The following is a 287,449-nucleotide window of genomic DNA, read 5'->3' on the forward strand; positions in this document are numbered from 1 at the left end:
GTGTACTAGAGGTCTGTTAATGGCTATGGCCAAACATCTTATACCAACTACCTAACAGAGGAGTGATTAGGTTTGGCTCACAGTTCAAGGAGGTTCAGTACATGATCCCTTGGCCTTGTGCACTAGGCAGAACATTGTGGAAGACCTTTCTTCACAGTAGACCAGAAGGGGGCATATAGGAAGAGGTCAGGCTACGATACACCACCAAGAGACACATCCTCAGTGCCATACTGCCTCCAACAAGCTTTCGCCTTTCCAAATAACCATTGTCTTAGGGTTCCTAAGAGACACCATGACCATGTAACTCATTTGGAAAACATATAATTGGTGCTGGCTTACAGTTCAGAGGTTTAGTCCATTATGATCATGGTGGGGCATGGCGCTGTGCAGGCAGACATGATGCTGGAGAAGGAGCTGAGAGTTCTACATCTTGATCAACAGGCAACCAAAGGAGTCTGTAACGCTGAGCATAGCTTGAGCATATATGACCTCAAAGTATACCCCAACAGTGACACACTTCCTCCAACAAGGCCACACCTCCTAATAGTGCCACTCCCTGTCCTAGCATTCAAACACATGAGTCTATGAGGGCCATACCTATTCACACCACCACAGCCATTGTATTGTAAATCCATCAAACAATTAATACATTGTGTCATTGTCCCCATGATCTAATTATCTCTGACTATGCCATCACAGGCACAAGCAGAGGTCTGTCTAGGCTTCTAGGCATCTTTTCACCTGGATCTTCCCTCTCAGAGAGCTGCAGTTTGGAGAGACAACAGCTATTTAGTTGGCTCAAGAAGGCATTTTTAGGACCAGTGAGACAGCTCAGGAAGTAAAATCCCAGAGATCTGAGTTCAGTTCCCAGAACCCCCATAAAGTGGAAGGAGTGCATTGACTCTGCAGAGTTATTCTCTGGCTCCCACATGGCAGGTACTCCCCAAATACACACAATAAATAAATGTGTGTGTGTGTGTGTGTGTCTGTGAGAGAGAGAGAGAGAGGGAGACAGAGACAGAGAGAGACAGACAGAGAGACAGAGACAGACAGAGACAGATAGACAGACAGATAGAAACAGAGAGATAGACAGACAGACACAGAGAGATTTTTGTAGCAGGATTTTTCTTTCTGCCTCCAGCTTACACACACACACACACACACACACACAAATGACATGGAGACTTACTATTAATTATGAAAGCTAAGCCTATAGCTTAAGCTTGTTTCTAACTAGCTCTTATAATTTAAATTAACCCATTCCTATTTATCTACACACTGCCTCATAGCTCGTGGCTTTTACTGCTCCTCCTGCATGTTTTGCTCCCTTTGTGTCCGGCTGGCGACTCCCCTTTTTTCCTCCCAGAGCTCTCTCTCTGGCCAGAAGTCCTGGCTATATCCCCCACCTAGACACTGACTGTTTAGCTTTTTATTAAACCAATAACAGTGATATATCTTTAGACAGTGCAATCAAATATCTCACAACAGGTTTTGGGGCTGGGAAGATGGCTCAGCAGTAAAGAGCACTTGTTCCTCTTGCAGAAGACCAAGGTTCTGTTCCCAGCATTCAAATGGTGGCTCAGAACCATATGTAACCCTGTTCCAATGGATCTTATGCCCTCCTCTGACCTCCACAGACACCAGGCACATATTTGGTATGCAGAATATATACAATCCAAACACCATACACATAAAATAAACATTTTTTAAAAGGAGACGACATTTTCCCAGGTTCCAGTGCAAGGACAATGGACCCAATGTGCTTGATTGTCCAGACTGACACCCTTGAGCAACACAGCCACTTCTGTGACCAACATCAAGGGCTGACCACCAGTTACACCCTGACCAGCACTGTCTTCCCCCTTGACCATGACTAAAGAAGAAAGCCACATGACAAGCTCATTCCCTACCTGCCTCCACTTCTGGGAATGTATCCTAGGGGCATGTAAGAAAAATGCGCAAGGAGACCTAGAATAGCAATCTTTGCTAAAGGAAAATGTGAAACAAATAAGAGTGGCTAATGCGAATTATGATAAATTTATATAGTAAATGATAAATTCATATCATGGGGAGAGCAAATTTAGGTAATAAAAACGAAATTCATGTGATAGAATGTTTCAGATTTTTCAATTGTTATGCAAACACTTGAAAGTATACTGTGGTATAATGAAATGTGTAAAAATTGCGTTTTCCTCTAATTGAAGTGATAGAATGGGGAAATCTTAACACTCGTGGGACTCTGAAAGCAAAGCCCTCTCTCCTGTCTCTACCCACTGCCAGGACAGGGGCTGCAAGGGACCCTGAGGCTTGCAGAAGAATTTCTAACAATATAAGAAAATGTTATGTGCTAAAAATCAGAATAAAACTCACACACTTAGTATGCCTAAAATGCCACCAAGCACACATAGAACCACAGAGAAACATGTAGAGAAGACATATTATAATATTGATGATTGTCTCTTTAGGATATTAGCATTTTATAATTTTTTTGTATTCCAAAATTACTTTTCCTTTTTGAGACAGAGTCCCTTTTATCTCAGGCTGGCTTCAAATTCACTATATCATCAGAATTCTTCTGTTCCCACCCTTCAGAGGTTGGAGTTACAGGCATGTGCTACCAGGCCCAGTTTATTCTGTTTTGGTATTGAGCCCAGGTCTCTGTGCATGCTTGGCAAGCATTCCGCCAACCGAGCAACACCCCCAGCCCCAATGGATTACTGTTTATTTCCTAGTTCTGGGGAGTCAAACTCAGGGCCTCACGGATACAAGGCATGCACTCTATCAGCCTAGTTACATCGCATCCCCTTCTCAAAATACCTTCCTTCCTTTTAACTTCGAAACAAAGGCTCATGATCTTGGAAGTACAAGGTTCAAACAGCACAGCACAGAGCGAAGACCCATCTTAAATGCAATACGCTGTGGCTAGGAGCAGGTGGGTATTTCTGACCTCAAATTTTCTTTAAGGAACACATACCACAGTAACGGTGGGGAAAATGAAAGGGGTTTTCATTTTTTTCTCTTCTAACATTCATCCCTACATTCAGTAAGCATCAGGAGCTCAGGGACCTGTCCCTCTGATACTGCCTCTCCTAAGACCAAAACGCTGTAATAGGAAAAAAGAATTGCAATAGCTACATGACAAAGTCATAAGGAAGCCCACATCGTGTCTCCATGGCCACCCTTACAGGGGGAGGCTTTGGTCTAGCCGCACGGTGGCCAGCAGTTGTACTTCTTTACCTTTCTCCTGGGGCTGATAACTACCTCATTGTGTGAGGCAGGAGGATGAAAGACAAGGGGTCCTGGGACAGCTGCCATCAGTTTGTTTCTTGACCTGAGACCTTGATGTAAAGATCTTGCCCCATTACTAAGCTATACTGTTGCTTTGCCTGGCTTTTCTGTACCTGCCTTTTATTTAAAAAAAAGTTTTTAACCATGCAACATAAATAAAAACCCAAGGATCTAGCTGACGTTTGCACGTCGATTTGATTCATAGCACCCTCCCCCCATTTCTGATCCTTTTCCGAAATCTTTTGGATGTCAGGTTCAGCCTGTTCTCACTCCGCCGAGTGGCCATTGTTACTCCCCCTGCTTTCTGTCGCTGTAGACAGACAGGACCCCCTCTATAGCTTCCCTATCCACACAGCATAGCCATTAGCCAAGCACAGGTGGAAGATGTTTGGGGGGAAAGATCACACCCGAAATGCACTCACCCCAACTTTTCTTCTCACCATTATTCCCTCAGCTATGGAACAGTGACTCATAATGCAGTCACATTGCGTTAGGTATCAGAAATAATCTGGAGAAGGTTCAGGAGGGTGTGCCCCGCCTACATGCAAATGTTATTCCATTTTTGCATGAGGGACCACGAGCAACTGCAGGTTTGGGCATCCACAGGGAGCAGTGCCTTGGAACCAGTTCCCCAAGAATACAGACAGAACATTATGAGTTGGGATTAGAACTACATCCTAGTTTTATTGAAAATGGTGCCAGAGCTTCTGTTTTTTATTCCCTTTGCTTTGGGGGCTGATTCCGAGCGAGGGAAAGAACTGTATTCACATATCACTAAAATGTTTAGATCCCTGTCTTGGGTTTTAGTGTAATCACTGTAAAAAATTTTTTTCTTTCTTTTTTTTTTTGTTTCACATAGCATCTAAATTCTCTGCGATGAATATGCCTGGCTTTAAGACAATGGGCTTACACACAGACTAAAACAGAAAGGGGCCCAAGAAGGCCGGAAGCACCTGCTCCTGCTGGAGAAAGCCCGCTTTCCTTTGATACATCAGCCTCCTGACACCTGCCAGAGAACACCTCCTCATCAGGGCATGTGAGAGGGCGGCTTTTAGGGCCCTTTGCTCCGAGCCGGGGGTATTCGTTAAACAGCCTTTGCCAAGCATGCCAGCTCCTCTGCATGCATGCAGTGTGGTGCCTTCCGTGCGTCCTGAGATTAGCCTCCAAAAGCATGCTCTAATAAGAGAATCCAGGTGTGTGTGCTGCAGTACCTTCTCAGGGACATCATTCCAATCAACAGAGGTGCACTTTATCTGGCAGGTCGGCGTGACCACTGCCCACAGAGCTGTCCCTCACTTGGTCACACGTGAGTAACACTGGTGATGCAGACACAGTGGCCCTGGAACTCTTTCGATTTTCATTAATTAGTACTACCAGGTTCAAGGCAATTGAACTCCAGGATCTAAATGCCCCACAGGCCTCCACAGGCTCAAAGCTCAGGGCCTGACAAGAACCAGACAGGGATACAAAAGCCATAAATACTCGAATTCCCCTGGCCCAGGAACACTGCCATTTGAGCTGTCTCATGTGACCACCAGAGTCTCAGGAAGGCTCCACCTCTCCTTTCCTCCAGACACATCCAAGCTTCAGGTATTTCTTCCTTTGCTTCCCAAGACCCTCCACCCCTCTACCACAGAGCGTCCAGACTTCCTAGTCTGTCTACCTTCTATTTTCCTGAGAACCTTATGAGGATTGATCTAGCCAATTAAGTTAGGAAATTGTTCTCCAAATTTAACATGTCCATCAATCACATCCACAATGGGCACATTGATTTGGAGGCTGAAGCTCTGAGGTGATTTTTATTTAATCCAACACAAACCCCATTGGGCTTCCCACCTCACAGGCATCATTTCTCAATTTGGTTTTGTTAAACTCAGCTTGGAACGTATCTCATGAATCATCCTCATTGTTGACCTCCTGCTGGATTTCCCATCCCCATGAAGGAGCTTTTGAGGGCAGGCCCACACTGATCTGTGCTGTTGCCTTTGCCGAACCTAGTGACCTCACTGGTGAACTCTGTTGACACCCCGCTTCTTTTCTGAAAGAAGAGTATGTGTGTGTACATAAACCCACACAGAGAAAGATGGCCTCTATTAAAGTCAAACTCCACTCCAGTCATTTCCTCCATCTTGAGAAACCATCTGTTACCTCGAGCATTCCCTTGATGGACTACATCATGCCAAGAGGGCCCACACACATATGCACAAAGACAGCTCCATTTGGAGACTGGATATCATCTTTAATTAATAATGCCACAGCTTAACATCCTTTTTGTTGTTGTAGCAGATGGTGTGTGTGTGTGTGTGTGTGTGTGTGCGTGTGCGTGTGTGTGTGTGTGTGTGTTCCTGAATACATGAGGGGCCAGCAGAGACTCCCAAGCAGTTCTCAGCCAACGACTCTTGAGCAGCAACAGTCTCCATAGGCATGAAGGCCAGACTCTGCCTCCTCTGGTCTTGAGTCTTCCTTCCTTCTGGGCCACCTTGCGTGCATTCTGAAGGCAAGACTAAGGCCTGTACCAATTCACATTAAAGGGTCTCATAGCACGGTCCAGCCTCCAGTCTCAGTTCTCACTGCCCCTAACCAGAGGGATGCCCCTGGTCAAGATACAGACTGACAGAGGTGGTCAACCTAGGCCAGGACTGATCCCCTGTGACACTTAGAAGCAGCATCAGAGTGGTCCAGTCCTGGCTGGGATCTAAAGCTGCTGGGACAGTTGAATTCCCTTCACTGACAAGTTGACTGCAGCTCAGGCATTTTGGAGGGTCATTCAGAAAGGGGAGGACTTGGTCATGGCCATTGGAAGTCATTTCCATTTCAAACTTAAGAGCCAACTCTCCTGCCATCTCTATTCTCCAATTTCCTCACATGCCCAGGAGGTTCACAGGTCAGACATGGCAGGGAAAAGTGATGCTGGGTCACAGGAGACGATGAAACCTGGGCCGAACTGGATCTGCAGCCACGTGCTGGTCTGAGGCCAGCCCTCTCTCCCATGGTTAATGACAGACAGAGCTTTCTGAAGCCAAATGGGACCCCCACAGGCCAGGCAAGCAAGTTCTCAGCCCAGGGCAGGGGGAAAACCAAAATGGCTCTACTGTCCCATTCCACTGTTCTGTGCCCTGGGAAGGCAAGGAGCCCGAGTCCAGAAGGGTGGGATCAGCTGTTGGGGAAACAGCGCTGTCCAGGTGATGCCTCAGGCCGAAAGCTGGGCTTGCTCAGTGGGCTGGGGTAGTAGGTAGTCGTATACACATTGGTCTGCTGCAGAGGGTAGAAACTGGCTCTGTCGTCGGGGATCAAGTTATTCTTGTTCAGTGTCTGCAGGGAGGAGAATGAACCAGAGAGAAGAGATAAGGAAGGGGCCAGCCCAGGGCAAGGAGTCCTGGAAGCCAGCCATTAAGGGAAAGTCTGTTTATACAGGGCTCCTTCACAGGACCACTGCTCCCCATCCGCTGATGCCCAGTATAGAGCCAGGACCGCAGTCCTGTTCACCCTGCTCTTTGCTCCACATACAGGTTCTTACCTTGAATTCCATAGGGGTGTACTTCTCATTCTTGGGGGTGCCCCCACCCTTGTAGTGCAAGTGGTTAGGGGTGGCAGGATGGACAAGCGTGGACTCCTGAGATTGGCGCTGGCAGTGCTGGCAAGACAGGTACACCGCCAAGGTCAAGAGCCCAGAGCCCAGGAAGCAGGATACACCAGTGGCTACCAGGTGGATGAGACTGAACCCTGGAGGGAGGAGAGATGGGAGAGAGGGAGGAAAGGGTCGCTGTGGAGGAGGAGGCCTTCTGATTGTCTTCCTGGGAACAGACAGGGCATCAAGAGGTTCCAGGGTGTGGAGAAGGGAAAAGGTTTTGGGGCCAGAACCAAAGAGAGAGGTTAGGGAGGCTGTCACCAGGGCCTTCACTCCCAGGAGAGCCTGCAGGTAGAGTCAGAAGTGTCAGCAGAAGGATTTGAACGCAGGCTGATGATGACCTCCTAGGTGGGAGGCCTGGGTGGGGACCCTTACACAACCTTGAAGCCAGGTGGGGACCGCCCCCCTCCCCACACCCAGGCCTGGCTGTCTGCAGTAGAACTGGGAAGAATGCAGACTGGAGTGGTGGATGAGGGGCTGTGACATGAGTAACATAGTAACAGGGATGAAGGGCAACGACTTCATGAGTGGCTTTTTTACCTCCACAGCCCGTGGTCTCCTCCACACTGGAAGCAGGCAGGATGACTGCAGGGAGACAAATGGAGAAGGTTGGAAGAGAGTGAAGAGGGAGGAGTCCCTCCTGGGCTGGCTGTCACCTAAGAGAACCTGTGGGTTAATGGCTTTAGGACCTTCACTCTTCTCTGGTTTCTCTGTAGGCCCTCCCCATCCCCCAAAGGGTAGACCATTTTATAGGTGTGTAGTACCAGAGCCCCAAGCATGAGACAAGTGTATCATTCCTGATGCTTCACCCTGTACTCCAATCCAGGGTTGGCGTTTCAGAAGGGGAAGGACATTGGGGAATGGGAGTATGTGTGATGGACCAAGGGAAAGATGGTGGCAAAACAGTAACAAAAGAACCTACCAGGAATCTCACTGTAGGGACAGGGCCTGCTCTGGCTGCTGTTGCCAGCACAGGCACCTGGCCCTGGGACAAGCTCCTCACAGCTCCGGCTCCTGCTCTGGGCCCCATCCTCAGTACAGACACCCCACTCAGACCACAGTGACCAGCCTTCTGTGGGTTGTGGGTTAGGATGAGGTTGAAAGTGTCAAGATCTACCTGTAGAGGCTTAACAGCTCCCAAACATTCCCCAACCCCAGTCATATGCACCCAGTACCTGGGCAGGCCTGCGTAGCACATAGTGCCTCCTCCGTGTGCAGCCCGAGGCAGATGTCCTCACCTGGGGATGGTGCAGGGCTGGTGCAGGAACGGGTGCGTTGATAGTGGCCACCACCGCAGGATGCTGAGCACTGGGACCATGCGGTCCAACAGGACCAGGCACCCCGCACTGTAAGCGTGAGTTGGGTGTGTGTGTGAGAGAGAGAGAGGGGAGAGAGAGAGAGAGAGAGAGAGAGAGAGAGAGAGAGAGAGAGAGAGAGAGGCTACCTTGAGATCATTCTCTCAACATCCATCCTACCTCAAATCAACAGGTCAATGTATTAAAGGGTGCCCACCCCCAACTCCATATCAGTTTCATCTCAAACAAGTTCCCTATTTGGCTAGCTCAGTAGAGGAAAGAGAGAGGCAGTGATGGAGAAAGACCTCGTTTCTGTTCCACCCCAGTAGCCACTGAGTGAGTACATGCAGAGGGCAGAACTCAGACCTCACTGAGTCAAAGCTGTTCTAGAAAGCCAGTTCCAGGTTACCTAGGTCTATTGAGTTGGGGGGGGGGGAGAGGGGGGGGAGAGGGAGAGAGGGAGAGAGGGAGAGAGGGAGAGAAAGTGAGAGGGAGAATATGAACCCCCTTGCAGAATAGGCACAGAGAGATCACCTGCCCAGGCTTGAGAGTTTCTGGGGAGACAGGGTTGCCTGAGGCTAAAGTTTCCTTCCGCAGCCTTACCTGGGCAAGCTTGCGGGTTGCAGTCTTGGTATTCCGCAGCGTCTCCCACGCAGGGCAGGCCCCCGTTGCGGGGCTCCGGGTTGGTACAGGTTCTCTTGCGAACGCGAAAACCAAGCTCGCAGTCCCGGGAGCAGGATGACCACGGGCCCCAGGCGGCCCAGCCACCACTCAGAGAGTGCGGGGACGTACTCCCGCTGCGCAAGAGATCCTCCACCAGGGCTGCAGAGGGCCGGTGGGCTCAGCGACCCCAGGGCTGGGGGGCCCCTGCTCCTCCCCTAGGCCTCCCCGGCTCCCGCTCCTGGCCGCCCCACCGCTCCAGGCCGTACCGTCGGTGTCGCAGGCTCCGGTGCCGTCGGCGGGGCAGGTCCTGGTCTCCGTCCTCCTCTTGCCGAACTGCAGGCCGTGCGGGTCCGGCAGCGGCGCGCGACACGTGAAGCGGAAGCGCTGCTCCTGGCGCGCGCCGCCCTGGGTCACGTTCACTGGCAACCAGGGCGTCCAGGGTGTGTTGCGCCGCACTTCGGGGCAGGCCTCCGGGTTGCACGTCTTGAACTCCTGCAGGGTAAGGGTGTTTCAGAGCCCCGCGGCCTGCAAACTTCCCTGCCCCCGGCTACCCGGCCCAGCGCCCCAGGCGCTCACCAAGCCGCAGCCCGGGCAGGAATTGCCATTCTCACAGGTCCGACGGCGCGACTGCACTCCACCTCCACAGTTGTTGCTGCACTTGCTCCAGGAGCCCCAGGAAGCCCAGAAGATGGGCACCGGGCAAGGTGTGTTTTCATTACAGAACCTGGGGAGGTAGGAGGCGTGTCACCTTAGGGAGAGGTACTGCTATCCCCAGGTTGTCATCCCCAGGCTGTAGGATGCCCCATCCCCGCCTCCCTGTAGCCACAGCTAGCTCACCGCTCCTCCCGGCTCTTGCCCACGCAGATGCGGCCCCCGTGGCGGGGAGCCGGGTTGCTGCAACTTCGCTGACGGACCTGGAAGCCGATCCCACAGGACGTGCTGCACTGTGCCCACGATGACCATGTGGTCCACGCCCCATTCCTGGTGGAGTGGGAGGGGACAGAGACACATGCCCCTCTGAGCCCTAGCTTCATAGATCTGGGCTGCATCTGGGGCAGATGGGTTTTGTATTGTTGTCAGGACTGGCGAGACAGTGACAGAAAATATCAGCTCCTAACCAGGCTGGCTCAGGCAGATTCGTGCATTCATCCGTTTGCTCATTCATGCCTCAAATATGTATTGAGAGCCTTCTTCCATATATCAGGCTGTGCTCAGGGCCAAGGACACAGTGATAGGGCCGGGCCCCTACACAGACAGGCAAAAGGACACACTCTTTAGAGGTCTCAGTTACCATGGCATCCTGAAACCTTCCTCTCCCCCTTCTCAGATACCCAAGCCTCCACTTAGACCTCACTCTCCCCGCCTCCCCCTTGCATTAGCTTTCCCCAGCTTTAGACATCCATGCCCAAGTTGACTTCAGTGATCAAAACTGGACTCTCCTGCCAACTGGGTACCCTTATCCTTAAAATAAGACTAATGGTTGGATTCTAACCTCCTTGAGGTTGCTGTGAGGGTTAAATTAATGAATACAGATAAAATAGTTATTTTAAGAGTCTTTAAAATTGTAGCTCAGGTGTGATAATAACCATTCTATGCAGTTCCCAAGTAGTAAGCAGTATGGTTCCTAACATACTTTTTCTCTCTTAATCTTCGCAGCAACCCTCAGGTAGGCATCTGCTGTTTTCAAAAGAGTAGCCAGAGGTCTGTCCAAAATCATGCCTCTAGATGGTGCAGCCTGGGATCATCACCATCTCATGCTGTCCCTCTAGTTTGGAACAGCAAAGCTAGTTCTGGCAGCGACTCCCATGTCTGTCCAGTCTTTCTTTCTGCATTTCCTGCCACAAGCTAGAGATTCTTCTTCCGTTGATATGAAAACTCCTAGTTCTTATAATTCTTGCCTCAGACAATCGCATCCTGCCCAGCACTGCACTGAAGTGTAAACCCCTTTGTGGGATGCCCCATTTCCCCAGTTCTCTCCATATGAGTCCTAAGCAGACCCTATACAAATCCCGTCCTCACCTACCTGGAGCAATTGGCAATATGGATGGCTGGCCCCAGGCATTCCAGGCCCCCACAGCGGGGCCTTGGGGAGTCACAGGATCTGGCCCGGCACAGGCAAGAACCCGAGTTGTCTCCATCTAAGTGCTCACACGGTTTCCAAGGTGACCATGGGCCAAAGCCCCCATCCCGTGTCACATTCCGCACCTGCAGACTCATATAAGGGGCAAGACTCCTGTCACACAAGGCCAAGGCAGGGGAGGGCTGAAATCCCAGGGCACATGGGGTATATACTGATGGGGAGTCATGGCTGGCATTGAGGGGAAGGGTTAGGGGAGGGTTCTCACAGGACAGTCTGTGATGTTCTGGATCCAGAGGCTCATGTTGGAACTATCCTCAAGTGTGCTGCAATGTTGCCGCTTCCCGTCCCAGCCGCAGTATGGGTCCCGTGCTCCCAGGCATGCCCTGCCAGATGGAAGTCCTGAGACTCAAGCTCCCTGGCTTCCAGGTCTCAGCTTTGTCTCTACAAAGCACCTGGCAACCCCAGCCTGGGCACCTCTTTCTTTATTGAATTTCCTCTATAAAAAAGATTAAAGTTCAAAATTGGGGATTTAGCTCAGTGGTGGAGCGCTTGCTTAGCAAGTACAAGGCCCTGGGTTCCAACCCCAGGACCAGAAAGTTGAGAGAGAAAACATGAAGCTCACTGTGCCCTTGCTGTGTGATTGGCATCATTTAAAGCCCTTTCAGAAGCGTGAATGAGTTCAGTGTACATAACCCAGTGAGGTAGGCCTCTAAATGTTCGATCCAGTAGGAGGAAAGCCAGAGAGCTCAGCAAGGACTCAGACTTATCCAGGAGACTGGACTGTTTCTCAGAGTTGAAGGACCCCATTGCGCCTCCCTTGGGACCACTGGAGGAGATGTGGTTTGCAGAAATGCAAAGAGATAGTCCTTCCCTGTCAGACCCTTAGAGCATAAGGTGATTCTTAAGCCTGGCTCATATGAAAATTCCTGAGGAGCTAGGAGAAACACTGGTCCCCAAGTCTTCCCCAACACGAGTCTCTGTGGTCTGGTGGATTTTAAAAGTCCAGGGCAAAGCTAAAGGAAGTCCTGTTGTGAATCACCAGGATGGCCAGCCATCTCTGCACGGAGCAAAGAAGAGGGAAGAGGAGGTTTCCCAGGGATCACACAAATTGTGTCTGGGGGAACTGGACCGAGGCTTCCCAACTACCATCCCCTTACTTTCATCCTCCATCCGGCCAGAAGTCCCATTACACGTTACACCCTGACTGGTGTGTGGACCCATTTCTCAAAACACAGGATACCTGGTGTAGTCTAGGGTTATGTGTGTTTCCCCAAGCTTGAGCTGTTTGGGGACAGAGAGCAGCGGCTAGCACTTTAGTGTTGGGAGAATGAACTGAGCCGCTAGGACTAGATGCTACCTCACCCTTCCTGGCCACAGGGCTGGCCTCTCTGCAATTTCCCAGAAAAGAGAGTAGTTCACACCCCAGGGCATGCCCCAGGTGCCTCCACTTACACTCCAGGAGTTCATTCTTTCCCTTCCTCTGATTCATTCTGGTAACATGGCCCTTTCCTTTTTTAAATAAGAAAGTTAACTATCCACTAGAAGGGCTTCAAGGAGGAAGAAAAGAGTCTGTGGGGATTATGGAGTCAAGATGGGCCATTCACTGCTAACTGAAAAGAGTACTAGATCCTGGAGGCAGAGGGAGGGGGCCTTTCAGCCTCACAGTGAACTCACTGCCACCACAGGGAACATTTGATCCCTTTCGTTTGTTTCTCAAGCCTTCACCCTGCTCTGATGAGATCTGCTGGGGAAAATTGAGGGAGCACAAAGGCAGGGGCTCCAAAAATGGAGGTGAGGAAATAGGAGAGGCCTTGAGAAGGAACAAAGGCAATAAGAAGATGGACGGATGAGTTCACAGCATCACACAAGCTTACGAAAGGATTTTTTTTCCCAGTGATCAAAGGAGCCAAGGATGCTGAGAGCCAACGGGATACACAGAAGAGGCAAGAGCTTGCAGCTTTTGCTGTCCCCAGAATGGAATTCTTCTTTTTTCTTGAAGCTTCAGGGACAGTCATTTGTCAGCCATGGTTTAATTAATTGATTAATAAGTTAGTTAATTAATAGATAAGTCTCACTTTATTGTCCAGGCTGCCCTGGATCTTACTATGTAGCCCAGACTGGCTTCAAACTCACAGTGATCTTTTCCCATCCTCTCAAGTGCTCAGGTTAGAACCATAAGCCACCATGCTAGGCTCCTGTAAGTTCTTTACATTTAGTGAATTCAATAGGTCATGTCATGCATTGGGGGAAAAAGAGGCCTTGCAGAGAGAGGGGGAGGGAGAGTGAGAGGGAAGAGAGCGAGAGGGAGGGAGGGGGGAGAAGAAGAAGAAGAAGAAGAAGAAGAAGAAGAAGAAGAAGAAGAAGAAGGAGAAGGAGAAGGAGAAGGAGAAGGAGAAGGAGAAGGAGAAGGAGAAGGAGAAGGAGAAGAAGACAAAGAAGAAGAGGAGAAGACAAAGAACTGAAGAAGCCTTTCCCACCCTGACAGCACCAATTCTGATAATCTATGATATCTATGACTGGTACTTAGCTCCCTGACATATAGAGTGCACAGTTTGTTGGCTGTGCAGGTTTGCTTGTCTCATTTATTATTGGTAATAATATAATTTTGTAGTTTCTAGTTTTTAGATCCACCTGTTGTCATTTGCTTATTGTATGTAGGGGGACAGGCATGCTCTTGCCATGACATGTGTGTGAAGGGCCCCACCTGTAGCTTTATAATAATAGTGTTAGCCCCTGTTCCAGGATGGCCCACGATCATTTACAATCCAGGTGCTGCTTTGAGCATCTGTGGATGAGGCCCTGATTGGACCACACTTGGTGCGGGAGAATTGTCTGTAACCTGTCAATCATGTTTTAAATAAAACGCTGATTGTCCAGGCAGAAAGTATAGGCAGGAAAGCCAGACAGGACGTGGAAAATGATGTAATGAGAACAGGAGAACTCTGGGAAGGAGGAAGTTGATTCCTTCCACTCCTGCCCAGACCACCAAAGCAGCAGGATGTCATCTGCCCCACTGAAAAAAGGTACTGAGCCACATGGCTAACATAGATCAGAAAAATGGGTTAATCAAAATATGAGAGATAGCCAGTAAGAGGCTAGAGCTGATGGGCCAATCAGCTTTATAACTTTAGAGATCTCTGTGTTATTTCTTTGGGGCTTGCCGGCTGTGGGGTACTGGCGGGACAGAAACCCAAACAAGCAGGCCTGGCTCCCCTCACACACTGAGCACACTGTGGCCTACCTGGGAATCCAGAGCACTCCCTTGTCTGTGGCTAGTGAATCTGTTTCCTCTTTACTCACTCAAAGACAGTGTAATACATTTTATAGCACAAGCACGCCCATATTTTGCCTCTGAGACCAACAGTTTGATTTTCACCATCAGAATTTACCGAACTGGATGTTGTGAGGTTCAAAACAATCCAAGTACACAAAGAATACTGGCACCTACGGCTTTAAGACCCTGCTTGCTGACTGAGAGATGAACCACAGGAAGCCAGTTCAGCCAGTCAGACTGACTTTTTTTTTTTTTTTTTTTTGGTTTTTTTTTTTTTTTTTTGGTTTTTTGAGACAGGGTTTCTCTGCAGCTTTAGAGCCTGTCCTGGAGCTAGCTCTTGTAGACCAGGCTGGTCTCGAACTCACAGAGATCCGCCTGCCTCTGCCTCCCGAGTGCTGGGATTAAAGGCGTGCGCCACCACCGCCCGGCAGTCAGACTGACTTTTTATAGAAAGCAAATAAGACTCTCTGTGTGTGGTATGCACACTCACACAGATGTGCATCCACACATGCACACTTGCATGTGGGGGCTGGAGGACAACCTTGGGTGTCACACATCTACTTCCTTTGTGACAGAGTCTCTCACTGGAATGTAGAGCTCACCAATTAAGCTAAATCACTGTCCACCAAGCCCTGGGGTCCTCCCATCTCCACCTCAGTGATGAAATTACAAGTGGGAGTCACCGCACCCGGCACTTTCATGGGTGTTGGGGGTTGAACTTGGGTCCCCATGTTTGCAAGGCAAGTGCTTTGTTGACAAAACCACCCCAAAGTAGGATTCTTACCCAATAAAAGCCAATGTCTGCTAGCAGAGAGAATGGCTAAGGATAGAAAATTTAAAGCAGCATTTATAAGACTAAAGCTGAAGATTCTGAAGGAACCCAGTGTGCCTCATGTTACTTCTTCCTCTAGAGCCTTGCTGGATGTAAAGCAGTCATTTTCAGTCTTGGATGCAGATCTTAATTGTATGGGCATCTTTTGAAATACTTAAGAAACAGAAAAAATGCCTCCCTGCATCTGGGCCTCTGGAACTAGGAGTTCAGGTATGAGAATGTTTACGCCCACTGAATTCAGTTACAGTTGAAAACTTCTGTTCCAGGGTCATGTTTGCCAAGGTCCCAAGTCAAATGGGATCTTGTTTTCCCGGGCTCTGACAGAACAGGGGGACGGGACAGAAAGACAGAGTGGGAATTCGCCCTGCTTTTTTCATCCCAAGTCCACTCACTTTCTGCACCTTTCCAGTTACAGTCCTGAGGAAAAAGAATAGGGCAGATTCTCCATAGAGAGCCACCCCGTTGGTCTGAGAGGCCTTTGAGACTCCAGGGCCAGTGCTTCCTGCCGCTGCCGGTAACTAGAGGGATCGCTACTCCCGTGGTTCAGGAGAGGCCACACTCACTGCCTCTGGGCTAAAGGGCACTTCAAAACTGACAGAACAAGGGATGTTCTTTGGAAAATGAAAGTTTCATGCTAAAGAGCATGGAAGTGCCTGTCACTGTAGAAAGTGGTGGGGATTTAAGAGTTCTTCCATGAAAAGAGCCGTCAGGCCCATAATACATCACCGTGTCTTTTTTACTGCAGTGTCTCCAGCTGCCATTACAGAGGGGACAGGTTTATTCCGCTGGCTCACAAGTAGGACAGAGATGGATGGTGGGCATTGTAAGCCCAGGAATGGTAGCTCCGGGAAGCAATAGTGGATGGAGGGAGCTGTCCAGCGTAGAAACAGCATTGTGGAGATTTTAAAGAGAATAACAATTACTTAAGACTTCCCAGAACAAGGACCTGGTTGGGAAGAGATGCCATTGAGCCCTTGATCCCGGGGCCTAATTCTGAACCCATGGGGGCAGGCAGAGGATATCTGTGTGTGAGCTAGAGTTGAGGTAAAAGAGCTACAGGAAGGAGGAAAGGACTGACTTATGGATTGAGCATCTTAGCTACTCTCTGGCCAAGCCAGAGTATTGGTTATATGCTGTGAACTGAGAATGCTCTGATTGAAGGAGGTGGAGGCAAGCTCCTGGATGCTGGGCAGAGGAGGAGGCCGGGTATTGTCTCTGCTTACCAGAAAGCCAAAGACTTGGGCTGATCCAGGTATCATCTCCCCACTGCCCCACACCTGGGCAAGAAGTGCTGCAGTTTCAAAGGCAAAGATCTTTCTTTCTGAACTAAAGGGCGCCAGAGAAAATCAAGCGAGCTAGAGATGGCTGGCAGGCCAGAACTATGGGGTTGCCCACAAAAATAACAGCCACCACAATACACTAAGTGCATGGTTCTCTTAGGCAGTGATACGGCTGATTAACACTAACAAAATCCAAGCTGGGCAGTGGTGGCACACGCCTTTAATCCCAGCACTGGGGAGGCAGAGGCAGGCAGATCTCTGTGAGTTCGAGGCCAACCTGGGCTAGTTCCGGGACAGTCTCCAAAAGCTACAGAAGAAACCCTGTCTCGAAAAACCAAAAAAAAAAAAACCCACTCACAAAATCCTTCCAAGATGTTTCAGGAGCAGGAACCCAATGTTTAGAGAGGTTAAGTGACTTGTCCAAAGGCACCACCCAACTGGAGACCCACGGGGATGCGGGGATGCGAGGGCAAGTGGCTCATTCCAAAGACACATCCCTTAAGCACCACCTCAGAGGAGTGATTGGCAGGATACCAACCACCACCGCAACCACCCAGGGCCCTTCTCTTGTCCTCTTGCCTTGGCTTACCCCCGACTACGGTAGGCCAAGCACCTCTCCAGAGGGACCCGCAACACCTGGTCGCTCAATCCCACGAAGAGCGCACGTGCACTGTGCAGGATGCGCAGGCTCCGAAGAGGTTCAAGGCGCCCAGGGGGCAGCACGTGCAGCTCCTCCAGGTAGCACCCCCGCAGGTTGCGGCTGGCAGTGGACAGCGCTTTCAGGATGGTGCCTGACTCTGGGGGTCAGAAGAAAGTGGCCTTGAAGCGGAGGCAGCTTGCTGCTGATTCCACACCCAGCAACAGCCACTTCCCCATCTGCAGCGCAGTTGGGCCCGAGTCGGCTTACCTGTGCCTATGTAGAGGACGTGGTAGAGTGTGTCCTTAGCTTGCACAAGGTCCACCACGAGATGTGAGAAGCGGACGCTGTCTTGGGTGACACAGGGCTCTGGTGTCACCGGCTGCACCGCTTCGCTCATCAGGAAGAGCCGCTGCGCATCCTGCAGGCTGCGTTCGGTGAGGTTCTCGTTGGGGCCAGTCTCAGGCAGGGTGCCACACTGCCACAAGGAACCCAGTCACTGGAGCCCAGTCCTCACATGCAGGGACTGCCATGGCCTCCTTCCCGCCCATGGAGACCTTGGTTCGACACTAATTCTCCAACACCCCTGGTCCCCAGCATTCTTTGTGGGCCTCTGAATCTTTTTCAGGGAAGGATGAGTTTTCTTTAAAATGAGGCTGGGAAGATGGAGGAGGAGAGAACTGCCATGGTTTGGAAGAGGATAGGAGGGTGAAGGGGTCTGTCCAGATAAATCATTTGAATGTGAACGGTGTCCTGTAATTTTAAGCTGCTTCATAGGCACCCACTCTTGGCAGCGGGCCAAGCTGTTTTCTCCTATATCCCAACCAGCTCCAAGTTCTTTTTTTCTTGTTTAAAGCCAGACGGTAACCATTCTTTTTAATGGTGCATCACAACCTTGCACAGACCCAGGATGGATGACCTAGTATAGTCCCGGCCCTACTTCCAGCAAAGGAATAAGGGGCTCAAGGGACTTGGGTGACCTGCCCAACGTCACTGGGCTGGATCTGGCTCAAAACTGCTAAACTGGAAAGCCAGAGCCTTTCCCAAGGTCCCCTGGAGTAGGCAACTGGGAGGACATGAAAGTCAGTCATCCAGGCTTGGCATGGTGGCCTGCATCTTCAGTCCTAGCATAGAGGAGGCAGTGGCAAGAGGACTGAATTTTTGGCTACAAAGTGAGTTCCAGGCCAGCCAGGGCAACACAGAGAGACCCTCCTCAAAAATAAAATAAAAAATAAAATAGAAAAATGAAGTGTGCCATCAGTCCCCTTATGCTTTCCCATCACAGGACAGTAGATACATGTATCAACCACAATAGCCCTAACTGCTGGCTGTATTCAGAGATTCTACAGGCATTAGAACATACCACACTACACACACTGTGAATACTCTCCAGATAAAACTCCCAAAGTCTAGCCACAATTTATCAGTGTTGTGCACTCCTGGTCTCTCCTATGCTGTAGAGTTGAAGTCCCAGTCTCTCTGGGCATGTGGGTAGGTTCCCTAGCTCTGCCTCTTCTTATCTCCTTAATGGCGGCCTGGGGAATTACCACCCGCTTGGTGAGCCATCACAGACCCCAAAGACAAGCCTAGAGCCGCAGGACCGGCCTGATGTTAGCCTGTGCTGAGAGTCGGTTTGTGGCTAGTATGAGGAAAAGGAAAAGAAACTGTACCTGGAAATTGGGGAGGGGATTGGCAATAGGGAGCCAGGCAGCCCTGGGATTCTCCTGGTAACGAAACGGGCCACTGAAAGCCCGGGAGATGGCACTGAGGTTGAAGGCGCAGACGGCAGAAGCAGCGATGCTGTTTCTAAAAGGAAAGAGGTGGTAGAATGAGGTCCTCCCTTTGAGGTTCTGCCCTCCTTGTGGATCAAGCATCCTCTTCTGAGGCCCCTAAATCCACCACCATTCCTAATTCCCCTAGGTCAGGAAGTGGCTAGGATGAGCCTGGTGCCTTCTGCACAGTGAAGGATATGTAATCCCCACACTCTCTCACCCTACAACAGGGAAATCCCATTGGCTAGAAACACTGGGGTGTGGTGATATTTTGCTTGCACTGTAACAAATAAAGCTTGCCTGAAGATCAGAGTGTGGAGCTGTCAGGCAGTGGTAGCACACATCTTTAATCTCAGCACTTGGGAGATAAAGGCAGACAGATCTCTGTGAGTTCAAGGCCACTGTGGGCCACATAAGATTGATCCAGTCTAAAAGAGAAACAGAGCCAGGCGGTGGTGGCTCACACCTTTAATCCCAGTACTTGGGAAGTGGAGACAGGAAGAGATACGGCTAGGCGGACAGAGGAATATAAGGTGGGAGGATACAGAAGCTCACGGTATTCAGTCTGAGGATCCATGGAGACAGGATCTTGCCCCCTTCGATCTGAGGTTTCAGTAAAGGTGAAATGCCTTTCTAGTACTTGGCTCCTTTACTTCTCTGATCTTTCGGCATTTACCCCGATATCTGACTCTAAGTTTTTATTATTAAGACTGATTAGAATTCACGCTACATTGGGGCGTCCCTCTGTGTCACTTCTTCACCCCCTTCCCTTGTTCAGTGAGGGGTGGAACACAGTCAATGGCCCACATTAAAAAATACATTTTATATTAGATCTATTTGGAAGCCTCATGAAACAATACTATCCAAGCTAAGTATGTTATACTTTGATATTTGATTCTAATCTATCCTGTCATTTACACATATGTATTAAATAGATGGGTGACAAACCACTGGTTCATGCTGCAACCTGCAACTTCTCAGAACTAGACAATCTCTACAACCCTTCCGGGCCCAGAATCATACATCTCTATGAACGTGACGTGAACCGCTCACAGAGATGACACCGTCACACCCACCTGTCCAGCTCTAGTCTCTGCCTTGGTTTCTCAGATGTGTTCACTATCCTCTCCCTCGGCCTGGTTCAGAACCCCACCCTGTGCCCTTGGGTCCTGACCTGTCCTTCTGCTGGTCTCCCCACAGCCGGGATAGACTCCTAATCCGTTCTACACAAAGCAGTCAGCATGAAAGTCTTCAAATTTACGTCCAGCTGCTCACTGGCCTGTTTCAAATCCCCCAGTAATGTCTCCTTGTCCACAGGGTAAAGATCAAAACCCTGAGAGCCGTCCATGAGGTCCTCTGGACAGCCCTAACTCTTTAGCTTCTCTCCCCCCTCCCTCCAGCACCCCTGTCACACCGGTTTCTTCTCAGGGCATGAACCTTTTTTTTTCTTCCACCCAAAGCTTTGTACAGTTTATTGCACAGGGGTTGGGATGCTTAGTTCCAGAAACTTCCCTTCCCATAGGAAGCCTCCTATGATCTCCACTCTGTACCCTGCTTTCCCCCTTTGTAGGAGTTACCATAGCTAAAATGGGTTACTCAAAATAGCCTTGCCCACTCTAGAATGTCATCCCCTTAATAGTATTGCCATGACTGCTTTTGTTCACTGCTGTCTACCCCACACACACACACACCCCAGGACAAGCCCCTGGCATGGAGAGGTTACACAATAAACTGTTATAGTCTACACTGATATGGTCATGTTTCCTTGATGTCTCTCCAGCTCTCTTTGCCCTCTGCTCACAGTTACCTACTCTACCCCCCACCCCCAACACACATCGAGAGTTAGCCACACTTAGCCATGGTCAACAGGCTTTGAGCTCAAGGCTTGTGTGAGCTGTGCTGAATATCCATCCCCTGGTCAGGATGGCCTCTCTGCTGCTGCTTGCTAGTCTTACCCACATCCTTGCCTGTCCCCTCGGACTATCCTTTCTGTAGACAATTTGGGAGTACCTGCTACCTGGAATCACTCCATGGCTCACAAAGCTCCTGATGTTCTTACAAAACACCCCAAAAAGTGTTTCCTACTGTAAAGGCCTTCCTTGGTCTCAATGGTGCCCATTCATCATTCTTAACCTGAAGCTCACTCGATTTGTTAGCCTCCACATGAAGGGGCAGTACAGAAGTGTCTGGGCATCCCTGGAAACAACAGGGGTGCCAAATGCCAGCCTGCAGGTTCTGGTGTAGCCTGGAGGGAGGCGGCGGCAGGATTCTTAGAAGGGAACATGGAGAATCCATTCCTGGGGCTGCCACCCATTCATTCATCCCATGCAGGCATCGCCACTGTCCTCACCAGCATGCTCGCCCTCTATGAACCATCATGCATCTCCCCTCCCTTTCTGCACATCTGGCCTGGGCCTGCCCTTCCCTGCAGCTCAGAGCTGGTGCTTACCACTCCAGAGGTGGTAAGCCGCAAACGATCAGCTGCAGGAGCAAGATCTCTGCTTTATGGATGAAGACACCAGACTCTGAGAAAGGGTCTGCTGAGTCCACCAGGCTTGCCAGGCAAGCCCTGGAATGATAGGGAAGGTTGGCAGCAGAGACTGGGGGACTCACACATTGGTGGTGAAGACGCCATAGATGAGGTCCTGCTCGGGCAGGTGGAAGGCACTCTGCAGCTCGTTATAGTAGAAGGGGACCTCTCCGGGGCGGGAGCAATTGAGCCGGGCCTTCATGAATGTGGTCCAGGTGTCCTCCAGCAGGAAACGGCCCCCCACATCATTCTTGCACACTCGAGCCACCCGAGAGTACACAGTACGCCCACAATCATGTTCCACGGCATTCTCCCGAAGGAAGAAATATGCAAACAGCCCAATGTCAAATGATGCCACAAAATTTGGCTCTGTGGGGATGGAAAGAAGAAGGCAGAGTAGGAAGGACTCGACTGCTTCAGTGTTCTTGGATAGGCATCTTCAGTCCCTTCTTACTGACCCAGGGGCTCTAAGGAAGTGCTCGTATTTGTTAATAATGCCATTGTTAATAGCATTTTGTCACTGGATAAAATACTCCATCATAAGAACTTTATTGGTTCCCCTATTTAAACCTCACTACAATTTAAAAGATGAGACCTAGGGCTACTGCCCCCTTACAGATGAGAGCACCAGAGTAGAGAGCGGCTTGGCTCTTGCTCAAGGCCATACAGCTAGTTAGTAAAGAAATGTACTCACCCTCAAGGAAGAGGAAGTTCACCCTGTTATCCTCTTTCCTTCCCGATTTCTGCTTTCCCTTAAGCACTATTCTATTTCTAACTCTCTCCCCTAACAGCCTGTCCTTTGTCTTGGGTACTTGGGATAATTGGGGCTCAGCTCCAGTGTGTCTTAGTCTTTGGGGAACAGCTTCCCTGCCCTATCCACTTTATTAAAACAACCGAGACAGGAAAGGCCAATGGGGATTTAAAGGCAGGACGGCCCTACCCAGGCCTGGGTTACCTTACCATTGAGCCATTTGGAGTTATACTGGGCAGTACGAAGTGGTGGCCCACTGCCCAGGCTGCGGTAGATGGCTGGATCCCGACCTGAGAAGTCGATGACAGTGGCTGCATAGAGCTCCCCCTGGGAGGAGATGACGGCTGTAGAGTTGTGTCGTGGATCGTACGGGCAGCGGGCCACGCCGTTGATTTTCTCGATAGTCCGGCTGAGGTTGTCCACCTGGAGATGGTGGGAGAAGAGAGTTTTCCCATGAGGTCCTGGGATCATCTTTGTTTCCATCTTAGAATTGTCTCCTCTTGGTTTCTGTGCCCCCCCATCTCAAGTACCCTCATCATTTCCAGTCTGTCTACTCAAAGCCATTACAAAGGCTGAGGTCCTTCAAGGGTGTCTGCTGGGCACCAGACGGATGTTTCAATGATGAAAAAAATACCGAAGAGAGGTTCAATTTGAATTTCAGATTAGGAATGAATTTTATGTTTGTCCTATTATTTCATGGACATAATCCTCTGCCCACCCTACTACATTTGTCAGTCCCCACCCCAAGACTGTGGGACACTCCTCTTTGCTTGCCCCTCCCAATGGCCCACCTGTCTGCTGGAGCACACTGGGGAAAAGGCATTGGTGCCGCACAGGAACACCTTCCGGCCGGAAACAATCAGGACTCGAACATAGTTCTGACACTCCTCCTGAGGTGGGAAGGAGAAAGATAGAGGGCCACAGCTCTGCATGTGTGGCTGGGCATGTTTACTTCACACCCCTGCATCACAGAGGCCAATGAATGCCCTACAACACCCTTGCCCTGGACCCAGCTGCTCTGAGGTCCAGCTTATGTCTGGAAATCCACTGTCTCCCTTCACCCTCATCCCAGTCAGGTTTCACAGGGACCCCCAACATCTGACCAGAAGCTTCCAGCAGAACCCCTGTTGCCTGGGGCATGTACCTCAGTCTTCCCTTTACTCTGGCAGGAGCGGCGTGTGTCCTCACTGGAGGCCCACTCTGTAGCCTGTGGGAGGAACAGGGACATCGTCTGGTGTTCATTAGGGCAGATGGCAGGGTCTGGGTAGCCCAAAGGTTAAGGCTTTCTCTCACAGTACCTGAGGTACTCTGTGAGAGATCATCACCTAGAGGTCTTTAACTAGAGGGCAGTCCCTCAGCCTAACACCTTCTCCCCTTGACTGGAGTGGGGACACCTAAGAGACCCGCTTTCAACTTCAGCGGCCCCATTAGCCTCATACAGGTTTCTGAGACTTCTCCCCACATCACTTATGAAGCTGCAAGTGGCCAAGAAGGGTTTTTAGTGCCACCCAGGTCTTGACAGGAAATGTGCCTTTAAGGAAATGTTCCTCGAAGGAATAGGAGGTTACCCTGGGTCTCTTTCCAAAGGTCAGGCTTCGAAAATCTTAGAAATAGTTGTGTTTTTCACTGACACCCTGCAACACATTGCTTTTCTCCTTCAGTCTCTGCAGACACTGAGGTTCTTGGGGGCAATTTAAGGTGCGTGGTCGGTCATGGGTAGGAGTCTTCACAGGCTATGCATGTTTGTGACCTTTAGCCTACTGTCTCCAGGGATGAAGACTTCTTGCCTCAGTTGCTTCTCTCATGAAGTCTCTCATTCCCTTCTTCTATTTTTTTTTGTTTTGATTTGAGACACCAGCTGAGGAGAACCTTGAACCTCGGATTCCCCAGACACTAACTTCTGAGGTCACTTCTGATCCCCACTTTATAGAGTGTTGGGAACAAACCCAAGCTTTTGTCTACCTTCCTTTTTGACTCCCTTGTGGCACCATTCATGCTGCCATGGGCTAAGAGACTGGAGACACAGCTTTCTCATGCTTAGGGCATTAGGAGAGGGCTGTTTCCAGCCAGAATCTCCCGCCCATTTATTCTATCCCCATCTCTGAGGAGCACTGAAGGGAAGGATGATACTTCTCACACAGGAAACTGTCAACAGCACTGATGTATAAACATGAACCACACAGCCTGTCCGAGAAGGCCTGAGTAAGCAGATCGAACTCTCCCTACCCCTCCCACATACACTCTGCCCTAATTCCTCACAAAGCTTCTTTGCTAGACAATGGGAAGCAGGGGACAAGGAGGGAGCCATGGGGCTGTTTCTTTCTTTCCAGACTGACACACACACCTCTAGAGAAACATGGATGCTTGCAGCAGAGAGAGGCTGTCCCCTGCAAGAACTTGCACCCAGGAGCTGGTCTCCAATAAGCATGCTGCATCTACCCCTCCAGGCCTGCTTCTCCTCAACTTTAAAGAAGGGCAGATGACCTTTAGGGTCTGGGTTCACCTGGACAGAAAAGACTAAGCATTGTTACTCTCAGAACCCATCAAGTCCCAGGTTGGGCATCACAAGAGAGAAGAGTTCTTGAGGTTTCTGGAGGCAGGAAAGGTCAACAATCCCCAACTCTGAAACACAGACAATAGGTGGCTGATGATGAACTGCACAGAGCCTTGGGGTTCCTGCGTGGGGCACATTGAAGGGACCAGCCTAAGGTCATATGGACTCAACAACAGCACAGACACATGCCAGAGACTTGTGCATGTCTCTTTGACCTTCAGTATAAGAGGGAGAAAACTAAAGTGAGTGAGGCTGAACAATCTGGTCAAGGTCACAAAGCTAGTACGGAACAGGATGCAAAGCAGACCACTGATCCAGGCACCCAGGAGCCTTCTGCCTCCTGTTACAGTAAGCAGATGCCATGAACCAAAAGTTAGAACACATGGCCCCAAAACAACATTCATGTTTATAACAGTAACAGCACAGAAAGGGCTTTCTGGAGTCATTTTTATTTGAAAATTTTTTTATCAAAGTAACAAAGCACAAATTTTAAAAACATAAAGCATTATTAACAACCCCTAGGGCTGGAGAGATGGCTCAGAGGTTAAGAGCACTGACTGCTCTTCCGGAGGTCCTGAGTTCAATTCCCAGCAACCACATCATGGCTCACAGCCACCTATAATGAGATCTGGTGCCCTCTTCTGGCATGAAAGCATACATGGAAGGAATGTTGTATACATAATAAATAAATAAATCTTTAAAAAAAAAACAACCCCTAGTAACCCATTCCTTCCATGCTACAGTGGTTTCACCTTACAGCGACCACACCCCAAGGCCCGAGAGACTGCTCAGCAGTGAAGCATTTGCTGCTCTTGCAGAGAATGGGGTTCGGTTCCCAGCATCCAGAGTGAGTGGCTCACATTCACTTGTAAATGCATCTGATATCCTCTTTTGGCCTCTCTGCACACCAGCACACACATGTGTTCCAAAGGATCTGATATCCTCTTTTGGCCTGCATGTATACACACACACACACACACACACACATACACACACCCCAAAACCAAACCAAACCAAAACAAACCAAAACAACCCAAAACCTAAGAGTCCCAAATCTGCAGCTCCATCGCACACCGGCTTTAGACAAGAAAGGGCTTTCCCACTTGTCTATCTCCATTGTATTCCAGCCCAGAGCACACCTACAACTCCCTTCTATCCATCCTTCCTAAACAGTTCATATTTTAATAAAGATCCAACATTGGTATTCACATTCTTGTAAAGACTAAGGTCTTCTCTCCAAACAGCGAGTGCCTCAGAGTTCCCTGACTGTGAGCCATTGACTTGTGACACAAACCACGACGAAGGAACTGTGCTTCCAGCCAACACTTTTCATCCATCCCCTAACTTTCTAATGCAAACTTATTGGAAGTGATCTTATTTAGATGTATTTCTATCACACATTGGTCTTACACATTAAAAAAGGAGAAAATGTCAGGAGTCTCTAACCTTCGTATACTCCGTGCACACCTCTTCCGAATTTGGAGCTGTCGCCATTCATTTTGTTGCCTTTCTTTTATCTAGAACATCATTTGTTGCACTGCCCTGGTGTCAGCAAGGCAAGAATTCTCAGAGCCGTACACTCCGGTCTGCAGGACTTTCTTCCGAGCCGCTGATCCTGTTCTGCAAGTTTGGCTGTGATGCTCTCTTGATCTCACCAGAGGTGTCCACAGGTCTCTGACCAATCCAGAGTCAACCTTTCATGTATGAGCTTACAATGACTGTTGTGTCAAAGGGGCTGTTGTCCAGTCAGAGAGTGTAGATAATGACCACCTGCTCAGGCTACAGCAGCTACATCAGGACCGAAGTAGTGACCGACAGTGGATAACAGTGATGGTGCTGTCCATTGTGAGAACTCATTTCAGACTCATTAAACTGTGAAAATGGTTATCTGAAAGTCCGTCAAATACTCAAGATTGGAGGCAATTTCCTTTCTCAAACAGCCTTCTCCATTGATTTTTTTTCTCAAACGTTCCAAAAGAAATGCCATTCCATATAATTTCTGTGTGCACAGTGATTCTAATAATCTTTAAGTTTCCTTCCTCATCCTTGTATTCCAACCTCCCAGTGAATCCATTGCTTGTGAGGCCTCCTGCTGGCTAAAACCAGCAGCTTGCCTCTCTTCTGCTTCCAGAAGCCACACTGCCTTGGTTCTTGATTTGTTTGTTTACTTTGGTGGCATACAACGCCAGTATCTTCCTAAGAAGAAATGCTATGGATCAATTTTTAAAGTTCACGTGTGTCTGATCAATTCTTTCTTCATATTAATTGCTTTCATATAGAATTCTAGGTTGACTATAACCTTCACCCAGTTTGATAAATGTTTATCCATTGTCTTCTCTATTCCAGGATCACCCGAAGAATCTGAAATAATTCTCTCTCTTCATCTTTCAGAAGACCCCATTTTGTTATTTTTTATTGTTTTGTTTTTAAAATGTTATTTTATTTATTGTTTTTAATTGAACTATACATTTTCCCCATTCTCCTTCCTTCCTCCCCTCTTCCAACGTCCACTCCTGCCCCTCATGCTCCCAGTTTACTCAGGAGATCTTGTCTTTTTCTCCTTCCTAGGTGAATCCATGTATATCTCTCTTAGTGTCCTCTTCGTTGTCTAGGTTCTCTGAGGTGGTGGACTGTAGGCTGATTATTCTTTGCTTTATTTTTTTCTTTAGGCTCTGGAACACTTATGCTCCTCCCCCCATAAAAACAGTGCTTTTGATGTAAGTTTGGGTTACTTTTGAAAACATAGCTAACTCCTGACTTGAAGACTTGGTTTTAGCAAATTTTCTTACATTATTTTGCCTTTCCCTTCTCACCCTTCCTTTTGTTTATTTTGGAAAGTGTGTTAATTCAACGCCTGGTTGATCCATATACCTTAACACATTCTCTAGTTTTCCGGCATTCGCATTTTGCGCGTCTTGATCCTGTTGTTCTAATTTTGGGAGACTTTTCTTCAAGTTTTATCTTTGAATCCTTCAATTCTTATTTTCCTAATTGCAATGTCAGCTGTCGTACTTTCAACTTATTGCTCTATAAAAATATTTTTCATATGGAAGGAGATACAAATTAGTTTGTAATGGAATTTAAAATGTTTTCAGTTTCTTGTAAATTTTCTGCAGCTTGCAGCTTGTGTCGTTTCGTGTTTATTTTGGTCTTCCCCTTTACTTTAAGGCTTTCCTTGGGTTGATGGCTTTTGGCTATTTGTGCACTTTTTTTTTTAAAGCGTTAGGCATATTCCACTGGAAAGAACGGAGGCTTCTTGAAAAAATGGCTGGTTCCATGCGGGGCAGTAAATGCACAAGGCAAGCCTAGAACATCTTGTCATGGAATGCTAGGATGCCACACTAACCAGATAGAATTGGACCAAGAGGACCCAGAAGCCTACTTGAAAAGGCCTCACACTGTGACAGACGGGTTAGCTATGAATGAAAACAACAGCCATGGACTGAAACACATCAACAAGTGCAAATTCGTGACTCGGAATTAATAATAAATGAAAGAGGCTGGGATGCAGCTCACTGGGTAGAGGGCTTGCTTAGCATCCACAAAGTCCTGGCTTTGGTCCCTACCTAGCACTGCATCAAGCTGGCATGGAGGTGCATAGCTATTATCCTAGCTCTTGGGAGATGGAGGCAGGGAGGGTCAGCACTTCACCATCATCCCTGGCTACATAGTGAGTTTGAGGCCAGCCTGGAATACACAAAACCCTGTCTCCAAAGACAGACAGACAGACAGACAGACAGACAGACAGACAGAGAGACAGATGGTGGGTAGACAGTCAGACAGATAGATAAGCCATAATTGAAAGGTATTAGGGAGCCAGCTCTTCATCCGAAAACCAGTACACAGCAGAATACTGAAAGAGAACAGGACATGCCTTGCAACAGTATGTCAAGTTGGTATATTGACTGTTTCCAGTTGAAATCACCTGGAAATTGAAACTTGAGAAAGGACCATTTGGCTTTATTTTCCTTCAGGTGGCAAACCATAAAGACTCTTACAGCAGAGGGGTCCTCTCTGTACCAGGATAGGACAATAGCTTTCATTACCAGAGACTTGTGGTGGCTAGAACAGTAATGAAAATCAGTAACTCGCTGGTGGAGCATTTATCTCCAACTAGCTTTTATACACCCCCATATATCTTAGTGTCATCCCTAAGAATTTAGACCCTATTCAAAGGTCCATTTCTTCTACCATGCCTGTGATAAATTCATGGTTGTTCTTTGTTTAAAATTATAGAAGCTTCTTGCTTTGGTCATTTTTTTGGGAGGGGGGGATTTCGTTGTGTAGAGATCCCCAGGTATGTGTGAATCATGAAAACATATATGGCTATCTCTGGTTAATCCGTCTTGTATTCTTTAGGTTCCCATTTGGCCAAAACCCTCAGAAGAAGTCAGGGAGTGGACAGGGGATGCCTTTCTTGTCTATATTAGCAGTCTATTCAGTTGCTCTTCTTGCCCGGCTAACGCAACTTAGTGGAGGCAAGATTTATTTGTCTCCATGTGTCAAGGAGTATGGACCATTATAGCAGGGAAGGCATTAATTGTGTTCTGTCTGTCTGTCTGTCTATCTGTCTGTCGATCGTTTTTTTTTTTTTCAAAACAGGGTTTCCTGAAACTAACCAGGCTAGCCTAAAACTCACAGAGATCCACCTGTCTCTGCCTCCCGCGTGTTGGGATTAAAGGTGTGTGCCACCACTGCCCTGCTGGCATGGTGTTTTATGTCTCAAGGCTGTGAAAATGGGCGTTTGCTCACATCTGGAAGAGTCAGGAACCAGACAGCAGGTCAAAAGACAGCAGGGCTATAAACCGCAAGACCTGCCCCTTGTGATTCATACTTCCCACAAGGATCCACCTCCTAAATGCCCCACACCCCGTCAAAACAATGCAAGAACAAAATACTCAAATGTGGGAGACAATTAGCAAACCCTTATCTTACCTTTGGTACACAACTGTATTGTTGGGTAATGAAATAACAATTTGCTTTATAGAAGCAATCTAGTCAATATATTGTAACACTAAAGAATGGATGACGCTAGGGAATGACCATCAATTGTCACAAAGAGTCTATGGACCACCTGAGGTTCCTATGCAGCAGTCTGGCCAGAGTCTGAATTGATGAAGCCTGTAACAATCAATGTACATATGATACAGGGTCAGAACATAAATTAAGCCACCCAGATTGCAGCCAGAAAAATCCAAAAACTATTAGACAAATGATCAGATTTTTTTCAATAAATAAACACAAAGAAAGAAAGTGAAGAAACATTGTTCAAAGAGACTTAAGAGACATTTAACAAGCTGTAATGTATTAGGATCCTAATTCAAACAAAATTATTTTGACTTTTTTTTCTTTTTACTGTCCTGGGGATAGCTTCACAAATGCTAGGTAAGAGCTCTACCACTAAGTTACATCCTCTGCTCTATATTGAAATTGTATGATACAATTAGGAAAACTTTAAAATTTAGAGAAATGAGAAGATTGCAAGACACTTAAAAATCATCCTTATCTTTCAGAATGCATAGTGAAGTCTTCTCTTTTTGTTAACATATGATGTCATAGCCCAGGCTAGCCTTAAACTTGAGGTCATCCTGCCTTGGTCTGCTGGGATTATGAGTGTAACCCCCTCCCCAAGACTTCCTCCTTTCTCCTTCCCTCCCTTCCATACTCACGTCTTTCCCCTTTATTTTTTCAACTTAATTTTTTTTTGTTGTTGTTTTTGTTTTTTATAACGGCAGGGATGGAATCTAGACCCTTCCCCATGCTAGGTCAGGGCTTTCTCACTGCAATCCATCTCAAACTCTGTGTACTGAAATCATGACTGGCGGGATATGTCTGAGATTTGCTTCAAATGACCCCTGACAGGGAAGTGGGGACCCTAGACGTAACAAGTGTCACTCTGAGTGGATACGAAGTGCACTGGGTTTATTGCATTATTGTTTTCTCGCGTGTGCGCTCTTTTACATGATGAACGATTGCTTCCCTTCTAAGTACCAAACATCACACTGGAAACTCTGTGAGTAGACTTCTTGGGTACTTATCAGGGAGTCTCTCTCTTAAGCTTCCCCACAGGAACCCCATCCCTGTCATACTCTAGAAGACTGATCTCTGACTGAGTTTCTCCAGTAAAGATTCCCCCATTCTCTGGCCTGGGAGCAGGGTAGGGTGAAAGATTTCAACTTGAGTTCCTTATTCTAGCCCCATAGCCCACGAGTGCCCGCCACCCTACAGACTCTAAACATGAGCTTTCCATTGGAACTCTAGAGAAGAGGTCTCAGCCTCTTTTATTGGGCGAAGGAGCTAAATTAGGAGACCTGGGCTCCAGTCTTTCCATTTAGAGAATTTTAATAAGTGTCCTATTTTAGTTGTCTTTATTCTCTAGCACCCAGTACCTTAAGTCTGAGATCTTCTGGAGACTCAGCTTGCTTTCCTGCCTCACCTCCTCTGTAAGCAATTCAGCTCTATTAAGACAGAACAATCCTTCTATCCACTCCCATCTCCCAGAAAGATTGGATTTCTGCTCCACAGACATGCGCCCTCTCACTCTCTCTGTTGTATGGATGTGTGCCTATTCAGACTCCCTGATGCCTTTGGTGGGTTCCTGCAAAGGAGTGGACATTAGGCACATACTGAGCATCAGCAGCATGATGAATGCTTTCTATTTGGACTGCCCCAGAAATTCCAGGTCATGATCTCAGGTCGTGGACGAGCTGTGTAGTTTCTGTGCTATGAGGAAGAGCAGGCAGATCACCAGGCTATGAATGAAATGGTCTCTGTGTGGACATGGCAGCTCCCCTAGACACACCAGAGATGACCTCTCAGAATCAGCACCATCTGAGCAATGAGTTCACCATGGAGCAGACTCTAAACTACCCATAGCTCCAGGCTGCTGAGCCCTAGTGCGGAGTATGTGAGGGAGGCTAGAGGAGAACTAGGACCACCCCCCGAATGTCTTCCCAACCCCCTGAAAGTCCCATTACGTGTTTGGGTGTGAACATATACCATCATAATCATTTCTGCTCCTATAGGCCGTCTGGTACCCCAAGATCATAACACTGTAGCAATTAGGCCTTGGAACTGGACTGATGAAGGTCAAGAATGCCTACTTGCCAAATTCAAGCGAGCATCATGCTGGCCCCCAGTCTCCATCAAAGGAGGTCACAGACCTCACACATCTCCTTTTTGAAGAGTCCCATGACCATTGGCTGAGTTATGCTGGTAATAACTGTAGCAGCTGAACCAAGCTGATTTCCTTCCCTCACCCTCTGCCTCAGCACTTGCCCCCACTACCCCCCCTCACACAGACGTGCACACACTTACACACACATGTACACACACGTATGCACACATATGTACACTCACAGACATGCACACACACACTCACACTCAAATACATATACACACACATGCATGCACACACATACACACTCCCCCTCTGTAGTACTTGAGGATTGGGAAGGAATTGGGGATTTCAATTCTTCTTAAGGAACAGTCCCTGACATCAACTGTTTCACAGGGCTTAGGTTCTTAGAGGTCCCTTTAAGGGACACTGGTTTGCATAAACTCTTTGTGGTTAGATTTCTTTCTAAGCAGATGTCAATTATTTAAATTATCAATAAAACACTTGAGGTTCAAATGAACTTAAATAACACTCTGGGGTCCACTAAACAGCTCGGTGTCCCCTCCCCTCACTTTCTGCCTCTGAATGCTGCTGAGAAGCTCGCCACAGTCAACACCCAGGACAGGGTCTGAGGTTCTGTAAAAATGGCGTGCCAGGTCACATGACAAAGTGGGTACTTAGAGCCCAAAGCCAAGGCTTTCTACTCAGGCCAGACAACTGATCAGAGCCCCAGGTCTGCCACCAGTGTCATGGAGGAGGCTCTGGGAGGTCTGCTGTAACCTCTCACCTACTCACTCACCTTTGTGGCCAGACAGTGCTTCCCAGGATAGTTAACAATGGCATGGACGTGTTAATCTCCCTCCTTGGTTCCATCAGAAGAACCCAGCCTGCATTTTAAGGTTAAACCCCTGGGAGATATGCTGGTGAAGGAGACTTCTTGGTGCTCTTTGTTTGTAGGGTACTTTAGAAAACCTTATGGAAGCTGAATCTCTACTCCAAGAATGAATTCTGGGGGTGCCATAGGTGTCTGTCTATGCTAAAACTACAGCACTGAACTGGATGAACCAAAGCCCAGGCCTCAGTCTAAACATCCATAAAGGTCCATGACTTACGTCCTGTGCACCAGCTAGTGCGGAGGCCAGGGGAAGCTGTGGCAGCATAATGGCTCCCCAGATAAGGCTTTCTTGACATCCTACAGCAGTGGTCCCTATATCTAGTTACCCATTGCAATTACTTGTGAGCTCTTAAAAACCCCAGTGCCCAGGCTATATCCCTGAGCAATCCAATGAGACTCTCTGAGGCACCGGTGCCTGTCAAAGCTCCCCTAGGAGTTATAGGGCGTAGGCGAGGGACCCGATGGACTAGTGTCAGTACCATTCTCGTCCTAATTTATGGTAACCAGCTGTGTAAGCCAGAAATCTAGATGTCACCCCTGTGGTCCAAGCATGACTAACTCCTCCAGGGGTCACCTTATATAGAAGCCAGCATGCCTGTGATTCTCAGGTTATGTGAGGGTATGTCCCGATATGACCCTGCCACCTGGGGTTTCCTTCCTGTCCTCCGTCCCTCTTCGTTGTCCCCTCAAACCTTCCCATTAGTCCACTGGACAATCCTAATTGTCTCCTGGTTGCTTCTTCCATGACTCCAGTGCCTGGTCTGGGTCAGTCTATTCCTGCCATTTTTCTGCTTAAACTCATTAATGGATCTCTATTGCCTTCCAAATAATATGTGGATCCCCCCCCTCCACAGTTCAGCAATGAAGACCCCACTCTCTCCGAGGGCTTCACCTCCTGCCTCCTACTCTCTGATCCTGCCCTCCTCCCCAGTGGGATGTGTTATCCCTCTGTTCTCCCCTTTTGCTTCCAGGCAAACACAGCCTTTGAGCTCCAGCTCAAAAGCAGCACCTCTGGATAGCTTTTCAGACCCTGCTGAGCCTGTAGGGTTTCTTCTGCCTCGGGGCCACCCCTCCCTTGCAGTTTCTCAGGGCTCTGCCATTATTTCTCTACATCTCACTCTTCAGCCTCTACCAGCTCTCCAGGGCCAGACGACCTTCATTTGCAGACCATGGGAAACCAAATGAAAAGCGACTGCCAGGTGCTCAGGGCAGGCACCGTGGGTCACCTGCTTCACATTTATTGTGAACCTCTGCACTGGCTCCCCCATGTCCCGACCTGTCAGCTTTGGCTTTGTTGCCTACGGATGCCAATTAGAAGTCAGTCTCTGGGCTGTCCACGGTGAGCATGGATTGCTGACTCTGGGAACTTGGCATGCCTCCCTTCAGCCTGGCCTGCAGGGACATGACCCATGGTCCCCTTACAGGAAAAGGAGTGCTATACCATCTTGTGCGCGTGCCTTGAGGCAAAGAAATGGGCCTCACCATGCCGTAGTGACTTTTCTCGTCACTGTGATCACAGACCTGGCAGAAGCAACTTAAGGGAAGAAGGGGTGTGTGCGGCTCCTGATCCATTACCAGAGAGCATCCAGTCCCTAATGGTGGGGAAGGCATGGCCGAGGACATGGAGGCTGGAGCTATGTCTGAGGCTCCTCCCGTCTTGATGGATCAGGAAACAGAGGGGCCAGGATCAAGACTAGGCTACAGCTGTCCTGGCCCCACCCAGTGACTTACAGCTACCAGCTAGGCTCCATATCCTCAGGGTTCCATAACCTCCTAAAACAGTGTCACCAACGGGCCATTTAAATGTTTAAAAGCCATGAGCCTATGGGAGACGCTTCACCTTCACCCCATGGTATACATAGACCTAGTCATGACCTTTAGAGATATTCATTAAATGTTTATCAGATGCATTGCAGGTTGACTTCGGGAAGGTATGCATTAATGGATACATGGCACTTCCTTTCAACTCCCCCGAGTTCCTCTGACCCCCTCCTTTCCAACGGGCAGATCCCTCTCTACACTTAGATATTTCCTCTGGCACAACAAGTCACTGAGCATATGGACCAGGTTGGATGCAAGAAGACCAGAAGGTCAAACTAGCATATCAAGGAGGTCTCCCCCTCCCTAACTGATTGCTGCTGCAAAAGCCCACACAGAACAGTCCAACACTGATTAACGCCCAAGTTCTAACTAGACTGCATACATCTATCATCATCCTTCCTTGGAGTCAGAGATTCTGCTTGTCTAATGCCCCAAGCTCCCAGCTCAGTGCTGGTATCCAATACGTGCCCAGCTGATGCTAGACTGTTAAGACAGCCCCTGGGCAGGCCAATGGAAGCTCTCTCCTCCTTGAAGAAGAATGGCTGTCCTTCCTCTATAATGGTCGGTCTCGGCAGAGATGGTTTGGCATCTGTTTCTCAATCTGGGATTGCTGTTCTGGATCAAGGAGTCCCATTAAAAAGCCTCTTGGAGCACTTAGGGAATTATGCTTGGGGAGCCTTGCTTGGCAGAAGATAATAAATCAATCACAGTTCAATGGAAATGCTGAGATAGACCAGGATCTCTCAGGCCAAGCTAAGAAAGGAGCCAGAGACACCATTTTCCCTGAGGCCCAAACTCTGAACCTCTCCTGTGGACTTCGGTTTTGTACTTAGAGTGACTCACTGGCCTTGTTTGCCCTGTAGAAAGTTCTGCACCTTGGCAAAGCCCTCAGTCCCAGCTGACAGGGAGGGGGGCACTCCAGCCTGGTGCCCCTTTTTCCTTTCCTTGTCAGCTCCTCAACACAATGCATGACACCTGTGTGCACCTCCATGTGAGAGTGCTCTGCACCCCAGTTCCACGAGTCCTCCCAGCGGTGGCTTTGATAGCAGGGTTTCAGTTCATGACCAGGAAAAAAATAGGGGGCTCCTACAATTGACTATCCTGCTATTTGCACCTCCCAGCCCCCAGTTTCCACACACAGAAAAAACACAGGAAGGAAAGAAAAGCAAATGTACCTGAAGGAGGGAAACATTGGCAAGGCTGAGTCTGAAGAGGTAGTTCCTGTGAAAACAGAACAGAAATCGCAAGTCACTCTGGCTCTGTAGGGAGGAGGTGGGAGGCGACCTCCCAGCCCGGGTCTTATGGAGTGCCAGGAATATGTCCTCTGCAGGACCTAGGGTGAGCCAACCCCAAGAAAGAGCTTCACCTTGATTAGCTCAATGAACCTTCACCCAGCCGGGCAGTAGCTATAAGAAATTCCATTTTACAGGAGGCAGGTTGTGTAATGGCCCAAGTCCCAGAGATGGTAAATCAAAGAGCTGAGAGTTACCTACAGACTTCATGGTGTATCTGTTCCTGACTCAGGAAGGAATTGCCTGAAGCCACTGTTGAATGGAACTAACAGGATTCCGTTGTTTTGAACTAAGTTCTCATAAGGGGCCCCAGCTGACCAGACTGAGAAATCAAAATGGAGTCACCTATGCTCATGTCAAATGCTCATCGCTAAAGCAAAACTGACCTTCTGAGAAATTAGACAAAAAGAAGAGCCACATTCCCAGTCAGGTTAGTTTCCATTGCCACGACAGTGAAGTGCTTGCTCTATCTGCCTGAGGTTAATGACAGTTAGTCTTCTATTGCTATGCCCACTTTACAGGGAAGGTAATTGGGAATTGACTGGTCTACTTTCTGCTGTTTTCACTCCCCTTCCCCCATCCACCCGTTCCCTTCTCTGTCTATAAAGCCAACCTCTTTGGCCATGTCCATCTGATTCTAGAATCAAGATACAGTTAGTTATTATCTGCCAACTAAATGGCTTTGTTTAGTTTGTGACCTCACGGTGCCTGTTTCTGTTCAACTGAAACCTCAAGACCTTTTGCAGGGTTGCAGATGGGCCTCCCACACAGGTCCTAGGGCCCTGTGTGCAGCCTCATCTCTAGCCAATGACTCTGGATTTGCCTTTTCCACAGTCACTCCCTGGACCACTGCCTCCCTAACCCATCCAGCACAGCATTGCCAGCCTCTACACCACTCTCACGTAACAGCCGGTGGCTCATGAGCCTTCACTGTGATGATAATGATGATGGTCGTGGTGGTGATGATGGTGATGATGATGGTGGTGGTGGTGATGCCAATGCCATTGAGAATTCAGCATCACCACTGATCCTGTTGAGAGTCACGAGGGTGGTGGGGACACCCACTGGGTTAGAGTGTGTCAGCACAAAGAGTTGAGGCTTTGAGAATATACCCTATGGCAGAAAGAGGTAGGATTCCCAGCCCCACTGTTTACTAGGGCCTGGTGGGCCTCGGTGTCTATGTCTGTAAAATGGAGAACTAGTTCATGCCTGACTTCTTCATGGTCCCGTGGAGACACATTAAAATGTTTTACTGATGACAAGCAGATGTAGCATGGTTTTTCAAAAGAACGTTCTTTCCTTTTTTCTATCTGCCTTTGGCCATCTCCCTTCGGGTTCCTGAACTTTTTAGGAATAATTAATCTAGGAACTCTGGCCACCTCAGCTGTACTGAGAAGAAATGAGGAGACTGGGCCAGCAAGAGAAGGAGGGGCCTTGCTGAAGGAAGGCAGGGATGGGAATGGGACACTTGAGGCTGGGAGATTCCTCTCCATGATTTGGCTGCTGGTCCAGAAGAAGATTCGAGCTGCTTCTCCACTGGCCTAGGGTGGGGTGGCCTTGCCCATGACCTTGGCTCCAAGCCTCCGCTGTCCTCTCCCAGCCCCCTCTCCAGGTCCTTGGCAGCGCTTCCTGGCCTCCACACTCCTGGCCCAGGGACAGATGGGCTCCAGCTTGTGGCTCTGCCCCAGCTGTGTGCTCAGGTAATGCAGGCATCTGCACACAGCTTTAACAAATTACGGGGAACCTCACATCACTTGATTCATTTTTATCCCATCAAAAATCATTCATCAGAACAGTTCAGTCAGCTCTTAGGCGAGCCGGGAGACACAAGCAGGAAACTGCTGTATCCCGCCCAGCTCCCGATCCCATGGGGAATAAGGCGGGCTATAAATGGATAAAATCATTTCTCCAGCCTGAATTCTGGAAGGCCAAGGGTGTGGAGGAGAGAGAGCGGAGAATCAGACAGAGGGGGAAAAAGCACTCATTAAAAAACAAAGGTGGAGCATCAGAGAGCCCAGGATTCAGGACCCTGGCTCTAGGGGCGGAAGGGACCCATCCAGGACGAAATGCCACCCTCTACATCTCAAGGCAGAGCTCGGGTCAAAGGCCCAGGAGAAGCAGTGCCTCTAGCTATGTGAAGGAAGCGTGCAGACAGAAAACATAACCACCCTTTCCATGGGAGACCCAAAGCGCAACAATGTGGCCACAGGGAGGTGGGGAGGTGGCGACTTCTCTGTCACTGTTTCTCCATCTACAAACTGGGAGTGATGACCGCATGTGCCCCCAGGGCTGACAGTAGAGCCCGGATTATTTTCTGCATGTGAGGTTTACTACACATACTAGATTATCTGCTGCGTGATGTCCTACATGTGTCATCTGATTTATCACACAGATGCTGCATAAAATCATGCATGTGGCTGTCCTGAAACAAACATTCTTCCCAAATGCCTTTTTGAGGTTCAGAGTGACATCTTGGATTGCTACTCTATGTATGTTTCTTGGTTTGTTTTAGTATTTATTATATTTTAATTTATTGTGTGTGTGTGTGAACGTGTATGGATACGCATATGTGGGAGCATGTGGGTGCCGTGGCATGCGTGTAAGTCCTGGGGATCGAACTCAGATCGTCGGGTTTGGCAGCAAGCTCCTTTACTGGCCGAGCCATCTCGCTAGCCCTATTTGCTTTGCTTTTTCATTTTTGTAGACAAGGTCTCACTATGTAGCCTGGACTTATCTTGAACTCAAGGTGATCCTCCTGCCTCAGCCTCCCTAATGCTGGGATTATAGATGTGAGTCGACATACTCAGCTGGAAGTGTTGGCTGTTAAAACCTTAGCCAAGAGACAGGATGGCATGAATATTAGTTTCTAGATTACATTTCTGTAATACATATATATTATGTATATGTGCATATATATATATATATATATATATATATATTCACACACATACATATTTATGATGTTGCCACTAGTAAGACCTGGGAGCAAGGATGTGAGATATCTCTGTGCATGAGTGGGCAACCTTCTCAAAATAGAAAGCAGAACAAGTACTATCTTTACTGGGAAAGAAAGCCCATACTCTGGTCTGCCTGCATCTGTACCGACCACCTCTCAGAGCATGCTGGGAGCACCTAGAAAGGCCTGCTTGTGTGTGTGGGTGTGTGTGTGTGTGGATTGGTTCTTACTGAGTATTCTTTTGTAACTGGCATGTTACACTGTAACACATATGATGTATTAATATTTCATTCAGAAAATTTTTAAATGCTCTCTGATCCAGCATTCCAGGGAGGTTGGCCATAAAAGAGAAAACTGAGACTCCAAAGTTGAATTTTACCAGATTAAGGACCCAGCTCAGCTGACTGCAGACCGGAGCTTTGAAGGTGACAGACAGCAAACAAAAGGGGGAGAACTAAAGGGCAGGTACGACCAGCTCCATAGAGTCACCTGGAAATGGCCTTCCCACCAGCACAAGCTGAGCCTGAATGTCATGCTAATATAGAACCTAGGAGGCCTGGTTCTAGACCCATGCTTGTTGTGTCTTCCTGTGTGTGGTGCTGGGTCAGACCATTTCCAGGCTTGAACATCAGTTATGAGAGACCTTGTTGAAACAAGGTTGGAACCTAGTCCTAGAGTTTCCAGGCCATGAGACTGGGGAAGACTCAAGTATTACCTTTCAGCAAGTTCCCAGGGGCTATGGGTGAAGCTGGCCCAGGGACACCCTGCCTTGCCTCTAAGCTCCTTGCTTCCAAAGCTGGCAATGAATGATTTGTGATAGTTAGCTCCTCCCACAATGCCCGAAAGCCTGCATGATGGGGTTTTCCTTCTGAATCTGGGTCTGGACAGTGGGGGCCAAGATGGGCCAACGACAGAAATGAAGCCCTTTATAAAAGAAGCATATGGTCTACGACAGCACCCTAGGTGCAGGCAGCCGGTTGGCCAGCAGGGGGCTCCTGGGCACCTCTAACCGGACTGGTCCTGGCATCAGGGCTGCCGTCCTTGTTCTTACTACCCCAACAACTTTTGATGAATGAATCTAGCTGAGATGGCGAGGTTGAGGGTCGCTCCCTTTCCCCCCAGCTCCCACATCTTCCCTACATGATAGACAGTCGTTAACAAAGACAAGGCCTGGCACGGAGGACAGGGACTTCGGAGAACAATGTGTTCACAGCGCACTCATCCCAACAATGTTCCCTCTACCCCATTCCAAGTGCTCCTATTCTCTCCCCCATCTCCTGAACCCCATTACCTAGCTCCCACGATGAGCTGGTTCCTGGAGGGGTCAAGGGCAAGCTGGGAGAAATCCCGGACTCCAGGGTAGGTGAAGTTGGAGACCCACGGCTTCAAATCTGGTAAGAGAGACTTTCTGTTACTGTTGGAAGCTTCCAGCTTTGCCAGCATCAACACAGAGATCAGTAGCAGTTGGGGTGGAGTAGGGTCGCAGCCCCCAGTAGACCCTGAACAGTCACCTCAATACACATCCCGTTTGCTCTTCCTCTAGGCTCCAGGTTCCACTCGCTTCTTTGGCTTCTCTGACCCCAGACCTCACCCCGGTGCAGGCCACTGACCTTTTTGCTTAGGCTGCTGCCAACAGCCTCCTGACCTGCCTCCCATACCTGTCCCTCTGGTTCACTTCCCACAGGGCAACTAGAGTGGTATTTCCACGTAGCTACACCAGTCTCGGGGTTCAGATCCCTTTCCAGCAACCCCAAACATGCTCAACTCCTATGACCTTGGGTTCTGGCCCCACTGACTTCCCCAGCTTACTGCCTGGCAGTCATTATTTACTTATTGAATGACCAGTTGGCATTTGCTCAAACCCTTCACCCCACCCACACTAACCTAAAACATTTCATACTTACAATCTGTTCCATAGGGTCACAGAACTTTGACCTCTGTGATTCCTTCAATAATACAGTTAGCTCTGCCAGCCCCAGCTCCACCTCTCCAAAGAATTCCCCGACCCCACCCAATAGGATTGAAGAGATCCTACAGGCTTCTGCTACCTGACGCCATTATTTCATGGCAGTGTGTATTCCGCCTGCCAAACCAGTTTGCCCCGGCTCCAGGTAAGACCTTGCTGCTAGAACCATCAGGCCCCACCCTTATTACAGGGTTTGAATACGTGACTGACTACCCCTCATCTCCTTCTAGAAAGAGGAGAAGGCTTTCTGATAAGATACCACGGAGGTGGGGGGGCAGAGGTTGGGTGGTCAGTGTGTCTACCTCCTTTTTTGAGAGCATTTAGTCAAAGTCAAAACCTTCTTGAGGCCTGGGTGGGTAAAGAACAGGCATCATGGTCTAACTGATTGGTAGAAGCTCATTGACTTCTCCTCAGTCCCTCTCCTGGAGATACACTTTTCCCAGGTCGACCCAAAGCACTGGAACTTCTCTTGCCAGACCAGCAATGGGGAGAGGGGAGGATGCTGAGGGGGAAGCCCTGTACTTTCTCTCCACTGTGAGCAGCTGTCACACGACGCCCAGAAGTGTGTGTGTGTGTGTGTGTGTGTGTGTGTGTGTGTGGCATGATCCAAGGGATATAAATCATTGCTCATTATCCCTCCACTACAGAGTAAAAACGGCCCTTCATTTCTGCACGACAGGCAAACACTTAATCACTCCCGGGAGAGCTGGAGGTTTTGCGAGTTGGATGTTTTTCAGAAAACTGCGATATGCACGATAAAAAAAAGAAGAAATCCTGCAACAAAATGAAGCGAACCCTTTAAGCCCCAGCAGGTAGCCGTGTGTTGGCAAGAATCATCATACGTTCTCACGGCATCTGGGCAAAGCAAGGAGTGGAGTCTGAAGTCTAGCGGGGTCGTTTTCAGCTGAAGGGGGGGATGGCACAGGGAGTGCACATCTCCTCCAGGAAGACCTCCATGATTGGTCTGTCTCCACACCCTCTTCAGGCTCAGGGTTCGATTCACATTGCATTTTACAGTAACTCTGCAGGGGTGCGCCTCCCAGACCAGGTGGCCCCTAACAGCAGCAAACAGGTTGTCCTTCAATTTCTCACTTCTCCGTGGGCAGGGGCACTTCAGGTGAAGGCAGCAAAATAAGAGGGAGTTGGGCTGACTGGCCTGTCGCAGACACTGCCTGAGGACTCAGCTGGATCTCCTTTCAGGTCTGTTCTCAGTGGGGAGAGGTAAGGAAAAAACAGTCCGGGCTTCTATGACACCAAGGAGGTGGCAGTGGGGGCCTCTTTCAGTTTGTATCCCTCTCCCCCAGCCCTGAAGGAACTCACACAGTCAAGTAGAGAGGAACCGGGCCGGGCGCGGTGCCGCGATCCTGGGGAGGCCTTAGGAAGAGAGCCAGCCTCCTCTTATTAAACAGGCAAAGGGGACCAGAGGGAAGGCTTTAAAACACCAAGCACGTTCTGAGCTCCGTGTGCAGCGGAGGCTTTGGACGGCGACTTTAAGAGAAAAATGACATTCTCCATGACGCGCCTGTGATTTTAATTATAGTCAATTCAATTACCCACTTTGTGGATTAACCACTGCCAGTGTTAACTCCAGGCTGGCTTCTCCCTGCCATCTAGAAAGGGCATGCTGTGGCAAACGGAATAATACACAGGCCAAAGAGAAACCCAGGTGGGCCTCCTTGAAAGGAACCCACAGAAGGAAATTGAACCGTATAAAACAAAAAACCTCCAGTCGGCTCCTGCAACTGCCCGATGCCTGTGGATGCTTGGGGGTTATTCACAGATCTGTCAGGTGTCTGGGGATTGGAGATGACAGCTCATAGCTGCAAGGTGGGAGGCCTGTGGCTCACTCAGACACGCAGTATGAAATCTGGGGTCTTGGAAGTGGCTGGGACTAAGCTGGATTAGGACGACTTCCCTGGAGCAGCTCCTGACCCACAGGACCTACTGTGTGCTTACTATGGATGTGAGGAGACCCAGGAACCAGAGCTGTTAAGGGCTCAGCTGGGTTGGTGGAACAGAGGCACTGACCTTTGAGGAATAATAGGAAATTACTGAGCACCAAAGAAAAACACGTGCTCGCCTCCGAGGCCCCATAGCAACTGTTCATCGCCTGGCACCAAGCAGGGCCATTAAAATATGGTGCACCTACCATGCCTGAGACCCTGGCCCCAGTCCCCAGGAAGACATACATACAAATGCTCACAAGCATGTGCATGCAAACATACACACACACACGCACACACACACACACACACACACACACACACACACACATTTTGTGAATGGATGTGACAACCCAAAGCTGTCAGGATAGTGGCAATGTTGCCAAGTCCCTCATTCTGTAAGAAGGTGGAGTGGACAGTCAGGTGCATTCAATTCTCACACAGTGATTAAAACTGCTCACTGGAAACTCGGGAACTCAGAACACAACTCCACTTTTCCTATCTCCCCTTCAGTCTAGTGCCCCATACAGACCAGCTGACAAGGGGGAGGGGTGAGACCCTTCTGGGTCAGCTGGACCCCTAGCATCTGAGTAAAGCCCCTGACAGGAAATGTTGCATTAAGAGTTGTCACAAGCATCTCCTGGTGTGACGACAGCCCTAGGAATATGACTCCTTAAGTTCCTGCAGCCTCACTTGGTCCTTCCTTCCCTTCAGAGCCACCAGGAGCCATCAGAAGTCTGAGGGTGTGCGCACGGTTTGTACACTGAAGACATTGCTAATTTGCTATAATCCACTTAAGCCTTCAAAGCCAGGATCCCAGCTCAAACAAGTCAGCGTGGAGAAGACAGCTGCAAGTTTTCCTCTTAGAGAAGGGAGTCAGCACACAGCTGGGAGCCTGTATGTACGTCTAGAACGCCCCAGCCTCTCCTCCCGTCCACGAGCCCCATCCTTCCCATCAAATCCCATCCCAGCTGTGGACTCAGGGGCTGATGTTCCCCTCCAGTTTCCATACTGCTTCCTCCACATGACAGGCCAGGTCTCGAGAGGCTGAGCGTCTGGTGGCTTTTCAGCAGTAGTGACATCAGAAGACTGGCCTTGAGGCCTGGCTCTGACAAGTCCCTTCAGTACCCAAGCCTGGCTCTTCCTGCCCACCCTACCCCATAAACGTTAGTATAAGGAGGGACCAAGCCACTGTCAGTCAGTATTAAGAACGGGGGGGGGGGGGGCTGTCATCTCGTCTGCAGATCCCAGATCCCAGTGTGAGCCCACGTAGGCAGTTCCCAGAGTATGACTGTGACCAGGGCTTACCAGGTCATGTGAGATCATCCAGGCCTCTCTGGGATTGGTGTTTTATTTTCTGGTTATCATCAAATTTAGCTCTCCTAATTTTAGAAATTCTGGAGAACTTGCGGACCCCTTGGAATACATCCAGGGATGTGCACATCCAAGATTGGGAAACCCTTTAGTAGGACACTCCCACGCTCTCCCTTGACAAGCGAAGGAGTTATGAGTCACCAGGGCCCCTTCTGCTGGGGGTTCCCAGGACTCCAACAACAGGCATCCCTGCGGCCAGCTTAGAGCAAGAAGGACACCCCCTGAAATTTTCTAGGCTCTTCCTCATGAGTGAGTCATCTTCCTCCTGCCCACAGAGAAGCCAGGAAAAGGAGCCTGTGCTCTGAGAATCTCCCAAGCTGAAACCACCAACCAAATCTGAGTTATTCCCACTAGGACATCCATTAACTTCATAATCCATCCAAAGAGCTCACTGAAGGAAAATAACTGCTCTGGGGTAGGCGTGGGTGAAGGACCTGAGTAAATCATCTATGTTATCTGGAGACATCAGAGCTCTCCAGCCCACTGCTGCCTGGCCTTAAGACAGCTATCTGAAAAAGAGTCTCAGGACCCACAGGAAGGGCTTCATGCAACCTGGAAGGCACTCCCAAGGACTGACCCAACTCCTCCAGGACAATGGGGGTGCTCTCACCTTCAAAGGCCACGATGGGGTGCTCCTTCTGGGCACACAGCTGCTGTTCACTGTTGAGTTCACTGGAGATATCTTGGGAGCTGGAGAGATGGAACACCAGCAAGGTGAGGCTGGGCAGCAACAGCGAGACAGCCAGGGGTCCTGGAACAACCATGGTGGGCCCCTCTTCCACCTTAGCTCCTGGAGGCCAGCCAGGGGAAAGACCTGCAGGGAAAAACTCAGTCTCATCAAGTGCTCTTTCCATCAATGCCTGCTTCCCTCTGTTTCATCAGGGTTGTCAACGGCCCCAGAGGGTTTTTTAAAAATACATTTATATTGTATTTATGTTACTCTGCTCTAATAATGCAAAGTTATAGATCATATCTTGAAAGCTAATTTCCCTTGTAATGGTATTCTGGACAAAATTGACAAATTATAGAGCCTTTTCTGTTATGATTCCAAACGCTTTAAAATTAGCTTTAATGATAAAGGTGGGATCCATTTAATAAATGGACCTGGGGCCAGTGGGTAGTCATGTGGATAAAGAAAAGCTCAGGTTCAAGTCCAATATTGTTTTATAATTTATTTTATGTGCATTGGTGTGAGGGTGTCAGTTCCCCTGGAACTGTAGTTACAGACAGTTGTGAGCCGCCATGCGGGTGCTGGGAATTGAAGCCAGGTCTTCTGGAAGCGCAGCCAGTGCTCTTAACTGCTGAGCCATCTCTCCAGCCTCTCAAGTTCAATTCTGACCTCACATTTTATGCCAGGAAAATTTCAAATTAAATTCAAGGTTTGAGTGTTAAGGGTAAAGTCATGAAAATATTAGAAGAAAATTTGAACAGAATCCTTCAGACCTTGGAGTGAAAACCTACAACAAAATCCAGACGTTGTCAGAGAAAATCTTCACAAACTTGAAGTCACTGAAAGTGTAAGCATCTACAGGGGAGTGTAAACCCCTCATCACTAAAAATAACATGAGGCAGTCATGGTGGTCACATCTGCAATCCCAGGAGGCTGAGGCAGGAGGATTGAAAATCTGTGGCTAGCCTGGGCTACATAATAGTGGGATCTTCTCTTTTAAGGGGTGAGGATGGCTCAGTCTGTAAAGTGCCTGCAGATGGATTCAAGGACCCAAATAAGAAAGGCTGAAGGCTTGTATTCCTCATGCCAGGACGTCAGAGACAGGCAGGTCCCTGGGGCTTGCTGGCTAGTAGACATAATCTACGTGGGAAGTTCTAGGTCAAATAAAACACTCTGTCTGAAAAGACAAGGTGGATGGCTCCTTAGAAATGACACCAAGGTCATTCTATGGCCTCCACACACATATATGAACATGAGTGTTCATGCACACACACGAACACACACAAGGCAACTGACAAACTTGAAAAAAAGTAACTGTGATTCTGATAACAGACACGGAGATAATATTCCCAAACATGCAAAGAACGCCTAGGAATCTAGAAGAGAATGATCAGCAGTCCCATAGAAAAATGGGTAAATAAATCGAAACGGGCTTAAAATCTGAATAACACTCTTTCTCAGACCCCCAAACCAACGCAAATTAACACTCAGCACTTCTCCCCCAGTCAGCAGAGATCCAAGCCAGACAGCTCTCCCTCCTGAAGAGGCTGTGAGGAAATGAAGTGCCCTGTCCTATTCTACCTGGTGCGTGTCAAATGGCACAACCCCACTGGAGGGGAACCTGGGTACCTGGTAAAAGAGCCCCACATTTACCTTTTGAACCACTAGCCTAATACAGGACTCTAGTCTCGTGGTCCTCAAAGTGAGATGCATGGACAGAGTTGAGTCTCACACAGCAATAACTTCGTGGTAAGACAGATGCAGACATTTAGAAGTTAGTGTTTAAAATCCCAAATGGTAATGGTAGTAATTTTTACGGACATGGACTCTAATAATCAAATGTCTGCGTCTGGGAGTATGGCTCGGTGGTAGAGTTATGGCATTCACATGCGAGGCCCTAGCCAACCATCTCGGCGCCATAAAACAAAGAGAAAAGACAAAGACATTTAGGCTTGTATTTTGCATGTTGCTTTTCAATTCATTTCTCTAGTAATTTACTGTTACTGAGTTGTAGGTAAGCATCCATCTGCAACAGACTGTAAGTTGAGAAGTCAAACCTGCCCCCTCGTAACACAAAGCTGAGAAGCGAAAATAGGAGCACAAAGTGAACGGTGTACGAGATAATTCTCTGTGGCATTTTCAGAAACAACAAAAGGACAAAAAACAACAGCAAAAAAAAAAGAACAAGCAAACGGTTAGAAATAGGCGCTTCTTAAACAAGTTGTCTGTGTGTCTGCCGTGGAGTACTATGAAGCTGTGGAAAGGAGCCAAAGGCATTCACTTAGACTGCTGACCAGGAAGGCAGTGGCTTGGCATCACCTCCCCTGGGCCAACCTAGGTGAGGGATCCTGAAAGTAACTGTCTGAGCAGTCTGAGCAGATGGAAGTCGGAGGAGAGGGGTTAGAGGGGTTCCTGGAGCTCCTTCTGACCTGGGACCTTTGCTCCCAGCCCAGGTAGGATGATATTCTTCCTGTCTATTTGCAGACACTGATGAACAGAGTACATCATGGCTGAACTGCTGCACAGCTAGAGGGAAGCAGCACAGACCCCGGAGGTGCCTGCTGGCACTGCCCGTTCCATACCCCAGGGAGAACTGGCTCTCATAGCCCTTCTGGATACCCTCCCCGTCAGGCACACACAGATGCACTTTCCTAGCTTCCAGCCGAGACCCTGGGGGAGGGAGGAAGTTCTTATCTTTCCTCCTGCAGTCACAAGACCATTCTCCTCAGTGCTAAACTAGGTGGGTTTCCTAGGTGTGCAGTTCAGGGCTGTTCCATCACTGGTGCCTGATGTACCCACCCCCTCAGCCCTTCCAACAGGTCACATCGTCTAGGAACAGTTATCAGGGTGTGGGGCCCACTCTCAGGAAGCAAAATACCGGGGTCAGATACCAGGTTGTGTGATCGGAGGAAAAAAAACAACTTAGACCATCTCTGCCTTGGTTTCCCCAGATTGGGGATGGCGGTGACAATATCAACTTTACCAGCAACTGTGAGGATTAGCCAGTCAGCAGTTTTATAGGCCTGACTGCAACAGAGCCAACAGCCAACCAGCATGATGAGATGTGTCTGGAGGTGGGGCAGCATGGAGAACCCTTTCTGCCCTGACACTGTCACGATACCTATGGCTGTCACCTCCAAATCTACTCTCTCTTCCTCCCTGCTACTCCTCCTCTCTCCCCGTGCACACTGGGCACTGCAGGGCCTCCATCCAGGGTACCCCATTGCCAAGTGAGTCTGGCCAAGGTGCAAGAAGGAGAAAGCAGTGAATATGCCTGCAACCTCTCTTCCCTCCCTCTTACCCACTCCCGCCACCCAGGTCAGGGCACCCGCCCCTGTTCCTCTGCCTCTGGATTTCTAAACCGTGGCTGCCAGCTCCCAGCAGAACCAAAGGGGCACCACAGCCTTGGTTACAGGTCTACACCCGGCTCCCTAAACCTCTTCCCACACCTCTGCAAGCAGTGGCTTGGCTAAGATGCCATCCCTTTCCCCTGCTTTCTGAGGGTGTGGGGGCCACTGTTTTCTGAGGGTGTGGGGGCTGCTCATTAGGGATACCCAGTTCACAGCCCACATGCGTTTCCTCCCATCAGCTCGAAAGACTGTCTATCTAAGACTGTGACCAGACGCATCCTAATCCCACTGTTAGGGTCTGAATGTGAAAACTTCCATGTCTGTCACCCTTCACTCACATATTTGAACACTTTGTCCCCAGCCAGTGTAGCCCGTGAACTGTGCGGCAGAAGAAAGCCTTTGTTGGGGTTTTGGGCACATGGAGGAATGTGAGGAACACAGTTACCCTTGCCAGCCCCACTCCCCTCCTACACACCTCTGCCTCAGGCCCAGGTCAGATCACACCCTCAGCTCCCAGGCCTGGTGTTCTCTGTGGCCAGATCTTGTGTCCAAAGCGCCTAGGTTAGAAACACATCTTGGGTTCTTCTCTGCTCTAGTCCCCAGGCCCCAAAGTCCCCAAATTCTATAGCAGAAGTTGCATTCTCATTATGGTTTTTATGTACATTTATTCTTTAAGTCTTTCCTGAATGGATGACTGCTAGATCAAAGTCACACTGTTCACCTGGGCCCCAGCACAAACCACCTGTAATTCAGGGGCAGGACACAATGGAGGTAGGGAACAGGAGAGTCTGGGCCTCCAGAAGAAGGAGGAGACAGAGAGGGAGGCCTGTGGCCACTCATACAGTACATATCCAGGTCACTCAGAGGCACACAGAGACACATCAGGAGGCTACAGGAAAAGCCTGGTCCTGAACCTGGGGCTCACAGGGGCTCCTGCACAAGCCTATTCTACCTTGGCTTTCTTCCCCTGTTTTAGAGGGCCTGTAGAGCCAGAGAGGGGTACAACTCGGGATCTGAGGGGCAAAGAGGAAAGGGCTTGCATGTGGGGTACTGAAAGCCAAAGAAGAGTGCAACAAGCAAGGGCTTTATAAGCTACAGTAGAATGGGGTGCCATATCAAAACGGGGTGAGTAGTGGGCACATCACAGACTGCTCCCCCATTAGACCTTTGGAGCTGAGTTCTACATGCTTTGGGGGTTGGTGGAGGCAAATTTCTTATATTTGGAAATTATCCCGACAGCTAAAGGGAGACCCTCCCCCAACCATACATGGACCATGTGATCCTCACCCTAGCCACAGTTGCTCGTGCCCAAGCAGTCATGTGATCAAAACAGACCAATAAGGAACTCTCTTATAGCAATTTGGTAACTGGGTCAAGTCAGGAACCTGAAATGTGGTCCTGAAAGTGTGGTCACCTTCTGCCTGACTTGTAGGTGAGGACAATCTGAAGACTCTAAAGTGACAGGAGACTCAGACAGTAGAGACTCATGGAGGTGCCAGCAGCCTCCCAGTGCCCAGTTCTAGCCCCTTCCTGAGACCTGATGACATTCTACTTTCCCGACCCACCCCTCACTACACCCCAGTTTTAAAGATTAATTTTTATGTGTGGGTGTTTTGCCTACAAGTAGGTCTGTGTACCATGCACATGCCAGAGGAGATCAGCAAAGGACTTCCAATCCCCTGGGACTGGAGTTACAGACAGTTGTTAGCCTCTATGTGGACGCTGGGAATTGAACACGGGTCATCTGGAAAAGTAATTCGTGTTCTTAACTACTGAGCCATCTCTCCTGTCTGAAGTCCTGCTGCCTTTCACTGAAACTGGTCACAGACATGGCCCATTGTGTCTACTTCCTTTCCAGCATAGGTTCTGCGTGGCTGTGGGGCTGGAGCACAGTCTTGTAGATAGATAGATAATGATGAAGAAGAGGAAGTCACTGATGGGCATGTGGGGACCACTTCTTCCTACCTGGCTCATACAGGATGCAAAGTGCTCCTGGAGCCACCTACAGCTGGTTAGCACCTCTTAGCCTCATGCTAAGGAGGGTGGTGTTAGAAGTAGAAGCCAGGTGGATGGCAAAGGATCAGCCCCCTCTGCTGACCTCCAGGCCTCCTCTGCAGGTTCTGGGGGTGGTACGTAAGGCCCACATGCAAGCTCTGCACCTGCTCTGCCCTGACCTTGCATGTCTGTGCCTCTTGCTTTTTTACCTGTCAAATTGGGGAAAGGTAACATCTATCCCTCAAAATCGCTGCAAATGTTAAATGCATTACTCCATCTAATGGGCACTTGCCACAAAGTAAGTGCTGTGTAAGTGGCGAGTCTTACCAGTATTGTTATTAGAGGTGAGACTGTTCAAGAGCTTGCTTTCCAGGTCTCAATTAGCATTCGATAAACACCATTGCCACCCAAATACAATTTGGCTCCCTAAGCTTAAAATCCAAAGTTTTCAGGGCAGATAGGAATTTCCACTTCTAATGCGCATCTGATCTGATGGTAAAATGATAACGGAGATTTTCCAGCAGAGCGTAGCAAGAGGCCGTCTAATTTTTCTGCAGGTTGCACAGCACTACGGAAATCCCTGAGCTTGGAAAGCTGCCAGCTCTAGGCGTAGAACTAAATTCATTACTTGTAAATAAGGGTAAACATGCCTCACCTTAGAGAGCACCAAGAATGAAGGTTAGCCCAGGGCAGGCCTCTTATGAAACACTTCTATAGACTCTGGAGCAGACCTGTGTGTCACAACCCCTTTGGGGTCGACAGACCCTTCCATAGGGTCACACATATATCAGATATCCCACATATCAGATATTTACATTACGATTTATAACAGTAGCAAAGTTAGAGTTATGAAGTAGCAACGAAAATAATTTTTGGTTTGGGGGTACCACAACATGGGGAACTGTCTTAAAGGGTTGTAGCATTAGGACAGTTCAGAACCGCAGGTCTAGAACATTTAGCTAGTTGCCATTGGTGTACCTGACCAAACATTTGCTATGTGCCAGGCCCTGTATGGTTGGATCATGAGGGTGAGAGAGGCCATATGACACAGGCAGGAGAAAAGAAATGTGTCTCCAAAGGGTGGAGATAGTGGCTATGGCCTGACAGCCAGATGGATAAGGGGACTCAGAAGCTGGTCTCACCCTGCCTCCAGGTTGGACTTGCATGGTGTCTAGGAGACGGTGCTCTAGGAGTGAGGGAACGGAGGTACCGCATCATCTGACTCCTTCTATTTTGGGAAACCATGAGCCAGGAAGAAAGCATTTTCCTATTCTTGGCCAGCGTCTCTCTTGCATTGTCTCGCACAGCTGCCCCCGTTTCCCATGGGGGCTCTCTATGGGGTCACTCTGATGGTACCTGGAGGTAAGTAATGGCTGGAATATATGAGAGAGAACACAATCCATGCAAGCATCCACTTTTTCAGAATTTGGGTAGTGCCTGTGTGCTCAGCAAATACTGTAAAACATGAGTTAGAACAGCGCAGGGGTGGACTCTCACAGGGATAGTGGGAAGGGCAGAGGGCCATGGCCAGAGCCATTGGGAGCTTAGTTAGATTGACCTCTGCCCTTAGGGCAGGGTGAAGGAGGGGAGGGAAAAGGACAGAGCGTGTATTTCCACTAGGGCTCCCACAGAACATAGGCTTTCTCTGCCTGCAATAGTCAACTACCGGGCTGGAGAGATGGCTCAGCGGTTAAGAGCACTGACTGCTCTTCCAGAGGACCCGGGTTCAATTCCCAGCACCCACATGGCAGCTCACAACTGTCTGAAAATGCAGTTCCACGAGATCTGACACCTTCACACCAATGAACATAAAGTTAAATAAATCATTAAAAAAATTTAAAAAAAATAGTCAACTACCCAGACCATCCTAGGAGCGAAGTTTATCCTTGGCTCCATTGGAAATGAAGAGCGGAGCAAATGGGGTCCCAACCATCTTCCACCATTTACATAGGAGTCCAGAGCATGGGTAGACAGACGGTCAGCATGCAGAAGAAGCTTCGGATGTCCGTGAGGTAGAAGACACCCCAGGACACTGAAAGCAGGGGGTACTGTAATACCCAACACGGAAAGTTGAGCTCAGTGGGGCCAGAGGAACACAGGGCAGAGTGCCTCAGTCACCGGGAGCCAAGAAGACACCAGCGGGGACAGCTCAGGCAAAGACTTGATTCCAGACATCCTCAGACAACCTACAGAGGCTGGAGACGCGGACAGAGGGAGAGGAGTCTGGAAAGGAAGTCAGAGGTCATCATGACAGTTCTTGAGGGTAACCCTAAATCTCAGGAGACTCCTGTGCTCACAGGAAGATGCAGTGGTTGGGGACAATGCAAGCATGTGGTCGTGTTGGCACTTTGGGAAGCCAGGGGATAGGTGGATGGGGATTGGGTTAGGCCATTGTCACAGACAACTCTAAGAAATGGAATTAGCACCTTCTGCCCTGAAGAGCCCAGGCCTATACCTGGAGGACTGCTGAATCTGGGGGCTCCCACACCCACCAGAAGCTGGAAGCTCAGGCCAGAGGCCTTGACAGGCACAATGGCCACGGAGTTGCCCCCAAACAGTAGCACTGGAACCCCTCAAATGGCTGCTGCTGAGGAGGGTTTCCCAGACTGTTCTGGTAAAAGCTTCACCCCAGCCCCTGGCATCCATATACCCAAAGAGCCTGGAATGTTCTGGTGGAAGTTCTACCCCAAGCTCCCTCCCCTATCTCTCTCCAAACCCTGTTGCACCTCAGAAAGCCTGCTAAATGATGATTCCCCCTCCCCCAGAGATGCTCAAGACCACTCCCACAGGGTATTTAAACTGCCCCCTCCCCCGCCGCCACCAAAACAGATATGTGGTTTTCAGGTTATTTTTTTCCTGTTGCCTCTCTGGGTAGGGGGCGAGAGGTTGGAAAATCATCGGGAGCATTTTATCTATCAAACCTCAGCTTTTGCTAATTTGGTTTGATTTGATCTGATTTGGATTGCTGGGTGGGCGGAAAGACTTATAGGGGTGCAGAAACTTCACAGACCAAGCAAGGGCTTTTTTTATTGAATGGGGCAGAGCGGAGTGGGGGTAAAATCAAAAAAGAAAAAACAATTCCCAACCCAAAAGATAAGGGCTTGAACTAAAATGGCTGGAGTGCACAGACCATGTTCCAGAGAGAATGTACAGAGCTCCTACCTTGTAAGATCATAAGGCAATATTGTTAGAAAGCTGCAAGATGCCCATTGTTCAACTGACTGGGAGAAAAGAACTTACTGAGGCTGAGGAACCCGCCCGAGGTCCCATGAATGTTAACAATGGAACTGGGAAGTCCTGGTCAACCTCCTTCCCAGGACACAGTCCCAGGCCTGTGGGCACACTCTGCAGCCCTGCTTCCATGCGCTCTCAGCAGCCTACAGAGTCTAATTTGGTTTCCTGAGTTGGCTTTCTTTCTTTTTTTTCCCAAGGAGAGCACTTTCTAGCTATAAATTATTAAGCTGATTCCTGCTACAAATCAGCCTCCTGCGAGTTCGGGCTGCAGGAGCCCGTTTTTCCAGGTCCTGAGCATCGGGCGGAGGAACAAATGCCAGGGGTGCCAGCTGGACGGGGCAGAGTGCAGATCTCCAGCCAGGGCTGACAGCCACCTGGATGCCTCCCCCAGCCCAGGCCTCAAGCCAGGGGCCAAGCTAAGGGATCAGCTAAGGAGATGTTTGCCCCTCAGCTCCACTAAGACCTGTCCAGGAGGACCTCAGGCCCAGTATCCATCTCCACTCCTCTCTCTGCTGCCATTCAAAATCTCCACTTGGCTGCCTGCCCCAGAAAGGAGGCGAAAAAGAGGAGAGAAAAAGAGGAAACGGGGCAGGGGAGGGCGGGGTGAAGGAGACGGTCCCCTGGCCTGTGGTTTGGCAGCAGGCAAAGGTGTGAAGTTGCCCCTCATTCCCACACCCTGCGCAGGCGCAGGTCACCAAATGTCCAGCTATGTGCTTCTCTGCCAGACATCGGAGGCATCTCTCCACCCACACATCGCTCACCACTTCGGGGGCCCAGTTTGGCCAAACTCACACAAAGGTAACATTGGGATGCAGATTCCATCCATTGCTCTGAATAGAACAGATTGGATACGGGTTTTTTCCATTCTTCTCAATTGGGCCCTATGGGCCTCAGTGGCCCAGAGGGAAGGTTGGGTCCAGATAGGCAAAGAACAGCCACTGAAGGCTAGGAGGGCCCACAGCATTTTTCAGCTCTGAACCAGGGCAGTGAGGGTCTGGGGAGCGTCCCTCCCCCTCGCCTCTAACATGCTCCCAATAGCAAGCTCCTTGACTGACCTCAGCCTCCCCTCTGCATTCAGCAGCATATGGAGCTGCAAGGTAGCGGCTGCATTTCTCTCACAGGGTCCTAGAAACCTCCAAGTTGTCCATTTGTCCCATGTGAACTTCAGAGTCATCTATGCAGTCCTACCCATGCCTTCCAACTGCGATTAAACTCCCCAAAGGAACAGGAGTTCACACCATTTAGTGCATGAAACTCTCACAGATCATTGGCTTCAATACAGTGCTTTAGCTCCAGGGAAACTGAAGCTTTGGAGAAAACTGAGGGCATATCCAGCCCCCCAAGACTGAGTAGAGAGCTAGTGGCAGAACCAAGACTCAGAAAAGCAAAATCACCATGACAGGTAATGTAACCATGCTCGCGATGACATGCCATTTAATCCACATAACTTTATGGACCAGGCAGATTAATGTTCATTCCCATTGCCTGGATGCGGAAACAGAGGTACAGAGGAGTAATTTGGAAAATGCCAAACCAGGAGAAAGCGGATACCAACTCAGGCAGCCAGGCTTTACAACTGGTCCTCAGCACACGGCACAGGTGTTCGGGTATGGCATTTGCCAGAGCCCTGTGAGCGGAGCCCAGGCCACTCCAGGGGTACCCTCTTCAACATGTTCTGAAGTCCATTTACCCTGTGACTGTGGACCCTGGACTTACTCCTCTGAATGAGTCAACTACAAGTCTGAAAACAAGAGCCCACAGAAAGTGTCTACATCGTTTAGGAAAACAAAAGAGGGGAAAGCGTGTTTGTTTCCTTGTTTTGAGACAGACCTATGTAGCCCAGGCTGTCCTTTATTTGCTGTGTAGGCAAGAATAACCTAGAATTCCTTATCCTCCTGTTCCCACCTTCCTATTGCTAGGACTGCAGGCATGTAGCGCCATGCTGCAAGTGTGACCATCATGAGGAAGCCCTGTAGGGAAAGCCTGGGGGCGGGGGATAAAGGTGGACCAGATGCATGGTTCTGTCGTAGGAGGGAGGAGGTCATGGGTCAAGGCACCTCATGGGGTTGCAGCACGGCTTAAGGGGATCAGGTGGAGAGCGGGTTGGGTTTGTGCCTTGCACGGATCAGTATCACAAATGGGACAGCGACGGTGGCACTGTGACAATATGATGCTGAGTAGGTTTCATCCCCCACTCCCCAAATAGCCTGTAATATGTCATTGTTTTTGCAAGGAAAAAGAAAACAAAGGAGGCTTGCCTACTTTAATTACTGGAATTAAATGCTAAGGACATTGCCAAACACGCATCCCGCTTATCTACTCATTAGAGCAGCCGCCTGTCCCCTCCCTATGGGCAAGCGCCCTCTGTGAAAACATTTTGCTATCAGATGTTCTGAGGCTGAAGGAAATGGGAACTGCAGTTGAAAACATGCCCACTGCTCAAAAACAGATTCGAATGCAACAGAAAGCCTGGACTTTGCTGGGTTTCCCAGCACGGACACATCTGTTGAACACAGACCTTAGCGGACAGAGCCCACTCCTGCTCCCCCTCCATGGCCAGAGTTGCTTCTGTCATTGAAAGAACTCCAACAGATGGGTGTTGGCTGTAGCACAACTATGTGGATGCCCCTGAAGCTGGACCCTTACCTATGGTTGAGAAGAGTGGGTGGGAAGAGAAAGGGACAGCCAGATTCTTTCTTCTAAGTCAGTGGTTCCCAACTTTCCTTTAATAAATAAACAGCTTTGATAAAGTTTCTCATGTTGTAGTGATCCCCAGCCATAAAGTTACTTCATTGCTACTTCATAACTGTAATTTTGCTACTGTTATGAATTGTAATATAAATATCTGATAGGCAGGATATCTGATAGGTGACCCTGTGAGAACTGTTGTTTTAAGTACTAAGTATAGAATTATCATATGACCAAGCAAGTCCACTTTTAGGTATCTTCTGAGAGAGTTGGGAAGCAGGCTTAGAGTATCTGTACAACTTGAGAGTATATATGTCTGTCTGTCTGTCTGTCTGTCTGTCTGTCACAACATGCTTGGAGCAGCACTAGTCACAACAGCCAAAATGGAGAAGCAGCTCGAGCGCCCATCATTAGACAGATGAATGTCTAGACAAACTATGATTGGTACAAACTGGGCTCATCTTCAGCCTTAAAAAGAAAGGAGGTGCTGAAGGAAACACGTTTGTATGAATGAGCCTTGAGACGTGATGTTGAGTGAGGTGTGCTAAGATAAAAAGACAAAGATCGCTGGACTCCACTTACACTAGAGTCCTACAACAGTCAAATCCATGGAGACAGGGAGAAGGAAGGTGGCCGCCAAGGGCTGAGAGGAAAGGAGACCTACTCTACCCTACGTGAAGAAGGAAGGGGTTCTGGAGATGGGACCGTGGTGAGGGGGTGTGGCACTGATACCATGGACCCCTAGGCTTAAAAATGGTTAAGGTAATAGATTTTATGTTCTATACCTGTTACTATAATTTCTTAAAAATATTAGCTCCTGGCTCTGGAGGAAACCACTCAGTAGTTAAAAGCACTGGCTGCTCTTCCAGAGGACCCAGGTTCAATTCTTAGCACCTACAAGTCAGCTCACAATCATCTGTAACTTCAGTTCAAGGGAATCTGTGCCCCTTCTGGCCACCATGGGCACCAGGCATGCACTTGGTGAACAGACATCATACAGGCAAAATACCCATACATATGAAATAAAATGATATTTTTTTAATTAAAAAAATTGTGATTCCTAAAATATTCTGGTTTGAGGTTTCTGGAGGGTGTGTAAGATGGCCTCCCCTCTGGATAGTGAACTCTTTTTCTGCTCACCCCTCTGTCTGGCACCTACTGTCAACCCCTCTTCCTCTCCTGGGGCACACTCACCCCTGGATAAATGAAGCTAGTCCCCGCCACTGCCCATCACAGTTTAGCCATCTGGCCAGGATAATAGGAGATGGAGTGAAGCCGAGAGGCAAAGGCAGGGGAGAATTCTAAGCAAGTCCATCCCTAGCATGGCCATGGCGGGAGGCCAAGCATCCAACGGATTCCTTTCCTGCTGCAGCCGAGAGGATTCATCACAGAATTAGGAACTTAGTATCTTGTACTTCTATGGGTTAGAGTCCATCCCGGGTCCCACAGGGCTTAATTCTTGCTGTAACCTGATCTAGAGGCTGGATCTGGAGGCCTTTTGCAGCTCCAAAGGAGCTACCCACTCTCCAGCTTCAGAGCCAGGAACTACCCACTCTCCCATTGTTACTACTGCTTTGAGTCATAGCCTGGAAAGGCCCTCTGCTTCCATGGACTCATGAGATTATATACGGCCGGCCCAGGGAATCCCACAAGACTCCTCACCCCAAGCCTTAACTGAATTGCTTCTGTTAAGTCCTGTTTGCTAGGTAAGGTGATATCTCATTGTTTCTGAGATCAAGCCTGGGACACCTTTGATGGACATTATCTGTCTGTCACACCCACCACAGGTGTTCCCACCCACCCATCACATTCCTGGTACCTAAAGAGTCATCTGTCCTGACTTCTAGGACAGGGGAGGAGTGGCCAGTAAATGTCACCAGTAAGCCAGAGCTCCACAGTGTCAGAAAGGAACAATCAGGGACCATGAGTGTGCAGCAAAGAGGAAGGAGAGAAGGGACTGGATATGCAGAAGCGACAGGTTCTGGCCAGGGTGACAATGTCTGTCCGTGAGGAAGAGGATGTGGACGAGATACAAACAGGAGGCTATGGGAGTGACAGCATAGGTGACAGGCATTGCCACAGAAATTCATGAACACTGGCACAAGAATTACAGGATGGGTGATTGCTATTCGCTTCCCAAAAGGACTTTCCTAAGCGTTCTTCAAGTAGACAAGCAAGCTTGGCTATATTCTTAAAATAGGATTTACACCCGATTTCTCAGTAACACGTACGAGGATGCTTGTAAATCTACGGAAATGAAGTGAGACCAGGAACATCTGCCGATTGCCTTCTGTGCTGCTGGTGACACCAGCAGATGGGAAGAACCACTGAGCAGGGAAGGCAGGCTCAGCCTCCACCCCATGCACGGCCACTAACATCGGCCCGGGGGCTCCTGGCCCTGAAGCTCTGCCTCTTTGGCCTCTCCACAGAGAGGAAAGATTTTCAGAGGCCGTCAGTAACAGAAGCTGAACAGAGGCTCCTGGGCCATGGTTACCTACTGGGTCATTTCTGCAGAGGCATCCACACTTCCGTTTGGGACTAAAGCCTTGGATTCTGAAGGTATTAGTGAAAATGCTCCTGAAAGAGGATAAGGCACCAAGACACGGTGGCTGATTTTCTGTCTCGCTGGGGAGCCAGACTTAATGTCTCTCAAGATTGAATCTCTTCTTCCATCACTATTGGCTGCTCCTGGGTGGTCTCAGCCCCTCCCCGAAGGGCATCAGCTCCCAAAAGCTCCAGGTGCTCTCTTCTGGGCCATTGACCACAGGGACATCTCTCTCTCTCTCATTATCACCGGGCCCTCTATCTTTCTCCTTAACCGGCTCTACCTTGCTGGTATCACCAACAGACGGACTGTTCTCCAACTGTATCATGGTCCTGCCATCCTTCTAGACATCTCGCCTCGTATCGCAGCATCCTCAGATTCCTCTCTCCAGGAACTACCATATTGAATTCATCACCAAGTCTAGGTCTTGAACCTGGACAGCAGATTCCACCTCAGACTTTTGCAGGTCTGGCAGAGTGGGTGGGGTGGGGCAGACCGCTACCTTCCAGCCCATTTCTTTCAACTGCTTGCTGCCTTGAGGATGCTGGTCCAGATCTATCCATTTTAAAGAAAATCTACACATCTTGATGTATGTTCAATTCCCTCATGTTTAAATGATGTCAACTGCTTGTATTTTTTGACATGTCTACATTTGCAAACAAAACATGTCTGTCACCTCCGGGCTTTTCTTCTCTGTCACTCAGATATACCAGGATGTCTGAAATCTCTCTCCTGGTCTGATAGTCCTCTCCTGTCCTCGGGCCTCACCAGACAGCATGAGCTCCTCAGCTTTAGACTCTGACTCCAGAGGTGGTCAGAGGCACCAGGGTGAAGGCTGGTGCCACTCAGGGTGACAGAGCCATTAATTAACGCAGCTTAACATCTGGTGTTTAATTAACACCCTCTCTGCCTTCAATCGCTTTCCCTTTAACTTTCCCAGAGGGCCTCTGTGGTGGGTGAAGCTGAACAGAAACCAGGAAAGCCGGCTCCTGGCTGAGTTGGAGAGGAAACCAGAGGGGCTGGGGGTTACTGCCTGAGTGTTGAAAGTCAGAGGACCATCTCAGAGCTCTGTGGCTTGTGATAACAAACGAGGAAAACGCAGGCTTATGTCTCTGTGGGAGGGACCACACAGCTCAGAGTCGCACACGGTGGCTTGGAGAAGTCCCCGGAAGACCTGGATAGGACTTGGGGACATAAGCTCGGGGTATAGAGCTGAGCACCTAGTCCCTGACTCTCTAGTGTTTAATGAAAAGTCAAGTGTAAATCCTATTTTCAGAACACACGAGCTTGTGGTGTTCTCACAGAGGATCCAAGTTTTGTTTCTAGCACCCACATCAGGTGGCTCACAACACCTTGAAACTCCAGCTCCAAGGAGAACCCAATGCTTCTAGCCTCCTAGGGCACCTGATAGCCCATGCATTTGTACACACACACACACACACACACACACACACACACACACACACCTACCAAAAACAAACAAACACACAGTCGGTCTCATTACTTGAAGAACACTCTGGTCTGATGTTTCCTCCCCAATCCCCAACACCTCTGCCCTTCGTTGCACAGAGTGATAATGTTCCTAGCCCAGATCAAATGCTTGCCTTTCAGTGAGGGGCATGCAACTGGCCAGAGGAGCCTAAGCAGAAGCCTGCTTCAGGTCCTGGGGAGATGCTGAACTTTCTAAGAAAAAAAAAAAGATAGACATCAACCTCTTTCCTGCCTCTACCCTCTTCTACCCTCTGTCTAGTACATGTGTGTGGTGGCTTCAACTAGAGCAAGCAGGGTTTAACTGAGACAAGGCAGGAGACAAAGTGAGGGGCAACAGAATATTCTGATACTGATGAGCCACTGAGCAAAGACCTAGACCTCTTGTGAAGTGATTTTAAATTCCTTGGTTTAAAGTTATTGTGGGTGTTTTTCTATTAGTGGAAACCCAAAGCATTCTTACATGGCACACTCCCTCCCCTAAAACTTCTTCTCTTCAAGAAGATAAGTGAGCATCATTTAATAAGGGTGAAGTCACCAGCAGGCTTCTTGTACTCTGACTCTGACCTAAGCCTTGGGTTTAGGAACTAGAGTAGACACCAATAAGGGCCGTCTGCCTTGGATGGGAATTCTGAGGAACTCTATCCTCTCTATCTCCCAAGAGCAAAGTACAGAGCCTGCCCCGCCATGGGAGTTCAGCCAACGAGTGTTTCCCTGTAAATGAAGTCATGAATGGATGGATGTACCACTTCTTGGCACGGCTGCCCCAGTCACAACCAGCTGGCAAGAAAGGCTCTAGCAGCTAGCCCGACTCCAGTTGATTCAAGATCCGTTCTTCCAAGAAGGCCAACCTGGACCGTCTTCCCTGCGTCAGTACCTACCCCCTGCCTAGTCCCAAAGGTGCTCATATACCTTCTTAACCATCACTTTATCAGACCTCCCCACTTGCTCCTAATCTGGCTCCCTTGTTGGGTTCCCAGAGTGCTGGGATAGATAGCACCAACCTTTCTAAGCCCCCGGAACCAGCACTGAAGACAAGTGAAAAATATTTTCATTTGAGATTCACATTTAGAATGAATACTAAAAGACTGACAACAGAGTGGTTGCCCTAAATATACTACCCCCTCCCAGATGTCAGGAGTACTATCTCTCCAGATGTCAGGAGTACTATCTCTCCAGATGTCAGGAGTACTATCTCTCTCTCCCAGATGTCAGGAGTACTATCTCTCCAGATGTCAGGAGTACTATCTCTCTCTCTCCCAGATGTCAGGAGTACTATCTCTTTCTCTCCCAGATGTCAGGAGTACTATCTCTCCAGATGTCAGGAGTACTATCTCTCCAGATGTCAGGAGTACTATCTCTCTATCTCCCAGATGTCAGGAGTACTATCTCTCCAGATGTCATGAGTACTATCTCTCCCAGATGTCAGAAGTGCTATCTCTCTCTCCCAGATGTCAGGAGTACTATCTCTCCAGATGTCATGAGTACTATCCCTCCCAGATGTCATGAGTACTATCCCTCCCAGATGTCAGGAATACTATCTCTCTCTCCCAGATGTCAGGAGTACTATCTCTCTTTCCCAGATGTCAGGAGTATTATCTCTCTCTCCCAGATGTCAGGAGTACTATCTCTCTCTCCCAGATGTCAGGAGTACTATCTCTCCAGAGGTCAGGAGTACTATCTCTCCCAGATGTCAGGAGTACTATCTGAAAGTTTGCTACTAGCCACAGATTACTTTGACTAGGTGAGTTGCTTCAGGCAAACAGCCACTCCGAGCAACCATTTTGAATAGAGGAAGTCACAAGGAGTTATATTTCATGCACCATTACGAGAATCAAGTCAGCATAAAAGTTCAATTAAGGATGTTTATTATAATAAGATAATACAACCAAAGTGTTTAAACATGATTTGCCTTAGAAGATTTATCTCAGCAATTATGCACTTTTGAGTATGATCCTGTAGACTGCCTTGGATGAAAAAAATTTAATATTTCTCCCTCTCAGTCACCTCCCTAATGGCCTCTAAAGCACTCTCAGAACTGGGAGAAAGGCCGGTGTTGAGTGCTCCTATCCCTGTCCAGGCACCCATCCCGTCGCCAAGCATCCTTCCTGCACTCTTGACTTTCCAGACCTCTTCTCTCCAAGGAAACTACAGATCCTCTCCAATGCATAGAAACATTTCTCCAGAAAGCTGCAAATGCAAAAATCAATTAGCCTCCAAGTTACCAGAACACCAGACAAGCCCCAGCAACATTAAGGCTCATAGATTCATAAGTATTAACATAGAAAAGGCCTTAGGAGGGAATGGGACAGCCCTTTACAGTTTAATTTCGCTTCTTCATCTATGCCTTCTCATTATTACTCTGGTCATTGTGGTCTGTGCTCTTCTCCTCTAAACCATTGACAAAGCTGCAGAGTCAGGCATGAGTGTTAATCTCTCACTCAGGGCCCCCCTTTTTTTGGCTTTGGTTGCCCCAGGGACAATGAACCTGCGCCAGAAAAGGGAAGGTGGTCCTATCCCCTACGTGTGATTAGAGGGTCCCACCCCAACTGCTGTGCTTCTTTGATTGAAAAGTGGAAGGAGAGGCGGTCTGCTGTTATGAAGCCCACTCCAACCCCTGACAGAGTTGGAATTGCATTTCTCAGTAAGAAAGGGCAGGGACCTCAGTTCAGTTCTGATCTGCCTACTGTATGTGTCTCCCTACAATATGCTTTGTGTGGACATGTTCTGAGGTCATTCTGTCCTTCCTCCAGGTAAGACAGCTCTTCCTTCCATCCAAGGCAGCTGGGTTGAGGAAGGAAGGACCACCTCACTGCAGCCACACTTTGGTGGCCTCAGTAGTGTACGGCACCTACCACTCTCAGAGCAACCTTGCACGTTTCTCTGCTACTGGAACATTTATGAGGGACCATAGGGAATGGTATGTGTCTTAGTAAATCTTTTAGGGAATCCACTGTATGTGTGCATGTGCGCACATGTGTGTGTGTGTGTGTGTGTGTGTGTGTGTTACTAGGGATGACCCTAAGACCTTACATATGCTAAGTAATTGCTCTTGGCTCTGAGCTACACCCAAAAATTTGTGCTTTTTTAACTTTCTATTTTGAGACGAGGTCTCACAAAGTTGCACAGACTGACCTCGAAATTGCAGACCTCCTATCTTTCAATGCTCCAAGTAGCTGGGATTATAGGTTCCCAGGGGAACCATTCTTTTGAGCATTCTATGACCTTCTGGTCATAATTAATGCTTATATTTAATTACATTTTTCCTAACAAGTGATCCTCAACTCATCAAATCCCAGATACTAGGTCTTCTGACAAAAACACACAGTGGGTACCTCCTAATAACTATAATTACATCTATGTTTTATTGTGTCCTTTGTTCTGTGGGAGATGATGTAGTAATTGGTCTACAAATGGGATCTTCTTTTATTTTCTCTATATGCCAATAAAACAAATTTTTCTAGCCGGGTGTGATGGCACATGCCTTTAATTCCAGCACTCGGAATGCAGAGGCAGGCAGATTCCTGAGTTCAAGGCCAGTCTGGTATACAGAGTGAGTTCCAGAACAGCCACAGCTACACAGAAAAACCCTGTCTCAAAAAAAGTTGCATGTTTGGGTGTGGGGGTGTGTTTTCCAAGATGAGGAACCTGAGGTTCAGAGAAGCTGGGTTGCTATGGGACAACGGTCTTTTATCCTGCCACTTTTATTATTTTTAATAAAATGCTGACTGGCCAGTAGCCAGGCAGGAAGTACAGGGAGGGAGACAAGGCAGGAAGTAGAGGCGGGGCAATGGGAACAACAAGAATTCTGGGAAGAGGGAAGATTCAGTCTGTAGTCGTCACCCAGACAGAGAGAAAGCCAGACACAGAGCAAGCAAGATGTGATTGCCTCGCCAAAAAAGGTACCAAGCCACGTGGCTAACACAGACAAGCATTATGAGCTAATAATATAAGCTATAAGAGTTAATAAGAAGCCAGGCAGTGGTGGTGCATACCTTTAATCCCAGCACTTGGGAAGCAAAGGCAGGAGGGTCTCTGTGAGTTCGAGGCCAGTGTGGTCTACAAAAGCTAGTTCCAGGACAGGCACCAAAGCTACAAAGAAACCTTGTCTCAAAACAAGACAAAAAAAAAGTTAATAAGAAGTCTGAACTAACGGATCAATCAGTTTATAATTAATGTAGACCTCTGTGTGTTTTCTTTGGGACTGAATGACTGCAGGACCAGGTGACTTGCCATGGCTCAAGGCAGTAACAAAGCAAGGCTTTGTTGGATGCACAGGTAACAGGCTCTTTAGGCTGCTTGCAGGGAGGCTCTTAACAGGATTTCCCTAAGGGGCAGAGGCCAGGAAGGCCAGGACTCTTTCCAGGCTGGAGAACTGGAGTAGAGCTGCTTGCCTCTCAGGTGGGTCCAGCTAAGCTCACACTCCCTTCCCCAGAGCTCAGTCCTCATGTCCTATCCCATGCTGGCATCTGAACCCATGTTCTTCAACATGGTCAGAATTTCTGCTGCTGCTGCTGCTGCTGGCCTATTTTAGCTTCTCCAGTGAGACCACAGGCAGGTCCCATCTAGTCTGGCCTCCCAGACATCACAATCTCCAGGTCCTTAGGAGTCCTGGTGCCCTGTGGAGTTCCTGTGGTGCCCCATTGAGCGGCTCACTCTAGAGCCATCAGCCCTTTCTGTTCCTCCACCATTGCCAGCACAGGGAATATCACCGCTCATTAGCTGTGCCAGCGGCGGGGGTGGCCGAGATCAGCGAGGCAGATAATCCGAGGTAGTGAGAATGTGAAAAAAAAATCATCTGCTTGGCTAGGAAGGGTATTTTTGGACTTACAGTTGAATGTGGGTGTGTGTGATGGGCTGGGATTTCACAACACTTCAAACAGAATATTGAAGGGAAACTGTAGGACTCGATTGTTGGATGCGGTCCCCCCGTTCCTATTTCCTGTGGATCTGCGTCGGGGCCAGCACACACAGAGCTCTGCTTGCCTGGGGACTGATCACCTGCGACCCTGACCTGGAGCCCAGGCTGCAGACACAGATGCCCAGAGTGACAAGAGGGCCAGTGAGCGAGGCCAGCTGGTGGAACCCAGAGCAGGGCGGGGTGACAACTGTGTGCTTCTTCGGGAGGCATGGCAGCCCCTGGGACAGCTGCTCCTCTGCTCCAGCTGATGACAGAAGCCAACAAAACACATCTGTGGAGGATTTGGCCCACTGTCCGCTGCTCTGCAGTCTCCGGCCTGGTGGCTCCTGCCTGCTGTGGACGTCGGAATCTACAGCCATGCTTGCTTACACATCACTGGGTTCCTTTCTGTTTTCTCATTGGGCAGGACTAGGAAAGGAGCCGAAATGTACATTTCTAGTAAGTTCCCAAGGGATGCTTCTCAGGGTGGAAGCTGGCTGCAGGATAAAGGAATATCACAACATCTTATCTAACTGTCAAAGCACTGCTGTAAGGTGATACCATTGCCCCTTTACTCCAGAGGATCCAAGGCCCGGCTATGGTCATGACTTGTCCAACTGAAGTCGTAGGGCAAAGAGCTCACCAGCTGTGGAACTAAGATCATGATCAGTGTGACTCCACTGGTTTGGCTTCTTCAGCTACCAAATTCAACAGAGAAGCAATGTCCAATCATGGTGCCGAGTAGAATGGCTTCCTATTTAGGGGCCTTTCTAGATAACAGTCATTAGCAGCCACTCTCACAAGAAGGGTAGATGGCCAGGCGAGAATTAGGTGAGAATCCTTTGCCTCCTTCTAAAGAGAAGGCTCAGCCAAGATGTGGTCCCTGGGTGCTAATCTTTTGGCCTGTGATTCTCAAAAAAGAGGTTGCCTAGTCTTGGGGCAACATCGCCATACAAAATACTATGTCCGAAGACAACCCCTGAGTCCCAGGGCCCACATCAGAGCAAGAGAGAGAGCAGTCTGGTGGCGTCTGCGTGGGCAGGAGAGCTGCCTGGATGGCTGCTAAGCCAGCACCCAATGTGTCATTCACCCTGAGATTTATTTGTTGAATGAAAGATGAGAAGAAGCTAGAACAAAGAGTAAGGAATTTGCTGTCAGCCAAAGGGACTCTGGAAAACGTGGCCACTCATGATCGAAAGTATAGACATTCATAAAGCAGTCAGCCTCGAGAAGGGAGATGTGGCAGGTGATATTCTGTTCAAGGTAATTGATCAGGAATGTTTTGCAAATCCATCATGGACCGAGAAGCCAAGATATTAATAGGTCTGCAGAAAGCTGGCAAGAATTTCGTCTTATTCATCTTGGGATCCCCAGCTCCATGTCTGTTGAATGAATGAATGTGTCTCTCACTCTGAATGCCCAATGCAAAAGGTGTCACATGCTGCTGTGTGGGTGGTGGTGCGCCTCTACACAGGAAGCCGTCCAAGGAACTTTCAAGAAGGAAGATGGGGTGTGAGAGGAACAGCATGACTGTGAGCTAGAAGCCCTGAGGCCTGAGGCAAGCCGCCCTAAACTAGTCAAAAGACACTGCCCTGATGGGACCCATACTGGCCATGGTGCTCTTTCATGCATTTAAATTTTTTTCATTTATGTATATGTGTGAGTTCCCATGGGTATGCATGCCAGGTATATGTAAATGCCCCTGGAGACTACCAGAGGGTGTTAGATACCCTGGCGCTGGAGTTACAGGCAGGGGTGAGCTGCCCAACATGGGTGCTGGGAATTGAACTAGGGTCTCTGAAAGAGCAGTAAGTGCTCTTAACCATTGAGCCATCTCTCCAGTCTCACGTGATACTCTTAGTTAGCTGGGCTGAGTGCCTCACTTCTCTTTGTGACAGCATCATGTAGTCAGGGTGAAGACCTCACACACTGGCAGCGAAGATGAAATGCTTGTGAACAGAAGCTACACTCAGCAGGTGTTTCTCAATATCTCCTCCATGGCCCTGCCACTTATAGCTGGATGGGATGGAGAACGCTTATCCTCTCTCTAGCAGGAAGGTCTTCCACCACCTGCTTTTCTCCTACTATAGCATAAATCCTCTGATCCCACTGACCGCCGTGCCCAGAGATAGGCCAGCCAGTGATGGTGCTTCTCTAAGTATGGAGTAGACTACCCTTGTTTCTTCCGCCTTTCCAGGAGCCCAGCAATATGCTCCCTGAGGTCCCACACTAATGCTTAGGAACATGCTCTGACTTTGGTATGTCCAAACCAGTACAGATTATAGCCATGCTATCTTAGTCAGTGTTCTATTGCTGTGAAGAGATTCCATGACCACAGCAACTCTTACCAAGGAAAGCATTTAATTGGGACTGGCTTACAGTTTAGAGGCTTAGGCCATTATCATCATGGTGGGAAGCATGGCGGCATGCAGGCAGACATGGTGCTGAAGGAACTTGGAGTTCTACACCAAGATCCACAGGCAGCAGGAAGGACAGAGAGCAACACTGGGCTTGGCTTAAGCATCTTAAACCCCAAAGCCCACCCTTAATGACACACTTCCTACAAGGCCACACCTCCTAATACTGGTCCAGTAGCACCATTCCCTAATGACCAAGCATTCAAATCTGAGTCTGTGGGGGCCACTCTTCTTCAAACCATCACACAAGGGTAACATGAATGGTTCTGCTGTCCCACACGATGCACACCTGCTCTTTCCCCTGGCATCCATCACACTCGAATTCTGGCCCTACACCCAGTTTTGTGAGCAAAACAGCCTGGGCCAGTCACCCCCAGAGGTTGAGCCAAGTAAAACTTGTCTTTGGAGCATACCTGGTTTTCCTTTTTCTCTATTACTGATTGAGCTATTGGGATCTTTATTAACCCCCAGTTCCAAAGGATCACACAGATTTATTGAGGGGAGGGACTCATCTGAATATTAAGGCTGATTGGCACATAGATGACTCTGCAGTGTGCTCTCATAAAGAATCCTTGTGTCCCTCATTTGCACGGGTTGTCACACCTCTGCATAGTTATGCCATCAGGATCCTGTGAAAGCTGCAGGCGGATTTCCATGACTCCCATTTGACAGATGAGAAGCTGGAGGCCACAGATCCAGATCCTCTGGTCTGTCCTTGGCCCCTGTCTCCTTCCTGTGCCCCAAGTCCCACCTTGAAGGTGCACTTTGGATTAGTTGTGAGTTACTTGGGGCTAAGGGCATGGACAAAGACATGGGTAGGGACATGGATATCTGTAGGGACATGGACGTGGGTGGAATATGACGGGGACCAGAAAGCAAGATGAACTGAAACCAGGTCATCTGCAAAGGGTGTGAAACGGAGCTTCTTCCTTTGGACTTTATGTTATTGCTGTTAGGGTGGCCTTGGCTGCAATCAATCAAAAGGCAGAGATGTGTCTGGGGGTCTTCAGCCTGTGATGGAGCCGGGTGATGCTTGAACATCGTGGGCAGCAGGGTCCTGGGAAGGGAGACCGTGTGGAGCCCAGGCAGAGAGGCGTGGGAGTGGAAGAGAAAACGCTGCAGAGATCTTCTCCTGGAGGCCAGGTGACTTTCTTTACAAAGCAGAATTCCTGGTCTGGGGGTGGAGATGAAGCTGTAAACTTAGATTCCTGAACTTCTGAAGCCTAATTGTGTCCTAGCTCATCAGGGCACGGCTTCGGGCTGGCTGGTGATGGGTTTCCACCCCCACAGCGCCCAGGTCCATCTGGAGAGCAAATGGTTGGCTGAGGGCAGCTGGGAGAAGGAGCCCATGCACCCCTCCCCATCTGTTCCCAACACATGCCACGTGCCACAGCCTGGGAGTGGGGAGGCTGCAGGTGGCTGGTTGATGAGGACAGGCTGGGAAGGAGAACAGAGCCTAGTCCAGCCCATTGTTCGGCCTTAGCAGGCAGTCTTTCTGGGAATGGCTCCCAGCCCAGGCCTCTGACCTAAGAGACCCCTTACGTCCTGCATGGGAGGTAAGAGATGGGTTTGAAGGAAGGCTAGGTCTGGGGCTGCACCCCACCGCTGTCCCAAACACATCCCTAAACACATAGATGTACACTTGACAGAGCTCCAGCCCACAGACCCTTCAAGTGGAAGTACCTAGAAGGTTGGAGGTTATAAGGCTTGGTAAGGGCAGAGCACGGAGCCCTAAGCCCAGATAATGGGACTAAAAGTAGCAAAAGGGGATTGATGAGAAGTACAGTGAGACGCTTTCTGACTGGGTGTCAAAGCGCCCTTCTTTGAGACAGAAAGATGGGCAAGGGCTGACAAAGTCCCCCCTGTACTTACTGAATGCCTCTCTTCTAATCTGGCACCACATCCATGAAGCTCAGTTATAAGAAAGCAAACAGGCTCTCTATGTGCAGACCTGCATCTATGCTCACTCCGCTCCCCTTTACCTTGCTGGGGCAGCCTGGGGACAGAATAGCCTTTAGAGAGATCTGCTGGAAGAAAGTCCATAGACCTGCAAATGGCTTCTGCTTGATCTCCAGGAAAGCAGGGGCCTAGAAGCTAGAAGAGAAGCCATGCCACATCCTCCTGGAAGCTTCACATGAGTGGCTGCAGGTGTGGCATGTGGGCAGCCCTGGGAAGGGCTGGACAGCAGGAGAGGTGAAGAGAGAGCTCCCGCTGGGCTGAGGCAGGGTGGAAGGCAGCCTTGCTGGCTTCTGTGTGACTGGAGCCACTGCCACTGTGCGTGAATGGAGAAGGCAGAAGATGCTCACCATTAGTTGTACCTCTCTCGGATCAAGCCTCAGCCTAGACAGGGAAAGGAAGGACATGAACCCTGAGCCATGCTTCTCTAAGGATGCAAAGACCACTGGGCATGGTAGGGTATGCCTTTAATCCCAGCACTTGGGAGGCAGAGGCAGGTGGATCTCTCTGAATTCGAGCCCAGCCTGGTCTACAGAGCAAGTTCCAGGACAGCCAGAGATACACAGAAAAAAAACCTGTCTCGAAAAACCAAACAACAACAACAACAAAAGGATGCTGAGACCTCGTTCTCACCACCCCTCTCTCTTCCCAGGCTCAGCTTGGGTCATCGCTGAAGACTCAAGATACACTTGGCCCAAATCCTAGCCCAGCTATCTGTTTTACTTCTCTGAGTTAGTTTCCTCATCTGGAAGAGAACACTGAGCAGTTTCGAAGATGCAAGGATAATGTTTGCAAAAGCACACAGCACTGTCTGGCATCTAGAGAGCACTCAATAAATGTCAGCTATTATTTTATCATCCTTATTAGTGTTGTGACAGTGTGGGTCCTCCATCTCTCACTCCAGACGTTCACAATAGCCTCCTCGGTCTACTTTCTATCTTTCCTCTCTCTTCTCCATCCCATTGTACACAGAGCTGCCAGGACAATGAGCCAGTGACAATTCAGGCACGTTACTCGGCTGCTGAAAAACCCCCACTGGCTCCCTACTGCTGACACCATCAAATCCAAATGCCCTGAATAGCAAGGCCCTTTCCATCTGGCACAAACCTGTCTCCTCATCTCCCTCTGTCCTTACCTCCCCATCACAAACAAACCTAGCTGTCTGACTAGAATGGCTCTCCTCCAATGAGAACCGCTGCCCTCCAAGGCTCCAACAGATGCCAGCATCTCTCGGAATCTGGCTCCCTCTGCCAACAGGTGCGGCATGTGGCTTACCTGCTCCCAGCACAGGTGGGCAGCTCTTCTCAAAGCGTGGTACTAGCCCCAGCAACATTTGCGTTCCCTGGCAACTGTTTAAAATGCAAATTAGTCCCAGACCCAAACCTACCGCATCTGATCTCTGGAGATAGGCTAGTAGAATCTGCCTCAACCAACCTCACCCTCATTTGGGGGATAACTGATGAAAGATACTTATACCCCACAAGTGACACTGAGTATATGGAGCTCAATCAGATCACCTGGGCAGCTGAAAAAAAAAATAAAGCTGCCCCAGCCTGACCTGCAGAGATTTGGATTTAATTGGCATGGGAAGGGAGTCATGCATACAAATTCATTTGCTTTTTGGTGTTTCCTACCCCTCCCTTTCTTCCTTCTAACATTATATTAGAAATATTTCTAAGCCCACAAAGCAGTTAAAAGATAGCAGAGTGAGTCCTGTACCGTCACCACCTAGATTCTATCATCAACATTTTGCTATGTTTCCTCTATCATATCTATCCATCATCCCTCCACCGTGCATTCATCCATTTCATTTTTTGATGCATTTCAAAGTAGGTTGCAGACATCATACACATCGCACAAACATGTGAGTGATTTAAAAGCCCTCCAGGTGGTTACACTGTGCAGCCAGGGCTGCTCTGATCCCAGCTGGGAAGCTCTGACAGCCTCCAAGCCTCAGCTCCCGCTGTGCCCTGGGGATGGGGATGGGGATGAAGGTGATGGTGACGGTGGTGATGTTCTGCCTCCCCATCCCTTCCACAAAAGGATGCAAGGAACCCGTGCGGGAGAAAACCTTTTGAAAAAGGCCATGAGTCAGGAAGCGAGCTCCGATTCCAGGCTGCAGAGCAAGTGGCCAGAGCTGTAACTGCCAGATAAAATTTAAATCATAGATAAATGACAAGTTTTCACTGGTAAGTATATTCCAAGTATTGAACGAAACACGCTTAACTGAAATATTATTGCTTTCTGGAATCCATTCATTCCTCTTTTTCTTCTCTTTCTTTTTTTTAATTTTACTTTTTTAAATTTTGTATCCTTGACTGGCCTGGTACTCACAGCGATCCTCCTGTCTCTGCCCCCCAAGGGCTGGGGTTCAAAGCATGTACCACCACATCCAGCTAATTGGACATTCTATATTTGTGCTTGCAAAGTCTGGTGATCCTAAAATAAGTGTTATTCTGTGATAGGTAGTAGGTGTGAAACCCTCCACCCAGAGAAAAGCCAGGGCTAGGAGACAGGAACCACTGCCTGGGTAAGTAGTCTCTCACGTTCCAAGGATTTAAATGTTAAATCTCATCCAAACAAAATACCTTTACAGAAATACCCAAACACCCAGGCTTAACCGTGGTCCAGCCTAGTATACATATAAAACTAACAATGACAATCATCTTGTCTCAACTTTAAGACCCCAAGGTTATCACTTGGGAGAACTCCTTAAAATGCAGATCCCTTCCCCACCCCAACCCGATTCTGATGCCTCGGGTCTGGCAAAGAGCCCAGCAGCCAACACTCTCAGCATCACTCCAGATGGTTCCCATCCGAGGGCTCCATGGGCCCTCTTTGGGAGTTTGTGCGGTTGGCACTCACTAAAAGAACGCCAGAGGTAAGAGCGTAGGCAGGAAGGCCTCTCCAGCCAGACTGTGTCCCTAGGGCTCCGAGTATTGGGGAACCAGCCCACAGTCTGGTCCCAGGTGAGGATTGGCAGGTGAGGTTGCAGACAAACAGCAACCAGAGTTACAGGTGTCCCTGAAACCACCCCAAACCAGCCCTCGGGCAGTCTTCTGTGTGTGTTGGTGGGGTGGTAGCGTGGACGTGCTCGGCCTCACACACCGATGAGATCATGGCTTGGGAAGCCGCGTGCACTAGGCTGCTCCCGAAAAGAAGCGCTCACTCAGCTGGGGAAGGGAAGGCAGCAGCTGAATGCACACAGGCCAGCTGGGGAGGCAGGGTACAGGGCTGTGGGGGACCCGCACCGCATCCCAACCACCTTCAGAAAGGAAGAAAAATCGATCCTAGGCAGTAGAAGCCTGTTATGACACAGCTTGATTTTTAATGTATGGCTGTGGTCCATGGGTCAAAGTTATGTCACCCCCTGAAAAAACAACGACAACAAAAATCTAACGGCTGCTTGGGTACCAAATGGGAATGGAAGGGGGCTGACTCAACCAGAAACTGGGCCCTTGCTTAGGTCCCAGCACCAGTACTGTAAATCACCTGGAAAGACCAAGGGCAGCAGCGGACAGAGGCATCAGTGAAGAGATGGTGAGATCCCTGCCAAGCCCTCTACAGGGCAGAGGTCAGAGCAAGCTCCCTCCAGGGTCATGTCACCTTTAGCGCCTGATGCAAGGTGAAGATGCTCAATAAAGGTGCGCCCTGTTTATCCCAGTTAAGGGGGACAGTCAAGTAAGAAATGGCAGCAGGTGGCTCCTTCTGGCAGCTCCAGTCACTTGCTGATGGACCTCCAGCTCTGAGATGCTCTGTAGCCACCCCCTCCCACGTGACCTCAAACACTCCCTGGACTTATTTCACCTAGTCCTGCCCAGCTCTTGCCCAGCCTTCATCTGCTTACACAGCAGCATGGAAGGGGCTCCAGAGAGCAGGTGGTCAGAGGTAAAGAACTCTCTGCAAACAAAGGATAGAGGGGGGGCTGGAGCTGTGACCCAGTGGTTAGAGTGATGGAGTCTTCCAGAGGTCCTGGGTTCAATCCCCAGAACCCACATGGTGTCTCAGGACTGTCTGTAACTTCAGTTCCAGGGGATCTGATGCCATCTTCCAATATCCAAGTGCTCTACGCACACTTGGTATACAGTACATGCAGACAACCCCCCAACCTTGCAAAACTATAAAATAATAAAAAAAGAAAGGAAAACAGAAAGACAGAGAGAGAGAGAGAGAGAGAGAGAGAGAGAGAGAGAGAGAGAGAGAGAGAGGAAGGAAGGAAGGAAGGAAGGAAGGAAGGAAGGAAGAAAGAAAGGAAGGAAGGAAGAAAAGAAAAAGGAAAACACAGTGGACCAGGCTCCACAGCCTGAAGGACAGACAATGAGATAAAACAGGTTAGAACTTAGGGCAGGAAGAACTCTTGTCCCAGGTCTTTGAAGAGCTATAAACGGAGGACACGAGCAAGGACTCCTCATCACTCTAATGGCAAAGTAAGGCAAACCCACCAAGAAGAAATACCCCAACCAACCAGTTTCTTCTCATTGTCCTTTGACCTCCACGAGTATTTTGTGACAAGAGTGTCCCCTCCTATTGCTTTTTGCTTGTTTTGTTTTATTCTCTAAAGAAGGAAGCAGTATGGATCTCTGTGATTTCAAGGCCAGCTTGGTTTACAGAGCGAGTTCCAGGACAGCCAGGGCTACAGAGAAACCCTGTCTTGACACACACCTCCACCCCCACCTCAAAGAAGAAGGAAATAATGAACTGGTCTTTTATGAATGGTGGAAGGGACTAGCAGGGTCTAGCAGGCTATGGGAATGGCATCAAAACCTCCCAAATGATGAAATGTCAGTCAGCTGTGTATGTGGTAGACAAACAACCCCCCCCCCCCACACACACACAAAATAACAGTGCCAGCTTGGCAGTGCCCTGCATACGTGAGGGCACACATTTGGGGAAAAAATATGTGAAGTCATAATCACGGCTAGGAGTCCAGAATGTCTCCCGAAAGCTCTGGCCTCACCCCTTGGATTTGTCAAGCTGACCAGTCAAGTAGCCCAACTCTGTGAAAGATGGTTCTTTCCAGGTTGTGTGTATGGCCTGTTCTTCCTGCAAGGGATTGCCTTTCTGGGGCAAGAGTGAATATTTTTACTCTATTCTGGAAGGACGTATGAAAGGGATGTCCCAACTGTCAATTCTGCTGTTGAAGCCGTGGCTGAGAGACATGTGGCTTTGACCTCCGAGTGCCTGCTTGCAATCAGAGCAAGGGGGAAGGGCGGCCCCAGAAGCAGACAAAGGCAGCATTAGCACAAATGAAAGCAAGTGCTATTTACACAGCAGGTAGTTAACTTATATGGAACTTGTAACCCCCAGAGCTTGTATAAGCTAAATATAGAAATAGGTTCAGGAAGCAGCCGGGGATGGCGGCTATGGTGGGCGGTCAGGAATGCTGGGCTGTGTGATGGGTGTCTGTAGCCCCCGTTAGATAGAGCCTGTCGGGTGGGTGTCCAGAGTTGGCTCTGATGGGGGCCAGCTCTGCCCTATTGCTCTGAATTTTTTCTTTTACATTTACAGCATGCACAAGTGTGGAGGTTGGAGGAAAGCCTTGGATTGATCCCAGCCTCCGACCTTATTTGAGAGAGAACCTCTTGGCTGTTTACAGCTGTCTATACCAGACTAGGGGACTTGTAACTTTCTAGGGATTCTCCTGCCTCTGCCTCCCCTCTGCACTGGGATTATGGATACTTGCTACCCAGTTTTACATGGGTTCTGGAATCTGAACTCAGGCCCTCATGTTCATCCAATGTGTCATGCCAGTGGTTCCCAGCCCATTTCCTCCTTAAGCCATGGCACATGACACAAAAGCCATCTCAAGTCCAAAGAGACTCACTATGGTGTGGTCCTCAAGGCCTATGGATGCTTTCTCTGATTTTGAGTGTGCGGGATTATGGGCTAAACAGAGTAATCCACCTTCTCTGCATGGCTGCAAGGTCAGTGCCCATCATTCCCACAAGCAGTGTTCCTTCCAGAAGCAGGGCAATGGGTCAAATCACTGTTATTGTTTTTATTGTGGCAAAATATAAAGAACACAAAAGCAACCATTTCACTCTCTTTCTCGTGCACAGTTGGAGTGGCACCGAGCACACTCACAAAGCTGTGTTACTGTCCTTCTCTAGAGGTTTTTGGTTTTTCTCAAGCTGAATCCCTATGCTCCTGAAACTGCAACTCCACTCTCTACCTCCCCCGCTTCTGTGAAGCGCCGTTCTATTTCTGTTGTTGTGTCTTCCGAGCAAGTACTGCATTCCAGTGGGATCATGCAGTATGTGTCCTTTTGTGACTGTACTATTTCTCTCAGCATAAGGTCCTCATGTTGGAGTTAGGAAGATGGCTCAGAGTTAAGAGCGCTTACTGCTTTTGTAGAGAACCCAAGTTTGGGTCCCACCAGCACCTGGAAGCTCACAATCACCGGTAACTCCAGTTCTAGGGGATCCAATGCCCCCTTCTGGACTCTGTGGGCATTGCATGCACATGGTACACATACATACATACAGGCAAAAACACTTACATACATAAAATATAAAAATGAAGATTGGAGCTGGAGAGACGACCCAGTGGTTAAGGGCACTCACTGCTCTCCTAGAAGACACAAGTTCAGTTCCCACCATCCACGTCAGGAAACTCACAGCTGCCTGGAACTCTGGTTTCAGGAGCTCCAACGCCCTCCTCTGGCTTCTGTGGGCAACCACACATATGTGGCAAATACTCGCATAGACATGCACACCTACACTCATAAAATTTTAAAGAAACAAATAAATGCCTTTTTGAGCGATTCACCCATGTAGCTCTAGCACGAGCCACCAAATTGTTGCTCCTGTGATTGTTACCATCACGTCTTTAAGGCAAGGCTGACCTTGAATCTGCAGTTGGAATTTGCAGGTGTGAGCCACCAGACCTGACTGACCCTGAGAGTTAGATCCAAGCTGAGCTACTTCCTCCAGAGGAAGTTGCCACTCGTCTCAGCTAACACCTGGACAGCCCACACCACAGACAGGCTGTGTCTGGAGGCTCCGGAGGCATCTGAGCCAGAGGGAGACAGGAACACCTTGGCTGTCGCTCAGCAGAGCTTGATCCAAACCGGGAGAGGCTCACAGCCAGGATGCTCTAGCAGTGCTTAGGGAAGGCTTCCGGGTGAGGAGGAGAGGACCCACTGGAAATCACAGAACCCTGGCCATAGCTAGAAGTCACATTGCAGAAGGTGGCAAGAGGCAAGTTTGGGTGGCAGCCAGGATTCAGTGTGGCATAAACAGATGGAGAGACTCAAGCCAGAAGCCTGGTCTCAGGCTTTGTCTCATCTGGAGAGTGTGACAGGTCACACCAGGAGCATGGCAGGAGCGACAGGTGTGCGGGCAGGGATCCTACTGCTGGGGCCCAGAGTGCACTTAATTCAGGAGATGCTGGGAGCCACGAGACACCCTCCTGCGGACATCACAGTTCCTTTGAGTCACAGGTTTGGGGACACAGATGCGGACCCCTTCCCCCATCCCAGGGCCAATACTGGTTAATCTCACATCTCTATGTTGCCTTTGTCTCCTTCTCAGGGACTTCCTCTAAGGAGTGCCCAGTCCTTGAAAGGCCTGTCAGCCTCTGTCCCAGCACCCGTTCACAAAATCAGGAAACGTGAACCCTAAATAATTTATAAACATGTTAAATAAGCGCTGGCCCCTGGGGAGCTCACTGTTAATACTTCCCTCATTGAACATGAGCCTGAGCCAGACATCATTAGGAAGGAAAACCTCCTTCTCTCTCTCTTAAAAATCATGTCCTTTAAATGGTTTGGGATTATTTGGTGCTTTGAATCATTCTTGCCACTGCTGCCTCCCATTACGGGGGTAATTAAGAACTGACTATGGTTAGCAAAAAGCATTCAACAGCCAACTTTTTACTTGTTTTTTTTTTTAAGTGCCCTAGGCTTTTCCCTTCCCTCCCAGCCTCCCCTTTCTTGTTCCCTTGCAGCCTAGATCCCCCAGAACCCTCCACCCCTGGGTATCCTGCCTATAAACACACTTGGGGCCCCATGGAAACCACACACTGAATGGAAAGAAAGCGGGGAGACCATTCACTTTCTTCGTATTCCACTGCCCCATTTCCTCCAGGCACCTTGCCTGGTGTCTCTTGGGCCTGAGGCCAGACTGTGTTTGTTCGGCTGCCCTGGTCACCCGGGAATGGGGTGGGCTCGGATCCCAGGCCTGTCCACCAGCCGGTCATTCTCTCTGGAGAATCACTCTCTCTGAGAGTCTCAGGCAGGATTAAAGGCTTTGGGAGTGAGAGCATGCCTCCAACCCCAAAAGGAGGGGATTCAGACCCAGGCAGGCTCAGGCTGGCCAGGCAGAGCTACTACAGGATGAAGTGACCATGGGTCCACTCAATATCAGACCCCTCAGCTGTATAACCAGCCTCATTCTTGGAAGGCAGCCCCTGGATGACCTCTTAGGGACCTCCCTTCATCTCTGACCCTGGTAGAACCACAACTAGGTCATCTCAAGGATATGGAAGTTTCCCTTCATTTTTTTTCTTTCTGTCACTAGGTCACCAATTTCTAGTCCTTTTAAATGCTAGAAATTCCTTTAATGGTCTAATCTGAATCTTTTCTGTTGTAGGTATGCTGTGGTGTGTGCTGTTCTGAGCTGTGGACATGAAGTTTTGCCTTCTCTATGTAATACATGGTTAAGATGAACAAATCAACCTGAAAAGACACACATGGAGGTCTAGCAACCTTGGGGCGGGAGAAGGTAGAAACAGGAGCTCAGAGAAACTTCTAGAACTAGCTGCCAGCATTCTCTCTTGACTTGACCTGTATATGGGTTTGTTTTGTGCATACTCCATTACCGAGATGCCTACTTTGGATGGCTTTCTGTTTTGCTCTTAACAATATTTCAGAGCTTAAAACTGAAAAGAAAAATTAAAGCCAAGCTTTAACAACATCCACTTACTCATGTTGTCTCTGTGGTCCCTTCTCCTTGGGGCTCTTCTTTGGGGTGAACAACCCCACTCCTTTAGTGTCCCTCGTAAGGCTCTGAACCCTGCCGTGTCTGGCTGGCCAAAGCCTGTTGTCATGGTCCCTGCTCAAGGTAACTTTTTAGGTATGACGGGAGCACATGGAAGGACAGGGAGCTGGGGCTTCCGTGAGCTTCCAGAACAACAGCTCGCAAGTTTGTGTTGTGCTGGGTGGGAAGAGTTGTGGGGTTCGGCTTGATGATGTGGGCTGTCACCGCAATGTCAGCACAACAAGGAGGCTGAGGATCCCGAAGTTACCCAGACAACAATGGAGTCAGACAGGAGCTGTTGCCAGCCGTTCCCTCAGCCTAACACCAGTAACTGCACAATAGACTGCTCGCTCCCTTGGCTTCCTTGCCTGCTGTGGAGGCAAGGAAGAGAAGCCGCAGGGAGAGGGGGAAGGACAGAGAAGGAGGGAAGGTCGCCCCCAGTTTGGCTTTGGTAGGAAATTAACTCATCAGCCTCACACTTTGCTGTGTAGAGCAGCAAATAAGCAGCAGTTAGGGCTGAAGGAGGCCACCCCCTCCCTTCTACAGGCACCACCAGAGGGGTTTTCTCCGTTCCTGACTCTCCCAAGCAGACCTGTAAACCCATTCCAAACCCTGGGCCAATCCCCAGGGTTTGGGGCTGCAGACATGGTCTAAAGGCTCTAAACCCCCACAACACCCCCATGTGCTCAACCTCCCCATCCTGGAACTATTGTAGGCAAAGCGCTTGGAAGCCCCCAGGACTCCCAGTGTGGCTGGGAGGGGTGGAGTCATTGTGAGAAGGGCCTCCCATGCCATTATTTCCTCCCCTTTGTCAATCAGAAGCTGCTGACCTAAGGATGGCTTGGTGTCTGTCCATGGTTGGTTTGGGCCCACACTAGGCCTCTGGAGCTCTCGGGCATCTCTCCTGCCTGAGAAACCCATAGTGGGATTCCAGGCACATGCACATATTTTTTCTTCAAGAATAACGACAAGGGAAGCCACTGAGCAGGAGAGCGCAAAGTAGATTTTATTCTAAATTCGCCCAGCACGGGATTCCCCCAGGGACAAGGATGACAATGTGAAGGAGGCCTAGGAAAAATACAGAAGGGGGATAAATATATTATTTTCTCCTCTGTTTGGTCCCAAAGACTTCTTTGAATTATATGATTTCAGTTACAATTCTGGATCCTAAAACTGTTTTAGAATGTACGCAGTGCTTAGAATAGGGTTTTTTTTAATGAGCCCAAACTCTTTCTAAAAAGCATGCCATAGGATTTAAAGGCAGACAGGCTCCATCAATCTTCCTGTGTGTGCGTGAGGATGCAACTTGTTTGACATTCCTTTCTAAACGACCTACAGAACAAAATCGATTGTTCCCGGGAATCAGTACATTTCCACTCATAAGTATAGAAGAAAATAAAGTGATTACTTCAATAAAAAAAAATGAGAAAGTTTTGTCCTCAGCCATTGAAATCATTGTGAAAGTACCGGACCAGGGAATGAAGATCACTGGAGAGGGAGGAGAGGGGTGCCCGTGACATTTGGGAGATCACCCTCCATGTCCACAGGTGCCCAGCATTGCAAAGCTGCAGACAGTGGTTTGGGCCCTGAGAAGGCTAGGGTGTCTCTCAAGCCAAGCCCCTCCCGATCCCCTCCGAAGGTGGCCACACGACTCTAGAGTTCCATTTTGTCTCCTCAGACCCCTGCTACATGTGAAAGACACGGGCTCACATTTGGAAAAACATGCTACAAATCAAGGAATAAATTAACATGTGAAAAGAAAGGGAAGCTTGCGTTGGGGTAGGCGACTCTTCAGTCTTCAGGACAACAGGTGAGGGCTGAGGGAGTGAATGTGATTAGCTGACGTTCTAGTGAGCAAATTGTGTGCACTGCAGTCTGAAGGTTTCCCCCGCTTCCCACAATTCCCGGGCTGGCAACAAGGACTTGTCTGTCTACACCAGAAAACATAAGGCTGTCTTTTGTCCTACACCAGAGCGTGCTGCTGACGGATTTTTCTCTTCAAGGTTTTGGCCACTACTCACAAACTATCAGAAGGGAGGGAGGGACCCCGCTACACTTCAGAAGGGACAGGTGCTCTCGGAATTACTAACGGAGCAACCTGTAGCGTGCAGCTCGACACATCCAACAACCATGACTCCAGGTTTTATTTAAATCAATAATATTCACCCATTTTCATGTTTCAAAAACATAGGGATCCCCGCGCTTGTAAAAGTTCCCCAGGCCAGAGTCTCACACATATTTTCATTTTTTTCTAATATATGAAAACAAAACAAAAAAAAAAAAACACACGCTTCCTTTCACCCATGAATCAGAGAATGTTTAAATCCAATGTAAGCCCCTTCTGGTGTCCCCAGACAAGGTAGAAAGGTCACTAGAGCTGAGGTGAGCTCCAGAGGGGTATATAGAGAGTGGGAGTGAGTCTTGAGTGTTTGCCTTCTCTCTCTCCCCATGCGCACGCACACACACACACACACACACACACACACACACACACACACACACACGAGGGGCATCCACTCAGCCAGGAAAATCTCTCAGCTGAAGTTAACCCTATAACCCTGCATTCGCTCCACCCTCTTCAAAAGCGGTTTGACATTCTTTCCCAAACTTTGATGCACTTCCCATGAGAATGGGAACGTTCCTGCATAAACATGAGTCTGGGAGGGCAGCGAGGGAGCAGGCCAGGCCTCAAGGAGCTGAGTGGGTGGGAGATGTGGACAAGAAGAGCACAGTGGGGGAAGGGCAGGGAGGCTGTTTTCTCACACTGCATTTCTTCCAGGCTCCTTGGAGACCGCACAGAGGCCCCGGAGAGGTCTCCATTGGGGCCCAGGCCCTCGCAGAAGCAGCAGAAAAGGAATAGGGAGCCTGATCTTATAGAGCCAGCTGGGGCTGGCGTTTCACGACCTGCGGGAGACTGAGGCCCCTCCACCTAACAGGGGAAGAAAGAGACTGAAGACTCAGGAAGGAGAAGCCTTGGGGGGTGGGCAGTAGGAGAGAGGAGCCCTTTTAAACCTGAAACCACAGACCAGTTCCTCCTCCTGGATGCCTGTTCTCAGGGGATACACACGAATGTTCTATTTCTTTTGTTGTCTTTGCAGAATTCAGCCACACTAGCTTGAATGTACCATGTTTGAATGGTTGCAGGGGGCCAGACAGGATTCTTAGTTTGTTATCAGCACCCCAGAGAGTAGGATTTGAGGGTCTGCAAGAGGTCTACTCCCTGCAAACCTGTTATTCGGATTGCTTGGATTAACTCAGCGATGGGCTAAATGCCAGCAGCAGGAGAAAGATGTTAGGGCATTCTGTCCCTCTGGGGACCCAGGTGAGGCAGCACGAAAATCCCTGCCCAGCTCTTACCACAGGCAGTAAAAGGGCAGGAGTGTTTATGCTACAGCATCCCGGGAGGCCACACACTTCTCAGGGGGCTGCAAGTGCTGGATACTCCCAATTGCTCATTTGGTTGCACGTGCAGGGGTGGGGGGAGGAAGGGCACCTCAACAGCCTCCTCTAGAAAAAGATTGAGAGGAACATAAACTAGCCCTGGAAAAACTCCCAGCCAAGATTAACCCTTGTATCTGCTCTGCACTCTTCAAAAGCCCTGTGACATTCTTCCCCAAACTTCCCCAAACACTGTCCATGAGAATGGGAAAGGTCCTATATAAAACAAGAGGTTGGGAGGCCATCTAGGTAGCAGGCCAAGCCTCGAGTAGCTGAGTGGGTGAGAGACATGAGCAAGAGCACGGTGGGGTTTTTTGAGAGCATATGAGAATTTAATGGCTCCCTTAAGAGAACTGTCAGTGGTCTAGGGTGTAGTCACAGGACTTCTGCGAGTCATCAGTTGCAAGCTGAAAGAGGATGAGAGGATGGATAGCGGAACTAAGATCATAGGGGACCCCAGAGGGGACCAAGCAGTCCAACCCCAGCTGTCTCTGCATCACCAGAGGGACATGACAGCCTGCTTGCTGGACCTAAGCCCAGATATCTGTCCATCTGTCTGTCTATCTATCTATCTATCTATCTATCTAGAGCTAGGATTTGCTATGTAGCTCTAGGGTAGCGTCTAACTTCGGGCAATCCTCCTGTCTCAGCTTCCCGAGGGCTAAGAGTACAGGCAGGTACTCCCACTCCTACTTTGACCCCTGAACTCTCTAACAAATTCCCCCATGCTGCTGCTGCAGTTCCAGGGTCCTGGCTGTGGGATCAGCCACTCTAGAAAACACCTCATTTTCTATACCAAGAAGCTGAAGCGATGGGGCTCTGATGGCAGACCCAGGCCCCGGTAGCCTCCTTCCCAGGGACACAGGATGGCTTGGTCCCAGCTCTAGCATGAAACCCCAGTGTAGGGTGAACCAAGAGGCAAAGACCCACGGGAGTCTTACTGGAGGGTCCCAGAAGACACCAAGGAGAGGTCTGCCCCAAAGTGAAGCAGTAGAAGAGAGTAGAAGATGGGGGGAGCTAACGGATTATGGAAAGCAATTAACCCAGAGTAAACAATCAGGGCAGTGGGGCAGAGATTAGCAAGCACCCATAGGACTTGGGAGCCAGGGGCAATGTTGCTTCCAGCTGTGACTTGACCCCCCCCCACTACATCTGTTATCTGCTGAAGGCCTTGGGGGTAGGGCTCAGAGAGCTCTGTTTGGAGGAAAGCCAGAAAACCAATTTATCTCATATCTGGATTTGTGATGTAAGGGCGCGTGCCCACATATCCCCCCCACCCCGCCCGCCGCACGGCTCTGTCTTTGTCTTCAGTGCCCATGAGCTACAGGAAGTTGGAGACATCACCCTACATAGGACTAGTAAGCACTCACTCACTGCGAATTGGAGAAAGAAATGAATTCAGCAATGAACACAGCACCCTGTCCCCCAGGTAACAGACCTTCCTGCCAGTACCTCCTAGGAGGAACTGCACCTGGGCAAGCTTTCTGCCTAAGACCTACTGGCTGGGAAAGACAGTAGGCCTCTATTGAGTGGCACAGCATGGGCCCAAATCCCTCTGCCCCATGTTGCCCTCACCCTGGCACAGCTCTCTCCCTGTTCCAATCAAGGAAGAAACCTTTTGGCATCTGACCGGAACACCTGCTGACTGCCTGCCTCATGGTTCCTCAGTCCCACCTAGTTTCGGATGGAAGGGTTCATTTCTCTGCAAAGCCACGCAGACCAGGAAGGACTTGGAGTTTGGAATCTGTTGCTGGTGTCATCTGAACTCAGTGTAGAAGGACCACACAGGGCTGTACTGTGCCTGCAGTGGCATCATCCTCATTTGGAACCTGGGCGGGTTCTAGACTGGCCTATCAGGAGTTCTGAGTGCACTTCCTGTGTCTGTCCTCTGTGGGAGCACTCCTCTGGGCCTCAAGAAAACCTCTTGATCTTTGGATCACTTTAAGCAAGTCTTACACCAGTCCAAGAGCAGTTCCAAAGCACTCAAAGCCCCAGTGGAGGCCAGCTCTGTCCCCGGGACAGGGGTTTGTAAACCCTCACCTCAGCACACCGTCACCCTACAAGCTGAAAGCTGAGAACAGTGGAGCTGTATATGACCCTAAAGCTGCCCATCTGGTGAGATTTCTCTCCCTGTTCCCATTCCCCTCAAGCTGTCTGGAGAAAATCAGCTCACTGAGGGAGAAAGAAAGCCAGAGAGAGGGGAGAGGCCCTGAAATAACTGCTGCAGGGGATAGACCCTGTGAAGTTGGGCACAAGCCATGCAGACCTGAGCTGTCTGGACAGCATGCTGTGCTCAGGGCTGCCTAGACGCCAGAAGCACTGTGGCGTCACTTCCGGTCCCGGTTCTTTAGCAGCTGTTTGTTTAGGATTCTCACCTGCCAGAATCAGGCATCTTCGCAATCAACTGTGCCCAAGTGGATCCCATGGGCACCTAGAAACCCAGCGGGCTGATTAGCAGATGATTTGCTCCCCCATGGCACCTGAAGCACCTCTCAGCCCCATTTCACAAATCAGAGCCTGGCTGTAAGTTTCCTGCAATCGGGGGCTGTCTGTAAGTCCTTCCTCTGTGCTAATGTGTCAGCTCTGGAGGACACATTTGAGTGCAGTGGATGGAAGGCGGGGAAAAAGGGCACCCGTGAGCCACCTATCCTTCCTGCCTCTCAAATGCACTACCAAATAAGAAAAAAATCCAAGTTCTTCACAGTGAGTTCGAGTTGTGCATGCACACATGTGTGTACAGGTGCCACGCTGCTCCCTGTGCCTTGGATTACAGTATCTGAACATCTTCTGCGTGGAGTCCTCCTGGAGAGTCAAGAGGTTGCTTGGCCCTTGGTTATGCTTTCTCAGAAGTACTTTGTATGAAAGGGTAACACAATCCGAGGAAGGCACAGAAACCTCTCAATTGGTGACTGTCATTGACTCAGCCTCCTCTTTTCTCTTTCTTATTCCTCTTCTTCTTTTTTTTTTTTTTATCTCTTTGCTGTTTTTTGAGACAGGGTCTCGTGTAACCAGTGCTCGTCTTGAACTTGCTATGTAGACAATGCTAGCTTTGAACTCCCAACTCTATGGCCTCTACCTCCCACGTGTTGGTATTACAGGCATGTGCCTGCACCCCTGCTTCAATTGGTACTTCTTCATTGCGCGTAAGAGGATGTTTGGCTCATCAGCCAGCTGTGCAGACAGAGCTCCACACCATTTATGCAGCTCTGTACCTGTCCTGGCCTTGGTGACACTTTGGCTTCCGGAAGTGACAGGCAGGGATAGAGGTAGCCTTGAGATGGGCTGTCCTTGCCAGACTTCAGACTTCCTAGGAGGAGACTTCCAGCCAGCGCCCCAAGCCACTCCTCCACATTTCCACTCAGAAGTCTGCAGCCTCGTGACCATGGGGAAGACCAGAAATAACTCTCCAGCCTAGAATGGGTAAGATCATAAACAAGATCCCCCAAAGCCCAGAGCACCGGTGTCACAGATACCATGCTTCACCTGTCTCTGACAGACCCAGTGTCATGAGGGCCAAGGACATATAAAGATCCAGGGGAAATAGAGGCCCAGCAGCAGGGTAAGTATAGACCCACCATTCTCCTCTAGGGGTATTTTTGCCTTAGGAGGTCCTCTGGCAATGTCTAGAGTCAGTTTGGTTGCCACAAATCAAGATGCTACTGGTACCGAGCAGACAGAGGCAGGGGATGCTGCTAGATCTCCCGCGAGGCACAGAATGTCCTCTTCCATTGAGAACCACCCACCCCCAAGTTATAGCAGTGGTTTTGAGAAACCCTTCCCACAAAATAGTGTCCCTGCCATCAGTGTTGAGCAGCAAGGAAATGGTCCTCCAAGGAGTCAGAATCATGGTCCTCCAGTCTTGCCTCATATTTTCGGACAGGATGATTGAGATTTATTGAGAACGGGGTCAAGGTATACTTCAGCTTTGACCCCTCAGCAACACTCTGGAAAGTTGGAGATGTTCCCGACAGGACCTTGAGGTTATCTTGTCCAAAACACTCATCATATGAAACTGCCAGCGAGACGCGCAAAGCCCTCACAGTCGCCAGACAAGACAGGGTCAGAGGTACACACAGAAAGCTAGACAGCCTGCCCTTCTAGCGCCGCGAAGGCAAGAGACAGGAGAGCCCTAGGAAGGATACAGGAAGCTAAACTCACTCAGCATAGCAACCCTGCGACCTCCATCTAGAGGAAACCCAACCTGGAAACAGCAATCCCACCAAAAGGCATAGCTGTAAAAGGGTCCCCAAGTCCCAAAGCTCTGGCACTCCCAGCCATATTTGTCTTATTTTATACACATTCCAGATGGGATTTGTCATTGTTAGAAAAAAAAATGATTTTGATGGCTTTCCTTGCAGCCTGAGGGACAGGAACCCCTGAGGAAGTGACCAGGAGGCAGAAGCCTTCTCCGGTGGTGACATCACGGTGGAGGGTAGAGAGCCACAGCCTGGGAAAGTGCTCAATCTCATGTGGGCCTCCAGACTTTCAGCCAGCATCGTTTTGTTGGAAAAAACCCATTGGTTCTGAAACCTGAAGCCCCTGTGAGAGCAGGCATGTTGGCACGGCCATCCCTCCATGCACTTTTATTTGCATGTAGTCATTTATTTACATGAAGTTATCTACATGTATGAATGTTCTGCCTTCATGTGTGTATGTGCACCACATGCCTTCCTGGTCCATGTGGAACTGGAGCTACTGACAGTTATGAGTTTCCATCTAGGTGCTGAGACCTGAACCCAGGTCCTTTAGGAAAGCAGTCAAGCACCCTTAACCACTGAGCCATCTTCCCAGCCCCTTCCACAAGCTCTTAAGGTGTGTTTTTATACAACCAAGAGAGAGAGATGTGTAAGAAACTTCTTCCAGATCCCTACTCCTGAGATAACTATTGCAGACCCCACCCCCAGCATCCTACCTCCTCACCCCATGCGGACTCCCCTCCCTAGGTTCCCCCTCACCCCGCCGCAGACAGCACAAAGCCAAGGCACAATGCCTCAGAACTTCTCTGTGTGATTCAGATAGGCACAGCCAGCAAAGGTAGAAGGGACATCCATGCCAGTACTCACCATGAGCAGCTTAGACGTGCTGTGGGGGACAGAGATGGCAGGCAGGAGATGATCTCCTAATGCAACAGCCTGGATGGCCACCCACCCACCTCAAGAAGCAGAGCTCAGAATCCAGCTCAAGCCTAGAGGCAGACCAGGGCTGTGACCACATAGGCCCCCAGAGAGCAGCAGATGAGGGACCAGAGCTTCAGGGCCTGCCAACCTGCCTCTGCCCAGGGGAGCTAGGACGGGTCTGCTGATCAGAGGGTAATCATTTGCCTGTAAAAATGGATCCTGGTTGTTGTACTCAAGTGGGATCAGCAAGAAAACAACATCTCCATCCTGTCTGGCAGTTCTGGGTGGATGAGTTCAGCCCCAGGGAAAGCAAGGCACAGCTCTGGAGCCAGGCCTAAACAGCTCCAATTGTCTCTTCACCGCCCGGCCTTGCTCCCAGCACTAGACAAAAGTGCTGCAAGCAGCTCTCAAATCTCAGTGGTGGGACACCAATCACCAGCTCCTGGACTGTTCTCCTGGCTGGCTGGGCCCAGGGCCACAGCACCAAGGGTTGGCCTCCTCTCTGGAGTTTCCTCAAAGGCAGTTCAGAGGTGATTAAAGATGATTTATTCTCTCAGATTGGTTAGTTCATTCCAGAAAAGATTGCAGTTTTCCCTGCACAAGGAAGCAGTGGTAGGATACACAGGCAGAGAGAGTGTGACCTGGGGATGTGAGTTTGTCTGTGTGTGTGTGTGTGTGTGTGTGAGAGAGAGAGAGAGAGAGAGAGAGAGAGAGAGAGAGAGAGAGATTGTCTGTGTGTGCGTCTGTCTGTGTTTGTGTGCATGAGTTTGTGTGTTTGTGTGTATACGTGTCTGCTTATCTGTGTGTGTCCATTTGTCTGTGTCTATTTGTATGTCTGTCTGTCTGTGTCTGTTAGTTTGTCTGTGTGTGTCTGTCTGTCTATCTGTCTGTCTCTGTGTATCTGTATTTGTGTGTGTGTGTGTGTCTGTGTGTGCATGTGTGTGTGTCTGTGTGGAGTGTGTCTGTGTATACGTGTGTGTGTGTCTTTGTGTCTGTGTGCCTCTGTGTGCATATCTGTGTGCATCTGTAAGTTTATGTGTATGTCTGTGTGTGAATTTGAGTGTGTGTGTGCATGTGTGTCTGTGTGTATGTGTCTATTCGTGTGTGAGCTTGAGTGTGTGTGTGTGTGTGTATGTGTCTGTCTGTGTGTGAGTTTGTGTGTGGGTATCTATATATGTCTGTATGTGTGAGTGTGTCTGTGCCTGTGTGTGTATGTGTGTGCATCTGTGTGTGTCTGGTGTCTACTAGAGAAGAGGATGAGAAGCAGAGAGTGTCTGTGGCCCCTCTCTAATCTCCCCAGACTTCTCTCCTGCTTTTGAGCCCAACAAACAGCTCTCTTAGATGCCAGGTTCCAGAACAAGCAGACAATGCTGTGCCTCCTCTGCCTGCTGGGAAGGGTGGATGACAAAGCCACTGGTTGACTACCGGTCAATCCGATGAATGCATTTTTTTTAATTAAGCATCCCTCTTTCCAGATAACCCAGTTTGTGTCAAGTAAACAGAAAGCATAGATTCTTAAGTATCTAGTTTGTCGGATGATCTAGTGGGATGCAAGAGTCAAGGTGCCACCGACCCAGCAGATCTGGCCTCAGACAACGTTAGAGCCCTCATGCGACTAGACAGTGGGAAGGAGGCCTCCAGGGAGGCTACCAGCAGAAAGGGTAGTGAGGCTGTAGATGCAGCTCAGATAGTAGAGAAGTTGCCCAGCACACAGGAAGCCCTGGGCTTAATTCCTCAGCACCACATGAGACCAGGCACAGTGTTACCTGTCTGTAATCCCAGCCTGGGAACTGGAGGTAGGAGGATCAGGAAGTTCAAAATCATCCTTAGCTACATAGGGAGCTCCAGGCTAGCCTGGGCTACATAAGACTCACTTAAACAAACAAACGCGTAAAGACCATGCTCTAGGAAGTCTGGGTAGTTAAACAAAAGCAAAGCCACTTTTACACATCCAGTGAGAGAAGAGACCAAGTGCAGAGTCAAAGGCAGAAGATAAAACTGGGCAGATGAAGTTGGGAAAGAGAACTGGGAGGTTTGGGGGTTCTGTGAGCAGGGGAATGGAATTCTGAGGTGCAGGGTGCCTCTTGCCCTAAAACACATTAGCCTGGCTTTTTCTGGAACAGACCAGGTGTCAAGAGGGCAGCTGAAGCAGCATATACAACCAGAACCAATACAGACAGACCATGGCTTCAAGAGACCAGGGCTTCTGAGACCAAAGTGGAGGAAAGGAAATAGCTTGTATCCAACAAGAAACTCTCTGGAACCCCAAAGGTCCCAGGAGAGAAGAGCACCATCACCTGAGTGCCTAGGCATAGAGGTGGGCCCCGGGCAGGTGACCACAGAGGCTTAGGTCAAGCCTGGGCCTTCTCCCAAAGAGGTAAGGCTGAAACAGGGTAGCAGCATGCCTGAGACGGGGAAGAGGGGTGGACCATGAGCAAGAGGCAGCCAGTCATGGGGAGATCGTGCTGGGGAGCCAGGAAGCCAGAGTTCTAGTTCCTACGCTACCAATGACTGGTTGGCTTGCCAGTCTTCTCAGATCTCTCTCCCTCTTTGAAATGAGAAGATCAGATGTGTAGACTTCAATTCTTCTTCCCAGCAGCAGTGGAATGCAGTGAGAGACCACAGTCGTGGCTGTCTCCAAAGGCCTTGCACCTCTCTCACGCCAGGCTTTCAAACCCCAGGGAGTGGCAGGCAGACACAGGCTTCGATGGGGATTGCGAAGGGTCTCCAGGTAGGCAGCAGCTCCTCCTGGGACTGCAGGTCCCATAGCAAGGGCCGCTGAAGGAGGGAGCTGGCCTCAATGGGTTTAGCAGGCCGGAGGGAGGCCAGCCAGGCCCTGAGCTCCAGAGTGACAAATGTACTACACAGAGAGGCCAGATGGATGCCCCCGCCTTTGGCACCGAGGCTCCTCCAAGAAACACTGGGCTGCTTTTCATGGCCCGGATGGCTGCAGGCTCCGTCTCTCCCCAGCTCAGCCAAATCATAAATCTAGTCTGCCAGGGGAGTCGGCTGCCCTGACCCCAGCCCTATGCCTCCCCACCTTGGCCCTGCCTCATGCCAAGATGGGATGCAGGCGCGAGCAGCACACGGAAGGACTGGGAAGCCAGACCTGTCTGGACTAGGGGCCTGTCTAGGCTCTCCAGAATGTTCTTCACCCAGATTTCTCTCCTTTTCCTTCTTCCCCTGGTCTGAGATTCTGTTGAGGTTTTTACCACAGCCCTAGTGAGACCTTAACAGGACTCAGCATCACCAAAGAGAACACTTCTTGTGCATCTGTCAGAGTGTTTCTAGAAAGGTTCCATGGACCAGGGTAGACTAACCCTGGGTATGGATGGCATCGTCCCATGACCTGGACTGAACAAAAAGGAGAGAGAGTGAGCGAGGCACCAGCATTCCTCTCTCTCTGGATGCCGACTGCAGCTGCCATGTGACCAGCTGCCTCAAACTCCTGCTGCCATGATGTCCCCCACTATGGTGGTCTGTGCCCTCAAACTGGAAGCCAAACATACCCTTCCTTGCTTGAACTGTGTCTATCAGGTATTTCGTCACGGTACAAGAACACGGCTGACACCCTCCCTCCCCAGCCTCTTACACCAGCTTTCTCAATCATTCAAGTGTCTTAGGTCTGACAGGCATTGAGAAATTCTCCAAGAACCAAAAGCCAATTGTGATGGTTGGTTTTACTGTCAAGCAACTTAGAATTCCCTCTGGACATTCCCTGTTGCTGCTGGTTCCTCCAGTCATATCCGAGGCAGCATTCCCACTTTCCAGTGTGAACTAAGGAGCTCTCCAGGAACCTCTAGGCTTCTGGCACCAGACTGGGATCCCTGAGACACCAGCTTTGTGGATGAAGAGGCAGCAACCATGGGGTTCTCAGCCACTCAGGCAGGAGGCAACTGTTAGTACTATGTTGACATCAACTGATTTAAGAAATTCTTTTAAGATACATTTTCATTCTATGTGTCTGTTCTTCTAGAGCCCTCCGATACACCAAGGCCACTCTTTGCCTGATGTGTGCCCATAGGAGGGGATCTGAGTGGCATCCGGCCTTCCTAGCTCCACGCTTGCCTGGTAAAGCCTCCTCAGCCAGAGATGTAGAAGTGGGCTATAGAGGCGGACCCCGAATCATTGACTCTTGGAGGGCAGGCGAAAGCCTCACCAAGGGAGGGTTTCGTTTTTGCCTCATCTACCTTCAGGTCATTTATTCCCTACTCCAAACTCTAACTTTGTTTACACCAGCAGGGAAAGTAGCATTTCCCCTCTAACAAGTCCCTATATACCTGTATGGCATCCTATTGTTCCCAGCTTCACCACATGGAGGTTAGCATCTCCATTTTCAGGTGTAGGAGCCAGGGTCCATAGTTCCTAAGTGGCCGAAGGTCTCAGCCAGATGACTGACTGGATAAGGCCAGGGACATCATGGCTTCTCACTTCCTGCTGGGCTCTTCCCTTTATCTCCTAGCTCCTCTCTATCTGCATCCTTCCCCCACTGACTTTCTGGCATCTCTTCTCTACCACGGCTCTTCCCCCACCTCCACCGATGATGTCCTCCATACCCACTTGAGGTCAGAGCTGGTGGAGCCTCGGATCGCCTCACCTCACTCTCTGCAGGACAGGTGAGCAGTCTGGAGCCACATGATCTGGCCAGTCCCCAGGCCTCTTCCCCCTCCGCTTCCAGCGTGGCTGTGGGAGGCCCAGAGGGGTAATGGATTTCTTAAGCCATCCTGATTTTATTACTTGAAGCATTTCTAGGGCAGGACCCAGACAAATGCTCTCTCCTCCTCCCTCCCTCTGCAGCAAAGAAACTGCATTTCTGCATAATGCGTATGCCCCATTTCCCAGAGAAGGCCTCTGCAGCCGAAGTTACAAGCTGTCTTTGAGAATCTTTGAGAAGTTCATGGGATCAGAGTCTTCGGGAGCAGGGGACCCTGCCCTCCCCTGACACCATGCAGAATTCAGAAGCCCAGGAGAATCCCAGTTTCTTATTATTGTTGACTTGGGATAGACACTGCTTCAAGCCTTCATTTCTCATCATCAGGCTGATCAGAAAGTTCTAAATTCAGACCGGTGGTTCAGGCCTATAATCCCAGAAACTTGGCAGCCTGGAGTTTGACGATGCAAAAGTTAGGGCCATTTTAGGCTACACCAAACTTGAAGGCCAAACTGGGCCACTTGATGAAGTCCTCTCTCAAAACCAAAGTAAAAAAAGGAATGGGGATGCTGCTCAGTGGGAGAGTGCTCACCTAGTATGAACGAGGCCTAAGGTTCAGTGCGAATAACACAAACACACGTGCATAAACACACCCACACAGAGACACACGCACACACACATGCAATGCACACACGCACGCACACACACTTCTGGGCTTGTCTATCTCACTGGATGGAAGAGCATAGAACATGGTGTTGCAGATGTTAGGGGACCTTTGAGGAAAACATCCACCCATGCAAAAATATTGTTCCACCCACATGGTTCCTAGCCCTTTCCTGTCCGTCAATAGATTCATTCATGTAGGACAGTCTGTCACTTTACTTCCTCCCGCAAGTGACTTTGTTCCCGACTCTTGGCCTCCTTCTGTCCCCAAGTAGGAGGGTGGGAGCCTGTAGCTCTTCGTTCCTCTTCTCGGGGGCTCACTCAGTGAAAATGCACTCTGTAGTCTCATCGGCTCAACTCATTACAAGAAGTAGAGATGTACTTCTAAGGCCTTCATTATCACTTAATTGTGTTTCCACTAAACTCTCATTAATTAGCTGTTCTAAAGCCGACAGCACAATTAAATAGGCTCATGGACTTCCAGACTTTAAAGAAGAAAGACAGCTTTAAACCTGTGCAGCCCTCCGTGTTACAGACCAGAGAAGTAAAGTCAAAAGACGGCGAGTGACTCGAGCCAGGTCACACAGCGGCTGGCTGTGTATGGCGTCTAGGCTTGAAGCTCACAACAGAGGCCCAGGAGATGGAGCCCAGGGCCCCTTCCCATTCCACTGCTTTCCCAAAGGAAGGCAATGCCACCCCTCAGCTTCCATGACCAACCGCTCTCCAAAGGAGCCCTTCTAAGCGGAGGCACGCAGGAAAACATGAATGAAATGCTAAGCAAATTCCTAAGAACCCACCACGGATGATGACATGTGTACCTGAGCCAGATGGTGCCCAGCTGCAGAATGAGCTAATGAGCCTTGGGCCTCCTGAGAGTAAGGTCAGCAAGCCCTTCCCCTTCCCTTCCTGAGCCTGAGCAGCCGGATAGAACCCATGGAGCTGATGAGTGGGCTACGCCACCAGCATCAGGTGGGATGCAGGCTCTTGGCCCCTACCTGGACACCCTCGAGCAGGATCTCTGGAAAGGCCCCCAGAATCTGGCTTTCAAGTACTATGATCTGAAAGAAGGCAGTAAACACCTTCGCTAACTCTGAGGGCAGAGGAAGAAAGGACTAATGAAAGAAGCAGAAGTACAGCCTTCCAGAAGAGCCAACGAAGCAAGGGCAGGAGGGAGGAGCTAGGCTGAGGGTAGAGGCCAGGATGGGCAGGTGCCTGTGGTGGGTGTGGGATCAAGGTTCTCAGTCTCTTGGCAAAGGACCTTTTGCTCATGAGGCAAGTTTCACCTGAGGCTAGCGGGAGGCCTCAGGCAGAATTAGTCCTTACAAAATCAAATAATAGAAAATAGTGGCGCATGCCTTTAATCCCAGCACTTGGGAGGCAGAGGCAGGTGGATCTCTGTGAGTTCGAGCCCAGCCTGGTCTACAAAGTGAGTTCCAGGACATCCAGGGCTTTAGGGGGACCAGAGAGATGGCCCAGAAGCCAAAAGCACATACTGATATTGCTTGCAGAGGACCTGAGTTTGGTTCCCCACGTTAGGTTGCTCAGAGTTGCCTATAACTCCATCTCCACGAGATCCAATGTCCTCTTTTGACCCTTGAGGGCAACTTGTGCGTGCGCATGTGCGCACCTACACACATACAAATAAAAATCAAATTTTAAACCAGGCAGTGGTGGCGCATGCTTTTAATCCCAGCACTCAGGAGGCAGAGGCAGGTAGATCTCTGTGAGTTCAAGGCCAGCCTGGTCTATAAGAGCTAGTTCTAGGACAGACTCCAAAGCTACAGAGAAACCCTGTCTTGAAAAAAACAACAACAACAACAAAATCAATTTTTAAAAATGCCTTCGAGCTCTTAGCACACACCCGGCACTGTCCCAAGTGCTTTGTACCTCCAAACAAACCTAACTGTGTGACAAATGAGGACACAGAAGTCAGCAAACTAAAGTCATAGAGCCAGTAAGTGGCAGAGTAGGAACCCAAGTCTCAGACCTACTGTGAGATTCTCCCAACTCTCCCCCATACTAAGCCTGTCGCTCACCTGAGCTACTGAGGGGTTGCTGGACAGTAAAGGGGGAGGCACCAGCCAAGAGATAACCTTAGTATTCCCTGCCACCAGACTATTGCTAGAGTTCTCCAGTCACCTTGACACTGTCAAACTCAGTGACAAATAGTTTCTCAAAAGTCTGAAGGCGTTTCTCCATGAAAAACCACTGCAGTGTGCGCACTCGCTGAGCTTAATGCAAGGGAGAGGCTTTGCCATTTTTTGTTTTTGAGTAAAATGAGGAGGATTACATAAAATAGTTTGTAATAATCCTCAGCCACAAGGATTAACATCAAGGTTGTTCAGGTTCAATAGCAAGGATGGCACCAGTCCAAGGTTGCATAGCCACTGAACAGATTTTTGCAGGAGCATCCTTGTACAACTTTGCAATGGCCTTTATGCAAGGTTGTGGCTCTGGCAGGGTCTCTCAGAACAGTTCTTATTGTCTCATACACGTATGAAATATCCTCCATCGCTTCCCTGTCTTATTATATTGTTTGGTTTGGGGTTGGCAACATGACTCCGTTTTGATTCAGATAACTTCTGGATACAGTTTCTGAAGTGATGGTGGAGAACTGCCTCGGGTGAGAGACAAGAACGGACTGGCTGGCGCACTAGTCCCCGGGGCCTAATGGCTGGAAATGAGCAGGCTGGACCATTGGAAGGTATATCAGGGAGGAACGGGGTATATTCTGTGTCCAAGAGCCCCTCCAATTCCAGAGTGCCGAGCTACAGCAGGAAGGAGATGGAAGTGATGCCTGGGAAAAGGAATGAGAAACTTGAGCACTCGGGGTTCCCGAGGGTGACCCCAGGTGACTGGGAATGTAGGGTTCCCCTCCTACCAGCCACCCCGCACTTTTGCATCTCTCACTCAGTAGAAAGCAGCGCCTGGCCACAGCTCAGAATCTGAGTGTGGGCTTTTCAGCAAAGCTGGGCAGCATCCAGAACTTTATAAAGATGAAAACGAAGCCAGAGAACCAAGATCTGTGGGCTTTGAGGAAGACACTACCCACACCATGTTTTCCAACCTTGGGTAGCAGCAGAAAATTCACAGAGCCGCAAAGCCTCACCTAGACTAGGAGTGCTCCTGTCCCCTGCCTAGGGAAACCCATCTACCTCTCATCTGATGTGCTGGCAGGCCTCTGGAGGAGCCTTCAAATCCTCCTCTCTTCGTACTCTACCACCCCAACCATGTTCCCCTCTAGCTCTCCCCTTCCCACTTGTCTCCTTTCAGGATGCAAAACCACAGTGTACTCTCAACACACTGAAGAATGCATTCAGACAATATGAGCTGAATCCACACCCACTCCTTCCCTTTAAAGCCCTACTCAGACAACACACGCTGCTCTCAGCTTCACACGGAGGAGCCAGGCAAGGTACTTACTGTCCGGAGGAGAGAGCATTGAGAATGTATGAAGCAGAGAAAAGTGAAGACATTCCTTGGGTATTTATTGGGAAACAAACTGGTGATAGTTCTACAATTCTTCTCCTTGAGGTGACTGTTAGATGGGATGTATCCTACAAAAGCACCACGGAACACGATGCCTGTGCTTCAAGGGACAAAGAGACACGCAATGCCATTTTCAGAACAGTGTCAGAGTGTTGCACACAATAATTTTTCTATATGTTTTAAAGTGAGAAAGATCAGCCTGATAACCAGAGGTGCTGGATGCTGAACCGGGTGCGCAGCTGAGTTGTCCAGCTATCCGGACATCAGTGGATCACAGGGATGGGGACACCCAAGGGCAAGGAAATGTGAATGAATCACACCCACGGAGCAATGAGGAGAGAGCAAGGCAAGAGTCTGAGAGCACGGCTTGGAGCTGTATGCCGGAGTCAGGGAGCACAGGCACGGTATCAAGACAAGGAATGCAAGAAGAACTCATTTTCCCATTAATCCAGCACACGGTATTGCCAAGGAGCTCCTAACACTCTTGACAGAGTCAGGAGGAGGTGTCTCCTCCTCAGAATCGGACCTGCCCTGAGTCCTGCTGTGCAGCTAACCACCGTGTGGACACGTCTGAAGTAAGAACCCTCCTGGTTTCACAGTTCATTTTTAGCTGCAAAGCTTGCCTGAGCAGACAGACAGAGGCAAACACCGCTTCCACTCGATTGGAAGAACAAGCACCAATTAGTTAAGGGAGAAGCACTGGCTGTGAATCCTGAAGAGCCTTAACCTGATGGCAAATTGCATTTCCTAGGAGGAGAAGGGAGCATGGGCGGGGGGGGGGGGGGGGGGGGGGGGGAGGCACACACGGATAGAGGCAGCCCCAGTGGGAGGAGCCTCCTGCCGCCCTGACCTGTGATCTGAGGAGTTATTTACGTCTCCGAGAGAACATTGGAGCGTTTGTTTCTGAGGTATTAAAAGAAAGGCTCCCTTTTGAACACAGGGTCATTTATTCCAAAAGGAAGGATTTGGGATGTCAGTTTAAAATTTAACATGTTAAGAACCAGTTACGAAATGTAAATCTGAAGACCTTTGGCCCTTTATCTGTAAAGTGGTAATAACCCCAGCCCTATGATGAGGATGAGGCGGCACTCTGTAAGTTGGGAAGCACTGTCTAAAATAAAACCAAACAGAAAGTTAGGGCTGGATCCGGCCATTGTCATTCCCAGTGTACGGCGACAGCCCAGTGAACACAATTCCAGAACCCTCGAGACATTACTGCTAGCCCTGATAGCTTGTAGTATGTCTTTAACGTCCTAATAAACCTGTCTTGGGAAAGAGCAGCCAGCATAAATGCAACCCAGGAAAAAGCAGACTGCAAATGAATGCAGATATTTGAATTCAAATCCATCTGTCCTGTGGCTGCCCAGACAGGGCTGGGTGCTGCCAAAGGGGCCAGAGGCAGGACTAGCCGCTTCCGACCTGAAAAATCTCACCAAGAGATAAGCCTCACTTCATGATCAAAATGTAAAACCTGGAACCAGGGAGATGGCTCCATTAGTAACGTGCTTGCCATGTGAGCACAGGGCCGGAGTTTGGGCCACTAACACCTATGTAAAAGCCGGGGGGGTGGTAATGTGGTAATGGAGTCTGTAACCCCAGTCCTGGGGAGTGGAGACAGGAGAAACCTCCCGGCTTGCTTGCCAGCTGGTCTAGCCGAATCAGGCAATCTCCAGGATAAGCGATAGACTGTCTCAATAAATAATATATTATTATTTTATATAGAATAATAAATTATTTATTTATATATAAAGAATAAGATGGAGAACAATTGAGAAAGATACCCAGTGTCAGTCTCTGGCCTCCAAACTCACACACATGTGCACAGGCACACACCACACACACACACATACACCACAAAGCCTCAGGACTCACCACTGAATGTGCTTTCAAACACACAACCTAAAACCCAGTTCTCTGCAAAGTGCCCTAAGCCAAAGCAAACAGAGTAACTCACAAGTGAGGAGCTCAGAGGCTCAAGAAATTCCTGCAGTTTGGGTTCTCCATCACTCCCCTCTGCCAGCTGCTAGAATCCCACACCCTGCCACGCTGTTGTCCCCAGGAGGCCTCTTCCCATCGAAGCTCTCGAGGTCATGATTTGATTCCCAGGGACAATCAGGGCAGCCTAGATGATTTGGGTCTACTTGGAGAGTGACTTCCGGCGGTTCTGCTGCCAGAGAGGAAGAGCTTTCCTGGAAACCAGTCCAAACCCTCTCCTCCAATCTCTTCAGTTGAAATTATATCTCTGAGCAAGCCCTGCTCTCCAGCCCATCAGGGCCACCTCCTTAGGCTGAGGTCACGTGGCATTCAGAATGGCTGTGGCATAAGAGAGGGAAGTTAAGCACAGAACTCAGTCCTACTGACTCACAAAAACTTCTGGTTGCCCGTTTACTCTTTTAGATTATTTGTTTGTTTCTAGGGGCATGCGTGCGAGCGTGCGTACGTGCGTGCGTGTGCGTGTATGCGCGAAGGTCTGGATGGCTTGATGGAATCGGGTCTCTCCTTCCCTCGTGTAGCAGCAGGGCCTCACTGTTCTGCCTCTATGCTGCTTACTTCAAGGTCCGTGAGCTTCAGGGTGACTCTCCTGTCTCCAATTGTCAGATTGCCATAAGGGCACTGGGCTCACATGCGCACAGCACTATGTCCTTTTCGTTGTTCTTTTTCCAGACTGGGTTTCTCTGTGTATCCTTGGCTGTCCTGGAATTTGCTCTGTAGACCAGGCTAGACGTCGAACTCAGAGATCTGCCCATCTCTGCCTACTAAGAACTGAGATTAAAGGTGTGCGCCACCACCACCGCTTGGCTCACATCTGACTTCTTTTGTGGGTTCCAAGGAACAAACTCAAGCTGTCGAGCTTTCCAAACAAGAACACTTGCCTTCTGAGCCATCTCTTGGCCCCAGTTATCTACTTTCTAAATCTGTGTAATAAATGCAAATTAAAAATGAAGACAAACGGGCTTCAGGCAGCTACACCATATCTAGCAGGAAGGGACATCCATCAGCAGGAAGTACAGCTAAAAAACTAAAAAGCAGGAACAAAATCCCCGAACCTCAGGGGGCCATTTGGTATAAGCAAATTGTCCCACACGCCCCAGTGAATTATAGCCTAGTACATTAATTAAGGTTTCTAACATCCCTTGGGGCATCCAGAAAAGGTTATGTTTATGCTTGCATTACTCTGTTTAAAAAGGCAGGGCTACACACAATCTATTTTATAAAGCACAGACATAGTGGCTAATAATGTCAAAGTGTTGCTGCTTTAAGGGGTAAATGTGGAACTAGACAACTTCGAAGTCAGGAAGGACCTAGCCCAGCCTCTGTGGAGAGCTGGGATTTGGTGCAGACTGCAAATATGATACCCAGGGCAGCAATACGTCAACTACTGGACTCCCCACAGGCTCCATCCTGTGAAGGAAATGGATTGCACCTCCTCGCTGGGTCAGCCAGCTGATTCCGGATGCCACGGGAGTAGTGGGCATCTGTTTCACGTTGCTGCTCTTTCAGAACACAGGGACTCCCTGCTCTACCTAGACCTAGCAGACCCGAACAGCATGGGTAGGACCAGAAGTCTGTCTTTTATGAACGTTTCTCTAGTAAATCTGATGATCAACCCTACCATTACCTCCCTGAGGATACCGGATATTCTGTAGGAAAAGCTCTCTGGAAGGGAAAGCCAGAGCCACGTGCAACTTTCTCTTCTGCCTTTGGGAAGGTCAGCATAAAATGTGGGGGCTCTGGAGACAGGCACAGTTCTGTCCTTTGAGTCTTCCAAAGCCCATCCACTAAGCGCCTCATCCTAAATAACATTGGCTTACCTGCAGTCAGACCCCACTGTTCCCCTTCCCACACTCCCCTACCTGGAGTCCTCTTCCACCCGTGACAGCATCTGGGTCACTGGGGAAGCCAGGGGTGACAGATCTGGTCCCATGACAGCCAGGAAGGGCACAGCCTCTTATTAAATGGCATTGTGCCAATTTCTGCTTCATAGGTTCCTGTCGCAGTTGATTTCCCATGCCATCCCAACTCCATCTTCAATAAGTTGCTCACTTATTAAAAGTACTAATGTTGGGGGTAAGAGAGGTGAGAAGAGAGAATGAATTAGAACACAGGACTCCTTGGGGAACAGCAGCTGTCCCAGGGACAAAATAGAGGTTGGCCTGAAGGAAGACTGTATTCTTTTTTTAAAATACTGTTTTTTTTAAAGATTTATTTATTTATTATGTATACAACATTTCTTTAATATGTGCTTGCATGCCAGAAGAGGGCACCAGATCTCATTACAGATGGCTGTGAACCACCATGTGGTTGTTGGAAATTGAACTCAGGACCTCTGGAAGAGCAGTCAGTGCTCTTAACCTCTGAGCCATCTCTCCAGCCCCAGAAAACTGTATTCTTTACTTCTTTCTAGGCAAGGAAGAAAGCAATGCTTGCCCCTGAGACACTCCTACCAGGGAGTCCTGACTCCTGAGTCTCGTCCAGCAGAGGTAGCCAGGTTTTGGCTTCATTGGCACTTTCCCCAGTCAGCTCACTGAGTTTACCACCTCAGTTCTTTCCAGGCTCACAACCAATGTGACTGTTCCATCAGCCAGACAGTACTGTCCCTCCCAAAGGACCACCATGCACTGGGTACAGTTGTGAGAATGGGCCATCCGTTTTGGTGTTTCCATTGCCTGGTGTTGCTAGATGTGACCCATGGGATGAGCAGAGATGGGAAGAGATAAAGAAGGGAGCAGTGACCGACAGGAGGCAAGATGATGGGCTGATGATGGATGGTCAAGGAGGAGAAGAAAGTCCCCTTTCTGTCTCCCAGCAGGGTTCAGATACTAATGAGCACCACCCCCATTGCTAACAAGGCAACTAGTTTTTAGATATTTTTAAAATTCTTGGAGAGGACGCAGCACCAGAGAGAGATGGCTGAGTGGTTAAGAGCACTTGCTACTCTTGCAGAGGACTTGAGCTGAGTCCCAGCACTCACATGATGGCTCACAACCACCTGTAATCCCAGTTCCAGGTGATCCAAAGTCCTCTCGGACTTCCATTGGCACCAGACACATGTTTGGTACACATAGACACATACAGGCAAGGCACTCATACACAAAAAATAAAAATAAAAAATATTTTTAAACATTGTGTGAGAGTTGGGTGAATGTACATGACCACGTTTGTGTGTGTTTGGGCATGCACACACACTGTTATTGGGGAGGGGTGGTCTGTACACATTTGCACGCTCACACACATGCGGAGGCCAAAGATCAATTTGGGTCTCTTCCCCTCTCACTCTCCACCTTCTTCTTCCTCCTCTTTTTTTAAAGACTAATTGTTTTTATTTATGTGTATTGTGTCCAGGTTTGTTTGTGCCATGGAGTCTAGAAGAGGACATTGCATCCCTGGAGCTGGAGTTACAGGCAATCGTGAGGCATTGGTACGGATGCTGGGAACCAAACTCAGGTCTCAGCAAGAACAGTAAGTGCTCTCAACTACTGAGCCATCGCTCCAACCCTTCTACAGGGTCCCTCGCAAACCTGGAGATCATCAATTGGCTGACCAGCAAGCCCCAGCAATCTTCCTGCCTCTACTCCCCTGGCACTGCAATTACAGGTATGCTATCATTTCCAACATTTTACGTGGGTTTGGAGATCCAAACTCAGGTCAGTCCTGAGCCAGTTTCCCAGCCTCTGACGGGGTAACTGTCAAAAGTCATCCTCGCTCCACAGGAAAGGACGTCATTAAAGCTACTCCAGGCCATTTTAAATATTGAAAAAAGTCAGCGTTTACACACAGTAACATTTCCCCTTAACAGCTTGCTAAGGTATCCGCTTGGCATGCTTGGCAGCTTGACTGCTGTTGTCTGAGACTGGAAACTGGAAACTGGATGTTCCCCTTAGGGCAGGACCCTAGAGGGTAAACCTACTTTTAACCCACAGGTTCCCAGAAGGCTGAGAAGGCTGGGATCGGAAAATCCATATCATTAAACAAAGGGAAGTCGTGGGCTCTTTGTTAAGCATCCCAGACTTGGAAACCCAGGGATACCCCAACCGTAGTCAGCAAGATTTCAAATAAGACTCTGCCCCTCCCCCACAGGCTCTCAGCACAGAAACACTGCCTCTCAGGATGAAAAGGGCAGCTGCTCAGAGCTACAAACAAGCCCTCCCACAGCCCAGCCGCAGCTGCATTTCCAGATATTCTCCGCCTTTCTCTGCATCCCGGGGCCTGAACTATAATGGAATAATTGGAATAAGATATAAAAGAGAACTTCCCACCCAGAGGAGCGTGAGGAATGAGAGGCTGGTAATTTTTAGACATAAAAGAACACTCCCACAATGCCACCCTTGCCCTCTAAGCACGGGACAAGTTGGCAAACCACTACGCCCTCTTGGGCACATCTCTCCTAACCTCTAACATACACATGCACAAGTGCATGTTCGTGAACGTGCGTGCACACAGACACACACACACACACACACACACAGGTCTTGCTCTTGCCCTCTTCCTTCCCATCTTCTACTCTTAGGGCCTTGCTCCCAGGAACCAAGGGCTGTCAAGGGCTCTGTGTGTGGCCTCCCAGAGCATCTCTGCCTGACCATAGTTCTCCCTCACGACGATGAGACACCACACGGCAGAGCCAGGCCCCCACTTGGATTCCTCCCTCATGGACGGCAAGTCCAGTCCAACAGTAATCCACCAATGCACAGTCCAGGTAGGCAGCTGATTAAGGAAAGACGCAGGCCACATAAAAGCCTGTCTCCAGTGTAAAGATCAGAACGGTCCTGAGAGTACAGCTATCCAACTCACGGAGGAAGAGCAAAGCTGATTTGGAAGAGGATTCTAAGAATGATGTCTTTTTTTTTTTTTTTTTGGTCTGGACAATCACGTAGAAAAAGTATGCAGAAATTAGTCTGGGTCAGAGACAGAACTGGCCAACATATTTCCAGGCAGTGAAATCATGATGTATGGATCTATCTTTTCTTTGGCATAGAAATCATCCATATCTCTATTAGGTGAAACACACACTTGTTGTATGCTCTGAGTCTTGAAAATCACCGATCTACAAGCTAATGTCTCACTTCATAAGGTCTGGTCCTAATCAGTAACAAACTGAGTATCCAAGGAGCGTCCTGTCTCCAATCAAATAATTGCTGAGTGGGCCTGGGCGTGTGGCTAGGCACACAGTCAGCCCTTTGCTTCACTCCCAAGTACCTCTTGTATTTCCCCTTAAGGTGCTTTTAATACATGGAGTGAGGCAAGTCTGTTTTTTTTTTTTCTTTTGTTAGCGGAATCTATCCTTATCAGTCGAGATGCACATTGAAGTAACTGTAGACAAAATTTTGTGGTATCTGAAATGTGCTTTAAAATATGCCAGAGAGGGGCTGGAGAGATCGAGGCGTCTGCCACGAAGTCTCACCAACTGAGTTCAGTCCCTGGGCCCCGCGGGGTGTAGGGAGAGGAACAGCTCCTGTTGGTTGTCCTCTGGCCTCTACTCCTGAGCCATGGTGCATACACACACATTTATACACAACAGGGACACAGCTGTAATTCAATAACCTTTTTAAAAGATGATAGGAAAAACGAACCTCGTGGGAAAAATTGGGGAAATGGGTCCAATAAGGGTTGAAGTAGGGAGAGCGTTATATGGGAATTCGAATTTCCTTCTCTTTCATGTGGATGGCCAAACCAAGACAATATCTTATCATGTTTATCAACTTCTCACACGCCGACAGGATTTATGGGGCTCATCATACGATTCACTGAGTTCGCTACTAATTCTGTCTTTCCTGCTCAGAAAACAGCTTCACAGGGCAGGGCTTCTTGTCAGTTCTTTCCTCTCCCCAGCACCGGGGGAGCACTGGTTCCTGTGAGTGCAGCATAGGTGTTTGACTGCGCTCCACAAAATAAGACCACTGTGTCTGCCTTGGCTGGGAACCCCAGAAATGGGGGAACCCAAAGCAGGGGTGGCCCATGAAGACAAGGTGTAAAGGACACCAGCAAGGACTGGGTTTTCCTTCCTATCTTTCCAATGCTAGGACTCGAACCCCGGGCCCCTCAGGTGTTAAGCACCAACCTCCACCTTGCACTAGGAAGGGTTTTTAGCAGCGTGGACTCCGTGTAGCTATATAATGCAGTGGTGCACAGCATTCCTTGAAAAACCTGGCAGACAATGGCAGCTTGAGCCTCCCGGGCCAGAGGAGGCTCTCCTTGTGCAGAAGGGCCAGTGGGGTCTGGCTGGAGGTAAGAGAAAATGGTGGTCATTCAAGCAGCAGAATGTGGCAGCTGTCTCCTGGATCTTCATTTCATATTGCAAGGTGGTGGCCCAGACTTCGGCAGAAGTTAGGGGGACTGCATTGCCCTGAGTTTGGATGTCACCCGGGAACAGTCACTAGGCCAGGACCTTAGATTCCCTGCAGGTGGGTCTTTGTTGTAGCTCTGGCAATTGGGCAGGGGGAGCCAGAGCTAATCCAGGCAGCCCGCTCCATCAATGCCACCCAGTTTTCAGTGAGGCTGTGGAAAAGTTGAGCCAGGGAGCCTGTGACAGGGCCATGGCTCTGCGGGCAGAGCTCCTAGCAGGAAGTCAAGGTTCAGCGGTCCAGCTGGAGATGAAAGGGCATTCACCCCACTCCTATCCAGTGCACCCACACTCAGGGCTCAACTCCTTGGGGAGCCAACTTAGAGTCACTTCTGCTTCCCTTCCCACGTCCTCACCTCCCTGTTAAGTGGTGTGTTAAAGAAAGGGGACTGAATGCTGGGCGATGGTGGCGTACGCCTTTAATCCCAGCACTCGGGAGGCAGAGGCAGGAGAATCTCTGGGAGTTAGAGGACAACCTCCTCTACAGGAGCTAGTTTCAGGTCAGTCCAGAAAGCTACAGAGAAGCCCTGTCTTGAAAGACAAAAACAAAACAAGAAAGGGGACCAAGACTGAGGAAGAGTCTATATTCTTCCTGTAGGTTCTAATTACCAGCTTCCCTTGCAAGTCCACAGACTTTATGCCTAAGTGCACAGTGCAAAAGGTGCTCCCTCAACCCTTGCACCACCAGTCCCACCTCTGCATTTAGAGATTTACTGTCTCCTTAACATAGTTGTGAGCAGAAGGGAGTGGGCGATGGAGAGATGGGGGAGGGAAAGAGGAGAGAGAATTTGGTGTGTGTGTTCCACGGCTGCCCCACAGTGACAGGATAGAATCCTGGATTCCCTACTCTGCCTCCTGGTACTGAGAATCACAAAGTTGAAGCTGGGGTGTCAGCACATGCTTTTAAGAGACAGAGGTAAGCGGATCTATGAGACTTTGAGGCTAGCCTGTTCTATATAGTGAGTTCCAGGACAGCCAGGGCCATGTAGAGAGATCCTGTCTCAAAACAAAAAGAGAAATACAGAGAGAAACACTCAGAAAGTCACCTTAAGGTCTGGGGGTGTAGGGCATCTACCCCTGGGCCTACACGGGAATATAAAACCAGGGGTCTCTGAAAGAAAACAGACTTATGGTTGAGGGGTGGTGGGGGTTGGGTGCTTACGGCCTTAGTGCTAAGAATTCAGCGCATAGTGACTGAGGCCTCTTCACCTAGCAGTGGCCTTGGCTAAGGAGAACAGAGGCTAGAGCTACACTGTATTCAACCCACCTCCCAAAGCCCAGCAGTCCTGGGACATGGGGGTGCTCATGACAAGATCTGGCTAATGAAACATCAGGAAGTGTGTGCCAGGCTTTGGAGAGGGACTTGGAGATGGGAAGGCCTAGGGAATCTTCAGTAATCAATGACATTCTGTGGAGCACTGTGCTGGCTGACAGCTGTCAGATCCCTACAGCCAACCACGATTCTGAGCAGCAGTGTCTGCCCTCTTCCCCATGTAGGCTCCTTAACATCCAGGGGCTGTTGTAGGCCGCAGTGTCCACATAGAAATGTGCTCATTTCTCCACATTTCCATCCCCTTCCCAAACACACCTGACGGAGGCCAGAGACCCTGGTTCCTGATGGCTCATTCCGAGATGTAAATACTACCAGCAAACAGGGAAAACACTGGGAGCTCCACAGGCCTTCTCAGCAAACCCTGAGGATGCTGTGGCCTCCACACACCAGCTTCCGTCAGTGTCCGTGGTCCTGAAGCCACAGTCACAGCTGGCATGGCCCTGATGAAAGCCACTGTGCCTCCATATGGTATCTCCCCAGTCTGCGCTCGGTGTGATCCCATGTCTCCTGAGCCCTGGGGGGCACCAAGTCCCTGAAAACATTTCCATCCATGCTACAATCACTTCAGAGGGTTTAAATTTAAAACAACATGGAATTTTGACAAAAGGGCCAACAGAACAAGCACCCCAAAGAGAACCAAATAGTTTACCCGGTGCCTCAAAGAATGTCACACACAAGCCACCCCACAATCTAACACCTAACCCCCACTCACCTTCACATCATCTTAAATAAACACCACTAAATCTCCTCACTGGCTGTCTTAGCTGGGGTTACTTTTGTGATGAAACTCCATGACCAAAGCATCATGAGGAGGACAGGGTTTGTTTGGTTTATGATTCCACATCACAGTTCATCATCATAGGAAGTCAGGACAGGAACTCCAGTAGGGCAGGAACATGGATGCAGGAACTGATGCAGAGGCCATGGAGGAGTGCTGCTTACTAGCTTGCTCCTCATGGCTTGCCTGGTCTGCTTTCTTATCGAACCCAGGACCACCAGCACAGGAATGGCACCACTCACATGGGCTGGTCCCTTCTCCATCAATCACTAATTTTAAAAATGCCCTATGGGTTTACGTACAGCCCGATCTTCTGCAGGCATTTTCTCAATTGAGGCTTTCTCCTCTCTGATAACTCCAGCTTGTGTCAAGTTGAAATAAAATTGGCCAGCACACAAACCTCAATGCTATGCCCTAAAGAAATATGAGATATGAACTGAGCTGAGTGTCTAGGTTGGACAACCATGGGACTCTCACTGAGACCAGGGATTTCCTTGCATATGGGGACACACAACCTGTCCTGGGATCCTCTTGTCTAGTGGATAGTCAATTTTATTTCTTTTTTTCGTTTTTTTTTTTTTTTTTTTTTTTTTTTTTTTTTTTGGTTTTTCGAGACAGGGTTTTTCTGTGGCTTTTGGAGCCTGTCCTGGAACTAGCTCTTGTAGACCAGGCTGGCCTCAAACTCACAGAGATCCTCTTGCCTCTGCCAACCGAGTGCTAGGATTAAAGGTGTGCACCACCACTGCCAGGCTGGATAGTCAATCTTCACCACAAACAAAAGGTGGGTATTAGAAAGCCCTGTAATGAAACCAAAGCTTCCTCCTTGTCCTAACCTATCAGCAAGGAGACAGAGGGATCCAAGGAGGCAGAGTAGAATCCGGGGCGAGTTACTGAACTACTGAGCCTCAGTTTTCCTGAGACGGGGGAGCTCCTTGGGAGGGCACCCTGGAGATTAGGGTGCATGTAGTTATGAACAGAACACTTGGTGTACAAAGCCATCTAAAATTGTCACCCTCGCCCACCTCCTGTCGCACACCAGCAAGTCCATACCCATGCTGGCTCACTTCAGAGGACCTGACTGCCCAGACCTCCTGTGCATATAGAAAGCAAAGAAAATCCTTAAGTAACTGGGGTCTCCGTAGGACATTAGATTCCCTGAGACCAGTATGAATGAAGCTCCTCACCCAAGTCTGATTCAAGGTTAACTTCTGCATCAGAAGGAGTGTCCAGGACCACCACGCCCTTGGCAGGTATAGGTCAAGGTTGCTAGAGGGTTCAGGATGAAATCAAGGATGCTGTCTTCGGGAGGCTATTGGGAGGGAGCCAGTTTTGGAGCCTGAGAAGGAGAAGACAGAGACCGAGAGGTGAGAGACAAGGAAGGGTAGGAGAGAAAAGAGCCTGGGTCTGTGCTGGCTGAGGAAGCATTTCCTATGGTGAAAGCACAGTGTGGGTTTTGTGAAACCCATTACCTGCCAAGACACAGGGTGACCTAAAGCATTCCCTAGTCACCCTGATTCCCAGTAACAAATCCTTACTGGAAAACACTGCATCCCTTAAATACTTGAGCCTCTCCTGCCAGAAGAGGCTCTCAACCTCTCCTCCATCTCAAGAGCATCACTCTGTTAGGGACCTCATTCTAACCTCGCTCACTGGGAGACTGCGGGCTGTCTCCTCCTCCCGAGAGGCCCAGCAACCAGAGGAGAAGACCAGCCTATAGCCTGGTTCACTGTAGCCTGGTCATGGAATGGCAGGCATTTTTTTAAATGTGCCTGTGTGTATGTGCACGTCCATATATGTGCACATTCATGTGAGTGCTGTGCACAGATATGGAGACCAGAGGGGAACCCTGAGTGTCATTCCCCAAGAAAGTGTCTTAGAGGTAGGGTTTCTCATTAGCCTTGCGCTCACCAGTTAGGTTACACTGGCTGGCCATCAAGCGCCAGAGATCTTCCTGTCTCCAGCTTTCTAGCATGGGTATTACAAGTGCATACCATCATATCACCATGCCGGGCACTGTTATCAGGTTCTCGAGATGGAATTCATTTCCTATGCTTACAAGACATGCTACCAACTAAGTGCTCTCTCTCTCTCTTTCTCCCCTCCCTCTCCTCTCTATTCTCCCTCTCTCTCCCTCTCTCCTCCCTCCCTCTTCCTTCTTTTCTTCTTCTTCTTCTTCTTCTTCTTCTTCTTCTTCTTCTTCTTCTTCTTCTTCTGCTTCTGCTTCTGCTTCTGCTTCTGCTTCTGCTTCTGCTTCTGCTTCTGCTTCTTCTGCTTTCTGCTTCTGCTTCTGCTGCTGCTTCTGCTTCTGCTGCTGCTGCTGCTGCTGCTTCTGCTGCTGCTGCTTCTGCTGCTGCTGCTTCTGCTTTTGCTTCTTCTGCTTCTTCTGTTTCTTCTGCTTCTTCTGCTTCTTCTGCTTCTTCTCCCCCTTCTCCTCTCTCTTATCTCTCAGTCCTTCATGAGGAGTTGAGATTAGTTCACAGTAGATTCTCACACAAGGTGGCTTTTATTTGGGAATATAATTCAGGTCTCACCAGAATTAGTTCCTGTAGTTAGAGGCATTCATCCACCCTAAGGCTACCTCTCCCTTCTCCTTCTGTGTCCCCTCGCCCCCATTTCCTTCCTATTAGAACCCCTGGATGTGGTCACAGCACCAAACCACCAACAGAGAACTTCAGTCACCATCAGGAAGGTCTTCCCCACAGATGACCAGGGTATGAGTAAATTACCAGCATGTCCCCTCCATCTCTGCCCCACCTCAGACCCAGGCTTGCCCTCTCAAGGAAAGGAGTTTCTGAAGTGGAAAGGTTCCAGACAATTAGCCCAGTGTGGCAATCTCTGAGTAATCCCTCCTCACAGCAGGACAGGGCAGTGAAGTGTAATTAAAATCACGGATTAATTAGTAGTAGTAGCCATCTTGTTGCCTACCCCTCTCATCCTAAGAGTCCCTGAGATATAGGGCTATGGGAGTCAACATGGACCGCCTCCCTCCTCTTCCTTCTCCACCCACCACCCCAATGCTAAAGAGTTCCCCTTAAGCCACACCAGGATAGCCAGAGTGGCCTCAAATCCTCCCTTCAAGTATAATGAATGAGGAGTGGGGGAAGGGACAGGGTCAGCATGAGGCCCCATAAGCATCCTGGTCCTTAGATTGGAGCAGAGCTGTGAGCCCATCTCCAAGAAGGAGATAGTCTAAGGATTTGTTTCAATACAAAATCCTGTAGGTGGAACCAAGGAGGCAGGTGGCATGACAGACGACAGGGGAAGGAAGCAGAGAAGCACACCCATCAAAACAGAAAGAGGAGAGAGCTGGAGGCAGCCAAGGCACACAGGAAGAGCCCAGCGTTCTGTCACAGACAACTTAACATCTCCCTAGCCTGGCATGCCTCAGTAGCTCCATCTATAAGATGGGGTAATAAAACATCATCTCCCCTTAGGGATTTATGAACTGAAATGCATAGAGCTTTTTAAGAGAAGTGCTTCACTCCGTACAAGTTCTCACACTGTGCATCCCTTACTGGGACTGCTCAGTCTTCCTGGCCTTCCTCAGAATCACACTTTCTCTGTCTGTGCTCTCCAGGCAGACACGGCAGGCACTCAGCCCCTCACACTGGACCTTGCTTTACCGCGCCTCCCCTCCCCAGCCGGGTCAGACTACAGCTCCCTCCTGCGCACTGCAGACACACTGGTTTATTGAGCAAACTGAGGTACATCAGGCTGTCTTTCAGGTTACCTGCTTTACAAAAGGGAACATATTTTGTTCAATTCCACAGCAATCCTGAAGCAAGTACCATGGCCATTTTGCAGGTGGGGAAACTGAGTCTTTGGGAAGAGAAATGATTTGACCTAAATCACCCTAGGGGTAAATGGCTGAGTGGGGATTCAAACCCAGGTCTGCAGGGCTGCTGGTTTTTTCTCTGTCATTCCATGCTGCTTCTAGTCTAGCTGCCTCAGCAGAGGTGATATCTTCCCACCGGTACCTCTCCCTGCCCCAACCCAGCTTCCGAAGTGCACACCTTGGTAGGTGCCCGACCTTCACATCTGAGGGAAAGACAGGAACTAAGATGGCAGCGACAGATCCAGTGGCTTCTCGGTCAGGTCCTGAGTTATCCTCCGCTTCATCTTATCTGGGAGGATATGAGACTCCCCAGGAAGGAGAACAGGAGAACAACAGTTCAGGCACCCGAGGCTCCCCCAGAGGCTGCCACAGTCTGAGCTGCTCTGAATGCAGGCAAGCCACTTGGCCCCAGGAAGAGGGAACATGCAGATGAAGTTCCAAACAGCTGTGGGGGTCTTACAGGAGTCCTGACAGGATCTTGGCAAACCCCAGGGGTGTGGGGAGGCTCTGATGGGCCACTGCAGCCCTCATTTCCAGACGGGTCTGAGGCTGTTTTTGCAAACCACAGAGCAGAAAAGCCAGTGAGCCGCCTGAGAAAAAGTCCTGTGGAGACTGTTAATAGAGAGTGGCGGGCACTTGGACAGGACCCTGAGATCACAGGCAGACAGCTCGTGCGCTGTAATAAAGTTCTGTCAGGCAGAGCCCATCTGTCCCACTGATGGGGTCACCACGCTGCAGACGAGAGAAATGGGGTTTACTCACAGCGCTGATCTTGAGCAAAACATCTGAGCTCTTCACAAACACACAAATTATGTGTCCAAGTTAGACAAGGAAGCTGGAAGGTGGGAAGTTGGCAAAACATGTCCCTGCTGCACGAGCATACCCTGGGAGTGCTTCCCAAGTGGCCTTGGAAGGAACGAGGAGGCCTGCTGCAGGGCTCCAACCTACTTCACCGTCTTATCAGTCTCTTGGATCAACACACAGGAAGCAGTGCAAGCCAGGAGCAACAGCAGAGATACTGGATGCCAGAAACATGGCCTGCAAGATTCCAATCAGCTGGAGAGATAGATGGAACTCAACTAGAGAAAACGGTTTAGGGAAAAACTGCAAAGTCCCAACCAGGACACCAAAAAGCTACAGCACACTCACAGGGTGAATCGTATCCCCCACAAAATCACATATCAATATCTTAGTCCCCCGATATCTCAGAATAGAACTTTATTTGGAAATAGGGTTCTTGCTGATCGAATTAGATGGAGTCATTCAGGAGACGCATGAACCCCTCACCCAGTGTGAATGGTGTCCTTATGTAGAGGGGAATCTGGAAACAGATGCTACAAGTGGAGACGAAGGCAGAAATAGATTAAATCTGTAAGCGAAGAAACACTCAAGACTGCCAGTCAATACCAGCAGCACCAGTAAAATTCTCCATCACATCCCTCAGAGGGCACCAACCCCGTCTGTATTGGACTTCCAACTTCTCAGCCTATGAGACAGCACATACCTGCTGTGTGGTCCACCCTGCTGATAAAACTTTGTCATGGTAGGCATAGCAAGCTCCTGAAGCATCACAACAAAATCAGCAAGACGGAGCTGTAACAGCTTATGTTAAAGGGACCTGGACGTGTCTGAGGGCTGACTGTAAGGCCAATCAAAAAAAACAACAGTGTGGCTGCCCAAAACATCTGGTCAAAACATCTGGTCAAAACATCTGGTCAAAACATCTGGTCAAAACTGAAGTTACCCTAACAGAAGGTGTGGTACCTGGACTGGTCAGCCCCACCGCTACCCTGACCCTCAGAAATCTCATATCCCCCATCTTGTCTCAAAGCCTTGGGTGATGGGGGAATCTTAGAGTCCTGGCTCCAGATATAAAGAGTTGCATCAGAGGATTAAAGTTGTTTGGAAGAGGTGAGGAGACGAGAGGGTCTGAACTTGCTAGGAGCAAACCTGTGGAGACAGCATGCAGCTCATAGGGAGAGAAACAGACGGGAGCTTTCTACTAGGTATTATCACAAATAAACAAATACATAATAAATCAAATACCTTGTGCCTATTAGAAAAAAACAAGCTTTCTATTTCTGAAGGGCTCAAGATTCACACCTTTTAATAACTCCAAGAAGGGGGCCGTTCCCATTCCTGCCCGGCATGCCACCAATGTAGGCTTCTTACCTATTGAAGCTTAGAAACCTCCATGAGATAGATATTTTGCCCTCAAGGCTTTTCAAAATTGGCGTTAGCAGATTAAACTGTGGGCTAAGGGCAAGAGGTCAAGACTCAGATGAGATTTGGTGAGCTAGGAAGAGGAAGCTGCTGGTGCTCCCAGGAGCTCTCAGGGGGCACAAGGGATGAGAAGGAATGCAGCCCTGGCTCCCTCTATTCAGAGCTGGGAGTTGGTACCATAGAGTCAAGAGGATGCAGATAAAGTTTTGTGAGAGAACACTTTCTTGGTGTACACAAGGCCCCTCACCTCAAAGTAAAAAGAAGTTAATGAATCCAAGTTGAGGGAGCCCCACACTAGTGTGGGCTGGGAGGGGAGTAGGGGAGCCCATGCCCCAGGCTTCTCTTTGCAGGATTCCAGGATCATCTCATATGAACGGCGATTATGATGCCGATGGGGAGAAAACCTTCCAGCCCGATCTGATCCCAATGATGAGCATCCATGAGAGCCACAGATAGAGTTCGGATCTGCAATGTCCCCAAGAGGCCCATGAAGAGTCTTGTTCCCTGGCATGGCACTACTGACAAGTGACAGAGTCTTTATAGGATAGAGGTTAGGTCTTTGGGTCACTGGGGGTATGCCCATGAAAGGGACTGTGAAAACCTGGCCTCTTCCTTTTTCCTTTCTTATGTCCTGGCTGTAAGATAAATGGTTTGGTCATATACTGCTGCCAACATATATTGCCTTATTGTACGCTCAAAAGCAACGATCCAACCAGTCATGGGCTGAAACCTCAGAAACAATGAACCAAAACAGACCTTTGGTGTTTATGATTATCTCAGGCGTTAGAGTAGTGGGAAACTGACCGCATCCTGCCATCTTCTGTTAAATCCATCGTCCTGAATCATAAAGTGTGGGGTGGGAGGGGGCTAAGAATTTGTATAAAACCCACTGGCAAAGCATAGTCATGCTGCTTTTGAACCCGTCTGCCTCAACCCTTCAGGTCACACTCATTCCAAGGCTCTCCCCAGCTCCCCTAACAACCAGTTGCAGGAAAAGTTCCAAGTAAGTGTCACCAGCATCCAGGAACAGAAGGAGCAAGATCCAAAGTGGTGCCTCCAACCCCAGCAAGAAGTACAAGGTCCTGGAGGCTTAAAGAGCTAGGTGACAGAAACTGCTGGTTCAGAAGGTAGCAGAAGGGAACTGAGTGCTCCAGCCTGGGGCTGGGCCATCATCTGTCTCCAGGACAGGTGCTCCCCAGGCTGTAGACCTGAATTGTAGTAGGAAGAGAATTTGTTGGAGGAGGGGCCGCTTGTTTGTTCCTGGCCACTTAGCCCCAAAATAATTATACAGAAACTGTATTATTTAAATCACTTCTTGGCCCATTAGCTTTAGCTTCTTATTGGCTAACTCTTACATATTAATTTAACCCATTTCTATTAATCTGTGCGTTGTGGCTGACCGGCTAAAGTTCCGGTGTCCGTCTCTGGCTTCTCCTGTACTCAGCCTCTTTTCTCCCAGCATTCCGTTTTGTTTTCCCCGCCTAGCTCTGTTCCCCTATAGCTCTGCTATAGGCCTAAAGCAGTTCTTTTATTAGCCAATGATATTCACAGCATACAGAGGGAATACCACATCACTGAAGAGACAGTTACCTCACTGAAGCCGTCTGAATCCTTCTAGAAATCCTGAGTTCTGGGACTTCTCCATTCCACAGTCCTCTGCTTCCCCCAGGCTGAAGAGCTCTATATTCTCTCCTAGTGCACACCTGCTGCTTCCTTAGTCCGCCACCATGAGAGTGACCACAGGTATTTCCCCGTCTCTTTGCACACTCGCTGCTATTACCCATGCTTCCATGGCTGAGTGTTCCAACGCCCTCCTCATGCCAAGTGCTTTCCACTGACCACCCTTGACTTGGTTGAGGTCTCCTTGAGAATCCAAGTCCAGAAATGATCCCAGATGACCAGGGAGAACACGCCCCGGGTCTTGCCTCTCTCCTCTCTTTGTGACATTTAAGATGGTGCTGTTTTGAGTGATCTAATCACCTTGTGGGGTTCCTTTGAAGTCTGTGCAGCATCAAACCCCTCAGATCTGCTTCTCAGGCTCCCAGCCAAATCAGGTCTGCCCCCACTCCCAGCCCCCTCAAGAACTTCAGTAATTAATTTCTGTGATCTAAATGCGACTTTCCATCTGCCCCTGTTAAATTTCATTCTGTTAGTTTAAACCCAGCATTCCAGTCTGTTGAGATCATTTTTGAATCTTTATTCTGTCTTTTATAGAAGCTGCCCATTACGGCCTTGTCATCAACAGATTTGATAAGCTCAATTACTCCAGTCTTATCCAAATCCTGCCTAAAAATGGGAAGCTTCATTTTCTGGAAGCTCGCTTGCCACAAAGCAGGTTCCCTTTCGGAATCCCCAAATCAGAGTCCCTACAGCCCAAGAAAGGTCTCTTGACATGTCACTTCTTTCCGTGGACATTGTAACCATCAGTCGATATGCTCTCTTTCATCTGAGCTTTGTGTCAAGTTTCCACACGGTCCTTGGTCATAGCCAGGATGCAATCAGAATAGACAGTCGTGGTCACCCCTTTCCAGCCTTCTCAGCAGTGACATGTTACAGATGTAATAATACAAGAATATACCCAATCTTGTACTTGAAGCAATATTTGACTCCCAACAAAATGAGGCCTCCTCTCCTCCATAACACAAGAGCATACCTCCCTGGCAGCTCGATAACCCACCCGGAGAAAGTGGCAGCCCACTCCTCCCAACTTGGTGGAGAAGCTCTAACAGAGGTGTGTCATACCTGGACCTGCTCCGCTGCAAGGTATGCTGGGAGCTTGGCAGCGGTTGGTGAGGAGGTAAAGAGTGTCTCCTCTTGCAGACTCTTTGGGAAGAGGGAACAAGGACATAATCCAGGAAGTAAACAGGAAGGAAGTGGGGATGTACTCCTGCAATCCTAGCACTACAGAGGCATAAACAAGAGGGTCAGAAGTTCAAGGTCAGCCTGAGGTAAATAGTGAGACTGTCTCAAAAACACAAATGAATAAGGAAAGAATGTCTAACACACCTCCTCTTCTGCCATTCATATGTGAGCAGCTTCCCCTCTTCTGCTAGAGAAAGGCACAATATATACCCATAGGATGTTGGCGGAACATTTACTGTTGAGATCACAAGACAAAAGTTACTAAAAAGACTGAAGAAATGTATATGCAGTTATTAAGCATGAAGATTCTGGGTCTAAATCCCATCTTATTGACTGTGTAACCTTGGCCAAATTGTTTTATCTTCTGAAGTTTCCATTTCCTCATGTGGAAAGTGGAGATAAAAATAATATCTGTACACAGGGCACATGAGCGTGAAAGGAGACAATGCATTTAAAATGTTTAGCGCCCTGCCTGATACATAGGAACAGCTCAATAAATAATAGTGGCTATTACAGAATGAGTGCATCAGGGCTCTAAGTGCAGAGTTCAAGGGTTAGAGGTGGAAGAGCAAGGGCTGAGAAGGTGAAAGGTCAGATGTGGAAGACACTGAGTGTTCATCTAAAGGCAGTATTATATAAAATTGATCTGGAGGGTGAACCTAGAAGAATCTAGCGGTCAAGGGAGTTTGGTCCCATGTCAGGGAGGGCAAAGCAGTCATTCTGCAGCCCCAGAATTCACTGAAAAGCTTGGCTTTTTTAGCTCCGAATTCAAGAACTTATTACTGCTATAGGAAATCAGTCAGAAATGGTCTTATTGGACCATGTTAAAAAGAGCATAAATATTCCACTTCAGGAAATCTGTTCTGAGGAAATAATCATCAATAACCTGAAGATTTATGTCCAAGGATGTTCACTGCAGCATTATTTATAATGGTGAAAAAATGGCTTACAGTCTAAATGTCCAACCACAGGGCGTTTGCTAAATAAATTAAGGTGCATCTATATGATGGAATATAGGCAGCCATTAAGAAGTCCATTTTTTTAAAAAAACACACTTAAGATGTGGGAAAATTATCACAATATGTTGTTAAGTAAAAAGAGCTGGATGCAAAATATCCCAGACATATGACCACAGTTGAGTACATACCACTCTACAGAAAATATGTTAAAGTGTTGAATAGATGTGTTAATTTTATAAATGCTTTCCAAGAAAAATGGCCAAAAGTTATATTAGGAAGAGCTCCTATAATCAGTTTGTAATAAAAAGTCATTAAATTCAGAATACAGGAACATAAGCAGTGGCCGGGACCGAATGCCAGGAGCTGGTGCTGATGAAAAAGGAGTGGACCGTTCAGAAGAGCCAGGGCGAAGAAACGCTGCATGCCATTGGCGTGAGGCCAGCTGGAATCTAGGAAAGATTTAGGTCAGTGGCTCCCAACCAGGACTGCGTATGGGAGACACACACACACACACACACACACACACACACACACACATACACCGATGCCCAGGCTCTACTTAATTCTAACTTAATTGAGGTATAGACTAGAACAGTAATGTATAATTGTCATTTTCATATACATTGTCATATATATAATATATTACACACACACACACACACACACACACACACACATATATATATATATATATATATATTTCAGATTTTTGTTCTGTTTTGAGACAGGGTCTCACCATATAGCCTTGGCTGGTCTGTACTCTGATTCTCCTCTGTATGCTGTGAATGTGTTTTATTACCATTGGTTAATAAAGAAACAGCTTTGGACCTATGACAGCACAGAATAGGGCAAGGCAGGAATTCCAAACAGAGATAGAGAAAAAAAAAAAAGAAGTCAGAGTCAAAGAGACACCATATAGCTGTCGAAGGAGAAAGACACCTATTCGCAGGCCACAGCCTTGTGATGATATATAGATTAATAGAAATTGCTTAATTTAAGATGTAAGAGTTACTTACTTAATAAAGAGTCTAAACTATTGGCCAAACAGTGTTTTAATTAATACAGTTTTTGTGTGATTATTTCAGATCTGGGTGGCTGGAAAACAAACAACAGTCTTCGCCTACAGTAATCAGTTATGTAGACAGCAATAGGCTGCCCCTCGAACTCGGAGATTCACCTGCTTCTGCCTCCCTAGTGTTGGAATTAAAGGCATGTGCTAACATGCTCAGTTACACATTCTGCTTTACTGTGTGTGTATACATGAGTGTATGCAAGCACATGCTATAGTGTGTGTGTGTGTGTGTGTGTGTGTGTGTGTGTGTGTGTGTAGGTCAGAGAACAGCTGTCAGGAGCTGATTCTCAGTGTCCACCACTGCACAGCATACAGAAAGCCAGCTGGCCCATGAACTTCCAGGTGATTCTCCTGTCTGCAGCTCTCATCTTGCAGTAAGAATGCAGGGGTTAAGGTACACCTCACTGCCACTGGATTTTTATATGGATTCTGGGGATTGAACTCAGGTGGTCAGTCTTGTAAAACAAACATTCTTACCCACTGAACCATCTTCATACACCCTGTTATGTTTATATCCAAAGCTCCCCAGGTGGCTCTTATAGGAACCAGCAAGTTCAGCACTAGCCTGGACCAGGCCAGTGCTCCCAGGAGGCAGTGGACCAAGTCTGTGCTCCCAGGAGGCAGTGGTATACAGCCTTCTCTTCCCTGGACCTAGCACACCAAGCCTCTCGAGAGCTACAACCTAAAGCACCTGCCTTATGCAAGAAAATTACCTTCCGTCTTGGGGACATCAGCAGAGGCACTCATCAGGCCTTGCCCTGTTTGGAGGCTTTTGCTCAAGGACACTGCAGTGTGCTTACAGATCCCAATGAAACCCAGTGTACCAACTACAAGCTTAACAAAATCCCGCAGGATGAGAAAATGCCAGGATTCTGGGGTATCTACCAGAGCATGGTCCCAGTGGTATTTTCCTCTTCTGCCCTGCCTTTGGACAGAAACATACGCTGCCAGTCAGCAGAGCAAATTTGTGGCCCCTGAAAGCAGTCTGCTTTAGGCAGATGAGGCCTCTTGGAGGCTCCTTGTCTCCTCCAGGTGCCTTGGAGAAAGAGAAGAAGGGACAGGACACTGGAAACAAAGGTTGGCACTAACTGATAAGATCTCCCAGCTTCTCACTCCAGATATAGAATTACTGAAGACACCCCAAGAAGAGGAAGAGGCCTCTGGTTGCTGCGCTTTGAGCACAGGATCCATCCATTCCTGAATAATCGAGAACCAACTGCAGCTCTTTTGTTCTCCCTGCAGCTGGTATCTAGTAGGGGCCTTAGGAAAGTCACCACAACAGTAAGGGGGGCGGGGTCTGGCTCAGGTAGACCAGTTGGGCTGGAAAGGGGATACGGGCCTTTGGGCCTTCGTTGCCATTCCACAAGCAGTTTCTTTGAAGCTGTCCCTTTGGCGGCCGCGTGTCAGCTCTAGGGAAGGAAGAAGCCACAAAAACTAAATCTACAAAACAATAAATCTAGCGGTCAAAACTTAGTGCGTAGCCATGCAATGTACTGCACATGTGTTCATCACACACACACACACACACACACACACACACACACACACACCCCATACCTCAACAGCACACTCAGTTCCTTGGGACTTTCAGCTTAGGCTGAGGTTAAAAGGAGAGTGGTTGCATTCTGCAAAGTCAGACTGGCTGTCAGGTGAGTTACCAACTGGGGGGGGGGGGAGGGCTTAGAAACTGGCCTAAAGAAAACATCCCCCACAAAGAATCCACAAGAGCCAAGGCAGGACCCCCGGGAGGTCAAGAAGCAACAGCAGTCTCTGTTCAAAACTGGTGACTGAATGCCAGAGATGGCCTTTTCCTAGATGCGGAATCTGATAGTTTTGCAGACAACTCGGAGAGTGCCCCCAATGCTAACCCAACCTCCTCACTATTTGAAACCTATCTCTTCTCATTTGATCCTCCGCGGATGGGTGGAACAGATGGTTACTAGCTGTCCTCCAAGAACCAACCTTTCCCATCACAAAAGACTCTAGTCAGCCAGAGAAGTGCTGGTTCAGATGCAAAGATATTCCGATGCTATCGACAAGGCTTCAAATTCAAGCGAGTTCTATGTGCGAGTCTGATTAAGTCATCCTTATTAAAGCCAGATCAATGAGGCAGCTCATGGCGGGACTCAGCGTATGCAGCATTGAAACCTTCCGTCCGTGCACTCTTGGAAGGCCAGGTAGAATCCTCAATTCCCCAGTTTCAATCCAGACAGTGGAGAACGAGACATGGACCAACTGTGAGTTCTCAACTCAAGATCAAATACTGCTGTCCCTGGCCCTGGATTCCCTCCTCCTTTCTCTAGGACACCCCAGTAGCAAAGAGGATAGAAAATTACCATCTCCCCCTACCCTTTCAAGTCATCAACTATAATAATTTCTTGTCAGTAAGTTCCCTGCTCCTGTCAAGATTAAAGTGTGTGCTCTTCAAGGTCTGGCTTACATTTCTCAGCTCAGAAAGGCAAAGACACCAAAGCAGAAGGGAAAAGAAGGGGCAGAGGCACGGAGCACACAGCTTCCTTCTCTCCCATTCCTTCCAGAACTCTGCTTCCAGTTGGAACTTCTCGGGCTGCCACTTTCTAGCAAACAAGCTGGTTGAAGGAAGGTTTCCTCAGAAGAGCCCTCGAAGGAAATCTGTCAGATGTGGAAAATGACACATACGAAGATTCTCAGCTGAGCAGATGTCATCAAACCCCAGCTACAGAAAGCGAGGTTCGGAAAGAGTAGCCTTATGCCTCTAAAAAAGGTGCTGCCCTACAAGCTACAAAAAAGAGAGCTCTGCTCTGCCAATTCAATCAATCCACGTTAGCTAAGACACACACTTTGGGATCTTGTCATACGTTGAAAACCAAGTGAGTTAAGCACTGTCAGAAATGCAAGACTGTCCTAAGTGATGATTGAACTCAAATGGAAAACAGCAAATTCAGAGAAAACTCCCTCTATAGAGGTAACCCATGCACACATCCATCCCACAAGTCATAAGAAATGGAAGCACTGATCGGATGGCTGGATAAGACAGAGATGTTGCCAGGACCAGGGACAGTCAAACCCTGAAGTATACATTACCAACCAATATCCCCCTCTAACAGTTGTCATTGCCAGAGGCCTGGCTTTGCCTTTGTCCATACCCCGGGTAGAAGGGAGATGCCCAGCCACACGACAAAGTAAGAAAAAGTCTGAAGTCACTGGAAGGGATTGTAGTATCAGCAGAGAAAGTGGAATCCTAGCCTTCTATTTGAAACACTGGGCTCCCAAATCCCTCAGACAAGTTGACTTTAGATGTCAGGTCACCTAGACAAATGTACAGGGAGGAAGCACAGACACAGTAAATCCTAGCACCGACATCGAGGCAATGTCGGTAACGGCGTTCTCCTGGGGATGCCGATTCACACCCACAAGGGCGACCAAAGACAAGACTTGCTCACTAATTGTATCTACAGCTCCCAGCACAGTGCCTGGCACAGAGTAGGTGGCTGGTAATTAGGGAAGAGGAGTGTATTGCCTCTGTTTCTTTTCTTCTGTTGCCCTGTACCCAGACAATGAAGTCAACATTTGAGGATCATGAGACACATCTGGCTACTGAGGCAGGCATGAGTGGTAGATTTTAGACTTTAGCCCTGGGTCCTTGGAGGAAGTATATATAGAAGGTGGCTTCTGGTCACAAACTTTGATCTCTCATCTTCTGTGTCAATTCTCTCACCTCAGACCTCAGTGAAAGCAATGAATTGGTTGACTGTATTATCTAATTGAGCCCCTATGGGATAGAAGGAGAAGTGACCCAGGGTAGGAGTGTTACGGTCAAAGTACCAAAGAACTAAACCAATACCATCTTCTTTCCAAATTCACACACTCCACACAGCAACTTCCTTCAGCATTGTTAAGGTGAGTTTCTACAAAGTCACTTCTTCTAGGGACTCCCTCCCCTCTTTGAGAACCATACTCAGGGCTCAAGGTTTTCTGGATATCCATTTGGAGTCCTGAAGAATTAATGTGAATTTCCAGCATTCCAGCTTTCCCTCTTTATACTTCTAAAGGTTTTTCTATATTAGAAGGTGGGGGAAAGCCATGTTTTTTTTCCCCTTAAAGAATACAATTAGTTTACATCTTCTAGATTACAGTGGGAAGGTTGACAGGAGCTTGAGTCCAAGTCTCAGCTCCATATCTGGAACCTTGACAATGGGTGCACAGTGCTCAGAGTCCCTGACCTAGGAATATCATATCTCAGAAGATTGGTTATAGGCCTTGAAAGCGAGAGGAAGCTGGGATCCAAGTTAGAGCAGGCTAAGAAATAGGCCAGTGGACCCCCAAGGCACAGAGAAACATAACAGCATGCCCTTCCAGAGCAGATACTCTCATGTCTTGGAATCTTAATTTTTTTTCATTTGGTTTTTTGAGACAGGGTTTCATTGTAGCTTTGGAGCATGTCCTGGAAGTAGCTTTTGTAGACCAGGCTGGCCTCGAACTCACAGAAATCCGCCTGCCTCTGCCTCCCAAGTGTTGCAATTATAGGCATGCACCTCCACTGCTTGGCAAATTTTTCTGATCTCCCCAACACCAATCTCTGAACTTTCTCCCATCTTTGAACCTTGGTAAGAAGTGAGTGATAAAGCCAGTCATGGTGACTCATATCTATAATTGCAACAATCAGGAGACCGAGGCAGGAGGAGTACGAGAGTTTGAGGTCAGCCGAGTTTACTAAGATCTTGTCTCAAAGAGTCTGGGAGGGGTGCTGGAGAAATGGCTCAGGGGTTAAGGGCACTTGTTGTTCCTGCAGATAACCTGGATTCAATTACCAGCATCCTCAACCATTCATAATCTTAGTTCCAGGGCACCCGACAGGCACACACATGGTACACATACATGCATGAAGGTAAAACACTCATACAAATAAAGTAAAATAAATCTAAAAGAAAATTTAAGACTAACCAAATTTTTTTAAAAATGAAGAATGAAGAAGAGGAAAAGGAAGAGGAGAAGGAGGAGAGGAGAAGGAGGATTAGAAGGAGAAGGAGGAGGAGGAGAAGGAGGAGGAGGAGGAGGAGATAGATAAGGCGGAGAGCGGGCTCGGAGAGAGGAGGTCTGTCTCCGCCGCACGACCCTAAGATCAGCCCTCACGCCGACCAAGAAGACCGCAACTCACGCGAAGAGAGAAGAAAATCGCTGGAAGGACCTTTCAAGTCCGTATTCTTCTCATCCCATGTGCCGAAAATCAGATGGCCTTTCAGTTTCTCTGCCTTTTAGTCTGGCTCTTGAAATAAAGGAACTCCTCCCATCAGGCCCTTACCCACAGGATCCTCCTTGCATACAGACCGCTGTGAGGATGGACCCCAATCCTGTCCCCAGGAGTCGTCTTCTCCTAGGAGAACCTACGTCTATTCCTGGGCACCAACTCTCACTGGGCAGAAATTCTGCCCTGTGCATGCTCATGGCTTGTTGGTTTGTTTTAACCAGCATCTAGTACTGAGGGCTGCACACCATAGGTGCTTTAGAAATGCTTGAGGCTTGCATTGAAGGAGACATAGGGATGAAAGATCTGCCATTCCTTCAGGAACTGGTGGTGGTAGCTGGTGAGGTGATAAACAGAAGGGACACACCACACACACACACACACACACACACACACACACACACACACACCTTGAGTTACAGTACAGGTGTTCTTTCCACCTATAAAGCCTAGAAGGTCAGAAGGTTCTCGCTGCTCAGACACGACCCCCGCCCCCAATTTACTCTCATTTTATCCTTGGTCACCCTGCACTTGGTAGAAGCTCGATTTGAGTCAAGGTGTTTTTTTTCCCCCCAAGTCTCTTATTTTGCTTCCCTCGCCGCCCCCCACCCCCGTACTAACTAGATCCCATTCTAAAGTCGAGTTCTCCTCTGCCCCTTCCTCAAGGTCGTGGGCTCCGGAAGAAGAGAAGACACTTATAAATGCCAAGAAAAAGGCCAGAAGGATTAAGAAGATTGGAAAGGGTGAGCTAAAAGACAGGGGGAGGTGAGGATGGGGAAGATGGAAGTTGGTACACGGAGGGGGCGGGCAATGGGAGAAGAGAGAAGGGCGGAGAAAACAGAACGGAGTTGGGGCCAGAAAAGGTGGGATCTTGTAGATTCTAGACACAGATAAACTTCAAACAACCTAGTCCTATTTGGTTCATCAAGAACACGGGGCCCACGAAGGTGGGCTGCCCAGATGAGCTCTGCGGGTTCTCTTCCTCTCCCACCGAAAACCTGGAGAGGACCACAGGCCTGGGGGCAAGATCCCGCGGCCACCGCTTTGGATCCAAACACAAGGCCCACTCTTGTCTCGCGCAAGCAGGGCGAGACGACTTAGAACCAGGCTTGGGAAAGGGGACCAGGAGGGGTGAGACTGGCGCTTCAGGTGGTCGTCTGCTTCTTTAAAGTTTGAGGCAGGCAACGGAAACCCAAAGCGTCTGGCCGATCCTCTTCAGTCTCGCTTTCTTTCTCTGCAGATCCTCCTGGTACTTCTACCTCCGCTCCCGCCTGACTCGGGTCCCCGTATCCCCTTTCCAGTCCGCATCCCTCACTGTGCCCAAGCGCCCCCTGCTCCCTCCCTCCGCGCTGGATCTCCCGCACGACGTGAGCGGAAAGTGAATGGCCAGTCCCAATCACAAAGACAAATTACCATGAGAAAAATAAATCAAGAAATCGCTCCTCTAGTCCCGGGTTCCCGCCGCCGCACCCACTTCACTGGACAAGGCGGGAGCGAGGGTCCCCGGGATTCTCCATCCAGGGCCTTGGGCAATGTAGGACCCAGTCAAGGCTGGAGTATCCTATGGTGGTGGGGAGAATCCGGTGAGGGCCGAGTTAGTGGCGGTAGCGCAGGGACGTCCCTGCGCGGGAGATTTCACACTCTGAGCCGGCCACGCGTTCCCACGCGCCTCGCCTCCCTCACTCTCCCTTTGCCAGGTTTACCCGCCCGCCCTCTGCTGAGCCTCCACCGCGGCCCAGTCTCCGCGCCCCCGTCCCAGCCATTCCGTTGTCGGTCCCTTCATCACCCCACAACAGGCCGAGGCTCTGGGTCTCCGCCGCTGTTGCAGCCCAGCAGAGCGAGAACCCGGAGCAGGCGGGGTGGCAGGAGCGCAGCAGCACCAAAGGCGCCCCAGCTGAGGTGGCTCTGGACAGCGTTGAAGCCCAGGAACCCGCTCTCCTGCCCCCTGCAGCCTTTCCAACCTGCCTCTAACTTACCAGCGGCCCCGGACTCCCACCCCTCTACCCACCCTAGTTGCTGAAGTTTGCAACTTGCAGCCCCAGACAGCGAGGGAAAAGCGCCGGGAGGTCCCGGACTCACCTCCCCGCAGGACGCGCAGGTGCCGGGTTCCCCGCGGCCCTGGGCTCCGGGCGGTGCAGACCACGGTGACGAACCCGAGAGCTGGCGGCCCGTCTGGGAATGGGGCGGCCGAACAGGAAGGATCCCGGCTAAGGGCTCAGCGATCCGTTGCAGTCCCCGACTCCGGTTGGGCCCGCTGCACTCCGGCTGCTCCAACAGCCGCTGGATGCGCCGCCGACCCTCCGGGCTCGGCGGAGCTGGGCTCCAGCACCAACCCCCGCGCTCCAACTAGCTCCAGACCCCGCGCGCCAGAGAGAGCCGGGAGGAGGAGAGCGAGGGAGCAGAGGAGGGGGGGGGGGAAGCGGTGGGGGAGGAGTTGGGAGCCAGAGGAGAGAAGGAGGGGAGCGGGAGAGAAAAGGAGGAAGGGGATGGAGAGGACCTGCCACTGCTAGCGCTTCACCCGCCAGCCCCGAGGAACTCGGGAGAGCGCGAGGGGGCGCCCTGCACCCCCATTTCCCCCTAGCCGGGCTTGGGTCCCAGATCTCCGTGGTACCAGGAACCGTGGACAGAAGCTGCCTCTGTCCTAGGTCTCTGAGCCCTTGCCATCTTTTGTCTACCTTTACCGTGCTCTGCCACCCCATCTCAAACCAACAACAACTTGGAGCCTGAGAAACACTCCCCCAACACACACACACACACACACACACACACACACACACACACACACACACAGGGCTCCTCAATTTTCCAGCCCTTTTAGCTAGGGAAAAACATTTTCCTGCCTGTGAATTTGAAATTTGAATGAGAAAAGGACCGTGTACCAAACCCGGTAGATTTGTAATAAACTCCAGTAACAGATGTTAGGTTGCTGAGTAGGAGCGAAAAGCCAGAACTGGCGAGGTGTTGGCTAGCCTCACACGCTACACGACCTTGGGAGAGCCGCTCCAAGCCTCAGTTTCCTCCTCTGTAAACTGGCGCTGGTGACGTGCACCCTACCGAACCTTACAAAGAAGAACCAGTAGCGGATCTAGGGAGTGAAATTGTCTCAGGGACACTTGGAAGGTGTCCATGGGTTGCATGAACCCACGAGGGGAGGAGTCATCCCCGTAGCAGAGAGACCCTTAGCGCAACCTCGCCCAGCCGGGTGGGATTGTTTCCAAGTTTCAGCGATCTAGTGTTTCTGGTGGCTGGAAGTCGGCAGGGAAAGTCATGGAGAGCAAGCCTCAAGCCCTAGCTGCCACGGCTTCACAGATGGAAAGGGAGCCCTCTACTGAACAAAAGGGGTACTTTAATTATCAAATAAGGTGACCTAAGGAAGTGAAACAGTGGGAAAGACAAAGGACCCGAAAAATTAAAAACAAGAGAAGTGTGCTTCTAAGAAAGAATCAGAGAGGACCGCGAAATAATAATACTTTGGGGAAACAAAAACATGAGACTTTCTGGAACGCCTCGGAGGACTGGAATAAACTCCGGGTGAAGCACTTCCTGTCACAAAATGCTGGATAAAGGAAGCCCTGGAGAAAGCCGAAGGATGGAGGCAGCAGGAGTCTCGGGGAGCATCCCGCCCAGCATCCCCAGGGTGATGGAACAGAAAGGGTGTGCTCTAAGAAAGCCTTTTGTGAGGAGCTGTGAAACGGGAACCGGTGCCAGATCGCAGAGATAAAGACTTTCTAGGGCAACAGAAATGCTGAAACTCATAATGTGCTGAATAAAGAGGAACTCACAAAGATAAAGCCTATTCTGGGCCCAGAGAGAGATGCGAAGAAGGGGCGGGGAGAAAGCATAGCCTGGGCATAGACAGGTCTAATGCAGAGATCAGCTCAGAAGAAGCAATGCGGTGGAACACAGATCAAACCTCATCAAGACAAAAAGGTCAGCAGTGGACGCCACTTGGCAGAATCTCCAGGGAGGGCGGGTCGTCAGTTCTCCTGATGCCCAATCTGGACCTTTTCCATGCTGTCTGCGCTGCCCCACTCTAGAGCAGTGGTTCTGAACCTGTGGGTCCCTACCCTCTTTGGGGTCAAGGGACCCTATCACAGGGGTCACCTAAGGCCACCGGAAAACACGGATTTTATTCATAACAGTAGCAAAATTCATTACAGTTATGAAGTAGCAATGAAGATAATTTTACCGTTGGGGGTCACCACAACATGAAGAGGTGTATTAAAGGGTCACAGCGTTAGGATCAACCACTGCCCTAGAGGATTGTTTTCCCCATTGCAAAGATACAAGCATAGGGGACATAAAATATCTCTTTTTTTAAGACTTACTTTTATTTTATATGTATGTTTGTGTGTCTGGGTGAGTGTATGCCCTGTGTATTCAGGTGCCCACGGAGACAAGGAAGGGGTGTTGGATCGCCAGCGCTGGAGTTAGAGACAGTTGATGTGCGTGCTGGGAACCATACTCAGATCCTCCAACCCCTAGAAATATATTTTGATTAAAATAAAATTTTTTTTTAGTTTCATAAACTGCATGGAATGAAGAGAACTTCTTATTTGTTTGACTGGGAGAGAGTAAACAAATGCCTTCTGGATGGTTCTGTGCACCACAACTCTCCTAAAAGCATTCAAAGCCTCCGTCCTTCACACAGCCTCTCACCAGCCTTCTCTCTTCCCACTGTGTGGACCGTTTTCCATCTACATCTTATGAATGACCTGGGTGTGGGTGCCACAGGAAGAGAAGAGATGACACCCATGTCTGGGGAAACAGGAAAGGAAACCATCCTCTTCAAGGAAGAGCCAAGGAGAGACACTCGGAGGCACAGGCTGGGGAGCAAGCCTGCGTGCAACCCTGAGATAATTAATCCTAATTGCATCCTACTGTGTTGTATTGATTATCAGTGATTACTCAAGGGCTCTCAATTTCAGAGAGTTCCAGAAGCTGGACACTGAAGAAGGGCGAGTTTCCTCATGAGTCTGGCTCACCACCTACTCCAGGAATTCCCCAGTGTTTGACAAACCCAGCCTGGAGAGAATTTTAGAATTATTTACTTGGAACAAAATTCAAAGCCTTGGTCCCACCGTCGGCAGCTTCTGCCACTTCCTTAGACCTTTGCAATAACCTCTGTGACAATTATCTCTGGTAGGAGCCATCCTCCACTTACTCAAACACTGTTAATTAAGCTGAATGTAAATACAGTAATTAATACTGAATTATCCCAAACAAATAAGTCAAAGAGCTGTGAACATAGGGGGTGACCTGAGTCTTAGTGTTCACTCTTGATGGAGAAATTCCAGTGTTACCTAGCATTGAGATTCTAAGAGACTGAAGAGTACACATTCTCAGGGTCATGGGTGACAGGGCTGTCCCCTTCCTTCCCTCCTGGGTGACAGAACTCTCTCTGAAAAGGAATATAGCACAGCTTCTCCCAAGAGACACATTTTGTGGGTGCTTGTGTATTACCCACATGCCTTATGTGTGTGTGTGTATGTGTGGTGTGTGTGTGTGTGTGTGTGTGGTATGTGTGTATATGTGTGGTATGTGTGTGTATGTGTGGTATGTGTGTGTATGTGTGGTATGTGTGTGTATGTGTGGTGTGTGTGTATATGTGGTGTGTGTGTATGTGTGGTATGTGTGTTTATGTGTGGTGTGTGTGTATGTGTGGGGTGTGTGTGTGTGTGTGTGTGTGTGTGAATGCCTGTGCATAGCCTTAGCACTAGCACAAATCTTGTCTTACAGCAAAAGGCAAACAACAGCCGGCAGTATACTGATAGGAGAAAGAAAATTGAAAACAAAACAAAAAAAAGCAGCAATCACTTATAACCTCCACATTGTTTCCTGGTCCCAGGATTGCCTACTCATTGTGCTGTGGGATGACAAAGGAAAAAAAAAGCAAATTCCCATCTCAAAAGTCACTGTCACTTTGTGAACCAGAAACACACTCAGGTCAGAGGAACTGAAGTGTCACACTAAATGGCAGCTCTGCCATTGTCCTCAACTACCGCGAGGGAGCTTCCTTCCTTCCTTTCTTCCTTCCCCCTAAATTTAAGTGCCACTCACTATGTGAGGTGCAGAGTTCATAGGAAGATCCTCCCAGGCAGGCAGGGAAGAAGGTAAAATTCTAGTCAATGCAAGAGAAACCACAGGACAAGGGCTCGGCTGGCACTGAGAGGGCCAATGCCCGGCTCTACCAGGCGAGCTAAGGACATCTTCCCTGAAAAGGGCCATTCTAACTGGGAATGAAAGATAGGGCAGGAATTTGCCAGACTGAGAAGTGGGAGGAAGCAGAGTATTCCAGGCGGAGGAAATAGCATGTGTAAAAGCGCAAGGCGATATAATTAGATTTGTGTTTGAAGAATTACTTGGTCCTGGTTAACAGATTCCGAGAGAGCTGAAGCAGTAAACATGAGCAGGTGCATTGCGTGGTGGAAACAGCATGACAGCAGCAGTTCAGCCTCCTTGGCTCCAGCGTGGCGAGGTCACTGAGGAGCTGAGTGACCTTGAACAAGCCTTTTAAGTCCTCCTGGACCTCAGTGCCTTGTGGCTAAAATGAAAGGGCTGATAGCTGGGTTTCTTGGGTCCACAGGATTCCACGATGCCCCCTTCATTTCCCCATACTTCTTTCAGTCTTGCTCTATATGATGCCCTTGGTCATAGTCATAATTTGTTCTTGTAATGTGCATAGCACTTTATAAAGGTGTCTTCTATCTGCTGTCTCTTTGACCTTCGTGTGCACGTGAAGGAGACAGGCACACTGGAGCTGATCTTTCTCGTCACCTGTCTACAAACACCATCTCTGTGTTGCTAACACTCAGGCTCATGCCTGCAGCTCTGATCTCACACCAAAATATAACTAACCCTCTACAGAAGTGGTTCCCAACCTATGGGTTGCTACCCTCTGGGGGTCGGGTGACCCTTTCATAGGGTTCACCTAAGATCGCTAGAAAACACATACGGTGGGCCAATGGTCTTGTACCCTATAAAGATTTGTCATTTGTATTGTTTTAATAAAGTGCTGATTGTCCAATAGCCAGGCAGGAAGTATAGGTGGGGCAACCAGAATAAAAGAATTCTGGGAAGGGGAAAGGCTCAGCCTGCTGTCGTCACCCAGACACAGAGGAAGCAAGATGAGAATGCCTCATTGATTAAAGGTACCAAGCCACATGGCTAACACAGACAAGAATTATGGGTTTATTTAAGATGTAAGAGTTAATTAATAAGAAATCCTGAGCTAATAGGCCAACCAGCTTATACTTAATGTGGGCCTCTGTGTTTTTCTTTGGGACTGAATAGCTGCTGGACCAGGCAAGACAGAAACCTCTGTAAAACACAGATGTTTGCATTATAGTTCATAACAGTAGCAAAATTACAGTTATGAAGTAGCAATGAAAATAATCTTACGGTTGGGGACACAACATGAGGAACTGTATCAAAGGGCCACAGCATTGGGAAGGTTGAGAACCACTGCTCTACAGGGATGCCTGCTGAGTGCCCCACACTTACCCTGAGCGACACCCTAGCATCAGATGAGTGCTTCTTCCCTGAGACTCCACTGTAGCAAATAAATACTCATTTCCTTAGGACTGGGTTTGTGGCTCAGTGAGAGAGAACTTGCCCAGCATGTGCAGAGCCCCAGAAAACAACCAACCAACAAAGCCCTCCATTCTTATAATTCCTCAAGGCCAAAGTAACCCACATACAAGCCATCAGGAACCCCTGCTGTGTCTGCAGGTCTACCAGGCCACGTTCCATACAGAAGCCCTCCTACGTCATGTCCCATCATTCCTCTGCTCCAAACCCACCTAGGCCGTGTTCTTACCTGGCCCAGGTATGTGCAGCTCCTTCTGACACCATGCACTCCCTATGTCCCCTCCCCAGCTTCTCCTCAGCCACACCACCACCCTCTCTGCTGTTTCTCAAAGACCAGAGGTTCTCGCCAGAGAGCCTTTGTGTTTGACGTTTCCCATCTGGAGAGCTCTCCTGCCAAATGCCCACACGGGTCATTTCCTCTTCAGCTTCCGCTATTGACTATTGCCACCTGACATTTCACCTGAATCTACGTGCCGTGAAGGCAGAATCTGCCTCAGCAAGGCTGCAGCTCCCACCCACAGAAAAGTCCTTGGAAGAAGAAACTCAGAAAACTGTTTTAGTGTGTGTAAGTATTAACTGTCCCCATTTTGCAAGTAGGGAAACTGAGGCACAGTGATAGGACTGGTCCTCTTAGAGCTCAGACTTGGATCCAGATGTTTCCTTGTGAGATCGCTGGTTTATTCTTAGATGATACCTAAGCTGGCACTTTAAGTGGGTTGTAAGAGAAGATGGACATCACAGCAGAAATGCGGAGTGTTGACTGCAGTCTTGCCCATGGGCTGATACCAGGGTATCATTTCTCTCCTCAGGTTCTCCCAAGCACTTCTCTCCCTTCCTCTTTCCCACTGTCCTGGTACAGGATGTAGATGTGGGCTGAGTGTAAATCAGGAGCAAGGGAGAGGTGTCAAGGCCAGAAGAGAGACTGAAAGCATGACTGATTTAGGGGTTACACCAGACTTCCTGGCACTGATTTAGGGGTTACACCAGACTTCCTGGCACTCAGGACAAAGGACTAAGCTGAGCACTCAATGACAGACCAGGACCCGGGGTCTCTTACAGGTGTTTGGGCCCAGAGAAAGTTGTTCAGTGCTCTCCAGTTTCTGTGATGACTTCCCAGGACTGGCTTAGGACAGGATGAATGTGGCTGGAGGTCCCCCAGAGAGGTGAGAGGCAGAGAGGTACATCTGACTAAGAGGGTCCCAGATTGTCATCAAGAAGGGTTTGCACTTGTGCTTCGAGGTCAAGAGAACAAGGGGAAACCTCCTGCCAAGATGGGGGTACCCCATCCCCCAAGTGGTTGAGAGGTCCGGAGAAATTCCATTCTCAGAATCAAATGACTCCTCTCTGCTGTTTCATGACCCTGGATTCTCACACTGGGGAAACAAGAGGCAGGCAAAGTGCCTTAGCTGGACAGGGTGACTCATACATGATGATACAGGGACCTAGTTCCCAACCTGTGGAGAGGGAGCTTTCACAACAGTGTTACTGACTGGGTACACGGAAGAGTGAGAAGGGATGCTGCTGGGTCATGAATGGCTGGAATGACAGAAACCTTGAGGTTTGGGGCAGAGGCTAACCATGTGGGATGGGTGACAGCGTGCAGACTAGAGGAACAGGAACAGTTATAAGGCCAGTGTGACAGCCCCAGTGGCTGCCCAGTGGCTTGCAGAGGACAGACAGGTCCAAAATAAGATGGAGAAGAAGAGAAAAGAATAATAGACTCTCTGGGCCATGGTGGCGCACGCCTTTAACCCCAGCTCTCAGGAGGCAGAGGCAGGTGGATCTCTGTGGGTTTGAGGCCAGCTTGGGCTACAAAGGGAGTTTCAGGACAGCCAGGGCTACACAGTAAAACCCTGTCTAGAAAAAACAATAAAATAAAATGGAACAAACAAAGATTAAGAGACTCAGCATGGTACTTAGAAAGGAGGAGCATGAGAGCCAAATAAAGACTAAGCAAAGGCTGGTAGGCTTGGGGGAGCTTGCCCCAGTCTGGAAATTGAATGGAGGCGAGATGTAAAAGAGGAAGGCAGGCATCTTGGCAATGATGCAAATAACGTTTGTCTCAGAGAAGCCCTGATTTTGGTGGGGTGGGAGCAGGGGCAGGTTTCTTCTTTTCAGTTAAATAAGAATTTTCACAACCCTGTTATTTGCTCAGCTCTGTTCTGTGCCAGAGAGGACGCTGGCAGAGTCTGAGCAGCGCTTAAGGGATGATCATCTCCCTGGGGATGGGAGGTGCATCCATGGAACACAAAGCAAGAGAATGCTGGTGTTGCTGCCCCAGGTAAGAAACTGGACAAGTTCACAGAAGAGGGAGACCTCGGGGTTCCCAAAGGGAAGCTTCTTGGAGGAGTGTGTGGTCGCCTTGGGTCACCAAAAAGGTGCAGGGGAGAGAGGAAATACATCGGTGATGTTCCTTAAGAAAAGAGAAGAGCCAGGACCCATAACCAACTAAGACCTCTCCATTAGGCTTTTGATAAAACTTTCTAGAGAGAGCCACCTAAACATTTGAATTAACACGAGAAAGGAGGAATGAAGTCTCTTTGATCAAGAATAGCTTGCCTGGTGGTGATGGCACACACCTTTACTCCCAGGTAGCAGAGGCAGGAGGATCTCTGTGAGTTTGAAGCCAGTCTGGTCTACAGAGTGAGCTCCAGGACAGCCAAGGCTGTTACACAGAGAAACCCTGTCTCTATTTAAAAACAAAAGGAAGAAAGAAAGAAAGAAAGAAAGAAAGAAAGAAAGAAAGAAAGGGAAGATGAAAAAAGAAAAGACAAACAGAAAGAAAGAAAACTCAGTGACAGAAAACGAAGAGCAATGCAAGTTTAGCCTCCTCTAGAAGATAAGCAAGTGAAAGTTCTTTCATGCAAGAATCCACACAAGGACAATTGGGTGTGTGACACTTGGGAGACTGAGGCAGGAAAGAATATTGCGAAGTTTATGCCCCATTGAAAGGTCAAGGCCAATTTGAGCTTGGAAAGAAAACAAAATCAATAAACACAATATAATACAGACACACAATGGAGTAGTGTTCAACCTTAACAATGAAGGCTGTCCTCATCGGTGCTTCATCAAGAATACACTTTGAAGAGATGAGACGAAGCGAAAGAAACCAGACACAGCAGGGCAAATGTTGCACCGCTGCATTTATATGGTATCTTCCTCGTAGAAGAAGTGAGGGGTCGGGGAGATAGGAAGCATTCTGCACGCAAAAGTGTGAGGCCCAGAACCACAAATGTTAGGTGCATTGTAGATGCTTACCAATGTTAAAAAACAAAGAAGAATCTTGTGTTACACAAAGGAATTCACATCCAAAGTGAAGGCAGACCAGCAAGGTAATCTTTTCTACAAGAAGGATAGACCAAGACCCAAGGGAAAGGTGAGATGAGTCCTTGCTCGGCTATCTTAGATCCGAGCAACAACAAAATGGTTTTCATGCCAATCATCCCTGCCTCTGAAGGCAAACACTAGGATCCCTGAACTACCTGGCTGTTGAGACTGGCCATCTCAGCCAGCTCTGGGTTTGACTGTGAGATCCTGCTTCAGTGAATAAGAGAGAAGAGCAATCAAGGATCAATCCCAGCATCATCCCACAAGCACACATGCACCCACAAGCTTACATGTGTTCACATATGAGCGTGTAAACATGCCTGTGTCTGGGGGAAGGAAAAAGTGGGAGCTACGGTTTAACAGATAGAGATTTCTATCGGGAACGATGCAAGAGGCCTGGGGATGGAGGCGTGACAGGGGGACAATGTGGACGTGTCCAATGCCACATGAAACTGTGTGCTTAAAACTCACTAACACGAGGCAGACATGGTGGCCCAGCTCTTAGGAGGCTGCCAGGAGAGGCACACATCCAAGGTCATCTGTGGCAATTGCTCTGAGTGACTCACCCTTGACACAGAGGAAGATTTACAGCAAACGAATTCTGTAACAAAACACTAGAACTGTGGCGGTGACTCCGGAACTTAAGCAAAGTAGGAAATTAATATAAATAGAATGATGCAATTCATATATTTAAAAGTTACCTTTTGTTTTGTCTTATTTTTTTTTTTTTCGAAACAGGGATTCTTTGTGTATCTCTGGCTGTCCTGGCAGTCACTCTGTAGACCAGGCTGACCTTGAACCATCAGATATCTGCCTGCCTCTGCCTTCCTGAGTGCTGGGATTGAAGGCATGAGCCACTGATGCCTGGCTTACATTTTTTTTATTTTTTTAAGATAAGATTTGGCTATGTTGTCCAGGTGAGCCCCTGGTTCCAGTCTTCCCACCACACTCTCTGGGCACACGGATTACGGGCTTAGAGGGGCGATGGACCCCTTTGTAAAAGTGCAAATGAGGAAGGTTTCACTCTTTCCAAAGTTTCCAGATGATCCTCACACAGAACTTGGGTTGAGTGCTCAGAGCACCAAGGCTGAAAATACCAGTTTGCCTGGGGTTCCATCTAGGCACTGCTGTTTGACAGCTGTGTGCTGATCAAGCTACTTAATCTCTCTGTTTCCTTATGTCCACGTCTCCAAAATTTGGTGCTAATAAACCATTAAGTTGCAGAAAGAAAAGAAAGAGACAACCACAAGTTCCACCTGGGACATTTAAAAAATGCACTAAACATTCATTTTTATTGTTACCAACCGAGTTAGTGTAAATCAGCTGAAAGAGGGCAGGTAAGTTTAACATGGTGCGTACAGTATGCTTAAGAATAAACAAATCTGGGGGCTGGAGAGGTGACTCAGAGATTAAGAACACTGGGTTTTCTTCCAAGAAGATCCAGGTTCAATTCCCAGCACCCACATGACAGTTCACAACTGTCTGTAACTCCATTTCCAAGGTAACCAACACCCTCATACAGACATACATTCAGGCCAAACACCAGTGCACATTAAAGAAAGGAAGGAAGGAAGGAAGGAAGGAAGGAAGGAAGAAAGAAAGAAAGAAAGAAAGAAAGAAAGAAAGAAAGAGAACAAATCTGCCGGATGGTGGTACAAATCTTTAATTCCAACATTTGGGAGGCAGAGACAGATGGATCTCTGTGAGTCTGAGGCCAGCCTGGTCTACAAAGTGAGTTCCAAGACAGTTAGAGCTGTTATACAGAGAAACCCTGTCTTGAACAAACAAAGAAATCCAAACCCTGTGGAGTTGCTATCAATGAATGATATGTCTGAAATTATTCCCAGCTCCCAGTACATGAGTTTGAAATACTCCTTTGTTCCAAATGCTCAGAAAACATGCCATGGTCAGCAAGGGGAGGGACCCATCCAAAATAAGTGCACCCATGCACGTCCCTGATCCTGGTGAAGGAAGAGAGAGAGAGAACAAGCTGGTGCGACTGGAGAAGACAAGCTACAAAGGTTAAGAACACCCCGAGACTGGACAAGGGCCTGGTGGGACTCGTCACGCTCATCAATAACCGGGGAGAAGGTGAACATGGACTCACACAAGACAAGTACTCGCTGGAGGGGAGGATGATCAAGGAACAGCTAGAACAAATAAAAGAAATGGGTAATAAACTCCTGGAGCACATTACTTCAAGATGTAGGACCTGAGGGAAATATAAATGAATACACACAGGGTCTGGAAAGAGGAATGTCAGAGTTGGAAATGGCTACCCAGGGAGGCTGACATATGTCCACCTTCTAGGTCGGCAATGGGAAAGGCAGTGGGTGTGGCCCCTCAACAGTGGAGAGCCTGACACAGACTGCAGAACTGAACGCTGTGTGTCTGCTGCCTTCAGGGACGCAGGGGTAACTGGCTTGGCCAAAGCCAGCAGTCCAGAAAGGGAATTTGTATGCAAGGCTAAAATCAGATTTTTAAGATATTCAGAGCCAATAGTGGGGGACTTGCAGATAGTCCAAGAATCCCACGGGGGTTGTAATCCCTTTCACCCAACCCCTTCTAAAAGATTTTTAAAAGGTGCTAAATACCAAGGCCCTGAGTGTTGACAGCAGAGCACAGGAATCCCAAGGCTCTTTTACTACACGTGGTGGACTGGAGCAGAGAGGTCTGTAGGGAAAACTCATGACTAAGTCAGTGAACTTAGAGCAGTGTCTTACCTCCCCTGGGACCAGTGTGAGACGACTTCACCTTCTCTCAGCCCCATTAGCTTAGGAGTAAAAGGAGAGACTTAAAAATCACAAAGCTGATTTCTTGGGATTTCCTCTCTTAACTAGTGGGAACCGATGCTCTCCCCAAATTCCTCCCTCTAATTCTTACCAGCCCCAGGAAATGCCTCAGCCGCATCCTGGCAGCCATTGTACCTCCTGTGCATAGTGCCGTGCTGCATACAATGTAAAAGTTCAACAAATATTTGTTGAATGAATTAGCGGAAAATTCCTCTTTTCCAGGTGGATTCTCACCTCAAGTACAGAAAAGTAATTCCCCTCTACAGGAGGTTGAAACCAGTGCCTATATCCTTGTTGAACAGTCTTTGGTCGTCTGAGGGTGAACATGGCTTGACTTCCATCTAGGACACTATACACCTGGGATGTCCCAAAGAGATGATGTAGACACAGGTTCAACACAGAGCCTGGGATGTACTAGACAACCCAATGCTGCTATTCTTTTTCTTTCTTTTGCCTAACTAGGATAACTGTCTAAGAGGGGCAGGCAGACATAGAGACTTTAAACAAGGAAGGCATCTAAATGAAAGCAATCTGGAGAGACCATGGTGCATTCACAGCTTGCATAATATGTAGTTCTAGCCACTGAAACAGAAAAGACTATAATAGTGTCCTTTGTTACAATTTTACTATAGGCCTCACTATTTCCAAAAAGGATTCAAGGCAAGTCAAACACGTTTTTAAATAAACAGACATTTAAGTACAAAAAGCAAGCAAACAAAAACAAATAAGGCACCAGCTAGTTGGTGGGTTTGGTGGGATTCAAGAATGGAAGAAGTGAAGCATGGGGCCATGCAGAGGCTGAAATGGTCCATGACAAGAATCACAAGCTCTGGTGGCAGTAGGCCGTAGTTGAGGTGGGTGAAGAAGGTTGGCAGTGGATGACCTGGTTACAGGTTGGCCCATCCATGATGGAGTCCAAAGGTGTACACCTGTGAAGTTCCTGGGTGAGGAGAAAGTTCTCAGCGTTTGGTCATTCTGATAAAGCAAGAAAATAGCAAGATAGAAAAAAAAAAGGAAAATAGCGAGATAGGCATGCTGATGTATTTTAAACTTGGAAATAAGAAAGAGCATTGCTTTGAGGAAGACAAGGTATACTGATAGTGTTTCATTGCTGTGACAAAATACTGAAGTAGAGTGAAGCAATTGAAAAAGGCAAAAGGATTTCTTTGGATTTCCAGTTCCAGCCCATGATCAGCTGACTGACTTCATTGCTGCTAGCCTGTGGTGGGCATTGGCAGCCAAGAGCAGGTGGAAGAGTAAGCTGCTCCCTAGTGGTGGCCAAGAAACAGAGAGAGAGAGAGAGAGAGAGAGAGAGAGAGAGAGAGAGAGAGAGAGCACATTATCAGACTTCTCCCTTACTTCACTGCTGTGAATTAATCCTCTTGTGCAGATCTGTCACTCGAATTGGTTTAATAAAATGCTGACTGGCCAATAGCCAGGAGGGAAGTATAAGTGGGATGACCAAACTAAGGATGAAGGGAAGAGAAAGAGGAAGGGTGGAGTCAAGGGTCGTCAGTCAGACACAGAAGGAGCAGGAGATGAACAAGCCTGCTAATAAAAGTAGCACCTCGTGACAGAGTGAAAATAAGGAATATGGGTTAATTTAAAATGTAAGAGTTAGCTAGTAACAAGCCTGAGCTATCAGCAAAGCATTTATAAGTAATATTAAGTCTCTGAGGCCATTATTTGGGAAGCAGCCACCAGGAATTTGGGAGCAGGTGGGACAGCACAAAAGAGCTCCACTTACATTTCATGGTGCCATCTACATTCAGACCAGGTTTGTACCTGTCAGTCGCTATTCTGTAGATAAGCTCTCTGTGAAAATGTTACCACAGACAGACCCAGAAGTGTGTTTCATTAATGCCCTGGGTATCTCTCAATCTAGTGAAGTGCCTAACAGTCACACAAAGCAATATTTGAGACCTTTAAAAAGATGATGATTGTTTATCTATTTTTATGCCATACCACATTTGTGGAGGTCACAAATGTGACAGCTTACTGGAATTGGTTCTTTCCTTCTGTTGTGGGGATCATGGGGATTGAACTCTGGTCATCAGGCTTGGTGGCAGGCACCTTTACACACTGAGCCATCTCCTTGGCCCAGTGTTTCAGATCTTGAATATTGATTTCCTTCTTTTCTATCTTATTTTGGTCTAAATTCAAGGAGATAGAAAGCATTTCTGGGTATTTTTAGTCCGAGAGTGGTGAGGGAGTTACTCCTTGTGCTTATGAATTGAGCAAGAAAATTGAGGAAAAAATCAGAGCTCAGATTAGGATGGATGAGAAGATAAAACCAAGAGAAATGTGGTAAGGACTGTCCCCACAGGGAATCTTGTTGGAATATGACCACAACTCAGCACCAGGACAGTGAATGCTCCATTCAAGGGAATTCTGTACATCACTGTCTTAATCAGTGTTCCATTGCTATGAAGGGACACATGACCATGGAAACTCTTTTTTTTTTTTGGATTTAACAGTATTTAATTCCAAATTTAGGATTTGGGATGCAACAAAATTTAGCTTTGTCAAAATTTTAATAGTACCTTGATAATATCTGTCTGTCATATAATTTTTTTTATTAAAGATTTCCATCTCCTCCCCCTTCCCTCCCTTCCCTTCCACCCATACCCCCACTCCACCCCTCTCCAAGACAAAGAGCCATCAGGGTTCCCTTCACTATGTTAAGTCCAAGGTCCTCCCAGCTCCCCCTAAGTCCAGGAAGGTGAGCAACCAAACTGACAAGGCTCACAGTGAGCCCGTCCATGCTGTAGAGTTCATGTTCATTGCCGTTGTCCTTGGTTTCTCAGTCCTCCTCCACCGTCAGCCACATTCAGAGAGTCTGGTTTGGTCCCCTGTTCCATCACATGGAAACTCTTATAAAGTTTAAAAAAACATTTAACTGGATGGCTTACCGGTTCAGAGGTTAAGTCCATTATCATCATTGTGGGACATGGTGGCGTGCAGGCAGACATGGTGCTGTAGAAGGAGTTGAGAGTGGAAAAAGTAGCTGCATCTTGATCCCACGGGCAACAGGAAGTGGCCTGAGTGCTGCACTGAGAGAAACTTGAGCAATAGAGACCTCAAAGCCTGCCCCTACAGTGACACACTTCCTCCAACAAAGCTATATCTACTTCAACAAAGTAACTCCTATTAATAGTGTCACTCCCTTTGGGGGTCATTTTCTTTCAAACTGCCACAGCCAGCCTTTAAGGTCCAAAGAACTTCAGCCTGATACCACCCATCATCTTATGACCCCATTCTTGGAAAGGTGAGACCATCCCAAGTTAGTAACTTTTAAATCAAAATGGTCTGAGAAAGACTGAATTTTGTTGAATGTGCTTAAGTGTGCCCCGAATAACATTTCTTGGATTAGGCAGAATAAAGGCCTGAGGTCAGAAGTTAACTTAAGTTATAAGAAAATAAAGTTACATGTTTGTACACCTGAGTCTGTGGGTGTAACATCCTATTCTGGTTTTCAGTGTTGTTGTTGCTATAGTAACACTTCAGTTAACCGAAGAGGAGCCTTCTAAGAGCACCCAGCTTCAGGAGGCCTGAAAAGAAGCTGAACAGAAGCTGAAAGCTTTTTCTTGTGCTGAGAATGCCTCAAATCTGGGACAGTAATGAAGATAGTCCAGAGAAAAGAGCACATAGCACACACCTGGGAGCTGGCTGACTTCCATGCTGTAAGTCCTTATTTTTCTCTTCTCTCTTCCACTCCATCCCAGCTGTGTGACCTTGGGCACATCATTTATCCTGAGATCAAGAATTATAGCAAGAGAACTGTGAGGATGCCTGAAACATCATTTGCCCTATGGGGGTGTTAGTCGTTACTTTTCTATCAGATCAGCCTCTTTTGGGACTCAGGCAGAGTTACATTTGAGTCTTGCCCCTTGCTGTTGTCTGTCCGGCATTTGCTGAATGTCCGTTACTATGTCTGTAGATAGAACTGAACTGAACAGGTTGACAGCAGCTAGTAAAATTGGAGTGCTCCCTGGGAAAACGAAGACTACAAGAAGAGGAAGAGGAGAGGAAGGAAAAACGGAGGGAAGGCAGCAAGGCAATGCCAAATGAACAGAGGAGGAAGACCCTGGCAGGAGCCACACCCACTACTGGTCACCTTGGACACCTCAATTTATCTTTCCGGGGCTCATCTGGCAAGTGAGATAGTAGTATTAATAATGATGACGACACTCATAATAATGATGAATAACGATAATACCTATAACAGAGGATCCGCGGGAGGATTAAGGAGCTGTCATACGCACCTACTGTGTTTACCTTTGATTTGCTTTGATGTGTTTACTATGCTGGGAACAGAACCCAGGGTCTTGCCTGTGTTAGGCTGGTGCTCTGTTACTGAGCCACATCCCCGGCCCAGAACCCCATCAATCATTTTCATTATTGTACACATTGATGAGACATTTGAAAATGTGTACCCTCATTTAAAATTAAAGAAATAACAAATGAAAACAAAAACTATTGTCATTTATTGGCCAAAATGTTTTTTAAAACCTACAGTTCTTGAACTGTTTCCATCCTATGAGATACAAAAGTGAATAGCAATTGGAGAGAATTGTTTTAAGATTATTTTTAAAAATATTTATTTGTAAAAGAAACAAAAGCAAAAAATAAAATTAAAATATTTATTTACTTTTATTTCATGTGCATTGGTGTTTTTACCCACATATTCGTCTGTATGAGGGTGTCAGATCCTTTGGAACTGAAATTACAGACAAATGGGTGCTGGGAATTGAACCTGGGTCCTCTAGAAGAGCAGTCAGTGCTCTTAACTGCTGAGTCATCTCTGCAGCCCTTAAGATGATTTCTTTAGGAACGACTGTGCCAAGAGTCTCTCTCTCTCTCTCTCTCTCTCTCTCTCTCTCTCTCTCTCTCTCTCTCTCTCTCTCTCTCACACACACACACACACACTTAAGCCTAGGAAGAGGTGTTCATTAGGATCTCTCAGAAAGGTTAATATGCCGTCCCTTACAGCTAAAGAACGGGAGTGGTGAGCAGGAGCCTGAGGGTGCTGCAGTCCAAGACATAGCAGGGGAATCACAACGAGGGAGACACGGGGGACATTTCAGAACACTGGAATGGGCAAAGCTGTTTTTGATATGACCCGAAGAACACAGGCGACAAGAGTCAAAGCAGACAAATGAGCGTACATCAAACAACAGAGCTTCATCACAGCGGAGCAAAGACACAGCCCACAGAACAGGAGGAAATATTTGCAAACTATTCATCCAGCAAGGGATTAATATCTAGAATATATCAGCAACTCAAACATCTCATCAGTTAGAAAGCAAACAACCCAATTAAACAATGGGCAAACGATCAGAATAGTTTATCATCAAAAGAAAACACACAAATGGCCAACAGGTCCATGGAAAATGCTAAACACCGCTAACCACCCAGGGAAATCAAAGCAAAACTGCGGCGAGATATCACATCACCTCAGTAAGAATGAAAGCCATCAAAAAGACGACAACCAAGAACCGACAGCAAAGATGGAGAGAGACAACTCACACACACCAGCAGAATTAGTAAAGCCATCACAGAAAGCCGAGTGGATATTCCTCAAAAAATAAGACAAAACAACCATATGATGCATCCATCACACTCACAGGTGTACAGCCCATGGATGCGACATTAGCGTGTCAAAAGACATTCTCATTGGCACGCTCACTGCAGCATTACTCCAATAGCCAAGATATGGAAGCAACAAAAGTGACCATCAACCAAGGGGTGGATAAATAATGTGATGTACATACTTGGTGGACTACCATGCAACCGTGAGAAGAGTAAAAGACTGTCATTTGCAGCAACATGGATGAGCCTGTAGGGCATCGTGTTAAGTAAAATAATCCAGCCCCAGACGGAGTGATATCAGTCATGTGCAAAAGTTAAAAAAGGTGATAACACAGGCATAAAGAGTGGGTAGGCTGGGAAAGATAAGGGGAAGGAGGGAATAGAGAAAGGTTGCTTATTGGGCACTGGGTTGTCACAGGTTAATAAATGGAGCACACCCTAGTATTCCTTAGCACCGTAGGGTGACTTTTTCAAATAGCTGGGAGAGCTGGATGTGGCCATGCACATCTGCAATCCCAGCACTTGGGAAACAGGCAGGAGGATGACTGTTGAGGACTAAATGGAACCCTTTCAAAAGAGTAAACGAACAAATTCTAATGAGCCATGAGTTGAAACGAGCTGACAGCCAGGCAGAGAGGCTACGGTGTCTTAACAAATACCGAGAATCCACTGTGAGCACATGTGAGTACCAGCGCCATCAAAACATTCAATGGGTCTACAAAACAGCTGGAAGGGAGGACTGAGTGTTCTCAGTAAGAAATGAGAAGCGGCTGAGAAGGCGGCTGTGGCCATTACTCTGATCCGATCGTGTGTGTGGCATTCACTCTTTGGCTCACACATATGTACAATTATTACGTGTTGGTGAAAAATAAAATGGTTCCAAGTGCATGACGGTGTCCACAAGAGAGCCAGGCTTGAGTATCCATTGTGTTATGAGAACCCAAGGCCATTTTAGGACAGTACCAGTCAAATAAACACTCTCTCCTCCCTCCCATTCTTTCCTTTCGTGAAGAAAGCCAAGGCAGACAGCTTGCTGCCTGGCTCATCCCACTTGGGGAATGGAGGAGGAGCCATCTTTGAATGAGGAGCAAAATGCTAACAGGATTACCTGCTGTAATTCTATGACTGAGCTTGAATTGAGCTTGCACTTCAGAGTGATTACAGGCTGTTTTGTTAAGGAGAAATGAGTAGCGTTTTACATACTGAAACAGGACCATGGATTTCTTCCAACGAGCAGGTTTTTCTAATTATTTGCTTATTACTGATTTTTTTTTTGAGACCAGGTCTGGCTATGTAGTCTAGTCTAGCCCTTCTCATAATCCTCCTGCCTCAGTCTCCCAAGTGCCAGGACCACAGGGATGTATCACATGTCAGCTCCATCAAGTAAGTTTAGAAAGACACGAGAAATAAAATAAATGTTTTATTGTTGCATTCTCTGAGTCTGTGCTTGCTCAGTGTGTTGATTGTGTATGGCTCCCAGCTCCAGCAGCCATTGCTTTGCTGTTGTTTTGTTGGGGTGGGGGTAGAGTTGGGGGTGAGCAGTACAGGTTGAGGGTGAGAGGGTGGGGTGGGGAGTATCTGTCTACCTAACAACTACCCCATGCTGATGGTGGATCCCAATTTCAACCAAGGAATAACTGCCCTCGTTGTACGTTCAGTTCAACATGGCTACTCTCTCTCACATGAGGCTAAAAGGAAAGTCCTGTATCTAAGCTCAGCCAATGAGAATTTCTTACCAGACTCATGAACCCTGACAGCAGGGGTGTCATCATACAGAATTAATTATTCCCAGGAGCCGCCATTAATCCCTGTGCCCAGAACGGCGGAACATACCTTGATTCTATGGTTACTCCAAAGATCCCCTTTCTTCATGCATTAACTGAAGTGGTTTTTGCTCCTCGCAATAGAGAGATCCTGCTTGTCAAACAGGAGGGGAAACATATGTGGCAGAACAGAGCTGGCAATGTGACAAACGTTATCCCTGGGGAGGGAGTCCTGCATTCCTCTAATGGAAGCGTCACAGAGCATATCACAGCTCCCGTGGAGGGTGGACAGTCAAATGGATAGGTAAAGGTGCATGCATTTTTCCTTCTAATAGCATACGGCCGTTCTCTCTGTGGCCTGGTGCCAACTGAAAAGTTGAGTGGAGTCTGAACATCACATGCAGTTGATGGAGCCTGAGCTCCCAAAGTTCTGCTGTGGTGTTTCCATGTAGGACACAATTAGATGGAGTTCATAAAAAAAAGTCACTTCATCCCGAAGCTATGGACCAATTTTGTAGCTCCTTCCAGAAACTCTTTGTCGTCTACTGTCTCTCTTGAGCAGTTTTATGTATTGAAACTGGGTTTTTATTATGTCTGGCTTAATGATGTTTATCTCAGTAGAAGTCAGTGAATCAAATGTCCTGGGGTTCAAGCAGAATAAAATAGATTAGAATCAAGAGTTCTGTATTGAGGGCTGGAAATTTAGCTTGGTGGTATCATATTTAGCTGCAATGTGTGAGGCGTTAAGTTCAATTTCCTGTGTCAAGCACACACACACACACACACACTCACTCCCCCATCTCTCTCTTACACACACACACACTCCGTCTCCCACCCCCTCACATACACACCCTATGTATTTATTCCTGCTTCAGGTGTTGTTGCTTCTCCGACCAATAGCCCTCCTCCTCTACTATCTCCTTGCTAGTATATTGGTGTGTACTATTTAGACACAAATCTATATTTTAGGGGTGGATTGCTCCAACCTAATCAACAATCTTAGTTCATTCAAAATACTACTTAATTTGTTAGTAATTAGTTTGGGGAAAGACGCTTGATTTAATTTCGTTTAGAGAGTCAGTAACAGCCATTTGCTTGGTGGGACATGAGACACTTACTTTCCTTATATCTATGACAGAACATTGTAGAAAAGAACAGCCTCAGGGAGAGAGGTTTGCTCTGACTCACAGTTCAAAGGGACACAGCCCAGGACAGCTGTTGTTGTGTGCCTGGGAGCACACCCGCAGGGACAGCTTGCTCAAGAGCTGGTCTCAACCTCATGGCTTGAGCCTGAAAAGCCAAGTTGGAAGCTGGATGGGTTATAGCTCTCAAGATCTGCCCCATTACAACCTTCTTCCTCTTCCTCCCTCTAAGTCCCATTTCTAAAGATTCCAGAGAGAGAGAGAGAGAAAGAGAGAGAGAGAGAGAGACAGGGAGGGAGGGAGGGAGGGAGGGAGAGGGAGAGAGAGAGAGAGAGAGAGAGGGGGGGGGGGGAGAGAGAGAGAGAGGGAGAGAGAGAGAGAGAGAGAGAGAGAGAGAGAGAGAGAGAGAGAGAGAATACTAACTGGGATGGGCAATGGCTTGGACTTTTTTTTTTTTTTTTTTTTTTTTTTGGTTTTTCGAGACAGGGTTTCTCTGTAGCTTTGGAGCCTGTCCTGGAACTAGCTCTTGTAGACCAGGCTGGTCTCGAACTCACAGAGATCCGCCTGCCTCTGCCTCCCGAGTGCTGGGATTAAAGGCGTGCGCCACCACCACCACCACCACCACCACCACCACCACCACCACCACCACCCGGCTGGCTTGGACTTTTGAAATCTCAAAGCCCACCCCAGGGACTTCCAACAAGGCCACACCTCCTAATCTTTCCCAAACAGTTCCACTAACTGCAAACCAAGCATTCAAATACATACCTGGGAGGCATTCTAATTCAACCAACCATACCATCATAGATTTTTTTAGTCTTAAATAAGATACAAGGAGGATACCATACTTTTTCTGTCTCTGGAAGCTGATGTGTTGAGGATGTGGTGCAGCTTTTTGCTGGCAATGAGCTATGCAGGCTAGTGAACTGATGATGGGGGAAAATGAGACAGGACAGAACTTGCGCTTTAGTGACATTGTTAAGCCAAAAAAATGAAGAGTTTCTAAACTGTCTTAGGTCTTTTGTTATATGAATTAGCGGTAAGTCTATTCATTTCTTCAACCATTTTGTTGACGGTTTGTATTGTTTTATGAAAACCTTTTCCATTCGGTAGTTCCCAATGCATTCTAGAAATTCCCCAAAGGACTCGTTCATATCTGTTATGAGGTGGCAAAGATACTTTTTGCCTTTTTTTTTTTTTTAAAAAAAAAAAAGGTCTAACATTCTTTTGAACCTGTCAAAATGATTATTTGAGAACTGTGGACCTCTCTAGGTAAGCAGAGCAGCTTATTACTTAGATAATTATGAACTGCTCCCCGAGGCTGCGGCCTCACGGCATCTTCCAATCTCCCTGCCCTCTTTGCCCGCCTGCCTGCCCGATCTGAGTTACTCTGCTTGTCCAACCTATGGACCAGGGGAATATTCCAAATATGAAGTATTATCACAAAACAAATGTCATGAGTTGGCTGCTCTATCATGTAGACATTATGGAGGATTTTTTTTTATTTAGTCTTGTGACAATATTACAGATAGGGCTTTCATAACGCTTGTGCCTGAGAGGCTGTTCAAAGTCAAACATTAAAACGAACCCGAGGAAATCCTGACCAGGATCATGTATGAAGACACGTGTCTCTTACCGAGAAGGAGAGGCTGTCTGTGATGCAATAAAATTGGCTCCAAATATATCTGTACGCCATCTTGGCAACAGCAAAAGGAACACACACATGGTGTTTTGGTAGGCACAGGAGCTCCCGGTCTAGTCACCAGGGGCAGAAGCGCAGCAGGAACTGATGTGGGTCCCGAGGCTGTGGAAGAGTTAAAACACGTTGCCACGGTGGAGAAGAAAAAGCTCCTCTGGAGGAACAGCAATTGCCAGGGAGAAGGCAGCTCTGACCTTTGATTCGCTGATTAATTTTGCAGAAAGGCAACCTGCAGAACATTGCCCCCAAGAGCAGGCAGGCCATGACCTTCACCCAGCTCCGCTGGAGAGAAACACATAGCCAAAAGCAAAGCTGACTTTGGGGCTTTTCCAAAAGAGCAATTTACAGGCGTTTCCTGGGGTCACCGATCACTCAGTCCCATGGGTCGTCCTGTCTGATGCCATTACTGTAGTGCCAAGACACGGCTGCCACTGTGGATGCCGATGCCAAGGCCCACGTCACCCACTGCTCCTGCCTCCCCCTTGCTATCTATACACGTGCCTTCCTCATCCTGCTTTCTGTCTGTAGAGGCCCATCTGCCTCTCAAGGCTGTTAGTCATATGTAAAGGCAACAAAGTGTCTGTATCCAGAGCACTCCTTCCACCACACAGCTATAGTTTCCAGGGCTGGGACCTGATTGGTTCCAGTTTATGCTGACTGGAGTCCTGTCCTTGGAAGCACAGAGGCTGAAACAACAGGGGACAAAGGGCAGTCTTTCCAGACACTGAGGACCAGCAGGCTGAAAGATGAAGTCAGCTCTGTTCTGCAGAGCAGGAGACAATGGCCAGCATGGAGAGGCAATAAGAAGGGAAGGGTTGCTGGGCAGTGATTGTGCACACCTTTAATCCCAGGAGGCAGAGGCAGGCAGATCTCTGTGACTTTGAGGCCAGCATCGTCTACATAGTGAGTTCCTGGGCAGCCTGGGCTGCTATACAGAAAAGTCCTATCTCGAAAAAACAAAGACAAAAACAAACAAGCATCAACAAATAAAATAAAAACGAGGAAAAAGATGGGAAAGTCCAAAGCAGAGGTAAGACACCTCCTGGGCTTCCAGGCTCTAATATGGCCTGTGGATCCGCAGTCCTACGACTCCCCACACTCAAAACCGCAACCCTCAGGTGCAGCTCCATTTCTGTGTAGCTTAGCAAATTGTTTCCGGTTAAACGAATCCAGTGGGTTACAGCCGGGGGCCTCTCTTCACTCCTCATGTGCCTTCTCAGACAAGTTGGTGGAGCTCGCACGACATCCCTGCCCTCACTGAACATACAGTGCAGCAGGGAATGCCAGTATCACACAAATAATGACTCAAATAAATATATAATGAGAAATCTCTCGGTTCCTTTCCCCGAAGGACTGAAATATGTCCCGCATAGACACTTATGAAGATGAAAACGCATTTTAATAGGTTTCAAAGGTCAGGTCCCCGCATAGCAACAGTTAACTTCAGTGTTGTGGAAAATGCACTAAGCCTAGCCCCTCTCTGCCTCTTGCCAGATGACTGAGGCCGCTCTGTGGATTGTAGACTTCAGCTCCCATCATCACCTTTATTGCTCTCTTTAAACCCTGGGGTTTCAATTTTCCTTCCCATTAGAGCTATGGTTGCTTCTCACCACCCAGGCCTTCTCCCCTACCCACCTACCCCCGCCGTAATTCTCCAGCTCCGGGCCTGGAGCATCCACAGAAGAGCCACCACGCTCTAGCAGAGGGCTGTTCAGACCCCAAGGAGCTCTGTTGTCACTGATTTATGACTCTCCATCCTCTGCCTGTTGAGGAAAATCACTTTATCAAGATGAAAAGTGGGCGGGGGTGGAGCCGGATTTCCCTTTTGGCTGTGAGTGGCCCTCCTTGCATATCTCGGGACTGCATGGGAGAGACACCGAGGAATCACCAGAGGTGTGATTTGCCTCACACTCATTCAGTTTTGCTTTTCAGGATTTACAGGATGAGATGCCGCAGCTCTGAACGGAGAAACGAGGAGCGAAAGCAGCCTGCCCACACACATGGCCCAACGGGGAATTGCTCCCTCAGTCCCGGAATCGGTGGATCTGAGCACACTGGTTGCTCTCTAGAGTCGTCATCAATATCGTGGTCTCCTGTGTTAGTACTGGAGGGTTCCTGCATTTCTGCCCAGTGAGTGCACCAGGTCTCAAATGAGGGAAGTGAGGTTTAGAAAGGAGGGGTAAGCTGGGGCTGGTGGCTCACACCTGTAATCCCAGCCTTCAGCAGGCTCAGTCAGAGGATTGCTGAGAATTTGAGCTGGGGTCTAGTTAACATAGTGAGTTCTGGGACAGCCCCATGCTACAGTGAGACCCTCTTTCAAAAGCCCTTTCCCCTCCTCCCCCATCGAAGGGACGACAGGCGCCAGAGATTTATCTCAGTTGCAGAACACCTTTGTGACATACACAAGGTTCGGTTCCCAGGATCATCAAAGGAAAACAGAAAAGCAGGCTAAGGAGGAATGAGTTGTTTGATACAATGCTACGAGGGTGGAGCAGAGGCCAAAGACAGTCTGATCTGGAACGTTATTAACAGGCCTTTTGTGGGCAGCCTGAGACACGGGGTGCCATAGAGTGGCCTCGGTACTGCATATAGTAATCTTAACATCACTGAGGCATCCCCAGTCTCAGGCAGATATGGAGATTTATTTCACCTTTTGTTTCACCTAAACAGTCATACCACTATATTATAAAACCTCTAAAAGTAAGACAAAGAAGAGCCTGTTGTCCTACACTAATCTATGTGAGCGTTTAGCTCTTTCTTCTGAGTTTTCCTTTATATTTTGTTTCCTCTGCATGTACTTCAGAGTATAGTAAATTCACACAGTCTTAGGTCCTGTGTTTTCATTTCTTTTCATAACGCAAGCATTTTCCATATTATTACTTTGTCTTCATGACTGTAATGTTGATGATTACTTAATATTCTACCAAATAGATGTATTACAGCTTACCCACTCCTGTTAACATTGGACACTGGATTCCTACAATTTTCAATTAACATAAATAATGGTACATGAACATCTTACACGTTAGCATTCTCTCCATATTTATGTTATTTCTTTAGGCTAGCTTCCAAAAATGGAATATCTAAGCCAACAATCCTGAGCCATTTTATGGCTCTTGAAACAGATTGCCAAATTGCCTGCTAAAAGCTTCTTACCAATTTACATAAACAATTTTGAATAAGAGTCAAAAAAGGTGACCAAATAAAAACGTAGCCAGGAATTAAATAGGAACCGCTCCATATACTCAGTCTTGTAGGCAGGGTGGTTAAACGCATTCTGGCTTGTAGGCCGTGGGGACATCAGAGCTCTCTCTCACGGGGTTGAAAAGAAGAGGAAAATAAAAGGCCGCAGGCTGGCCGTGCTCTTATTACTTCCAAGCTTCCGTGCTGTGGTTTCTTGTGGCGGTGCAAGAAAATAACTCCAATACTGTCAGACAGCGGAGACCCAGGGCTGCCCCCAGAGGTTCCGGTTTAATTAGACGGGCCCTGAATGTGGTCTGGCTCTGAGATTGGAGACATTCCCCAGGTGTTTCTATGGGATGCAGGTTGAACACTCCTGCATGAGTCGAGAGGCTGCCGATTTCAAGACACAAAGACTCTTGATGACTTCCCTAGATTTGTTTCCTTCTAAGCTTCCTGTACTCGGGGAGACCTCAGCCCATGGGTGCCAACAAGTCTCCCTGCTCCGCCCATCCTGAGACCAGAAATGTCAGCTCCATCCGGCTCCCACGTTCCCGGAGTCTGGAGTTCCAAGGATTCCTAAGAGGACCAAATGAGGACTTGAGGAAAGTCAGAGATGACTATGGAGTCTCTGCGCTGCCTACTTGGGATTTAAGATAATGGCAATTTCACGTTCAACTGGAAAGAATTGGTAAACCCATCACATGTCCATTCCTAGAGCAATGGTTCTCAACCTTCCTAATGCTGCGAGCCTTTAATACAGTTCCTCAGGCTGTAGTGACCCCCAATCACAAAATCATTTTTGTTGTTGCTTCATAACTGTAATTTTGCTGTTTTATGAATTGTAATGCAAATATTTTTTGAGATAGAGGTTTGTTAAAGGAGTTGCAACCAATAGGTTGAAAACCACTCTTCTAGCGTCTCATACAGCCGTTTAAAAGAGTTTATTTGTGCTAAAAATGGAAAGCTCACCAAAAATGCTGAATGAAGAAGACCAGGTACATAAATGAAATGCATTACGTTTGGGTGAAAAGAACCCTATTGCATATTTGCTTCTCCATACACAGAAGGTATCTGGAAATCCCGTAGGGACACAGAACTGTGGCCACTTCAGAGGCATGGCTTTGCGGCCAGGCAGCTGGGAAGAAGGAAGGGAACGTGAAATACTTTTCCCACGCCCTTCTCTGTGGCTCCTGCGCCTCTGGTATGTTGTTTTGTTTGTTTGCTTAATTTTAAAATTGTGTGTGTCTAAGTGTTTTGCCAGCATGCATGTCTGTGAATCACATGTCTGCCTAGTGCCTGTGAAGGCCAGGAGAGATCATCAGATCCCCTGAAGCTGGAATCACAGATGGTTGTGAGCCGCCATGTAGGTGCTAGGACCCGAATCCAGGTCCTCTGCCGGGCGGTGGTGGCACACGCCTTTAATCCCAGCACTCGGGAGACAGAGGCAGGTGGATCTCTGTGAGTTCGAGGCCAGCCTGGTCTACAAGAGCTAGTTCCAGGACAGGCTCTAAAAAAGCTGCAGAAAAACCCTGTCTCGAAAAACCAAAAAAAAAAAAAGAAAAAAGAAAGAGTATCAACCACTTTCACCCACTGAGCAATCTTTTTAGCTTCAGATTTTTTGTTTTTGAAAAACTTGCTTGTTTTTCACTACTTCGCCCAGACTGGTCATGAACCTTCCCTCCTCTTGTCTCTACCTCCTGAGTTGTACCACACTCAGTCACATGCTGCTTTTATGATTTTACTTTTCAAAGAGTGGTACAGATAGATGTCTTTGACATTCGATTGTTTGACTTGTAAGTTTTCAACTTTACTATGACATGAAGGCAACATGCATTGGGAAGACATGGAACTTTGGAGCAAGATGTAGTGTCGTGCTCCCTTGGGAGGCTTGTCAGTGGCAGCTCCCATTAAGCCTCGGTGTCTTGGAAGGAAATACCCACAGCATTGTAAGTTACAAAGCTTGATTAGTGGGGGTACATTGCGTGTGTCTCTCTCTTTCTTCCTCCCCCATGTGTGTTATAGGTATATGGGTGTGTTGTGCACGTGAGTGTGCAGGTGCAAATGCCAACACACACTCATCCAGAGGCTAGAGAAAGACGTTGGATGGTTTCCTCTATCACTTAATTTCTTATTCATGTAAGACAGGGTCTCTCACTTCATGGGACTCTTGAGACAGGGTCTCTCACTGCATGGAAAGCTTGCTGTTTTGACTAGGCTAGTTGACCAACTAGCTCCCAGGATCCACCTGTCTTGTCTCAATGCTGCGGTTGCAGACATCCATAGTCATGCTGGGCTTTTTTACGTGGGTGCTAAGGATTCAAACACATGCCCTCAGGTTTGCATAGGGAGTGTTCTTGCTCACCGTACCATCTCTGCAGCCCCATCACGATAATTCAATTTATAATGAACATCTGAGGATTTGACAGTAAGCAGAGGAAGATCTGTACATGGCTTTGTGTCTTGCTGGGTGTGATGATATACATATTAATCCCAGCACTTCAGTGGCAGAGTCAGGCAGATCTCTGTAAATTCTAGGCCAAGATGGTCTACATAGAGAGTTCTAGGCCAGGCAGGGATACAGAGTGAGACCCTGTCTCAAAACTAAATAAATGCATAATTCAATCATCCAGCCATCCCCTGTAGTATAGCACACTGCAGATCTAAAGGTACCTGCACTGTCTCTTCTGAGGTGAGTCAGGCCGGTGTTATTATCATTTTACAAACAGAGTAGCTGTAGCATCAAGAGGTACAGGCATCGAGAAAGGTTCCAGGCTGATAAAAGGTGGGTCAGAGTTCAGGGCTTCTGCTCTGCGGCCCCAGCTCTCCTCCTCCTCTTAGTAACCCCTTGCTTTGAAGCAGGATTCCGATGGCCCAGAAAACACTGGTTTCCGCCTGCCATGCTGCCCGCCTGGAGCCTGGCAAGCATAGAAGATGCCTAGGATGTCCACGGTAGAGAAGACAAAGAACTGGCAGCTCTCTTGCATTCTAGGCGTCCACGGCAGAGTCACCAAGCAGTAAGCATGGTCTTCCTCTGTCTCCCAGGGCTCAGCCTGATGGGAAGGAAGAGAGTGTCTTCTGCTGAAACTGCTGGAAATGTGGGGGCAGGAGGAAGAAATACAATAATTGATTGCTACAGAGGCAGCACGTTCAGCATTTAGGAAGCTGAAATCCATTCCTGGCCGACTCCTAGTCACTGACTCTGGGCAGTAAAGAGTTAATCATCAATCACTGCTAAACCTGATTCTGAATTCTCCCTTGTAGGAGGAAGCTGAGCTTTTCAGAGGTGTGCAGGGAGAGCTCATATCCACTCAGAGGTCCATAGCACACTCCTGCCCCCATGGGCGTCTTTAAAGGTCATTTGTGTACCTGGCTTCCAGCTGCACCCTTGCCATCCCTCCCAGATAAATCCTGAGCACTTATTGAGGGACGTGGCATGCGTCTTTCTTCCTTTTGTGTCCTGCAGTGCCTTGCCTCCAGGTAGCATGAAAACCCCTCCATGTCTGTCAAAGACTGTGTACTCAGTCATGAGGTCAAGAGAGCAGACGCCTGGTTCCCGACACAGTGCTTGAGGGCCAACGGCTCGCAGACAATTTCTTGTCGCTTCTCATTTTCATTTTACTGTGGAGACATGGGACTACTTCCTCGCCATTCTGGGACCATGCATCCCATTCTTCTCCCTCCCTTCTCACACCTACATCTTCTTAACACATCCAAATATTCCTCTTCTCTCTAAACCGAGCTCAACTGTCACTTCCTCAGAAAGGCTCTTTTCAGCCTCTCCCCATTGATGTGGAACTTCTCTGCCTTCTTTCCTAGTCCCATAGTGCATTGCCTGGCTCCCCACTCCCCCGGAGCACATGTTCTAATGAATCTGCTTTGCCAATAGTAAATCAAGGTGGATGGGGGAGGGGATTTCTGTCTCAACACATGACCAGAACCTTCCCATTCATCTTCGAGAACCTACCAGGGAGCTGTCGACACTCAGTGCACTGAAGATGTGCTCACTGTCATCTGCAATTATTTTGTGCTCCTCAGCCACCGCTGAGAGAACTAGGGATGAGCATGAAGCGAACTGAGCTAGACTGATCTGTCTGTTCAGCCCCAGGAATGAAAACAGAGGACATTCACTACTGACTTGGCCAACACTGTCCCATCCATCTATTCTGGACTAAGCCGTGTCCCCCACCCAAACAATGACGATATCACAGCCCTTTGCACATGTGACTATAGCCTTATTTGGTCTTTGCAGGTGGCCAGTTAAGATGAGGTCATGAGAGTGAGCTCTCATCCAATGTGACTGGTGTCCTTATGAAAAGGACATCATCTAGACACTGAAATAGACACAGACCAAGACAAGATGATGTGAGATTGTAAGGAAGACACATCTATAAGCCAAGGGATGCCCAAGACTACCAGAAGCTAGGAGAGAGGCAGACCTTAGAAGGTGCTCCAAGCACCACAGTCTAACAGTCCTCTCACCTGTCCGAGGGCTGAAGACAGGTCCCAAGCTACATCAATTAGAGATTCTTTCAAGGATTTTTTTCTAAGTATGAATTTGGAGGCCAGGGAGATTTGTCCAACCCAATGGCCTGAGTTCCACTCCCTAGGACCTGCATAGTGGAAGGAATTTATCTTCTGACCTTCACACTCATGCTCTCTCAAATAAATAAATAAAATATAAAAACAAATTTCAGAATATAAATTTGAGAGAGAAGAGGCAACCTTCTTGGCTGGCCACACTTGTCAGGTACCCTTTGACACATATGGAGCAGGGACAGAACTATTAGAAAAGGATAGTCAGAGATGAGCGATGGGGAGATTAATGGCATCTAGTCCCACCCCACCCACCCCAAAGCTTGTTTCCAAGACCCACATATCATTCTTTTTGGCTTCCCATCATTTACAGATAGATGATTCCAGATGAGAACACAGACACACACATTAGGAACCAGAACTGAAGGACTCTAGTCTCATTTGAGGTGGTCTCCTAAGTGACCACTTCTCAGTCCCTGTAAGGAGAGTTTCTCTCTCTCTCTCTCTCTCTCTCTGTAGAAACTGAATACCAGACATAATGAGAGAGAGCAGAGAAGAGAGAGAGAGAGAGAGAGAGAGAGAGAGAGAGAGAGAGAGAGCGCAAGCAATAGCTCTCTGTGTAGTCTGAGAGCTCTGGGGTTCTAAGGCTTGTCTGCTTTTCTGTCCTTGAAACCCAGGAGCCCTCCCCACGCATGTAATCCTCTCCTTCTTTTCAGTTTAAATTGGCACAAGTTGGTCTCAATAGGTTGCATGCAAAGAATCACAAATAATACACGCGCAGTTGGAACCCAATAACTGTTGAATATAATGGAAGGTTCTTAAGGGAGGCAGTGAATAGGATGGAGACTATTGCTTAAGAATACTGCTCAGAAGCCTGCATGTGGGGGAGATTAGTTGAGGGAGCACAGAAGGCAGACACCATAGCAAAGAGGTACTCACAGAGGTCAGGATTCAAGGAGACAGGGCCTAAAGAACTGGGAAGGGAAGTGGGAGGTTCTGAGCATAAGGAGTTGGTGGGACTCTGCATTTGAGGAGAGTGGGGGTGAAGGAGATGGATGTCAGAGATGTCTGGGAATCTGAGCTTGTTTAGTAACGGAATTTGAGACCATTACTAGATGGTGAAAAGTCAGGGGAGAAGCTAGCTATGGTGGCAATGACAGAGCTAATTAGAGCGACTGAGCAGAAAGGAACGTGGCTCCGTGTTCAAGAGAGGAAATACAGGAAACCTCCTGAGGCAGACCTGGAGCCTCGGAGGCCAAGGCAGCTCTGGAAAAGCATAATGAAAGAAATGGTGAAGGCAGGGAGCTTAATTTATTTAGGAATGGAGAGAATGAATTAGCTGAGAAGTAGAGACAGAGCAGTCCAGGAGGGCAGAACTGCAGCATTAGTGAGGAAATGGAGGAGGGAGACCTTCCAGAAGGTGGCCATGGGGAACGGTGCTCAGAATGGCAGACAGATCAAGAAACGACAGGTCTCAGGGGACCAAGACAAGGTGATTTAGCTCACTGAGATTATGAGAACCCCCAGGGAGCAGTGAGTCAATGATGAGGGAAGAGGACAGATGGCAAGGTCTCTAGGGAGGGGGTGAAGTGATGTAATGTCAGAACAGGCTGCAAGAGAATGCGAGGATGCTTTACAAGCAAGGGAAGAGCTAGACTGTCTCCTGGATGAGAAAGGTGCAGCCTCCAGAGCTGGAGGGACGGTAAGAAGCCTGGGGTGCCCCTCCTGGTTTAGGGATGAGAGATGGGGGTTGGGGGTGGGGCTTGAGGCTGACTGACAGAGAGGAGAATTAGAAGGGAACAGAAAACAACCGTAACCCCAGCAAACTTCAGCAAAGAGAACTCACTGGGAAGCTCTCCATGGAGTATATTAACTACTGATGCTGCTTAACAAATTAGCCCAACATTTAGAGGGTAAATACAACACATTTATAATCCCAGTTTCCGCAAGCTAGCTGTGTTGTTCTGGCTTCAGGGCTCTTATTAAGGTTTCTAGGGTGCTGGGTGGGTTTGACCTTCAGAAGTTTGGGGCCGGAGGAACATTTCCTCTTTTACTTGGATGTTAGTTATCAGGACACCTTGCAGTGGGCAAGGAGCTTCATTCTCCTATAGATGAGGCTTTCTGTAATGCTGTGGAGTATTCTTGTGGCTTAGCAGTTGGCTTCCTCCAGAGTAAATAGTCTCAAAGGGAGGGGAATAATGGAGAAGACAGAGCCATTCCTGCTAGGAGCTACTCTCCCAAGCCACACTTCGATGCATCGATGTGTCACTGTATTCCATGCATGAGAATGAGTCACTAAGTCTAGCTCACTTTGATGGGGAAGGTGAGTTAAGTCTCACCCCTTGGTGATGTCTGTTTGTGTGCATATTCTAGAAACTAAAGGCATCCCAGTAAAGTTGAGGAATTAACCTTTAAAAAGTAGGCAGGAAGTTGCGTGGCTAGATCTCCAGCCAAGGTCATACCGAATTACTGCCTGGCTAGGCAGGATGTTGGAAACTCTGCTGCCCAGACATGGCAACCTTCTTGTCAGGTGTAACACTTCACACAAAGTTATCAGCCCAGGAAGCTGATTAGATGAATTTGTGTCCACACCTCAGTGGCGTGATCTTTGAGACTTCTCCAAATATAAGGCAAGATCTTGACTCACACCAAGACCTACACAGCTCAAAAACACACACACACACACACACACACACACACACACAGAAAGAGAGAGAGAGAGAGAGAGAGAGAGAGATATCTCTTCAAAACATACACACATGCATGCTCGCATACACACACTTCAAGAGCATTCCCCACACCAGAGGGGCTCTTGGCTTATTCTACGTTCCCTATTTGGATGTCTATAATGGTCAGTTCCACTGACTTTGGGAGGGAGTGTGGACCCTGTGGGTTGAGCGGCTGCATCATGTTTGTGTCAGCACAGGATAGAGAGAGAGACACAAAGTGCCAGCGAGAAGCATATTGCATCTGTATTCCCAATAACAGCGATTCAGGGGCCAAGGCCCTGCAGCTCATCTTTGAGAATGCCAAGACTCTCCTGCAGTATTTGGTGGGAGCAAGGTGTTGGGTTTCACATCATATATAGGATGAGGCTTTGAGTCGTTAAATGTCACTGTAACGGTAGAGTGACCCCACAGGTGGAGGCTATAGAGATATCTTGGATTCTTACACAGGGCTTTAAGTGAACACCCTAGTAATGTGAATGGTATTATTGATGTAGAAAACAGGTCAGTTCTGGATTTAGTTTTAGCAAGACAGTGATTTTTTTTTTTTTTTTAATGAGCTGGATAGAGCCGGAGGCCTTATAGGTAAAGTCGCTAGAGAGGGAAATTCTGGGAAAAAGGTTGGGGGTGGGGGGGAATACAGATGCATTGTGGAAATAGCTGTCAAGACATATGTAACCAGGAGGAAGGCTTCTTCAGGCGCTCATGGTCACTTGGTGTCTAGATTTCTAATAGTCCCATAGCCCCAGCTCAAGGGTGACGACTGAGTCGAGTTTGGGGGAGCTCTAGTTAAAGAGGAAGACCATCTCTACCTAAAGCTAAAGAATGGGCCAGCTAAGTAGCCTCCTAGCACAGTGGTTCTCAACCTGTGAGGCTCCACCCCTTTGGGGGTCAAACAACCCTTTCACAGGGGTGACCTGAGGCTATCAGAAAACACAGATATTTGTATTACAATTCATAACAGTAGCAGAATTATACTTATGAAGTAACAATGAAAATGATTTTATGGTTGAGTGTCACCACCACACGAAGAATTGTACCGTGAGAACCACCGTCCTGGCAGGAAACAGGACTAATAGGGTGGAGTGGAAGACAAGGCCAGGAAAACTGGAGGTCAAGGGCAGCAAGGACAGGTCTCACCTTTGCCAACTTGAGAACTGGTCTCCGTAATGTGATGTTTCCTTAATGCAGTGTCAGATGGAGGCCTTGCAAGTGGCTGATGATGAATGTCCAATCAATGTCCGATACTGAATTACTAATTACTCAATACCCAGCCACACTGCCCTCAGGCCGGCCAGAGAAACAAAACCCTGACAGGGATGCCCTGAGGTGTCTTTATGCATGCTGGTTTTTGGAAGAATCTGTCAAGATTCTCTCTTGGTGAGAAGATTACTTGGTCAGTTTGTTCTACTTTGTTTGTTTGTTTGTTTGTTTTGCCAAAACAGAGTCTCTCGGTGTAGCCCTAGCTGTCCTGGAACTCACTCTGTAGATCAGGCTGGCCTCAAACACAGAGATCTACCTGTCTCTGCCTCCCTATTGCTGTGATTAAAAGTGTGTGCTAACAATGCCTGGCAAGAAGCAGTGTTTTTACATATAAAGTTTTCTGCTCTTCTAGAAACATAAGGATTTAATTATAGAAAGCCAAGGCTTCTAGTATTTTCCTACTGTCATTACTCAGCATGTAAGTAGTAGGTTGATATCTTTTTGAGCTATATTGTGTTAGAATGGTTGTTTTAAAATTGCTCTTTGAATTATTGACTTAAATTTCATAAAACCATTCAATGCGTTTGACTGGGGATTAGAACAGAATTTCCATCCATTTCTGAAATGGCCCCAAAGATACTTCTGCCATTTTATATTATATATTTATGCAAAGCAACTTTCCCAGCATTGATGATCTTAAAATAAAAATATTGATCAACCCTGAAAAATGTTGAAGACTCTTTATAACTTGCAGTAACAAATTTTCAGCCAAGCTTTGTTTATGCAAAAATAAATAATTAGGTCTCTCTCATTAGTATGAAATGTTGCACTAATCTTTAAGAAAAGGTAAAATTTTATATATATATATATATATATATATATATATAAAACAAATAACTATTTTAAAATAAATTCTTTTTTCTAGGTTCATTACCGGTGAGTGCTTGATTTGTGTACCTGTTTTATGTATTTGCTGCCGTAAGCCCCACATTAAGGGCCATTTGTCATACCCCACAGCCGGGCAACAACTGCTGGGTCCAGCCAGGTTTATTTGTCTGTACTTGGAGGGAAGCGTGCGGATTAAGAAAGAGAAAGACAAGAGGCAATTAATAGAGTTGGGAGGGCATCGAGTAAATACTGAGATTCACTCTGTGTTTATTTCTCAAAGGCTTTATAGACCCCAATCCAAAGAGGAGGGGGAAGGCAAGGGGCTTCTTTACCAAGATACAAAGAACAAACAAATCACCTTCTCAATACCCAAAGCATCAAGTAACCACACCCTAGGTCAAAGCATCCTGGTAGTAGGCAAACCTTCAGTGACGTAACCTTCAAGGAGCAAGAGTAGGTCTGAACTCTGTGACCCTTAGTCAAGGTGGAGTCGATCCACTTCTGTGAGTCCCCACAATTTGTATACTTGAGCTTGCAAAAAATTTCTTGGAATAAAATAGGGTCACAGGTGTATAAAACTTAAGGAGCCCTGACTTAGGCTGGGAGAGAGCTTATCCATCTGTTGAAGGCCTTTGTGAGGCTGGGAGCCACCAAGAACAGGGCTGCACAGAAATGCGGCTTGGAACCTGTTTATCTTTACTGTTTCATTGTTGCTTTTACCCCAGCCCTCTCTGATGGCATACCTGGGTCCCTCATTGCCTGGCTTTCCTGGATTGCAGCCTTCTGCTATTCTCTGGCCAGCTCTTCCTATTGGACAGCAGGTCTGCATTGTTCACTGAAAGTGAACTTTGTGCTCATTAACACACTAAATGGCCACACCCTGAGACTGTCACACACATACCCCCAGACAGCAGCAAGGTGGAAAGGGATGGTTAAAATGGCTCTGCTTCAAAACTGTGAACACAGCAACCATACAGGGAGTATGAACAGCTCTTCTTGTTACTGTGACTGGATGCTTGCCAATAAATGACTCGGGATCAAGGGTTTGGGTGGCTTACAGTCTGAAGGGATACTGTCCATCATGACGGGGAAGCTGTGGGGACAGGTGTATTAGGGAGTTGGTCATTGCACATTCAGTCAGTGTGCTGGCTAGTTTTATGCCCGCTGGACACCGGGTAGAGTCATCTGAGAGGAGGGAGCCCCAACTGAGAAAATAACTATGCAATTGATGTCAAAGGGCTCAGCCCATCGTGGGTGGTACTGTTATGCCCAGATCACAGAGTCCCCCCAAAACCAACTAGAGACTGAGTCCTGTGTGTAAAACCAAAGAGCCTTTATCCTCACACAAGTTTGCAAACTCGAACTCTCTGTATGTCCCATGTATTGCAATGTTCACTGACCCTAGCTCAGTTGGGGTTGGGTTTTTATAATAACAAAGATAGGAGTGAGAAATTTCTAAGTTTCAGGACCCCCTGATTGGCTGACATTAGTCTAGGGGTGTCCTGGTGAAAAGAGATGGGTGTGTGCTGGCAGGTGATCCTATCTACAATGGTTGGAATGCTAGGAATTTCCTTTGGATGGTTTGTTCCCCAGTGGTGCCTGGGTAGTCTCAGTTTGTGGTCTTTCTTGAAACCCGGTATTTCCTTAGGGTAAACTACTGAGACTCAGGCCTCTGTTGAGCTTGTCCGGGCTGGGTCCCACAGTACCTCTCTGGGCTAGCGTAGCTGGGAGGTGTCAGAAAGCAGGTTGAGCAAGCCATGAGGAGCATGCCAGTAAGCAGCACTCCTCCTTGGCCTCTGTGTCAGCTGCTGCCTCCAGGATCCTGCCTGGTTTGAGTTCCTATCTTGGCTTCTCTCAGCGGACTGTGACTCAGGGATATGTGTAATGATTTCAACCACATAAGGCTGCCTGGAAGTATCAGGTTCTAGGAGCCATGCATGTGCAGACAAGCCCTCAGGCAGAAGTGCCTAATGGCCCCCAGGAGATGTTAAAGGGCCCATGTGCAGTATGGATTACATCATTCACTTATGACTCAGCTAAGACCTTGCGTGCATGTGTGAGCCCCGTCATCTGCATATGATGTAGTCACATCAACCTCCTGTGCGCATGCACTAGGCAGCTTTTAAAAGCTGGATACGCCATCTTCCTCTCTCTCTCTGCACACTGACTTCCTCAGGCCTGTACACACACCCCCAAATAAACTTCTAAGCAGGTTTGTTGCATGTTCTGTGTTTCCTTCACACCCTCGCTAGGTAGTTTCAATATGTAAGTCAAATACTCTTTCTTTCTCAAGTTGCTTTTGGTTGTAGTGTTTCTTCATGGCAATAGAAACACAAACTAAGTCAGTCAGAAACCAGAGCATGGACAAGAGCAGGACTGGACTATAAAACCTGAAGGCCCATCACTAAAGATTGCACAATTTTCTAAAATATCACCAACAGTTGGGGACCAAATGTCCAGAAATTTGAACTATGGAAGACATTTCACAATTCAAACCACAATGAAGGGTGCTTCTGAACCCATTTTTAGACATTCAATATGCATTCTTTTCTTTGTAAAAAGATTTATTTTGGGCTGGAGAGATGGCTCAGTGGTTTAGAGCACTGACTGCTTCTTCCAGAGGACCCGGGTTCAATTCCCAGCACCCACATGGCGGCTCACAACTGCCTGTAACTCCAGTTTCAGGGGGTCTGACACCTTCATACCAACACACATAAAATAAAGTTAAATAATTTTTTAAAAAAGATTTATTTTTAGCCACGTGTGGTGGCACTTCCCTTTAATGCTAGTGCTTGGGAGGCACAGACAGGTGGATGTCTATGAGTTCAACGTCAGCCTGATCTACAAAGGAAGTTCCCAGGCCAACCAAGTCTACACAATGAGGCCCTGTCTCAAAAAGGGAAAAAAAAGGATTTATTTTTATATTTTAATTATGCATATATATGTGCATATGTCTTTGTACGGGTGTGTGCACATGAGTATAGGTATCAATGGAGGTCAGAAGAGCACATCTGATTCCCTGAAGCTAGACTTACAGGTGTTTGTTGTCATGGGGACCCCAAAAGACTACCAGGGAGACCGACTCACCAAAATGCAAAAGCAAGGTATATTGTGTGCATAATTACAAGCCGGCAGGAACCTCATTAGTGCAGCAGCAAGAGGAGGTACCCCGTCCTTCTAGAGGGCATTATTTAAAGGCAAAATCCAGAAAAGCTACATTAGCAGGGTGTGGGGTGTGGGGTTCAATCCTGATTGGCTCTAATCTAGGGACTTTTTAGAAATTCTTATTTTTGAACCTTGCCTGTTGCTTGTCAAGTTTTCTTATCAGCTAACCTTCACGTGGATAATTCTGCGGTTATCTGTGCTCTCCAGTTGGCTACCCTGTTACTTTTGTCCCCTAGCCATTTCTGAGGACTGGAATTTTTGAGAAATAGCTTACACAAGACACAAGATGGAGGTAAAGGACAAAATGGAGGAACTTTGGTTCTTCAGTTGTGAACTGCCCAACATGGTTTCTGGGAACCAAACTCTGGTTCTCTATAAGAGGAGCCTTTGCTCTTAAATTCTGAGTCATCTCTTCAGCCCTCCAAAATCATATCTCTTAAAAAAACTATTTATATATAAATATATGCAAATTTTCTTAAATTATGCATATGTCTGTTTGTGAACGTGTGCACACATGTGTGTGCCTCCAGAGTTCAGAACCCCTAGAGCTGGAGTTACAGATGGTTGTGAGCCACCTGGCATGGGTGCCGGAATCTCAGTTCTTCTGCGAGAGCTACAGATGCTCTTAACTACTGAGCCATCTCTCCAGCCCCCAGAATTATATTTTTGATTCCACAAGACCTCTGTTCCTGTGGTTTTACTCCTATATCTACTTTCTGCTCTGATAGGAACCTCTTGCATCACCCTTCCCCCCAGCATCGAGCAATGCATGAAGTCACATGCCTTGTATCTTAGCGCTCCAGTACTCAGAAGCAACCTTTTCATATTTACTGCCAATAGAGATATGAATCAGTCTCCAGTCACTCGGTGCTTTGATCATCCAAGGTCAGGGGCAAAGCAGATAGTCTCCAGCTGCTCCTAACCCTCAATGTATCCGAAACAAAGTCTATCTTGGGATAAAGTTGGGCAAATCGTCATAGGAGGACAGCGCACATTTTCTCACAGTTCTCTTGAAGGGCAGGGCACTGCTCCAGAGTCAGCCGGTTCATCTGTAACCCTGCTGGCAGGGTCAGCTATTCAGGGTCCTCTGAAGGGGCGCTAACCTGAAAGACATGGGCTGAAGAAGAGGAAGGAGACCAAGCAAGATTCTATTGTCAAGGTCTCCGTTTATTGGGGTGAAAGTTACAGTTTATATACCTTTGAATGGGGTGGAGGTAGGGGTAGGCAGGAACTCTGCCGGGGTAACTGAAGGTCATCAGCCAGCACCTAGTGTAAGCCAAAGCATGTGATCCATTAGCATTGGAGTAAGGGGTGGGTTCGGTTAACGGATAGCTCTCAAGATAGTTTGGGATGAGGGGTGGGATCTCCGTAAACATCCTTAGGGCAATGACCTCTGCTATCCCTGTAAGGACGATGGTCCCTGACAAATCTATCCCTTAGGAAAATGGTCCCTGACAAATCCCCCTTCCTTTTATTAAGGAAGGCAGCTAATAAGTGGAGAGCACTGGTCAGAATCTAACCACATAGTCAGACCTATAGGAGAAGGGACTGGGACAAGGAGGACCCTCCTCTCGAGTGGTAGAGTCTCCTATCCTCTCCTGGGAACAGAGGGGTGTCTTATGGGCAGTATTAATTATTTTTTGGCCCTTAATGATGGCCTGTGATGAGGGCTCTTGTCTTAGGTCGAGTGGGGACCAGGTTTTTCTCCCCAATACCCGTCATAGTGTTCCCAGGGCCCTGTCTTAAGTTGGGGGCAGTCCCGCCATCAGTTGCCCGTCCTTGAAAAGGTATCTAGCAAGACCAAAGTAAGCAGGTCTTTGAATGCAGGGTCCCTGTCTTAGGCTATGTGGAGGGCAATCCCCATCCCCTGACATCATGCCATGTTGAGCCGGCCTGTACGGCCTCTGTATGATGTGCTGTTCCACAATATTCCCGTCATTGGGCCTCTGCGTGGACTATTAATGAAAAGACTGCGAGGAGCTTCTAAAACAAAAGGTATAAAAGATATAATTTGGACACCAATGACTCCATCTCTGGACAAGAAGAAAGGTACCTTCCAAACCCAGTATTCACCTTTTAGTCTGGCCTATGGTATAAACTCCTTCCTAAGTGCCTACTCCAACATAAGATTACGAGTGCTGCTTGCCAAAAATTTTTTCCATGGATTCCAGGTTTGGGGTCTGTAGCAAGGGTAGAGAGACAGAATGCATGGTCCTCTCCCTGCAGTACTTTGTCTCACACCCTTTTTGCTGGTGTCTATGCCTATCGTGGACAGGCACACATATCTCTGGGTTTTATGTGGCAAAATCTAAAAATTTTTAACATATGCATTAAACCCAAACATTTTACAGGGTGTGTCAAACTTTTCCCAACATCTATAAGCAGTTACAAATATCATTAGGTCAATTCCAGTAAGAGTACAATGACAGACATTGTTATATCAAAACACCACCAGTTCCAGTCTCTGAGCAACAGTTAAAATCCCGATCTTTCCCCTTCTTAAGTTAAAAGGGGTTAAGATTTTAATCAAAATGAGTTTTGTGTCTCAAAGATTAAAACAGTCAGATGTTTAGTCTGCATCTTAGCTCCAAAGCAAACAGAATTCAAACTGCAGAAAATTGTAGTCACCAATCTCAGCAGGGCATCTGTGTCTGCATCTCAGGTCTGGAAGCATCTCAGCGTTTGTGCTTCAGGGCAGGTGGGATTCCTGGGTGGGATGAGCTGGATTCAGCTACCTGAAGCAGATCTTGCTTCAATTGAATCTCTGGAGGCAGGACTTGTAGAGTGGCGAAGCAGGTCCTGTTATCAGGCACTTCTCTCCATGGGGGCAGGGAAGACTGGATAAGGATTCCTCTCCAATTTGTCTCTACTGGAACTCCTCCATGGGGTGTCCACAGCTATGACATCATCAGGTCCAGCTTTATTTTCTTTCTGTGAAACAAGGCATAAACATATCCTCGACCCCAAATATATATAGGTCGGGTTTTTGTTATAATGCATTGCAAGGGCTTTTTTTTACCTTGCATTAGTAAAGATCAGCTTGATGTTATCATGTCAGATCTGTTCGCATCAGGATCTGTTTGCAACTTTTTAAAGTTGCTTTCAAGGAGCCTTGATAATACATGCATGGCCTTATTCTCAAATAAGCACAGGGTCAGGGCCAGCCTAGACTCCCAACAGGGGGTCCTTCCATAGGGCTTGTGCATAAGTAGATTGGATAGAAGGGTGCCACAATCTGTCCGCAGCGGACTGCCCTTGATTGTCCAACGTTAGAAAATTGAGCACAAAGAGAGCATGAGCCAATATTGTCTTGGCATTGCCTTTTATGGGGTAAAGGGTCTCTTGTGTCATTAACTTAGAGATGGTATGCTTCACTAAAAAGGGATAGGAGGGCAAAACCTTGGATGAGGTAGCAGGCACATGTATCCAAAGAAGCAGCTGCTCTTCTTGCCACAGGAGCCCTGATGGCATAAAGGATTTTTTCAGGATCAAAATATCCTAAGCCTTGCTGGGAGGTAGCTTTTTTTACCCTTATAAGTGTGGCTTCTGCCTCTAATTTAAGACTTTAATATCTTAACTGGCAAAACTGGGAAGGTTTACCCAAAAGCAGCATTTTGCTTTTTCATAAAACTGTTGTTGAATAAGTTTTACACTTAATACACAATTTGCCATAGCTGTAATATACTGTACTTATACATTATTGTACACTTTACCTGTTTGAGTACCTGTTAGGCAGCTTCTTTAATCTTTCTATTGGAAATTGGCTCATTGTTTTTTGTAAGAATTTTACCTATTGGCTCAAAGTCTCCCATAAGAATATTATAACTAGGGCTTTAACCATTGTATATCTAATTAAAAGTTTGTAAGCTATCTTCCTTTTAAGTTGTAAGTCTGCCTAGCAGATAGGAAAATGAAAAAAAGGAAGCATTAACTAATGATTTGGGCCTCCTTAGACATCAGCATGTAGAAGAAGATAGATCCATATCCATCTCCATGTACAAAACTCAAGTTTAAATGAGTCAAAGGCCTCAACATATAAAAATTACATTGAACCTCACAGAGAAAAAATTAGAAGTACACTTTGCCACATCTTAAACACAGCCTCAGTGGCACAAACATTGGGAGAAACAATAAATTATATCTCCTGAATTGAGAAACTTTTGTATGACAAACATAATATCAGCCTATAGAATGGGAAAAGATTTTTACTTATCATAAACCCATTTCAAAAATATATGAATACTCAGGAAATTAGTTATCAAAAAATTAATCCAACAAAAATATTTGTTACAGACATAAACTGAAAACTCTCAGACGAACTTAAAAGTGACTGAGAGACATTTAAAAAAATGCTCAAAGCCGGGCGGTGGTGGCTCACGCCTTTAATCCCAGCACTCGGGAGGCAGAGGCAGGCGGATCTCTGTGAGTTCGAGGCCAGCCTGGTCTACAAGAGCTAGTTCCAGGACAGGCTCTAAAAAAGCTGCAGAGAAACCCTGTCTCGAAAATCCAAAAAAAAAAAAAAAAAAAAAAAAAAAAAAAAGCTCAAACATAACATCCTTTAGCCATTAGACAAATGCAAATCAAAACTCTGAGATTTCATCTTATCCTTGTAAAAATGACCAAGATTAAAAATTACTACTTATGCTTAAGAAAATGTGGGTAAAGACAAAACTCCATTGCTGGAAGTACAAACTAGCACAGCCGCTTTTGGATCATAGTATAGTTAGGCAAACATCTACCTTAAAACTCAGCAATACCCCTTTTGGGCCTAAATACAAAAGTATTTAACCATACCAAAAGGACATGTGCTCAGCTAGGCTTACAGCAGAATTACTTTATCATAGCCAGAATCTGAAAACAACCTAAATGTATCTCTTTTACACCTAGGATGAGACATCATCCTTTTAAATAGCCATAAATACCATAAAATATCTTGGAGTAACTCTAAGCAAGCAGGACAGAAGTTTGGGTCCTGTCATCTCTGCTTGTGAAGGAGTAAATGTTTTTTATTTTTAACCATTATCACTTGTTAGAGTATAACTCTGGCCCTTGATAAATTTAGTAAGAGGCCTGAGTCTCAGCAGTCCACCCAGAAGCAACACGTGGCAGCAGGAAAGGACCACAAGCTGAGATAACTCGACTCCCACCCAAGAGTGGGCCATACAAATGGAAAAACTTGTATGATAAGAACTTTAACTCTTTTAATAAAAAATTTAAGACATTAGAAAATAAAAAGATCTCCTATTAAGACATTAGAAAATAAAAAGATCTATTTTCTTGGGAAAGTAGAAGAAACACAGCAAAAATGACAATCTCACTGAAAGCAATCTACAGATTCAGTGTAAATGTCCATTAAAAATTATAGCAACATTTCTCACAGAACTCACAAAAACTTAGGATAGCCTAAGCAATCTTAAAATCCTGTACAATCAAGGAACTTCAGAATGCATTACAATCTCTGACTTTAAACTTTACCCACAGTACTGAAATCAATCCACCTTGGATACAAATTCACCTGCTTACAAACAGCAGATTTTTGACAAAGAAGCAACATCGTGAAAAGGAAAAGAAGCATTTTAACCTGCTTATCTCAGAGGCTACCTTAATTTAAACCTGTCCTTTTTCCTTTAGCTGAAGCTGCACTGCACGGCAAGGGGTAGAACACAGGCTCACTTTGCCTGTTAGTGTTAGTTAGACTGCTTTCCCGAGCTCTGGAGGGCTGATTTTTAACTATCTTTATTTTTACTTGTAAATCATAAAATTAGGAGAATTTTTTAATCCTTTCCTCTGTTCTATAGACTGCGTGAGGTTAAATTTGCTCTCTAAACTTACTCTTGTTTCTGCTTGCCTTTTACCTGCAGGTGAGTTAGGTTAGCTGACTGTGTGCACGTGGCTCCTCACAAAAATCATTTTTTCTTTACCTTTTTTACTCATTTAGCATGTAATAAAAGTTGCAATTCTAGCCGGGTGGTGGTGGCGCACGCCTTTAATCCCAGCACTCGGGAGGCAGAGGCAGGCGGATCTCTGGGGGTTCGAGACCAGCCTGGTCTACAAGAGCTAGCTCCAGGACAGGCTCTAAAGCTGCAGAGAAACCCTGTCTCGAAAAACCAAAAAAAAAAAAAAAAAAAAAAAAGTTGCAATTCTACATCTATCACGCTTACTGATTCTCAATAACTCTGCCATTGTTCCTGCTCCATTCTTACACCCTTTAGTTACCAACATATATAATTGAATACTTTTCCTTATCCCCATTATAACTTATTTACAAAGTTTTACTCCCTATTTAACTTTTGTCCCACTTTTCTACATTTCTTTCTCTATGCTACATCTCTATAAGAGCCCAGTAACTGAGGATAGCCTTCAGCACGGGGTCACCATTTTTTAACATTTTACTAAGATCTTTCCCTACCTTGCCCCATGTCTGGGGGTGGATTCCTGGGCTGGTTAAAATTAACCAGGGGCATTTTTCATCTATCAAACAAAAGAATTCAGCTAAATCTCTCTTTTTTAAACTCTTACTCCTCTCTCCCTAAGTGACTGTTGAAATTCCTCTACGAATTTCTCTTCCTTTGGAAGCGATTGTCCCATGTCCTATAGACGACAACGAACCTGCGCCTACCTCCGTCCTGCAGACCTGTCCGAGTATCACAGCTGGTCAGGACCTTATTTTCCTTCGTCCCGGGACTGCGCCTCGTCGTCCTGTTAGTTGGCCGTACTTCAGGGTCCCTGTTCAGGAGCCACTGTAACCCCCGCTTGGCGGGTCAGCTATTCAGGGTCCTTTGAAGGGGCACTAACCTGAAAGACATGGGCTGAAGAAGAAGAAGGAGACCAAGCAAGATTCTATTGTCAAGGTCTCCATTTATTGGGGTGAACGTTTCAGCTTATATACCCTTGAATGGGGTGGAGGTAGGTAGGCAGGAACTCTGCCGGGGTAACTGAAGGTCATCAGCCAGCACCTGGTGTAAGCCAAAGCATGTGATCCATTAGCATTGGAGTAAGGGGTGGGTTCGGTTAACGGATAGCTCTCAAGATAGTTTGGGATGAGGGGTGGGATCTCCGTAAACATCCTTAGGGCAATGACCTCTGCTATCCCTGTAAGAACAATGGTCTCTGACAAATCTATCCTTTAGGAAAATGGTCCCTGACATTCAATCTAGCTGAGTGGTACAGCAGAAGATTCAGGGTAGACATAAAGATCCAGTTTCTCATAGAAAACGAATGAGGTGGGGCTTGGAGCATTGGTTCAAGACGAGCAAGACGGTGTGAGCTGGGGTTCTCAGTCCTTTAGCTCCCCAATTCCAGGGTCTGCAGAGTGGCCTCAACTCTTTTTAGCAGAACTCAGAGAAGCCTAGGGTGGAAATAGAATGAATGATATTGAAGAAGCAGAACAAACTCCATCATTTAGAGAAAGAACTCCATGTTAGACAGGCCCTAACTACGGGGGTGAATGCAGCCCAGCAAAGCCATAAACATTCCCAAGAAACTGCCCGCTCTGGTCAAAGTGATCCACCAGGGTGTTCGAACAGCATCTGTTTACATCTGCTTGCTTCAAACGTCCTTGTAGGTACCTGATTAACCACTGTTTTAAAATTCCCCTACACCCCAACCAATAAATTCAAAAGTTGTATACTTTTACCCAATCCTAAAACGCTAAGGCTTGATCCACCCTGCTTAGGGTTTTTTCCTTTAAAACCCCCTATCCTAAAGCCTCTGGCCATTTTCCCCTAACCACTGTGACAGTGTGTTGGATTGTGGTTAAGCTAACTTGTAACCAATAAATGCCAGTGTGTTTGCATCAGACTCTGGCTGTGTGGTGGTCTTTGGGGGCCCCATGACACGGGCATAATATGATAGCACTTCGATTCAGGTGTCCGGGCAAATGGATGCTCCGGCACAGGACAGAGAACTCAAATCTAAGTGTGAAAACTGTAGAGAATGAGTGGGAGGGTCTCCAAGGGAGTCAGTCTGTGGGACCTGGACAGCTAGGTCAGCAGACAAGAGTCAGCAGACACCTTTGAGATGGAGCATCTCTGGGAGAGTGTGTTTGCGTAGACCCCAGCGAGAGCTTTGCAAAGACTTCCCATCTGGCTCCGACAAGGCACAAAACATGCCGGGGCTGTCTGCTCAGCTTTACTGCTGGATAGAGGCTGATACAGAATCTCTTCATGATAGTACTCTTCATACAGTACACTTCCATGATAGTGTAGATGAGCAATGCACGAACCTGCACCTTCTGACTGCACAGCCACAGCAACCGTGTTGTTTGTTAACATCGTGGAGCTCGAGGCAAAGTCAGCTACCACCTTCAATGCCCCTTCACCCCTATCCTGGAGGTCCCTCCAGTGATGGAGGATTCCCATTGGCTAATAAAGAAACTGCCTGGCCCATTTGATTGGCCAGCCCTTAGGTGGGCGGAGTAGACAGAACAGGAAGAAGGAAGTGAGGTAGATGGCTCAGTCAGATGCTGCGCCTCTCCTAAGTTAGTCAGGCTGCCGTGCCTCTTCTCAGAGAGATGCGAGACACGATGAAGCTCCGGCCCAAGATGGACGTACGCTAGAATCTTTCCGGTAGGACACCACTTCGTGGTGCTACACAGATTATTAGAAATGGGTTAAAGCAAGATGTGAGTAAGAGGCTGAAAATAATGGGCCAGGCAGTATTTAAAAGAATACAGTTTCTGTGTAATTATTTTGGGGCATAAGCTAGCCGGTGGCCGGGAGCAGGGCGGCAGGAAGCTGGCCCGCAGCTCCACACTACACTTCCAGTGTTGGATTCTTCTTTAATTAACTGATTAGTTAGTAGGTTTGTTCTTTCTCTTTTGTTACTGTCAGTGTTCCTGGTGTCCTATGGGGAGATGAAGCTATTGCTCACAGGTTCCAGGCCAGAAGTTTGTGATGTACAATCTTAAAATCCAGCTGTGGCTGGGTTGAGCCATTGGGGACCAGCAGCAGCAGAAGTCCAACCAGCGTGCCTTGTCAGGTGTCCAGATGTGTTCATCAGTCCCCATCTTCCCCAGGGGAGAAAGTGTAACCCCCGCTTGGTGGGTCAGCTATTCAGGGTCCTCTGAAGGGGCGCTAACCTGCAAGACATGGGCTGAAGAAGAGGAAGGAGACCAAGCAAGATTCTATTGTCAAGGTCTCCATTTATTGGGGTGAAAGTTACAGCTTACATACCCTTGAATGGGGTGGAGGTAGGTAGGCAGGAACTCTGCCAGGGTAACTGAAGGTCATTAGCCAGCACCTGGAGTAAGCCAAAGCTTGTGATCCATTAACATTGGAGTAAGGGGCAGTTCAGTTAACAGATGTGATCCATTAGCATTGGAGTAAGGGGTGGGTTCCGTGGGTTCTCCGTAAACATCCTTAGGGCAATGACCTCTGCTATCCCTGTAAGGATGATGGTCCCTGACAAATCTATCCTTAGGAAAATGGTCCCTGACAAGAAAGGGAGGAGTGGTCATTTTCACCCTCAGGGCTCTCTATTTGCTGGCAAAGGCCTTATTCACAGTGTGGAAAAAAAGCTCCATGCAGACAGACCTCTTAGCACAGACATGGCTAAGGCCTTGTTTCTCAGGAGTATCCTGCTCTGCGTGTTCCAGGAGTGTGGGCGGGGCCTGGGCAGGAACCCTGATGGTGGGAGATGACTACTGAGGACAGGACTCCCAGAACCCCAGACCAGGCAGTGAGTAGCTTAAGGCTCCTGAATTCTTGCTTCCCACCCTCCCCCCTTTAGCTTAAATCAAAAAGTTTCATTATTGTGTGTAGAACATCAGATTTGTCATCTTAAGCACTCCGGGGTGTACACCCAATACTGTTATGTACATTGGCATTGCTCTGCAACCCCCCCCTCCAGATTCATCTTGCACAACTGAAACATCCTACTGAATAAAAGGCAGTTCTCCCTCCCCTATTGACCCCACCATCCTACTTTCTGCTGCTGAACGACTCTTCTAGGTACCTCATATAGGGAGAATAGATCAAGGTGTTAATCTTTTGGAGACTAGCCTGTTACGTTTTAAAAATTTATTTTTAATTTTGTGTCTGGGTGTGCCTGTGTGCTCATGAGTGAAGGTGCCTGTGGAATCCAGAAGATGCCATCTGATCTCCTAGAACCTTAGTTTTAGGTGGCTATAAACTGCCTGACCTGGGTGCTGGGAATGGAACCCCAGACTTCTGCAAGAGGAGTATATACTCTTAACTGCTGAGCTGTCTCTCTAGCCCAGCTGGCTTGCTTTAATCATGCTGTCCTCAGGGTTCGCTTACATTGAAAGCATGTCAGAGTTCCCTCCCTGTTTACAATTGGATACTGTTCCCCAGGATAGCACACTTTCTTCGTCCACTCATCTGGTGGAATCCTGGGTCACTTCGACCTCTCCAACATTGTGCATAAAGCTGCAGTGAACATGGGAAACACTTCACATTCCTTTCCAAGAACCTTGCTGGGTCATGTGATAATCAATTGCACTTTGGGAAGTGTTGGGCATTAGACCCAGTCTGGGTTTATGTTTCACCACTGGACCATCCCCAGTCCTCGGTAATTAAAAGTTTGAGGACTGTTTTCCAAAAGGGTTGTGCCATTTTACATTACATTACAGCAGCGTATGTGGATTCCAGCTGTACCATTTCTCAACACCACAGCCTTGTATAAGGATTCCAGTTTCTTCACATTTTTGCCAACAATTTTCCCTTCCTTCCTTCCTTCCTTCCTTCCTTCCTTCCTTCCTTCCTTCCTTCCTTGTTTCCTCTTTTTTTAATAGCAGCCACCTTAGACATGAGGTGGTATCTCATTGTGATTTGAGTTTTCCGAATGATTAATTACTCCGCCTTCATCTTTTTTTTTTTCTTTCGGTTTTTTGAGACAGGGTTTCTCTGTGTTGCTTTGAATCCTGTCCTGGAACTCACTCTTGTAGATCAGGCTGACCTCGAACTCACAGAGATCCGCCTGCCTCTGTCTCCTGAGTGCTGGGATTAAAAACATGCACCACCACCGTCCAGCTCAGACTCTGCCTTCATTTTAAAGCCAGGTCTTATTTTTATTTTACTTTTTATTTGTGTTATAGAAATCTGAACAAAGAGACAGAACCCAGAGGCTGCTTCAGGAAAACAGCTGGCAATTTTGGCCAAACTTCTATTTAGAAAAACAACAATGACCACAAAAACCGAGTTATGACTACATGATTTTTCTTTCCTTATCACCCGTGCATCGTACCACATCATTTCATTGGCTATTGTAGGGTGGGATTCTAGTGAGAGGAGGGTGGGGGGAGGGGAGAAGAAACTGCAGGAGAGACCTTGATACACCCAGACCAACCTAAGCAATTGTTTTCCGGTTTGCTTTTTCTTGCTTTTTAAAGCCTGTACTACAACGTGTGTAAAGGTCAGAGGCCACGTGCAGGAATCTGTTCTCTGTGCTAAGTGAGCCTCGGGGATCTAACTCGGGTTGTTAGGCTGCGGAAAGAGCCCTTACCTGCTGAGCCAACTTGCTGACCCCAAAGTGTTTACTTAGTTCACTTATTTATTTGTGATTGTGTTATTTTTATTCCCTGGATAATACCCTATTATTAAACATATCATTTAAATTAGTATTTTCTCATATTTTGAAGATTATCACTCTGTTGACCGAGTCCTCTAATGAACAAGCTTTCAATTCTGGCATAGCCTAATGTCTCTTAAATTGTATGAACTTTTAACTTCATATCTCAGAAATCATTGCTGGGCTGGGGAAAGGGTTCAGAGGTTAGGCGCACTGACTGCTGTTCTTGAGGTTCTGATTCAATTCCCACCAACCTTATGGTGGCTCACAACCACCCTAATGAGATCTAGTGCCCTCTTCTGTCATGCAGGCAGAAGACTGTGTACATAATAAATAAATCTTTTTAAAAAATCATTGCTAAATTCAATATTATGAAGCTTTCCCTTATGTTTTTTAAATTACATTAATATCTAGTGTGCAAGTGTGTGTGTGTGTGTGTGTGTGTGTTTACACGTGCATGCACACACAAGCACACACATGCTTGCTTTTCTTGGGTACATGGGCATGCACATGTGCCACAGTGATGTGGGAAGTAAGCTCTCTCCTTCAACTATGTGGGTCTCAGGAACTGAACGCAGGGGATCTGGCTTAGTGGCAAGCTCCCTTACTTGCTGAGCCATCTTGCTGGCCTTTAGGCTTTGATCCATTTTGATTTAATCTTCGTTGGTGCTATAAAATGTGGGTTCAATCCCACTTATTTGCACAGATACTCAGTTTTCATAATTCTAACTGTTGAAAAGGTTCCTCTCCCTTTTCAGCAGCCATTTCTAAGCGCACAGTTCAGCTGGCATTAGGAATCTCCACGTGGTTGGGCAATCATCAGCACTAGTCATCTCTAGAGGGTTTCATCATCCGGTCATGGTGATTGGCATGATTGTTGGCACAATGCAGAGTCACCCGGGAAGGGTGTTTCAGTGAGGAGTTGTCTAGCTTCAGCTGGCCTGAGGGCATGCCTCCGAAGGGTTTTCTTTATTGAGGTGGGAACCTCCACCCAGAATATGGGTGGCACCATTTCGTGGGCTGCCAGGGAAAGAGTGAACTGAGCACTGTTAAACACTCTGCTCCATCGCCCTTTGTGCTTGCCTGTGGCTGTCACATGACCGGTTCTTTCCAGCTCCGAATTGTAACCTGAACTGTAAACTCAATGCGCATCTTCTCTCTTCAATTTCTTTCGTCAAGAGTATTCCATCACAGTATTTGGGAAAGAAACGGAGACACACTTGCTGTGAAACTGTGTTATCTAGGGGTATGACATAGCCTTTGTGACTTGAAATCACAGCATCTATGGTTACCAGCAGGAGACGCTCACAATATGGGTCCTATGAACATTCCATGGTAGAAGTGTGTGTGTGTGTGTGTGTGTGTGTGTGTGTGGCACGGGGGGGACGACTGGCCAGCAGATCCACACCTCAGATTCCAGCCACCTGCAGTCCTGGCTGCATACAGTTCTGCTCCAGTTGCATTTAATCTTGGAGAATATACCCTAGAATATATAGAAGGTGGAAGGCTGAATGGGTAAGGGATTAAAGAGATGCAGCCTTTTTGAATCATTATGCCTGCTGGATAAGGCTTTTGGTGATGTAGCTGAGTAACACCCCTCCCATAAGTAACCCCTCGCCAAAACCAAAAACTAAGCCCAAAACCTCATTGTTCCTTAATCTGTGGCTGAAATTGTTATTCTGGTCTGTCCTTGGTGCCATATCTGGAGAGAATAAGTGATTGTTCACATTGTCCTGGGAAAAGTAACACAAGGCTCGTTTGGAAACTCTGTATGGATTAAACAAATCCCCGTTGGCCCTTCTCTCCAGCCCCTGGAACACATTGATGATGTACTTTCTGTCTCTGTGACTTTATCGCTGTCTTTGTTCTTAAGGACCATGGTCTATACAGAAAGTTGTGGGATTATAGAAAGGGAAGCTGAGTCCTGGGCTGGTAGGATATAAGACAATGGGGAGAGAGGGTCTGCTATCAGCCAGCTGAGGTAGATGTGAGGGATGGAGTCAAAGCCTTGTAAGTCAGCCCCTGGAACTGTGGGCCCTGTGCAGTGTCAAACAGCCTAATTCCTTTTGTTGGCTCTCTCACGCAGGCCTAAATGCTACCAAAAGATTTCTTAGCTGTTTCTCTTTTGAGACTTGGTGTCCTTTTACATTTCTGTATTCAGAGTTAAGTTTTCCTACCTCTCCATTTAATTCCTCCTCTTTTTCTTTCAAATTGTGAACTTTATTGAAATACAGCATTTGTTCAGTATACTCCGCGAATGTGTGTGGTGCATTTTCACAGTATGAGCACGCCCATGCATCTAAATTCAGAGAGTGAAGAGAATTTTCCAGTATCCCAAGGGATCCCTTTCAGTGATTCCTCGTGCTCTTCCACTAAAAGTCTGTTCCCTTTGGCTTCTGGGCCGTTTATTCATGGAAGCAAGCAGAACACATTCCTTTGTGTCTGGAAAGTATTTCTCCCTGAATTCCCTCCTCATGCCACCTTTTTTTTTGAGTGAATTCCCGTCATGCTGATCATCACAAAATGGTCACTCTATTGGCCCACATGCCAGCTGACAGGATGGAGGGGGTTGGCTCCATGAACATAAGGAGAGGTCAAATTCACAACCCAGAACAGGATAGGAGTTTCTAACTGGGCCCCAAGGGGCTGGTGATAAAAAACGGATGGCTCCCATTGCAGGCCCTAATGGAGGAGGGATGCACTTGCCCCGTGCTCCCCTCCGAACATTTCAAGGAGAATGAAGCTTAGAATTTCTAACCATTCCCGGAAGAGTCATAAATCACATTTTAGCTTGTTTCAATTGCAGAATGAAATGGTCTGTTTTCTTGGAGATTTTTATTCTTTCTTTTCAGTCTCTTGCCCTCTGGTTACCTGGCTCTCAGCTCCCAGACACAGGGCTGGCTTGTTGCCTTCCTTCCTTCCTTCCTTCCTTCCTTCCTTCCTTCCTTCCTTCCTTCCATCCTCCCTCTGAGCCTCCTCCCCACCATGTGTCATTATTCCTGGGGAGACAAATATTAAGGTGTACTCACTCCAGATAGATAATTAACAACAAACCAAAGTCATGATACTGCCAGAGGTTAACTTGGTGAACCAATGAGTTTATTGGGGTTACTTAATAAGAATGTGGGATCACTTACAGACAGTTGCATCTCTTTGGAAGCCCACCCCAGGGTGGGTGAAGATTCATGAAAGTTGGAACCCTGCAACTTTCTGTACAACTTACAGGTAACTTCACAGACTGTAGTCTCCTCTCCTCATCTGTCTTCACTGTTTATGCGACCTTAGTGAAAGAAGGATCTTGTAAAACTGCTAAGATTTAGGGACTTATTCATATTTCTGAGTTTACTTCTGACTCTCCCCCCCACCCTCTCTCTCGACAGGGTTTCTCTGTGGTTTTTGGAGCCTGTCCTGGAACTCACTCTATAGACCAGGCTGATCTTGAACTCACAGAGATCTGTCTCTGTCTCCTGAGTTCTGGGATTAAAGTAGGCATGCACAGCTACCACCCATCCTACTTCCTGAGTCTTAAAGGGTCGCCCTTTAGAACTTTCTGAGTCTTGGTGAGCTCTCCCCACAGGGTAATAAGCTCCAGTTTATATAACAGTTTATATAACTCTTCCTTCCTCCCCCTTTTCCTTTATTCCCCCCCTTTCTTAGCTCTTGACAATTGAGTTTCAAGGCTGCATAGACCAGGAACTTGATCTAGTCTTAGAAGACATTTAAGTTACAAGGAGTCCTGATGATTAGAAGACTCACCAAGCCTTTCCTTGCTTAGACTTTTCAAATGTCACTGTACAATTTCTACTATAACAGCCCCAGGCAATTAATTCAGCTCAATTAATAAATGACTTTCTATGTAATAAGTCAGCAGGCAACCATTATTTAATCATCATATCTCCCACTCCCACAACGCTTCCCCCTCCGCTCCTCGTACCTGCTCTTTTCCCATCTTAAGAGCTCCCTTGCCTCTCGAACTTCAGGTTAACACTGAGTATTGCCTTGGGTCTGCTGCTTCCCCTGAGCATCAGAGTTAGCCTGGCTGTTGTCCTGGTTCCCTAGAGCTCCCATAACAGAGCCTTTGGGACTAGGAGGGCTTAGAAATCTACATGTTCAAGGTCAAGGTGCTGGCAGGGTTGGGCTCTTCTGAGGGTCTCTCTCTCTAGCAATACTATCTTCTCTCAGTATCTTCACACGGCCTTTTCTGCGTATATTTGTGTCATAACTGCTTCTTTTTCATAGGGCAGAGCCTACCTCAATAACCTCACTTAACCTTTATTAATTATATCTTTAAAGTCTCCAAAGGCAGTCACATTTTGAGGTATTGAGATAGGACTTCAACATATGATTTGGAGAGGGGATACATTTGAGCCCATGATAGCTACTAAGAATAAAGTTGTAGCAAACACTTTAAAGTATAGTTGGTATATACACATGAGATTGATGATTAATTTTTTTGGGACAGACTTTTTTTGAGGGGGGGTTTCGAGACAAGGATTCCCTGTAGTTTCTAGAGCCTGTCCTGGAACTAGCTCTTGTAGACCAGGCTGGCCTTGAACTCAGAGATCTGCCTGCCTCTGCCTCCCGAGTGCTGGGATTAAAGGCGTGCACCTCCACCGCCCGCATGGACAGACTTATTCATAGTCTCAAACTCACTATATAGCTATGGATGACCCTCCTGCCTCCACCTGAGGGCTGGGATTATAGGTGTCTGTTGCCACGGTCAGTTTCCTGTGATGCTAGGGATCAAAACCCAAAGCTTGTTGCTTACTAGAGAATCACTATAATAACTCAGCTATGGTCCCAGACCTGATGGTCAATCTTGAATAGCAACTTGACTGACTTGAGAAACACCCAGAAGTTTAGTGTTCTGGTTTCATTTCTGTTGCTGCAATAAATTGCCAGAAAGCAACACAGGTGAGGAAAGGGATTATCTGGTTTATGGTAGTTTGAATGTAATCGGCCCCCATAAACTCATGGGGAGTGGCACTATTAGGAGGCGTGACTTTGGTGGAGTGGGTATGGCCTTGCTGGAGAAAGCGTGTCACCCGTGGGAGTAGGCTTTAAGGTTTCCTAGGCTTAGGATACCACCCAGTGTCTGAGTTGACTTCCTAATGCCTTCAAGATGTAGGCCTCTCAGCTACTGCTCCAGCATCACGTCTGCCTGCGTGCCGCCATGCTCCCCGACATGATGACAATGGACTGAACCTCTGAAACTGTAAGTGAGCCACCCTCAATTAAATGTTTTCTTTATAAGAGTTGCCATGGTCGCGGTGTCTCTTCACAGCAATAGAAACCCTGATAGCTTAAATTCCAGGTTACAGTCCATCATTGAGGGAAGTCAAGAGAGAAACCCTGAAGTTAATCCTGGTTGCTTTTCCACATAGCGTTACCTATGATGCAGGAAATAAACTCTTTCCTCTCCAAGTTGCTTTAGGTCACGGTGTTTACCACAGTGCTAGGAACCCTAACTAAGACAAGGACCTTCTGCCTAAGGAATGGTGTCTTCAGTGGGCTGGGCCCTCCTATGCTAATTAACAATGAAGACAGTCTCCCACAGACATGCCCAGAGGCCTATGTAATCTAGGGAACTCAATAAAGCTACTTAATTGTAGCTTGTAATAAGTTGATAGCGAGAGATAACTGGGTAATGAGTAAAGCCCTCTTGGAGGCACAACTGTGAGGATTCTTCTAGAGATGGTTAAGTAAGGGGATCTGGGAGAGACCCACCTTGAATGTAGGCTTCACAGTCCCATAGACTAAGCACCCAGATTGAATAGGGGGAAAGGAAGCAATCCAGGTGGTGCGGGCATCTCTGGTTCTGCTTCCTGCTTCTCCGTCCTGGTCCCTGTGTCTCCCCGCCCTCCCCCCACCCCACCAGAAACACCGCACCAACACAAGCTATCCCTTCCTCAAGACGCTTCTCCTGTGGATCATTTTGTCACAACACTAACACCGGGAGGGTTAGTTTTTCTCACAAGCTTCATTTTGCTCATGGGAAATAAGACTCACTGAACGAGAAGAGCTGCAAGGCTCACCTTCCCAGATGTGGGTCGTGAGCTCGAAGCTGCATTGCCGAGTGTGTTGAGGAAGCCATGTTCCCCACCTGTTGTAGAAATTTCTGAAGTTCCCCCAGGTGACTTCATAGGACTATTCATCCAGGCAACACGGGAAACACCCGTGGCTCAGCCTGTCTCAGGCTCTGGAAGTGGGATGGTAAACAGGAAAGGAAATTTATATTCCTGGTGGAGCAACACAAAACAAATAAATAGAGCTGCCCCTCGGTATCCTCAGGGATTGCTTCCTAAAGCATCCCCAGCGTCCTCACAGACAATGAACTACAGAGTTGTTCAAGTGTCTTGTGTAAAACAGCTTTGCATTGGCACATAACCCGTGTGGACCTCTCATCCACTTCACACCGTCTTCACGTTACTTATGATACCTAATGCAATGTAAATGCTATGTAAATAGATGCTTCACTAGGAGGGAACAATAACAAGAAATAACTGATCCTATGAGGGGGTCAGTATCGTTGGAGGTCTTTGTACAAACTGTTCTAAAACCACACTCGGTTGAATTTATGGATGTAAAACCTGTGGCTAGAGACAGAATGAAAAGGCAGACTCTGGTCAGTGAAGGCCAAGCAGGGACAGAGAGCTAGGGAATTAGGGCTCAGGGATGGGAGGATGAAATTGCCTTTTACGGTTTCCTGTAAATGGGGACACGGAAGAGCTCTGGGAGGATTAGACTGTGCCAGCCAAACAAAGGCCTGGAAAGAGCAGGAAGTAGGAGCTGCGCAGGGGATGGGTCCCAGGAATGAGTGACAGAAGAGGAACTGGCCAGAGAGGGATGAGGATCCGGATGAGGTCCGGAGGGCAGACACAGGGTGGCAGATCCTGGAGAGGTTTGTTACTCTAAGGCAGTGGTTCTCAACCGGCGGGTAGAGAGCCCTTGTGGGGAGGTCAAATGACCCTTTCACAGGGGTGGCTTATTAGGTATCCTGAATTTCAGATATTTATGTTACGATTCATAACACTAGCAAAATTACCACTATGAAGTAGCAACTAAAATAATTTTATTTATACAGCATGAGGAACTGTATTAAAGGGGCACAGCATTAAGAAGGTTGGGAACCACTGTTCTAAGGGCAACAGGAAACCGCTGAATGGGTTTAGGAAATGACTAGCAAGACCCAAGTGACATTACCACATGGGTCATTAGGAAGAGAAGGTACACACTAGAGACTGATGCTACCCTTGCCTGGGTGGAACACACGAGTGACAGCAGGGGGTGGCAAAATGCCTATATTTTGGAGGTAGAATAGACAGGACATGACAAGGAATTAGATGGGTCTCTTGGGAAGGGGCGAGGCAAGGGTGACTTCTGGATGTGGCCTTGAACCTCTAGATAGCAGGCACGGCTTATTCAGAGATCGTCGCCCAAGTCCTGACCGTGCGCTTCCAGGGTCCACCCGCATCCTCAGACAGAGTCGGTGTCCAGCAAACATTCCTAAGTGAACAGCTGGCTGATGACATGCATAGCAATGTGGATCTAAAAGAGGACGTTTTTTACATTAAAAACTTATTTTATGTGCATGGGTGCTTTGCCCACATCTGTCTATGGGTACTACATGCATGCCTAGTGCCATTGAAGGTCAGAAGAGGGCATCAGAACCTCCGGAACTCAGGATACAGATGCTTGAGAGCTGCCGCGTGGATGCTGGAAACCAAACCCCAGTCTGTAAGAGCAGAAAGAGTTCTTAACCACAGAGCCATCTCGCCGGCTCCCATTTTACATTTTTTTTCAGGTAACTAACATTCACTGGCCATTTTAAAGCACACAGTTTGGTGATATTTATCACATTCACAATGGTGAACAGCTTCCCCCTCTAAATTCCCTTAATCCATTAAATAGTCACTTCCTATTTCTCCCTTTCCCGAGCTCAACCAATAATCTGCTCACACTCTGTAGCTTTTACAGACTATGGATATTTCATATGAATGTAAGCATACAATATGTATCTTTTTAAAATTCATATTTTGGTATTTGTTCAAATGACACTTCTTTTTATTGGCTGAATAGTATTCCTTTGTGTGGGCAGACATCACATTTTCTCCATTGAGGTTATTTGGGTTGTTCCTACCTTTTGGCTAATGTAAACAGCATTGTTAGGAGCAGTGGTGTGTGCAAGTACTGGTTGAGTTCCCTTTTCAATTTTTTTGAGTTTATGACTAAGAAGTAAGTGAATCATATGGAAATCTATGCTTAACTTTTTAGGGATCTCTAAATTGTTTCCAGACCTCTCAGTAAAACTTTGCCAAGGGAAAAAAAAGAGGAAAGTCGGAGCCTGGGAAGTAGAGGGATTACCTTATTCTCCATAGGCCACGCTAGACTTTACAATTAGTTATCTACAGTCAAATGACTGGAATTCTCTGAGTTGTCTCCTAATCCTTAGAGTGGGTAAACTAATTTTCTGTGGGCAGAGTGACTTGTTGGTTCTGAAGCTCCGGGCACAGAGCAAGGTCTCTAAGTGAACCACTGCCCCTACTCCTCACCCTCACCACCCCTGATCCCTCCCTTCAGCTGCTGCTCGGTGTCCCCAGAGCAAAGTCCATCTCAAAGGAGTCCGGCTCAGTGGTTCATGAACTACAACTCCCGGCAGGCACCTCTCCGGGCCGCCTCTCCCAGCCTAGTGCGCAGGCTTTGGCAGACGTGGCACCGGGAACTCGGAGGCGGGGAGCGGCTGCGAAGTGGCGATTACTGTTGGCCGCCGTGGAGCTGGCGGGCGTGCGCGGGAGCCGGGCGCAGACGGCAGGAGGCGGCGGGGATGGCGCGGGCGTGGGGGCTGCTACTGGCGATCGGGGTGAGGCTGCGGGTCGGCGACATGTGCGCTCAGCGTGGCCGTGGGAGCGCGCGGTCCGGGACGGTTGGGGGCGTGCGCACCGGGTGGCAGCGGGGTCCTGGTCCTCTGCGCCTCGCCCGGATCGGGCTGGGTGATCCCTTGCTCGGGGTTCTCGGTCCCGCACAACTTTGCGGGGGCGCAGGTCCGGGACGCCCTCAGCCAAGGCAGGATCCCCCGGGCGGCGCCTGCACCTGTGTGAGTGCGGGGTGGAGGATGCCTTCTACCTGTGCAGCAGGAAACCTTGCTTGTGGTTTGGACCTCGGGAGAAAGGGCGCGTAGCGGGCTGGGGTGGGGTCGCCACCTCCAGGAGTTCTGCTCCCACACCCATGTGACGCCGGCTCCAGCCCCGGCCACTTTCAAGCAGTGTGACGCCGCGGATCTTTAAACGTGTCTGCGTTTCTTCCACGAGCTGGGGACAGTAAAGATACCCGCTAACGAGGTTGTCAGATGGGTCGGCTGAGGAGTCGGAGGAACAAGCTCCGTAGACAGCAAAATGATACCGGAGTGATACATGAGTGGAGGAGAGGGTGAACGGGGGTACAGCTTGTGGGGATGGGAGACTTTCCAGGGCATCCCCCGGAGAAGTGGGGATGGGTGTGCCTCTGGGGCTGAGGGGTGGCTGTGACTGTGTAATGGGATGTTGTGGCCTTCTTCCACATCTCTCCCCTAACTTCTTGTCTCCCGTGTGTTGAGTCCATCCTCGTCACTCCCACTACCATTGCCACCATTCAGGAAGACTTCCTGCTCCTGTCACTCCAATGTTTTCCCTTTGGGTGTGGCAAGGATGTTGAGCAGATTGGGGGGTGGGGGAGAGGGGTGAGTGGCCTTAAACACTTTAACTTCCCAGGGTCCTGTCTTTTTGGGGGTCACCAGTAAGGAGTAACCTCGAGTTTTCTCTTGTGTGGAAGTAGGTGGCGAAGGAAGCTCCCTGTGCCCTGCTCCCTGTCCTCCTTCCAGGAGGGACTCTGTAAGGGTGGTGCTGTGGTGGTGTTGCTTGATGTTTGCCATCAGTTTCCTGGAGCCAGTAGGTCTGACTCCCATCAGGATGTCAGTCCTTGAACTCTGAGGGAGGAGGGTTCTGCTTTCTTCCCTTTTCCCTCCCTCCAGTAAAACCAAGGGCTTAGGAGTCTGAACTTTTACTCTGTAAACATTTATCAACCACGGTGTTTGCCACCAACCTAAGTTTTGGGTGGAGAGCAAATTACACTTTGTGCCCGCTGTCAGATGTTGCCTGTGGCTGAACAGCAGTCAATCCGGGAGCAAATAAAGATAGAAGGACGAGAGCAGTTAAGAGCTAATGCCCTTACTGCTGCTGGTTGCCTGTCATGGGAGAGTCATACATTATCTTTGAGGGAGAGTCCCAGTTGCCTTCCTGAGGTGGGCGGGAGCAGAGTGCAGCAATAATGTGTTGTAGATACTTGCTAGGTAGAGGTCTGCAGGTACCTCCCCACAGGCAATGTGGAAGAGCACTGAAGTTTTCTCAAAGCACTAGCACCTGGGAGTCCTAAACAAAGCATTTTATGTCTTTTCCCCTAAGCAATGTGAGGTAGAGGGATGAGAGCCTGCAATCAGCAGGCAGTGTTAAGGGACTATTGGTTGGGCTGGTAAGTTTAAAAGCTATGTGTATCTGATAAGGGACTCCCAGGTCCCTAGGAGCTCTTTGGGTTCTTTGTTCACTCTGTAGTGACTGAAGGCCCCTGGGTATGGCCCAAGGGATATGAAAAAGTACCTTCTGGATCTGATGACATAGGCTTGGAATCCCCGCTACTTAGGAGGTTGAGGCAGGAGGATCAAAAGAACTGTTTGGACAACAGAGTAAGTTTAGGGGCAGCCTGAGCAGACCTTGTCTCAAATGGGGAGAAGGGGGTATAACTCAATGACAAAATGCCTGCCTAGCATTTGCTAGATTCAGTTCTTAATAGCGTATAAAATAAAAATTCAGTATCCCCGGCATCTGGGTCCTCACTGTCCAGCTTTAGGCTATCTGTGGTGAGTAAGAAGGACCGTGTGTCTGAAGACACAGCTCAGAGGGTAGAGTGCTTGCTTTGCAAAAGCGAAGCCCTGGGTTTGATCTCAGCCTCACGTAAATTGGGTGTGGTGTAAAGCCAGGCAGCTGGGACAGGAACTCAAGGTCATCCTCAGAATTTCAGGCCAGCCACCACGTCCTAAAAAAGGTGCATTCTATAAAAAGGTATTTTGAGAGACCACATTCACTTTTTTATCACAGTATAAGAATAACTGCTGTATTTCATTAGTTATTTTAAATCTCTGCCTAATTTATAAATTAAACTTGATCCCAGGTATGGGTATGTGAGGAGAAGTCTGTATGTTCTGCACAGTCTGCAGTTTCCAGCATCCACTGGAGGTTTTGGAGCCACCCCTCTCAAATAAGGGGAACCATGATGGGAAGGTTTCACAGAGATTTGTGTTCAGGGCTGTGCACGGACCACATCTTTTTATAAACGCAAAATACAGAAGTAAATTAATTACTCAATAATTGTGGCATGGCGTAAAACCTTCTGGCCTCTGAGACTTTGGAAAATAGTGTTTCTTTGTTAGTTTGGCATCTGTAACATATACACCATAGACTGGGTCCTTATAATGACAACTCTGTCACTGTTTCAGATGCCCGGACTCAGGCACGTTCTAGGGCGGATTCTCTTCCAGGCTGCTGACCGCTGATTTCTTGTATCCTGTATGACAGGGAGGAGGATCCAAGAGCTTTCTGGGTCCCCTTTAAAAGCACTGATCCTATTCATGCATATTTAATCTTTCAGCCCTGATAACCTTCCCAAGGCTCCAACTCTTCATACCTGACACAGTGTCGGGCGCAGGCGGGGGTGGGGGGGCTGTTAGGATTTTAACATATGACTTTTAGGCTACACCAAACATTCAGTCCATCGCGGTAGTTGTAAAGAATACACTTACTACAAGTAGTGCTTGTTGATCAGATATGCTAAGATGTAGATGAAGCCCATCTAAAAAGGAAAAAGGCTCATGTGTAAAAACCAAGATACAGAACTAGACTTCAGAGTGGATGAAGTTACAGATGAAAAAACTACCAGAACATTGAAAGACTGGTTGTTTTAGAAGGTGATATGGTGGTTGGCTTTTGTTTACATTTTTGATTGTTATTTTTTATGTTTTCTAATATATATGTATATATATATATGTGTATATATATATATATATGTTTATGATCAGAAAAGTTTTTTTTTTTTAAATTCACGGGTTTTCTTGGCAGCCATTTTTAGTCTTCTAGAACAGTTCCCGGTGGCACCTGGACAAGTTAGCCCCAGAAGCTCCCAGACTACAGAGGGCAGGACCCCTCAACCTGTCAGCCTGCTTTCCTGCGGTCCAGCTGGTGCTTCCTGCCCAGCCCGGCCTTCCCTGAGGGCCACATGCTTTGTTATGAAGTGTCTGGGCAGTCACAGGATGAGAACTGTCCTGTCAGGGCTTAGTAGCTACTCCAAGTCTGATGGTCCTCAAATGTCAGGCCAAGGACTCTGCTGGGCCATGGTGGAATCTTCAATAATGTACAAACAAATTCCAAAAATAATGGCAGTGAAAGTATTTTTTTAAAAAAATGAATCCAAATATTTCCAGTTAAAAACTTGACTATGAGCTAAGTGGTGGGTAGCACATGCCTTTGATTCAAGTGCTCTGGAGGCAGAGGCAGGTGGATCTTTGAGTTTAAAGATTAGCCTGGTCTATAGACTGAGTTCTAGAACAGCCAGGGCTACACAGAGAGTAACCCTGTCTAAAAACCAAAGTAAATAAATAAATAAATAAATAAATCTTACCTGAGGCTTTGGCCCCATACTGGGAATTGAACCCCGAGCCCCATACATGCTAGACAAAGCACTCTACCCACGAACTACACCCCTGCCCTCCAGTCTTCAGCAGAACCAAGCGAAGAGCCAGGTCTGCTGAATTATGAATTGCGTTCCTCCCATTCTCCCCTCTCCAGCTTGCTTGCGGTGTCTTTGCCCCTTCGGTGACTGGAGAGCTCAGAGCCCAGGAGACAGGGGGTGCAGGTTCAGAAGGCATGTGCGCCCCATGGCCTCTCCTGCAGAGCTTTTGAGGTACACTCAGGCGGGTTGTCTTTTTCTCTGGCACCGTTGTATATTTAATAGGCCTTTGTGGGCTGGCCTGGGGACCTAATTGCCATTGATAATGCTCCTTGGAGCTTAGAGTGCACTGTTCCTACAGAAATAAACACATTACCGAGGAAGTCTTAAAACAGATGTGTGGGGTACTTAGGTGAAGCTATGGTTGACTTCTACATGGATGCCAAGTGCTGACAGCTGGGGACTCAGCCAGGGACATGTAGTGGGCACCGAGTGACCAGAAAAGGCCCCAGGAAGCGCCTCTCAGGGAGGGTGGCTTCCAGGCTTTGTGGCTGTTGGGATCCTTGCTGACTGATATGTGGTGGGCGCTTATCCCAGGCCCTGGCATATGGGTGACGGAGGAGCATTTGGTGTAAAGAATGAATGCTGCAGACAGGGAAAGAAGCCTCCCAAGACTGAGATGTGAGCAAGACAGGAGAGGGGTCCAGCTGGTAGGAAGCAGAACCAAGAGTCTGGTGGTGGGGAATAAGAATGGAAAAGTGGAAATGTCTGCCAAGCCCGGGACTGGATTCTGTAGGCCACAGAAAGACGGACGAAAGTGGTCCCTTTAACAACACCGTAGACAGTGGATGGAGGGGAAACGCTGAGCTGCTTTGCCCAGAACACTTCCTCTTGCTTTCCTCTTTGTTATCTTTTCAAGTCAAGTGTGATGTGTTGGAAAGAAAGCCACTTTCAGCCAGCTGATGCTCTGTAACTGCATGGCCTTGGGCCCCTTCTTGTTTATAAAATGGTAATAGTATTCATTATGCTGGGCGGAAACAATGTAAGAAGCCTGCTGCACAGTGCTCAGCATCAGCGGGTGCCTGGGCATCCCTGCAAGCTGTTGAATACTAGGTGTAGGACATTGGTAGAGCGTGGGTCATATGCATTGGTGAGCAGGGGATCATGTGATATGGGTGCCACGTGGTGGGGCCTGTGCTGCTGGAGTTTTCCTTCAGGGCTTCTAGGGACTGACCCTTGCCTTCTCCCTCTTTTGCTTTACACCTGGGGATTGGTTGGTGCCTACAAAGAGGCTGAGGGGTTAAATCTTCTTTCTGAAAGTCGATCCACTCTTGGGGCAGAGACACACCAACCAGACCACATTAATCCCTAGAGGGTTTCACCCCAGCTTTGTGGTTTTGTTCTGCAGGGCTGTTCTGTGTGGTTAATTTCGAAACTAAGTACCCAGGTTAGAAACAGCTGCAAGAAGAGGGTAAGTTCTTTTAGGCTGTGTAAACTGCCCAGACCTCTTGCTGCTCTATTTTGGGCCCCTCACCACCTCGCTTGCTGTTCCTCTGTGGTGGCCTGGTCTGTCCCTTCTGCTGGTCTTGTCTTGCAGCATGCTCCTACTAAGTCTCTGACTATTCTAGTGAGTGAAGTTGTGACAGATCTTACATGTTTATAGAGGCACATAGGGTTGACCTGCTTGATCCATGTGTCCTTTCTTCAGGGTGGCGTTAGGTCCTGTGCTGATGTGGTGAGCTAAGCTGGTTCAATACTGTGACCCCAGAAAGGGATGAGGACCCCAGAGAGGGATGAGGACCCCAGAGAGGGGTGAGTCTATGGACTAAGGCGGGGAGCAGAGCTGTTTCATAAGAACGAAGGGTACCTGGATCAGCCAGTGAAGGCGCAGAGGCTGCCCTGAATGTCTAAGCAGCCGAGCTGGCCTTGTTTTCTGGAGTGGCAGTGCCACTTGTCCTGTAGCTTTCTGATGGCTGCAGTCCGGGAGAAGCAACTGGCTAGGTACCAGCTGGCTTCCTCCTCTCCAAGTAGCTCGGTTTGCATCCCCCTTGGCCACCCTCCGCCACATGCCAGCCTTCCAGCACTTTTTGCTAGCCATTAGCTGTGCAGTTGTACACTGGGGGGCTAATGACACTCAGATGGCGTGAGGTTAGAATAGCCTTTTTATATCTTTTTTATTCTCAGAGTCACACTGAGGCCCCAGTTGTATGTGCAGTTTTCAGCTCATTACAGCTTTCTGGAACAGGGATGGAGCTACCTCTCCTCCAGAGAGTGCTGCCATTCTGCCAGCCCGTCAGCATCCTGTTTGTCAGCAGATCCTTTAGTCCTTGTTGGTAGTGCTCACAGGGCCAGGTTGAGAGCAATGAGCTAGGGTTCAAATGTACAAGGTGACTCAGAATCCTTACCCAGAGGGAACGAACCTCCATTGTTAGACCAAGTAGGCAAGGGTTCCCAGGGTGTGTCCTTTTATCAAAGGGCCTCATCTTGCTGCTTCCTGGGCAGAATATGGTGTGTGCCCATTGAGGAAATGGACCAGCGCCTGCATCCTAAGGGTGTGACAGGAGTTTGGCCATTCAACAGTCACTTCTCTTTTAGAATGGTTATTTCCTTGAAAACTTTTATGAGCTGGGTCCTGTGCTCAGACATTTGAGCTGTACTGATAAATCAGACCAGGGCCACCCTTCCTCCAGTGGCCAAGTCAAATATTAGTGATGTCATTCAGATAGGAGCTGCTAGAAGAGGAAGCCAGAGAACGCTTACGATCGCTCCCTCGATGCAGGGCGTTGAGGAAAGACTTCCCCGAGACTCCAGGGGTTCTGTTTGTAATCCAGAGTGCATGGGACTAGAAGGGAAAGCAGAAATGCCACACATGCTGAGTTAGATGGCCATAACTTGTTGATCATAGATTTGCTGGTTTGCTGCGTCATGGAAGATCTGGATGGCAGGCTTGAGAATTTCCTTTGTTTAGAGCGGCGGTCCTATCATACATAGTACATGGGGCTATCTGCTCCAGGAGCGAGAAAGGTGATTTTTGTTGGAGTCGGTGTCTGTAGTCACTACCGTCATGTGCCACCTCCATTTATAAGTTGAAGAAAGCATTAGTGCGTTTACAAGTATGCCGATGTTAACAAAAAATAAGGCTGGACCCCTTCCCCACCCAGATTCACAGACTCTCACGCACTGTATCTAACAACGCTTGGGAGGCAGGAGGCTCAAACACTGCTCCAGGATACCAGGGGCTCGCGATGTGATGTAGCCCCTCTATAGATAGAGGCAGAATGCATAAACAAAGCCCTGGGTTCCATCCTCTTCACCATGAACAGGCTCCGATGCATAGGTACAGATACATAAAAAGATTATCCAATGTTTGGAAGTAAAAATGGTTTGTGAACTTTAATTTTTTTCTCTTTTAGACTTTTTTATTCTCATTGTATTTCGTGTGGGTGCTTTGCCTGCGTATATCTGAGTACCATGTGCAAAGCCAGAAGAAAGCATTGGCTCCTCTGGACCAGGAATTACAGACAGGTGTGAGCTACCACGTGGCTGCTGGGAACTGAACCTTGGTCCTCTGAAAGGGCAGCCAGTGCTCTTAGCCTCCAATCTGTGAACTTTTTACTGTGTAAGAAGTCCCTCTGAAAGCCTGCGGGAGAGAGTTCTGTTTATTCTTCAGGGCCCACGTTCTGGATTGGGAGAAGCTGCAAACGATCTGGCTGTGAACGGGAAGAGAAACCCAATTGTTCCTGATGTCTAAGTTGGTCCTAAGTATATTACTTTCTAATAACCTCTTTTAAAAATAGGAGTTTTTGAGCTTCCCTCGTTATGTTCTCTTTTGACCTGGCTTTGTTATTTTAGTGGATCTTCTATTGTAAAACTTTGGGATATGTTCAGTATGGGTTTGTATGGGAATTAGGTTTTCTAACAATTGCCTGGTCCTTGAGCCCACAGTGACAGCTGTTGCTGAGTGTGCAGATGTGACTCACATCTCAGTTGTCAACTTGAGACATCTGGGAAGAGGGAACTGCAGTTGAAGAATTGCCTTCATCAGGCTGGCCTGTGGGCATGTTGGGGTTGGGGGGTATCTTCTTGGTTGCTCATCAATTGAGGAAGGCCCCGCTCACTGTGGGCAGCACCGTCCCTAGGCAGATGGGTCTGGACTGTATAAGAAAGGAGCTGAATGTGTGCTTGGAAGCCAGCCAGTAGGCTGCATTCTTCTGGTTTCTACACTTTAAGCTCCTGCCCTGCTTGAGTTCCTGCCCAGACTTCTCTCCATGAGGAACCGTGAACTGAAAGTGTAAGCTGAAGCCTAACCCTTTCCTCCCCACATTGTGTTTGGTCAGAGTGTTTTTATCACAGGACCAGAAGGCACACCGGGACAGCAGGAAATGAGTGTGTCGCCCGGAACGGAGTAGCCGAGGCTGGAGACATTAGCAGTGTTCTTCTACGGAGAGACGTCTCCTGCAGAAAGCATGCAGTGGGCAAAGGAGGTGGACTGAGTGAGCCCAGAGAGGCCTTGGTGTATATGCAGAGGGGGAGAGGATGGCGGGAGAGTTAGAGGGGAGACCGGAGGACCACAGAGGCCTGAGCGGCCTTGAGAACCTGATACCCATAGGGTTTGTTGGGTATGGGACATTGCTGAGCCATCTCAGTGACAGGGACCACAGAGGGATGAGGACTGGACAGGGAAGCGATGGAAAGTTCTGACTGAATAGGGAGGGAGTGACACGGGGGTCCTGAGAGAGTGGTTTTGAAAGATGCATCAGTGGCAGCCTCTCCAGTCAGTGTGGCTCTGTGGCTAAAATCCAATTTAAGAGAAGGTGCTGATTTCCCCAGCAAAGGTTTGGTCAATAAACTTGAACTAGTATGTATGTGTGTGTGTATACACACACACACACACACACACACATACACATATATAAATATGTGCATTAAAAAACAGATTTCTGGGCTGTCAAGACCCATAAAACAACCGTCTTTAAGAGTAAGGCTCAGAAGTTTGGGTTTACAGGAAGCTAACTGTTGTGATACTACTGTGTGTAGTAGGTGCCTTTAATCCTAGCTCTCAGGAGGCCCTGACAAGAGGCAGACATATCTTTGTGTGTGTTTGAGGTCAGCCTGGAGTTCCAGGCCAGCCAGGGCTGTGCTACCCGTGAGACCTTGTCTCAATAAATGGGGGACAAGTGGGATAGAGCTACAAAAATGCTTGAGTCCGTTTCTTGTGGCTATGACAAAATCCCTGAGGTAGTTCGCTTAAGAGGAAGAACAACTTATTTCCCGTTTCCTGGGTTTGGGTCCACGATCTCAGGCCCCCATTGCTTGCGGCAGCACCATCTGTTACAGGGCAGATGTGGAGCAGAGACAGGAAGGAGCCCGAGTCCCGGTATTCTCTGACTTTGCAGTAATATACCGCAGTTGGGAAGTAAGCTTTGTACACTTGGACCTTTGGGGAACATTCCAAATCCAAACTATAGCAGGGAGTGTTAATTTGTGTGGCAGAGAGTCACTTGGCAGGCAAGGTTACTGCTCTCCGCTGACTGGTGCTGCCTGCCATTCTGCCACTGTCTTGAGTTGTATGGCCAGTGTCCTGCCGTGCAACTTGGCCCTAGCACATGAAATTTTCAGTATCCTGTGAAGGACTTCTAGGGAATTGCAGGCATGCAGGTTAGCGGAAGAAGATGGATCAGGCTGTCATGGCTCCTTTCGGTCTGTCACACTTAGTGGCTAGAAGGGAACATGAACTTGCTGGCCACCTGCCTCTTTTTCTTAGAGCTTTAGGGAACAGGAGAGAGAGCGCCAGAGGAGTCTGTGGCAGCGCTCCCATGGCCAGGTATAGAGAACACAGGAGCTTTGTGCACACCCTGGGCAGAGCCTGCACGCGCCCTCTCAGGCCTGGCCTGAGGTGAGTCTTTTAACTGCTTTGAGCCTCAGTTTTCATGCCCAGGGCAGTGGCTTACAGCCAGAACACATGCTCACCTTTTACGGGGGGAGGGGCATGGTGGAGGTACTGAGGGTTGAACCCAGGGCCTCTCACAGGCTAGAGTGTTGTGTCACACAGACCGCAGATACGTTTCTCTGAATGCTTAGTCTCACCACCCCTCAGACGCTGTGATCTTCCTGTTTCATGTCATTTAAAAAAAGATGCAGGTGTCGCCCGCTCGATTGATTTCTTGACTGCTGCTGAGTGGAGACCGAAAGGCTGGAAAGGTGGCTTTAGACTTGGTGTCAGAGGACAGAATGTGTGGTATTGCGTGTGAAAGCCTGGTTGTGTGCTGTGGGCTGGGGGTACCTGAGTTGGCTTTTATTCTTATCAATTAGCAAAGCTTTGAGGCATGATTGGGTTTCCAGAGTGGGCATTCACCTCCTCCTCCCCTGCTTCTCCTCTCCCTGTCCCCCCTCCCAATTCAGTGTATTCTACCAGTTCATCCTCGTTAGCAGGCCTGGTACACTGGGCTGGCAGTCACCCAAAGCCCTCTTGGCCCTAGAAGAGGTTTTCCGAACCATTAAAAGCCTCAGGGATGTACGTCTTGGTTAAATGCACCGCAGTTGCAATTTCAGGCTAAGCAAACCTGTTTTTCTAGGCTCCTGGATCAATTGTCCTGCCTCTGACTTGTCCCTTGTTGACAGGCACATTGTGCTGTGCAGAATACAGGGAGAAGCTGTGCTGTGCAGTCCTTCGTATAAGGAGTGATTTCTCCAAGGAGGCAAAACCCAGACTGAGAATTCTTAGCAGAAATGATGGGATCAGGAGTGTTTTGGATTTCAGGGTTTTTTTTTTTAATATTTTCATATACATAATGAGATGTTGGTGATGGATTCCATGTCTGAAGATCATTTCCCATTCAAATGCACCCTATATGTGTAACCTGAAGGTAATTTTATGGATTTTTTTTTAAGATTACCTACATTTGCACTGGGGCACATCAGGTGTCCTTGGGTGTGGGATTGTCCACTTATCACATTGATACTCAGAAAGTTTTGTGTTTGGATCTGGGCGTGGTGGCATGAATCTGTAACCCCAGCGCTTGGGAGGCTGATCAAAGGGGATCAATACAAGCCTGTGCTGCGTAGACCTTGTTTGAGATTGTCAGCTTCTAGATGGTCATCCTGTTTGAGAATGCAGCTAGCTTTGTGTGCACAGGACAAGGAGTGACTGACGGCCTTTGTTCCACTCCGTGTGCTAGGGTCCTTCGAACTTGTGTCTGAACCAAAGATCACTTATTTGCTGTGTAACCCCAAGCAAACCTTAGTGCTGAGTACCCCCTAAAGGCCCACATGGAGGTCAGAAGAGACCTTGGTCTCCCTGGAACTGGAGTTGAAGATGGTTATGAGCCCTACTGTGTAAGTGCTGGGAATCGAACCTGGGTCTTCTGCAAGAGCAGCAAGGGCTCTTAACTACTAAGCCATCTCTCTAGCTCTTATCCCACCCCTATCTCTGCTTCCCCCACACTCCCCCCCCACCCCTCAGCTAGAGGCCAGTGCTTGTTTGTGCTTATGTTGTTGCCCCCCGCCCCCATTGGGGACTCTTGACACTTTCATTGTATTTTAAACCCTGCTGGATAAACAATGACATCAGAAATTGGTGGTGTGATCCCCAAACTTACTCTATGGTTCGATCTTCCTTCATGGTTTAAAAGCACTGCTTTGCCATGCAGTTGGAGAGGGATGCTTACGATTCGTCCTTTGAAGGAGCATAAGTTATTTATATTTAAAAATTCAGGTTATTTTGTATAGCTGCCTCATCAAACCCATGTTATAAGAATTTGCTAGGTATTGCCGGGCGATAGTGGTGCATGCTTTTAATCCCAGCACTTGGGAAGCAGAGGCAGGTAGGTCTCTGTGAGTTCAAGGCCAGCTTGGTCTACAGAGCAAGTTCCAGGACAGGCACCAAAGCCACACAGAGAAACCCTGTCTTAAAAAACGAAAATAAAAATAAATAATAAATAAATAATAAATAATAAATAAATAAATAAATGAGAAAAGAAAGAAAAAGACTTTTCTAGGTATGTGTTACATTCAGGATATTTTTCAGTTTTTTTTTTTTCATGGTGACTGTGAATTGAACCCAGGGTCTTGTGCATGCTGGGCAAGTGTTCTACCACGTAGCCACACATCCCCAGTCCAGTGTTTTTCAAATTCTAAATATGAGTTCCTGTAGAGGAAACAAACAAACCCCAAAACTGAAAACAAAAACCAACCAACCTCCCCACAAATGAAACAAAACAGAACAGAAAACCCATGGTTCCTGAAGTGGTGGAACAGCCAGGCAGTAGTGCAGGGGCAGGAAGGAAGGGCAGGTGAGCGCTGGCTGTGTGGGAAAGGTCTGGTATTGCCATGGCAGAGCCAGCTGGGTCGGAAGGCCAGTGGGAAGTGATGGGTGGTGTTTGAGCCATCTCTTAGAGCCGTCTCTTTTTCCTTTCTTTTACTGGGCAGGTTTATTTTATTTTATATTTATTTTGCTGGAGGCTAGGGCTTGTTTCTGCAGCACTGGGGATTGAATCCAGGGCTCACATATTAAGTAAATTCTTTACCACTGAGCTTCATTCCCAGCCTCAGCCAGTGTTTGTTACTTTTATTTGGTGTGTGCACGAGTGTGTTTGTGTGTGTGTTAGAATGTGTATACTCGCATGTGTATGTGAGTGTGAATGCATGTGTGTGTGTGGCAGCCAGAGGTTGGTGTTGAGTGTCTTTCTCAGTATATCTTGTATATTGAGGTAGGGTCTCACCTGAACCCAGAGCTCACTGATTGGCTAGTCTGTCTAGCCATCTTACTCCTGGGATCAAATCTCTCCACCAGAGAACTGGGGTTATAGACAGCCGCACATCTGCCTGGCGTTTACACGGGAGCTGGGGACCTGAACTCCTGTCTCCACACTTGCTCGAGTGTTTTGCCATTGAGTGATTTCCCTCACCCCCAGCAAGAACCTTTTTGTTTTTCTGTCTCTCGAGTGGAAGTAGTGCCAGCCGTACAGGAGAGTTGCATGAAAAGCGAATATAGTGGTTCTTTCTCCTAGGCCCTCTATTCGATCCCGTTTAGACTCTTCCCCTACATGGACAGAGTATATATTAAGATGTCCCTTGCTCCCTAAATGCTTCAGAACAGTCAAGTGTGTTTCAGTCCTGTTGAGCTGCGTTTCCCAGAATTAACTAGTTCCTGTCATTAAGCAATGCATGACTGTATTTCCTAAAACACAGGAATATTATCTCACCTACCACAATGCAATGATCAAAGTCAGGAAATGAGAGCGGATGGCCCTTAGTGGCCACTGGGGAATAGGTCCAAGAACTCTGCTGTTATGTAACTCCACGAGTGTTCAGAGTCCTTAGACTAGCATGGGGTTTCACACGTATGTAATCCTTCTGTGTACTCTGAGTCATCTCTGGCTTGCTTATGATGCCTGCTCCGTGTCAGCGCTGCGTGAACATCAGACTGCTGTTGGGGCTGTGGCGAGAACAATCGCCATGAGTCAGTACAGGTCAGTTCTCGGGAATGCTTTTGATTTGAAGTTGATGGAATCTGCAGGTGTGTCAGCTGCAGATTTGTAGGGCCAACTCCAGGGCCCAGGCTCGACCCAGTGTGCCCAATTGTCCTTTAGCTTGCTTTGTCCTAGGGTGACTTCTCACTTGTTTTTATGACCTTGACATTTTTTTGAAGCATTTTGTATAGCTTGAGATTTTTATTTGTTCATTTGGTCTTTAAGTTTTAAAATAACTTTTAAAATTACGTTTATTTATTTGGTGTGTGTGTGTGCATGTGTGCACATGCATGCGTGTATATGTGCATATGTGCATGAATGCTTGTGTGTGTGCCATACGTGCTTGTTGGGTTAGAGGATAACTTATGAGAGTTTATTCTCTTCTTCCTCCATGTGGGTACTGTATTGGACTTAGATCAACAGGCTTGGCAGCAAACTCCTCTACCCACTGAACCATCTTGCTGACCCTGTTTTTTTTTTCTTTTGTTTTGACAGAATCTTGCTGTGTTGTCTAACTCCCAAACCTCCTGCTTTAGCCTCCCGAGTGGTGGGATTACAGAAGTGAGCCAGCACAGGACAGCTACAGTTTGAGTGCTGCTGTTTCCGTTCAGTGTGTGATAGCAGGGGGCCTTTGTCTCACTTTGTCCCGCCCCTGGTGCTGTTAATGTTGGTCCCTTGCTTGACTCAGGAACTTTCATGTCTCGCCACTGTAAAGTTGAATTTCTTCACTGGGAGACTCTTGGCAAGGTCTTTCCATAATGTAGCCAAGCGGTGGTCATTTTTTTTCTTTAAAAACTGAAATCAAGCATTCTTGCTATGTTGAGCTATAAAATAGAGAAAGGAGCATGCAGTTGTGCAGGGGCAGTCGTGGGTGCATTTTGTTCTCTGCTGGTCTTTTCTGAGCGTCATTTTGTTTGCTTGTAGCTGTGGTCATGCCACGAGTGTTTCATTTATTTTATTTATTTTAACTTAACCTCTAGGCAAATGATTTTGCTTTGTCCCTTCATTCCTCTGTACCACTGTGTGCAGCCATTTCCCTGCTGTCGGTTGTTTGGGTTGTTTGCACGGATTTGATTCTGGTTGTTGGGGCTGTGTGAGTCATGTCTGTGCCAGAAAGCTCGCTCATCCCCTCAGTACAGTACAGTTCCTCAGAAGTGGATCCCCCGAGTCAAAGGGCACAAGCACTTTCAAGAGACCCGCTACCTCATGCCAAGCAGCTTGCCAGAAAAATTGGATGTGTCAGGTTCCCGCCAGCCCTGGAACGGTTAGGTTCTATATTTTAAGGCTGGGCTAATGGTGTCCCAGTCTTTGTCTCTCTCTTTCAACTGTGGCCCACCAGCGAAGGGTTGTGTGATTAATATCCTGTGTTGTGAGTTATGAAAGCAGGGTACTTATTTCCAAAAATAAATCACAGTGCCAGGGAGTGCATTACTTTTCTCAGGCAGCACAGCATTCAGCATCAGTCTAAGCTCTGATGTCACATGTCTCAGGAAGATGCTTCAGAACGAGGGGCGACTTAAGATCACGGGTGAAGACTTGGGGTGTTTAACCTGGGGTCTCTAGAGGTAATGGTGGGCTTCAGTGTGTAACGGCTGTAGCTAACCTGGGAGGGGAAGAGCTTAAACCTCCCATGATTGGCGTTGTTCAGGGTGACACAGGCAGGCCAGGGGACATGGACTTCCCGGAAGGTGTTCGTGTGGTGAGATCCCATAGTCGTCTTCTGTCTCACCCATCTTGTCCGGACCCTTGTAAGGGATGATCTGGCCTCCCAAAGAGTAAAGGGCCAGAGAGGGGAACTGGAGAGGTCCCAGCTGGTGGATACTTTTGAAGGGTGCTGACCTGATCAGAAACACCAAGAAGGTGCCAGTGGTCAGGAGAGGCACAGAACGTACATCCCTCCACAGTCCCTCTCCCGCCTTCCTAAGCTGCCCATCTGAAGTGGGGTGCAAGGTCTGGTATTTCAGGTGCCTTCTTGTTGAAGCCGCTGTTTAATTGGGTGCTCAGTCCTATGCGTGTGTATACCAGAAAGTCTAGGTTGGTCGGACCTCAAGACCATTTATTCCGCTTATGTTGAAATCTAGAGAGGGATAGCCCTCCGTTGTGTGAGAGAACCTTCTCAGCATGGCTATTAGAGCTAGAGCCACCTTATATAACTGCAGCTCGCTGATTTAAGAAGACTCCTTCCAAGGCAGGCATAGTGGCGCGTGAGTTCGAGGCTGGCCTGAGCTTGATCTATGTAGAGAGACGCTGTCTCAAAACAAACATCTCCTGTTTAGATTCCTGCTAAGGATTGTCCTTAATAGTTACCACATAACTTATGCTTACATCCCACAGTCTGGGGTTTAACCAGATGGTCCCATTTGGTGCCAGGGAGTCTTTGAGACAAGGCTTTCATTGCAGTGACCAGCACAAGGAAGACAGCCACTTCTTCAGAAGGCAATCTTGCCTCTAGGTAGTCACAATATTAGGTGTATCTAATGCTGCCATTGGGAAGAACTTTGGAAAAAGCTTTTGCCCCTTCCATTTGCAGAGATAGAAGCAGACTTTGAAGAGAGGTGACCTCTGTACCCATGGTCACTCAGCCAGTAACTGACAAGGTCGGTACCAGCTTGACTTTGTGACTCCTGCTGCTCCCAGATCTGGGGCCCTGAGTTCTCAGCTAGCCCGTTCCTCCGACATCCAGTTGAGACCCTTGTCTGTTTTTACCCCTCAGTCCCTTTACCACCGGGTTCCTCGGTGTCTAGACTTCCAGATTCTGACATTTCAAAGCTATTTTGAGCAAAATGTGGGTTAAACTAAATTAAGCTGCTTTCTTCACGGCTCCCAACACAAGAAGGGAATCTTCACTCAGGTGACAGAGGAAAAAGGCTTGTGTCCCACCTCCATCCTTCCTCCTAAATGTTAAACTTCGGTCCCCAGATCTTCCTTCTTCTGCAAGCCACTTTTACGTAATAGACTGGCTCTGGCTCTGGGACTTGCAGAGGATAGTGAGCCTGCAATGACAGCCGCCACCAGCTGCAGGGAATGGGGAGGATGCTGGCGTGTGCCCTGGAGACAGTATTGTTTTTTTAAGGTGGTGGAGGGGGTGTGATGGGACAAGGACTCTTGTCCCTGGTTATTTTCCATCTGTGTAGCATGGTGGCACTGCCGGATGGGTCAATGGAGTGAAAGGGGTTTTGTGTGTGTTGTGGGCAGGTGGGAGTGGACACCAGGAAGGGCAAAGTGGAAAGGGAGGTTTGGCATCTCACATACAGGTCCTGCTGGGAACAAATCAAGGGTGAACACCTCATGTAGAATGTCTCTACCCTTGGTCCCAAGAGCCCTGGTCAGTCCCGTGATCCCCTGGACTTGAAGGAAGCAGAGTGTCAGACCAAACTCCTGCTCAGCCATCCTGGCCATTAGTTCTGTTGCTTGGAAGTGGCTTCTTTTCTCTGTGACTGGTTAGGCCAGGATCCCGAGGGCTGAAAGGGGCCGGCCCACTCAGGGCAGGTGTAATGAGCAAGGTGAAGCCCTTGGCCGTGCTGCTTGTCCTTGGTCATTTAACTGTTGGTCCTCCTCCCTCATCTTTGGAAGGACACAAGTACCCACCTGCTGGGTTTACCCTGTCGGTAAACTAGTCACCACACACACTAACCTGGCAGGGTTCTAAACGTGCTGTGTGACCTTTGCAGTAGGTCATTGTGCAGATGGCAAAAGACGCCAGGTTTTCTGGTGCTGAATGTGCGTACATGTGCATGCCTTCCTGCCTGGACCTGCGACTCTGCCTGATTGCAGACGAGGCCTCCGGGAGGAAGAGGTGGTCCCCGGTGTCTGTTGTCCTTGCTCATTAATAGTACTCAGAGGCAATTAGCAGTTGTTACGCGCTTCCGTCTGCCAAGTATCTCATTAGGTTCATGTCCCCCTCCTCCCTCATTTAATCTCGAGCCAAGACACCAGGTGAGCATGGATATTATCCTCTCAACTTCTGGGTCAAGAGATGACACGCAGCGGTCTAGTAACAAGCCTGGGGTCTTGTAAATGGTGGCAGCTGGATTCGTGCCATGTCTGTCTGACCCCAGAGTCACTGCTCTTTCCAGGGTGTCTGAAAGTGGCAGAGGGAGGGGGATGGAGGACAAGCCCAGGAACGGATGGACTGTGTGGTGGGAGAGATAAGCAGCCGTGTAGATGGGAGAGCCACTCAGAGATGGAGCAGATGGAGAAGGGATTTGGTCTCTTGCAGTTGACCCAGCTATGCTAGGATGAGGTTTCAGAGGGCCCTGAAGAAAGCCTTGCATCCCGGTGAAGGGGATTGGTGGTGGTAGAAGGGGACCCTCCATTGGGATAGGGTGTTTCTCTGGTGGGATGGAGTGATACTTTTCTGGTACAAGAAGAATCTGGCAGTGGAGGGGAGGCTCCTCTGTAGTAGTAAAGAGAAACATTGATCTCTACCAGGAAATCCTTTGGGGTCTCAGCCCAATAGGAGATGGGCAGAGTGAGTGGTGAGTACTGTTCGAGAATGCTTGACTGCCAGTGTGAAGGCCCACCAAGCAGAGGAGCTATGTCAAGGCTGGCCGGGGGCACTCCAGTGCCACCTTTTCCTCCCTAGGGCAGAGCAGAGGACCTGGTAATCTGTGGGCCATTAATGCTGTGATTGTTGCTGTAGATACTGTTGTCAGGCTTGCTTGTGGGTTGGGACTGGTCTGCTGTTCGCTCTGGGCAAGGCAATGCAGACTCACTTCAGCTTCCAGTCAAGGAAAGGAAGGAGCCTGCTGGAAACGTTAATGGAGGGAGCAGAGGAGAAAATGGAATGTTCAGTGACTCACGGGGTAGGGAGGGGGCTTTCCTCCTGGCTGCCTCTATGGGTGCCTGTGAGGGACTCACACAGGCCTTTTATCCCTTTCTCCTTAGTCGGCTTAGCTATGGCCACACTGTTGTCTGGCCATCTGATTGGGTTTCCTATCTCTGTCAGGCTCTCAAATCCCACCTCTTGGCGAAGTCCACGTCTTCTGTGCTCACAGACCCCTGAAGGCTCCCTGCCTGCTGTGGGGACTCTCTAACCTGTTTGCTGGCTCTTGTTACCCAGCTCCTGCCCTGGGTGTAACTGCTCAGAACCCTGGTTTGCAGTCTTCCCCCCCCACCACCACAATGCTCCCAGATGTCGCCGGCAGCCTTTCCCTACATAGCCTGGTCTGCTTGTCTGTCTCACCCGGGGGCTGCTCTTATAATTTTGCCTTCTTCCTTGGCTGGGCTCTTCCTTGTCCCTTCTCTGGCTCCAGATCTTGGAAACTTCAGTTGCTTCACAGCTCATCCTCTAGTTTGGAGGACATGTGTTGTTCATGGGTGCTTTTTCACATGTCTGTTGGCTACAACCCCAGAAATCCTAGCCCACTGCCATCTTCTTCAGTCCAAGAAAGAAGCTGCCTTCTACTGCTGGTCCATCTCCTGTGTTGGGCTGCATTCCATCCTTGGAGGTGGAGCATCCCGTTTAGACTTTTCTTCCCACTTGCTATGAAGTCGTTGGAGGTGGTTGCATGGACCTTTTCCTCTTACCTGGTCAGTCACCCAGCTGCTCACCCTATCCTGCCAATCCTAAGGTTCCAGGTAGATGAGTAAATTGTGTATCCTGACACTCCTCATGACCACTGTCAAGTTCTAGGCCTGCAGGGAACCAACTGCCATCATCAGTCCCATTCTGGAAACCCACTGTGCTGGGGTCTCCCTGGATTTCATGGCCCTTTCTAGGCCTCTTATCTCTTAAAGCCACCAAGGACTCACTTTGTGACGCGCTCTCTGAGGGTTGGTTATCTGGTATCTGTAGGCTGTCTTGATTATTAAGCTTTCCAAAGAGCAGTTAGGGCATCTTGCTCTCCAAAGCTCTTAATCATAAGTAGGGGTGAGGACCCAGTAAGACTGGGCAAGACAGACCCTTCACAGAGACTTCTGTGTAGCCTTATGTAAGGGAGACCTGGTGCCAGCCCTAGCTTCTCTTTGTGTGATGGATTTTGGGCAAAGTCAATTTGTTCAGGGTATTTCCAGAAAAGATTATTGCTACTGTGTCAGTAAACATTGGGCCATAGGCTTTAGTGGGTGGCTGGAAAGTGGTGTGTTTATTGTCAGGTGGTCCTTGGCTGCATGACCTAAGGGACTGTCTGGATTTATATAAAGGAAGCCAGAGTTTGTAGGCGATTCAGATTCCTATGGTTTCAATGATGGGCACTGTGTCCCCGAGGCTAGTAGCACTTCGGCTGCCTGGCAGGTGCCTGCCAGCCCAGAGTGATTGATCTGGGGGTGAGGGTCCCTGACCAGGGCAGTTTCCTGACTATTCTGAGGGTACCAAGTCACTGTTTCTCCAACACACTGTCTGGTTGTTTCCTCATTTGTTGTTGTGTGCACTGAGCCATGGACTTGTAGTGTTCAGGGCATAAGCCCCTGTGGAGCAGTGGGGTGATGCACAGCAGTCAGCCGTGAAGGGACTGTTCCTGTGAGCTTTGAAGATGGTCTGTACAGATCACTGGGTCCTCAGGCTGTCAAGGAACCTGACTCTGGGGAGAAGGAACCCCGATTCTGATGGCAGATTCCATTGGAAATTGCTAGGGTATGGGCATGCTTCTTTCTTTCCTCTGTTGAGCTGGCCATGGGTGTTAGGCGTTATGTTAGCGAATGCTCTTTAGGGTGTCATATGATTTGTGAAGTGTATTCGAGAAGTTATCCCATGTGTCAGAGCTGTGCCACCAGGGAAGCATTCGTTATTACCCCCGTGGCACAAGTGAGTCACAGAGCCTCTGAAAGGGTGAGTGCTGTTACTGGGCACCTTAGCTTTGAGGGGCAAAGCATAGACACAGCTCAAGACATTGGGCTATGAAGAGGAGGTGGCATGACTGGCATGGGACACATCAGAAATATAGATGACTTGTTTGTATGTTCCTGGAAGATATTCACACTCCTCTCTGGTTGGAAAAGGACAGCACATGGGCTCCAGTTGCCTCTGCACCCATGGTTTTGCTCCAGGACCTCCATCCTTGTTGCTGGTTGCTTTGATGCTTGTCGTTATCAGTGTTCAGGAAAAATTAAATGTTTTCCTTTATACAAGTTGCTCTGAAGAGACACCATGACTACAACAAACTTGTATAAAGGAAAACCTTAAATTGGGGCTGACTTCCAGTTCATAGGTTTAGTCCATTGTCATGGCAGGAGGCATGGTGGCAGGCAGGCAGACATGGTGCTAGAGAGGTAGCTGAGCGTTCTACACCCAATCCGCAAGCAACAGGAAGAGAATGAGACACTGCATCTGATTTGAACTTCTGACACCTTAAAGTTTGCCCCCAGTGACACACTTCCTTCAGCAAGGCCACCCCTACTCCAACAAGACCATATCTCCTATTCCCTGTCAAGTAGTGTCATCCCCTAATGACCAAGCATTTAAACATATAAGTCTATGGGGGCTATCCCTTTGCAAACCACCACACCTGCTGATGGGGGCCTGGGCCCACTCCTCACTATCACCATGAAAACTCCCTTTGCATCTCTCTGGTTCTGGGACCTTAGTTTCTTAGGTTTTGTGACACTCATCCTTCCTTCCTTCCTTCCTTCCTTCCTTCCTTCCTTCCTTCCTTCTTTTTTTTTTTTTTTTTGTCTTGGAAGAGCATGAGTTCCCATGACTTTCTGAGAAAGAGTGTATTGGTGGTACACTTCACACACCTGAGATATCTTCAGCTGGTGTGAATAATTCTTTCTGATTGACAGGTCGTGTGGCTGGGTGCACAGTGATGCACTTCTGAGAATTCTGGAGGCAGTGCTCTCCCATCTATGCAGGGAGCAGTCACTTGCCTCTGGTCTGTCATGGGTGGAGCTGCTAACTATGTAGTTGGACTTCCTTGTCGAACTTTCTTTGGACTGCCAGCCCCCAAATAATGATATGGAGATTTATTATTAGTTATGACAGCTTGGCCTTTAGCTTAGGCTTGTTTCCAACAGACTCTTATAGCTTAAATCAACCTGTTTCTATTAATCTATGTTCTGCCATGTGGCTCTTAACCTCTCCTCCACTCTGTACGTCCAACTTCCTCCATATGTCTCTGGTATCTCCCTCTCCTCTTCCCAGAGTTCCTGTCTCTGCCTGGAAGTCCCGCCTATTCTCTCCTGACTAGCCATTGGACATTCAGCTTTTTATTAAACCAATCACAGCAATCCATGTTCACACAGTGTACAAATATCCCACAACAAGCAGGCTTTTGCCTCTGGTCTATCATGGGTGGGGCTGCTGTTTGTAGGTTCTCCTTTTGTCAGTGTTATTCAGGAAGTATTCAGTTCCTATAAACAGGCCTGGGGATCTGTTTGGCAATTCCTCCTTTCTCCTGTTTTCCCACTCTACTTTCAGTCCTCTCTTCATCTTGCCCACAGAGGCACCTGGCTCCTCAAGTTCCCTGGAGCTTGAGGATACTTGGTTTGTCTCTATTGGCCAGGTCTCTGTTTGGCTGAATGAGAAAGCCTTCACCTTGTGCCCATTCTTTCCATCCTGGATATGAGAGAGCATGCTTCCCTGGGTTTTCTAGGATGGATGGGGTGTGCCCTTGCATGCAAACATTGGTCTCTCAAAGAGTTCTTGTTGATGGGCGACACTATATTGTGTATGTATATATTCCAGATACCCTCATCAGCATACATGGAGGGCATGGGTGAGGTGGGGGCTGCAGTGGGCCAAGTGGGTTCTCTGGAGGTAAAGAGGCAGGTGTGGTGCTCTGGGAGGGGCTTGGCTCCATTCTCCAGCAAGAACATGTGTTTGGGATGGATCATCTGTGGGCACCGTGAATGGGCCAGAATCTGGACTCATGGGTCCTGGTTGTTTGGTTTCTAGGTTGTCCTGCCAGCCTGGCTGTCCTCCACAAAGGTCTCTTCGCTCATTGAGAGAATCTCCGACCCTAAGGACTTGAAGAAACTTCTCAGGACCCGCAATAATGTGCTGGTGCTTTACTCAAAATCTGGTGAGTGACCCTTCCAGACCTTGGGGATCACCTATCATGGGGAGATGGGATAGTGGGGGAGAGGACCAGAGGGACATTAGTATTCTAACGTCCTTTGGAGGCTACCTAGGGCACTTGGTTACTTTTGCAATCTGGGGGTCATTTCAGTTCCTTTTTCTGAGCTTCCTGGGAGAAGAAGGCTCTGGGACCCTTACCTAGCCCAGTAGAGGACCATATGAGTCCTGGATGAACACCTTGACTCTCCGCCAGGCACAAGTCCAGCCCTGCTAGGGAAGGCTTCATGGGAGCTGTTGATTAACTACCAGGCTGGCCTATTGCCAGCTGAACTGGCCCCAGGCCTGTGGACATTTACCTGCGCCAGTAGTCCTGGTCTTGCCTGACTCCCGGTGTTCGTCTGTGGGGTGAGATACAAAACTGACTTTGGACTGGATGCCTAAGTTCAGGTCCAGAAACTTCTGTGGGCGGGAGCAGCCACCTGCCCCTCCTCTGACCTTGGGCTGGTAAGGGTTTGCTTGGCTCTTGGAAGTGACTTTGGGGAAGGGCAAGTGACTGGCTGTCGATGTGGTTCCAGCAGAGTTAAGTGTTTTTGCTGCTCCTGAGGATGCCAAGTTTTCTGTGTCCTGGAGGAACAGCAGCCAGTGGCTAGGCCAGTTCTGGGCACAGATCCCCTTGGCAGCTCATCTTCTACACTCATTGGCACTCTGGGCTGATGGATGATTTGGCCGTGTGTCCCTCTTGAAGTCTGTGCCCTCTGAGCATTCACGACATATGGCTGCTCTTGCCACTTGCTGCTTCTGAAGATCTGGATGTACTTTCACCAAGTTTCCTGTTGGGAGCCCAATGTGTGAGCATGTTTTTCTGTGAGTAGGGAAACTGAGGCCAAGGGAAACTTGTTTCTCATGAGGTTTGGGCTTGGGGTAACCCCCTTGTAAACCCCTAAGTCTTCTTTGGGGCAGGTGTTGTTATTGGGACCATTTATGAGACTGTTTATTTGCTCCTTTGACACAAAGGAGGCAGTGCAGATTGTCAGATAGTATCCCATTTACTTTTATTTTTATTTTTGATTTTTTTAAGACAGGGTTTCTCTGTGTAATAGCTCTGGCTGTCCTGGAACTCACTTTGTGGACCAGGCTGGCCTCGAACTCACAGAGATCCAACTGTTCTGCCTCCCAAATGCTGAGGTCAAAGGTGTGTGCCACCACTGCCTTGCTTGTATCCCATTGATAAATGAGGTCATCAGAGATAAGAGGACATGACACTTGAGTCCAGCCATTCCTGGTGATAGAACTGGTCCCCTGTGTCATCTCTGCACCTCACCTCCTCAGATGGAGGATGGGATCAAGTGAGTTATCTCTGCAATGTTGGGGCTTTGGAGTCAGCACAGGTCTGAGACAGAAGTCCTCCAGAGTGGGAAGTTGGGATCAGTGAGATCTACCATGGAGACAGGATCCAGCCATTGCTTTGCTTCTTACCTGGCTCCGCCTTTGTTCAGTTCATCAGAATTACAGCCCCTATGCTGCCTCAGTGTGCTGGGGGCAGGGCCTGGGCAATGACTTCACCTCCTGCATCTTGCCTGTGCTTGCTGCTCCAGACTCTGGCCTCCAGTGGGTTTTCTGAGCACTTAGATACTGGATTTCATCCCCTCCTCCTCCCATCCTTCCAAGCAGCTTTCCCCTCCCGATGGCGGGGTACTTCTTATTGTTCTTCCACTTCATCCATACCCTCTCTTTGCCCCAGTGGTGAGCACAGAGGAACAATGGCTTCTCTGCTTCAGTGGTTTGCTGCCTCCTGCTGCCCTGGCTGGGGTTTCCTGGGAATGCCTCCTCTCAACGACTCCGAGCATGTTTCTTAAGTGATGCTTATTGTTCGCTTCTGTGAAAGGCTTCAGCATGCTTTGTGTTCACAAACAGCTCCCATTTCCACCCTGGAAGAGCAGCTCCTCAGAGGCACATAATTCAGATATCATTTCTGCTTGGCTTTGGGTTTATCATGGGGTTCTGGGCAGGAGAAGGCAGCAGATTGCTCTTTGTCAGGCTCTGCCTGATGGGCTCTTTGAGAAACTTACGTTCATGGGATCATGAGGAGGAGGTAACTAAGAGTCTGCCAGGTGCAGGTGTCAAAACCAGCCGTAAGCACCCTGCAGTAGACCGTTAGAGACCGACAGAGTTGAAACCCAGAAGCTTGTCCGCAGGACCCTGCTGTCCAACGGTATTACCTGGAAGCTCTGGCCACATACTCGGGAATTGACGCCCAGACCCCACCACCCGTGATCCCGAGCCTTGGGACTCAAATGTTTCATCTTTCATTTGTTTCAGAGGCAGCAGCTGAAAGTCATCTCAAGCTACTGTCCACTGTGGCCCAGGCAGTAAAAGGACAGGGCACCATCTGCTGGGTGGACTGTGGGTATGTACTGGGGACCCAGGGCCCACGGGCTGGGGGCTCTGGTGGCTGGGGTGCAAGGGAGAGTATGATGGAGAGATCATTGAGGTGACACGGGGGTTTCTTGTACCTCACGGAGGAAAGGTTTGGCTCCCCATCCCTGTCTTACCATTCCCTGCCACCCCCTTTTCTCTCATTTTCCTAGAGCTTTCTCTTATGTCCTGTGTGTTACTTATTTATCTTCTCAGAGGGCGGTAGACAGAGGGCATCTTCCCTACTGGAAGAGAGGAGCCTTGATTCCAGGCAGTGGTGATTTTTTTTCAGGGCCACTCTCTTGGCTTGTGATGGGTCTGCAGACATGAGCCATGAGCTTTGCCCCCAATCTAGGCCCTTCTCACCCCTACAGCACAAACAGTGTCGTCAGCTGGTCACCGGACTAGACTGCCTGGGCCTGAGGCTGGCTCCGGGCTGTGCAGGTTAAGTGAGTTTGTGAGCCCTATGCCTGAGTCCTAAATGACTGATGGAAGTAGAGTGTTGGTACACACTGATTTGTAAGCTGCAGAGGGGAGAGAGAATAGCACAGGAGAGTCACGCATTGAGGTGTGTGCGTGGATGCATGTGTCTAGCTTCATACCTCTAGGTAATGCTGACACTGGCTGAGCAGAAACGACTGCTCACTGGGTCGCTACTGAGGTCTTAGCCACTGGTTAACTATAGTTTACAGTTGGGTTGACAGTACTCCCATCTTTCAGGTGCTTCTGTCACCTCCATTTTACCAGCAGTGCTCTTTGTAACTGGGCAAATGACAAAATCTTATCAGAGGAGACAGGACACTCTGTATCTGAAGATGACAGCAGTTCTGCCAAACTGCTGGAGCATCCTTAAGAGGTTCACGGGTGCCAGGAGTGAGCAGAAGGGCTTCGACGTAGTGGCTCTTCCCTCCAGCTGTACCCATCGGCTATTACCGAGCACTTACTCTGAGGGCTCCCAGATAAATAGTTGTGCCTTCCAGGAGCTCAGTGTGTGAGGAAGGAGCAGGCACACACACCAGGGCAGATGCTGCCAAGTGAGGCATGCTCTAAACAGGCTCCAGATCTAAGAGACAGTTCGTGTACACAGCCTGGAGAGGTCAAGAAAACTTTGCAGAGGCAGTGAAGTTCCAGGAGGGGGACGAAGACCTGAGATGGCCCTGCACTGCTCGTGCCCCGGATTTTCCTGCCTGAGCCCCCTGCGGCTTAGCTTCCAAGCACTGCCCATGAGGATGAGCTATGGAACCTCTAGAGCAGGATACCTGAGCTAGTGGAGCCTGGGGTCAATGGGTAAAGGGAGATTAGATTAGGGATTAGGACAAATTTACAGTCTTAGTGTCTGGGGCTAGCGCCAGTGGGAGAATCCTGTGACGTTAATATGCTAGAATTAAACTCCAGGCGGAGGTAGGTTAGAGCTTTGAAGAGGCACCTTGTTCAAGAGGCAGGACTGGTCCAATAGTGCCTCTCGGTTTATCAGATTTATCCTTGTAAGAGGAAGTACAGTCTCAAACGTTAAAGAGCTTTAGTGTAGTTTAGCCAAGTAGGTGGATTTGGGTCTGGGTTTAGGATTAAAGGCAAAATACTGCTGACTGATGGCTTCTGGTCCCTGTAAGCCACCTTGTGTGATAGATCTCAGGGACCACAAAGAGATCCCAAGAGATGAGCTGGCGTCTGCCTCTCATTCCTCTTCCTAGTCTTCAGAACATATCCTGTGAATGCTAAAGGCACTTAACCATGGGGACTCCATGGCATTCTAGAAATCAGCTTAGTTTCACATGCCGCCTGTCTGTGTCCCTGAGTTTGAGATCAGACCCTCACATTAGTGATGGGAGTGTGTGGAGTAGCTTTCTGGTACTGTCTGCAGAGGAAGGAGGAAGTGGCCTGGAACCAGTGTTGCTCTCTTCACCTCCTGCTAGGAAGCAGCAGATGGTCAGCTAGCCACCACACAGTAAGTTCTGCTAAGGTTCCATCTCAGTCTCCCCAGCTAGACTACTTCCTGCCATGCCGTCAGTAGATGGCAGCTGGAATGGGGGTGCTGTGGTTTTGCTGGGGTAACCAGGAGGGTCAGCAAGGACCAGGCCACTGAGCTTTTCCTCTTTAAAGGGAACAGGGAAAGAGAAGATGCTGCTATGGTGTTGGGACACCTTTGTAGGTGTGTGGAGTGACAGACACAGTCTGGGACATAGGAGGACTCCAGGCTGGAGGACCGGGCACTCCAGTTCCTAGCCCCGTGACTGAGGGGAGCCATTTAACCTAAGTCTGTTTCCTTATCTGCAAAACGTGAAAAGGCTGCATGTTCTGCCTTTTCCCAGTTTCTGTGGTGAAGAAGAGATAAGTGAAAGTTCTAGAACCGAAACACGGTTTAAATGTGAGGTGCTATTCTGTTACCATCATTTCCCACCTAGCTGGATGTGGGGGAAATGTACATTTGTTTGTTTGGTAAGTTTTTTTTTTCTTTTTTAAATGACCATCCTTGCTTTACTTGCTCTCAAGATGTGTGAAGCGAGCTCGACATGGTGGCACCCACCTGTAATCCCAGTACTCAGCAGGTTGAGGCAAGAGGAGTGTGTTAGAAGCCAGCCATGGCATGTAGTGGGTTTTGTACGGCTGCAGGGCAGGGGGCCTGGCTTTGAGTTTGTCCTGTGGGACGTTTGGCTAACCACCCGCTTTCTGGACCGCAGTCTGACATGTGTGACATGAGCAGCAGGACCTTCCAGATTGCTCCCATCCCTAAATGATCTGCTTCAGAGAATTCCCAAAGCTGCCAGCCTGCTGTGCTTAACTGTCTGGTGGGCATGTACCTTCCAGTGCTAGAGTCTGGTTTGTGGGGCTTCCCTGCAGTCTGGGGGTCCCCTCTCCTCCCTGACATGTTCCTTTCTCTTCCTTTGCAGTTTACTCCCAGAGAGGAGCCGAGTCTCAGCTACTGCAATTTGTTAGTCTTCTTCTCTCCTTTCTTCTTCCAAAGATGTCTCTAAGTTTTGTTTGGTTTTCTGGCTCTTTCCCTGTCTTTCCCATATGCACACCTGTTGATCGTCATGTGTCCGTCTATTGACTTTTTCCCCGAGTCCCTGGCTATCTCTTGAGCACATGGATTCTGTCTACGGAAGTTCCAGCTCTCCTTTCTCCCTCTCTCTCCCAGCTCCAACCTCTACAGCTACTTGGCAGACTGGGGGTGGCTATACACTGGGCCAAGTATGACGGTGTTGGTAGCTCCCTAGTGTGGCACTGAGATGGGCCTGTGTGGTACTGCCATCTAGGAGGTTGAACTAGAGCTAGCAACAGACACCAGGCCTGGTACACTAGTTCTGTGAGCAGAGCCTCCCCTCAGCTGCTGGCTGCTTGCTTTCCCTGGAGTGCAAGGCCACTGCCTAACCATATTCCCTTCCTTCCCTTTTCCCATCTGCTTGATTTCCCTGAAGCAGTAATGGCTCCCCAGATGCAAGATTAGGGGCCTGCCAGGACAGGTGTAAAGTATTTTGAGGTCTTATGTTTTCTTCTAAGAATTAATTTGAATTTTGCATTTCCTCCTTCTTGCCTAAGCAAGGCAAATGTTACTTCCCATGGGAGAAAATAGACTCCCCTAAGAAGTATCTTGCTTGTTCTGTGGCTTTAGATATCTTCTGGCATATGGCATGCATTTGGGGAATAAGTTCCAACTGAGAAACAAAGCCCTTAGACCAGTGGTTCTCAACCTTACTAATGCTGTGGCCCTTTAATACAGCTCCTTATGCTGGGGAGACCCCAACTGTTAAATTATTTTCGTTGCTACTTCACAACTATATTTTGCAACCGTTATGGATTATAATGTAAATATCCTGTGAAAGGGTCATTCAACCCCCAAAGGGGTTGTGACCTTCAAGTTGAGAACCGTTGCCTTAGATAGACGCTGGTCTGGACAGGCAGGTGGAGAAGGGGCCTTTTCCACCAGAGAGGAGAGGCCACAGGCCTCTTTCCAGGTCCTTACCGCAGTCTCCAACACATACCTCATCACCTACTTCAGAGGTAGGCACCAAGGAGACTAGCCAACCGGGCATCGTTCTGCTAGCATCCCTTCAAGGGTTAAGGTTGAACTTCTCCAGGGCTGCTCTCCAGCTGTCTCCTCATCATATAGTCCAGCCACACTCTGTCCTTGTTTGGCACCGAGCAGCCACTCTCATCCTGTCCTATGTTTTACAGCTCAGGCTTCCCTGAAGGTCCTACCTGCTGGTGGTGGCGCCAGGTCTGGAACCCATATACCAGCTGGCTGAGTAGCCGTCTAGGACAGGCTCAGGCTGCAGGTCTGGAAAGACCCAGTAGCTCCTCCTCTTAGCCTCCGCATCTTCTCCATCTTTCCTTACTCTCACTCCAGTCTCAGTCCTGGATCTGACTCCTCAGAGTTTAAGCACCTGTACCCCGCAGCAGCCACCCTAGACGAGCAACCTCGTCCCCACTTGTACCTGTCTCTTGGGGTGCGGGGTATGGGATGTGCAGAGGCCTCCGAGATCTTTCCCTCCTCGTTCTTTGTAGCGAAGGTGGAGGGGCAAATAAAGTAGAGGGGGGTGGTGTGTGGCCTTGACGCCTCCTGGAAGACTGGTGTGTACTTCCTGCCAGTCAGAGGAGAGCCTGGCTCTCTGGGACTTCTGGCAAAGCTCATTTCTCTGCCTTTGTCTCCTTTTCCCCTTGAGCCCCAGTCACGAGCTGCAGGAGGGAGGGAGACAGTGGATCAATTAATTGTTCTTAATCTCTCAACTCAGATCCTTTTAAGTGCTAAGGAGCATGGGTAATTTTCTTCCCTTCCTGAACTCTTACAACTTTGACTGTCTGAGCTGCACAATTAGTACCCGCGCACGTGCATACTTAGATACTCTAAGAGACAGGATTGTTGGGAGAGAGGGCAGAGAGCTGAGGGAGCCCCCTCGGGATTTGTCACCTGGCAGGATTCCAGGTGCCCAGGAAGCCAGAAGTTCAGGGCCTTGGCCTAGCAGTTCCAAGATAGCATCTTACATTCATCTCTCATTCATCCGCTAATTCACCTGTCCAGTCAAGTTATTTGAATGCCACTGTGTGCCAGCTGCTCTGGTGACCCTAAGGAGCAGCTGTGAATGAAGGCATGGCCTTGATTTCAGGGGGCAAGCTTTTCTGATGGGACGGAGCAGGCAGAGACAAGTGGAGAGAGACGGGGAGAAGGGAGGTTGGGAGAGATTTGATAGGAAGGGAGCCATATCTGGTTCCATCTCTGTGGCAGAGTGTGTAGGAGGCAGGGGAGAGTTGAGGACCTTAGGCAGTGTTATATAACCTGAGAAAGAGGGTTATATAGTCTGCAACAAGGAAGCCTGGGACAGAGATGGGCAAATTCCATCCCTGCAAGCTGGGCTAGGCCACAGAACCACCTCAAGGAAGAGACTAGGTGTTCCTGTGTTCCCGATTCCAGGTTCCACCACCCACATTGCTTCGTGTGGGACGTTTGCTGCTGAATGGGATCTGAGGCTTCGTCTCTGGGACTCTCCCATGGCTTAGGTTTTTGGCTGCCAGACTGGACAGGGCCTGGGAAGGTCACATGGCAGCCAAAGTTAAGTTCCTGCACCGATTGTTGTTGCTCTGGATGATGGGAAGGTGATCAGAGGATTCGCAGAACAGAGCAGAACACGGCAGGGTGGGTGAAGAAAGTGTCGGGGTTGGTCGTAAATATCCTGAGCATGGCCCTCTCTCCAGGGACTTAACTCAGGACAGGGAAGGGGGCCTCGTTGGCTGCTGTTTGGCACACAGGCCTCGGCAGTTCAGCTTCACAGTAGATTCCACAAAGGTAGGGGTAAACCCAGACCAAGACAGCTGCTGTCAGAAGAGCCATGTATGTGGCCGGCTCCAGGCTTTAGGGTGAGAGGGTTTAGGCTTGATGCTGTGCGTCATCTTCTGATGCCTTCTTCCAGCCTGTCCAGCTCACCTCTTTGTCCCAAACCCAGCTCATCTCTCTTAACACTCTGTTTCCTATCCTTTGCCATCTTCTGTCCCCCTGTGATGTCACTGCTCCCTGCCCTTCCTCCGTGTGTTCCTCATACCATTCTTGAGTCTCCACTGTTTGCTGTAGTTGGTTGTTTTTACTCTTAGGCTCTTTACTCTTTTGGGGTCCCGCCACCCAGCTCCTAAATAAATCACACACAGAGGCTTATTACTTATAAATGCCCGGCCTTAGCTTGGCTTGTTTATAGCCAGCTCTTCTTAAATTATCCCGGCTTCCTTTTGCCGCTGGGCTTTTCGCTTTTCTTCTGTGATCTTATTTTCACTCTTGCTCTGACTGGCTGGGTGGCTGGGTGGCTGGGTGGCCGGGTGGCCGGGTGGCTGGGTGGCTGGGTGGCCGGGTGGCTGGGTGGCTGGCCCCTTCTTTTCTCGCTCCTTGCTCTTTTGTCCCCTAGGTCTTCCTTTTCCAAGATTTTTCCTTCTGTTTAATTCTCTCCGCCTGCCAGGTCCACTTATCCTTTCTCCTGCCTCGCTATTGGTCGTTCAGCTCTTTATTAGATCATCAGGTGTTTAGACAGGCAAAGTAACATAGCTTCAGAGAGGTAAACAAATGCAACATAAAAAAATGCAACACATCTTTGCATCATTAAACAGACGTTCCACAGCATAAACAAAAGTAACACATCTCAAAATAATATCTCACAACAGTTTACAGTCCAGTGACTGGAAGAGGTAACGGCCACAAAGGTTGCCAAACATCTGGGACTATAGAGAGAGGGATGCCGGAGGCCTGGGTGAGGAGGGGCACAGTGCCATCTCCATCCACCTGCACTCTCTTCATTCATCCAGATGACTGGCCTTTCTTTCTTTCTTTCTTTCTTTCTTTCTTTCTTTCTTTCTTTCTTTCTTTCTTCCTTCCTTCCTTCCTTCCTTTCTTCTTTCTTTCTTTCTTGACAGGTTTCTTTTGTGTAGCCCTGCCTGTCCTGGAATTCATTCTTTAGACCACGCTGGCCTCAAACTTGTAGGTCCTGCCTCTGCTTCCTGAGTGCTGGGATTAAAGGTGTGTGCCACCACCACCCAGCCAGATATGTTCCCCCCCCCCCTGTTTTTTTTTTTTGTTTTTTTTTTTTTTTTTTTGAGACAGGGTTTCTCTGTGTAACAACCCTAACTGTCCGGAAACTAGCTCCTATAGACCAGGCTGGCCTTGAACTCACAGAGATAGAGATCCATCTGCCTCTGCCTCCCGAGAGTGCTGTGATTAAAGACATGTACCACCACCGCCGGGCTCCAGACATGTTTTCTTAATTTGAAAATCTCTCTCTTACATTGGTGCCTGCAGTTTTGTTTGTCTGCTGATGGTATTGCTTAGAGAATTGAGCTGGGGGGCGGGGGCTGAATGAGCCCATCTGCTCTGGAGCCCCATCCCAGCTGTGTGACGCTGGTGTCTGTATGTGGAGTGAGGTGTGCAGACAGGTGTGGGGGGGATAACTTCTCACAGCCGGCTGCCATACCTGTGTGACGCTGGTGTCTGTATGTGGAGTGAGGTGTGCAGAGGGGGTAACTTACCACAGGCAGCTGCCATAGCTGGCAGCACAGTTTCCCTGGAGACTGCTGCTGTGTGGCCAGGTATCATGGAGTGGCTGTCTGATGGCCAGAATGTTCTCACTGATCCCATTCAGACCTGGAGACATGGTCCTTACAGGACAGCCAGGATGCTGGGTCGGTGGATCAGCAGGCTGCCTTTGGCTGGTTCCTGGGTCAGAGTGCACAGGGAACAGTGAGAGTAGGGGGTCTCTAGGGGACTGAGACAGGGAGCTGAGGAAGAAGGACCTGTGCAGACCAGTACTCTCACTCCATAGGTCCCACAGCACAGTGGTTCTCAACCTGTGGGCCGTGACCCCTTTGGTGTTGAAGGATTCTTTCACAGGGGTTGCACATCAGATATTTACAAATGATTCAAAATGGTAGCAAAGTTACAATTATGAAGTAGCAATGGAAACAATCGTATGGTTGGGGGTAGGGGGTCACCACAACATGAAGAAGTGTATTAAAGGGTCTCAGTATTAGGAAGCTTGAGAACCACTGTCAACAGCACATAGCAGGTGCCTAGAAGTAGTGTTAGGATGCATTTACTCAGGTTCCCAAGAGTAGTTGTATAGGGGGTATGGACTAGGGCCTTTGTGTTTCTAATGAGTTCCTGGGAAATGCTGCTGTAAGCATCACACTTGGAGGTTTTACTGGCCCCTCTGGAAGGATACCACAGTTCAAGAGTTCAGGTCCTACACGGGTACTTTCTGAACAGTGATGGGGTACCTGACGGACAGGCCGTGCGTGCCAGGAGGATTCCTAGTATATTCCCCGACAAGGGAGAGAGAGGTTTCTCTAACCAAAGTGCTGCTCTTCTTCCTGGCTCTTTAACAAATCCCAGCTCTTCTCCAACATGGGCAGGGTATTTTCTTTTCCCAGGCAGATGGCCTGTAGCAGGTGGCACACATTCAGAGCCTCAGAAGCAGAATCTTGCTGTGGCGCCACTTCCCCAGATTCTGAAGCAGAAGGCCAGGCTGTTTTAAACTTCCCCAGGTGACAGGCCATGTTGTAGGGCGTTCACTCCCCTGCCCCCCATAGTGGTGAACTCCTAGGCTCAAGCGATTCTCCTGCTTCAGCTTCCTGAGCAACTGGGCCTATGGTCCCTGGCTTCAGTTTTATATTCATTACTATAGTGAGCTCCCCGCCCCCTCACTTTCCCAGCGCTTCACTTCCCCTGAGGTCTCTTCAGGCAGCACATGCTCTCCCCTCCTGCTTGTCCCTCCCCTGACCACCGCAGAGTACACACCCTGTCCGTTACTCTCCAGGTCCCCCAGAGCCACCGTCTTCATCTGCACCTGAGAATTCTAGGTCACCGGCCTTGTTTCTTAGATCTCCAGCAGATTCTGCTGTCAACACCTATGTGACGACTCTAGGTAACAAATGGTGCCCGACATTTCTGTCTTTCAGTGACGCAGAGAGTAGAAAATTGTGCAAGAAGATGAAAGTTGACCTCAGCCCAAAGGACAAGAAGATTGAATTATTCCATTACCAGTAAGTAACCCTGCACATTCCCAATTTCAGAGAAAGTGCTGAGAGTTTTATTGGTAGTATCAATGAACACCAGATTTCAGTTAGATTTAGTTTATTTCAGAATGATTTTTCCTCTGTATTTACCATTATTTATTAGAAAGACAGGAGGAAAGAGACATACATACAGACAGACACACATGCACACACACACACACAGAGTTATGAACAGTGTCTGTTAGCTGAAGCATATTAAAGTTAACACCTTTTCCTTATTTGACAGGGATGGTGCATTTCACATGGAATATGACCGAGCTGTGACGCTGAAGGTGAATTTGCCTCTCTCCCTCTCTGTGGGGTGGAGCCTGAGTGGACACCAGAAGCTTGGCAGGTCTCACTGAAAGGAGAAAGGGCAGGTTGCACAAGGGCCCCTCCTGACCACCCGAGGGTCCTTATCATTAATTTTGATGTCAGCAGAGGATCTAGCCAGGTTTATAGCTGTTGACACAGGGGACACCCCGGCCCTATCAGTGAATGCCTAGGACTCACCTATTGAGGCAGGTGATATCGTGACCCCTCCCCGCTCCAGAGGTCATGGTCTCCTTTTGCTCTGGCTTCAAAACAATCTCCTCATCAGTCGGGGTACCCACAGGGGCCATCTGTAGACTGAAGGTCATGAACTGCCCGGTGTTTGGGTAAGCATGGTAAGCGTGGGGGCAGATCGGCAGCTTCAAGCTGATGTGGCTCCTTCCAGGTGAGATGTAGATATCACCAAGTGTCCCTGCTACTATCCAATCTATAAGTAGGTGGAAAGCCTATATAAAGATAAATGCGGTCCTGAGCCTTCAGGGGCCGCCTGGCTTTCACAGAGGAGCTGCCTTTCCACGGCCCTCAGCTCTCCTTCAACTTAAGCATCTTCTGCCTCCCGCCAGCATCACGCTCTGGTCCAGGGCCATTACCTTCCTTGGCCATGTATTTCATCTGGTTCTAACCTGAGCTGAACTCAGGCAAGGTTCTTCTCTGAGCACCTGTATTTCCTGCTCCCCATCCCGTTTATTTGCTTTACCACACAGGAGAATGCGCCTAGGGCCTCATGTCTGATCGGCAGGTGCTCTACCACTGTGCTACATCCTCTGCCCTGTCTCACTTTCTCCATCCCTTTGCAGTTGTTCCTGTCTGTTCAGCTGTGTGTATAGCTGTCAGTGCTCAGCTCCCTTTGCCCTTCTCACAGGTCATTCCTTATTTACCCAAACCTCTGTATTGAAGTTGCTACAGCTGTACCCTCCATGGCATTGGATCTTGACATTCCTAATGTTACGACCCTGAATACAATTCCTCATGTTGTGATGACCCTCAACCATAAAATTAGATTTGTTGCTACTTTGTAACTGTAACTTTGCTATTGTAATGAATGGTGATGTAAATGTCTGATAATGCAGGATATCTGATATGTGACCCCCAAAGGGATCACGACCCACAGGTTCTGCTTTATGGGCTCTCTGCTTATTTCTATACTCTCTTAACACCTATTTTGAAGTTTGGAGATTTATTTCCAACTAGAGTTGCTTGGCCTTCTGTGTTCTGTGTTGTGACATCGACTAATGTCCTTGGAGAGAGACCACATGTTCTCCGGGAGCAAAATGTGATTGGGAAGCAGGATGGGTGAATTGTTTACATATCGATGAAGGATTGGCTGGTTTGTGATTGGACCTCTGGAAGGTCTGCCCTGGAGTCATTGAGCAGGAATAGTGCTGCCCAGAAAGAACTCTGTGTCAGGGAGGCAGCCAGAAGCCCAAGGACAGGCTGGTGAAAGGGGCAGAGTGGTCTCTGTCACACTCCTGTATGTATCTCTTTCTGCATCAAACAATGGGTCAGGAGGAGCATTGGCCAGGGTCTTTGGTTTCAGAATGGGCAGCCACAATGGTAGGATCTCCAAACTCGGAGGGTCAAGAGAGAGTAGGGCAGAGGAAGGCATAACATTTCTCTTGGTTATTTGGATACTGAGCATCCAGCTAATGATGCTCCAGGAACTGAGTGGGCTCCCAGGTGCCGATTCCCATGATGTCTCGTTAAAAGTTGGAAAGAACCGGTGGGTGGTGTTGAGCATTAGTTAAATGAAAATGACACCCACACAAACAGCAGGATTCTAACACGACTGTTTTAATTGTTTCTTTTTTGTTTTGTTTGTTTTTGTTTTCTCTGGATTCTGGGTAGAGGTGAGATGAGCAGATTGTGGGAACTCTGAAGCTCAGCTCATGCTGAGTCTGGAGGCAGGACTCCCCCCAAGTCCTCTGAAGCAGTAACTGCGGACCAGTCCTATGTTCCTGACCCCCCTGACTACTGAATTAGGGACCAAATAGTGTGTATGCACATAGCAAGGTGGTCCAGACTTTCCCAACTAGAGTCTTAATTTTGTGTGCTCTAGATTGAGAACACCATACTAGGTATTTGTGGAATAGCAGGCAGGTGGGCACCCACTAGCATCTGTTTCCTGTGTTAGATGGGATGCTGCCTCTGTGGCTGTGGTAAGTATAAGCTCCGGAAAGGCACCGTCTGGTCCGTGCCGTTTGACGTATGTTGTCCTGATGAAGTGTTGACAAGCGATCAAGGAAGGGTAGGTCTAACTTTTGCAAAGTGGCTGTCCTTCCCTTGCTAGGAGGGACTTCACCATTCCATCTGGGCAGATAAGCAGTGCTATCGGAAAGAGACCTTCTAAAAGCCTGGCTCATTGTCCTGTAGTAGCCCCTCCCACATAGGAGGTTCCAGAAACAATAGACCCACCAAGGTCCTCTGCTAAGTGCATAACCTCATTAAGGGCTGTTTCCCCTTCTCCCTTCTGCCTTCCTTCTTTCTTTCCTTACTCACCCCACCCCCCAGCCCTCAGCTTGGCATTTGCTCGCCGACACTTGATAAAATTGACTGAAATAAGAAATCTATTCTTTTTAAATGTGTATGAGTATTTTGCTTGCATGTCCTATGTGTGCACCATGTGCTGGTAGTGCCTGTGGAGGTCAGAGAAAGGTGCTGGATTCTCTGGAACTGGAGTTATAGAGGGTTATCATGTGGTTGCTGGAAATCAAACCTGAGTCCTCTGGAAGAGGAGCCATTGTTCTTAATTAATGAGCCAGCTCTCCAGCTCCCCAAAATAAGCAATCTTACTTTTATCACATAGCGACTCTGAAGATCCTTGTGTGTTGACCCAGGATGGCTGTCCCCCTCAGCCGCGAGTGGGCTGGGAGAAGGGTGAGGCACTTTTCCTGGTTCTCACCCAGCTTGAACATCTCCCCAGACTGAGGTGTCATTTCTGTCTACACCGGTGAAGTGTTATGGGTGGCGAGGATGGAGAGCAACTGGACATTATCCTTCTCCGATTGGAGCCCGCTGACTCGCACACTGCTCTGTCAGCAGTGTAGATCGCGAACTCCCCAGTAGACGATAAGTGTTTACATGCCTAGAAGCTGGCAGGAGAGGGGCTCAGGGATGTGGAAGGAGGTGTTTTGCAGCAGCCTGGAGGCCTTTGTTCAGTTGAGCAGAAAGGCTTCCTGGGGGAAGATTTGTAGTTGAAGCCCTGGAGTGTCTCTGGCTGAAGAGGCCTGCTTATCGTCTCAAGGTACAGGTAGAGATGCATGTCCACGTCAGCTGACCAGTGGTGCCATGGGATTGAAAAGGCTCGGGAGACGTGCTGGGAATAAATTCTGGTCACTTAGTGGTGATGCCCATGGACAAGAAATATTTCCCCCTCCCAGCACATGCCAGGACTGGCACTTGGTGTGCCTGGATATTTAGACAGGTAGCAGAGTAGGTCTCTGGGTCTGCCACCTCCCCCATTTCCTGACCAAAGTCCTTGTTTCTTTTCCTTTTTCTCCCCCTCAGTCCATAGTGGCCTTTCTGAAGGACCCCAAGGGTCCCCCGCTGTGGGAAGAAGATCCTGAAGCCAAAGATGTTGTCCACATTGACAATGAAAAGGTAATCTATTCTCTTTGCTTCTGTTATCTCCAGTTAAGGCCAAATGTCTGTGGGAAGGTTGTTAGGATCGAAATGTAATCATGTTTTAAGTCCTAACCCCTCCTCAGAAAATATTTAAAAACTTAGATGAAACTGTGAAGGAGGGATCGCTCACGTACTTGCCTGATAGATAACAAGAGCTAGTGACCAGAACTCCCCAGAGCCACCGCAGCCTTCCTCAGGCATTTCTGCAGAGGTGGCCGTCTACCTGTGGTCCTGACTGCATCTCATTACTGAGCTCGAATACAGAACTTACTTCATCTTCATTCACCTTTGAAAGCTGCTCTTTATGCCTTTGGTTCCCCAGCTTGCAGACTCAGCATCTAACCACGCTCAAACGCCATGATTTTCACTCCCAGTATTGAGACTCAAGCCCAGGGTGTGGGTGCTGAGCAGACTTCCTCCCTCTGAGCTATATCCCTAATACTACAGTTTCTCAAAGCGTCCCTCTTTGGTTGTTTTTGAGGTAAACATCTAATTACAATTGTGAATGTAAATAAGGGTTCGCTTTTTTTCCCTTTTTTTTTTTACAGAGTGTTTTAGATTCCCACAAAAATTACAATCTTGTTTTATCTAGCTGAAAAAAAGTCTAAGTAATACACATTCCCTGTTGAATATTTAGAAAGCGTAGCTTATGCATAAAAGAAAACCACAAATCACCCCGTCTCTTCATTGAGAGATGGCCCACTACTGATATTTGTGGAGGCTTCCAGGCTTTTAAGGTAATGCATACATAAATATTTTTACTCAGAAGCACGTCATTGCATTTATATGCTGTTCTATAGCTGCCCCCCCCCCCAGTTTAACATGCACATCTTAGTGTGACATTAACTATTCCGCCCCGCTCTTCAGTGCTTCAGTTGTATCCCATCGTGCGGGGCCTGACATCATTTACTTATCCCGTGCCATGTTGCTGTCAGAAAGCTGCCTTTTGAAATTTTCTCTTATTTTCCTTATTATTCGAAAAGCAAAGGCCTTTAATTTTCTTCTGAGAAAGCTGGTTGGAGGAACTTACTGTAATCAAAATATGCTCTGTGGCGGGGCTTCTCTGCAGCCCTCAGCGGGCTCGCTTCTCCCCCCCTCCATTGGCTCCCTCTCGGACCAGTCGTCAGAGCATTGTGACACCCGTTTTCCCTTTTCTGTTGGCCACAGTTATTTAACGGGTCATTTTATATTACCTAATAATGTGCCGGGCAGTGATCTAACTGTTTCACAAATACAGATGATCTGTTTATGATGTCCTGGATTGTCCCGCGGGGCACTGTGGGTCTGTGGACCCATGTGGTGGTAGACCAGAAGCCAGAGAAGAGATTAGCTGCTGTGGGCTCAATCATCCAGTACTTCAGTCAGCAGATCCCCGGGGTCACAAAGAGCAGTCATGAAAACTGTTGTCCTCACTGAGACAGCCACTGGTGAAATCACGTGGAGGGCTGATCTTTTTAGTAGTCTTGTAGAAAAGGGCTCCTTGGTGTCTTTGGGTTTTATAGGTAAAACTGAAGGTTAGTAGCTGACTCTGGCTTCGTCACCTCGCCCAGTGACTTGGGAGAACCATTTGTCCCCTCAGACCCTGTGTTTCATCCTCTCTGATGGCAGAGTTGTCTAGAATAGGGCAACCCAAGGTTCTTCCATTTCCTGTTGGGCTATGACTGAGTCTCATATGAATTCTGAAGCGTTCACCGCCTTACCTCTCATCACTGTGTTCTGGGGCAAAGGTGGCCAAAAGCTCCCACGTTGTCTCCTTGTGTGTGACCTCCTGGGGTTTTCTCTTTATGCCTCAGGACTTCAGACGGCTCCTGAAGAAAGAAGAGAAGCCACTCCTCATGATGTTTTACGCTCCCTGTAAGTGAATGCTCCTTGGGCCACAGTCCATTCAAACTGCTGGTGATCTCTCTACCTTCATGCCTTCCCCTTGGCCATTCTGCCTGGCTCCCATCTTCCTGCTGTCCTCTCCCTCTCTCTCCAGTCGAATTGGCAGCCTCCTGCCCTCTCCACCCTGGGGAGGGTGTCTCCTTCTAGTTAGCTGTGTAGTCTCCTGCCTCTGGCCCTGGAGTTTGCAGGGCGTGCCCCCCACTTGTGTGCTTGCTGTAGCTCTGCTCTTGCCCACCAGCCCCTGGACTTGCTACTCCTCACCACCCCAAGCCCCTCTGCCTTCGTGACACCAGTGCCCTCAACACTGCTGGTGTCAGCTGGCAGGACCAGGGGCCCAGGGTGAGGCGAAGTGGGACCTGGGGATTTGGGCTCCATAGCTGTATGAAGCCCGAGGCTGTGGGAAATGGCAGAAGGACAGTTGAGGTGGCAGCGGGAAGACCCAGATCTGATGCCAGCTGGCTCCCAGTGAGCTAGAAGAGCTTGGCCAAGTACTCCACCTCTCTGGGCTCAGTTTCCACACTTTTCAGAGAACAGGCTTTGCCACCTTTTAACTGCATTTCACAGACTTGAGAAGATTTCACATCACCGCCCTGCACTGAAACTCTATGTAAATTACATGTAAATAAGCCACGTCTGTGTCACAAAGCCATACTTACCCCTACCACGTGCTATGTCCTGTACCAGATGATTACTGTATTCTGTTTTATTGAAAAACTGCTGTGCCTGCTGCTTCATAAGCCTTTGATATGGATCAGCAAACTGTGGCCCCATGGCTCACTGTTTTTGTAATAAAGTTTTATTGGAACTCTGCTATGTACATTGATACAGTATCTATGGCTGCTGTACAGCTGATTGAGTACTAGTAGCAGAGATACAATCTGTTCTAATCATTCCTGCAGTCTCATAGTCCCAACTCAGCACAGTTGGAACCTGTTAAGGCTCTGAACTCTGACCCTGGGACTACACATACCCTTCCAGAAACCAGAGGGCTTTGTCAGCTGTGGGAGGAGGTTGTGCCCAGGAGTATGCATGGTGGGGGTGACTGGCACAGTCAGTGACACCAGGCTTCTGTTGACTCTTGAAAGCCTGTCTTCCACCTTTCTGGAAGCTTCTTGCCTAGAGGCCCTTCCCCTGTTCCCTGTGTGTTGGTGTACACCTCGGGCCGCATGCCCCTTTGGGGTTCTGGTGGCTTTGCCTGATTGAGCGTGTAGTTTGATCATGACAACAGTTCTTGCCCAGCCTCCTTGCCTTCAGAGGTGTTGGTGACTGCAGGAGGAGCCCAGTTGCCCCATGGCTGAAGTTTCACCATGGCTCACTCTGGTAATGCTCATGAGCTGGTCACAGCAGGTTTTTCCCTTTGCTGAGGACCTCATTAGTCATTTGGCTGCAGGTCGGTCCAGAAGTCACTCTCCTTGGCACCTGGAAGAGTGGGTCTCCTTTGATTTGTCTCCACCTCCAGGGCTCAGCACACTGGTGAAATGAAGCTGTAGAACTAGGCGTGCGTGTGTGCGTGCATGTGTGTTAGATGGTGCATTCGAGAGGCAGGGCCAGGTTACGAGCCTAGCCACCCAAGGTTCCCTGGAACGCCGTCAGTCATGTTAAAAGCGCATTCGCTGCACTTGCAGCCTCATGTTCTGCCCCACCCACTCTCAGGCCTCCTGGCAGCAGGCCTGTGCTGCTCATGGCTGCAGAGACTGTCTTTTGTTAATAGAAAGCTGAGGCTGGAGGAGTGGGGATCCTCAAAGGTGTCACAGATCATATTAGTGGTGGGAAGAGAGGAAGAAAACTGACTCGCTAAGTTCATCTTCCCGTGGAGGGTCCGATTGGACAGTGGCCAAGGTCCCAGAGACTCCGGGTCTTTTTGTTATGTGTGCATGTGTGTGTTTAGTGAAAGAAACTCCGGCTTTCAGTATGCCTCGACCAACCCAGCTGCTGTGGCCCCACTCCTGGGATTCACAGCCATCCCCTACCCCGACAATCTGTCAGGACTCTGATCTGATGATTGCTTGTAGATGAATAAACCCAGAGACAGTGGGAGCCTTAGCTGTGACGAGGCATCTGGGTCCCCAGGCCCTGCTGCTCTCTTAGTAAATGTTTGTTCACTGAATTAATGAGAAAATAAAAAGACTGTCTGCTCGGGCTTTGGGGCTGCGAGAGTGATAATTAATCTTACCTCTTTCCTACCTCGCAGTCGAATCCCCCAAAGAGGAGCTTACATGGGAAGCATGGCACCAGCTCTATTTTGTAGTTAGGTTGGAAATAGGGTTAGTCTGGGGCTTCCTGTCCATTCTCACTCCCCCAGGACGTTCTGTACGCAGAACTGTTGGCCCCTGCCTCTGGGATGGCTGGGGAGTGCATTTGCTGCAGGCTACGGAGAGGCTGCACCTGGGGGGACAGGGGGCCGGTTGCTCCTGAGGGATGGCTGGGCTGGTGGGCAAGCATACTTCCTGGCTGAGAAAGGCAGTGAAGTGCAAGAGAAACACCATGTGTCCTCCTTCCTTTCCTCTTGAAATGGTGTGGCTTTCCCTTCCTCCTGTGAAAGTACTTCTCCCACTGCGGATGAGGAGCTGACTCATACCCTGTGTTGAGCTGAGATGCATCCCGGGCATCCAGTGACTCCTGCTGTCTTGGTAGCTCTGCACAGAACCCATGGGGCAGGCACTGTCTTCACAGATGGGGACACTGAGATTCACATAGCCAGAGTCCCATAACCCTCAAGGACACTGAGCTTCACCTGCTCAGCATTCCCTATCCCTCAAGGGTCAAGGGTAGACAGATGCAGATGGGGAGTGTAGTCCCAGGAGCATAACATCTCTGCTCTGCAGTCTGCTGCTTTTCCTGCCATGGTGTTGGCTTGTGTGTTTCCCCTAGAGCACTGCCCTGTTTCAGTCTCCTCGGGGAGTTCCCACAGCGAGGGCACTGTCATCTTCCCAGCTTTTCTGCCACTGCTAGTGCCCAGGCCAGGGTGGCCAGCCAGCAAAAGAGAGCCACTTGACTTTCCAGGACAGGTGCCACACCCTTTCACCAGCTCAGGGTTGGTAGCGTGTGGTAGAGGTGTCAGGCAGGAATGTTGGGGAGAAGGCTGTAGGGCATTGGTGATGGTCTGTGTCACAGTTTCCTGCATCTGTCTCTCCTAGTAGACTTGTTACCAGGAAGGGTTGGATAGTCCCAGGAAGAGGACAGATGGACACACACACACACAAACACACACACACACACTCACATACTCCATACCTCTTTCTGCTCTTGGAAGGTGAGAAGCCCCTCCTACCTGGATTCTTTGCCCATAACCTTTCAGGGCGTGTGTTGGCTTGCCACTGATTGAAGCACGGCTTGCTCTTTGAGATGAGAACCCAGCTGACATGTATTTCCAGGCAGCCCTGGATCCCTTGACCCTCAGATACGCCTCTCAAGGCTTTCTTTGCAGCAGAGAAGCTGTCAGAAATGGTAACAGCTTGGCATGTTACAATTCCTTGTGACTGAGTGAACTGGACCTCGTGCCCAGTGGGGTCAGTGCAGAAATATGGCCTCTTCTGATTAGGTGTAGATGAAGGAGCAGGTTTATGTCAGGCTTGCTCTGAAGTAATAATAGATGTATACACAAGTATACCAATGCTGGTGTTGGGGGTATTACCACCCCAAGAGAGGAGCATGACTATTCAGACCACAGACACCTGAGAGGGCAGAGCCACTGGCTCCTGTGCAGAGCCGGGGAGGCTGGGGGTCTGTTTTCCTCCTTTTGCCAGGAGAGACAGCCCAGAAAGGAGTTAATCTGGCCAAGGCCATCAGCGGGCAGAGTAAAGAGTAGCGCAGAACTCCTCAGTCCTGGCCCAGTGCACTTCCCACCTGCAAGAGCCAGCACCTTTCATGCCGACTGCCTCCAGTTTATTGCTTAATTATGCTTGTAAATGGGAGAGAGAAGAGGCATGAAAGTCCCCAAAGTCATTGTACTCATAGTCACAAATTTTCCTTTCTAGTGGCATTTGACTCTTGCATTTGCCATCCCTGACTGGGTAAGGAGGGCAGCTTTTAGCTGTGCATGTAGGAGGCTGCTCTCGACATCTGTCCTGCCTTCCCATGTTGCTATGGAGCAGGCCAGCCACGCTGGAACAGTATAGGCTTTGCTGTCTCTTTGGCACCTTTGCTTATCCCATCCGAGCTCCATGGAGGAACTAATGTGCCTGTAAATTCTTTGGCAGTCAGGCCTTTGCTTCCTGTATTTTGGGTTCCACAGGGCCTGAGTCAGCCCTGAGCTTTCTCATGTGTGAGGGGATGGTGTGGATGTTTGTGGGTGGCTGCTGGCCTGGTGTGGGAGTTGGGAGGGGAGCACAGGACCTGCCGTCACTCTAACCAGGTTTGGTTCTTCATCTGCCTCTAACAGGGTGCAGCATGTGCAAGAGGATTATGCCACATTTCCAGAAGGCTGCCACCCAAGTGCGAGGCCAATTTGTAAGTCCGGCCTGGGGGCCAGCAGGACTAAGTTCTGACTTGGCTGGGATGGGCTGGAGAGGGTAGGTTCTGAGCTCTGAGGCTGCCAGTCCCCACTGCCCAGGTTGCTTCTGAGATGAGACCTGTTCTCTGAAAGGGGAGAACTAACTGCAGTGTTTGCAGGGCAGGAGTGATTGACACCTGTCAAAGGCCAGTGATAACATGGTGAGGAGACAGCAAACCAGGGCCAGGGAGCCAGGGCAGCGCATCTGAAGTCTAGTGTTTTGGATATTGGGGTCTGTCTTAGCTAGGGTTTCTATTTCTGTGAAGAGACACTGTGACCATGGCAACTATTAAAAAGGAAAACATTTAATTGGCGCTGGCTTACAGTTTAGAAGTTTAGTCCATCATCATCATAGTGAGAAGTGTGGAGGTGTGCAGGCAGTCATGATGCTGGAGAAGGAGCTGAGAGTTCTACATCTTGAACTGCAGGCAGCAGAAGGCTGTGTGTCATGTATGTGCTTGAGCATGTATGACCTCAAAGCCCGCCCCCACAGTGACACTCTTCCTCCCACAAGGCCACACCTACCCCAACAAGGCTACACCTACTGCAAAAGGCCACACTTACTAGTAATGCCACCCCTCCTATTTGACCACCACAGGTTCCAAAGTGCATTAGCAGTTGCTGGGAGGGAAAGGGGTTGGTGGTACTAGGGGTACACTGGAAACTCAGAGCAGTCTCCCTGAAATCAGGCTTGCCCCACATATTTGGGCTCTGTGTGGGGGTGGGGAGGGAAGCAGAGCAGGAGGAAGCAAGCAGGCCTACACAGGAGAGCTGCAGAACCAAGACTGTAGATAATCCCCAAAAGAAGAAAGGAAAAACATGTAGGGAGATAGAGAGGAGGCCAGTAGGTTACAGAAAGCCTACTTTTAGGGGACATGATGAAGAGAAACCATCAGGGAAGCATTTTTATTTTATTTTATGTGTCAATCCCAGTTCTTCCCTCACCTCATCCAGCTCCCACCACCCCATCTGCTCCTCAGAGGGGGTGTGGCCTCCTATGTTGAGGCCTGACTAAGGCCCTCCCCTTGTGTCTAGGCTGAGCAAGGTATCTCTCCATAGGAAATGGACTCCAAAAATCCAGTTCATGTACTAGGAATAGATCCTGGATGTACCGCCTGTGGCCCCATAAACTACCCAATCCACCCACTGTCTCCTACATTCAGAAGGTTTAGTTTGGTCCTATGCAGGTTCGGCAGCTGTCAGTTCGGAATTGGTGAGCTAGTGAAGAAACCAGTCGTTCCTGTGGATTTCCCCATCATGGTCTTGACCCCCTTGCTCGTATTATCACTCCTCCCTCTCTTCGACTAGACTCTGGGAGCTCAGCCTAGTGGTTATTTGTTGTATGGAGGCCGTTTGTTTGTTCCTGGCTTCCCAGAACTGAAATAATCACACAGAAACTGTATTAATTACAACACTGCTTGGCCTATTAGCTTATGCATATTTCTAGCTCATTCTTTTTTTTTTTTTTTTTTTTTTTTTTTTTTTTTTTTTTCTAGCTCATTCTTATCTCTTAAATTAACCAATTTCTATTATGTTATATTTTACCATGAGTTTTATGGCCTACTGGCAAGGTTCCAACTGGTAGCTTGCATCTTTCTCCTCTGGTGGCTCCATGGTGATCTCTTGACTCCACCTTCTTTCTCCCAGCATTCAGTTTAGTTCCCCACCCCTAGCCTTGCTCTACTCTGCCCTATCACAGGCCAATGCAGATTCTTTATTCATTAATCAATATAAGCAACAAATATACAGAAGGACCTCCTACATCAGTTACTTGTGGATCTCTGCATCTGGGGAAGCAGTTCTTTAGAGAAGCCAGAACAAGCAGCACGGTACAGCAACATACTGAGGCAGACACTCAGAGAGGAGGAGCTGGGCTGAAGTCCACCTCAGAGGGCTACCTACCTCCTGCCTGCCCTCTGCTGGGCTGAGGTCCACAGTGGAGGGCTGCCTACAGCCTGCCTGCCTGTCCTGTTAAGAGCCATCTTCTGGGCCATAGATCTGTGCGTTCCTTAGGCTGAGTCAGGAGCACACTTGTTATTCCCACCATCTCAGTTACATATTAATGTACAGATCTGAGTATGTTCATTGTTGCGAAACAGATCTCCAGGTCAGCTAGCTCACTGTGAATTTCCCCTTTGCTCCCTGCCCTTAGCCTTGGTCTATGCCTTTCTGTTTCCTGTTTCTGTGATTTTGAGGTTAGATCCTTCATTAAAGTGGAATCATACAGTATTTGTGATTTGTAACTGGCTTATTTTGCTTAACATGTTGTCCTCTATGCCCACTCATGTTGTAGCATGTGACACAATGTTTTTTTTTTCTTTTAAAGCTGTATAATATGCACACGTGTACACACACACCCCTGCCACTTCTCTATTTATCTCTCTGGACATTTGAGTTGCTTCTAGTTCTTGGCTGTTACGAAAGAGGCTGTGAACATGGGTGAGCAGATGTCTCATTGAGTTCCTGCTTTGACTGCGTCTCTGGTATGTTTGTCCATTTCTGCGCTTACCCATAAGTAGCAGAAGCATTTTTGGTGGCAACAGAAAAGCATCTGCTGCTTTCAGGAGCGTGGAAAAATCCATACACCACTCGCAGAAGGCTGTATCACAAGAGCCGTCTCACTGAGTCTGGCCCACGTCCCATTATGGGAGATCCGAAGCCTTGAAACAGCATCACAGTCTTTATGGATCAAATTAAGTGGGGATTAGTTCAAAGTCAACATAACGGCATCACGTAGTCGGGGACTAGCCCGCTGCCAGGTTGTCTTACAGGAACCAGTGTTTTCTCTGCTGACCTCATTCTCGGGCAACACCAGGGTTCTGCCTGCTTCTCACCAGTGAATTTTTAGTAGTTTGCCTGAAGACGTTTGGCCTTAAGGTACATATATATCACTCTGGGGAAATCTCACTGCTCATTTTTCGGGCCTCAAAAGGTACCATATTTTAAGATTATTTAGCCTGAAGAAAAGACTTAATTACCCACCATGTTCTCCTTGCCTGTGTCCGTGTACACTTTGAAACTACTCAGCTTGACTTCCAAACTCTATAGAACTGTCAGATAACTCAAGCCTCAAATCAGACTACAAATGACCCCAGCCAGCCCCAGCCATATATAATTTCTGGACCATTTTCCGCCATTGCCACACTGTCCACCTCAGTGTCCCCAAGAGTCCTGCCACCCTGCCACAGACACAGGACCTGTCTGTGCCCACGCACAGGGCCACCCACCTTTGCTTTTGTGCCTCACCACTTTACAATTGCATGCACTCATGATCTGCCGCCCTCCTGGAAGCAGCTGCTGCATGCAAGTCAAGGATGTTTCTACAGCACAGGCGTAGAAGGTACCCGGTCTGTGTTGACAGATGGGGAGCTTGGAGTGTATCACTCCTGGGTTAGAATGACATTCCCCCCTCCTATAGGAATCCAGAGTATTAGTTATTGAGCTCAGAAACACAGTGAGAAGGAGGTTTGTAGGGCAGGGACTTTGCCCTTGGCCAAGGGCTTATCCTAGGATGTTTCATGAAGTTGGCTCTGAAGCATACTTGTGTTCAGAGAACCTGCTCTTCCTTTCTGGGCCTAATCTGGAGATCTAAAAGTTGCCCTTTCTGGCTCCACCAGTGACATTATAGAAAAGCCAGGAAGCTTGCTCTTGAATTAAACAGCACAGTGAAGGCCAAGTGTGAGTTACCTCCACCCAGGGCATCTGTGTCTGTAAGCTCACATTTTTCCTGGCTTGAGGTTTGCTTCGTTCCATTTCCACTTTAGTTTCTTGGGAAAGCGGCTTTTGTAATATTCTGTACTTTCGCTAGATCCCTGGTTTCTGGTCTGGGACTCAGTGTGCACTGGTACCTTCCCAGAAACCAGGGACAGGACGGGAGGGCTGGACAACCCAGAGGTGTTGATCGCTTTCTGCCTTTGCACACAGACCACAGCAGGGTTGACACGGACTCTTCCCCAGGCATCAGAAGCTTGCCCTCCCCTCTGCTAAAACCCAACTTGCCTAGAGCAGCCAGCCTCCTCTTCATCATTGTCATCTTTGAGGCCTTTCTTTTTTTTTTTTTTTTGGTCTGGCTGTGCCTGTGCAAGGGGCAGAAGTTGTCTTCTGCTCCGGAGCATGGGAGGTGTCCGACCTGATGATGTCATACAGGAAGCCAGGCCAGGCCAGGGATATGTGGCCTTTGCCATTTTCCAAACTCAAATCTGCCCCCTTGGCACTGACATTGACCAGTGGTGAGTCATGGGCATCTGTCCTCCCTGTTGCTAGATAATTGGCATCCTTGTCCGCAGCCAAGCTGCCCCCTGAGTCAGCAGCATTAGAAGGAGCTGTGCCTCCATGTGCTCGCCTTCCTGGCCTTGGCCTCATCCACACTGGGCCTTTGAGCATCACCAGTCTCTCGTTAGCGTCGGCCACGATTGGGCAGAGTGGATGTAAAACGGAAGTGCGACGGTCCTGGTAAAAGGTCCCGATGACCTTTACAGACTTGTAAAGGTCAGGCTTGGTGCTGGCACTCATTCACTGCCCAGTGGGAGTTCTTAAGCAGCGAGATGCTGAGCCTTGGATCCTCCATTGCTCTAGCTTTGAAATGGGGATGATGATGCTGGCCCTCTGGGTTGTGAGGCGCAAATGTGTAAGCTATGGTGCACTTTCGTAGGTGCAAATGACCTCCACCTCCTGACTACCCCTGAGTCCTTTCATCAGGTTCAGTAGAGGGAGGTGCCTCTGAAGCCCGCATTCTCTCTGTAGTGCAGAACATGCCTGGCACTGTGCTTTCTTTGTCTTGCCGTAGTCCACCCCTTCATGATCTCTGTGCCCCTGCTTCTGCCCAAGCTCATTTCCTAAGCTCCACTACCACATATCTGATAGCTTACACATTACAGTCAAGATTTCCCCCTCTTATTAATGCAGTGATTAAAAACAGCTTCCTGCCATGTGGCAGACTGTTTCCTCCACCTGTAAACTTCCTTCAAGCCCCTTACTAAGCTGCCTGGATCCTCAGCAGTGTGTCCTGCATCTTGACAAACACTTCTTTTCACATTCACCCCCTTGTCTACACCCCCCATCTTGTCTACATCCCCCATCCGCCATCTTGTCTACATCCGCCATCTTGTCTACACCCCCCGTCTTGTCTACACCCCCCATCTTGTCTACATCCCCCGTCTTGTCTACATCCGCCAGCTTGTCTACATCCGCCATCTTGTCTACACCCCCCAGCTTGTCTACATCCCCCATCTTGTCTATATCCACAATTCTGGACCATGTTCTCCTTGGCCACATTGGCATTTGTTGAAGACTACTCACTTGTTCCCTGACCTACAACTCTCCCTTGATAACCTGCCCTATCCTGTGCATACACCTTGTGTGTTCCAGAACTCTGCATCTGTGAATTCAGCCAACAGTGAATCTAAGATATTTAGGGGGAACTGCTTCTATATTGAACATGTGCAGACTTGAGTTTATCCCTTCAGTCATAACTATCATAACTATTTAGTGTCTACATTGTCTTCCGTTTGGGGATAATGTGAGGTGATTTAGAGCATATGAGAGAGTTTCTGTAGGGTATATGCAAATACTACCCCATTTCATAGAAAAGATGAGAGTCCCAGGATTTCAGTATCCTGCTGTTTTCCCCAATTCCAGTGGATACTAGAGAATGACTGTATTTCAAAGAAACGCTGCTGGATAGTAATATTCTCTTTGACCCCAGTAGTTTTCTGCCATACCTGAATGGAGCCCCAAAATGCATTGACAACTAAACTCTTTTCCAAAGTGACTTTGGCTAACGTGCTTATAGCCTTCTCTCTTCCAATTCTATGTGTTTCATAGTCCAGCTAGAGTAGACACACTCTCCATTTTGGGGGGAGTGGGGGGACACATGCTCTTCCTGCTGTAGACCTTGTTTTATTTCCCTTCCTGAATGTCTTGGCAGTCTGATCCTGCTTGGAGCAGCAGCTTATGAACTCTCCCCACTGTGCAGCATCCATGATTGTTCCTGCCAAGGGTTAAATGTGAAGAAGTGCCTGTTGGGCATCCATTTCTACAAGTTGCTCAAAAAAAATTACATATCTTGCTGGATGTAGGAGCACACACCTTTAATCTCTGGGGAGTCAGAGGCAGGAGAATCTTTGAGTGAAAGGCCAGTCTGGTTGCAGGACAAAGATGCAGGACAGCCAGAGCTACATAGCAAAACCCTGTCTTAAAACGTACATGCACGCGCACATACTCACATCATACTTCTCATTAACCAGTCATTGTCCCCCAAATGGCCCAGAAGTGCTACAGAATAAGCACATCCAAGTATAGGTGTTTTGAAAAGGCTATTCTGGAGATGAGAGATTTTGTTTTTTTTGCCTGAATAGATTAATGAGTCTTTAGTGGTTGCTACATGGTAGGGAATAGGCTAAGCATCTTCAGCAGGGGGACCAGAATGCCCAAAGTGAGGGACCAGAAGCAAAGACAACGTATGCTTTAGAAATGTGAGCAGATTATCAACCTCGTGGTATTAACAAGAATATCCAATTTATCTAGAGTTTAAACAGATTTAACTTGTGTTATCACTTAAACATCAAAGCACACGAGTTGCTGCAGATGAGGAAACCGAGGGACAGGAGGGGTGGTTGAGCCTTGTCAAAGGAAATGCATTTGCTAGGTGGGGTGTTGGACAGCAGTCCAGGTGTCTGTTTGGAGCTCAGAGTGCATACTCTACAGGTGGTAGTAGTGGGGGAGGAAGATGAGGAAGATGATACACACCAAGGTGTCTGAGAAGCAGACATGCCAATTTTCTTCCTGTGCAGAAGTCTTAGACTCTCTTTCCTTGCTTAAAAAAAATGAAAAGAAAGGAAAGCAGAAAAAAACTCTAGGCCCTAGCAGGTGTACAATTAAGAGATTTGTAAGAAAGAAGGATTCAGAATCGAGACAGAGACCATATGGGCCGAGTACAGAGTTGGATTTCCGCCTGTATTCAGCAGGATTGTGAAATTGAGTGCAGAGAAGGGGTGTGCTGAGAGAAGAGGGTGTGTGCAATTCGTCTTGTGGCCAATGTGCACTGACGTGAGGGAGATCAATTAGCCAGGAGAAAGGAACCTCCAGGTAGACTGATAGCACTGGAACAGACTGAATCACCCTGGGGACTGAGCAGAGTGTCTTGTAGGGGGCTCCAGGACTTCTAGTCAGTTCTGTTTCAGGCTTATTTCCCCCATATTCTTCACAACATCCTAAAATGGGATGGGGAAAACCCCGTTGATTTAGCAAGCCCATGTTATGTGTCTCTTGTTTGCCAGGCGCTGTGCTAGGTATTCAAAACAATTGGAAAGGCGCTTCTGGGCTGAAGGGGCTGACGGCATAGGCAACAAATCAGGACCATGGGGCTTATAGGAAAGCAGGACCCCGACGTCACAGAGCACCCGGTTTGGGTTTAAAAATCTTTGACCTAGGTTGTCTCATTCTGTTCTCTTAAGAGACCTGCAGTAGTCACATCACCTACACCTTCCAAACAAGGAGCCTCGGGGAGGGTGACTTTGCAAAGACCACACGGCTCATAGGTAGACACGGATGCTAGGATCAAGTTCACTGCCCACCAGAGTCACTGTGTTCCTTATTCTCTTTCCTCGTGTCCATCTCTGTTAGAATCTAGTGTTGAGCTTCCTGCATTGCCTCTTATGTTCTCCCCTTCACTTCTGTGTTACTCTGCTCTGTGGGCATGACTAGCCTTCCTGTGCTGACCATTCTACAACTTTCTCCCATGAGAACAGACTCGAAGTTGTAGCACCTAATCCAGCCCCGTGGGAAAAGGGCCCCCTGTAGGAAGGCCCATCGCAGGAGACAGCACATTCTGGGTGGTTCTTAGGGTTTAGCCACATAGCAGCGACACAGCTGCTCACGTTCCAATTCATGGGTGTGGACCATGGAGGCCCCAGAACTAGAACGCTGTCAGACTTTTATAATTATAGTCAAACCAGACTGAGTGTGAGGGTCAAGAGCAGGAAGAAATAGAGGGGTCCCATGATAAGGTCAGGCGTGGGAAGAGGTTAAGCAAGCCTGTGGATACCTCATCTCTCATGCACTGTAAGAACCATGATCTCCTTAGCCATGCATGAGACATGGAGTGTGAAACGACTGTATCAAGCCTCGGTGAGCAGCCTGAGGACAGGGCATGAGATGCCCAAGGCCCTTACACAGATGCTCAGTGTGTCCAACCACTGTTCCCACCACTTGGAAAGATAAGTCCTGCTTGAACACATTGTGTGCTTTGGTGGCTGTGGCCTTGGTCCAGGCCCTCTTAAGCTCAGCCCTCAGAACCCTGTTTTTGTTCCAAATGCTCCTTCTTGTGGAACAGCTGTCTGGAGGGCGGCCCTGAAACTCAGTTGTCTGGCTTTCCCAAAGCTCTCTATTGTTGTCTGGGCTGGTTCAGACAGCCTTGTTCCCCTGGTTACACACCAGCTCGTAAGACTCTGTCCCGAGCGTCTTCTTCCAGTGGTCTGCCTGGCCTGGCCATGCGTGGGTAGGTGCAGATAGTGGACCGGTCTCTTCTCCATCCTTTCAGGTGCTGGCTGGGATGAACATCTACCCCTCAGAGTTTGAAACCATCAAGGAAGAGTACAATGTACGTGGCTACCCTACCATCTGCTATTTCGAGTAAGTCTCCCGATTCTCTTCTAGAGTACAGTGCCCCCCGATGGCATTGGTGTCCCTAGCTGAGCCAGTTTGTCATTTCACAGGAAAGGGCGGTTTCTGTTCCAGTATGAGAACTATGGGTCCACGGCTGAGGACATCGTGGAATGGCTGAAGAAGTAAGTCAGGGGCATTTGTGTCTGGGTTCATCAGGGTTTGGGGGGCATCTGCTGTGCCAAGGGCAGCCGCTCACTCACAGGGCTGTGCTGGAAAAGAGGTCAAGGGAGGGACAATACGATCACACTGCCTGTGTGGCTGGTCCCCCGTGCAGCTCTGTGATAGGGGCTGCAGGAGCTATGAGGATTTGCTGAGCTGCTGGCCTGTGGTGACGGGACCTGTCTAGAGTTTGCCCCTTCCTCTCTTTCTTCATGGCGTGGAGGTGGGGAGAGGCTATCTTACCTGTCAACTCTCTTGGCATAGTCAAGGATTTTCTGAAATCTTCCCATGCAGATTGAACCCCCCCCCCCCCACACACACATACACACACTAGACTATGATGGATAGAAGTATTTTTCACCCAGGATATCATGTTTGAGAGAGTTCTATAGAGGTCTCTCTCTCTGAAAATAGGATTGTCACTTGAGTGCTTATTTAAAAAAACAACACTGTATTAGATGCTGTGAAGCTATTCTGGAACATCCTAATGCCTTCTTTGATTCTCTCTCTCTCTCTCTCTCTCTCTCTCTCTCTTTCTTTCTCTCTCTCTCAAACACACACCACACACACACACACACACACACACACACACACACACTCCCAACCCTGCTCCATGGCAACCTTTCTTCAATCCCTGCTCCATAATATGATTAGATCTCCGGACATCAGATTCCACAGTTCTGCTGGTCCCATCCTTCATCTTAGCCAACATAAACCAGGCCAACTGCTGTGTCTTGTCCAGCATCCCACTGCACATTCTTCTCTTCCTAAGCTCAGCCTAGCCTTGCCAGAGCCCTCACAGAGCTCAGTGTTCTCTCCTGGAGCCCCCAGGCTACCCCTTCCCCAGTGCCCACCCCGCTCTCACGTGTGGTCATTTGTGCACACATCGAGGATTAGGAGCTACTGATGGGGCCTTCTGCTTTGTGGCTAACACCATTGTAAGCACCTGATAGAGTTTCTTGTCCAGTACTCACAGTAGCACTGGCGGGAAGGTGTTTTTATTTTTGTTTCATGGTCGAGTTAATGTTAACAGAGGCCGAGGGACAGAGTAACTTGCCCAAGACTATAGAACTGATGATAGGTATCGAGACCACTGACCCCATTCCCAGGAGGCCCCCTGGAGTCCCACTCAGAGTTCAGCATAGGCCCTCAGCCTCACCCTTCCCCGGTTGCCAGCTCATTAATATATATTGGCATCTTTACTTTAGGGACCCCAAGTGCAAACCCTAGGGTTAAAGAATTAGTTATCCGAAGATATAGAGGTTCAGGATGTGACTTTTCAGAAATTGTGGTAAGAATGGATTTTGCATTAAAAAAACAAAACTCTAAGGAACAAACTGATGGATTTCTGAATGTTGAAGCCCTGTCTCCCTAACTCCCGGGGGCCCAGGAGATGAAACACCAGTCCACCTGTGTTTGCATAGAGATGCGTATTTTTTTTTTTTTTTTTGGAAGCATTCCCACATCTCTGTCCCCATCGGCTACCTCATTTTCAGGCCCTGCCTGGGAAGGCTGTTCCCTATTACTATGTGTTCACTGTCTTAACCCGGGCCTTCACTCCCCTGTTTCCCTTTTTCATTTGATAATAAGCGTGTACTCTCCTCCAGTCTGACATATCTCGGTCCGCTTTGGGAAAAGGTTTCAGCAAATAGCAATCTCATTTGTCACCAGAGCATAAAATCTGCCTGCGTCCCTCCCCCTTCTCCAACCCTTTCTCATTTCAGAACACCGTCGTCTCTTTCTAGAAGGATAGGATTTTGTCTGGGGCGGGGGATGGGGATGGGGAGATGTGATTAGGGTGGCCAGCTGTCCGTCGACATGGGGTTTGCTTGGTGGAGATTTGTGACGGGTGGCTGTCTCCACTGGAGTCTGCCTCTCCCCTGCTGACCTAATCTGCTGAAGCCCAGAGATGCTTGCTATGTATGGAACACTATCCTGGCCATGCATGCCAGGTCTTCCCACCTCTTTTCTCATCTCCTCCGAGTCAGAAGGAGCCCCTGCCGTCAGTCTAGTACATCTATAGTCTCCAAGATGAGAGAGGAGCTGGGAACCGCCCAGAAGGAAAGCTTGGGCTCCCTGCAGCCACACTCTAGGCAGATGTGAGCACTCAGGGTTGAGGCACATTGCTGTGCTCCACCCCCCGCCATCAAAGTAGGAATAGATAAGTCTCACCTCTTACAGGCTGTCCAGTGAGCTGCCTGACCTCATGCCCCAGCAAGAGTTCGCCACGTCACTGTGTTGTCAGCTACCTTAAATTTTTAAGTATTTTTCTGAGTTTATGGATTTTTAAGTGAGATGTTTCTTGTAGAAAACCTTTTCAAGTATGAGGAAAAATATTTCTGTACCCTTTTACCGAGACACAGTCATATAAATTTTCTTCCAGATTTTCCACCGTGCACACCCATCTCTGTGTGTGGTTTCTCCTTGTGTCATGCATTTTAAGTCTTTACCATTTTTTTCCAATCTTAGTGGGCAGTAGAGGACCTCACCTTACCACTGCCCTGGCCCTGAGCTGTTCTCCGGGGTCTCTGTAAGCTAAGTGTGAAGACTGGGGTGTGTCCATCCTGGCCGTTTCTCCCAGTGATGTATAAAGCCCCAGAGAAAACCTGCCCTTCCTAGAACCCAGTCCTGGTGTCTGAGCGCACGCAGGCTCTGGAATAGACAAACATCATAGTAGCTGTACCCCTTTGTGGTTCTAGGGGCCTTGTCACCTCTGTGGAGCTGGAGTGACAGACAAGTAGAGGGGTTAGTAAACAGCTGTCCGTTTTGGCCTCGCTGCCCGCTTCTGCCTGTCTCTTTGAACCGGAGGCAAATTGACTTAAAAGATGCCGAGTGTTCTTCCCCCCCTGCTCTAGTTGCCGTTCTCTGTTGTGGCTCACACATCTCCTACCTTTCCAGTCCTGGAGCCCAGGACAGATACTCCATCTAGCCTGCAGAGCACATGGAAGCAGCCAGAGGCCTGGAAGGGTACTAAGGAGTCAGTAAGCACACCCTAGCAATTATCCACAGCGTCCTTTACCTCCATTTTTTAAAAAAATCGTGTATGTTTATAAGAGTGTGGTGTGTGTGTGCGGTCTGTCTGTACGTGTTAGAAGTGTGCAGGTTCACATGGACATGCACCCATGCAGAGGCCAGAGGAGATGTTGAGTGTCTTGCTCTATCACTTTCTGCTTTATTCTTTTGCATCTGGAGCTAGGCTGGCAGCTAGCAAGCCCCAGTGATCTTCCTGTGTCCACCTTCCACAGTACTGGGGTTAGATACAGGAGACCATGCCTGACTTTTTATGTGGGCTCTGGGGATTGGGACCCAGGTCTTCATACTTGCGTGGTAAGGACTTTTATCCACTGAACTATCGCCCCAGCCCTTTGCTTTTTTTGAGTTCAAGTTAGGCTGATTATCTAGGAATGTCTGGTTAATCCTTGTACATTTACAGAGCATCCATTTCCTGCCCATTGTGTGCCTGTCAGTGAGAACCTGAGAAGTAGCCATAAAAAGGCCAGCGAGTAGTCCATTGTCTGATTTTTAAATTCTCCTCTCACATTACATCCCGACCACAGTTTCCCATCCTCCTCTCCTCCCAGTCCCTCCCTCCCAATTCCCCCCTCCCTGAGATTCACTTCTTCCTCTGTTTTCCTTCAGAAAAGGACAGGTCTCCCAGGGATATCAACCAAACATGGCATGTCAGGTTGCAATAAGACTAGGCACCTCCCCTTGTATTAGGGCTGGACGGGGCAACCCAGTAGGAGGGAAAAGGTCCCAAAAGCAGGCAAAAGAATCAGAGACACCCCCACTCCCACTCTTAGGAGCCCCTCTTGAACACCAAGCCACACAACCATATGTGCAGAGGGCCCAGCTCCATGCAGGCTCCCTGATTGTAGGTTCAGTCTCTGTGAGCCCTATGAGCCTAGGTTAGTTATTTGTGGGTTTTCTCATGGTGTCCTTGACCTAATGTTTGGCTATGGGTCTCCGCATCTGCTCCCTTCAGTTGTCTAGCAGGTATTTTAAGTTGAAGTTGCTTACCTGGACTCCTGCGGTCAAAGGCAAAGGTCAAACGTCTAGGTGCCTTTATCCCCTGGTTCTGTTGTCCGCTGAGTGTAAACTTAAGCATGCTCGCTTCTTCTCTGGAGCCTCTACTGGTTGGCATTAGATCTCCTCAGAGATACAGAAAGTAAAGCATGGGTTCTCTTTTCCAAGCAGTCTGAAATACTATTTTTAAATTTTTACTTGTTTATTCTGAGTTTTTGAGACAGGATCTCTCTATGTAATCGACCAGGCTGGCCTGGAACCCACAGACATCTGCTTGTGTCCTTAAGCCAGGTTTCTTCACTCATTACTCAGTGAGCTTACATTAGCTGCCTGCTGTGCGTGAGATAGGAGGGCAAGAGGGAGCCCCAGTCTGCAGAGGGCTAGCTGCATGGGTGGCAGACAGTGAAAAGCACTGTCCAGGGCCCTGTGCACAGCCTTCTGCTTGCTCCCCTTTCGGCCCATGCTCCTACAGCTGTGTCCCTCCTGAAGCGCTCTCTAGAAGGTAATCCCCCAGTTGTCTATGGCATGGGTTTGCAGTGACACCGCCTATTTCCAGCCCAGCTGCAGCCCCACTTCAAGGGTGTGGCTCCTGTAGCCGTGGTGATTTTTTTTTTCTTACTCATGAAATTGTACTGACTTCTTCTCTCGCTTTGTCTGTCGCGTTCTTTTCATTTCGGTGAATTATACATTCAAAATAAATGAACAAAACCTCATTATGGTTTTAGGGTAGTCTCTAAACTGGAAACTTCTCAGGCTCCTTCTTAATACTCTGGCAGGACTTAGCTTTTGCATCTATGTTGATGCTCTTGCTGAGTTCTTAAAATTACTTTGATTTTTGGTGTTGTTTTGTTTTTCAAGACAGGGTTTCTCTGTGTAGTCCTGGCTGTCCTGGAACTCATTCAGTAGACCAGGCTGGCCTTGAACTCGAGATTCACCTGCCTCTGCCATCCTCCCTTCCCCCCCAGTGCTGGGATTAAACACATGTTCCACCACTGCCCAGCTTACTTTGATTTTTAACAAACTACATTCATATAATTTTTTAACGATTTAAGGTACTTTAGCATGCATTGAAAAGCCTTACTTCTGCTTTTTCTCCTTTCTTGTTCTCCCTGCCACATCCTAGAGGAATCAACTTCAACTCATTTCTTGTATGGTTGCAAACTCTTTTTCATAGCAGACACAAACAAGAGCATTTATCTGCTTTCTTATACAAGAGCTGGTAAATTATAGATTGCCGTGTGAGTCTCCAGAAGTCTGTCCATGCTGCTGTGCAAAGAATACGCATTGTTCTTCAGTGCTCAGTCCTCCACTAATAGAGATGATTCATGGTGTGCCCAACCTGTCCCCTACTGATGCCTGCTGACTGACCCCTAGTCTCTGCCTGGCAAATCACCTGCTATAGATATCTTTTAAAAATTAACCTTGTCATCATTATCATCATTATTATTTTGAAATAGAATCTCACTATGGAAACTTGGCTGGCCTGGAACTTGCTGTGTAGACCAGGCTGGCCTCGAATTCATAACGATCTGCCTGCTTCTGCTGGGGTTAAAGGTGTGTGCTACCGCATCCAGCTGCAGTAGACATGTACTGTGAGGATGAATTCTCTAATGTGATTGATGATGTGAAAGGTTAGTGGCTTGAGCCCAAATATAAGAAGCTAGATTTCATGGAACTAGTGTCTGGCCAGTGATTCCTCAAAGCTTGAATGTGCCACCAGAACCATCTTGTTATAGAATATAGGGGTCCAACCTCCCATCCTCAATAAGCCAATTAAAGAGCCATTATCAAAAGTGGAAAGTGACTGGGTATAGCCGCACACGCCTTTAATCCCAGCAGTTGGGAGGCAGAGGCAGCTAGAGCTCTGTGAGTTTGAGGCCAGCCTGGTCTACAAAGCAAGTTCCAGGACAGCCAGATCTACATAGTGAGGCACTGTCTTGAAGAAAACAAAAATGAATAAGTCAGTGGAAAGCAGGAAAGGGGGGTATTTGTTTTCAATGGGATCCCATTGGGAAGAGGGACAAAGGGATCCAGTAAACCCCCAAGTCCATCTTTGGGGTCTCGATGAGAGATAGCCAGATGTTTGAATAGAAAGCTGTTCTGGTCAAGGTGTGGTCCCACCCACTTTTGACCCATCATTATGAGCTTCAGTCTCCATTGTAGAACTGTGTGAAATCTCTTTCGGGGAGACCAGTTCTCCCTCTAGCTGCTACCTTTTCCTTTCCAGCATGTTCTTGTTTCTGTGGGGCATTGTTCAAGTCTGATAGACTGAGAGACTCACGTGTTTCTTTAGAAACCGTCAATCCTGTCAGGCCTATTACAGCCTGACACTGGTAAGCAGGGGCCAAAGGCTGTGCCACTTCCTGTTTCTCCGACTATTGTGGTCCCTGCAACACCAGACCAGTGAGAATGAGGCCACCAGGGCAGCTCAGTCCACAAAGCCAACATGGGCTCATAGGCTCTCGACCCAGCTTTGCTTCTGTGGGGTTGGGAGAGGGCAAGTCCTGCTGTGTGAGCCGCTTTGCTCCTCTCCAGCCCCGACTTCCTGAACTCTGTAAACTGTAAGTGCTGTAGGCACTTACAGGAGGGGAACAGTGGTTGTCTCCAGCCCGACTGCTGGAACTCTGGATTGGTCCCTGCTGGAAGCACCTACTGGTGGGGAACAATGGTTGGCCCTTTCACATTTGTCATCCAAGGGGTTTTTCCAAAGCTGCAGTTAAGGTGTTTTGGCAAAGGTGCTCAGCAGTAGAGCAGCAGGGATCTTATGTCACCAGGCATCTCCTCCTGGGCAGGAAGTGGGTAGCTGGGAACCTTCTCTTCATATAGCTCCAGGGCCTACAGTCACCAGCCTGTGGTTCTCCACGGAGGAAGCAGCCGCTGGGGTTTGCAGCTGGTGAGTGATGGAGTAGATGAACGCTCTGGGCGTCAGCCATGTCTGTTCTTAGCCTCTGGAAGGATTAGTAAAGTGTCGAAGATTCTGGCAGGACGTATACTACCCACCTGGTTTTCCTCAGGCTCAGTGGTCACCCCTGCCCCCTTCACAGCTTCTTTCTGCTCAGCCTCGGGCCTCACACCTTCTTCCTCCTATGCCCTGCCAGTGGGTGGCACAGAGCAGGACATCCAGCTTCCCCAGAGGGCACTCTGCACCATTGCTCTTTGTCCTCGCCAGCTTGCTGCAAGTCTGCAAGCCTTGAAAAGGCTAGCAAGCCCTCCAGTTGCTGGGAAAAGTGAGATTTCCTGAGCTGTCTTAGAAAGTTGTAGCAAACAGCCACCATGCACGCTGGTGTCAGCTAAGTACCTCTCTGCTGCTTTGAGGGGCAGGTGGACTCTTCCTTCAGGCCTTGGTGTGGGAGCTTCGTGTTCAGGGGGCTGGATTTTGCATGGGCTGTTGAGGCCCCAGGGCTTTCTCTGAGCTCTGCCTGTTTTTGGTCTTCCAGTCCACAGCCACCACAGCCCCAGGTCCCCGAGACTCCCTGGGCAGATGAGGGCGGCTCCGTTTATCACCTGACCGATGAAGACTTTGACCAGTTTGTGAAGGAGCACGCCTCTGTCCTCGTCATGTTCCACGCCCCATGTGAGTGGAACTCCGCTGCCCCTGCCTCCCCCTTCCTCAGTGTAGGACACCACCTTGGGACTCTTTGGATGGGGACATAGTGGGAACTGGCATGGTGCCAATCCTCATCTCACGCGCCTGCCTTGCGTCTCCATCGGGACTGATCAGGCCGCACGTGTCCCTCAGCAAAACCCAGTGGAGCTCCATCCCCTAGAGGCCTGAGCATCCTCCAAGCCAGTAAGGGCTGAGGAGTCAGACTGGGTTCTAGCAAGGCAGTACTGGTCCTCCTTACTGAGGGTGGGAACCATGTGGAGAGAGGGCCTGCCCCTGCTCGGTAGCTGGGCAAGCAGTGATGCCAGCATCTAGAGTGTTTCACCCGAGATGACCACAGAGAATCACAGTCCCTGGTGCTCTCAAGAGTGACAGGGAGTGACAGGAAGGCAGATAGCATCTTTCTGAGCCCGTGTCCTCTCTGCGCCGTGGAGAACAGAAGGTTGATTAGGCGGCTTCAGGAGGAGAGAGCTGTCCTGGAAGGGAGAGCAATGTCACGTGAGAGCAAAAGATGTCAGCCCTGCACGGAGCTGCCAGGGGCTGCTGGGAAGGGCTGGCCACTCCCAGTTGGTGATGAGCGAAGTGGCCTGGAACAAGCTACGCGCTTGTGAGGTCCTCTCTTCTCGTAGCCTCCTGCCACCGGTTTGCCCCAGCAATTAGAGTGAAAAATTACAGAGAAGAAAAGAAAATGGCTGGAATTCCGTGCTTTGCAAATGCGGACCAGGACTGCACTGTGCGGTGCGTGAGAGGGAGGGAAGGTGGAGAGCCATAGAGACACTCCCAGAGGAGGAGGATGCACTGCTGATTAATCCTGTCAGCACAAGGTCCTCATGCTGACAGAGTGGCTTCAGAAGGGTCATCTTCCATCTTACCCGCAGAGCCACTGAGTGGGCGTGATTAGCACCGCCTTGCAGATAAGATTGTCACAGATTGTTCACTGTGCTACTTTCCATCTCTGGTGGCCAGTGCATGGCAGTGGGAGGGGCGTGGGGGAGCAAGGTCTAGCTTGACCCCTCTTAGGGAGCCGCTACTATGAACTTCCCTAACTTTGTTTTTTTTTTTTTTTTTAAAGTGCTAAATTCTTGGGAATCCAGAGGAAAACATTTCCTGTGGTTTTGTTTCTAGTTCTAGAAAACAAAGAGTTCAGGAACATTTTTCCCTCAGAGACCCTTTAGACTTGGGATTAAGACCTGCTGATTAACGACAGTGTCAGAGGGACAAAGCAAGATGGCATATACCTGTGATTCCAGCCCTGGGGGTGGGATAACCACTGAGTTTGAGGCCAGCCTAGGCTACAGACTGAGAACTTAGCTCAAAAACAAGGCAAAGAAGATTAATGAAAGAGCCTGTGAGGTGTGGTGTTCTCCAGGCGGGGCAGAAGGGGGATGTCCTTAGTTAATGGGTCTCCCCAAGGTTAGTGAGACCTTAGAGACACTGGCTGCCTGGGCCGCAGGCAGCACCATACCCACCCTCCTCCAAGCTAAAATACACTTTCCTAGTCTGTCTCAGAGTTGTGGATGGAAGCAAGTCTTGCAGGAAGTTATTATGCTGGATTCAGAGCTGAAGTCACCCTGCTTTCATCCCCATCCCAGCTGTAGAGGCGGATACTGGCAGATGCTGGCAGATATTGGCGGATGCCCCAACATGACCTCTGTCTGTCTGTCTGTCTGTCTGTCTGTCTGTCTGTCTGTGGGCCGGCACATGTGTTTAGCCCACGTGTGTTTATCACTGCAGAGTGAGGGGTGCAAGCAACAGCATGAGGTTTACCTTTGGATGAACTGCCTGCTAATGTCCCCGTAGATGGCCGTGGCCCTGCTTCAGATGCTGTGGTCTCTAGAGCCCCTTTCCTTGCCGGGAACTGTGCCTTTCAGCCTGGGGAGGGCTTAAGTCTCATGGTGTCAAGGGGAGCCAGAGCTCAAGGTAGGACCCATGTGGAGCACTCTTAGGAGCTTGGATTTGTGCTTCAAAGCCAGAGTGCTCTGCAAACCCTGTCTGGAAGCTGGAGGCCTGAAGAGCAAGAGAGGGTGACTCCTGAAAGTCCTAATGTTTCAGGTGTCAGTCCCAGGCCATATAGAGAGCAACTGAGAAGCAGACCCCACCCCCGCAAAGATTAAGGAAAGGGAAGTTGGAAGCTGTCAGCATAGCAAAGCCTGACTCTGCTACAGATTGCTGGCTGCGCTTCACTTGGTTCCTGGGCAGGGTTACTGGATCAGAGAGCGAGCTTGTCTTTCTTTTTAGGGAGACAGACAACAGGTGAATTGCTGTTCTGCCTGTGGTAGGGAGAGCAGGACAGGATGGTGCCACCGGGGGGAAGCATCCTCATCCTGCCTTGTCTGGAGAGTGCATACTTAGATGTAATCAGTGGCTAAAAAATGGCTGATAAGCATCAAGGCTGACTTTCAGAGTTGCAAGGTTTCTAACCGAGTAAAGAAGTTCGCCAGCCGAAAGAGCCAACTTCTTCCTAAGATGCTTCAAACAGCCCAATAGGCCGAAGGAGTGGGGCTTAAACTAGAAAAATCAACAAACCTGTTTTTAATGACTTTTGGCAGTTTTATAGATGAGAAATATAGGAACACTGGGGAAAGAAGGTTCAGCTTATCCCAGCTGACTTCTGTGAGACACACCCCCCCCTGTCTTTCTTTGCAGAGTTCTTTTCTGTCCATGCACTAAGAGCTAAGACAGTGATCGTTTCTGTCCGGTCTCCCTTTGAACAGCCTGGGAGAGAAGGCATTCACCGTTCCTCCTGACCCGTACCTACTCCAACTGCAGGTTGCAGAGGAACCTCACATGATGGTGCCTGTGGCTTCCTCAGGGTACCTATGGGCGTGGTCCTGGGCTTCCAGAGGGAGAGGCGTGTGGGCCCTGCTTATTGTATTGTTCGAGAATAAGACCTCACTACCACAGTTGAAAGCCAAATGTGAAACAAGCTTTAATCAAATACTGGCCAGGTGGATGGGATCTGTTCAGGTTCCCAGGAAATGGCTCAGCATCAAGTGTGGCAGGGACTTAAGAAGGAAAACCCATAATTCCTACATAACCCATTCCATTGCCCATCAGGCCCCATGAGGGACAAATACACTCCGGACCTATTTCCTGCCTGTGTGCCTCCCACTCACATGTGCAGATGGGTCAAACAAACTTGTTCGGGGGGGATGAAAACATGTGGCTTGTCTCTCACAAACAATAGTCGCCAACATTCCAGGAACTCTATCCTTGGGCTAGGGACTCGCAGATCAGAGGCATTTTTGATCATGGATCTCTAAGGCACAGTGACTAAAACTGAAAATGTCACTCTCATAGTCTGTTTTCAGTCCTCCGTAGTCAGGCTGACCTTGAAACCTCTGTTGGTCCCCAGCTTCTTCACCCTCGTTTTGTCTCGGCTTGCCCATGGCTTTCCTTCCCGGTAAGCCATACAGACTCTGCTACAGCTGATGCCTGGGTAGTCACTGGGTGGCAAAGTCTCGGCGGCATCTATTGTGACCCTCTGCATAGACTAACTCAGTCACCTGGTTTAAAGCCAGGCTTGTCCCCTGGGTCCTGCTCTCCAGGAGGTAGGCTGGGCCCCCTGGGGAGTACAGCGCAAATGTAAGCAAAGGGCTGGGAGCGGCTATGTGCGCACAGTTGTGTTGTGTGGCAGAACCTGGTCTTGCAGCCCTTGAATGGCCTCTGCTGTTCTGTTGGTTCAGTCTCGTGTCTGACCTCCCTGGGCCTCCATGTGGAATTTGGCGTGAATGCTGCGTCATGGAAGAGAGAGACCGTAGTTCTAGGCTATGTAAGAATACAATATAAACAGGCAGAAGGCCCTCTCTCAGGCACACTGTCCACCCCAGGGTTGGACACTACCAAAGCCAGCATCTCCATTTCTTCTCCTCCTCCTCCTCTCCGTCCTCCTCCTATTTTAATATGAGTAGGGACATTCCTATTAACTTTATCCATTTCCTAGGATTTGGCTTTTTTCACTTACCAGTAGGATCTGATGTTTTCATGTAGACATAAGTGTTGACATACAAATCTAACCACTGCATAGTGTGTTATAATTTGGATATGCCATAATTTTAAACAAATCCCCTACTGATAGACATTTGTCCTCAGCTTTTCACTATTCCAACAGTACAGGAAACATTTCGAGACATATATTGGGACCCATGTCTAAATATTTAGGATTAGTTGCCAAAGCGAAGTTGCGTGCCGTGGATGGACTCATTGTTTTGAAACTTGAGGGAACACCCAGAAATTTTCTGTGTGTGACAGAGTCAGCACCATGGCAACTTTGGTGTTACGGTTTATGGTGGCTTGAATGAGAATTGTCCTCTGTAGGCCCAGAAATGGTCGGCATGATCCCCAGTTGGTAGGTTTAGGAGGTGTGGCCTTCCTGGAGGGAGTCTGTCACTGGAGGTGGGACTTTGAAGTTTTAAAAGCCACCATTCCCAGTTTGCTCTTTGTTTGCTGCTTGTGGTTTGAAAGCTGAGCTCTGTGCTGTGTGAGCTGCCATGCCTGCTGTCTCCCTTCCTCACCTTGATGGTGAAGGACTCTGACCGTCTGGAACCACAAGCCCACATAAACCTTTCCTTCTGTAAGTTGTCTTGGTCGCAGTATTTTGTCAAAGCAATACGGAAGGAGCGAGGACATGGACTGAGCCTGAAACAACCTCCTGTTTTGAGTGCTTATTCCCCAACCGATGACCGTTTGGGGAAGGCTGTGCAGGTTTAGGAAGATGGGGTGTAGCAGGCAGAAACAAGCCACTGGGGGTGAGCTTTTGAAAGCTACCATCAGGTCCTTCGTTCTGGCCTCCTGGTCCATCATGACATGAACATAAACGGCCTCCTCCTCACATTCCCCCTGCCATCTGTGGAGCGGCTCTGCCACGCCTTCCCTGCCACAGTGGGCCAAAATTCTTGAAAACCATGACCCAGAAGAAATCTTCCGTCCCTTAGGTGGTTTCCTGTTACAAATTGAGGTCATTGCTGCAGAGGTGACAGATACTTACATACACTGTCGTCAGCTTTTCCTTGCCTGCAGCTCTCCTAACACTGAAGACACGAAACATCCTTTGGGGCAGTGACCTGCTCGGTTAGCCAGCTTTCCATCGCTGGAAACGGTCCCGAGAAAAGCCAGGTGAAAACGAGGGGAGACTTATATTTGGCTCACGGTTTCAGTGGTGATGCTCCGTGGTCACTTGGCCCTGTCGCCTTTGGGCCTTTGCCAAAGCAGATCATCATGGCAGGGGGTCCATGGAGGAGAAGGCCAAGGCGGTCAGAGTAAGGAAGGGGCCTATACCCTTGAAGGGAACAGTGACCTCCAGTCACCCCCTTCCCTCCAGAAGTGTCTTCACCTCCCAACACCACCATCAACTGGACACATGAGCTTCTGGGGAGGACATTGAAGAGCCACACCAGTTTTCCAGCCTTTCGAGTTTGACCCACGAAAGCCACCTGACCACACACTCTTTGCTCACTTCTCCCTAGGCTGTCATTTTCCTTTTACCCAGAGCTCTGTCATTATGAGTATTAGTCTTTAGCTGTCCAGGTGTCTCCTCCTATATCCCTGATGCTCTCTCTTAGTCTGTAGCTTGCTTCAACTTTGTGGGTGCATCTCCTTGTACAAAGCTTTAAGTTTTTGTGGCCACACTGTAGTCTTTACTGAGTAATTGCTACGGTCAGGTGTTAATTCTAGATGTGTATTACTTCGTTTCACCTTTGCCGCAAATCCTGTATCGTTATTCCAGCTTTATAAAAAGCAAAGAGGGCACCTGCAGGCCAGCGAACTTGCCCAAGGTCATATGGCCAAACAAGTGCAATCGGGATTAAAATTAAGCTAGGCAGTCTTGGAAGCCGAACCTCAGCACTGAGCCATTCTGTGAGCAAGCCTTTCCTGTCATCAGCTTGTGTTTTGCTTAGGAACTCCACCCCAGAACATAGCAACACTGTCTCGTCTTTCTTATAATGTTAGTTTTTCATTTCATTCTCTTCTAAACTTCTTATTTTGTTTTATTTTTGGCTTAGTGGAAGGACTTTACCTCCACTTTTTTAAACCTATGCATTGTTTTCCTGTACATTGTCTTCTTGATGTTTTCTTACGTTACTAAAAACACCTTTGTGTGTGTGCTTTTGCTGTCCACATGATGTTCTACCATATAATGGAACTGCAAATTGCTTAACCAGTGACATAATGTTGAGACTTTGAGTTGTTTACTGAATTTCCCATTATAAGTCACACTGCTGAGAACACTTCCATGCATAAATATTTATCCACATGTCAGATTATTTCCTCAGGATTGAAACCTGCAAATAAAATTTTAAGAGCTTGTTATCCGCATTTTACAATAACATAAAAGATAGGGAGACCTCTGCGGGATGAAGGGCTGTGATGAATAGACCGGGTCAATCAGGGTGTGAGTCATTCCCAAGGGGTCAACAGGTCAGCTCTGACCCTTGACGGTACCCAAACATCAGCTGTTCTACTAGCGTTAGTAGGACGCCCTCTGAACTGAGCTACCCAGGGTTTTGCAGATGAATTTGACCTCCTGGAGAATTCTGCTTTCAGCATCCAGGAAAGCACATGGCTAGTTTATAATACAGTTGTCAGAAGAGGTGAGTTCAGTATAGTCCACAGGAGTCTGAGGGCTTTGGGGTGACAGGAGGCCAACACCCCTGGAGCCAGGGGAGATTGGGATAGAGGTGTTTGCGTCAGACCTCCATGGATCACAGAGTTAGCAGCTAGTGCACTTACACCCATGATAAAAAAAAAATGACAAGGAAGTAAAGTTTGGCCGTAAAAGTTAACGGCCTGTCAAATTACAGTGTGGATGCTAATGCAGCAGGCCGGGACGCTCCTGACTGTCCTGCAGCTCACACAGCCAGGGACTCCCAGAAGGCAAGGCACAGGAGGCTGGGCCTTGGAGCAGCACAGACGCTATGTACCACCCCAGCTCCTCCAAGCAGATGCTGTTCAGGAGGAAGACATTGCACAGCCAGACCTTTCCCCTTGTCTGGGTCTGCATGGGCTTCTCATCATAAACTCTATCTGAAGAAGTTCAGCGCCTAGCCTTGGCATTCCTTTCGAAAAGCAGAAGGAAAGATGCTAGAATGGAAAATCTTAGTGATTTCTAGTGAGCGCTACCGTGGCTTTGAGATACGCTAGACCAAGCACTTAGAAGACTGGAGATCTTTCCAGACAGTTGCCAAGACTGGGAAGGGCAGGGGAAGTGCCCTCTGGTAGTAGAGAGAGAATGTGTGTGCACCATGAGTACCTTGACCACAAACTTTGCAAAGAAAGGGCCTTTAGTCACATTAGCATTGATTTGTGCCCCTGTTGATAAAACATTTCATCTGGCTAAGCCTTTTGTGTTAGTTTTCTGTCATCGTGCCAAAATACCTGAGATAATCAACTTAAAAATTGAGTAGCACCATATGTAGGCTCACGGTTCAGAAGTTTCTGTCCACGATCCGTTGGCCCCATTACTTTTAGCTGTAGTGGGGCGGAACATGGTGGCTGGAATGTGTAGTGGAGGAGGCGACTTTCCTCATGGTTGCCTAGGAAACAAAGAGGAAGGAGAACCGGCTGTAGTCCATTGTCACTTTTGAGGGCACAGCACCAGAGATCTAGCTTCTAACTTCCTCTTGTTAGACCCCATGTCTTCAAGGTTTTCCAACTTCATAACAGTGCCACAGACTGGGGCTTCACCTTTGGGGGACACTTATCCCAGCTATGGCACTTTGGTACATAGGTATAAACCTGAACAGTGCAGAAAGCATGCTGCTTGACATCAGAGTCAATCAAATCAACAGATGAGCTCCTGGCTGTATGAACCGACTGTCCAGCTGAGGAGACAGGACCCAGATAAACAGCAGGCTCAGGGCACATTGAATAAAATTAGGGGAGGATGCTGACTGTCAGAAGGGAGAGCAATAGGGCGAGGCCTCTTTGGGTTGGAGGGTCGGAGGGGGTAAGATCGGAATTCAGGAAGAAGGGGTTACCCATAAACTGGGATGGGGTAGGGGTGCTGTATTTGAGGTGGGGCAGGAGCACATTCAAGGATCCTGAGGTAGACCTAAGCTTGATGGGATGGGGAAGAGGCTGCATCATGAAGGACAGGAGGAAGTGAGCTGAGCCGAGGCTGCCGGGCAGGTGGGAACCAGATGGCGTTGGCTGGCGGTGATAATAAGCAGCTTAGATTTCAGTCTACCACCTGTGGCAGAAAGCACTTGGAAAGTTTTAAGCAAGGGGGATGTGATATGATTTATATTGTGAGAAGAGACCCTGGCTGCTCATAAATATCAGGAGATAGCACTGATCCATCACAAGGCAACCGAAAATTAAATGCCGTGGGAATATCTGAATAAGAAGCATTTTATGACTGGAAGAAAAACAGCTCCATCATTGGAGCTGGAAAGACTCAAAGTGGGGCTCAAGCCAGGGGGGACCACAAGGGTGGCCTGGAGGGGTGCCTATCCATCAGGGTGGGGCTGAGATGAAGATAAGACCCCAAGGGGACTTACCATTTCATCTCCTAGAGCCACAAGCTCCGACAGTAAAATGGACCCTCTGATCTCTGTCATTTGTCTCGTGGTGCTGCTGGGGTTGATTTAAATGGTTGTGTACAGAAAACAAACTCCTCCTTCCTCAGCCCCGAGAGACGAGGCCGGGAGTACAGGAGAGAGCCGTGCACGTGAGCAGAAGAATCTAGAGGTTTTTAGCCATCTTCATGCCCAGCACAGACACTGGGGCTGATCACAGCCCCTCTGCCCAGTGAGCCAATTCTCAGTCTCTGAGCCCGCCTCTGGCCCTCTGTTGATAGAAGCTGGCAGGTGGTATAGAGCCCATTTTCCACCCCAGCGGGGCAGTGGCATCAAAGGACAGAAACCTGATAATGGCATGAAGGTAGCACAAGGTGAATTCCCTCACCTTCAAGGATTCTGCCGCACCAGCTAGGACACTGAGAAGGAAGCTGTAATTTTCCATTAGTAGGCTTTCTCGCTTTCCATCCACCAATCCCAGTTGCAATCCCACTGTCCAGGCCCTACCAGCAGCACCACCCACATCACATTCAGGGGACAGAGTATCAGGGGACCTTCTGAGCCAGCTTGTTTCAGGGCTCTGCGGCCGTCACTCCCCGCCTTCTCTCTAGGCCGGGCTGGATTCTGGGGTGAGAGGCCCAGCCCCCAACAGCAGGAGTGTCTCTGGACTTGCTTTTCTCCAAGACTTCTTGAACAGCGTGAATTCACTCTGTCTATTGAGAGGAGGTTGGCCTCGGGCGGGAGAATGGGGTGAGCGTTGAGCAGAGCATAAGAAGCATGCGGCTGGAGGTAGCCCTGCGAGGTTCCTGTAAGCGCTGTGGAACTTCTCCATTCTGACCAACCATAAACCTCAAAGGAGCTCTTCCTCTCTTTTTAGTTCAAGCAAATGCTTTTAAATCACAGTCTTTTTCACGCTAAGTCAGTGGAACTTCCCACAGAGTATCCTCTTCTGCTCCTAATGTATCTTGTAGAATGGAAGGTGACCTGAGTCCAGACATCTGTAGGGCCCCCCACATTGTTCCACCCACCTCTTATGGGAAAGGGACCACTTCACCCTCCTAACAGTTTAGTGTAGGACACTAGTTCACAGGGCCCAGTGAAGAGACCCAGGATCCCTTAGAAGTGATGAATCATCTTCATGAATTTGGGGCTCGATGCATCATGAGGAAGAAGAACTTGTAGTAGAGTGGTTAGCACCCAAGAGCCAACCTTAGAGGCCACCTCTCCTGTCTCCTACCGCTGAGACAGCTATCCGGGAAGAGAGGCTAGCTTGGAGTCCCCAGCTGATGGCAGGCTGCACGTGTCTACCTGGGGAAGGAGCAGGGACAGGAAAAGAGCACTGCCTACCTACTCCGTGTGCTTCAACTGTGCTCTGTGAGGAGCTTTTGTGGTCATTCTTGGGGATCTGCTTGTAATCCAAAGGCACAGATGTTTGTGTGTGAAAAGGAAGCAACCAACCTTCACACACCATAACCCCTAAACCTAATTCTTAGAAGAAAAAAAGATGGATGGTTTACAATGATGCTAAAATGTTTATTTCTGCAAAGTATGTTTTGTTTTGTTTTGGTTTTGTTTTTTCGAGACAGGGTTTCTCTGTGGCTTTGGAGCCTGTCCTGGAACTAGCTCTTGTAGACCAGGCTGGTCTCGAACTCACAGAGATCCGCCTGCCTCTGCCTCCCGAGTGCTGGGATTAAAGGCGTGTGCCACCACCGCCTGGCCAAAGTATGTTTTTATAATTCAAAATAAGAATGACTTTGACACTTCTACGGTTGATGGAGCTCTAGTCAGATGTGGCCCAGTAGAGTCAGATGACCCCCTACCCTGTCCAGAAGCAGCCCTGAGGACCAGAACTCAGTGTCGCCCAGGAACCTTTGGGGACAATCTCTGGGCCAGTGGTCTTCCTTGCCTTGCAGCAGAACTCTGCCCTACTGAGTGGGGCCTGGGGATATCTGTTCTGAGGCTGTCCTTCCTCTGGAGTTCGGATCCTTGTGTCCCTGTCGCTTATTTATTTGGTACATTCATACGTGCCCTCCAGTGATCTTCCCAAGCCCCTGGTCACTCCCGTTCTCCTCAGATTAACTAGACCTTTTCTTCTTGTTGATGTTCAGTAACTACTTACTGTGTCAATTAAATAAATGATGGTCACTTTGCTTCGTGTCGAGGCACAGTGTAAAACATTCCCAGGTCCTGCCTTGGAGGAGTCGGACTCCGAGGCTAGAGTCCAGCAGTGTGCAGTTGAACACACAGCATAGAGGAAGGAGCCATAGGGTTCCTCTTCCTCTGGTCCATCTCCTCAAAGCATCCTGTGAACACTAAACTGTCTCACAGGCCTTGCTTCTCTCTGTCTCCAGCCAGGAAGAGCCCCATGCCTGAAACCTTTCTCTTCCCTGTTGGTTTAACCCAGCAGGAGGGCAAGCCCCCTAATGGGAAGTCACAGGGTCCTTATTTCCTCTTTTTGCCTGTTGGCTGGGCACTTTGGATCCTCCAGGTTTGTGATATCTCTGCCAGAAGGCCATCTGGGAAGAGCCAGCACACTGACACAAGTGGCAGCTACTGCCTGAGCTGGACTCCGTCAGCATCACTTTCCTGACTGAGTCCTGTCCCCAGTGCTCTGCATAGGAGCATGGAGCTTAGCTAGGATTCTATCAGGAAGCAGAATGGCCACCCTGCAGCCACTCGTCCCTCCCGAGGGACAGGGTGACGGTGGGTTGAAGAAGACAAGAGTGGGATGGAGGGGGTCTTCTGTCACTGTGCCTCCTGGAGCCAGGCTCTGTGGTGCTGTGGAGGACCCAGACACCCTATCCTAGGCAAGACTGCCATGGAGCTAGGAAAGTCAGTTGAGGTGCTCAGGTGGCTTCCAGGAAGGGAAGATGTGGGAGGTCTCCTGATAATAGTGACTTTGTGTCTTCCTTTCTTTTTGTCTTTATTTTTCCTAACAGCCAGAATCCATCACAATTAGCACACCCCCCCAAGAAGGCTGTCATTTCTCATCAGGTTCCGAGCCTCGTTTCTGTCAGGTTCCCTTGCAACTGAGCTCCCTTTGAGAGCGTCCTGCAGCTGTTGAGCCCTTCACACTTCTCAGCCTCTTTAGCATCCAAAGCCAGAATCCTCTCTTTCAATGAAAATGGAAGACTTCTCTTATCCCCTAATAATACCCACAAAGTGACTGGGTTTTGTTGTTGTTGTTGTTGGGTTTTTTAAAATGTCTTTAATTTTTTGCATTTATTTATTGTGTACGTGCGTGCATGTGTGTATGCATATGAGTGTACTAGAGGTCAAAGGAAAGCGTACAGAGGTTGGTTCTCTCCTGCTCCCATGTGGGGCCTAGGGATCCAACTGAAGTCATCAGTCCTGGTGGGAGTGTCTTTCCCCACTGAGCCCTCTCACTGGCCCCTGTTTGCTTTGTAATGTATCAAATTCTGTTCTTCATGACATCATATGCTTATAAGGCAAGGGCAGAGCAGGTTCTGTACCAAGGAACGCCATTTGTTTGGACATAAATAGGTCCTGTGCCTGTGCTTTCTCCTGTCGGGTTTCAAAACTTAACATTACCGATGTTTTTGCTTCTGTGACTTCTTATTCCCACCCTGCAGTCCAGAGAAGATGATTAGCAATTGCAGCACAATACCAGGAGGTCTGTGCCATCTCAGCAGGGTTCCTGCCAGATTGCTGGGGGCTGTCGCACACCTCTGACTGTGCTTGTCTGGTCATTCTCAGGCAACCATCCACCACCGTCTTGGTGCTTCAGATTCTCAATGTATAAAATAGTGACCATGTCAGTTCCTGCCTCGCAGGACTCACATAAGGGACAGCAGCCCTACCTCAGGGCCAGCTCCCCGGGGACTGGATATGCAGTGCATGTGACGTTTAGATGGTTGTTTACACAGCATTCTTTGTTGTCTCTCAGTGCCCAGATTCCTGGAGTGATGCTAACCAGTTTCAATGGGGGCGGGGGTGGGGGGCAGCATGGGGACACCAGGGCCTCCATGCCACAAAAATACCCTCCTTGCACTCTCTCCACAGGGTGTGGGCACTGTAAGAAAATGAAGCCAGAGTTTGAGAGTGCCGCTGAAGTCCTCCATGCAGACGCTGATGTAAGCTTCCTTTCCTGAGTCCTCGCCGTTCCCTCTAAAGAGTCACTGGCTCGGGGGCTGGAGAGATGGCTCAGAGGTTAAGAGCATTGCCTGCTCTTCCAAAGGTCCTGAGTTCAATTCCCAGCAACCACATGGTGGCTCACAACCATCTGTAATGGGGTCTGGTGCCCTCTTCTGGCCTGCAGGCATACACACAGACAGAATATTGTATACATAATAAATAAATAAAAAAAAAAAGAGTCACTGGCTCCTAGAGCCATTGTGATTTTCTATAAGCCCCCAAAGTGGCTCTCCCTGTCTCTGGAGGCCTACTGTGCCTCTGTGTCCCCTAGTAAATACATTCTGTATAGGCTGTACAGGGCAGACAGCCTATGAGACGATGTTCCTATAGCTGACTAGAGGGACCTCTGCCTATTTCCCTCTGTTCTCTGGGACCTTGACCATTGGGAGAAGGCCCTATTCTGCCCAGCATGGTTGGTGAGGCAGACTTAGAAGCCTCATCTTAGCCCATTACTAAAAAGAGAGGGATATGCCAGGGTTTAATTGTTCCCTGTGATATGTAGGCGCAGAGATCCAGGCACCATTAGATTGTGGCCAGGCCTGGGGGAGGGTCGGGCCGGCCCCTGGGCTCCTCTTTCCAGCAGCACCACTTCTGAGGCTGTAATGCATGGTTGGCCTTTCCCCCATCCCAGAGCTCTGGTGTCCTTGCAGCTGTCGATGCCACCGTCAACGAGGCCCTGGCAGGAAGGTTTCACATCTCCGCGTTCCCTACACTGAAGTATTTCAAGAACGGCGAGCAGCAGGCTGTACCCGCTCTCAGAACAAAGAAGAAGTTTATTGAGTGGATGCAGAAGTAAGTGTTTTGGCTTTGATAGTGTGACCTAGTTAACTAACTGCCAGCCCCTGGAGATGGCCTCGAGGAAGAGAAGTTGTCTTAGCTGCGAAGAGACACCATGGCCATAAAGGAAAACATTTAATTGGGGCTGGCTTGCAGTTTCAGAGGTTTAGTCCATTATCATCATGGTGGGGAGCATGACGCCGTGCAGGCAAACGTGGTGCTGGAGAGGTAGCTGCAAGTTCTGCATTTGGATCAGCAGGAAGAGAGGGGACACTGGGACCGACTTGAGCATCTGAAACCCCAAAACCCATCCCCAATGACATAGTTCCTCCAACAAGGCCACAGGTCCTAATCCTATCAAATAATGCCACTCCCTATGAGCCTGTGGGGGCTGTTTTCATTCAAACCACCACAGAAGTGAACTTTAAGAAGCCCCGTCCTTGAATTGGGGCCCAAGGAGCCAAGAGATTTGACTCCCTCCATCTAAAGTCACCGTGCTGTGCAGGTCCAAAGGCAACAGTCGCCATTCTAGATGGTTCCATCGGCTTCAGTGAGTGTTTGCCTTCGCTGCCCCAGGGTTCATCATCTGTGAATACAGGAAGGGTACACCTGCTTGTCATCATAGAACTGAATTCATTCTGCCCCAAGTTTATTGGTAGTCAGCTGGATATCTTGGAATGCCCACAGTGCTGGCTTCCAGGAGTTAGGATTCTGGACAAAGATTTCTCAGAGCCCCCAGGCTGTGTGTCAGCTGTTTGTCTAGACTCCCATAACAAAGCATGAGCATCTAATTGACATAACATCAGAGGTTTATTGTTTTTTTAGCTTTCTGGAAGCCAGAAGTGGCAATTCAAGATGTTGGTGGGGTTGGTTATTTGGAGGCCTTTCCTGGGCTCTAGGTTTCTGTTGCTGTGATAAAATACCTCAACAAGAGCAACTTTGCGGGAGAAAGAGTTTGTTTAGCTTACCATCCCAGCCCCTCACTGTAGGAAGGTCAAGGTAAGATCTTGAAGCATGGGGATGCATCTCATTCGCAGTAAAGAACAGAGAGAGGAATTCCTCCAAGGCAGGACCTGGCATGCCTCACTTCCTCTGCTTTGTACAGTCTAGGGCCCAACACCAAGAGATAGTGCTGACATGATCTTCCCACATCCACCAGAGTGATGAGGACAATCCCATAGACACGCCCACGGCCAGCCTGCTAGACTGTCCCTTGTTGAGACCCTTCCCAGGTGATTCTAGGTTGTGACAAGTTGACAAAACTCATCATGGTAGTGGCCATCTTCTGCCTGTCTTCCCCAATTCTCTCCCTCTGTGTGTGGCACTGTGACCTCACCTCCACATACAAGACCACCAGTCCCACTCTATGAAGGGCCCATGGTAGTGACTTCATCTTAGTACCTCCAGATACGCTTACCATCTGGGGTACCGGGGCATAAGGACTTCCACGTGTGAATCTGCAGGACGCAACTTAGCCCATTCCACTTGCAAATACAGAGAGCCCGAGAGGTTCTGCCATAGCTGACCCAAAGACCCCGAGGAATTGGAGCCTCAGTTATCAGTATTTCCCTCTGTGAGTGGAGGAAGTTGGCCTGTGACGCTGATGCCCCAGCCTGGAGAAGCCTCCAGCCATGCTGAGAAGCAAAAGCTGTTATCACCACAGCGTTGCCACAGCCTGGCCCCGCCTACTGCTGCTGCACACCAGCGTCCATACACAATTTTAATATTTGAGGCTGTGTCCTCATTTCAGCAACAGGAGGGAAACGAAAGTGAAAGAAGCCATATCCTGGCCTTCACAGAGGTCATGATGCCCGTGTGTGAGGCAAGACTCTGAAGTCCCAGAGCCGCAAGGAAAGCAGGCAGAATGACAGCAGCTGGATTGGGGTCCTTTTCCTACAGCATTGCTCCTCGAACCTGGATGTGCATCCAGTACACTCCAGGAGTGGCAAGTGTGTGCAAAGACGTGCAGATTCTGAAACTCGTATTCCTGAACGTGGACACAGTGGCCGTGAGTGGGTCTCCCTGCCATGGCGTTTGGAGAAATCCCGCTGTATGGACTAGGAGTGCAGATGGTTTGAGGCCCCGGAGATGCCTCTTGCAAGAGAAAAGGAAGTGGCCAGGTTCCACATCAGCTGTTCCCATTTTTCTCTGCTCCCCAAAAGGAGCCTGAGTAGCCACGCCTCCACTCTCGAGGGTTCTAAGAGACAAAGTGTTCCGTTTCCCTTCTGGTTTCTGAAGCAGGGGGCTTATCCTGCCTGCTGTCTCAGTCTCACTAGGAAGGCAGTAAACTCAGGGTCCACACCTGCTAGGGAAGGGTTCTGCTCCTGAACCAAATCCCAGCCCTGTTTAACTGTGCCTCTCTTCATCCACAAATCCTCCCGAGGCCAGGATTTTTTTATTCCGGTTTCATTGAGAAGACATTTAAGTTCAGAGAGGTTAGGATCACCACCCAGAGACAAGCAATAGCTCCTTGAGGCATTTAGAAGAGAGAGCATTCTGGTGCTGGACAGCAGATGAGTCTGGGATGGAAGGTGGACGTCTCATTCAGAAGCAGGGCAAGAAGACAGCACTGGGCAAGGCGCATGGTACTTACCCAGCTGGGTGTACAGGTGGCCAAGCCCCGGGTTGCTGAGATGTGTCCACCAGTGTACAGCCAGCAAAACATTATTCAGGGAGTGGGCAAGCAGAAAAGACAAGTTGGTGCTCTCAACCATGTGGCCACATGTTATTTTTCTTCCCAGTCCCTCTCCCTCCCCCAGATTCTCCATGCTGTCAAGGCACCCCTGTGCTGGTGACAAGACCCAACCCTTCCCTTTTCTTTTTGCATATAGAAAAATCACATGTTCCAAGTCTGGGTGGGTTTGAGGTCACAGTGGGGCATCCAGCTGGAAGCAGGCTCAGATGGGAGAGAAAGTTCATGGTTACCACAGCCACAGAAGCCACTGAAGATCCTCACATAAGGTCTCGTGGGAATTGCAGAGGCTTGGAAGAGAACTGGAGGAAGAGAAAGCCATGGGAGACATGGGACACTGAAGTTAGGAAATGCCATTAGAAGGTTTGTGAAAAGTGACAGGTCAGAGAGGCCCCATGGTTCTCTGAACTGAATCCTAGTTTGGCGGCACAGGGTTGTGGTGGAATTGTAGCGGGAAGGGGAGTGTATGGCTGTTTGGTATAGCCTTCCTTGCCAAGAGACACGGGGTTGCAGAGAGGGGACACAGGATGGCAGAGGCTTCTGAAAGACCTGGGAGCTGGATGTGTTGACATTTGCCTGTTACCCCAGCACTCAGAGTGCTAAATCCAGAAAATTACAAGTTCTAGGCCAGCCGCATGACAAGATGTTGTCTCCAAAATAAATCAGACTCAGCATTAGTCAGCTTTCCCTTACTATACCGAATACCTGAGATGATTGACTTCAAAGAGAAAAGTTTGTTTTGCCTCAGTTTGATTAGTGTCGTTTTATGGTTACTTTGTAGTGATCTTAAAGAGACCTCCCACGACATCCTTGGTCTCTGCTACCTCCCAACAGTGCCACTCTGAAAACACACTTGTCTTTTGGGGGACATGCAGATCTGAACTACAGCAGGCTTTACCCTGGTGTGAGGCAGGATGGGATGGGGTACCAATGGGCAAGCAGAAACTACATGTATCCAGTGCCTGCGGTTTATTAGCGCTCCTAGCTTCTCTAGGCTGGGCCGAGCAGGAGCTTCACATACATTCCCTATGTCACTTTTACCCCGGGTACCACTGTCCCATGTAACAAAAGCAAATGGAGACTCAGGTTTGGTCACATTCCATAAAGTCACAGGTCTTGCAAGTAATCTGGACTGGAGCCCGGGCCTCCCTCACTGCTTGGCTGGCGCTCTCTCTGCCAGAACAAACACTTCAAAGAAGATGATGGAAGGAGCCAAGGAACCAGGTGGAGGAGGTTCTGTGTCTTCCGAAGGGATGGTGACCCACACCGAAGGGATGGTTCAAATGGGCCCAGGTCTCCCACCTCTTTGTGGATGGTGCACATTTGTTGGTGTTGAAGCCAATGTTTTAAAATGAAATCCCAGAAGAAATGCAAAGTTGTTTGTTCGTTTGTGTTCACAGTGGCTGGGCATGGGGTGGGGTTTGCACCTGTCTGTCAATCATTTCCTCATGCCTGCCCCTCCCCCCAACTTCCGCAGCCCTGAGGCTCCCCCACCTCCAGAGCCCACATGGGAAGAGCAACAGACAAGTGTGTTACATTTGATGGGGGACAACTTCCGGGATACCCTGAAGAAGAAGAAGCACACCTTGGTCATGTTCTACGCGCCTTGTGAGTAGCTTGTGTTTGTGAGGAGGGAGGTGAGGGGGCTTGGCGCCACCACGTCAGAAACCAGTGCAGCTCCTGGTCAACCCTGAAACCATGTGTGCCTGAAGCAGGACTCCCAGTCTCAACAAAGGCTGAGAAGGCCTGGAAACTTCATTGCTTCCTTCTGTCAGCCACCGTCATGTTTTTGTCCTCACTGGGGAGGTCTTTCTCTGCTCAGGCTTACAGACTCTGTTTGTGGTGGGAACCAGCTTCCTAGGTCTCCCAAAGTCTCTGGATTTTTCTGTTTTTCTTTCTGTTTTTTTTTTTTAAAGAATGATTTATTTTTTATTTTATGTGCATTGGTGTTTTGCTTACATGTATGTCTGTGTGAGCGCATAGGGTCCCCAGAACTGAAATAACAGTGAGCTGCCATGTGGGTGCTGGGAATTGAACATAGGTACTACTGGAAGAGCAGCCGGTGCTCTTAACCACTGAGCCATCTCTCCAGCCCCAGTCTCTGAGTTTTTCCATGCTGCCTCCACTCCCCTGTTTGCACCCCCTTCCACTGCACACACCACACACACACACACACACACACATACACACACACACACACACACACATACACACACACTCAATTCCTCCCACCTTCTCCTCTGCTCCTGTTCTTTCTCCTGGTACTGACCTTGTCTTCAAAGCCTTAGGACTCCCACTGACCTTTTGTAAAGGCTTTGATCTATTCTTGAGTCTGCCGTATTACAGGGAAGACAGATTCACCTGCAAGCCCCATGATTCTCATTTTAATCAGAGTACAAGTTGAGGAAGTGACATGTCTGCTAACAGGGGTGTTTGTGACCTCGGGTTCTCGTGCATTCCCGTTTTGAAGCTGTTAATTGACACTTAGAGGGAAAGCGTCTTAGCGTGTCCCACTCTTCTCCTGCCCTTCCCTCTCTCCCCCAGGTTACAGCTCAGCTTAATGGAGTGAGGATAATAAAAGTCTCTGTCTACAGGGAAGCCAGGCACTCCGTCTAGTCGTAAACCCACTCAGTTGTGGCAGGCCCTCCTGTTTGCTCTGCTCCCGTCCCCACTGTTCAGTGTCAGTAGCCTGCAATGTCTCTTATTGTCACTGCCACTGTCTGAGAGACCCCATCCCTCCGTCAGCCAGCACACCCGGGCAGCCTCCCTCCCCTTCAACCTTGACCTCTTCTCCGGTTTGCTCTCAAAGGCCCTCACTGAGTTCCTCAGAGACCTTGCCTGCTCCTTCAGAGCAGAAGAGGTTGGAAGGCCGAGACCTGGGATTTTTGTGACTTGCTCTAGGCATTGTGCCAAGTTCATGGCAGGCCCTTCCCGCAACCCAGGCAGCTCTGTCTCTTGCCACAGGCACAGTTCATCAAGAGCCATCTCTGTGAGCAGCCGAAAGACGACAGTCAGCTCAGTGACCAGCTACCAAGTAAACTTCACATAGACTAGACACAGTGCTTCCCCAGAAATGCCCCCTCTCTTCGGCCTAGGCCACTCCTCATTCCTCACTGAGGGACCCTCCGGGAGACCCAAAGTTCTTATTGGCTACTAGAGGTTTCTCTGTCTCCAGGGATTCTCCCATGCTAGCCAGTTAAGACTAGTCTGCCTCCCTTCTCCAAACTGCACCCAGGATATAGGGGAAGGAGCCTTATCCCTGCCTGGCCTCAGGGGTTCCCAGTCTCTGAGAGAACTCTTCCATGCCAGTTCAAAGCCACAGCAGTGCCGTGGAATGATTCTGCTGCCGATGAAGGTCTTAGTCCTTAGAGCTCCCCATCTACAAGTTTCCTGTCTCTTCAGATCTTGCCCCAGCACTCCCGGGAGGTACATTGCGGGGAGGGGGAGTCGTGCGGAATCTTGAGGACAAAGAAGTCTGTCTTTCTGTGCGTTGTGATGGTAATATACTTACTTGTAAGCTACACACACACACACACACACACACACACACACACACACACACTTATTTATATATAAAGACTCTAAATACTGCAGAAATGTCAAGTACCAGATAAAATTTTCAAGTAAAAAGGCTGGCCTATCCCATCCGGCCTCCCTGCACTGTCCTCCTTCCCCAGATCTGCCTCCCCAGACCTCTCTTTACTCCCCACTTCTCTTTATACCGACTCCATCCTGCATGTTCTGCTCATAGGAACTGCCCTTCCTGGACCGGCTGAGCCCATTCTCTAGTCTTTGCCTCTGTCCTCCATTTCAGGATTGTAGAAGTGATGCTTCTTTTTCTCCCCCAAATCTGAAGAAGCCATGGTGCACTCTGGCCCCCCTCTACCTCTTAGACACAACCCATGCACTTTCTGGCCCAGCCACCCCACCAGTTATTCATCTGCCATGCGCTCTTTAGCTGGTGAGAAAATGAGATGCGAGAAGCCATACATCTGAGGCCTCGATATTTTAAAATCGATGACGTAGGAACTCACGCTAGGCTGACAGTTGGCTTTTATGCTTTCAATAAGTGGAGGTTAAAAAGGGAAAATTAATAATGAAACCGGATCGTGAGACCTGGGGTAGATTATTTTCAGCCCACCCTGTAAGCGTGCTATTAGTAGGCCCATGCCCTTCACAGGGCCTGTGGCTGCCCACGAGATGAGTCTACCAATAGACTGTGCTCTTTAAATGTTTTGAAATTATGTAATATCACTCCTCTGTATTATGACATTTTCATGAATTTGACTCTGTGTCTCTGTTAGGCCAAATTAACGGTGTTACTGAGAATTGCCGTTTTAGGTGGTTGAGAAGTCATCTGTCCGTTAGCTGCCACATGGGCTCATTTATTCTGAATTAACCCATTGCCATCCCAGGTCTCTCTTCTGTTCCTGCATCAGATGTTGGGAAATCCCCGAGTCCCTCCCCCTCATCGCCCCTCTATTCTGGGGCCAGCTGGCTGCTCCCCAAGTCTGGCCATATGGGTGGTCCCACCCATCTCAGGAACCAACTCACATGCTAAATTCAGATTAAATTTGTAGCTTAGCCTTAATTTAGTTTCACAAAACCCTTTGAAATGCCAGTCATTATTATCTCATTCTCAAGAGGAGAAAGCAGAAGAGCAGAGCCATTTTCGTTCCCACAGAGTCAGCTCTGTCTACTTCCCAAAGTGGAGTGCACAGGCCTTTGTCAGGAAGTTGACGCGGGACCCAGGTCTCCCAGCGGGCCTGTGGCCCCTCCCACTGGTTTTCATGGGAATTGATTACTGCCACAGTCAGGATCAAAGCTGTCTATCCATGGCAGATATGTTCACTCATATCTGCTGAATGAATGTGAGAAAGGGCAGGTCTGGGTTCTTATCCGTTCACCCAGTATGGTCTGTGGCTTCCCCAGCTTCCGTGACCAGAGCAGAAAATGGCTCACAGATAAGTTCCTGCACTACTGTCTAGCAGGCTGGCTCAGAGTGATGCATAGGCAAGGAACAAGCATAGGTGGAATGCCACAGCCCTTGCTGGGGTGCTGATGACACAGTAGCTCTTCTTCCTGCCAGCCTCACTCGAGTGCGTCCACTGTTGCCTTCAAGATTAACATTGTAGAAAAGAGCAGAGGGCATTGAAGGGGAGGAAGCGATCAGCAACGCAGGAACCTTGGAAACCTGGGCAGAGTTGCTGCCTCTGACCCCATCTTTCCAGTACCACTTCCTCAGGAGAGGTGACCCGCCATCATCGTTAGAGCAAGAGAGCAGTGTGGTAGACTTGAGGAGTCCTGAGCACACGTGGTCCTCTCCAAGTCCCTATGCACTGTGGCTCCAGCTCCAGTGGTCTCCAGGGCAGCCTCTGCAGACCTCCTTTTAGGCCAGGTGGCAGATGAAGAATTCTAGGTCAGGAGTGTCCCCAGACTCAATGGCATTGACTCCTGCAAAGCCTCATGCCCACAGACAAGATATAGGAGATGTTTGAATGTCAAGGTTAACAAATGAACCCTGACAGGGTGAGCAGGATGTGGGCCTCCGGGAAGGGACTATCCAGAGTTCCAGAGTGGCCCCAGCTCTGCCATCTTCAGACATATGTGACACTCTGTCCCTTCTTGCCCAGGGTGCCCACACTGTAAGAAGGTCATCCCACACTTCACTGCCACAGCTGATGCCTTCAAAGATGACCGCAAGGTAAGGATACCTCCCTCGTTCCATCCCCAATTTGCCTTGCACTGATTCCTACACCTTCTTCTCTGCTGATTACATTCCCCGACCCTGTGTGCAGTTCTGCCCAGACCTGTGAGCAGGGTCATTCTCAGAAGCAGGGCATTCTTTCTCTTCGCCAGGCAGCCAGAATGGATTTCTGCTGCAAAACCAACTGGAGGTATAAACTGATGCCTAACAGCCCTTCTGTGGAGGAGGGGGTGTAAAAGGAGCCATGTGTTCATTTTTCTTTAGTGCTCAAACATTTTTACAGTAGGATCGTAGTCATGCGTTACTTAGATAATTAAAAATACAAATAAGAACCCCACAAAAGTCAAATGGAGGAGGCTGCAGTGGGGGAGAACCAGACCATGCTGGAGGATCCTCATCTTGCCTGAGCTAAAGGCTCCTGCAACCGCCAGCTGATGGAGCATAAAATTAACAAACTGGAGCTGCAGAGTGGATTAAGGAGTAGGTGCCAGGCCTGTTCCTGCAGCAGGGAACAGAGCCACCACTGGCGAGGGTGGGTATGTGGCCCTTGAAGCAGGCATGGACCCCGGAATTCAGGAAATCCTCTCAACCTCCAGTCCTCAAGTTCCTTTCTCCTAGATTTTTGTTGTTGTTTATTGGGGGCAGAGTTGAAGGCTGACCTCTTGATAGGCAAACAGTCTCCCACCGAACTATATCCCCAGCCCTTGAAGTCTCATCTTATCCATCTGGGGACTGGTAGAGATGGTTGCAAAGATGGTTACCAGCCCTTACACTCAGTCACACCAGGCCTCACTGGGTTTATATGGGGACTTACACACACACGCTGGACCCAGAGTCATGGTGTTTCTGTGATAGCTCCCTGTTCCCGTGTAAAGTCCTTCAGAGCTCCAGGCACAAGCTAAGCAGATTTCCCACAATAAAAAGGCTGATCCAGAAGAGCAGGTGACACAGCTCATTGTCCTGGGGATGGTGAGGGTTTGACCAAAGGCAAATGGAAGGTAGGCCAGCAGGTCCCTCCAGGATGATGGAGACAGAGATACAGGTGCTAGGACACCTCGGTGCACCCTGACGGAACAACAGAGAAAGGGTGGTGAGAACAGTCTAGGAAGACAGGCTGAGAGCAGGCACATGTCTGGGCAGTGAGGTCCTGGAGGACAAGATTCCTACTTAGACTTTGGGACCCTTCCCTGTATTCAGAGTCTGACTGTTCCCCTTAAACCCTGTCTATGTCCTTGAGGTCCCCCTTATTCTTCCAGGAGAAAGTATAAGGGTCACACCCCTTTTTTCTTTTCTTGCTTTATTTTTTTTTTTTTGAATATCACTTAACTTGGTGGTTGCTTCTGCACTGGGAGCTCCAATGATGTCCACCATAGCATGACTGCCTACCTCAACACCGGAATAGATGTCACTCCAAGTCATGATCATTGTTGCTCCAAGTCCATCCCCCTGTGCTAGAATTCGCAGGGCTCCAGGCGAATTGGAGAATGAGTAAAGTCGGTGGCCTCCCTACCCTGAGGCTGCCCAGGTGTCTGTATGCTCTAGGAGATCCTCGAAGGGATTCTGATCCCTCTCTGATGCCTGGAGCTTGAACTGGCTCTTCTGGTATATATGGTGTGGTGGGCAGGGTTGGGGGGATCTGCTAAGGGACCAAGGTGACCAGAAAAGTCTTGCAGTATGGCCCACGTTGCCATGACATGTTTTTCTATTGGACTACTGCTAGGGCCTTCTGCAGCTAGGCTTGTCAGGTCCATATAGGCCACCTAGAGCCAGCCTCTCTCCTCCCTATTCACTCTGGTATACAGGGCCCATTTCCTGCAGCTCTCCTCAGTACTGATCATCTGATCATCTTTGCTTCATCGTCTGACAGAAGCTAGCCCTTTTCTGGGTTCACAGCCTCACCCCACGCCCTCTGCCCCTTCTTCCAACCTCCTTCATTCCACGCCTCCGTCTGTCTGTCTGTGAAGCTGACCCACCTGAGGTTTCTAGCATACTCAGCAGCAATAATAACAGCTCCCAGAGTCGACGTGTGGCCTGGGAACTAAGGTGCCCGTTCTGTGCCCAAAGCAGGGTGCCATACTTTAACCATCAGATGGAAGGCCCTGGAGCATGCTTCCAGAAATTAGTGACTTATACAAGCTGCCCCTTACGCTGGCCATACACTGGTGTTTGGGGACCATTGGCTCATCCCATTTGCTTTTATTTTGGAGGGACTATGACCTAGAAAGGAGCTATGTCCTTTGCGCAAGGATGCCCTACGGGCTATTGCTAGCCAGAGCTGGGTCTCCTGACTCCCTGTTCTCCCTCACACCCTTGCTGCCACCTCTCAGCTGGAATTGTATTTTGCTTCCCACCCAACAGCCAGTCTCCGTTCCTTCCCCAATCAATATGCAGTTGGTTTTTCACTTCCATTTTCATAGCCAAAGTCAATATTAGCTCCTGCAGAGATTTATTTTACTGAATCAATAAAGCTGTGTGAGGCAGCTCATGTTTTAGCCAGGGAGCCTAAATCCCCTCCTAGGAGCTTAGTTGGAGACCTTATCAGTTGACACGCTGGTGGAGAAGGGTTACAGACTGTGAGTGTTGGAATAGATGGAGTTTTTGAATGGCCCAGAGGATAGGGACCCACGGTGGAAGGCAGGTGGACCAGAGCAGAGGCCAGGGACTGCTGAACTGGCTAGGAGGGGCTCACCTCTCACTGTACTTTAAAGTATGCCCAGCTCGGGCATGGGGTAGAGCCTGTGAAGGCTGCCAGTGCCCGGCTCTGACTGGCACACGTCACCACTCTGACCTGGACACTAACGAGCACTCCTGTCCATCCAGAGTGGACACTCCTTAGTCCAGGGGCTTCATCTGTTCTAGATCTCCCAAAAGTCTTGCTGCTTTAGACCCCCGTGGATGTTGGCTAAATGGCAGAATGCTAATGAGAGTAATGGAGGCTTTTATCCCCTGATCAGCTAGGAGTCATGTGGTCCTCGCAGAAGCCTGATGGATTAGGTATTACTGTAGTCCTCATTTTACTGGTATTTGGAGTCTAGAGTCCACGACTGGTCAAATGAGAGCACCAAAACAAGCTCCTTTGCTGGGAAGGAGCCGCGTTAGAATCTGAACACAAACACTGCCAGTCGGTGTTTCCTGAAAGTGGGCCCTGTGCTGGCTGGGACTCCTGTGAGGGGCGTGTATTTGGGAGGAGATCTCAGGAAGTACCACAGAAGGTTGAGAACGTGAGAAGAAAGGGGAAGAAGCCACAGGAGGGATGACATGGGCAGGTGACTGCAGGTGGCTGAGTCTCTGTCCCTTGGGAGAACTAGGACGTGAGCCACAGAGTTGTCCCACTTAAAGGTCCTTGAAGCCAGGGTACTGTCCTTGACCCCTTACCCATTATTACCCTTAGTTCTGCAAGTTGAGGGGTTGGTGGAGCTGTCAGGTCTTTAGGTACCAGGACAAATCCTTGGCTGAGGATCCTTCAGGACACAGACACAGAGCCCAGGAATCCATGGCAGCTACAGGAGTATAGATGGAGCTGCGGCCCGCTTTCCAGCTCCCGGCCGCAGGCTAGCTTTACCCAAAATAATTACACGGAAACTGTATTCTTTTAAACAGTGCTTGGCCCATTAGCTCTAGCCTCTTATTGACTAACTCTTACATCTTGCTTTAACCCATATTTAGTAATCTGTGTAGCACCACGAGGTAGTGTCTTACCAGGAGAGATCTTAACCTGCGTCTGTCTCAGAGAGGAGAGGCATGGCGACTGACTGAGGCGTCTGCCTGACTCTGCTTTCTTTCTCCCACAATTCTGTTCTGTCTACTCCACCCACCTATGTTCTGACCTATCAGGCCAAGCAGTTTTCTTTATTAATTAACCAATGAGTAACACATAGACAGATGACCCTCCTCCATCACAGGAGAACAAGGCTAGAGGCTGTACGTGCGTTGAATGTGGGTGACCAGTGGAGATCACAAGTAGGTCCTGATGGGACAGGAGTTGAGGCAGGCGAGATGGGAGCTCTGAGAACAGGGTCTTTCTGAAGAACGCCAGCCACACTTGTCTCCTGTAGACACTGAGCGTGGATTCCCCTTCATAGCTAAAAGCCACATTCTGAGTTCATGGCTGACAGCTAGTGTGAAGGATTCACAAGTATACATTTTTAATTTAGCAGATTTATAAAACCATACACTACATCTCCAACAGCTCCAGGGCATGTATACAAATTGAATTCATAATTTAAAGTGGATGCAGGGAGTGCAGCGGCCCGGAGCAGTGTTCATCAAACCCTGAGCGGTAGCCCCTGGCCCAGGGCTGGCTGCTGCGGGCCCTGTGCTGCTGGCCGTGTGGAGCCAGACGTGCTTCTCCTGGAGACGAACACCCTGCACTTGGGTGACCACAGGAGCATCTGCCTCTTGTTTCTAAATAATTCAGAACACAATTTAGAAGATGACCGGGGTTCTTAGGACCCCACTGCGGCCAGATGCTGGCCTAAGCGAATTGAGCTCATTGTGGGTGCTGGTGAATGGTAGGGTTAACCTCCCAGAAGGAGACAGATGCTTGCCTGCTTAGCCAGTTGCTGCCTGTGGGAACACAGGGCAAGTACTATCCAATCTTTTGATGTTTATAGAGGAGCTCGAAGCCAAATTTTTATATTAAATCTCTGGCTCCTTTCACATTGGCAGCTAATTCAAATTTATTTTCTTTTTAAGTTCTATGTAGGCCAAATAGAACAGGCCTGAGAGCCAGCTATGGATTGTGTTCAGTGAGTTTGCAAACTTCGCTGCAAAAGTCTTGTTGTCTAAAACAGTCAGGCTGACGATGCAAAGGGAAGCCTGAGGTAAGGGAGCGCAGGGTGTGCTCTAGAGGCAGGGGAGCGGGACTGTACCCTCCTGCTTACTTTAGCTGTCAACGCAGAGGGCAGTAGCCACTTGCCTAGGCACATAGTCAGTGACCAATGGCCAAGACCGCTGTGGCCCACAGAGCTGTTTTCCATGGAAAGAGACCCCTGCCTGGTGTGACGAGCCAGCAGGCAGAACTGTGAACCGTGGTTCTTCAACAGTCTTTGAACCGCCTCAGAGGTGTCAGCAGAGCAGACAGCAGGCTCTAAAATGATCTCGTTTGCTACATAGCAGGTGCCTGGTGGCTGGACTTTGTCAAGGTCACCTGTGTACATCTGATCACACCCCTCCCAGCATCTGGAACAGACCTGGCACATAAGATGAAGACTCGCTTGCCATTCCACTTTCCAGGGGTGTTGCTTTGTATATTGCCTAGTCTAGCTGATTCTGTCTCCTCCTCCAATGTGTGGCTTTCAGCAAAATAAATTCCGCCCCACCCAACATGCACACAACTTCTATTTTATACTCTCTTACTTTGAAAGGAAAATAAGGAAAAGATGCCTGGCACACGCAGCTTACTAGGTGGACAAGAGGCCAGAGTCCACTTGAAGAACTTTCTTACCACAACCCAATTCCCATAGTGAGACCGAACTCCATAACAGTTCTGGGATGTACCCAGTTGGCATTCTCCATCCTTAGGACCTGGTTTGGATGGTAAATGTTTCAGAGTGCCTTTGGTCCGCTGACACACTGGGCCACCCCCATGATAGCTCAGATCACACAAGGTTAAGAATGATCCTTATCCAATGTCCTGCCCAGGCTTTTGGCTCCTGGCAGGGGCAGTGTATGGCTGTGGGGTCAGTAGGATTGAGTGTCAAAGCAGCCAACACTTGCTAACCACTGGTCATGTGCTGACAGGCCTCATTTGAATCCTCTCAGTCTTTGTGACGTTTGATGACTTCAGTTTGGTCATTATCCGAGGAAATTGAGGTACCAAGTGGCTAGTTACTTTCCATGAGTCTTAACGTGCCAGCAAGAAGATTTACCCTTAGAAAACTGGTCTGTGACAGTGTCTTCTCAGTCCAGCGCTGCCCTTGGTAGACAGGGCGACTGGCGACGTCCCCACTGACCCTCCCCACCTCACCCCTTAGATTGCCTGTGCTGCGGTGGACTGTGTCAAGGACGGAAATCAGGACCTGTGTCAGCAGGAGGCCGTGAAGGCCTACCCCACTTTCCACTACTACCAATACGGGAAACTTGTAGAAAAGTACGAAAGTGATCGCACGGTGAGTGAAGTGGCCCCGGAAGAAGCCACTGCAGAGGGTGGGGAAGGGAGGCAGACAGGAGCCCCAGCTGCAGCTATGACACTCCATGCTTACAGTATGGGACACATCTTCACCCTGCTGGGAACCTGTGGGTTATGCCACAGCCAACAGTGCCTCCTGGTGGATCTGCCCAGGAGTTGGTGGGGGTAGAAGGGGCGGGAGGGTGCGCATCGCTTAGGAGTTTAAGTCTGTCTTTTTTCTCTCCTTTCCTACCCTGCAGGAATTGGGATTTACTAGTTTCATCCGAACCCTCAGGGAGGGAGACCTCAAGAGACTAGAGAAGAGGAAGGAGGAGCTGTAACCCGCCTCCTCCGAGAGAGCCCTTCCTTTACACTGTGAACGATGCCTATTTTGTTCTTTCTGAATTTCCATGTGTTCTGAAGACAAAGTTTTTTATAGCCACTTACGGCCTTTTGTACAATTTTGAAATAAAATTAAACCATGTATTCAGTGGTAGAGCTTATTTTTCACAGGGCCTGTACTAACCAGATCATGTGAGATGGAAACCTGTTCCCTGCCCTCCCTGAGAGGCGGGATCCATCCAGCACCACCTGCAGAAAGGTCCTGGAGGATGGCAAGGATATGGGGTCCCAGCCCTTCAGTCACTAGAGAGCAAGCAGAGAGACCACAAGGCACTGGTGGCGTCCTGCTCCGTAATGAGAACAAATACACTTCTTTGCTATTTTTTTTCCTTTGCTGCTAGTGCTTTTGGTGTCGTGTATAAGGAACGTCAGATTTCGTGTCTTCCCCCATATGTGTTCATCTCAGAGTTCCATAGTTTTAACTTTTAGAGGGTTTTGTCCATTTTTAGTTAATTTTTGCATGACCTGAAAGCATCCACTTTGTTATTTTGCATGTGGATATGCAGTTTTCCCAGGACCATTTGTTGAAAATATCGTACTTTTCAGGTGGTCCTGACAGCCCAGTTGAAAACCACTTGGTTGTATACGTGGGCTTTCTTTTCTATTCCTTTCCCCCATATGCTATCTTTATGCTGGTGCCTCCCTGTAGTTTTGTAAACTTGGAAATCACAACTTTATTCTTCCTCTATTCTTGCCAAACGTCTCTCTCTGCTACTTCTCCCCCCAAAACTGTGGCAGCCACTAGCCTGTTTTTCATCTGTAATGTTATCACTTGGAGAATATTGCATAACTGAAATCATTTACTATGTAATAATCAAGATTGCCGTTTATCATTCTGCATAGTGTCCTTGAGATCCTCAACCAAAGTTGTATAAATAGCTTAATCTTTTTTTTCTTTTTCCTTTTTTTTTTTTTTTTTTTTTTTTTTGTCAAGCAACATTCTATTTGAACCATCTTCCTCTTAAGGGATTGTTGTGGGAATTCTTTTCCCCAGAGAGATGTAAACAACAGTCCGCCCCCTTTTTAAAGGGTACCCATGACAAACCAAAATACTGTTCTGCCAAAATCCAACCTTGGGAGCTAGTGAGTGTGTTGGGCTCCTTACAGAGCTCGGTGAGGAGTGACAAGAGCATGGGAACTCCAAAGCCCCCACGTCACAGGAAAGCCTTCAACATGGGTGATGACGTCCCCATAGCTGCATAGATGTAGCCACCTCCCCATTAACTTCCGTTAGCATCACCTACACTGTATACTCTAGCACCTCTCTGGACCATGAGGTCACAGAGATTGGGTAAAATTTTATATACCTGGTAGGGAAGTGTGGGAGGGAGCAGTCAGAATCTCAGGTGACCCTCCCCACCACCCCCTTTCATGAGGGAACCTCAGTAGTCAACAGACCCTATCTTGAGCATTATCAGATTAGCCATTGGCGTTTTGCATGCTGTGATCAAGAATCATAAACAGTAGCCAGTGCTCCATGACAGGGCCTCCATCCAGCCTCTTATAGGCATTGTTGCTGTCTCGTCTCACACGAAGGGTATAAGTATAGTATAAGAATAAGGTGTATTGAGAGAGTAGCAGAGGCAGTCAAGTAACTTATTATAGTATTGCTATGACTACTTTATTATTAGTCCCATATTATACCTAATTTGTAAATTAAATTTTCCTAACTGTGGTGGCTATTCTTGGTTGTCAACTCGTCTACATTGGGAATTAACTAAAGCCCAAATTACTGGATATACCTGTGAAGGATATTTTTCTTAGTTCAACCACCACTTTTAATCTGAATCTTTGAGGTAGAAAGATAAACCTTTAATCCAGATCGTTTGAGGTGGGAAGATCCACCTTTAATATGGACGACACCTTCTGCTAGCAACCCGTATAAAGGACATGGAAGAAGAACTTTGGTCTTTGCCTGCATCTCTAGTGCTCACTAGCAAGTCCATTCCTTTGCTGACATTAGAGCTGACTTAAGGGTTTTGACATATACTGAAGACCAGCTGAGACATCCAGCCTCGTGGGCTGAACAACTACTAGATTCTTGGACATTTTATTCATAGACAACCATTGTTGGGTTAGCCTATAAGTCGTTCCAATAAGTTCCATACACACACACACACACACACACACGTAGAGAGAGATATTCATTCTATAAGTTCTGTTACTCCAGAGAGTTTTGACTAATATACTCAGGTATGTATGTAGAAAACAAATATGTAAGATTGTGTATCAGCTATTTACAACACATATGTAAGATTCTGTATCATGTTCAGGACGTATGTGTGTGTATGTATACACATATATAAATATCTCTAGTTATTATCATATAGAACCATGTATCTATATATACTATATATACTGTAATAATGTAGAATCATATGTATGTGTGTGTACATATGATATACATATATGGTTCTGTATCTGGTAGTAACTGGAGCTCTTACAGCATATACCCCATGCATAGCTTTATTTATTCCTCCTCCTTGTTAAACTCAGGGTCCTGGACATGAGAACCCACATGGAACCTAGTCCACAGAGAAATAGGACCATGAGTCATTCATACTAGATATTATATTTCAGTTAATCTCATACAAGATTGTAGGCTCCCTGTCAGCAAATGTATCAAAAATCTTTGGGCACCGTTTACAGAACAAATCAGTCCTTGGTAGTTCATTTTCATGGGATGTATTTCTTTAATTGATTTTTCAAAGTAATGCATGTATTATAAGAAACCTTGAAAAGTACAGAAAAGCATAAAAAATTTTGAACCATGCATAGCCCCAGTATTCATCAATAGCTATTGAATATATTTTATTGTAGGTCAGGTGACTATTTGCTGTTAAGCATTTTCTAGCCGTTATATGATCTTTAGTGGCATCCCTGGATGTCGGCAGCTTCTCTGTGGGTAAATACTTACTTGCAAATTTACGCCACTGGCCCTGTGTTACAGTACTTTTTTAGTCATATATAATACTGGGAAGGACATTCGTGGTTGTGTTACTTTACACATTTTCAGAAGGAACTTTCTGAATTAAACCTTATTTGTAAGGTCTGTAATCACCTTGTGAGTTTTTGTTTAGAAATATGCCTATTTGTATCCCTAGTATGTGAAATTTCTTTCTAAATACATTAAATTTGGAAATTACAGTTTTTTAAAAAAATCTTAGCAAGCTTTATTTTGTATATAATTATATGGCACAATTTAAAATTTTATTTTATATGTGGGAGTATTTTTTTATCCACGTGTGCTGTCTGTGCACCACTTGCTTGCCTGGTGGAGGCAGAAGCCAGAAGGTATTAGATTTCCTGGAACTGGAATTATATACAGTTGTGAACCTTCATGTGGATGCTAGGGATTGAACCTGGGTCTGGTGTGGTAGGTCCTTCTGTATGTGGGTTGCTTTTATTGGTTAATGAATAAAGAAGCTGCCTTGACCTGTGATAGGGCAGAGTAGAGCTAGGTTGGTGGGGGGAGAACTAAACTGAATGCTGGAGAAAAGAAGGCAGAGTCAAGAGAAGCCATGTAGCCCTGCCTGAGACAGATGCTGGATGCTAGATGGAACTTGTCACATGACGATACACAGATTAATAGAAATGGGTTAACCAAAGATATAAGACCTGGCTAGCAATACGCCTAAGTGATTGGCCAAGCAGTGATTTAAATAATATAGTTTCTGGTGGTTGTTTCGAGTTTGGGCAGCCATGAATGAACAAGCGGCCTCATACATCATGGGTCCTCTGAAAGAACAGCCAATCAGTGCTCTTATCTGCTGAGCCTACTCCACTTACATTTTATCTTGTTTTCCATCTTTATTTTAGCCTACCAAAATGTTTCGAACTCTGTGTGAACTGTCCTTTTCTTTTGATTGAGGTCACTTTCCATCACAAAGTTTAAAGACATATTTTGGGGGACTTCCTCACCCTTGAGGGTCATATCTTGAACTTTTGTCACCAGACACAAGTCTGGCTGCTCACATGATGGTCCAATAAACTCACGACACAAACTCTTAAGGCAAGCTGATTAAACCAGGTTCTCGACAATGTGGACTTTGAACAAGAGTTCTCCAACTTCCATTAAACCAGCTTCATTAATCGTAAGGTTTATATGGGCAGTGGATGGAGGGTCCCAGACACGCGGGTGTCTTCTCACAGCTAATGGGATAGCTGCAAACTGGCAGATGCCTTCTAGTGGGAGGACTGCATGAGGCACATTTGGCCTGAACTGCAAGGTCACTGTATGCTCCCCACTTCTGCAAGCCTCAAATATCAAGAACAAAGGACATTATTTCTTGGGCCATTCTTGTTAATAACTCATGTGTGAACACAGGTCCTGACATCCCAGGCTAGAGGACAACTCTTCCATCTCGTCTTTGCCCACAGATGCTTATGCCCTCTCTCTCAAGCTCTAAGTCCTTGACATTAACGGAATGGAAGGAAGGGATGCCAACAGCATTGGCAATAGCATATTAGATGCCAACAGCAGCAGCAGCTAGAAGCTCCCTAGTCACAGGAGTGCTTTCCGCGGCTTCATTCACTGGGGAAAGAATGGCTAACGAACTTTATTCATCTCCCAAGTATGTGGCTCTCAGTCCTGGCTGTCATTTCACCAAGTGTATGGGGAGGGCGTGCCTGGGCTATACGCAAAGATTGTGTCATTCTATGTAAGAGACTAGACATGTGAGAGATGCCATATCTTAGGAGACTGCCTGGACCCAGCCAAGGTTACTGAGCATTGAGTGTTTATATAAATGGGAGCAAAGCTAGGAAAATACTTAGAAAAAAAACATCAAGAGGGAGACATTTTCTCTAAATTTGGAGCATAATTCTCTAAAACACTAGAAATACTTTATGATGATGTAGTTATATTGTTTATGAGCTATTGTCACTCTTAACTCTCCTGAAAACTGTCTCTAAAGGACATTCAGTAGGATGCTCTAGGAAGCCACTCAGATTATCAGCACAAGACAGGATCCATGCAGCGCCAAAGATCTCAGCTGTAAGACTCAAAAGTAGCGAAACGAGTGTTAAGTCCATCTCTGTTCGTCTGGCTCAGCAAACAAGCATCCTGTTAGCGTTTCGGATGCCGCCACATCCTTGGGTGTTCAGCCTAGCATCCGGGCTGGGAGTCTGCCAAGCAAACATCTCCTCTAACAGAGTGTTAGGGCTCAGCGGGACCCACACTTTAATCCTTGTCATCTCCTGACTGCCTTCCCGTCATCTACCTTCTGCAGAAATTGGTCTGGTTTTCAGACCAATTTTTTTAAGTTAAGAACTAAACTAGTGTGTGGTCGCATACTAGGGGCTTATCTGAAGGCAAGCAGACATTTTATTTTCAAAAGACTCTGACTTGTTGGGAAATAAAAGAGGTGTCAGAAGAAGGGAAATTATTGGTAATGATCGCTTACAAAACAGGGCTCCGGAAACCAAGCTTCCAGGGTGGGGAGGGGCAGGGCAGGTTTCTGGCATGTACTGAAGATAACGGGATGTGGAATATAAATTTTATTATGCACATATTCAGCCCAGCTCCCATTCCCCTTCCTGCTTTTATGTGTTCCTAAGAGGATCGACCTCCAGATGTAAACTTTCTTAGAGCTCTGTGGTATGTAGGCAAGGCTGGATCTCTGGTTGGCAGAGCTGCTGACTAACTGACCATCCACTCGACTCTCTTTGGTGAGCTTCATCTCTTGGTCCCACTTACAGCCAGTCTGTCAGTGGAGAGTTTTTGTAGGAGGTCCTTCTTTCTATGTGTTGCTTGTGTTGGTTAATTAATAAAGAAAACTGCTTTGGGCCCTTGATAGGGCAGAACTTAGGTAGGTGGAGAAGACAGAACTGAATTCTGGGAGGAAGAAAGCAGAGTCAGAGAAGCCATGGATCCTCTGCCTAAGACGGACGCGGGTCAGAATCTTTCCTGGTAAGCCACTGCCATGTGGCGATATACAGATTAATAGAAATGGGTTAAATTAAGATGTGAGAGTTAGCTAATAAGTGGCTAGAGCTAATGGGCCAAGCAGTGATTTAATTAATACAATTTCTGTGTGGTTATTTCGGGGATAAGATAGCCGTGTGGCTGGGAAGAACAAGCAGGCCTCTCCCTACAACACATAGTGATTCCTGAGGCCTGAAGCAATACAGTTTAGGAATCCTTTAAAGAAAAGTGACATACACCTGGCATGGTGGTGTGTAATCCCATTACTCAGGAGGTCAAAGCTGGAAGACAACTATATGTATGAACTTACAGTGAGTACCAAGCCAGCTAGGGCTACAGAATAAGACCATCTCCCAAAAGAGAAAGAAAAGAGCAGGAAAATAATGAGGAAGAGGAGGAGAAGGAAGAGGAAAGATAAAAAATTAGAAATAAATTATAAAATATAAATTTGAAGGGAAAAAACTTCTATGTAAAACACAACGCTGAAATGTACCTCTAACAACACAAATTCCAGAAAAAAAAAACGCAGTGCTTTTGTGTAGAATTATTTTTCATTGGGGCTCCCTCTACCAATCTACCCACATGAAAATGCTAGCACCCTCTGTGTCCATCTCCATCCCTTTCCTGCTTTATCCAAAGGGCACGGTATCAGTATCTACTGATCCTATTTGTTTGCTCTTTATTTTGCCACCAAACTCAATGTGGTAAATACATTACTCCATCACTGAGGGTAGAGAATTGATTCCAAGAGCCATCCCTACCCATAGTGAATACCAAAGTCTTCAGATATTCCAGTCACTCACATAAAGAGGCATAATGTTTGCATTTAGCCTGCCTGCATTTTAAGCCACCTCCAGATTGTTTATAATATCTACTGCTGTGTAAATGCTGAACTCACCACTGAACAAACAATGGCCAAAAGAGTTTATACATGTTCACCGCAGGCACAAATTTTTAAAAAATATTTTGAATTTTTGGTTGCTTGAGTCCATGGATGTGGAGCCTGAAAATAATGAAGACTTTCTGTACTCAAAGAATGCTATTTCACAATATATGTGTAGCCTATGCTCTACCATTTCTTTCAAGTTTTTACTCGTCTCTGTTTTTTAAAAAAATCTCTGTGTGCACGTGTGTGTGTGTGTGTGTGTGTGTGTGTATGCGTGTGTGTGTGTGTGTGTGTGTGTGTGAACGTGTGCATGCATGCCTGCAGTCCCACACATGCTGTGACATTCCGGTAGGGTCAAATGACAACTCACAAGAATCATTTCTCTTCCTTCTACCATGTGAATTCCTGAGATTAGATCAGATCACCAAACTTGATGCAAGCATCTTTATCCACCAGCCCAACTTTGTGTTTTTTTTAAGTCATATTCAGGACTGGAAAGATGTCTCAGTGGTTAAGAACACTGGCTGCTCTTCCAGAGGTCCTGAGTTCAAGTCCCAGTAACAACAAAGTGGCTCACAACCACCTATAGTGGGATCTGATGCCCTCTTCTGGCATAAGGCCTACAGGTAGATAGAGCACTCATATGCATAAAATAAATAAATAAGTTCTTTTTTAAAAGTCATATTCATGGTAGAAAGAATGGCTCAGCATTAGAACATTTGAGAAAGGAGGGAGGACCAGAAATCTATTGAAACTTTTTAAAGGGATTGTATTGAAATGATAAAACAAGTGACTTCATTCTAATTTTCTCAATACTCCAGTGGACATAAGTTACTTTGATAATGCAAGAAAATGAAAATAAGAAATGTTATTAAAAAGACAAGATCTACCGGGCAGTGGTGGCGCACGCCTTTAATCCCAGCACTCGGGAGGCAGAGGCAGGCGGATCTCTGTGAGTTCGAGACCAGCCTGGTCTACAAGAGCTAGCTCCAGGACAGGCTCTAAAGCTGCAGAGAAACCCTGTCTTAAAAAAAAAACAAAAAACAAAAAAAAAGACAAGATCTTCTGAGTAAATTGAGAGCATGGGGACCGTGGGAGAGGGTTGAAGGAGAGGGGAGAGGAAGAGAGGAGAGCAAAGAAAAATGTATAGCTCAATAAAATTAATAAAAAAAATAAATAAATGAAAAGTAGAATAGGGTTGAGAAAAATAAGCAGTTGGCAATGTTCAGAGGGGCAGGAGAAGATCGGAGGGTACTAAGAGGAGGGGTCAGTTACCTTAGTTACTATTCTTGTTACTATGGCCAAACACCTGACAAGAACCAAAGTGAGGAAGAAAGGCTTACAGTTTGAGAGGATACAGTCCACAGAGGTGAGAAAAGTGTGCAACCGGGTAGTGAGCAGTGGTTACACCACATCTGCATTCAAGAAGTAGAGAGAGGACAGGGAGGGAGGTGGCTCCCAGTGACTCACATCCTCCAGCACGGTACCTCTTTCTAAAGGGTCACAACCTTCTAAGCAGTGCCACTAACTAGCAACCAGGGATTCAGACACATGAGCCACTAGGGAACATTTCACATTGAAACCCAAATAGGAACCTTGATGCATTTATTTGGTGAGAGAGAGAGAGAGAGAGAGAGAGAGAGAGAGACAGACAGAGAGAGAGAGAGAGAGAGAGGGAGAGAGACAGAGAGAGAGTGAGAGACAGAGACAGAGAGAGAGACAGAGACAGAGAGAGACAGAGAGAGACAGAGACAGAGAGAGACAGAGAGACAGAGAGACAGAGGTGGGCACCAATCACAGGTAAGGACGACTGTAACAATGGAGGAGACATAAAGCTGAGAAAGTAAGATGGACTTGCCCTCATCTTTGTCCAAATAGGTGCCCACCTTCAGAGCCCTCAAAGTGCTAGAATATTCCATTGTGAGGATGCCAAGGGGAGTGTGGGGTGGTCACACTTACTAGATATTGCTATGTGCTTCTGCTGTGCTCCTTTCCAAAGGAATGAAGAAAATCCACATTCTGGAATTTCCCTAAATGCTTTCTTAATTCTAGTTTTTTTCCAAATGAGCCATCTGAATAGGGATATTCATGACTTGACTTAATTGTGCATTAATCCCATGGATTGATGGTTGACCACAACTGAAAATAGCAGGACACATTCTTGTGGTCTCAGAGGACTACCTGGCTAATGGAATAATAATGATAATTAGGCCGTGGTGAATCTACCTTCTCACTATGAAATAGAATGCCAAATAGGAGTAGTTAGTATTCATTGAAAGCAGCACGCACATAATCAGATAAAAGAAAAGTACTTAATGAAGGCCCGGAACGCTTAGTGAAAAGTCCTCTAGCATTTATATTTGTAGGACAATAAAATAAAAATGTGCGTTAGTTTTAAAATTCATAGCTTATCTAAAGGAACACCCCAAGAGTTACTGCCTACATATAAAATTACTTCAGAGAACGGCAGACCGTATTATAAAATGGAATGCATTCAAAGCTCCTTTTTGTTAGAATATACATTGACATATGAAAGTGCTTTTAATTAGAGATAATTAGAATAATAGTCTATATTTAAAATAATTACATACCGAAAGATGAATATAAAATGATGAGAACTTGGCTATAAAATGTTAACATGAACAATATCAAGGCATAATAGTACCTTGTCTTCATGAACATGCCTTTTTGCTAATCTGTCTTTTCACCTCACTTGCCCTTCTTTTGTCTACAGTAGAGGAAATTCTACCTTACCAGAGAGGCCTTGGTTTAGCAGGTACAGAAAAAATTTATTGGAGTTATATCTGTATGGCAAAGTTACAAACATAAATTCCATGTTGAAATGAAACTTTGAAGAAATGGATCCCCTGAAATATTAATGCTTAGATATAGATAGTACATATTTAATGTATGACAAGTCTGAGTGATTCTCACAATAATAGTTAAAAGGAAAAAAGCTACGAGGTCCAGCTAAGAAGAGATGCCTTAAATGTGATCTAAGTAGTGATAAAATAAAATACAGATTAAAACATGAGAAGCCCTATTATTCTAAATCAAGTTAGTAAGGTTTTTGTTGTTGTTTTGTTTGTTTGTCTATTTGTTTTTGGGACAAAACAAGATTTCTTTGTGTTTTTGAGACAAAACACAGCCCTGGCTGTGTCCTGGTCACACCGTTGACCAGGTCGGCCCTGGATTTAGAGGTTTCCCTGCCTCTGTCTCCAGAGAGCTGGGATTAAAGGCGTGTACCACCATCACCTGGCTATCGAGGTATTTTCAAAATAAGGATAATCAAAATATTCCCATCATATTTTTCTGGCAGGGGAGACATCATGATCATTAAGGTAGCTTTCCCAGGGCAAGGCTCACCCATTGCACACGGGATGTGCTGACCTCTGTAGTTTTTCCAAATAAGGGAAACTGGATTGTATATTCTGTAGCATGGGGGACTACATTCCTAATCTTCCCTGAATAAGAAACCACCAGCAATCATCAGCAATAGCGTATTAAAACAATGCAGACATTTTGAAAAGTAAGTTGGCAGTGTAGGTTAGGAGGCACAAATAAGTTTGTAATTTTAATTTAGCGATTTAATTAAAGGAAAGAAATATTGTCAAACAAGAAAACAACTGCAATTAAGAAAAAATTCATCTATGCTTTATTCATAATAGAAAAAGAGGAAAGCCGAGGACCCTGAAAAAATCCAACTATTTAGTAGAAGTATGCTATAATACATTCATTTGGTGTAGTCTGCGGTTGGTATAAATAACAGTGGGGAAACTGGAGAGAAACATAGGATTCCTACAGTGGGGAAAACTATAACAATACAATTTTTAAAATATTTTCATTTTGTGTGTGGGTGTTTTGCCTTGCATGCGTGTGTCTGTGGCACCACATGCATGCAGTGTCCTAAAAGGCCAAAAGAGGGCATCATGTCCCTTGGGACTGAAGTTACAGACAGTGTGAGCCACTGTACGGGTGCTAGGAGTTGAAACCTGTTCTTCTGAAAGAGCAGTCAGGACAACAACAACAAAAATGCCGTATCTGTTATTGCAATTCTTCAAAGACAGACTTTTTTAAGTACTAGAAGAAAATACCTGAAAAAGATAATGATGCCATTGAGGGTAATGAGCATGGGAGCTTTGCTCTTTTTCTCTACTGTCTACATTTTGTGATGCAACTATTTTGCTTTTAAAATGGAAATATAATCTATTTGGGGGTTGGAGTATTTGCTTGGAGTTTTGTTGTTTTTTAATTTTTAGTTGCTTTTTTTTTAGATCAGTGCAAATTTAAAAAAAAAACTGCATATATGTCTGCGCATCGTGTGTGTACCTGGTGCCCACAGAGGTCAGGAAAGGGAGTCGGATGCTCTGAAGTAGTAAGTTCAACTGGTCATGAGCCTCCCACTGGGTGCTGGGAACCAAACCAGACTTCTCTAAAAGAGCAGTCACTGCTCTCAACTGCTGAGCCGTCTCTGAAGTTTTCTCTGTCTTGGAGGTATTTTAGGCGGTGTTTCTTTGCCTTCTTTTCTAACGTTGCCAAGTCTCAGAAAGCTGGAAAAAGTCAGACAATTTAAAGTAAAAATTGGAAGGAAATTTTTAGGTAAGATGTTGTCCATGATGAACTGATATAAAAAACTGAAATACTAATTGTTTTTATATGATTTTAATGTCTTTAAAGCATGTTGTTGAGATAGGCTTGGCCTTTCTGAGACATGAATCTAAAAGCATGAGAATCAAAGACAAACACATGATGACCTGAACTGCATCACAATTGAAACCTTTTATGCTTCAAAGGAAACCAAAAAAATGAAGAGCTGACCTACAGAGTGGGTGAAAATACCTGTCAGCCAGAAGACAGATACTGACTTGTATCTAGAATACACACACACACACACACACACACACACACACCTAACAATAGAAAGCTCAAATTTACTTATTCATCTATGTATTTATTGGTTGTCGGGGCTTTTGTTGTTTTGTTGAGACAAGGTCTCTTTATATAGCCTTGACTGGCCTGGAACTCCCTATGTAGACCAATCTGGCCTGGAAATCATAGAGATCATCCTTCCTCCAGTGTTTAATAAAAGGTGTATACTTCCACGCTGACCTGACATTTAAAACAAATGTGTTTAACGTTTCCTCAAAGGTATACAAATGGCAGACAAGCCCATGAAATACTCAGGGAGGTGCAAAGCAGAACAGTGAGACAGCACTCGTCCCCCTTGGACCAAAAGGCAGGCATTGGCTAGAGTTACAAGAATGGAGAGATGTCAGAACCGCACACATCACTGGCATGAATGTCACCAGAACACAACTGCATTGGAAAACAGTCTGGAGGTTCTTCAACAAGTTAAACATACAATTATGATATGAGTCACCATGCATTTCTGGGAGAATGAAAACATATGTCCACCCCAAAATATATACACAAATCGTTACACTCTCAGTCCCAAAGCAGAAAACACCCCAGTGTCCATCAACAAAAGAACGGCTGACAAAATATTCTATCCATATAAGGAGAATATTGTGTGGAACAGAGTCTTCACACATGCTCTGAAAGCATGCTGAGTTTATGAAACATCACAAATACCACGTTTTGTGTGACTTCTCTATGCAAGATGTTGAGAATATAAAAGTCTATAGAGACAGAACATAGGTGAAGTTACCTAGAGCCAGAAGTCAGAGGGTAATGTTTGGTCAAGGGTTGTTTGGGGGGATTACAGAAATAGTCTAACATTATTTGGACAAGTTTTTTGTTTGTTTTTGTTCTTGTTGCTTTGTTTGTGGGTAGGACCTGTTATCGAACCCAGTGTCATATGTTTGTTTGCTTGCTTGCTTGTTTTCTGTGTCACTCTGGCTGTCCTGGAACTCACTATGTAGACCAGGGTGGCTTTGGACTCATAGAGATCCACCTGCACTACCTTTAGAGTGCTGGAATTAAAGGTGTGTACCATTCCTCCCGGTTGGAACCCACTGCTTTATGCATGTTAAACACATGCTCTATCATTGAGCTACACCCCCAGATGGCATTCCAAAATTGATTACAGTGATGGTTTTGACACAAAGATATAAAAAAATCACTGAATTCATATGTCTTAAATGGATGAATTATAGAGCTTGAGAATTATATTTTACTAAAGCATTTTTTTTAAAAAAAAATGATACCTATATTTTGACCCAACTGTAAGAAAAAAAGAAAAAGGAGGGGCGGCTAGGTGTTATGACACACTTTTATAAATGAAGACACGTGGGAGACTGAGGAAAGAGGATTGCTCTGAGTTCAGACCACCGTGGGCTGTATTGAGAGCAACAGCTCAGCTGTGACTGTATAAGATCCCATCTCAATGAGACAAACAGCAGTTGGCCAGATGGCTAAGTCTTAAGAATGCCTGCTGCAAGTCTTGGAGAGAGCAGAGATACAAGGAATACCTAAACATAATAAAGGCAATGTGCAGCAGGCCTATAGCCAACATCAATTAAGTGGAGAGAAACTCAAAGCAATTCTACTAAAACCAGGAGCAAGGCAAGGCTGTCCACTCTTTCCATATCTATTCAGTATAACCCTTTGAAATCAGCAACCCTCCTATATACAAATGACAAACAGACTGAGAAAGAAATCTGGGAAACAAATAATACAAAATATCTTGGTGTAACTCTAACCAAGGAAGTGAAAGTTGCCATTTTGTTATATTGACAGTGTCCTTTGCTTTACAGAAGCTTTTTAGTTTCATTAAGTCTCATTTATTAATTGTCGATCTCAGACCCTGAGCTATCAGTGTTCTGTTTAGGAAGTTGTCTCCTGTGTCAATGCATTCAAAGCTATTCCCCACTTTCTCTTCTATCAGGTTCAGTATATCTGGGTTTATGTTGAGGTCTTTGATCCACTTGGACTTGAGCTTTGTGCAGGGTGATTAAATATGAATCTATATTTATGGAATCAATAGGAAATTTGCGGGCAAATAGATGGAACTATAAAAAAATCACCATGAGCAAAGCTACCCAGACCCAGAAAGACAAACATGGTATGTACTCACTTATAAGTGGATATCAACTGTTAAGTAAAGAATAATCACACTGCAATCTACAGACCTAGAGAGGCTAAGTAACAAGGAGGGCTCAGGGGTAGGGGGACACATGAATTTCCCTGGGAAGGGAAATAGAATAGATTTTTGGGTGGACTGAGGGCAGTTGGGAATGGGAACAGGAGGGATCAGGTGGAGGAGGGAGGGCTTGAAGGAGAGAGTACACAGAGATGGCAGGAATGGAGGGACATTTGGGGGGATGTGGAAAAACTAGTACAGTGGAAATCACCAGGAACCTATAAGGGTGACCCTAGCTAGGACTCCTAGTAATGGAGGATATGAAGTGAACGATCTTCTGAACAGGGTAGGCTCTCGGCAGTGGGACTGGAACACCAATGCAGTCACAAAATGCTCTACCTACAGCCTGTCCTACCTGCAAGATGTGCTGGGGCAATGGTGACTCTGAACTTGTAAGAGTGGCCAACCAATGACTGATCTAACTTGAGGCCTTTGCCATAAAAGGAGCCCATGCCAGACACTGCCTGGGTGGCCATGAACCTGGAGCTGGAGGGCCCAGAGACCCAGGACAGAACCAAACACGACTGTAAAATGACAACTAATAATAATAAAACAAATAATTTTTACAAGTCATTGAAACAACTCTTAATGATATTCTGGTATACTCATAGATTGGTGCCTAGCCCAGTTTTCATCAGAGAGGCTTCCTCCACTAGCTGTTGGGAGCAGATACAGAGAACCACAGTCAAACATTAGGCAGAGTTGGGAAACATCACAGAAGAAGGGGAGGAAGGAGTGTAGGAGACAGAGGGATCGAGGACACCAGGAGAACATGGCCCACAGAATCAACTAAGCAGGGCTCATAGGGGCTCACAGAGACGAAAGTGGAGTTTTGCGTGAGTCTTTACTAGGTCCTCTGCATATATGTTGTGGTAATTTAGCCTGGGGTCTTTGTGGTGATGGTAGGAGACTGGGAGGAGGGAAGGGAGGGGAAGCTGCCGTAGGGATGTAGTGCATAAGAGAAGAAAAAGAATCCTTGCTGCTCTTGCAGAGGACCTGAATTCAGTTCTCAGCACCCACACGGGGTGACGCGGGGGATCTGACACCCTCTTCTGGTCTCTGCAGGCACCCAAACACACATGCACATGTGTTCATACTCACACATAGGCACACATAGACATAATTAGAAATGTTAAATTAGATCTTTAAAAAACAAAAGCAATAAAGGAAGATTGTTAGCAACTGTGTTTGAAGAACTCAGCATATAACAATAAAATAATTGTAGGTACTTTAAAAAGGATTTTTTATTTTTATTTATTTGTATGGGTGTTTTACCTGCATGTCTGTGCACCATATGTGCGTGGTGGCCTCAGAGGTCAGAAGAAGACATTGGACTGGCGCTACAGAATATGGTCAGCCTCCATGTGGGTTCTAGGAACTGATTCTGTGCTCTCTAGAACAGCCAGTTCTCTTAACCACCGAGCCATCTTTTCAGCTACTCCCTCATAGCTACTTCACGATAATGAAATAATAATTTTCTCCTGTGTAGGTCAACCAGTGCTTATAAATGTCATCAGAAAGCCAGTGAGGCAGAGTAACAAGGGCCTGAGGAAACTCAGGAGCACACATACCCGGGAGCACACAGACCTAAGAGCGTGCAGACCGGGGAGCACACAGATCCTAGGCATGATCCTCCACCCAAGCTGCTGGTAACTTTTTAACTGAAACTCCATGGGCACTCCTCTGACCTCTGTGCCTTAATTTCTTTTCCTGCACAAGGAACATCATGATGATTCCTCAAAAATGGGTTGTTCTGAGCATCAGTTGAGTCTGTGAAAGTGTGGAGCACAGGACAGGGCAGAGAGCAACTCTGCACGCGGGCTACCCAGTGGGTGTCATGACAGCCGTGGGACTAGACCAGAAGTGGGTGCGAAGTAGTGGTGCACACCTGTAATAAAAGCACTAGGAGGCAGAGGGAGGCCAATCTCTGTGCACTGGAGGTCAGCCTGGTCTACACAGCAAGTTCGTCTACACAGTGTGTCCGTCTACACCACACATTCTAGGACATCCAGGGCTGTCACAAAAGGAACCAGAAGCAGTAGAAATAAGGGATCTAGAGTGCAAAAAAGGCTGTGCACCATTCTCCTCCAAGCCCGCAGTATGGTTGCAAGGCCATGTGTCTGCAAGTTGGTCGATTAGAAATGAGATGAGCAGGGTGGACACCTCCCAATTCCCAGGTTTTGTTTTTTGTTTTTTTTTGCAGAAAATGTTGGATGAAGCATTTCTTTAGTTTCTAGTTCTGACTCTTTCTTTCTCTGAGCTCTGCAGAGGCCAGTAAGGAAAGCATTTCTTCCTGTTTTGCTGCTATTTATAGTGACTTTCTTTTGCTTTATGTCTTCTTTTTAAAATTCCACCAAAAATGCATTAGCAAATTTAGATTATTTTCTTTTTGAGACAGGGTCTCTCTACTTAGTCCTGGCTGTCCTGGAACTCATTCTATAGATCAGGCTGGCCTTGAACTCAGAGATCTGCCTGTGTCTGTCTCTGAGTGCTGGGATT

General features: G+C 48.1%; 2 protein-coding genes, 1 long non-coding RNA gene and 1 other non-coding gene across 7 annotated transcripts; 2 read left to right on the forward strand and 2 right to left on the reverse strand.

The window, feature by feature from the left end:
• Positions 1–5,506: 5,506 nt before the first annotated feature.
• Sema5b (semaphorin 5B) lies at positions 5,507–124,558 on the reverse strand. Its single transcript, XM_038345271.1, has 22 exons — positions 124,231–124,558; positions 44,559–44,762; positions 39,957–40,056; positions 35,593–35,638; positions 23,175–23,237; positions 22,822–22,920; positions 22,240–22,453; positions 21,363–21,648; positions 18,648–18,783; positions 17,248–17,455; positions 16,930–17,137; positions 11,220–11,337; positions 10,898–11,079; positions 9,712–9,855; positions 9,451–9,598; positions 9,141–9,366; positions 8,815–9,033; positions 8,092–8,262; positions 7,839–7,988; positions 7,457–7,501; positions 6,806–7,011; positions 5,507–6,600 (listed from the first exon to the last, which is right to left on the reverse strand). Exons 2-22 carry the CDS (start codon positions 44,710–44,712, stop codon positions 6,442–6,444), a joined length of 3,282 nt encoding a protein of 1,093 aa, XP_038201199.1. The 5' UTR covers positions 44,713–44,762; positions 124,231–124,558; the 3' UTR covers positions 5,507–6,441.
• Positions 124,559–138,724: 14,166 nt separating this feature from the next.
• Positions 138,725–144,513, reverse strand: LOC119825333. Of its 2 annotated transcripts, XR_005287207.1 has the most exons (4): positions 144,404–144,513; positions 143,286–143,856; positions 139,519–139,613; positions 138,725–138,908 (listed from the first exon to the last, which is right to left on the reverse strand). It is a non-coding gene; the product is annotated as an uncharacterized LOC119825333 (long non-coding RNA). The 2 variants fall into 2 exon arrangements; XR_005287206.1 differs by having other exon boundaries at positions 138,725–139,613.
• A 37,479-nt stretch (positions 144,514–181,992) lies between these two features.
• Positions 181,993–271,120, forward strand: Pdia5 (protein disulfide isomerase family A member 5). Of its 3 annotated transcripts, none has more exons than XM_038344974.2 (17): positions 181,993–182,143; positions 204,337–204,463; positions 206,779–206,866; positions 215,800–215,883; positions 216,143–216,188; positions 219,733–219,825; positions 221,643–221,703; positions 226,115–226,182; positions 234,765–234,856; positions 234,940–235,011; positions 242,512–242,648; positions 255,218–255,288; positions 255,981–256,141; positions 260,296–260,426; positions 264,452–264,522; positions 270,501–270,635; positions 270,895–271,120. In XM_038344974.2, the coding sequence occupies exons 1-17, from the start codon at positions 182,108–182,110 to the stop codon at positions 270,973–270,975; spliced, it is 1,554 nt and encodes a 517-aa protein (XP_038200902.1). In that variant the 5' UTR covers positions 181,993–182,107; the 3' UTR covers positions 270,976–271,120. The 3 variants fall into 3 exon arrangements, with proteins under 3 accessions (XP_038200902.1, XP_038200904.1, XP_038200903.1); XM_038344976.2 differs by lacking the exon at positions 181,993–182,143 and adding an exon at positions 195,400–195,503; XM_038344975.2 differs by lacking the exon at positions 181,993–182,143 and adding an exon at positions 198,059–198,100.
• Positions 271,121–281,152: 10,032 nt separating this feature from the next.
• On the forward strand, positions 281,153–281,315 carry LOC119825852. Its single transcript, XR_005287315.1, has one exon. It is a non-coding gene; the product is annotated as a U1 spliceosomal RNA (small nuclear RNA).
• Positions 281,316–287,449: the final 6,134 nt, after the last annotated feature.

Source organism: Arvicola amphibius, chromosome 10 (genome assembly GCF_903992535.2).
Source record: "Arvicola amphibius chromosome 10, mArvAmp1.2, whole genome shotgun sequence".
Taxonomy (NCBI): domain Eukaryota; kingdom Metazoa; phylum Chordata; class Mammalia; order Rodentia; family Cricetidae; genus Arvicola; species Arvicola amphibius.

Coding starts and splice junctions, on each gene's coding strand:
- Sema5b (XM_038345271.1), bottom strand. CDS start 44,712: ATGGTTGTTCCAGGACCCCTGGCTGTCTCGCTGTTGCTGCCCAGCCTC. Junction 11,080..11,219: donor AGAACATCACAGACTGTCCT/GTGAGAACCCTC, acceptor ATGAGTCTGCAG/GTGCGGAATGTGACACGGGA. Junction 9,599..9,711: donor GGCAAGAGCCGGGAGGAGCG/GTGAGCTAGCTG, acceptor CTACCTCCCCAG/GTTCTGTAATGAAAACACAC.
- Pdia5 (XM_038344974.2), top strand. CDS start 182,108: ATGGCGCGGGCGTGGGGGCTGCTACTGGCGATCGGG. Junction 206,867..215,799: donor ATCTGCTGGGTGGACTGTGG/GTATGTACTGGG, acceptor TCTGTCTTTCAG/TGACGCAGAGAGTAGAAAAT. Junction 256,142..260,295: donor TTTATTGAGTGGATGCAGAA/GTAAGTGTTTTG, acceptor CAACTTCCGCAG/CCCTGAGGCTCCCCCACCTC.